General features: G+C 42.9%; 5 protein-coding genes across 22 annotated transcripts; 3 read left to right on the top strand and 2 right to left on the bottom strand.

Moving 5' to 3' along the window:
• The first annotated feature begins 78,054 nt into the window (after positions 1 to 78,054).
• LOC106586311 (R3H domain-containing protein 1) lies at positions 78,055 to 151,454 on the top strand. 14 transcript variants are annotated; one of them, XM_082968959.1, is made up of 27 exons: positions 115,144 to 115,410; positions 117,253 to 117,328; positions 121,549 to 121,804; positions 122,728 to 123,007; positions 124,554 to 124,589; positions 125,060 to 125,155; positions 127,138 to 127,270; positions 127,647 to 127,725; positions 127,963 to 128,022; positions 128,613 to 128,753; positions 129,083 to 129,191; positions 129,528 to 129,623; positions 129,737 to 129,819; positions 129,971 to 130,188; positions 131,867 to 132,163; positions 134,109 to 134,296; positions 135,477 to 135,599; positions 136,759 to 137,004; positions 137,367 to 137,490; positions 141,265 to 141,416; positions 141,642 to 141,802; positions 142,764 to 142,873; positions 146,106 to 146,275; positions 146,550 to 146,703; positions 146,983 to 147,077; positions 147,385 to 147,478; positions 147,847 to 151,454. In XM_082968959.1, exons 4-27 carry the CDS (start codon positions 122,771 to 122,773, stop codon positions 147,996 to 147,998), a joined length of 3,354 nt encoding a protein of 1,117 aa, XP_082825085.1. In that variant the 5' UTR covers positions 115,144 to 115,410; positions 117,253 to 117,328; positions 121,549 to 121,804; positions 122,728 to 122,770; the 3' UTR covers positions 147,999 to 151,454. The 14 variants fall into 14 exon arrangements, with proteins under 14 accessions (XP_082825086.1, XP_082825089.1, XP_082825088.1 ...); XM_082968960.1 differs by lacking the exons at positions 115,144 to 115,410; positions 117,253 to 117,328 and adding an exon at positions 78,055 to 78,120; XM_082968963.1 differs by lacking the exons at positions 115,144 to 115,410; positions 117,253 to 117,328 and adding an exon at positions 78,277 to 78,392 and having other exon boundaries at positions 122,801 to 123,007.
• A 4,277-nt stretch (positions 151,455 to 155,731) lies between these two features.
• On the top strand, positions 155,732 to 166,657 carry LOC106586313 (UBX domain-containing protein 4). 4 transcript variants are annotated; one of them, XM_014173481.3, is made up of 13 exons: positions 155,732 to 155,915; positions 156,457 to 156,559; positions 156,690 to 156,718; positions 158,680 to 158,798; positions 159,005 to 159,188; positions 159,391 to 159,529; positions 159,619 to 159,673; positions 162,385 to 162,537; positions 162,718 to 162,845; positions 163,026 to 163,128; positions 163,267 to 163,398; positions 165,188 to 165,408; positions 165,866 to 166,657. In XM_014173481.3, the coding sequence occupies exons 1-13, from the start codon at positions 155,834 to 155,836 to the stop codon at positions 166,002 to 166,004; spliced, it is 1,587 nt and encodes a 528-aa protein (XP_014028956.1). In that variant the 5' UTR covers positions 155,732 to 155,833; the 3' UTR covers positions 166,005 to 166,657. The 4 variants fall into 4 exon arrangements, with proteins under 4 accessions (XP_014028956.1, XP_014028955.1, XP_045563384.1 ...); XM_014173480.3 differs by having other exon boundaries at positions 162,373 to 162,537; XM_045707428.2 differs by having other exon boundaries at positions 159,616 to 159,673.
• LOC106586314 (protein mono-ADP-ribosyltransferase PARP14) lies at positions 166,651 to 192,400 on the bottom strand. 2 transcript variants are annotated; one of them, XM_014173482.3, is made up of 26 exons: positions 192,003 to 192,400; positions 191,504 to 191,694; positions 191,384 to 191,408; positions 190,963 to 191,142; positions 188,065 to 188,304; positions 187,695 to 187,937; positions 185,530 to 187,595; positions 185,196 to 185,328; positions 182,694 to 182,798; positions 182,512 to 182,586; positions 182,119 to 182,295; positions 181,805 to 181,989; positions 181,662 to 181,716; positions 181,410 to 181,514; positions 181,215 to 181,277; positions 180,933 to 181,109; positions 180,583 to 180,758; positions 179,465 to 179,588; positions 179,252 to 179,371; positions 179,079 to 179,141; positions 178,770 to 178,946; positions 178,455 to 178,637; positions 177,656 to 178,297; positions 177,280 to 177,443; positions 175,648 to 175,822; positions 166,651 to 175,419 (listed from the first exon to the last, which is right to left on the bottom strand). In XM_014173482.3, the coding sequence occupies exons 1-26, from the start codon at positions 192,172 to 192,174 to the stop codon at positions 175,124 to 175,126; spliced, it is 6,312 nt and encodes a 2,103-aa protein (XP_014028957.2). In that variant the 5' UTR covers positions 192,175 to 192,400; the 3' UTR covers positions 166,651 to 175,123. The 2 variants fall into 2 exon arrangements, with proteins under 2 accessions (XP_014028957.2, XP_014028958.2); XM_014173483.3 differs by having other exon boundaries at positions 191,384 to 191,405.
• Positions 189,006 to 196,830, top strand: LOC106586315 (N-myc-interactor). The gene is made up of 6 exons (XM_014173484.3): positions 189,006 to 189,175; positions 193,299 to 193,389; positions 193,611 to 193,717; positions 194,607 to 194,746; positions 195,836 to 195,933; positions 196,178 to 196,830. The coding sequence occupies exons 4-6, from the start codon at positions 194,692 to 194,694 to the stop codon at positions 196,379 to 196,381; spliced, it is 357 nt and encodes a 118-aa protein (XP_014028959.1). The 5' UTR covers positions 189,006 to 189,175; positions 193,299 to 193,389; positions 193,611 to 193,717; positions 194,607 to 194,691; the 3' UTR covers positions 196,382 to 196,830.
• A 2,939-nt stretch (positions 196,831 to 199,769) lies between these two features.
• On the bottom strand, positions 199,770 to 204,881 carry LOC123730550 (uncharacterized). The gene is made up of 5 exons (XM_082968956.1): positions 203,561 to 204,881; positions 203,127 to 203,384; positions 201,030 to 201,120; positions 200,850 to 200,913; positions 199,770 to 200,732 (listed from the first exon to the last, which is right to left on the bottom strand). The coding sequence occupies exons 3-5, from the start codon at positions 201,038 to 201,040 to the stop codon at positions 200,457 to 200,459; spliced, it is 351 nt and encodes a 116-aa protein (XP_082825082.1). The 5' UTR covers positions 201,041 to 201,120; positions 203,127 to 203,384; positions 203,561 to 204,881; the 3' UTR covers positions 199,770 to 200,456.
• Between the last annotated feature and the right edge of the window lie 20,326 nt (positions 204,882 to 225,207).

Here is a 225,207-nt window from a genome sequence, read left to right as displayed (position 1 = left end):
GGACCCGGCAAGCCAGCCTATTCCTTATAATGTAGCACTGAATAAGTCAGCCAGTTGCTATCAACACCTACCTTATAGCTACATTAAAGTAAACCAAAGTTTTGGAAATACATAATGCCATCTAACCAGTTATCAAAGAATGTTATATTTATGAAGTTATCTTAGCCAGCCAGCTAATGTTCGCTTTTTAGCCAACTTGCTATTAGCCTAGCCAACCACCAAGGTTATGGTCGGCAACTACTGGAGACCAGCTAGAACACAACTGAAACATAACCGCAAATAAAAGCAAAGCGCAAGCAGAGACTTACAGATTGATGACCGGGGCCCATTCGATGGTAGAGTGCAGGCCCATCCTTTTTAAAAGAGTCCAAGCTGAGAGCTACCAAAGCGAGGGGGAGGCGGGCGCTTCACTGGACTGAGGAAGAGTCAGGGAAATCCAATAGCTATATAGCGAGAAAAATCCGAAATGGATAGATTCCAGATGTCAGTCAGCTGGGTGGAAGGTGGAAAAAGTCCCGTAGCCAATTTCACAGCGAACATGAAAAAAGTTGAGAAAACAAAAAGCAAAACAGACGAGGTACTACACAATTAGAGCAGGCACGTAGGATTTTTCTTTCATTTTGAGCCCACAGCAAGAAGGCACCAGAGCCTGCCATGCTAACGGGTTCCCATTAGTTAACACAGTCACAAAGTCCGTGAAGAGCTTGAGCTAGCTACCGAGCTAGCATACAAACTTGGTAGCATGGAGTAGATCCTCCATATGACGTTGAGAAATAGCGCATTGTGGGTAGTTTAGAAGATATCTGAATAAGTTAATAAATATGTAATAACCCAAAAACATAACTGTTTACTTTGAAGTAGCCAGATCGTGACTACAATAAAATCTTTGACCACACTGTGTTGTTACATTGGTGAGTAAATACTCATATTTCCTACACTTCAAATTACAGCTAAATACGTGCAAATTCAGAATTTGCAATTAATCACAGCAAATCTTTTGCCAGCTTTAGTTCCCTCTCAGTCAGTACTCTCGGTACAACACATTATGGGAAGCTGAACTGAAGAACTTAAAATCACGCCTGACAAGGCAAATGAAAACCGTGCCTTGCTGTGTAAACCCCACCTTTCACAGCTGATAACACTGAGGCTCAGATTCATCACTTGAATTCTTCCGCTCTTCATCTCGAGCTGAGCAGAACAGAACGATCCATGCCACCATCTTAAAGGTCCAGAACAGTCATTCTGAGTCCCATGTAAAATCGGCTTTTGAGTGACTAAAATATCACGATAATATTTTTGGTGGGATAGAAATGCAAAAAATTTGAGAAAGTACTTTTTCTCTCATGGCTAACTACTAGAAGTTTGAAAAGACAGGCCGAGTTGGTGGGGAGCTTATATTCATAAAACACCTATTTCTATAAACTTGGATGCAGTGTTGTAGCAAATGTGGTGATAAACAAAGCAACTCAAACAACATTGAAATTGCAGGAATGATGTACTTTTTCTGTTTACATCTCCCGTTTGGCATGTCGCTTGTGTTGCAATTCACAGCAGCACATGACAACTGCATCAGAGTATTGAATGAAACTCCCCCCCTTTTGTTCCATGCTTGTTGAAGATCTAGCTAGCCAGTAACTAGCTAACACTAGACACAGATGAAAGGGGAGACATATAAGTATCTTTGCCATAGAATTATTATTATTATTTGACCCTGCTGGTCATCTATGAACATTTGAACATCTTGGCCATGTTCTGTTATAATCTCCACCCGGCACAGCCAGAAGAGGCCTGGTTCCTCTCAAGGTTTCACCCTAGGTTCTGGCCTTTCCAGGGAGTTTTTCCTAGCCACCGTGCTTCTACACCTGCATTGCTTGCTGTTTGGGGTTTTAGGCTGGGTTTCTGTACAGCACTTTGTGACATCAGCTGATGTAAGAAGGTCTTTATAAATACATTTGATTGGTCATAACCTGTCATAAGACTGTCATGACCCATATATTTACACCTGTTATGACATACAGTTGAATTCGGAAGTTTACATACACTTAGGTTGGAGTCATTAAAACTTGTTTTTCAACCACTCTACACATTTCTTGTTAACAAACTATAGTTTTGGCAAGTCGGTTAGGACATCTACTTTGTGCATGACACAAGTCATTTTTCCAACAATTGTTTACAGACATATTATTTCAGTTATAATTCACTGTATCACAATTCCAGTGGGTCAGAAGTTTACATTGACTGTGCCTCTAAACAGCTTGGAAAATTCCAGTAAATTACTGGTGCACCTCACAAAATAGATGGCATCATGAGGGAGGAAAATGATGTGGATATATTGAAGCAACACCTCAAGACATCAGTCAGGAAGTTAAAGCTTGGTCGCAACTCGGTCTTCCAAATGGACAATGACCCCAAGCATACTTCCAAAGTTGTGGCAAAATGGCTTAAGGACAACAAAGTCAAGGTATTGGAGTGGCCATCACAAAGCCCTGACCTCAATCCTATAGAAAATTTGTGGGCAGAACTGAAAAAGCGTGTGCGAGCAAGAAGGGCTACAAACCTGACTCAGTTACACCAGCTCTGTCAGGAGGAATGGGCCAAAATTCACCCAACTTATTGTGGGAAGCTTTTGGAAGGCTACCCAAAACATTTCACCCAAATTAAACAATTTAAAGGCAATGCTACCAAATACTAATTGACTGTAAACTTCTGACCCACTGGGAATGTGATGAAATAAATGAAAGCTGGAATAAATCATTCTCTCTACTATTATTCTGACATTTCACATTCGTAAGATAAAGTCGTGATCCTAACTGACCTAAGACAGGGAATTGTTACTAGGATTAAATGTCAGGAAATTAAACTGAGTTTAAATGTATTTGGCTAAGGTGTATGTAAAATTCCCACTTCAACTGTACATTTTGGTGGGGTAAAAATAAATAAATGTGGGATGCATGCCAGCAAAGCCACTACACAACACTAAACAATGCATTAATTGAACTATAACGGTGACAAACGGTGCCCACAAACTGTTAGGGCCTACATAAGGAGTCCCAACACCTTACCACTGCTACCCCTGGCTATCAGCGGAGCCTCATTTACTGCCTTTAGAAAAACATAGCTGATATGGCTGACCTGCTTAAACAAATGTGGTTTCTACTGATAATTGAGATGTACAAACTATGGCATAAGGGGACGACAAGCGGATAAGAGGCAATCTGTAATTTCGATTAAGACATTAATGAGCGAGCTAGGACAGACGTAGTCAATATAACTATTTGTTCAGCACTTTTGAAATGTACAGCAACAGAATTCAGAACACGGGCCGTTCTTACAGTGTTCTCCCTGTACACCAAGTCTGAACTGTAGGATAAATAAAGGGGGCATAAAAGCAGACAATGAAAGCTCTTACAATATTTGATGATTACATTTCTCAAAAACAGGTTATAGGCTACATGTCAGAACAGTAGGCAAAATTAGGAGGTGAAAATAGACCAAATTATTAGGGTGAGGCACATGGGCTACTAACAGCTTACTACACAACATACACTTAGTATTACTTTCTTAGCTACAGTATACATATCTCCCTGGCATATTACATAATTATTAAGCAGCATTCAATACATTTTCGGACTCACCTTGTTGTGCTGTGCTCACTTGAACAGGAAGGTGGCGCGGCAGCCCCTCGTGGGCAAATTTTGTCATCAAACTTTGTCGTCAAAGTGTGGCATTATCTGGATTTATGGTGCTTTCAAGACAACTGGGAACTCAAAGAAAGAAAATAAGTTGAATCATGATGACGTCAGTGATCTTCAGGTCATAGCTCTAGAAAGAGGCCCGAGTTCCGAATTTACATTTCCGAGTTGGATGAAAGTTCAAACCGTTTTTCCCAAGTTCCCAGTTGTCTTGAACTCACTAAAGTCCGATTTTACTGTTCCAAGTTAAGTTGTTTTGAGCACAGCACAAATCATGCTTCATTGACAGCATGGCCAATGTTGAATGTTTATCATTTTAAACTAGGAAAAGAGACCCTTCATCTTAGACTTGGGACCACACAGCCACTCCACTGAATAGAAGGCTAATGATTGCTTTGCAATGCTTGCAGTTAGCCATACTGATTCCTTCAGAACCACTCATTGTTGAATTTGGGATTTTCTACTTGTTGTGTAATGTTTATGTCCAATTGCCGATGAGCACCGATACGTTTTATCTATAATTTCTCTTCTTTATTTCTCTTCATATGACAAGGATTTAAAAGGATTCGCTAGTAGATTGTCGACTTGATTCATGATGACTGCTAGCTAAGATTTTGAAAGTATGATGTTGACATGATCAGTCCAATCAAAGCTACTGTAGATATAATGTGATTTGATGTCATTTTATCTGTGGCCAATGACCTTGAGCCTTCTTGGATGGGAACTTCTAATGTAACTCTATGACTTCACCCATGGCGCTTGAATTTACTAGCTCTACCCTTATACTTGAGGGTGATGTTGAGTCCCCATGAGTAACAGAACACTGAGCCAATCACGGCGCAACGCTCTGTATTTTCTGCTGGCTTGCCCCACCACCACAGAAAGCACTGAGCTAGGCTGAAACACCTGCATTTTGGAGCTGCCTTACTCAAGAAAACAAAAAGAGACCATGCTTGTATGCGGCTTTATTAACTCAATTTTATATATATATATATATATATATATATATATATATATATATGTGTATATATATATATATATGTATGTATGTGACACGTATTAATGCCAAAATAACATGCAAAACAGAAAAGCTCCCCAAAAAAAACATGCCAACTGGTCGCCACTGGTCTGAATACTTTCCCATTGCACTGTATTTTACCAAGCTACCAATTACTTCACACTGGAAGAAGTTAAGCTACACTAAAGTTATCCTTAAGAAAAATATAGCTTTTAACTAAAGCTACTTTAAAAAAGTAGTTCACTACATCCAAACTACTTAGTGAAAAATTATCATATTTGAAATTTCATTGACTACTAATTGCAAGAACAGAACACTCTGGAGTCAGATGTTAACAGAATGTGCAATTTAGCCTATTAAACACAAAAACTAGGTTTTATCTGACTGGATAAATAAGGAAAGGAATGTGCCTCCAACTTCTTAAACCTAAGTTGTACCCCTGGCAAAATGTGCTGTACCTTAATTACTAGTTGAACTTCATGTAGTTCACTACTCCCCTACATTGCAGCCAAGTTGCAGCCCCCTGTCAATCAGGTTTTTGGCTACAATGTCCTGGTACTGGGTAAAGTTCATGATGCTGTTGACCTTAACAAGGGCCCAGGCCAGTGGAAGCAAAATAGCCCATCACACCAGCCTTCACTTTGGCTCCCCCTCCTATCCAGCGCAGACATTTGGCGTCACCGGCCTTCTAGCTGCTGCCGAACCTGCTGCTGGCAAACGCCCTTCACTCATCAACCCCGGACTTGTCTCGTCATCATTACACACACCTGGTTCCAATCCCCACTCCATCACTGTATATATACTCCCTCTGTCATTTGTCTTTGTCAGTCATTGTAAATGTTCCTTGTTTTCCCGAGAGGAATCTTTATTACTTAAGTACTTTATTATTTTCCACTTTGGGTTTCGTCCCACTTTTATATACACTTCCTCTAGTCCTTTTACAACCCCCTATCCCAGTCCATGCCCTAGACAACCGTCCCCTAGGAACAGGACTGGTGTGCCAGACCACAATTCCCATTTTCCTCACGGTTGCTCACAACCACATCACCTTCCTCATCTTAGACTCTCCTGCACACCCCATAGTTTTAGGTTTTCTCTGGTTACAGTTCCATAACCCCAGGATATCGTGGACAGAGAGGAGGTTGTTGGGTTGTTTGAAGGAGTGTCAGAAGTGTCTCTCTGTGTCTATCAGTGCCACCTCCTTGGAAAGTCCGGACCAGGCCACCCACGTCCCTATCCCGGAGGAGTACTGGGACCTACAGGTGGCTTTTTCAAAGACTCGTGCCACGTGCCTGCCCCTCATCGCCCATGGGACTGCACTATCGACCTACTGCTTGGTTCTACCCTCCCGCGGGGCACATCTACCCTCTCTCGCATGCAGAAACCGAAGTCTACTTCCAGGAGGTGTACTTCCAGGAGGCGCTTGCTCTTGTCCACCTCTCCGGCCTCCTCCAGCTTCTTTTTCGTAAAGAAAAAGGACAGAGGTCTCCGCCCCTGTTTCGATTACCTGACACTGAATAAGGAAACTGTTAAATTCAGTTATCCCCTGCCTCTCATACCCACTGTGATCGAACAGATGCACGGTGCTCAGTACTTTACCAAATAGGATTTACGCAGTACCTACAACCTGGTGCGCATCAGAGAGGGGGATGAAAGGAAGACCGCCTTCAGCACCGGGCACTACAAATACAAGGTAATGCCCTACGGCCTGAAAAATGCACCCTCTGTGTTTCAACCCTTCATTAATGAGGTATTTAGAGACATGTTGGGTCACTGTGTAGTGGTGTACATAGACAACATCTTGGTGCACTCCACTACACGTGAGCAACATGTCTCTCATAGCAGGTCCATTTTGGAGAGGCTGATAGGGCATCACCTGTATGCCAAGGCGGAGAAGTGCCTTTTCTTTCAGCAGGCGGTCTTCTTCCTGGGCTGTCGGATATCCACGGTGGGAGTGGAGATGGAAGAGCAGAGGGTCAGTGCAGTACGGTCGTGGCCTGTTCCATCCAACATAAAGGCGCTGCAATGCTTCCTAAGTTTTGCCAACTATTTCAGGCGCTTCATTAGGGGTTTCAGCACAGTGGTAGCCCCTCTCACCTCCCTCCTGAAGGGAGGTCCTAGACAGCTGCGCTGGACTGAGGAGGCCAACGAAGCCTTCCGTGCACTCAAGGAACGTTTTACGAATGCACCTGTTCTGACCCGTCTCTGCCCTTCATCGTGGATGTGGACACCTCCGAAGTTGGAGTAGGGTTTGTTATGTCCCAACGCATTGGATCGCTGCCTAAACTCCATCCATGCGCCTTCTACTCACGGAAGCTGTCTCATGCGGAGCGGAATTATGACGTGGGGGATCGTGAGTTGCTGGCCATCAAGAAGGCGCTGAAAGCACGGGCTGGAGGGTGCTCAACACCCATTCCTTGTTTGGACGGAACACCGGAACCTACAGTATATTCGAGCAGAGGCTGAACCCGCATCAGGCCAGGTGGGCCCTATTCTTCGCCACGTGTATACCACCTCAGTCATCGGCTTCATCAATAAGTGCATCGACAACATCATCCCCACAGTCACCGTACATACATATCCCAACCAGAAGCCATGGATTACAGGCAACATCCGCATCGAACTAAAGGCGAGAGCTGCTGCTTTCAAGGAGCGGGACACTAATCCGGACGCCTATAAGAAATCCCGCTATGCCCTCAGACGAACCATCAAACAAGCAAAGCATCAATACAGGATTAATATTGAATCCTACTACACCGTCTCTGACGCTCGTCGGATGTGGCAGGGATTGAAAACTATTACGGACTACAAAGGGAAACCCAGACGCGGGCTGCCCAGTGACCTGAGCCTACCAGACCAGCTAAATACCTTTTATGCTCGCTTCAAGGCAAGCAACACTGAAGCATGCACGAGAGCAACAGCTGTTCTGGATGACTGTGTGATAACGCTCTCAGTAGCTGATGTGAGCAAGAGCTTTAAACAGGTCAACATTCACAAAGCCGTGGGGCCAGATGGATTACCAGGACATGTACTCAAAGAATGCGCGGACCAACTGGCAAGTGTCTTCACTGACATTTTCAAGCTCTCCCTGACTGAGTCTGTAATACCTACATGTTTCAACAGACCACCATAGTCCCTGTGCCCAAGGAAGCAAAGGTAACCTGCATAAATGATTACTGCCTCGAAGCACTCACGTCACTAGCCATGAAGATCTTTGAAAGGCTGGTTATGGCCCACATCAACAGCATCCTCCCGGATACCCTAGACACACTCCAATTCGCATACCGCCCCAACAGATCCACAGATGACACAATCTCAATCGCACTCCACACTGACCTTTCCCACATGGACAAAAGGAACACCTATGTGAGAACGCTGTTCATTGACTACAGCTCAGCGTTCAACACCATAGTGCCCACGAAGCTCATCACTAAGTTAAGGACTCACCTCCCTCTTCAACTGGAAACACGACTCCAACACCACCATTACGTTTGCTGATGACACAAAGGTAGTAGGTCTGATCACTAACAACGATGAGACAGCCTATATGGAGGAGGTCAGAGAACTGGCAGTGTGGTGCCAGGACAACAACCTCTCCCTCAATGTGAGCAAGACAAAGGAGCTGATCGTGGACTACAGGAAAAGGCGGGCTGAACAGGCCCACATTAACATCAACGGGGCTGTAGTGGAGCGGGTCGAGAGTTTCAAGTTCTTTGGTGTCCACATCACCAACAATCTATCATGGTCCAAACTCACCAAGACAGTCGTGAACAGGGCACGACAAAACCTTTCCCCCTCAGGAGACTGAAAAGATTTGGCATGGGTCCCCAGATCCTCAAAAAGTTATACCATCGAGAGCATCCTGACCGGTTGCATCACCGCCTGGTATGGCAACTGCTCGGCATCTGACCGTAAGGCGCTACAGAGGGTAGTGCGTACGGCCCAGTACATCACTGGGGCCAAGCTTCCTGCAATCCAGGACCTATATAATAGGCGGTATCAGAGGAAAGCCCATAAAATTGTCAGAGACTCCAGTCACCCAAGTCATAGACAGTTTTCTCTGCTACCGCATGGCAAGCAGTACCAGAGCACCAAATCTTGGACCAAAAGGCTCCTTAACAGCTTCTATCCCCAAGCCATAAGACTGCTGAACAACTAATCAAGTGGCCACCGGACTATTACATTGACCCCCCTCCATTTGTTTTGTACACTGCTGCTACTCTCTGTTTATTATCTATGCATAGTCACTTCACCCCTACCTACATGTACAAATTACCTCCAACCTGTACCCCCGCACACTGACTTGGTACCGGTACCTCCCGTATATAGCCTTGTTATTGTTATGTTATTGTGTTCATTTTTATTATTTTTTACTTTAGTTTATTTGGTAAATATTTTCTTAACTCTTCTTGAACTGCACTGTTGATTAATGAATCTCAAAGAAACCAACTGTATTTATTAAGTAACAATTTTGCCATGCGGTTTCTAAATACACCAAGTAAATAGCATACTGTATGTAAAAATGTTAGATAGAACATCATTATCACATCAAAGCACTGCTAGTGCCACATTCAGTTTAGTTACTCTAGCCCCTCTGTAATGGCTTCCGTTCTGTCTCTTTAGTATGCCTAATGTCCTTTATCCAGCTAAAGTGTTTCCCTATTAATATGTTATTATTCCAGGCAACATGACTTCCTCTACATTAATGACAGTCCATGCTCTATTTGTAGCTGTTACACTGAAAAAATTACTTTTACTTTGAAGAAATTCTGGGCTATGAAGAAAAAATATGAAGGATTCGTTCTTGTGGAATTGCGATTCATTGAATAACTTGAATAGATCAATGTCCTCGCCCCTGCGGAAATCGAATTAGCATAATACAAAAAGCCCCATAACAATCTGTTAGTTTAAACTAGAGAAATCTGTTTTTTTTCTTTGAATGCATCTCAATCCACCGCATCCACCTATGTCGCACTTACGCATCTGCGGTGAAAGGTGACAGAGCTAGAGCAGTGTTTGTCAGACCATGAGACATCCCAAAAGTCAGTCTTCTCACAAAATCGCCTGTAGCTTGTCTGTAGCTTGTCTGTAGCTTGTCTGTAGCGTCCGAGCAGTTTGGCCTACAAACTATTATGACCCCTCTGGAGAGATGAAGAGATGGAGAGATGAAACTCTCTCGAACATGTACAGTACAGTGTTGGTTGTTTTGCTCTAGGACACCCACAGGCTTCACAAGACTCATCTGAAGGTCCCCCGGTACCAGTTGAATGGAAGTATACAATGCCTTCCGAAAGTATTCAGACCCCTTTTTCGACATTTTGTTATGTTACAGCCTTAATCTAAAATGGATTTTAAAAGATTACCCTCAGCAATCTACACACAATAACCCATAATGCAAACATTTCAAAAAGACTGTTTTGCCAAGCCATGAGGTCGAAGGAATTGTCCATAGAGCTCTGAGACAGGATTGTGTCAAGGTACAAAGATCTGGGTACCAACAAATGTCTGCAGCATTGAAGGTCCCCAAGAGCACAGTGGCCTCTGTCATTCTTAGACTGAAAAAGTTTGGAACCACCAAAAATCTTCCTAGAGCTGGCCCCCAGTCCAAACTGAGCAATCGGGGGAGAAAGGACCTTGGTCAGGGAGGTGACCAAGAACCCGATGGTCACTCTGCCAGAGCTCTAGAGTTCCTCTGTGGAGATGGGAGAACCTTCCAGAAGGACAACCATCTCTGCAGCACCCCACCAATCAGGCCTTTATGGTAGAGCGGCCAGACGGAAGCCCCTCCTCAGTAAAAGGCACATGACAGCCTGCTTGGAGAATGCAAAAAGGCACCTAAAGACTCTTAGACCATGATAAACAAGATTCTCTGGTCTGATGAAACCAACATTAAACTCTTTGGCTTGAATGCTAAGCGTCACGTCTGGAGGAAACCTGGCACCATTCCTACAGTGAAGCATGATGGTGGCAGCATCATGCTGTGGGAATGTTTTTCAGCAGTAGGGACTGTGAGACTAGTCAGGATTGAGGCAAAGATGAACGGAGCAAAGACAGAGAGATCCTTGATGAAAACCCGCTCCAGAGCTCTCAGTAACTCAGACTGGGGCAAATGTTCATCTTCCAGCAGGACAACGACCCTAAGCACACAGCCAAGACAACGCAGGAGTGGCTTCGGGACAACGCAGGAGTGGCTTCGGGACAAGTCTCTGATTGTCCTTGAGTGGCCCAGCCAGAGCCCGGACTTAAATCTGATCTAACATCTCTGGAGAGATTGTAAAATAGCTGTGCAGCGACGCTCCCCATCCAACCTGACAGAGCTTGAGAGGATCTGCAAAGAAGAATTGGAGAAACTTCCCAAATACAGGTGTGCCAAGCTTGTAGCATCATACCCAAGAAGACTCGAGGCTGTAATTGCTGCAAAGGGTGCTTCAACAAAGTACTGAGTAAAGGGTCTGAATACTTATGTAAATGTAATATATATATACTGCTCAAAAAAATAAAGGGAACACTTAAACAACACATCCTAGATCTGAATGAAAGAAATAATCTTATTAAATACTTTTTTCTTTACATAGTTGAATGTGCTGACAACAAAATCACACAAAAATAATCAATGGAAATCCAATTTATCAACCCATGGAGGTCTGGATTTGGAGTCACACTCAAAATTAAAGTGGAAAACCACACTACAGGCTGATCCAACTTTGTAATGTCCTTAAAACAAGTCAAAATGAGGCTCAGTAGTGTGTGTGGCCTCCACGTGCCTGTATGACCTCCCTACAACGCCTGGGCATGCTCCTGATGAGGTGGCGGATGGTCTCCTGAGGGATCTCCTCCCAGACCTGGACTAAAGCATCCGCCAACTCCTGGATAGTCTGTGGTGCAACGTGGCGTTGGTGGATGGAGCGAGACATGATGTCCCAGATGTGCTCAATTGGATTCAGGTCTGGGGAACGGGCGGGCCAGTCCATAGCATCAATGCCTTCCTCTTGCAGGAACTGCTGACACACTCCAGCCACATGAGGCCTAGCATTGTCTTGCATTAGGAGGAACCCAGGGCCAACCGCACCAGCATATGGTCTCACAAGGGGTCTGAGGATCTCATCTCGGTACCTAATGGCAGTCAGGCTACCTCTGGCAAGCACATGGAGGGCTGTGCGGCCCCCTAAAGAAATGCCACACCATGACTGACCCGCCGCCAAACCGGTCATGCTGGAGGATGTTGCAGGCAGCAGAACGTTCTACAAGGCGTCTCCAGACTCTGTCACGTCTGTCACATGCTCAGTGCTTTCATCTGTGAAGAGCACAGGGCACCGGTGGCAAATTTGCCAATCTTGGTGTTCTCTGGCAAATGCCAAACGTCCTGCACGGTGTTGGGCTGTAAGCACAACCCCCACCTGTGGACGTCGGGCCCTCATACCACCCTCATGGAGTCTGTTTCTGACCGTTTGAGCAGACACATGCACATTTGTGGCCTGCTGGAGGTCATTTTGCAGGGCTCTGGCAGTGCTTCTCCTGCTCCTCCTTGCACAAAGGCGGAGGTAGCGGTCCTGCTGCTGGGTTGTTGCCCTCCTACGGCCTCCTCCACGTCTCCTGATGTACTGGCCTGTCTCCTGGTAGCGCCTCCATGCTCCGGACACTATGCAGACAGACACAGCAAACCTTCTTGCCACAGCTCGCATTGATGTGCCATCCTGGATGAGCTGCACTACCTGAGCCACTTGTGTGGGTTGTAGACTCCGTCTCATGCTACCATTAGAGTGAAAGCACCGCCAGCATTCAAAAGTGACCAAAACATCAGCCAGGAAGCATAGGAACTAAGAAGTTGTCTGTGGTTACCACCTGCATAACCACTCCTTTATTGGGGGTGTCTTGCTAATTGGCTATAATTTCCACCTGTTGTCTATTCCATTTGCACAACAGCATGTGAAATGTATTGTCAATCAGTGTTGCTTCTTAAGTGGACAATTTGATTTCACAGAAGTGTGATTGACTTGGAGTTACATTGTGTTGTTTGTGTTCCCTTTATTTTTTGGGGCAGTGTATATATATATATATATATATATATATATAGGGGTTAAGCACATGTAGAAAAAATATATATAATTCCTGATCTTTCTTGTATCTCTCAGATATAGGACATACACTTCAGAACAAACTTCCTTTAGATTTTTTTATGTGGGATTATCTGTTGTTCCATGTAGTGAATCTGTTATTCAATGCGTTTGTATGGGCTAATAGAAGTAAGGTCAAATAAAACATTTTATCAAAGATTTTTTAAATATATTTTTGGGATACTTCAAGGGGTCTTGAAATTCAAAATAAAATAGCAAAATGATCCTTGGTATGACCTTCTTAAAACAATTCCATATAGCTTAGTAGAACCCCTCCCCCAGCTTAGACAGGGCTTAGACTCTTATGGGTTAAAAGATGAGGAATATTATGAGCAACCACAAGAGACATTCCAACTATGCCATATAATGATGTCGTTTATAACTGTTTCAGGGAGTTCCATTTTTCTTCACATATTCAGGATAATGACGTCTCCTTTCTGTGAACTTTTAGCTTGTCAATTGTTCAATAGCCTCATCACTGACTTACTGAAATAAAAGCCACATAACTTTCTTTCTCAGCAGTTTATCAATCAAGTTTATCGTCTCATTATTGCTAGGCCAAATGTGTGAGCATGTGAGACAGATTGAGATATGGTTCTCCTGGCACAATGTGATCAGTTCAGTGGTAGAGCTGTTCACAGCTTGATCAATGGCTGCTAGCTGGTCCCGTAGCGTTTCCATAAACAGAAATATGGCTGTAAAGCGCTTTAACACTCTAAGTGCGGCTTATCGCTCAGCTTCTGTTTCCATGGCGACGCGCAGCACTTTGGTTCCAGCCCCTCCGCCCCCAACTTCGCCTTACTCCTCTTGTATTACAGCCACAAACATAGAAGTACAGTTGGATGGGTTGTTATGTGGGCAGCGATACGCAAACACACATGCGTACAGACACACTTCTGTCTCTTCGAGAACAGAACAACATATTTTACTAAGGCCGGAGAATTCCGATGCTCCTTTCTTGTTTTTCAACGGCAGCTCGATGAAGCACGTACCCCTGGTATGGGTACTGTATGTTGTGTTGTGAAGTTCAGAAGCTCAATTAGCACTGATAAAAGAGTTGGCTGGAGCGCAGAAGAAAAGACAAGGAACTTTTGGGTGTGTTAAAAGCGAGGGCAGCTTCCCTTCACACAAATGTGACAAAAGCTAACAGACATGATGTTAGGAGAACTTTTTGAAATTTGAAAACACACTGGAATATGCAGCGAGAAGGCATCGCAAATGCCATTTTTCATGAAGTTTTGCACCACTTAAAATAGCTGTGACACTTTTAACCGTACCCTCCTTTCCCAACTGTCTCATTCCCCTCCTTCCCTCGCTCTTCCCTCTTAACACCCCCCCCCCCCCCCCCCCCCCCCTTGAGCCAGATAAGCTTGTCATAAATCAAACCTGACACGAATGCGCTGCATAGGATACAGTTCTGGGAGAACTTAAATACATGGCGGATAACTGTAGATTACTCCAGTCCTCACCCATGATGCAGTACTTTTGGGGAACTTGCTTCTCTTTCTTGATATTACCTCTCTATGGTAGAGGGCATGTAGCTAGAACTGGTATACTGTATTTACAGCTGCCTAGCGCCTTTGTTTAGATCAACTGTGTTTAAGAGACTGCAGCTTGACTGCCGGTCACGGTGAAAAGCAGACAGCCAGATTAGTGTCTCTGTGCTGTGTGGCTGGCTGATCAGGATTAAAGTGATTCCTGAATGGGTAGAGATAGGACAGAGTGGGTGGTGGATGCTCCTTCTGCACAGGGAAAGCAAGCAATGCTATGGATTTTGCTACAACACCTCCAGCTAAATAGGATTGTGTCGAACTAAGGAGCAAAATGCTTCGTTATACAACTGCTGTAAAAATGAAACTGTTATACAACCCCTCTATGAGAGGATGGTCTGTTGGGCTCCTCAAACACTGGTTATTTCTGTCTTGCCAAAGTTTGCTGATCAATCCATCAAAACAGTTTCTATGTGAAGAAAATCGTAACGTGTGATGAAATATGTTCCCTTGTTTGTTCAACGTGAGGCCACTTGAATAGAATCTGATTGTATTTCTCTGTGAAGCTTGCTTGAAATTCTGTGTCAAGCCAATGGAAACATGGATAGTGTTTCTTTATGTACTCACTCAGCCCACATGATTGTTGATGCCACTCTTCTTTGACAAGTGCTGCCCGTCCTCTACGTGATAACTATGTCTGACAGTCTTGCTATTAATATGCCGTCCACCTATCAGAGAGACTATTATCTTCAGTCGTGAGGATAAGGCGTCAGACCAGGTGCAGAGGGTTGTCGGTCTGGCCTGTCTTTGTAATCCCTGTTATTTCAGAGAAGAAATCAATGCAAGGAGCTTTTCAAATCAAATCAAATTGTATTTGTCACATGCGCCGAATACAACCTTATAGTGAAATGCTTACTTACAAGCCCTTAACCAACAATGCTTTAAGAAGTTAAGACGAAAAGTGTTAAAAAACATAAGTAAAAAAATAGAAAATAAAGTAACAAATAATTGAACAGCAGCAGTAAAATAACAAGTGAGGCTATATTCAGGGGGGACCGGTACAGAGTCAATGTAATTGAGGTAATTAGGGGCGACAGGTAGCCTAGTGGTTAGAGCGTTGGGCCAGTAACCGAAAGGTTGCTAGATCAAATCCCCGAGCTGACAAGGTAAAAATCTGTCGTTCTGCCCCTGAACAAGGCAGTTAACCCACTGTTCCTAGGCCGTCATTGTAAATAAGAATTTGTTCTTAACTGGCTTGCCTAGTTAAAAGTTAAAGTAACTATGCATAGATTATAAACAGAGAGTAGCAGCAGTGTAAAAGAGGGGTCTGGGTATTGCTTTGATTAGCTGTTCAGGAGGCTTGGCAGTAGAAGCCTTTTGGACCTCAACTTTTGTCTGGTTGTCTGGTCTGAAGTGAAGACCTACTTTAATTCTTTCTGAAGGGCAGCGTTGACTTGGCTAAACAAATAATGTCCACAGCACACTAATAATGAATTCAATAAAATGCCATTTAAAATGTCAGTGAGGGAGGGTACAAAATGAAACCGCAGTTGCATATTAGAGAGAGAGAGAGAGAGGCCCAAATCACAGACTTTAACTTGAGGGCTCTTTAGGCGGAGACACCCACAGGAGGAGTCCGGCCCCAGAAATCGATCCCCATTTCAGAGTGTGTAATAAGCTTGATCTGGGCTGAGCAGCACTAGAGAACCACCAGAGGACCTTAAAGGAGCACTTAGTGGCAGTGACAAACCACCTGAAAACATACATGCACAATCTCACTCACTCAAACACACACTTGCACGTAGGACATGCACGCGCACACACACTCACACACACCCTCCTCCGAAACACAGACCAATACTACCACATCTGGGCATTCCCCTTCCTGTACACCCCTCTATAGGGAGAAGAGGTCTAAACCTCCACTGTATTGGACTAATCATATTCACTGCTGATAGTATTTATTGTCCTGGCTATTTCCTCTCTGACACGGCAGAGGTCTAGCCAGCCAAAAAGCTTACCATTGATTTGTGAGATGCAGTCTTTGGGGGCTTTTGTGGGAAAATGGCAAACAGTATCAGAGCGCTGACTTGGCTGGGCTGGGGACCGGCGGCTGGCGCTGAGCTGCAGGGAGAAATCAATGCCTGTTCCACCGGACCCCGGATTCTATTTCCTGTAAGCGTCTCACAGGCCCACAGGCATCTGCACATCCCTTAAACACCTACCCTCCCTCACCACCCCTCTCCTCCAACCTCATCTCACCCTCTCTACTTCCCCCCCGTCTCCCTCCTTCCCTCAAACTCCCTCCCTCGCTCCCCCACCACCATCCCTCCGTCGGCATCTTGGCATTGTTGCTCTCTTCCAGGGGGAGGGCATCCCACGCAGCTCCAAATCGTTTATCTTCTCCCGGCACAAAGCCGCAGATCATAGGGGAAGAAAGAGAGAGAGAATGTGTTGGTGTTCCATCCCTCTTTCCTTCCCTCTCTCTCTCTCTCGCCTTCTCTCCTCCCCCCCTGCCTCCCCATGGCATTGTTTGACAGCTTCAGAGACGCCTCTCTCTTTCTCCTGGAGCTTTATGAGGTAGCGGAGCCATGGACAGAGAAGCTGAGAAACTGAGGGGTTGGAACATGTTCTTACCCTTTCACCCCAGTTCTTGTAGGGTATTGTAAAGGCTTTAGTGGAATGGTAGAAAAGTGCTGTAGCTTTATGTAGTTCAGTCTGAAACATTTATCCCTAGTAGTCCACAATGATTCACACTAGCTGTTCCATAACGTCCACAGTCTTGGAGTGGGGATGGATATACTGTCATGTATGAATATACAGTATTTTACTCCAGTTATTGGATTGGTTTGCGTAATACTTATGTAAACCTGAGTTTTCATCGGTTGTACAACAAAGGTTTTTTGTTGTACACTACTTCAGAAGCTCAAATATGATTTCTCGTATGTTTTGTCAGGCAGTAGTTTGGATAATGTTAGAGATTTCTAGTAATTTTTAACATATTTACATATATGCAATTTAACAGACGCTTTTATCCAAAGCAACTTACAGTCATGCATGCATTTACTGGGATCTATTAATAACACAACAGCTAAGTAATTCAATACTGTGACTAAACATGATCAATAATAATTACCAAAATCATCATTAAAAGCAAAATATGGATTTTCAATGATCTTGTGAGCATTTCTAACATCTTGTTTCAATAGAATCATGTTTTCGTCATTATCCAGTCTAATGGATCTAAAGGAGGCTTTAAGCTTTGCAAGCAGATCATTGGGACACAGAGAGGAGAGCAGTGTGTTTCTATCTGAGCACTGCCCCAGGGTTCATGTTCTGTTTGAAGGTTATCCTCTCCTCCACCTCTTTCAAAACACACACTAACTCCATGCTCCTCCAGCCTAACAGACCTCATCAATTCTACACAGAGTTCAGCTGTTGACGTTGAAGCCGACATAATGTAGCTTTATCTGCATGGCTCTCTCTGCTTTATTTCTCTGTGGAGGGGTGAACATATCCGATGGTGCACCAGTGAGAGCCTGTTGACCCGTGCCTCGCCCGCTGAGGGTTCCTGCTCTACCCAGAAACCCAGCCTTCACAGAGACCTTCTTTGCTCGACATAAAGCCCACCGCTGTTCCCAAGGCAACGTCCACACCAACCAGCCAATGGGGTTCCAGCTCCACCTGCCTCAGGTCTTAGACAATGGATTAAGTTCCCCCCATAGCCAAACATTCACTCGCTCCTCTTCCAGGAGCCGCCCGACATTGTTTTTGTAGACGCCGCCGGGCTCAGCAGAGCAAACAGTCTGTGGGTGATATCTCATCCTCTGCTTTGAGTCCTAACCTCATATCGAGCCCCATCTGAACAGGCCCCTGAGAGAGGGAGCCAGGGGGAGAGGAGGGGGGAATCGCTTCAGCAAACACTGTGATATTGGAGGAGGGAGCGTTGGTTTCACATTTCATTATTATTACAATATATCTATTCTCTGGTGGTGATATTGGAGGGGGTTGATTTTGTTTTGATTTGACAGCAGAGCCACTCTATGTGTGCAGATCCCAGATGGGGTCATCGCTCTCTCTTCATCAGGTCTATTCTTAGTTTTCTGCATATTGGTGCCATCTGACCACTACTTCTGTCTCCATGACAACCAGTGTTTACCTTCCATTATTAGAGAGTACCTTGTACGCCACAGGATACAAATGTGGGCTCTGGTATGGTAGGACCTTGATTTGTGTTCTTCAATGATTGTTCTATGTAAAGATACTGTATGTTATTTGATTTCTGTTGATCCGCCGTAGTTCATGTTATGTCGAGAATACGGTTAGCATATATTGTGCGTTAATATCTGAAAAGGTTAGATATTCTCTGTGCTCCGCCTCAGTAATAGCTTGGTTAAACCATGGCTAAACCCATTCCACAATGCAAATAACAAAAGACATCAAGAATCATAACAGCAAGGCCAAATGAATGTTTGAGTGCATGTATGGCACTATTTAAGTGTGTGTCCGTGTATGTACACATGTGTGCATTTGAGTGAGAGTGTGTATATATGCATTTGTACAAACACCTGCACTGCATCAAATCAAATGTATTTGTCACATATACATGGTTAGCAGGTGTTAATGCAAGTGTAGCGAAAATGCTTGTGCTTCTAGTTCCGACCATGCAGTAATATCTAACAAGTAATATAACCTAACAATTTCACAACAACTACCTTACACACACAAGTGTAAAGGAATGAATACGAATATGTACATAAAAATATATGAATTAGCGATGGCCGAACGGCATAGGCAAGATGCAGTAGATGGTATAGAGTACAGTATATACATATGAGATGAGTAATGTAGGGTATGAAAACATTATATGAAGTGACATTGTTTAAAGTGGCTAGTGATACATTACATCAAGATGCAGTAGATGGTATAGAGTACAGTATATACATATGAGATGAGCAATGTAGGGTATGAGAACATTATATAAAGTGGCATTGTTTAAAGTGGCTAGTGATACATTTAATTACATCAGATGGCAAGATGCAGTAGATGGTATAGCGTACAGTATATACATAAGAGATGAGTAATGTAGGGTAAATAAACATTATATAATATAAAGTGGCTAGTGATAAATTGATTACATACATTTTACCATTATTAAAGTGGGTAGAGTTGAGTCAGTATGTTGGCAGCAGCAACTCAATGTTAGTGATGGCTGTTTAACAGTCTGATGGCCTTGAGATAGAAGCTGTTTTTCAGTCTCTCGGTCCCCGCTTTGATGCACCTGTACTGACCTCGCCTTCTGGATGATAGCGGGGTGAACAGGCAGTGGCTGGGGTGGGTGTTGTCCTTGATGATCTTTTTGGCCTTCCTGTGACATCAGGTGGTGTAGGTGTCCTGGAGGGCAGGTAGTTTGCACCCGGTGATGCGTTGTGCAGACCTCACTACCCTCTGGAGAGCCTTCCGGTTATGGGCGGAGCAGCTGCCGTACCAGGCGGTGATACAGCCCAACAGGAAGCTCTCGATTGTGTATCTGTAAAAGTTTGTGAGTGTTTTTGGTGACAAGCCAAATTTCTTCAGCCTCCTGAGGTTGAAGAGGCGCTGATGCACCTTCTTCACCATGCTGTCTGTGTGGGTGGACCATTTCAGTTTGTCCGTGATGTGTACGCCGAGGAACTTAAAACTCTCCACCCTCTCCACTACTGTCCCATCAATGTAGATAGGGGGCTGCTCCCTCTGCTGTTTCCTGAAGTCCACGATAATCTCTTTTATTTTGTTGACATTGAGTGTGAGGTTATTTTCCTGACACCACACTCCGAGGGCCCTCACCTCCTCCCTGTAGGCCGTCTCGTCGTTGTTGGTAATCAAGCCTACCACTGTAGTGTCGTCTGCAAACTTGATGATTGAGTTGGAGGCGTGCATGGCCACGGTGTCATGGGTGAATAGGGAGTACAGGAGAGGGTTGAGAACGCACCCTTTTGTGGGGACCCAGTGTTGAGGATCAGCGGGGTGGAGATGTTGTTACCTACCTTCACCACCTGGGGGCGGCCCATCAGGAAGTCCAGGACCCAGTTGCACAGGGCGGGGTCGAGACCCAGGGTCTCGAGCTTAATGACGAGTTTGGAGGGTACTATGGTGTTAAATGCTGAGCTGTAATTGTTGAACAGCATTCTTACATAGGTATTCCTCTTGTCCAGATGGGTTAGGGCAGTGTGCAGTGTCATGGCAATTGCGTCGTCTGTGGACCTATTGTGGCGGTAAGCAAATTGGAGTGGGTCTAGGGTGTCAGGTAGGGTGGAGGTGATATGGTCCTTGACTAGTCTCTCAAAGCACTTCATGATGACGGAAGTGAGTGCTACAGGGCGGTAGTCATTTAGCTCAGTTACCTTAGCTTTCTTGGGAACAGGAATAATGGTGGCCCTCTTGAAGCATGTGGGGACAGCAGACTGGGATAAGGATTGATTGAATATGTCTGTAAACACACCAGCCAGCTGGTCTGCGCATGCTCTGAGGACGCGGCTGGGGACGCCGTCTCTGCCTGCTGCCTTACGAGGGTTAACACGTTTAAATGTTTTACTCACGTTGGCTACAGTGAAGGAGAGCCCACAGGTTTTGGTAGCGGGCCGTGTCAGTGGCACTGTATTGTCCTCAAAGCGAGCAAAAAAGTTGTTCAGTCTTTCTGGGAGCAAGGCATCGTGATCCACGACAGGGCTGGTTTTGCTTTTGTAGTCCATGATTGACTGTAGACCCTGCCACATACCTCTCGTGTCTGAGCTGTTGAATTGCGACTCCACTTTGTCTCTATACTGACGCTTAGCTTGTTTGATTGCCTTGCGGAGGGAATAGCTACACTGTTTGTATTCGGTCATGTTTCCGGTCACCTTGCCCTGATTAAAAGCAGTGGTTCCCGCGTTCAGTTTTGCGCGAATGCTGCCATCAATCCACAGTTTCTGGTTGGGGAATGTTTTAATAGACGCTGTGGGTACAACATCACCGATGCACTTGTTAATGAACTCGCACACCAAATCAGCGTATTCGTCGGAACATATCCCAGTCCACATGATCGAAGCAATCTTGAAGCGTGGAATCCGATTGGTCGGACCAGCGTTGAACAGACCTGAGGGCGGGAGCTTCCTGTTTTAGTTTCTGTCTATAGGCTGGGAGCAAAAAAATGGAGTCGTGGTCAGCTTTTCCAAAGGTAGGACGGGGAAGGGACTTATATGTGTCGCGGAAGTTAGAATAGCAATGATCCAGGGTTTTGCTACCCCTGGTAGCACAATCGATATGCTGATAGAATTTGGGGAACCTTGTTTTCAGATTAGCCTTGTTAAAATCCCCGGCTACAATAAATGCAGCCTCAGAATATGTGGTTTCCAGTTTACATAGAGTCCAATGAAGTTCTTTCAGGGCCGTCGATGTGTCTGCTTGGGGGGGAATATACACGACTGTGATTATGATCGAAGAGAATTCTCTTGGTAGATAATGCGGTCGGCATTTGATAGTGAGGAATTCTAAGTCAGGTGAACAAAAGGACTTGAGTTCCTGTATATTGTTATGATCACACCACGTCTCGTTAATCATAAGGCATACACCCCCGCCCTTCTTCTTACCAGAGAGATGCTTGTTTCTGTCGGCGCGATGCGTGAAGAAACCAGGTGGCTGTATCGACGCTATCTGAGTCGATGTCTCGAGTGAGCCATGTTTCCGTGAAACAAAGAACGTTACAGTCTCGGATGTCTCTCTGGAATGCTACCCTTGCTCGGATTTCGTCTACCTTGTTGTCAAGAGACTGGACATTCGCGAGTAGTATGCTTGGGAGCAGTGCGCGATGTGCCCGTCTATGGAGCCTGACCAGAAGACCGTTCCGTCTGCCCCTTCTTCTACGGCGTCGTTGTTTTAGGTCGCCGGCTGGGATCCGATCCATTGTCCTGGGTGGTGGGCAAAACAGAGGATCCGCTTCAGGAAAGTCGTATTCCTGGTCGTAATGTTGGTGAGTTGACGTTGCTCTTATATCCAATAATTCCTCCCGACTGTATGTAATAAAACCTAAGATTACCTGGGGTAACAATGTAAGAAATAATACATAAAAAAACAAAATACTGCATAGTTTCCTAGGAACGCGAAGCGAGGCGGCCATCTCTGTCGGCGTCGTATGCCTGAGGCATCAGCCTCAGGCATACCAGCAATAGCTGTAAAAACATTGCCCCTCAGTGTCATTCAAACTTACTTTTTGTTATGTTTTATTTTGACTTTATTTCTTATACTTTTATCTTTGACCGTCATTATATCCCTGCCCAACAACTCCACTCCCACTTGTCTCCAATTCCACATCCCAACCCTCAGCTTCCCTCAGCCCATCCCACGTATCTCTGCTGACCACCTTCTTCGGTTAGATATTATCTGTGCTCCGCCTCAGTAATAGCTTGGTTAAACCATGGCTAAACCCTTCACTCTGGTTGTTTCACTTCAGTCTTGTTTTACCAGGCTACCTCAGTGATACCATGTTAAGATCTGTGATGAAACTTGATGCCAAACACAGATAAATCACAGTTACGTTGTTGGCTTCAGTGAAATCAAAGCTCACCGTAGACAGACATACGATACACCTCTCCTTTCCTTGATGATAACATTTAACTTCAGCGTACGTTACAGCCCAAGTGATTTCTATTTTTGATCTTCCCGTGATCTTCAACCCCATCTCCACGTCACGTCCCCCCCTGTTTAGAGAGTCAATATTTTGTTTAACTCCTCTGAGACGTGGATCTTGAAGCAAGTGGGTTGACTTTGGACATTAAGTGGATTTTACTTAGCTGTGAAGCAGCTCCATTATTCCTCCCTTTCAGTCCTATCCCAGCTAGCACATTTGGTTCCTTGGATGTTCTGCGAATGTATTTTTGGTTTCACATTGGCTGTGGGAACAAAGCCATACATTTCCTGATTGGTAAAACTGAACTTTAAACGTTCTAAGAACACAAGTGAAAGGTTCTGAGGGAGGTTCTGAGAATGTTTTATTATTTTCCCTTGAAAGTTTTCCTGGGAGATTGTATTATTTGAGGTGTGTGTGTGTGTGTGTGTGTGTGTGTGTGTGTGTGTGTGTGTGTGGCAAATAGCAGCGGAGAGCAGTAGAAATTAGGGATGGAGGAGTGGAGGGGGGAATGAAAAGGACCACATGAAAGGTGCATCCCATCCTAAAAGGGTTCTGATCAGGTCATAGGAGTAGGTGTGCTTGCATGTGGGTGCGTGTGTCTATGCACAGGGACAGTAGTGGGCTGAGGGGTTATCTCACTGGAGGTTTGTATATGGAACTGGTTCCTCCATAGGATTCTCACCTTTTAATTGACATGTTTTCTCCCTCAATGCTGCCGCTAATGGAGTGAAGAAACACTGGTGCCTCCTTTTATTGTCTTCTACCTGGAAGGAGTTACAGTACTGTACCTAACAGAAATAGTGTGAAACCAATCATAGGGTTGTCCCAGTTGACACATAATGTTCTGAGAACCATATGTTTCTTAGAGCTTGGTGTGAGTGTTGTGGTCCTATGGTTATTTTGCCTACAACCTTCCCACAAAGTTCTGGTGCAGGATAGTTGCTTGGCTTTGGAATATTCTCAGCACATTTAAGGAACTTTACAAAATAAAATGTTCTTGGTATTTCATTACTTTAACAGAATGTTTCCTAAAAGTTCAGACATGGTAACATTTTATACATTTTTTGGTAAATGTCCTAGGAATGTTCTCCAACTGCTTTGGCATTGGGAATGTTCTCAAATTGTTCAGAGAATGTGGAAAGGTTCTTCTGTGGGAATTTCAATACTTCAGCGTGACGTTTCCTACAGGTTTCCTCATGGTTCTATTTAAAGTCATGTTCTCAGAACATTAAGAAAACTTTCCATAAAAACCACAAGAAAACATTAGTAACGTTCAAAGAATCAAATAAAATGTTATTTGTCACGTGCCGAATACAACAGGTGTAGACTTTACCATGAAATGCTTACTTACGAGGCCTTTCCCAACAATGCAGAGGTAAAAAGTAAGAAAAATGTGCCAAAAAATAAATTAAGACAAAAATTAACAATAAAGAGAATATATACAAGGACTACTGTTGCTGAGTCAATGATCTAAGAATGTTATTGAAAAACATGCATTTTGTTCTCAGCGTAAATATATATTTTTAAATCCTTTATCTTGTTAAATGTGTTCAGGTGTGTTGGCCGCACCCATTAATTGGCCACACCTGATCTATCCGTTGTAATGGGGTCTGTTTGAATAGACAAAAATGAACAGCTTCGTACGAGTAAAAAACAATGCTATGCTAGCTTCATTCTGGTGGACTAAAACCATGCATATTGATCAAAAGATCCAAGGTTCTAATCTCACTGATGCCATGTTTTGATGATTAATGCCTAACCAAATCCATTTCCATGTGTCCTATCTTGTGCTTGGAATTCGAAACAGTTAACCTCAGCTAGCATTTCTATTAAAAGTCCTACTGGTAACAGGCATCAGTGTTGGTAAACATGAATATAAACTACATTTATTTGCAGATTACAGCAATCCTTTAAGTGGACCACAAAAAAAGTGTCAAAAAACAACAAATATATAAAAATAACTTTAATCCATTATGCAACAATATGAAAGCAGAACTAATTAAATGGAACAGTATTATCATAAATCTTACAGGTAGAATAAAACTCTTTAGAATGGCTTAGCTCCCAAAGTTTTAGAATTTATTTTCGGTAATACCAATTACCCCACCTAAGACATTATTTTAAAAAGTATACTTGGCATAATAGACTTTATATGGGCAAATAAAATGAATAGAATAAAAAGTCTGAGGGTGGTTTTAACCTTCCAAACTTGGAATTGTATCAACTCGCTACCCATACTGTATAGTTAAATGCACTAACAAGGAACAATGGGTACGTATTGAAGATGCTCATCCCCAGAATATTTGTACGTGTCTATTTTCAAAGGATAATCCTAAGAACATGAACAACTTCATAGTTAAGAACACTATAACAACATGGAAGAAGATGAAACATATTCTACAAGAACCAATATCACTCCCTAAAAACACAACCCTATGGAACAATCCATGGATAGCTTTTCACAATTCACCAATAAATTGGTCCAAATGGAAAACTAAAGGAATAGAAACCGTAAATAACTTGGAAAACAGGAAATACATTTATTGGGGTGTGACTAAAGACAGCTAAAGTCACTCAACTCTGCTGAGCTGCTTAAGAATGTATTTAAAATACATAAATATCATGTACTGTACAAGTGTATAAATGTTATCTTTGAGTCTCCTAAGCAAATGAAAAGAGTGTAAACTTCAGAGGTCTTTCTAACAGTCTTCACTCATTTATTGTAAGGTTCACCGTTATTTCCTGCAGTTGTTTTTGTTTTAAGCCAAAGCTGAAAGAGGTCCAATGTGGAAACTGGAGCCATTGTGTTGAATAACACTTTACAGCCTTGGGTGTAACTGTGCCCTCTGTCCTCCTCGTGTAAGTTGTGAGCGCACTCTCTCGCAGCCCAAGCTTTACACACACACACACACACACACACACACACACACACACACACACACACACACACACACACACCTGCACCACTATGAACTCCCATTCTCCACTTCATGTGCATGTCGGACTTCTCTCTCTCCGTGTGCTTCAAACACCACAGTGCTTGCCGTCTTGTTCACAGCAGCCTGGTTCCTCTCTCTTTTTTCTCTCTCTACTATGCACTCCATCCTCTCTCCATCCTCCCACCATGCATCTACCGGCTCATCCATAGGGATGAAAGCTCTGCTCAGACGCTCCGCTCTCCCCTTCAGCGTGTGGGCGGGCGAGGAGAAAGAGTGAGCCCTCTAATGACACACACACTCCCACACAGAAGCCAAAACCAATTCCATCCTGACAGGAATAAAAGCTATTCTCCATTCTATCACTTACAAATGGCCAATCGATGGATGGATGTCACTGACTCACTGGGGTTATCCACCCACCAGGTTTTTACGCTTTTTAAAAATCTTAACTCAAGCCGGTTGAAACTGAAAGAAACAGAGAGAGCAGGAGCAGGCATTTTGACTAGAGACAGGAATCAGGATGAGAACGCATGGCGGCATGTTGGCGATCGATACAGCCAAGTGACGGCAGTTGACATGATTGACTGGGAGAAGAGGACAGACATTGATACACTTCTCTCTCTCTCTTCTCCTTCGCCAGACCCCATCCCGGCATAATCTTCCTTTCCATTCAGCAGCCCTAATCTCATTACAGATTTAAACAGATCCCCTCTGAAAACATAAACCTTGACTGAGAGGGGGCTTGAACAATACCTCCGGGTTTAAAATAATCTGACACAGTGTAAATCAGGTCTCCTCTCCTCTGAGTTGAGCCGAGTGGCTTGTTTCAGTTTCAGCTATGTGCTTTAGCTAGACGACCATGTCCCCTCTCTTCTTCTCTTCTATCTGCAGGGCGTCAGATAAGGACAGACGCAGAATCAAATGAAGTTGATTGGATGCAAGAGATTGTAAATAACTCTTCTTACTGCATCTTTCTGTCTTTACAACAACGCACTTGATGATGGTTTTGTGTAGGCGTGTGTTGAGAGTACATAACGTGTTTATGTCAGCACCTGCATGTGTGTGTGTGTGTATGCTCACTGTATGTGTGTGTAGGTAAACTGGTGATTGCAATGGGTGAGTGTTTGTTCATGCCTGTGTGTGTCAGCTCACACACACACACACACACACACACACACACAGACCCTATCCACCATCTCGTTCGTCACCACCTTGCTATTCTGAAGACAGATCCTGTCAGGTTTTCTGCTGGCATAAGAGCCTGTGGCGAATGAGGGAAGGAAGGGTGGCATCAGCAGAATCGCACCACTACCCGCCACCCGTCTTCCGCCACCCGCTCCCTGTCAACACGGCAGAGGAAAGTAGGGCTGATGGAATGGGGGTGGTGTTCATTAATGTCTGTCACAGAGCCTCAAAATAATAACGCCAGGAGCTGTGAGAGAAAAGGCCAGCAGGTGACAGAGAAAGCTGTGAAGATCACTCTCTTTCTCTCTACTGTAGTTTGGTCATGTTGCTGCGTCCTTCACCCACCGCCACCGCTGTCTGTCTATAGCGCCTATTAACTTTCAACCATCAATGTCCATGAGACCGTACTGAGTGAATGTGATTATAACCTGGTTATACAACCCATTGACTCCTGAATAATAGAACGGAGCCGTTTTTCAATGCGGGAAGAAATGTCATGGTTCGTTGTCCAAATTGCACCCTATTCCTTATAGAGTGCACTACTTTTGACCTAAGCCCTATAGGCCCTGGTCCAAAAGCAATGCACTACATAGGAAATAGGCATGGAAGGAACAGACACAACGGGCGAGGAACCCTTAGGATCAATCAGCACCTTGAGAAAGCATCCAGCAAGCTGCCGTGCCACGTTGGCGTTGCTAGGTTGCTAAAAAAGGAAGACGTGTTGCTAACGCTCTTTTTTTCATGGAGAGCGTTTTTTGTGTCCCTGGTCGAATGAGTGAACAAGCAAGCGTTTCGCTTGGTGCTGAGCATCAGATCCATGCAGGTCCAGCCTAACTGACCTACCACTGTGCCCCGAAATTTAACCCCCTGACATGCCACCGCTGGCGAGCAAAGACTCAGCCAATGAGAACGTAGCATTGGTACTGACAATCTATGAGAATGAAGCACTGGTACAAGAGAGCAGAGGTAGCCTATAGGAACCCCAGCGTCGGCACTGCCTCAGTAATCACACAGCCCCATTAACAGCCATTAAGAGCTGCTCTCTGGGGTCATGGCAACGTCTTTCTCCAGGGAGACGAAGTGGAGGCGGGTGGAAAAATGAAAGAAATAAACAAGCCTTTGCCATTTCAATGATCTCTGTTTGATTGTTAGCAGTTTTTTTTTATCTTTCAAGGATCTAAAACATCCAGAAAGAAATCCTTGGACAGGTTTCAGAGGGCATCCAGAGGAAGAGGGGTTGAGGGGGTGTTGATTGGTGTGTTATACTGCCTTGCTCTCTCTCTCTCTCTCTCTTTCTCTTTCTCTCTTTCTCTTTCTCTCTCTCTCGCTCTCTCTTTCTCTCTCTCACGCTCTCTCTTTCTCTCGCTCTCTCGCTCGCTCTCTCTCTCTCTCTCTCTCTCTCTCGCTCTCTCTCTCTCTCTCGCTTCTCTCTCTCTCTCTCTCTCTCTCTCTCTCTCTCTCTCTCTCTCTCTCTCTCTCTCTCTCTCTCTCTCTCTCTCTCTCTCGCTCGCTGCTTCCAAGATGGACGCCCCTTGTTGTCAACGTAATCTACCCATGTTTGCATTCGCCATTTCGTGGCCCGTCTTCTGCTTTACAGAGCCGATAACGCCGCACTAGCACTCAGTGCGCACTGGAGCAAGCAGCGATGACATCATCACGTCATCCAGAAATATGGCAGACATCGGATGAATATTATACGTTAATATCTTCAGCTGTGAGTGATGGAAATTTTTGGTGCTAAAGTGATATAGAAAGTGTCTTGGAATTGGAATTCTCTATGGAGCCATCTATAGGAATTGTCATTTTGGGCTCGGTTTTAGCTAAACTGAAGTACCGAATGTGCCTCTTGAAGACAGTGAAAAGGGTGCTTTTAGACCGGAACCCTGGTCCCCTGGTTGACACTGGGTCTTTGATAGTGGTTGGTGTATGTATGAGGCTGACTTGATGGTTCACTGCCAACTCGTTTTCCTCAACCTTCCCTGACCTCGAGCTGCTGTGATGTAGCGAGCAACATATGGTTCCCATCCCCTCAGCACAGTATGTATAAAGAGACTCTGGAGTATCTATTTTTTCTCCTTCATTTGCATCCAATTTTACTTACCATGTAGATGTGGAGTAAATTACTAATGCACCATCATTTATTTTGTACTGTCTTGTTTACTGTGTTCACTTAGAAATGGGATTATGGCATTGATGAGTAGTTTGATGGATATTTTGGTACCATTTTTAATATATGTACAAATTAATGGAGAATCAAGATTCACCCTCCTCGAATGGAAAATAAGCAGATGTAATAAATGGTGTCATTTGCAGCCTGTTGCTCCACAGGGAGCAGTGGTAGGGATCAGTGATTAAGGAGTGAAATATGCCTCAGAAGGTGTGATTGTGAATTAAACACTAGCCTGGCCATAGCTCGTAGGCCAATCCATAAACCCATCAGGACACCTCTCTGGTCAATGGCATCAAATGATAAAATAAAACAGCTGACGTCATGGTTCCAGACCAGTCAGGCGCTGTGTCCTAAATGGCACCCTATCCCTATATCGTGCACTACTTTTGACCAGGGCCCAATGAAAGAGAAGGGATGGAATACTCAGGCTACAGATGTAGGATCTTAATTTGAGCCAGTTTGCTACAGCAGGAAAATAATCCTGCAGCAACAGGAAATGTGAATTATTATGTGGTTTGTAATTAATGGACATTTTGTAATTTTGTAATTAATGGAAATGTGAATTATTCAGATGAAATGAAAGAGAAGGGATGGAATACTCAGGCTACAGATGTAGGATCTTAATTTGAGCCAGTTTGCTACAGCAGGAAAATAATCCTGCAGCAACAGGAAATGTGAATTATTATGTGGTTTGTAATTAATGGACATTTTTTGTAGGGGTTGATACCTTTTTTGTTAGGGCAAATCAAGTCTGACATTTTAAAGTGGAAATTACAAACTTTAGAAGCCTTTTTAAAAGTTTTAAAATTCTCAGCAACAAAATAGATTAAATTAAGATCCTACATCTGTAAATAAGAGAAGGGGCCTGTGGAAATCCATATTTGAAGATATCTGTACTTTTTTGGTCTGCAGGGAGAGCGAGATGAGGAATCGGCGATATCCTTCGGAAGATAAAGATCCAGAGTGTAATGGAATATTGACGGTTATCCTCATTGAGGAGTGACAGCAATGTTACAATTCACCATGGATGGATAAAACATTCCCACAACATAGGTCTTTACACAGTCGTGCACATGCAAGCTTTATGTAACATATACAGGAAGACAAACAGACAGTAGATTTGGCTGTCATAGACCTTTTCACTACATGGAGGATTGAGATAATGACATAACCCAGGTAAAAAAAGGAAGTTAAATGCTTTATGTGCAAATATGTGTATATATTTATATATATGAAAGCTATATATATATATATATATATATATATATATATATATATATATATATATATATATATATATATATATATATATATATATATATAGCTTTCATGATTTTACAATATAGGCCTTAAGTGGGGACTTCTCATGGTAGGTGTTCCTAGAGAAGCAGGCCTGCATGACCGACAACGACCCGTGTAATGTGTTACATGCTTTAACTGCTGCCAGTACCCCTTTTAAGTGGCTGTAGACACCTTCCCCCACGGGTCGATGTGAAAACAAAAGACGCATGCCGTGCCTTTTTCCTTTGCTGCGCCTCAGAAAGGCTGCTAATTGTTTTTTCCACCCCGAGAAGCTGTTTCTTGGCATCTCTCAAAAGGCCAGGGACTCTTATGGATTTTATGAAATGTCATCTGAGTTTTGGGTCCCACCCCCACTAAATTTCCCTCCATTCCCTAGTGCCAGCCAAAATCTCCAAAGACATGCCTTTTAACAACACATTGAAATCTCAGCTTCATATTCTTGAGACAACACTTCATTACTTATTCATGCAGTATATCAAATGGTTCTATTTTCAACACTAATACTTTTCATATCTGTGGATGTATAGGTACTAGCTGTATGATTGCTAATGCATTACTAAAGGCTAATGCCTGGGATGTGTAGTACTAATCTATTGTCTATTGTTGTGAGAAACTGGAGACACTTAGCCTGCGACTCGACTAATTAATACAAGGCAGGTGGAAATCTAGGAGATAGTAAGAATGGCTTGATTGATGATTAGTGATGAATCTAAACACCACCTTTTGTGAACAATACCACGTCCTCTTGCATCTATGAAAATAAGCATATAATTTGGTTAACATCTGATTATTTACACAAAGTGATGATGCCTACCTCTATGAGCCACCTGGCGTCTTTCGTTTCTCTCTATCGTCGTGCCAACACACATCAGACCTGTGAATCATGGGTGATGTGTGTTTTGTGATCACGTTGAGCTGGGGTGTACAGTAGGCCTAAGTGTCTGTCCCAAATGGCACCCTATTCCATGTTTAGTGCACTACTTTTGACCAGGGTGCATAGGGCTCTGGTCAAAAGTAGTGCACTGTATAAGGAATAGGGTGCCTTTTGAGACGTGACACCCTCTCAGCCCCCTGACCCACACACACGGTGTAGCTGAGAAGAGCATTGCCGTTGAGAGCTGTGTCTGTGGAGTGTAACAGCTGGCTGCCAGCTCTGCTGTACCGCTGTGTCTTCTTCTTCAGCGACATGAAGGCAGCTTCCCATCCTAGCATTACATCTGCTAGCGCTTGCTGCCGCGGCAACACCGACATGTGTTGAGAGTGTGTGAACGGATGCTTGTCCTCAGAACCAATCTAGCATGAAACACATTCTGATGGAGTGTTCTCAGTTTTACCTGGTAAAATAAAGATAAAATGAAATAGAAAATAAGAAAAAACCTGTTTTAGTTATAAACAGTACAATAATATGATGACTGCTACCTGTTTATCAGTATACTGTTTAGAGATAATTTGCTCTAATTTCAATCTTTTTTTTAATCATTGACAGCAATCTGTTTACTTAACTGTAAATGTCTGAAGTAATCAGAATCTCCCTCATTGTAGCTTAACTCATTGTAGAAGCAGCATATTTGTGATACTTAAGCCACCAGTTATCAATGAATTATTCATTTGGTAATTTATTCATATAATAAGAAACAATACAATTTTATCCCTATTGTCACTATTGCTCATGTAAATTACATCAGTGTAAATGATGCATTAATATTTGCTATGTTTTATTGATTAGAATAATTAAAAAAATTCCCTTAGTTATATTTTTTTTCTATGCTTAGGCCTGTGGGCCTAACATTCCATTCCATTTCATTAGAAATCAGAGACTTTAACCTCTGTAATGGGTTTTTGACATTGCCATTAAGTGACCAGTTTAGTTTGTAGACCCATTTGAACATATCTTTGAAGCTTTATACAGAGTTTAAAAAGGCGGACCAGCTGACAGCAGTATCAATTCTAATCTATTCTGTTCTGTTGTATTATATTCTAATCTATTATATTCTAGTCTATTCTATTCTGTTCTATTCTGTTCTATTCTGTTGTGTTCTATTCTATTCTACATATGTACCATCCATACTTGAAAACCTTGCATTCCCCGGTCTACTATAGTCTAATGAGATAGATAGCCAGCCGCATTTCACAGATATCAGAACATGGAGATATATATGTAATACTTGTATTAACACCACAGATAGGTGTTCACCGAATGTTAATATGATATGTAAGTTCACGTAGGGGATAGCCGTGTGTGAGATCCTGTTTCAGATGGAAGCACCCAGGAGGTCTGTCTTTAAACTGGAGACATCCTCCCCATGTTCAGCCTCGCACATAGGCTGCTGCCCAAATGGCTCTCTATTCCCAGATAGTGCACTACTTTTGACCAGAGCCACCACTAAATAGGGAACAGGGTGCCATTTCGGACGCAGCCGCAGATAACATTTCAACTAGGCCAGGCCCGCTTTCCATTCCATTATTCATTCGCCTAAGCCAAGGTGACTTACATTTCTTCATTTTAGTGCTGCTATAGCCCTCTCTTACAGCTGTTTGGGTAAGCTTCTGGGAGGGAGACGTGTATGGCATCGCCCCTCACTCACTTTATACAGTGTCTAAATTCGTCTTGTCATTTTCTGTTGGCAGACATGCCTTGGGGCCTTTCCAAGCTGGGTTGTATTAAAGGTGGGAGAATAGTTCAGCACAGGGATGTCTTGAAGTGGAAGTTTAATTGAAACTTTTCGCTACATTGGGCCTCAACTTTGGGCCTCACTGTCATGTTGTAGTATACGTGTCAAGGTGTAGTGGTGGCTTCGATTTATTTTTGTCAGGTCACATTGCATGGAAAAACTTCAGGTCCAATCATAAGGCTTGACTTTAGGTGTTGGTCTCACTTCTGTACCCTTGTGTGAGAGAGAAGAAGGGAAGCCTTCATCAATGGCAGACAGTAAAGTGTTGCTCATTAGGGTGTGTCATGACAGGGCTGCTGGTGTGACAGAGAGACAATGTTAGAGCCTCATCACACCTCTACAGGGGAACATTTGGGAATGACACACACTTGGGTTCCTTTCGTTGTCTCAACACCGCGCAGGTAGGAAAAAATATACCACAGCTGCAGTGTTGCCACAGCGATAAGGACTGTCCAATCAGATGTCTCTCAGCTGCCAGGTTGTGAAGGAACAGATGAAGGAAAACTTTAAGGACTTTATAACATGGCAGCATGCTGCCATGGGCCCATCATCGTTAATGTGACTCTTTAGGGAGAAAGTACGCTTTATGTCTCCCCATTCCAACATAGTCTCATTAGAATATGTCAAAATAGTGACATTTAACCATTGTAGTTATATGTCACTTTGGCCGACATATTAGCTATATCGCCGATATGAAATTACAGTATGTCTGCACTCCAACATGTAACAAATTGCTTAGTTCTCAAAATTGTAACACTGTAGTGATTATATATCCTAGCTCAAATTGAGAAAGTTTCCCAATGGTGGAACCAGCCTCCTGCCTGAAGCTAGGACAGTATAGTCCCTGCCTATCTTCCGAATACGTCTGAAACTCTACCTCTTCAAAGAGTATATTAAATTAATCCCCGAAAAATTGTTTCTTCCTACTAGCACTGATGTTGCTGATAACTACTTTATTGAGGGAAAATGTACTTGATTTGACTGTGATATATGGATTTCTGACCCATCTATCTTAAGATGAATGCACAAATTTTAAGTGACTCTGGCACTTTAAGCTTCTCTGGCACCCCAATGGTGGAACAAGCTCCCTCACGACGCCAGGACAGCGGAGTCAATCACCACCTTCCGGAGACACCTGAAACCCCACCTCTTCAAGGAATACCTAGGATAGGATAAAGTAATCCTTCTAATCCCCCCCCCCCCCCCCCTTAAAAGATTTAGATGCACTATTGTAAAGTGCTTGTTCCACTGGATATCATAAGGTGAATCCACCAATTTGTAAGTCGCTCTGGATAAGAGCGTCTGCTAAATGACTTAAATGTAATGTAAATGACTCTGGATAAGTGTGTCTGCTAAATGACTAAAATGTAAATGTAGAAAGTATAACGTTTCTGACTCTAATAGTTACTGCTAAAACATTTCTGATTCCTACAATAAACCAACCAGGAAAGTCGACGTATTAAATCATCATGTTGAAGTAGCCCATTTTTGTCTCACTGAACACGAGCAGGAAGTAGGACATTGAATGCATCTGTTTGAGCCAATCAAACAGCATATGTTTCAGAGGAGGAACAATGGGAAATCACACACTAGGAGAGCCAGCAACGCAAATACCACCGCTAATGGGCCTCTTTTAGTAATGTACTCCCTTTATATAAGTTATGAAACAAAACGCCTGCTGCATCGGTACAATCACAAAACCATAATTGAAAAAGGAGAGACACAACAGACACTCGTGTGTGTTCCCTTTGTTTTCAGTGTGGCGGTCGGTAGATTCATTAAGACAAGGGTAGCGAGGTCAACACATCTTTCCAGCTACTCAGCTCTGCCAGAGCCGAATTAATGTAATTCCCTCCCGTTAGTTAACGTGTTCTAGTCAATCTCCTCTCCTCTTTCCTCTCTACACTCCACATTCATCACGCCATATGGTGGTGGAGAGATAGAATAGAATGGCAGTGGTGCTATTCTGAGCAGCACAGGTGACGGAGGTCCTTAATGTGAGGGGAAAGTGATGGAACTGACCTTTCCTCTGTTTAATCTAATCTTCCAACTGAGAGGCTGACTTACCGTGCTCCTCTCCTGGGAGGAGGGGTACAAAGAGGTGCCTGACCATAAATACTGACAAACTGAAAATGTCTCTGTATCAGGAGTCATGGCACTGGCAGGGTCAATCCACCAAGCAAAAACAGGAGGCTTTTAAATAGCCCTTCATAAAGAATGTCCTTTCACTTACTGTATGTACTTTCTATATTTTTATGCTTTTCTGTTATGGTGTTGTCATTGTACGGTTAATTCTTATACCAAAATAAGAGATTCTGTTATAATGGGATAATATTGATAAAAAATGATGGTGTGATTCAAGACTGATATGAATATAAGTGACAACCAGATGGCTGGTGGGAATAATTTTTGTCTGACTTTCAAATTGTTATCTTACTTTTACTGAGCACCCGAAAAATATAGCAATATGAAGCCTAAGATTAGGACATAACTTGGTAGACAGCTAGACATATTCAATTTGATAGCTCTTTTATTAGAGATAAAACAGAACAGCTAGCTTGTGTTAATTGCATTGAGGATGAGAGAGCGAGAGAGAGCAAGAAATGGGCCTATTAACATCTGTGTACTCAGATATCTAACAGGAGAGGACACAGAATGTCAGAATCTGCATTTTTTTAACATTATAGCCAGTGTGCTGTCTCCAATGGTAAATCAGAAAGGTATCTGATGGCGGAAAAATCTGCTTTCTCTTCTAATGATCACTCTCTGCCTACACAATAATTCCTACTGATAGTTAACATTTTCACCCCGCCACACCGTTTGTCTGAAAATAAGGGGATGAAAGGTAGATGAAAGCAGCATGATTTTCATGATACCAATAAAGTGAGATCTGGCAGAATGCACCCTGTACTCTGAAATAACACAGAGATATTTGGAAACACCGCCAATTAAGAAGACACACCAATGGAATGGAATTGTTAAATCTGTGGAGCCTGGCTCCTGCTGTTGCTAGGTTTCCGGAGGATTTGTGGGTATGCTGTGATTGATGAAACGTATGGCTGGCAGCAGGTTTCTGTTGTATGTTGTTGTGAGCACTTACATTCTTTGTTCAAAGAGTGACTTGGGGTCAAATATAACAACTTGAGGATGTAGAAAGAAACCAACAATAAAACAAATCTGAAAGCAACAAAAAAAAATGTGCTTTTAACAATTTTATTAAAAACAGGTTGGGCAAGATGATAAGGGTTTTCTTAACCTAATAAATCAAGGTAAAGTTCATTTCTAACCCTGTTCATTTCCACCCCTATTCTTTCTCTCTGTTCTTTTTTGGGAGCTGACCCACCGGGCTGTTACATACGTGGCATGGCCTTCTCTGTTGTGCGCTGTGTGGTCGTGTGTGTGTGCGCATGTGTTTGCGTGTGTTTGGTGTGTACTGTATGTGTTATTCTGTGTGGAGAGACTGGCAAGGCAGACAGATGTCCTCTCACCAGTGGCATGGGGGTCTAACTGAGATCACCTGCCTCCTCATCCGCTTCACCCAGCTGGGGTGCTGGCAGGGTCACTGGGGTGAGGGACAGTGGCCGAGGACAAGGTGCGTGCGTGTCATCTTCTGACATAGTTCACACACACTCACACAAGCAAACACAAACACACACAGCTCAGTGACGTACAGGCCTTAGAAGTGAGATGTCATTACTGTACACAGCATACCGCCCAAAACGGTGGAAAGAACCACAATGAGTTGATTGATTTAATATAACATAAGGTCAAATTTGACACAAGAAAGACTTGTCCGTTTTGCAACAGCATGTCGTCCATAATAGTCGTACTACATCACTATGAGAATGCAGCAGTGTCCAAAAAAGTTCTCATCTCATATCAACCACCAAAAGTGTATTTTGAGCTATTTTATTACATACAATAGAATACATAATACCCCTTGTGCCCATTCTCTACATAACCTAATTTACACCATTTTATCTGTTTTCAATCACCCCCCTCATCCTCCTACACCAACCCCATCTCCATGTTATGCCAATCCCTCTGAGGGCCAACCTGGATTTGTCACCTTGAGTGGGGCTGCTGTGGGGATATGAGGGGGAAGGAGAAGGACGTCCTCTCCTCCTGGCTCTCCTCTCTTGTCATTGGCCAGTTAACGGTTGGGTGGAGAGAGAGTTGCAGAGGCCCCTTCTCCTGCACTCTGGGTGTGAGTCCACCGCTTAATTACTGACACACTCCCACTGTTGGGATGGGACTGGGAGAGATGGGGGGACTGGGAGAGATAGGGGTGGGGAGATGGGGGGGAATGGGAGAGATGGGGGGGAATGGGAGAGATGGGGGGAATGGGGAAGATTGAAAGGGGAGAAATGTGGGGAACAGGAGAAATGGGAGAGAGATGGGGGGACTGGGAGAAATTAGAGAGTTTGGTGGGGAGAAGTGGGGGATGACGGATTTGGCCTCAAACCAATAGAAGAACGTGATTGGGACTTGCTGCTTGTAAGTGGTAAGAAAATGAGGTTGCTCACTGGGCTAGGACTATAGGCCTGGAGGATGGTGTTTTTAGATTGAGCTGTATGACCCCCAGTAGTGGGCCAGAGAGGTTGGTTTAGGACTTTATTACTAGGGCCATTATGGAATATTGGCCCCTTTCGTCCGCCATAATGATGATATGTCACAAGGCCTGCAGCAGATTCTGGCAGTGGATACGCCACGGCCAGAGGAGGCAGGACAGGACGGAACGCTTCCATCTTCATGGATTAACCCCTGTTCCATGGACAACAACAGGGCCCAGGGGGGTGTAGCCAACTAGCTGTGTAGCTGTGCATGTCTTAGGAGGCTCCATCCCTATCCTGAGGCGAGAGTCCAATGAGATAGCTCACTAGCTTTCAAAATGACCTTTACTCTGAGGGCTTGCATGCAGACACTGAGCCGCAGACACTGAACTCCTAATGCATTAGCATGCTCCAAACTCGGCTAGGTGAACCGAGCGAGTGTGCTCGCATACTCTCTTAAAATACCTTCGCTTGAAAAATGAGAAAGTGGCAGTAGTACTGTTCGTACATCTTGAGACACCGTAGCCAGTATACACTTCCTCAAAATAGACAGAATTAATATAAGATATCTCAAGAAATTGGTAATTAATTTTGACGTTTTTTGTATCAGTATTACTCAAGTGAAAAGATTTGCATGAAAACAAGTCGTCCCTCATTGAATTACAACAAACACTTCATTAAAGAATCCCTACTATTGACCAATCACCAACAAAGGGGTGTAAACTTCGGCTGCCGACTTCGGCTTGCCTTAAGAAACATTTTTATGTGCTTGAACAGCCGAAAAAAAACCTTGCCGAAGACCAAAACTAACAAAAAAGTCACAAAATGTCGTCATAATATATGCACAAACTGCTAAGAACTGTTTCGGATGGGAAGCATGCGGAAACCTTTATACATAGATGAAACAGTAAAGCGATTTCAGTCGAAGGCCATTCCTTTTGCGATAAGATAAATAGGGATGTCATACTGGGCTACTATTGTATTGTCTTATCATGTCATACCGGTCTATTCAAGTGCTACATTCCATTCACAGTGTGATACATTGTCGTCATTAGGAAAAGGCATCACTAAAGAGCCTGATTGAAAGGGGACAATACTACCACCCACTGTATGGCGGACAGACACTGCCACGCATAGCACTCAACCCATGCCATACCCTAAGCCAGATTGTCAACAGCACAATAGTTTATAATTTCCTTCGTTCTACAATTGTAGAACACAAAGTTCTCCAAAGCCCTCTTTGATTGTCTCCCACCGAGAGCTGCTGATGAGATTGGTGGAAGGCACTGCTGGCCACACCACAGGGCGCCAGTCATCCAGCAACCCAGCTATTCAGCTAACTAACTTTACCTCCTTTTCACCAGGGCTTCATTCCGTCAGCTAACTGTAATCATGTTCATTTGAGATGTGTCCCAAACGGCAACTTTCTCCCTACATAGTTCATTACTTTTGACCAGGGCCCATCGGACTCTGGTCAAAACTATTGCACCATATAGGCAGTAGGGTGCCATTTGTGATGCAGATGTGCTCTTGGGGTCTCTTACCAACCATGTGTTGTGATCAGATTGAGTGTGTTCTGGGAGATCTAAATTCAGCCTCCATTTCCTTGCTTATTGGAGGTGAGGAATCTGAACGTGTGAAAATGTTCGCATGGGGAGGTGAAATTGCGTACTTTACGGTAGACGTTTTGTTTCCTGCTGTCATCTTCTCCTCTCGTCTTCTCCTTTTTCTTTTTCACATGTTTTCCTGGCGTGCTATTGAGAGCGTGTGGAGAAGATTAGTTTCCTGAGTTGCGGAGAGCGCTCTCTCAGAGGAGCACGGCGCAACACAACAGCAATAAAACATCTAATTTTCTTCCTTATTTTAAGACTAGCTTTTCACAGTCCCCTGACAACACAGAGACATTCAGGCCAAAGTTCATAAAAGCCAAGCTGAAAGTAAAGTAAGAAATAAAAACAACATTCCTTAAACTGAAGCTTGTTTAAGAGATGTACTACTCTTGTTTAATGGTAATTGCTGTCTATTGTACCCTGGCAAGGGGCAGAAATACAAAGGTGCTATTTATTTTACTTTTATTTTACCTTTATTTAACAAGGCAAGTCAGTTAAGAACATATTCTTATTTTCAATGACGGCCTAGGAACAGTGGGTTAACTGCCTTGTTCAGGGGCAGAACGACAGATTTGTACCTTGTCAGCTCGGGGATTTGAACTTGCAACCTTTCGGTTACAACGCTCTAACCACTAGGCCACGCTGCCGGCCAATGTAATAGTATGCTTTAACATATTATTTTCTGTATTATAATATCCTGTATTACCTTACAATGCTAACTTCATCCAACTGCACAGGTCATCCAACTACATAACAGAGCACTGATAGAAACTTTCTCAACAAAGCAGGGAACGTATAGACGCTTTCCATGGTGCTGAAACTCTCAAGCCCTCTAGTGGTGCTGAATGGACAGCTAGGAATGACAAGGATTCTCAACTTCCAATGTGTTTCCAGCCACAAACCCACAAAGCACCCCAGACATACACTATATATACAAAAGTATGTGGACACCCCTTCAAATTAGTGGATTTGGCTAGTTCAGCCACACCCGTTGCTGACAGGTGTATAAAATTGAGCACACAGCCATGCAATCTCCATAGACAAATATTAGCAGTAGAATGGCTTTACTCAAGAGCTCAGTGACTTTCAATGTGGCACCGTCATAGGATGCCACCTTTCCAACAAGTCAGTTCGGCAAATATCTGCCCTGCTAGAGCTGCCCCGGTCAACTGTAAGTGCTGTTGTTGTGAAGTGCAAACGTCTAGGAGCAAGAATGTCTCAGCAGCAAAGTGGTAGGCCACACAAGCTCACAGAACAAGACTACTGAGTGCTGAAGTACCTAGCTCGTAAAAATGGTCTGTCCTCGGTTGCAACACTCACTACTGAGTCCCAAACTGCCTCTGGAAGCAATGTCAGCACAAAAACTGTTCATCGGGAGCTTCAAGAAACGGGTTTCCATGGCCAAGCAGCCACACACAAGCCTAAGATCACCATGCGCAATGCCAAGCGTCGACTGGAGTGGTGTAAAGCTCACCGCCATTGGACTCTGGAGCTGTGGAAACTCGTTCTCTGGAGTGATGAATCCTGCTTCGCCATCTGGCAGTCCAACGGATGAATCTGGGTTTGGCAGATGCCAGGAGAATGCTACGTGCCCGAATGCATAGTGTCAACTGTAAAGTTTGGTGGAGGACGAATGATGGTGTGGGGCTGTTTTTCATGGTTCAGGCCCCTTAGTTCCAGTGAAGGGAAATCTTAACGCCACAGCATACAATGGCATTCTAGACAATTCTGTGCTTCTAACTTTGTGGCAACAGTTTGGGGAAGGCCCTTTCCTTTTTCAGAGTGACAATTCCCCCGTGCGCAAAACGAGGTCCATTCAGAAATGGTTTGTCGAGATCGGTGTGGAAGATGTTGACTGGCCTGCACAGAGCCCTCACCTCAACCCCATCGAACACCTTTGGGATGAATTGGAACGCCGACAGCGAGCCATGCCTAATCACCCAACATCAGTGCCCAACCTCACTAATGCTCTTGTGGCTGAATGGAAGCAAGTCCCTGCAGCAATGTTCCAACATCTAGTGGAAAGCCATCCCAGAAGAGTGGAGGCGGTTATAGCAGCAAAGGGGGTACCAACTCCATATTAATGCCCATGATTTTGAAATGAGATGTTTGACAAGCCGGTGTCCACATACTTTGGTCATGCAGTGTACTTTCATTCTTTCTCTCACCCCATTACTCCTGGTCTCTCTCTCCCTTCCACTCCCCTTCCTCACGACGGGTCAAAAAGGTCTTGCAAATTTAAGACAATGGGATTTTCTGAGCAGAAGGCTCGAGCATGTGATGAGATCAGTAATTGCATGGCGAGATAGAGAGAGAGAGAGGCAGGTAGGGAGGTCATGTGATGATGGCTCTGACAGGTGATGCCCATGCTACACATCTGTGTTCTGCCTCGTGAAGGGGTTGGGGATGGACCTGCTTCCCCTCCCCTTCCACTCCTCCCCCACCCTGGCCCTGTCTCTGGTCTAATAAGCAGACAACAGAACCTATGACAGCCACCATGATGGGGAGGGTAAGGTGGCAGTATAATTGCAGGTAGCATTGATTGCTCCTGGCCAAGGTGAACGAACGCCTCAACTGTGCTGGGATGACAGGTGAAGACTGTAGTTTGGTGTGTGTGTGTGTGTGTGTGTGTGTGTGTGTGTGTGTGTGTGTGTGTGTGTGTGTGTGTGTGTGTGTGTGTGTGTGTGTGTGTGTGTGTGTGTGGGGGGGGGGGCTGCGTCTGCGCATGTATGTGTGTGTCTGTGTCCGTACGTGCATTCGTGTGAGTGCTGCATATGAGTGCTTTTGAGCACCTTACATTCCCCAAGTGTCACACTGCACAGACCTGAAATTCCCTTTGTAACAAGCTGATGTGCTAGCTACCTGCTGTGAAGCTGCCTGTCAATATACATACATCATCTGGCTCAGGCTTCCTCTCGCAGGCTCAGGCTTCCTCTCGCAGGTGGCTGCTGCAAAAGTGCAGATCCACTAAATATCAAAGGGTTTGAGTGTGGGTGGGGGGAACAAAGGTACACCACACACAAACTTGAAGTCTTTCGTGATGTGCGATACAGGAGCTCTTACCACCACCTGCTTTTGTACTTGCTCCGATCCTTAATTGGAGCGTTGAGCTCCCAATCTGTTCCTTGCAAAATGTCTGCCTTGTAGAACAGAACCACCGTAAAGAGTCAGGTAAAATATGTTAGCTACATCACATGTTCACTGGGTTCTCTCAGTTGCAGAGAGCCAGTAGATAGAATATTGTGTGTGTGTTTGTGTGTGTTTGCGTGTGTGCGTCCGGCGTGTATGTGTGTGTGAAGTGGAATTGCAGATGTGCTCCTCACAATGTCCTATTTCACCCCTCTGGTTAACTGGCAGTGTGGTTTATGTTAAGAAAGTGGAGAGGGAATGAAACACGGTTGGTATCTGCATTGGTGAACAACAGTGGGGAGAATAAAGAGGATAAGGCAAACTGCAGTGAAATTCATCAACCGCCTGGTGACTTCGAATCTGAAAATGACAGATTAAGAAAGCACATTTTCTGGTAGGAGTCTAGTAATCCTTGCCATGGCAGTCACTCTCTTACTGGGGGTGTTTTATCACAATAGACAATGTCTTCGTGCCTGACGCCTATCACTTTCCACTCATTAGAGACCCCTTCATGACTCCTCGTGGCAAAGAGAGAGAAGGGTTGGGAGTTGGTGAACCAAACGTCATAATACCATCCGTCTCCAAGCCGCTCCCTCCCTGCTTTGTTTTTCTGCATATTTAGTGCTCCTCTTCATGTCACCTATAGCTAAAGCACCTCTGTGACTCCCGTAGCACCCGACTTTCTAGAAGTGAAGATAGAAACTTTCCTGCGAGCTGAGCTCCCGAGGTTGTCATGGAAACCACTGCTTCAGAGAGGAGGGCTGGAAGAGGAAGGTTGGTTTCTGCAGCTCGGGCTCCAGGGTGGTATCAGGAACAGAGAGGAGCCGAGAGGAGTTGAGGAAAGGGAGGTGTAAAGCCCAAATGGCAGGGGGTCGACAGAGCCTGTCCACACCTTTACTGTTGGTTGGTCCACACCTTTAATACCGGTGGCTACACACCTTTTATTAACAGATAATCAAGGAGATGCTAATCAACCATGTTCCTGTTATAGGCAACACATTTCCTCAAAGATGAAACACTGACACTATAACATAGAGATACTGGCCTCTAGGGGAAATCCTTGTCTTATAAGCCACAGTCCTCTTTCAAAAACACCTTTACAGTACTTCCCAGTCCTATAACATACAGGGAGTTAAAAAAACTAATCTGTGTCAGTGTTGTTTTGTTCAGCTACCCACCACCTTTTTTTTGTTTAATGTTGATCCTCTTGTTCAGACATAAAAGAAGCATGAGTAATTAGCAGAAATACATTGTTGTCTTCCTGGCTAATTGGTCTGTTCTTCCCCTGGGAGACATAGATACTCACCCATGACCCAGGATGCCTCTCCATTTCCATTGAGATCCATGCATTAATAAGTGATGCCCAACACAGACATAGCCTATAAATGTAAATATTGCTTTACATAAGCTCTGTGTGTTGACTGTCTACAGTGAAAGGAAATGAGGGGTGGAGTTGGTGAGAAACAAACTGGCCTGCCTGCCTGGAAGCAGACTTACTCCCCTGAGAGAGACATACACAGCTATGGGAGAAAAGGGGGAGAGATAGGAGAGGTAGAGGGGAGAGATCGATGGTTTCCACCCCAGCTTCCTAGAGGTCCTCTCAGCCAGGTAAAAAAAAGGAAGGAATGACACGCTGAGGTTGGAAGGATGGAAGGAGGAGAGGATGGTTGGAGGATGCAGGAGACGTAACAGGGTCACAAGGGCAAATTACATTTTGAGGCCAGTCATAGGGGTCAGGTCAAGTCCAGAGCCTGTAGCAGCATCCTCCCTTGAACCGAGAACCGTGAGGGAGACAGAGCACCATCATTATGAGTTTCTCAAAGGGCGAGCAGGAGTGAGCTGCCTCCACCTCCCTCCAGCTCACAGGATACAACAGCCTCATTAATTTGACCCATTCCTCAAAGCTGGGTCCAGCACTGGCTGCGGTTCTTTATTTCTTTTTTCGTTTGTTTGTTGCTTTCCTTTTACTTCGTCACTTTTATAGGGGGTTGTTTTGTGGTTGAGCTAGAAAGGGCAGAGCAATTAATGAAGGAGACGCAAATGGTGTCCTACTTTCACTCTCTGTTGGTGAAAAAGAAAACGAAAGAAGACAAGGGAGGGAGAAAGGGAGGTAATCTCCCAGAGAAAGACAGCGTCGGTGCTGGCGCTAGCTATCGCGTGGCTGAAGCATCAACACTGGCTAGGTCGGTCATGCGGCTCGCCCAATTATAGAACAGCAGTGACAACCCAGGGGCGAAGATGGAAACTCAGCGCTTCACCGTAATAAATCATAGATGGATGGCTCCTCTTAAGGTGAAGAGCCATCCACATTTAGGGAAGTTGGAAAGTCAGACAATTACATTATGGAAGGAGAACCAGGGATTTCTAGAGCGTTGGAGAGAGAAGGAAGAACAGAAGTTCTGAAATCACTGAATGGATGAGAGTTTATTGACCGTTACACGTCTCACGTACAGTGAAACTCTTACAGTGAAAAGGACACACCTACAGTAGAATATGGTTGACTTGAATAATTGCATGGTGTAAGTTCCCATAATTTTGTCCTGAATAGTTTGTGCCACAAATTATTATAATTTTTCTTAATTGGAATAGCAATACTCTCATTCTGCCCCAAATCCAGCTTGTTCTCAATTAATATACAGTACCAGTCAAAAGTTTGGACACACTACTAATTCAAGGGTTTTTCTTTATTTTTGCTATTTTCGACATTGTAGAATAATAGTGAAGACATCAAAACTATGAAATAACACATATGGAATCATGCAGTAACCAAAAAAGTGAGATTCTTCAAAGTAGCCACCCTTTGCCTCGATGACAGCTTTGCGCACTCTTGGCATTCTCTCATCCAGCTACACCTGGAATGCTTTTCCAACATTCTTGAAGGAGTTCCCACATATGCTGAGCACTTGTTGGCTTCACTCTGCAGTTCAACTCATCCCAAACCATCTCAATTGGTTTGAGGTCGGGTGATTGTGGAGTCCAGGTCATCTGATGCAGCACTCCATCACTCTCCTTCTTGGTCAAATCGCCCTTACACAGCCTGGAGGTGTGTTGGGTCATTGTCCTGTTGAAAAACAAATGATAGTCCCGCTAAGCACAAACCAGATGGGATGGCGTATCGCTGCAGAATGGTGTGTGTACCTTGAATTCTAAATAAATCACAACAGTGTCACCAGCAAAGCACCCCCACACCCTCACACCTCCTCCTCCATGCTTCACGGTGGGAACCACACATGCGGAGATCATCCGTTCACCTACTCTGCGTCACACAGACACGGCGGTTGGAACAGAAAATCTAAAATGTGGACCTATCAGACCAAAGGACATGTTTTCACTGGTCTAATCTCCATTGCTCGTGTATCTTGGCCCAAGCAAGTCTCTTCTTCTTATTGGTGTCCTTTAGTAGTGGTTTCTTTGCAGCAATTCAACCATGAAGGCCTGATTCACACAGTCTCCTCTGAACAGTTGATGTTGAGAAGTGTCTCTTACTTAAACTCTGAGAAGCATTTATTTGGGCTGCAAGTTCTGAGGCTGGTAACTTTAGTGAACTTATCTCCTGCAGCAGAGGTAACTCTGGGTCTTCCTTTCCTGTGGCGGTCCTCATGAGAGCCAGTTTCATCATAGTGCTTGATGGTTTTTGCGACTGCACTTGAAGAAACTTTCAAAGTTCTTGAAATTTTCTGCATTGACTGATCTTCATGTCTTAAACTAATGATGGACTGTCGTTGCTGTTTGCTTATTTGAGCTGTTCTTGCCATAATATGGACTTGGTCTTTTACCAAATAGGGCTATCTTCTGTATACCACCCCTACCTTGTGACAGCACAACTGATTGGTTGAAACGCATCAAGAAGGAAAGAAATTCCACAAATTAACAAGGCACACCTGTTAATTGAAATGCATTCCAGGTGACTACCTCATGAAGCTGGTTGAGAGAATGCCAAGAGTGTGCAAAGCTGTCATCAAGGCAAAGGATGGCTACATTGAAGAATCTCAAATATAAAATATATTTAGATTTAACACTTTTTTGGTTACTATATGATTCCGTTATTATGTTATTTCATAGTTTTTATGTCTTCACTATTATTCTACAAAGTCAAAAATAGTAAAAATAAAGAAAAACCCTTGAATGAGTAGGCGTTTCTAAACTTTTGACTGGTACTGTACATATACAGATAGCCACATTATATTTCAGGAAATGTAGACCTTTACATATGCATAATGTTATATTTATTATGTTCTTGCATGTTAAATGTAGGGAAAAATAAGTGCATTTTCCTCCTCCTAATTGCCTTAACTGCAGGAGGCTAGTGTGAAATGACACTGTGATTTATGGGCTGTTGAGGTGTTTGAACAGTGTCTGTGTTGCTGGAAGGTGTGTATGTGTGTATGTGAGTGCATGCGTGCGCATGTCTACATTTTCCAGCAAATCTGTCTTTGTGTTGTTGTGTGTATGTATGTGCATGTGTTTCTTGTTTGCCTCTCGGTAGTGTATTTGTGTGTGTTCGTGCATGTTTGTTTGTGCGCATCTGTGTGTGGGCTTTTTGCACACAGCACACCGCCTGCATTCTTCACCCTGACAGGAAAGATGGGCTCTGTTCCTATGGAAGCTCTCATTACTGCCAGCATAGAGAAACAATGGGCAGGTCTGGAAGAATGCTGTGTGCCCCCGAGCTGTGGCCTACACGGGTGCCAGAGATCCACAGGAATAAATCACTATGACTAGGGCGAGCAGCAGGATTCTCTTTTTAACACAAAAACACAGCTTACATTACATACACCTCCCATTCTAGTTCCTAAGCAGGAAAACTCATTTTCAAAGAGCAGAGGAGGAACTCCGTGTGCAGGTGTATTTAAAAAAAAAAAAGTCAGTCCTCTGGATGGGTTCCATCTCAGAGAAAAACCTGCAGTCAGAGTACACTATTAGCTTACTGTAGGTTCTGGGATGTTAACCTGAAAATTGGTGCCTTCACACTGGGCACAGATGCCAGTCCAACGTTTAGTTTTGATTTACAGTACCAGTCAAAAGTTTGGACACACCTACTAATTCAAGAGTTTTCCTTTATTTTTTAAACTATTTTATACATTGTAGAATAATAGTGAAGACATCAAAACTATGAAATAACACATGGAATCATAGAGTAACCAAAAAAAATTGTTGAACAAATCAAAATATATGGTATATTTGAGATTCTTCAAGTAGCCACACTTTGCCTTGATGACAGCTTTGCACACACTTGGCATTCTCTCAACCAGCTTCATGAGGTAGTCACCTGGAATGGATTTCAATTAACAGGTGTTCCATGTTAAAAGTTCATTTGTGGAATGTATTTCCTTCTTAATGCATTTGAGCCAATCAGGTGTGTTGTGACAAGGTAGGGGTGGTATACAGAAGATAGCTCTATTTGGTAAAAGACCAAGTCCATATTATGGTAAGAACAGTTCAAATAAGCAAAGATAAATAACAGTCCATCATTACTTTAAGAGATGAAGGTCAGTCAATACGGAAAATTTCAAGAACTTTGAAAGTTTCTTCAAGTGCAGTCGCAAAAACCATCAAGTGCTGTGATAAAATTGAGGCCTGCCACAGGAAATGAAGACCCAGAGTTACCTCTGCTGCAGAAGATAAATTCATTAGAGTTACCAGCCTCAGAACTTGCAGCCGAAATAAATGCTTCACAGAGTTCAAGTAACAGACACATCTCAACATCAACTGTTCAGAGGAGACTGCGTGAATCAGGCCTTCATGGTTGAATTTCTGCAAAGAAACCACTACTAAAGGACACCAATAAGAAGAAGAGAGTTGCTTGGGCTAAGAAACACGAGCAATGAACATTAGACCTGTGGAAATCTGTCCTTTGGTCCAAATTTTAGATTTTTTGTTCCAACCACCATGTCTTTGTGAGACACAGAGTAGGTGAATGGATGATCTCCGCATGTGTGGTTTCCACCGTGAAGCATGGAAGATGAGGTGTTTTGGGGTGGGGTGCTTTGCTGGTGACACTGTCTGTGATTTATTTAGAATTCAAGGCAAACTTAACCAGCACGGCTACCACAGCATTCTGCAGCGATACGCCATCCCATCTGGTTTGCGCTTACTGGGACTATCATTTGTTTTTCAACAGGACAATGACCCAACACACCTCCAGGCTGTTTAAGGGCTATGTGACCAAGAAGGAGAGTGATGGAGTGCTGCATCAGATGACCTGGACTCCACAGTCACCCGACCTCAACCCAGTTGAGATGGTTTGGGATGAGTTGGACCGCAGAGCGAAAGAAAAGCAGCCAACAAGTGCTCAGCATATGTGGGAACTCCTTCAAGACTGTTAGAATAGCATTCCATGTGAAGCTGGTTGAGAGAATGCCAAGAGTGTGCAAAGCTGTCAACAAGGTAAAGTGTGGCTACTTTGAAGAATCAAAAATGTAAAATATATTTAGATTAGTTTAACACTTTTTTGGTTACTACATGATTCCATTTGTATTATTTCCTCGTTTTCATGTCTTCACTATTATTCTACAGTGTAGAAAATAGTAAAAATAAAGAAAAACCCTTGAATTAGTAGGTGTGTCCAAACTTTTGACTGGTACTGTACATTTGGTTTCGTTGTCAACCAACGTGCATTCAACAACAAATGTCACTATGTCATTGGATTTAGGTTAACAGTTGGGTGAAAAAAAATATTAAATGCCCTTGACTTCACGTTGACAACTTTTTGCCAGTCCAATCAATTTTCTATGTTAATTCAACATCATCACATAGATTTTTTTTGTGTTGAAATTATGTGGAAACAACGTTGATTCAACCAGATTTTGCCAGTGGGTTACCTTGAATTGAGGCTTTCCAGACTAACAGATGAAGACAATTTTATTACTCTCTGGATTCTGCTCGTGTCCTGCACTTCCCAAACTAGATATATCAGTGGTTTTTAATGTGATGTGCCAAATTACTAGTATTTCTGAAAGGGACTAATGTTATATCAGCCCTTCACCAATATTGGATCCCTCTTATTTATTCTTTTCTCATAATATCAGAAAATGAAATGCTTCCGAATGTAAATATCTTAATGTGAATTCCTAAAGTAACTCCTCAGTGCAAATTATCAAAATCACAGTTTCAACTTTAAAGCAGAGAGAGAGAGAGACAGAGAGAGAGAGAGCGAGAGAAAGAGACAGAGAGAGAGAGAGACAAAGAGAGAGAGAGAGCGAGAGTAAAAAAAAGAAAAAACGACAGAGGAAAGAAAAGTGTGATAAAATGATAATTAGTGTTAATCTGATACCATTGCCTAGCAACAGACAATGGGCTGCAATAATGGAGTAATGAGGCTCTATTTTTATCTCCTCCGTCTCTCCCTCTGCCCCCACCCTCAGTACCGGAGAAGGATTTGGCCGCGCCAGTACCTCTCAGGCGAACCACAGGCGGATTCAAAGAGTAAAGAAGAGGTTTGCAGAACTGCCTTTAAGCTGTGGGTCAATCAGACTCTTTCCTCATATCTAGCTAGGGGTGGATTTTATTATTTCATTCAGGTGCAGCTCAAAACTTTTATGAGGGGAGGCAAAGGAAGAGGAGGCAATGTCAATCACATGTCATCCCATAGCCAGGCTCGGGCGGCACAGGAAAGGCTAGAGTGGCAGTACTACCGCCTTCCTGCCTCTGTGTGTGTGTGTGTGTGTGTGTGTGTGTGTGTGTGTGTGTGTGTGTGTGTGTGTGTGTGTGTGTGTGTGTGTGTGTGTGTGTGTGTGTGTGTGTGTGTGTGTGTGTGTGTGTGTGTGTGTGTGTGTGTGTGTGTGAGAGACAGACAGGGCTGCTGCCTCAGATCTCGTTCTAAAAGGGAATCCACGCCTCATTTACATTTTTTACCCCAAAGCCATATTATCACATCAAAAGAATCTGTATGGATTCAGAACATTTTGTTCTTTCACAAAGTAACAGCTATATTTTGCTTCGGAAACCCTGATGTCAGCAGCACTCATCGTAGTGACGTACCATAAATATGTAGAGAAATATAAAAAGCTCACCTGCCTATCGTTTTCTAAATGACACTAACATGGATTACTAATGTGTAATCCACACCGGGTTATTAGAAAAACACACTTTGGAGCTAAGGATAATCATTTCTTAATTTTGGCTCAATAGAAGGGTCTGATTTCCATAAATTGCTGTGCATGTTCGCAAGGCAGTTGAGTATTACATAAATTAAAATGTGATTCTCCATTTCCATAGAGATTGAATTAGGAAGCATCTGTGCTTGTTGAAGAGCCATTAAAGTACTTAGAAGAACAAAACAGATTGTCTCTCTCCATGCAGCCACACTCAACAACTGCTTTGAAGGAGGGAGCCATCGTACGTTGGTTCAAAATTATGCTGATATTGAAGTGCTGGTAATGTTGCTAAAGTAGTATCACCTTTGCTAGCAGGTTTTGGTGAAATGCTGATGCACAGGTGAATTTATGTGGGCAGCAGGCAACTCCCGCATTCTCTTTTCTGTTGTGCCGTGCACATACCTGCAATTAAAATGGTCGATCCCCTCGGAGAAACTCTAATTCCCACAATTTTTTTTGCTGATGAATCATAAAGCATCCAATTTAATCACAGATGATGAAACACGTTCATTAATACTGTGAGGTGCCGAGTGTGATATGTCAATTGGGTCATCTGGAACAGGGAGGAGGGAGGGATGCGATTAGTTGGCCATTTGGTCAAAGACACTGGCTGTGTCCCAAATGGCACCCTATGTATGGAACTATGTATGGAATATGGGGCCATTGGGATGCCGTCACTCGCTCCACTTGGTTAGTCAGATGGAAGTACTGTACGCAAACCTACTGCAGGGCTCTGAGACTGATTAAATAACTCTCTCTTTAATCATTCATATAAAAAGGAGAGACCCAACCACAGACAAAAATGGGATCTATCAATTAAACACTTCACAAAGACAACAGTACCAAATCAATTATCCTAGCTGGAATGAAATGAGTGTAACTTATTTGATAATGAATTATAACTCAATAATGAATAGAAAGCCATCAGTGTGTGATGTTGTATGGTCGTTAGAAAACCTAATAAATGCAATGGAACTAAAGCATTTTAATCTGTATTGTAACAGTCTAATATAACAACAACAAAAAACATTATTAACATATTATTGGCACTCTTTCTCTGAGAAATGGTACTAGTATAAAATAATATCATTTTCAAATTTTGTGGAGAACAATGTAGTATTTGTATTATTTATTTTATACAGTATTTTTTGCTCCTTTCTCAAGGGTGCCAACAACTTTGGACCTGACTGTATATGAGGGAATGTTGCAGAACATCCCCAGAAATGTTGCAAACATAAATATTCTGTAGTGATGGGCAAAGTTCTCTACAAGGCTACAAACTGCAACAGAATAATACCGGTTCTGGTGAGGAAAGTTTTAATGTTCTGAATGTTTATCCATAGGCCTACTGACATCCCTGGTGAGATTGTCTCAATCCCTACTACAGGTGACAGCACACAATTTACATCTTTCAAACTGAATTGAATGTACATACTATTCAAATCACACAGAATTAATATGGACTGTTTATGGTAACAGTGGCAAAGTCTTACATTTCCACTTTAAATGTAGCGTTATAGTCTACACTTGCCTAAAACCGTTCCTACAATTTCAGCAACCACAGAGGAACTTTCAAATATCTTCCCAATGAAACAAAGTTCCTTTCAAGTTCTTTACCTTCCCAGCTATCATTTATTCACTAGTTGGTAACTTGGAGGAAGCCAGAAAATATATATATAATATGAGTATGTGTGTCCAAACTTTTGACTTGTACTGTATACTATATAATAAAAATAATATTAATAAAAATAGTAATTTAGGATGATAAACCGTTTTTGGTGTAAACTTAAGACTAAAACCACATATAAAGTACACAAAAGGATAATGCCGCTATATATTTTTTAAATAACGCATTAAGGAAAGAAATTCCACAAATTAACTTTTAACAATGCACACCTGTAAATTGAAATGCATTACAGGTGACTACCTCATGAATCTGGCTGAGAGAATGCCGAGAGTGTGCAAAGCTGTCATCAAGGCAAAGGGTGGCTACTTTGAAGAATTGCAAATATAAAATATATTTTGATTATTCTACAATGTAGAAAATACAAACAACAATGAAAAAAACCTTGAATGAGTAGGTGTGTCCAAACTCCAATCAATCAGACTGGTTATATTTCTCTCCTTTCTGAGAGGAATAAAACATACCATTCCTAGAGACATATAAGCATTTTCAGCTTTATCTGTGTGTGGGTGTCTACATATACAGTGCCTTCAGAAAGTATTCAGACTCCTTGGCTTTTTCCATAATTTGTTACATTATAGCCTTAATCTAAAATTGATTAAATAAATACAAATCCTCAGCAATCTACACACAATACCCCATAATGACAAAGCGAAAACAAGTTTTTAGATTTTTTTGCCAAAAAAATGAAATACCTTATATGGGACAAGGAAACCCCAGACGGCCAAACCCTCCCCTAACCTGGACGACGCTGGGCCAATTTTGTGCCTCGTCATGGGTCTTCCAGTCACGGCTGGCTGTGACACAGCCTGTGATCGAACCCAGGTCTGTAGTGATGCTTCAAGCAGTGCAATGCAGTGCCTTAGACCTCTGCGCCACTCTGGAGGCCCCCAGTCCATCCTGTTTAAACGGAAGAAGTTTGGAACCACCAAGACTCTTCCTAGAGCTGGCCGTCTGGCCAAACTGAGCAATCGGGGGAGAAGGGCCTTGGTCAGGGAGGTGATGGTCACTCTGACAGAGCTCTAGAGTTCCTCTGTGGAGCTGGGAGAACCTTCCAGAAGGACAACCATCTCTGCAGCACTCCACCAATCAGGCCTTTATGGTAGAATGGCCAGATGGAAGCCATTACTCAGTAAAAGGCACATGAAAGCACACATGGAGTTTGCCAAAAGGCACCTAAAGACTCTCAGACCATGAGAAACAAGATTCTCTGGTCTGATGAAACCAAGATCAAACTCTTTGGCCTGAATGCCAAGTGTCACGTCTGGAGAAAACCTGGCACCATCCCTACGGTGAAGCATGGTAGTGGCAGCATCATGCCGTGGGGATGTTTTTCAGCAGCAGGGACTGGGAGACTAATCAGGATCGAGGCAAAGATGAACGGAGCAAAGTACAGAGAGATCCACAGACTGGGGGGGGCAACGGTTCACCTTTCAACAGGACAATGACCCTAAGCACACAGCCAAGACAACACAGGAGTGGCTTCAGGACAAGTCTCTGAATGCCATTTAGAGGCCCAGTCAGAGCCCAGATTTGAAACTGCTCGAACATCTCTGGAGAGGCCTGAAAATAGCTGTGCAGCAACGCTCCCCATCCAACCTGACACAGCTTGAGAGGATCTGCAGAGTGGGAGAATGGGAGAAACTCCCCAAATACAGGTGTGCCAAGCTTGTAGCATCATACCGGTCATGACTGTCCTGTGAGGATGCGAATGGGTCAGATCAGCTTGGCAATGGATGACAGTAAAAATACCCTCTCTCACCCACAGAGGGGAGGGGGGAGCTGCTGGGGGTTGACAGTTCACACCCTGTTTAGAGGAATGTGCTTTGTTACCCGAGTGAGGTCAGAGAGCGTGTCAGTCTGACAGAACCGTCCCCTTCTACCAGAGTGCATAAAAGGATTCGTAAATAAATTAACATTTAGACCAGGAAAGACGGGGAGTTGCAGCCCACGTACAAAAAGGTTTGAACCCTGAATACCAACACAATTTGTAGAAGAAAACTCCCCTCTCAGACAATCACTGGAACAGCTGATTAGCTGTCCCAAGATAAGTATGTAGAAAACCAAATTTAAGTGGGACCACTGTACTACTCTTCTCAAATCACTGTAGTACGCTACTCTCATCACCCCATGGGAACCATCAGCACGGCTGGCTAGTGTAACAGTGTAGGTTCCGTCCCTCTCTTCGCCCCAACCTGGGCTCGAACCAGGGACCCTTGCACACATCAACAACTGACACCCACCGAAGCACCATTACCCATCGCGCCACAAAAGCCGCGGCCCTTGCAACGCAAGGGGAAACCCTACTTCAAGTCTCAGAGCGAGTGACGTCACCGATTGAAATGCTATTAGCGCGCACCACCGCTAACTAACTAGCCATTTCACATCGGTTACACTCACCCCCCCTTTGACCTCCTCCTTTTCCGCAGCAACCAATGATCCGGGTCACGGCACCAATGTAACAGTGTAGGTTCCGTCCCTCTCTTCGCCCCAACCTGGGCTCGAACCAGGGACCCTTGCACACATCAACAACTGACACCCACCGAAGCACCGTTACCCATCGCGCCACAAAAGCCGCGGCCCTTGCAACGCAAGGGGAAACCCTACTTCAAGTCTCAGAGCGAGTGACGTCACCGATTGAAATGCTATTAGCGCGCACCACCGCTAACTAACTAGCCATTTCACATTTGAATGTTTATGTTTTTCTTATAACTCATGTCTGTGTTCTATTCATGTGCTGTTCTATAAATCAATGTCTGTGTTCATGCAAGTGGTTGACTGTCCAAATCCTCACTGTCAGTAGCGTAGCTGCAATTTGGCAGTACGCCCAGACCTTGTTTTGAGAACGAATGAAAGATCTCAGTTTCAAGGTCTCAGCTTAGAGAGAAGAAGCCTCGTGAGGTATTGGTCTGTCACATGTTATGAACCAGTATTGGTCTGTCACACAAACGAAACAAAACGGTAATGATTAATTAATGATGCTAAATCATACAAATATAACTTGTCTGTGTATAGCCGTATATAAGACAACTGCTGGGACAGCCAGGCAGAGCTCCTGATTAACATCTGTACTATGGTGCATTGAGTTGGTTGGAACCTCTCCAGCGCAGACAATAAACAATGATTCATTTAAGATTGACTCTGAGTGTCCCTGTAAGGGTCCTGTGTGTAGCTGGTGTGGAGAGTCAGGCGCAGGACAGCAGATATGAGTAATCAACGCACTTTACTCAAAAAGACAAATTTACAAAGTAACATTACGAGCCCACAAAGACGGACCGAATTACAATAAACAATCACTCACAAACACAACATGGGGAACAGAGGGTTAAATAATAAACAAGTAATTGGTTGAGTGAAGCCAGGTGTGTAAGACAAAGACAGAACAAATGGAAAATGAAAAGTGGATCGGCGGTGGCTAGAAAGCCGGTGACGTCGACCGCCGAACGCCGCCCGAACAAGGAGAGGGACCGACTTCGGTGGAAGCCGTGACAGTACCCCCCCTTGACGCGCGGCTCCAGCAGCGCGCCGACACCAACCTCGGGGACGACCCAGAGGACGAGGCGCAGGGCGATCCGGATGGAGACAGTGGAAATCCCGCAGCAACGAAGGGTCCAGGACGTCCTCCACTGGCACCCAGCATCTCTCCTCCGGAACAAACCCCTCCCACTCCATGTGGTACTGAAGGCCCCTCGCCCGACGCCTCGAGTCCAGGATTGCTCGAACAGCATACGCCGGGGCCCCCTCGATGTCCAGAGGGGAGGAGGAACCTCCCGCACCTCAGCTTCCTGGAGTGGACCAGCCACCACCGGCTTGAGGAGAGACACATGGAATGAGGGATTAATACGATAATCTGGGGGAAGCTGTAACCTGTAGCATACCTTGTTCAGTCTCCTCAGCACTTTAAATGGCCCCACAAACCGCGGACCCAGCTTCCGTCAGGACAGGCGGAGGGGCAGGTTTCGGGTCGAGAGCCAGACCCAGTCCCCCGGAGCGAACACCGGGGCCTCGCTGCGGTGGCGGTCGGCGCTCGCTTTTTGCCGCCTCACGGCCCGTTGTAGGTGCACATGGGCGGCGTCCCAGGTCTCCTCCAAGCGCTTAAACCTTTCGTCCACCGCAGGAGCTTCGATCTGGCTCTGATGCCAAGGTACCAGAACCGGCTGATACCCCAGTACGCACTGGAAAGGAAAGAGGTTAGTGGAGAAGTGGCGGAGTGAGTTTTGGGCCATCTCTGCCCAGTGGATGAACGCAACCCACTCCCCCATCCGGTCCTGGCAATATGACCGCAGAAACCTACCCACATCCTGGTTTACTCTCTCCACCTGCCCATTACTCTCGGGGTGAAAACCTGAGGTGAGGCTGACCGAGATCCCCAGACGTTCCATGAACGCTCTCCAGACCGTGGACGTGAACTGGGGACCCCGATCAGAAACTATGTCTTCAGGCACCCCATAGTGCCGGAAGACGTGTGTGAACAGGGCCTCCGCAGTCTGTAGGGCTGTAGGGAGACCAGGAAAAGGGAGGAGACGGCAGGACTTAGAAAACCGATCCACAACAACCAGGTTCGTGGTGTTTCCCTGTGAGGGAGGAAGATCCGTCAGGAAGTCCACCGACAGGTGCGACCACGGACGTTGTGGAACGGGTAGGGTTGTGCCTGGGAGCCTTGCACTGGGCACACACCGAGCAGGAGGAAACATAAACCCTCACGTCCTTGGCCAAGGTGGGCCACCAGTACTTCCCACGAAGGCAACGCACCGTCCGACCGATGCTAGGACAACCAGAGGAGGGTGACGTATGGGCCCAATAGATCAAACGGTCGCGGACAGCAGACGGAACATACAGGTGCCCAGCTGGACACTGGGGGGGAGTGGGCTCTGTGCGTAATGCCCGCTCGATGTCCGCGTCCAGCTCCCACAGCACCGGTGCCAGCAGGCAAGAGGCCGGAAGTATGGGAGTGTGATCCATGGACCGCTCCTCTGTGTCATACATCCGGGACAGTGCATCTGCCTTAGGGTTCTGGGAACCTGGTCTGTAGGATAGAGTGAAAACAAAACGGGTAAAGAACATAGCCCACCTTGCCTGGCGAGGGTTCAGTCTCCTCGCCGCCCAGATGTACTCCAGATTGCGGTGGTCAGTCCAGATGAGAAAAGGGTGTTTAGCCCCCTCAAGCCAATGTCTCCACGCCTTCAGAGCCTTGACAACAGCCAACAGCTCCCGGTCCCCCACATCATTGTTTCTCTCCGCCGGGCTGAGCTTCTTCGAAAAGAAAGCACAGGGCGGAGCTTTGGTGGCGTGCCCGAGCACTGAGAGAGCATGGCTCCTATCCCAGCCTCGGACGCGTCCACCTCCACTATGAACGCCAAAGAGGGATCCGGATGAGCCAGCACGGGAGCCGAGGTAAACAGAGCCTTCAGGTGACCAAAAGCCCTGTCCGCCTCAGCCGACCACTGCAGCCGCACCGGTCCCCCATTTAGCAGTGAGGTAATGGGAGCTGCTACCTGACCAAAATCCCGGATAAACCTCTGGTAGTAGTTGGCAAACCCTAGAAACCGCTGCACTTCATTTACCGTGGTGGGAGTCGGCCAATTACGCACGGCTGAAATGCGGTCACTCTCCATCTCCACCCCTGACGTGGAAATGTGGTAACCTAGGAAGGAGACGGACTATTGGAAGAACAGACATTTCTTAGCCTTGACGTACAGGTCATGCTCCAACAGTCGACCAAGCACCCTGCGCACCAGGAACACATGCTCAGCGCGTGTAGCGGAGTACATCAGAATGTCGTCGATATACACCACTACTCCCTGCCCGTGCAGGTCCCAGAAAATCTCGTCAACAAAGGCCTGGAAGACTGATGGAGCATTCATCAACCCGTACGGCATGACGAGGTTACTCATAGTGCCCTGAGGTGGTACTAAATGCCGTCTTCCACTCGTCCCCCTCCTGGATACGCACCAGGTTGTAAGCACTCCTGAGATCCAATTTTGTGAAGAAGCGCGCCCCGTGCATTGACTCGATCGCACTGGCGATGAGAGGCAGCGGGTAGCTGTACCTCACAGTGATCTGATTGATACCTCGATAGTCAATACACGGGCGCAGACCCCCATCCTTCTTCTTCACAAAAAAGAAACTCGAGGAGGCAGGTGAAGTGGAGGGACGAATGTTCCCCTGCCCCAGGGATTCGGAGACATATGTTTCCATAGCCACCGTCTCCTCCTGTGACAGAGGATACACGTGACTCCTGGGAAGTGCTGCGTCTACCAGGAGATTTATCGCACAATCCCCCCGTTGATGAGGTGGTAATTTAGTCGCCCTCGTCTTACAGAAGGTGAGAGCCAAATCGGCATATTCTGAGGGGATGCGCACGGTGGAGACCTGGTCTGGACTTTCCACCGTAGTCACACCAATGGAAACCCCCACACACCTCCCTGAGCACTCTCGTGACCACCCCTTGAGAGCCCTCTGTTGCCACGAAATAGTGGGGTCATGACAGGCCAACCAGGGTAAGCACAGCACCACAGGAAACGCAGGAGACTGATTCTCTCCTTATGACCCTCCTGCGTAACCATGTCTAGTGGAGCGGTGGCCTCCCTAATCAGCCCTGACCCTAATGGTCAACTATCTAGGGCGTGCACAGGGAAGGGCATATCCACAGGAACAAGGGGGATCCCTAAACTATGGGCAAATGAACGGTCAATAAAATTCCCAGCTGCGCCTGAATCTACTGGCGCCTTATGCTGGGAATGCGGGGAACACTCAGGAAATGAAATAAACACATACATGTGAGCAACAGGGGGCTCTGGGTGAGCCTGGTGCCGACTCACCTGGGGTGACACGATAGTGCCCTGCCTGCTGCCTCGAATCCCTGAGGAACCCCCCCAGCACCGACCAGCAGTGTGCCCTCTGCGGCCACAGATGGTGCAGGGAATGGCCCCTCCTCCGGTCGCCCTAAGTGCAGCACCTCCCAGCTCCATGGGCGTCGGAGCGGAGGTGCTGGGAAATGGAACTGACAGGCCCCGATCAGGGCCCTGTTGTTCCATCCCGCACTGGCGGCCAGGGTCCGGAAGTCCAAGACGAAATCCTGCGCGCTCCTCGTCCCCTGCCTCAGGTGGAACAGACGTTCACCCGCTGCTCAACCCTCAGGCGGGAGGTCGAACACTGCCCGAAAGCGGCAGGTGAACTCTGCATAATGGTCCAACGCCGCGTCTCCCTCACTCCATACGGCGTTGGCCCACTCCAGGGCTTTGCCTGAGAGGCAGGAGACGAGGGCGGACACGCTCTCACGCCCCGATGGAGCCGGGTGGACGGTCGCCAGGTAGAGCTCCAGCTGGAGTAGGAACCCCTGGCATCCGGCAGCCGTCCCATCATACTCCCTAGGGAGTGCGAATCGAATCCCGTTGGGACCGGGTGAAGAAGGGGTGGATTGTGGGACCGGCTGTAGTGGGGCTGGTGGAGGTGCTGGAAAACCTCCTCCTCTCTCCCAACGATCCATCGTCATGGCAGTGCCCAGGCGTAGCAACATGGTCGTGTGCTGCTGAACGCGCTCCTCCACTGCAACAGGGAGGGCGTCTGCTCCTGCTGACTCCATTCTTCAGGTGAGTGATTCTGTAAGGGTCCTGTGTGTAGCTGGTGTAGAGAGTCAGGCGCAGGACAGCAGATATGAGTAATCAACGTACTTTACTCAAAAAGACAAATTTACAAAGTAACATTACGCGATGTCGACCGCCGAACGCCGCCCCAACAAGGAGAGGGACCGACTTCAGCGGAAGTCGTGACAGTCCCTGTGTAAGAATTTCCATGGCAGGAGCATCGTCCAGAGTGAACAACAGTAGAAGAGACGGGTCTGGGCCCTTTCGGACAATCAGAACCTTACACGCATGCCGCTAAAAGGCCCATCAGCCTTCCTAAGGAGGGCTGGTTCCGACAGAGATAAACGGTGAACAAAGGCATTCACACGTAAATACATTAATGATTTCTTACTCAAAACGGACGGTGGTTCATGTGCAAAGTATATGATTACTGTGAGAATAGTTTCTAAAATGTATCAACGATAAGTGTTTCTCTCTCTCTCTTTTCTCTCCATGTCGTTGTGTAAAAAGCCACCATTTTGTGTCAGTCTGCTTGGGACCTTTTCCTAATGTATTAAGTGTGTATGCTATCCTGGGTTATCATTTAGTTACCTATTAAATAAATAATTAAACCAATTTGTGTAGTACTGAATCATCAGTAAGGCGGATTTTGCAGTTGCAGAAGGTTACGACTGTTCAAAATGATGATATGATAAGAAGTTATGATTAATGCTTTTACAGTTTTATGGATGTGATAGGTAAAGACCTTTGGAGTTTAATTCAGGAGATGGTAACTCTTTAAACAACCGCTCTCGTGGAGCCCCAAATTCCTAATGACTTAATTGTTACATGATTCATTTAAATCGGGTAACAACTAAAGATAGTTAGTTGATTCAATAAATAACAGTCATCAGATGAATGGAAGTAAAGTCACGACATACCCAAGAAGACTCAAGGCTGTAATCGCTGCAAAATGTGCTTAATCAATGTACTGAGTAAAGGGTCTGAAAACGTATGCAAATGTGATATTTCAGTTATTTGTATTTTATAAATTAGCAAACATTTCTAAAAAACTGTTTTTGATTTGTCATTATGGGGTATTGTGTTGATATTGTGTTGATGAGGGGGGAAAAACAATTGAATCAAGTTTAGAATAAGGCTGTAACCTAACAAAATGTGGAAAAGTCAAGGGATCTGAATACTTTCCGAAGGCACTGTATGTCTTACAGCACTAGAATTTCTATATGGAATATAATTTGGAATAACAAGGTAAAGAGGTAATTTCCCTAATGCAGTACTCCATCTCTGAAGACCCCACTGAAGTCCCCACTTGTTGAGTAAATGACAGTCGATCACAACAGTCGTTGTGGTTCTGAGAAACGGTTTGAAGTTTAATTCTCACATGACCGCACTCCTTATGTTTTCACCCCCGTACTGTACGTATACATGAGGGCTTTTCACATCCTCAGAGATAGGTCCATCAACGATGGTCATTATACTTCATTGCACACCGGGGCTGATTATCAGCTTTAATAACTAGCAATTACTGAGACGCTACTTTTGTGTTGCCCACGTGCAGAACAGAGAGACCTGATTGCACTCATCAAAGGATCCCAGCATCACCACACATACCCACTGCCTGTCACTAATATTACAGCTCTATTAGAAACTCCAACATCTATAAGTGGGGGTGATAGTCATAGAGATATACTATATTTACAAAAGTATGTGGACATCCCTTCAAATTAGTGGATTTGGCTATTTCAGCCACACCCGTTGCTGACAGGTGTATAAAATCGAGCACACAGCCTTGCAATCTTCAGAGACAAACATTGGCAGTAGAATGGCCTTACTGAAGAACTCAGTGACTTTCAATGTGGCACCGTCATAGGATGCCACCTTTCCAACAAGTCAGTTCGTCAAATATCTGCCCTGCAATAGCTGCCCAGGTCAACTATAAGTGCTGTTATTGTGAAGTGCAAACGTCTAAGTGCAACAACGGCTCAGCCGCAAAGTGGTAGACCACACAAGCTCAAGCGTGTAGCGCGTAAAAATCATCTGTCCTCGGGTTGCAACACTCACTACTGAGTTCCAAACTGCCTCTGGAAGCAACGTCAGCACAATAACTTTTAATCGGGAGCTTAATGAAATGGGTTTCCATGGCCCAACAGCCACACACAAGTCTAAGATCACAATGCGCAATGCCAAGCGTCGGCTGGAGTGGTGTGAAGCTCGCCGCCATTAGACTCTGAATGAGTGGAAACGCATTCTCTGGAGTGAAGAATAATGCTTCACCATCTGGGTTTGGTGGATGCCAGGAGATCGCTACCTGCCCCAATGCATAGTGTCAACTGTAAAGTTTGGTGTAGGAGTGATAATGGCCTGGAGCTGTTTTTCATGGTTCAGGCCCCTTTGTTCCAGTTAAGGGAAATCTTAATGCTACAGCTTACAATGACATTATAGATGATTCTGTGCTTCCAACTTTGTGGCAAAAGATTGGGGAAGGTCCTTTCGTGTTTCAGCATGACAAGTCCCCCGTGCACAAAGCGCGGTCCATACAGAAATGGTTTGTCGAGATTGGTGTGGAAGAACTTGACTGGCCTGCACAGAGCCCTGACCTCAACTCCATCGAACACCTTTGGGATGAATTGGAATGCCGACTTGCAAGCCAGGCTTAATCGCCCAATATCAGTGCCTGACCACACTAATGCTCGTGGCTGAACGGAACCAAGTTCCTGCAGCAATGTTCCAATATCTAGTGGAAAGCCTTCCCAGAAGAGTGGAGGCTGTTATAGCAGCAAAGGGGGTACCAATTCCATATTAATGCCCATGATTTTGGAATGAGATGTTCGACAACCACAGTTTCCCGTGTGTATCAATAATGGTCCACCACCCAAAGGACATCTAGCCAACTTGACACAACTGTGGGAAGCATTGGTATCAATATAGGCCAGCACTCTTTCGACACCTTGTAGACTACACACCACGATTAATTGAGGCTGTTTTGAGGGCAAAAGGGGGTGCAACTCAATATTAGGAAGGTATTCCTAATGTTTTGTCTACTCAGTTCACACGTACCTGTAACCCCCCTTCTGAAAAAACAACAAACTAAATAAAAAGTTGTTCACAAAATGGCTTGTTTTGGTCCTATAGGATCCTACTATGCAACATGTTTAAATGATTTTGAAAACCATATGTAAGTACATTGCTTTTTTTTTAATCGTACTGTAAAAGCCCATGAACACCTCTCTAGATTGTGATATTGCAGTAGGAGGGTAAAGGTAAAATAAATATATCTGCTCATAAAATATAAAAGTTTGGTGGAAATAAAGTCAAACATAAGGCAATCTGACAAAGCCGGAGCTATTCTCAGAGCTGTTCTTCTCACCTCAGCTTAGTGTGGGAGTTCATTTAAACAGTCTGTGAACACTTTTAAGGTGTGAGATTGTTTTAATTTGTACATGATCATTTGATTATGAACTTTCCGAATGAGAACTCGAGAAGTATCCCACACACCATAGCACAGCTTATGGCACTCAAGTAACATTATACTTTAGATTTTGTTGTTGTGCATGTGCCTTTTTTGTTGTTGTAATTAAAGCTATAACGTATGCGCTGTTAATTAGAAAAAAAGAGTGTGTAGCAAAAAGCATAACCAATAAATGTGAGAAAAAACAACAACACTGTGAATGGCGTCTTTGACAGATAGACTTTTGCTTGTTATTAATTATGGTTTCTGTTTGTTTCAGAAAGGGACAGCTCGTCAGTAGAAGTCAACTCTAACATCAAATGATTAGAAAAAAAGATGGGTATTAAAGTTAATCATCAAAAGGAACACAACGATGACAATCTTGGATGCACAATATATCCTGATAAAGACACTAACAGGGTAGCTTGTGACTATTTTAAATAAGCAAAGACTATTCACATTTTCACAGCAAGAACACTTAGTATGAGTAAAGCTCTCTATACACAACTTCAAGTAGAGACTTAGTCTTCAGGTGACGTAAAAAAGAGATATACATATTTCTGTACAAACTAAATTGAGTCAATAAAATGTTGAATTTACTTCCAATAATTAAGATAATTTCTTTGCACATACGTAGGTGGCGTGCGATGCACAGTGGGGGTTCTTTAAAATCTCATTGTGCGTAATTTACATGTTTAATGTTTTTATTTTCTCTTGAAGGAGAAAAACATCCTGTTCTTGGAAGAGGTTAATAGTTTAACATAAGGTATGGAGACATATAATATAAATAACATGCACGCATACTGCCTGGCAGGCAAGAGATGTATTCTAAATGTTACCATGGCAGCAACACAGGTCCACCTAAACTGGTGCTGCTGGAATTCTCAGGGAGGGTTTACTGCCAGAACAACAAGAACTCATTAATTTGTGAGAATCTTTCTTTAGCAACATAAATTCATCCTCTCGTGAACAAAGAAACTTGTCACATATTTACTGTTCTTTGGTATTTCAGGACAGACAGTCTACCAAAACTTGACAAAATAACTTCCCAACAGCATTTTCCCACTTCTGAATGAAACATTATGACAATTATTTCTGTTATATTCCTGTCATGAACTATATGAATTGGTTATGTCAATGTATAGAAACATTTGCTATAGTTATGAATCATTCATTGTTAGCAGGGGTCCAATTGTTAACATTTTAAAAATGAATAAGTCTGAGACAGTAGCTGACTGTTGTTCAAATCAAATTGTATTTGTCACATGCGCCAAATACAACAGGAGTAGACCTTAACGTGAAATGCTTACTTATGAGCCCTTAACCAACAATGCAGTTCAAGAAATAGAGTTAAACTAAAGTAAAAAATTAAAAGTAACACAATAAAATAACAATAACGAGGGTACATACAGGTGGAACCGGTACAGAGTCAATGTGCAAGCAAGCTTTTGTGTCACAGAAATTGAGAAACAGAAGAAGCGCAGAAGTGGCTGCTGTCTCTTGTCTTTTTCTGGCATCTCTTTCATGATTCCCTTTTTGTCCTATGGGGCAACACAAGACAATTTCCTGAAGTAGCCAAACATCGCAGCACCTCTGTCCCGATGCACTCCGGAGTCATAAAACATTCAGCATGCCGAATATCACATGGGGATTGTACCTGGTTGTTTCCTTGCCGACAAACAACACAGAAAGTGTGCAAGGCTGGGAGGCATCACATCAATCTTTTATAAACCTGAGTGTCAGCGGTTTCAGAGCCGATTCTGTTTTTGCTCCCTGACAACCCAAGCTTATAGCCATCAGTCGCAGGGAAGGGAAGGACAATGATGAGGTACAAGAGATGGTGCAGTATCAGCCCTCACCTTATTGCCAATTATGGTTAGTACAATGCAAGCAGTTACAGTAGCTGTATGGTTTCACTAGCCTAAATTGCTTCCGACACATCCACCTGGTCTGTCTATTCCCAGGCACATCCTGGCAATCATGATATCAGGAGATGTGGAGCTACACAAATCACAATAAACCCACTTTATAGGCCTGTGAATCCTGGAGCCGAATCATCTCTACCGTAGCCTCTGCCATCCTCTCTCATGGGTGGTAAAAATGGTAGAAAAATGAAATGTTTTAATTTAAAAAATCAGTTGGATGAGGGTTTGTTACACCCTTCAGTATCGAAACTCCTTTGGACACACAAGCCGATATGGGGTATTGTATTACAGATGTGTAACAAATGCGTTATGACACAGTAATAAAGGGTTTCTTGTAAGTTTGCAAATTGGCTGGATAACTTGTCATCTTATCAGCTTGTCAACTTGTCATTTGGAGGCTCCCGAGTTGCGCAGCGGTCTAAAGCACTGCATCTCAGTGCTAGAGGCGTCACTACAGACCCTGGTTCGATCCCGGGCTGTATCACAACCGGCCGTGATCGGGAGCCCCATAGGGCGGCACATAATTGGCCCAGCATTGTCCAGGTTAGGGGAGGGTTTGGCCGGGGTAGGCCGTCATTGTAAAATAAGACTTTGTTCTTAACTGACTTGCCTAGTTAAATAAAGGTTAAATTACAATTAAAAACTTTAATTATGTGGATGGATCTTTTCAGAAAACTGTATGAATTCCTGAATGATTAAACATAACATAGTTCAGGTTTGATAGTACCTAACTGCTTTGACTATGCTTCTTCATTACGACATATGAGAAAAATCACTGCATGAGGTCTTTAAGAAGCAATAGTAATTTTCATCAGAACATCTGTGTAGTACTTTTAATAAACCTACATGTTTCGGATTTGAATGTGTAGTTCACAACATGACAACCAAGCATTGTTGCATTGATTTTCCTCCTATCCTGATTTTCCTCCTATCCTGTTCATTCTCCTGGGACTTTCTCTCCACACATTATGACAATTGGCCCATTCAGATGTGCCAGTGTTGAATAGACCACGCGATGGGAGCAGGACAGAAACAACAGGCATTGGCCTTACGATCAGCAGCTGAGTTGTTTAATCTAGCCCCAGTGATTTGTCACAGGGCTGCCATGCCAATCAGCTGGTTTCTGAAGAGACAGACCCGCCAACCTGTTCATTCTCCTTTTCATCGCCCAATGATAATTCCTCTGAATATCAAAGCACATATTATACCGGTATCCCCAGTGTGCACGGAATAGATTGCGGCGAACCGAACATCTCACTTCATATAGGCTTAAAACTCAGCGAGAAACTGTTCTTTGCACCCTCTGCTTTCAGATAACACCGGATAACATTTTAATCTGCGCAAAGGTTAATTAAATGACAGAGAGAAGGAGACAGGAGTCAAGGATGGCTCTGTTACTAGAGCTATTAAGTAGGAGAGAATAAATGTCACCTTGCTCGCGTACCCTCTGCCAATCCCCCGACATTTCAGATACTCATTAATGAGAATCACTTGTTCTTGATCTTTACTTAAAACTAACATGACAATTTTTACTCTGTCCCTTGGAAGCTGTTTCTTTATGTTTTCCCGCTCCTGTGGAATTCAATACAGTACCGTTTTTTTCTGCAAAGGATAAGTTCAAGCATGTTGGGTTTCCCATTCCTCACAGAGCCCCAGGACAATTTTCCAAGAGATGGGTCCTTCCACCACCACCGTTCAGATGTATATTGATCAATATTGATGAAGTCAGTGTATGAGAACAATGTCAAATGTCTTCTCAAATGGTTTGTCCTCTACAATGTGGTGGGATTGACAAAATTACACAATGAAGAGGCAAGAAAGAGAACACCTTGTCTCCAGGCAGTGTTTCAAGCCAAACGTCAGAACAACATTTTTGAAAAGCAATAAATTGCAAGAAGAAGAAAGTTAGGAGGAGCAGGAGCTGTATTGTCGACACAATATGTCCATGATGGTGCTTAAACTTTCAAGACGCTGTACTTTTCAGGGATCTTTATGAGGTAATGGAAGAAGACACCGCTGACAGCTGAACACGTCCACGTTCATGAGACTCACACTCTGATGGTGAGCGAATATTAATGAATGATTTTACTTAATTACAGAGAATACGGCAACCTGTCAAATGAGGATTAATCAGTTTGGATTGAGAACAGCTTAGGCCTGGGTTGCGTTAAACTTTTTCTGGATGCGGTGCTTCTATGGTTTCCTCAGAGGCGAGCGACGCCTCCAAAATTAATCAAACAAACAACAGCAGGACAACTACAGAATGTGGGCCTATGAAGGAATGATTATTAACATATGACAGCCAACTCCACTGACACTTGCTCATCATTAAAGACTGCAGAAACTGATATAAATTGATCAGCTACAAAAGTTGACAGCTGAGGACGTGTCTTCAAGTCTAATTTGGGACGGAATTTCTTGCTTCATTTTCAACATATAATTCTAACAATTGAAACGTAGTCGGTCAGGGAAACAGTGTGGGACTTAACTAAATTAACTCAGAAATACTGGCCTGTATGACGCAGGCATGCAATTTGACGATAATCCATATGAACCTAATGAGAAAACGACAGAAGTTTCTGTAATGAATACGATGGGAGACAGAGAGCTGGTTTCAAGCGCAGGGCGCAGCAGGTGTATATTTGTAAAGGACCACAGGAGGAGGCAGGTAGCTGGGTCCAGGGGCAGGCAGAAGGTCATACACAGGAGGAGGCAGGTAACTGGGTCCAGGGGCAGGCAGAAGGTCATACACAGGGGGTCCAAAAAGGCAACAGTACAGGCAGGGAAAAGGCTAGTAACGTAGTCCAGGAGATCAGGCAAGAGGTTGATGACAGGAAATCCAATAGGCAAAAGTATAGGCAGGGAATAGGCAAAAAAGGCATCGTTAGTGAGGCAGGCCAAACTATGATACACAGGAGGACTAATACGGAAAACCAGCACTCCGAATAGAAATGTGTAACAAAACAAACAATACCTCACAATGATAGGGTGCAAAGAACTGAACTAAATAGTGTGTGTAAATGAAAGACAGCTGTGTGAAAAGGTGATCAGAATTCAGGTGATTGGGACCTGGAGAGTGAGCTGCGTTCAGGGGATCTGTGTGTTTGAGAGTGGGTTGGAAGCAGACGTTACAGTTTATTACCAACTCCAGCCTCAAAAACGATGGTGCCCTGATGGTGCCCTGATTACAAACAACTCATGATTATTAAATAAGTCAATAAAACAGAAAGAATTGTATTAACTACAGGATTCAGCAGATACATCTCAACAACCCTAATAAAGCACCACAATCAAACCTCAGTGAAAAAAACATTACATTATTTGTAAAAACAATTGTGGGGTATTTTTCTTAACAATGCATTGTTGGTTAAGGACTTGTAAGTAAGCATTTCACTGTAAGGTCTACTATACATGTTGTATTTGGTGCATGTGACAAATTGTAATGGTCGTCGTACGTAGTGGACCAAGGCGCAGCGGGTTGAGTGCTCATAATTACTTTATTGAACACGTAACAAACAAAACGATCGCCCGAACAGTGTTGCAGGCTAACACACAGCAGTACAACAACAACTTCCCACAAAGGGACAGGTGAAACAGGGCTACCTAAGTATGACTCTCAATCAGCAACAACGAAGTACAGCTGTTACTGATTGAGAGCCATACCAGGCCAACACAAAGAAATACACAACATAGAAAACCATAGAAATACACAAGAACATTACCCCAAAACCCCGGAACACATAAATCAAACACCCCTCTTACATAAATACATATCCCATTAAACCCCGAACCACATAAAATAAATACCCCCTGCCACGTCCTGACCAAACTACAATAACCAATAACCCCTTATACTGGTCAGGACGTGACACAAATATACATTTGTTTTGATTTGATTTGAATTCATCCCTCATCAGTGTTCTAAACTGCCCTATTGGCACCAGGGATGGGGTGGGAGGGGCATTAAAACTAAAGGCTGATTTACCTAGGTTGGTAGTAGAGAGGCCAGGGACCTCAAGAGTTACCCAACCCTGTGAGGAGGTTGGTTGCCCCTTATTTTTATGGAGAAGTGAGATATGTTGGAAGCTTCTGCAGAAAAGCTTTGTAAACAAAAAAGGAGAAGTGAAGTGATCTAGATGCAATATGTAGAAATCTCTCCGCCATTTCCTGGTTGCTAAAATTCTAATAGTTCACTTGATTTTAGTTTATGTGACAAAACAAACAAGTATAGTGTAGAGAATCATTGTACCATCTATGTGAAACATATTTTCCATAACCAAAAGTATTGTATTTTCGGCTATTTGAAGCTGGTGTACAAAATCAAAAGTAAAAGACGCAAAAACAAAACTTAAGAACGGAAGCATAGAAATAGAACATATCTACCGTTTCTTAGACTTGCTTTCAATGAGAATGACAGATCTATAACACACATTTCTATGTGAATTTGGTCAGCTAAAAAAGTAACATATTACAGCTTTAAGAAAGGCCCAGCCAACCTTCTGATAATGCCTCTACCAAACACAAACTCCAAAACAGCAGTCAGAGACAGACATAACAGTGAGCTGCTGGGCATGTTCTCAACTCATCTCCAAACAAATGATTGATGATAAGAATTGTGTTTTCTTTGAAACACCCCCATCCCTTTTTCCGTCCTCTCTCAGTTGCATCCTGACAACATTTAGAAAAGCAAGAGATCTCTTAATTATCACTTCCTCTTCAGTGTAACAATTAACACTTTGAATACACCATGAGATACGTGCATCAATTGAAATATCTGACCTGATTGCTCATCAAAGAACCATCTGCGGATGGATGTATAATGTGATGCTTGGCTCCAACAAAATCAACACTTTGCTATTCATGAAAATCTCTCTGCAAACTATAGATGATCATTTTCATCATTATTTGCTCCTAACCCTATATTTTCCCCCTTACAGCGCTGCAATTATGTATCTGGCAGAGCTGTGCAAATCAACGCTGATGGTGTTGTTGACTTCTGTTGTCTAGGTTATAACGACGGTCTATTTTATTATCCTCTTATCCACCAATTGTGTTTCTAAGGCTGCGTTTAGACAGGTAGCCAAATTCTGATCTTTTTTTCCACTAATTGGTCTTTTGACCAATCACATCAGATCTTTTCAGAGGTGATCTGATTATTTAAAAGACTACTGAAAAGAAAATATCAGAATTGTGTCGCCTTTATAAACAAAGCCGAAAAGTCCCAGACACAACTGGCATTAGTGCTGATTTGGTGAATAAGAAAACTACCCTGATTAGGCCTATCTATCGCAGACACTGGGGTTTATTTGAAGTTAGTTGAAGCTATTTGAGTAATATCATCATAGCCAGTGGTGTCCTTTTTTAATTGCTGGGGCTCCCTCTTGGCCTGCCTCCACACACAATGGATAGGACTCAGTCAGGTGCCTGCTGCCTCGCCGAGCATTAATCATCTGTGTCTACTCAGGGGCTCACGCTCCAAACAGCACGGCATCCTAGGCGAAGGTTGCCTGACAGCAACATGCAGAACTCCTAAATGTTATCTTCCAAACCCACAAGGGCCTGGAGCACAAGCAGCCCCGAAAGGACGACAGAGGATCCCATCTGGTGACAATGACATAATTGAACTATACAAGATAATCGTGCCTCCTCTGAATAGAGAATTTATTAAAGGGGTATAATTAATTCCCCAGCTTCTTTTCAGGTCCAAAATGTCATATTTCATATGATATATTTTCTTATTTTCAGATTTTCTTCTGCTGTATTCCTTGGTCAGACGATACAAATCAGTTGCTGTATACGCTCTTGGTTCTGTTTGTTTTATCATGATTCATGCCCTATTGAAGAAGGGAAGATACATGACGAATTCCTGTGGCGTATATATGGCTTTAAACTGTATCTCTTATTCCTTCTGATACAGAGCTCTGTAAGAGACAGAGTGCTTTAGTAGTTGGCTGCTGAGTAATGATGCTAAATGAAAAGTGGCACCAGCATCAACTGTGGTCCGCCCCTGGTGCCAGTCTTTGCTTCTTTATTAGCCTTTTACATAGGATTTGGTGCACAGCTGTGACAGGCCTGACAGGGAACAAGGACAGGGGAAATAAGATAAACACACAATTCATCACGCACACATTTTTGTCTGATGTATGATGAGGAGCCGTCTTGATGTCTTAACGTGAAACGTTACAATCCATTAGCTCTCGTAACAAAGATAGCCATCAATGCCACGGCAACTCCAGCTTGCGACATGGGTTAATTATCTGCCTTAATTGTTACTGACCCTCCCTCCCCTCCCCTCCCCTCACATTCCCTACCGGGTACGTGATCTGCATGCATTACCACACTAACCACAGATGATTTTGTGAATGCAGCGTGCACCAATTTGCATTCAGTGTGCATTTCATTACCTTGTGGTGTGAGGAGCTAGACAAAATGTTGCATTTGCACGCTCATCCATAATTGCTGCCTGCTGCGCCTCAATTTCCACCTGCCTTGGCCTTCACAAATGTAACTTTATCTTTACTGTGAACACAGATGTGCATTACCTCCACTTCCTTGTGCCTTTCAGGTTCAATGACGCCTCATGTCATGCTTGTTACAGTGGTCTTATTACCAGCTTTGTTTGTGCTGGTTAATATTTGTTGGAGTGGAGAAAGGTGTCTGAAACATGTAGCTACTGTCGGTCCTGTTTGTTGGAAGAAGTAGAAACGAGTGTGTGCCTCTTTGCCTTTGTGCCTGGGACAAGAAGGTAGCCTTATATAGGTAGGGTAAAAAGCCAAAGGTCAGAAACGTGTAGCTTCTGTAGAGCTTGTTTGTGTGGCGTCGGTATATGCAGAAACAAATGTGCGCCACCGCCTCTGTACCTGGGACAAGAAACTGTAGTCTCATTCAGGTAGCCTACAGTAGGGTAAAAGACCAAATAACACAGTATTGGGGACTTCTCTCCCTCCTGTTTATTGCCTTCCAATACAGACCCCCTGGAAAGCTGGTTTGCTATAGGCCTATCTCTGGAAAAGAAAAATCTATGCCACATGAAAGCCAACGTCCACTTGTGTTCCTAGTGTGCTGGTAGGATGAAAGCGGGCTGGGGTAAGGCAATATTACTGAAAATGTCATTTCCAATTCCCTGGCACAGCTTCTCCACACAGTTGAATTGCATCCAGTTGGGGCTGAGATTGTAATCTGTCAGGGGGATGAGGGGGGTGAGTATGGTGACAGTCAGCAAGTTTCAAAACACAGATCGCAAATCACAAAGGTGGATCTCATCTGTTTGACTGTTGTGCCTCAGATTACAATGCAGAAGAACCGGCAAAGCGAACAGACTAGGAGGTGGAGGTCACTTGCAAGCCACAACGTACTTTTCTTAGAACTTTTCCTTTAGGCTTGCGTTTCCCTTTTTTCTTCAGGTGTATGATATAACAGGAAGTAAGACCTTTATCGTCAGCCAAAGTTTTTTCATGGCCAGGACACCCTTGTCTATTTCAGACCCTGATGTTTATTTCAAAGACAGCTCCTTTCAGTCAGTGTCCACTAATAATCTGCAGTTTAGGTCTGGTACTTTACCCACGCACCTATGATCCCCACAGCATCCGAAGGAACACATACATAACATTGATGACTGTGGACTATTATTAGTTTAAAAGGAGATATGTATTTCTTATTTTCTTCATCTCTGTCCTCCCCCTCCCTCGGTGTTCTTCAGCTTCCAGGGCAGTAGCAGTAGAGCGCTGAGCTGTGGGGAGTGTGGGCTGAGGGCGTGGGTGTCCTATGTTCTCCTGGCCCTCACCCACTGGGGTGATTCAGAGCGGGGCTTGAAGTGTAGCTCATACACACACACCACCGCTCAACTCCCTTACTCCCACTCACTCACTCACTTACCACAAAGCAGAGCCACCTCACTCTTCTTCCTCAAACTCTTCCTCGCCCATGGGGGGTCTTCAAAAAAACAATCTTACAATTATAAAACATTTTCTGGAGGTTTTTTCCTCTCCTTAATGCTAGGCTGTTGCTCTTTTTCTTCATATGGTATGACGCACGCACTGTTCAGATCTGACTTTCCCAAAGGCCCAACACAGCTTGGCATCATCATCTGATGCATTTTCTAGCAAATCCTTTTAACATGGTTTGCCATGAATGCCACTGTGGGTTTTCAGATACAACCCGTCATACAACTAGTTCCAATAATGATGATTAAAATGTGCAGGAGTGATGCCGATTAGCATGAGCAACAAAACCTCAGCAAACCCACACAAATTTGCAGGCATCATTCAGACTAAATGGATCATCAAACGCAGCATAAATGCAATCTCAATACTTCAATGAAACACCTTATTTTCCTGAATTCGGAAGGAAAAAAAACTTTAAGTTAAGATCTAACTGCCCTGGAGAAAAATAAAATCGAAACCACTCAGGCAATACGGGATGATATAGGAGCCCATCAACACTGGGATAAATATGAATGAGGCAGGGTCAACTGGCCAGTAAAGTGTAGTCTCAGGGAGCCAATACAGCAATGAATACTATGGCAAGAGCCCATCTGGGGGTTGGTGGTGGATATTCAGAGGGGAGCAGATTGCTCCATTATACCAGGCTAAAGTTGGGCTAAATAAGAGCAGGGCTAAAGCCTATACCCCCCAATTTAAACCAGGGAGACAGCGGCAAACACCTCCCAGGGAAAGAGGGTTTGCGATCAATTTACAGATTAATAACCAGGTCGGAGAGTGGTGAGGAGGGTTACACTCTATCCACAGTAAAAACGCTGCAAAATGTGACACAAAACCCCCCAGGGAGCAGCCATATTTAAGGAGATGGAGCATCCGAAATCCGCTCTGTCTGGTTTTGTTGTGGGATCCGAGGGACACTGCCTGCTGCCTCGACATAGAGTGCGTTCCAAATGGCACCCTATTCCCAATGTAGTGCACAACTTTGAGAAGGGCACATAGAGCCTGAGTCAAAAGTAGTGCACTATATAGTGAATGGGGTGCCATTTGGGACACATCTGTGGATTTGCACTGTCAGTGGAGGATCAGGGGGAAATAACCTCCGCATGCACCTGGGGAGTCAGTCTATTGGTCTGCAGCTGTAAAGCCAGCCAGCACAGCCATCAACATGGGCCAGGGAGATAAGCCAAAAGCTGTCACGTCTTGTTGAGGACTGTATTGTTCTGGCCACTAAAGGGATTTCTCACTGAATGGCCAATGTAGAATACAATCTTCAGCTATCTTGCATTGAGGCAACAATACCTTAATTGTAATTCTGATCCCGTCCTCTGTTGGTTGGTTAATTACAATAGTAGCTTATCTTTCAAAGGGAAAATATTAATTGATATTTACTGATACTAATGTCAACATTAGACAATATTTAAAATTGCATCTTTATAGGCCTTGGCTATGTCTCACTTTTCACCAGTTGAGCATTATTTAATTCGTAATCTTAATTCATAAATGTTCTCAGTCTAATTAAATCTCCTCAATATAAGATTGTTTGCTAAAGCTACAGTATATTACCGGCAGGAATGTTCTTCATGAACAATACAGCAAAGATTGAAAATGCATAACTACTCCATAATATCCTTTTTGATTGCAAATTAAACCCCACTTTGTTTATTCAAAGTCATAGAGTCCATTTCTATTCCCGGTTTGTCTTATGAGTTTATTGGAGTGTTTTACATAATTTCATTTTTAGTTCTCCCCTCAGTGAGCCAGATTTCAGTTTGAGGGTGTCTGCCTACACATCTCAACAGCTCCAAACAGAGCTCTCCTTTCTCAGCTGCATATGCAGGGCTGTGGCACTGGCCCTCCTCTTGATGAACGCTGCCTGTCCTCCCACACAGCAGTTATGTAAAGATAACAGGGTATCAGAAAACCTGTCACTTCACAGAAGTAGGCAACATGAATGTCAGAAACTGGCTTCTGTAAAGTATCAATCAGTCTGGGGCTACAGGGAGAGGGTTTGCTTTACCTGAACCTGACCATTCTCTCTTCTGCATTGACGCCATGGAGGTTTACAAGCAATTCCCCACATAAACGAATCAGACAGCGACAAACAGAGAGATATTACGCAGGTAAATAAAGATACAGTGCATATGGAAAATATTCAGACCCCTTCCCTTTTTCCACATTGTGTTACCTTACAGCCTTATTCTAAAATGGACTTTAAAAAAATCCTCATCAAAGCGAAAATAGTTTTTTTTTTAAATGTTGACAAATGTACTAAAAATAAAAACAGAAATACCTTTTTTACATAAGTATTCAGACCGTTATGAGACTTTAAATCAGGTGCATCCTGTTTTTTTTAACTAGGCAGGTCAGTTAAGAACAAATTCTTATTTACAATCACAGCTTACCAGAGAACAATGGGTTAACTGCCTTGTTCAGGAGCAGAACGACAGATTTTTACCTCGTCAGCTCGGGGATTCGATCTAGCAACCTTTCGGTTACTGGCCCAACACTCTAACCACTACTCTACCTGCCTCCCCTGTTTCCATTGATCATCCTTGAGATGTTTCTACAACTTGATTAGAGTCCAGCTATGGTAAATTCAATTGATTGTACATGATTTGGAAAGGCACACCCTTGTCTATATAAGGTCCCACAGTTGACAGTCAGAGCAAAAACCAAGCCATGAGGTTGAAGGAATTGTCCGTAGAGCGCCAAGACTGGATTTTGTCGATGCACAGATCTGGGGTAGCGTACCAAAAAATGTCTGCAGCATTGAAGGTCCCCAAGAACACCGTGGCCTCCATCATCCTTAAATGGAAGAAGTTTGGAATCACCAAGACTTTTCCTAGAGCTGGCCGCCCAGCCAAGCGGAGCAATCGGGGGAGAAGGTCCAGAGTTCCTCATCAAGGCAAAGGGTGGCTACTTATATTTTGATTTGTTGAACACTTTTTTGGTTACTACATGATTCCATATGTTATTTCACAGTTTTGATGTCTTCACTATTATTCTATAATGTAGAATGGAATGAGTAGGTAACTTTTGACTGGTACTGTATGTAAGTGTGATATTTCCGTTGTTTCTTTTTTATAAATTTGCAAACAATTCTAAAAACTTGTGGGGAAGTGTGTGTGTAGATTGATGAGAGGGAAAAAAACGATTTATTCAATTTTAGAATAAGTGTAACGTAACAAAATGTGGAAAAAGTAGAGGGGTCTGAATACTTCCATGTAGATACTATGTACATGGAAAGAGGGAGAGAGAGAGAGAGAGGGGAGAAGGAGGGGTGGAAAAACTGGTTGATTGAATATGAGCATACTGTACTCAGCACATAACAAGGTGCTTTAAAGTTCACTTGTTTGTGTATTGCTTTGTTTGGGGGGGGATGTTGAGGTTTGAAGAGCTTGTGCCATTGTCTGAAGAGGAACATTTTAAGTTTAAAAGTGTCACGGGCAAGAGCAATGAGTGGTGCTCTAAAGCTGGGTAATTTATGTATTTGCTTTTGTTTATCATGAATATACTGTACATTTGGAGATCACTAGTATCCAGGCACTCAATAAAACATTGGATTATTTTATTGGCTCAGAAGGTAAAGTCAGAGAGGACATCAACAAATTTGCTATAAGGAAGGGCATTGTCTGAGTGCTCAGCCTCAAATCGATGCCCCTTGCTAGGCTTTAGCTAACCTGATCTTTACTAACGCACTGAGAAATCAGCAGGAAAAAAAGAAGACCATTGGAACGCAGGCCCTTGTGTCCCATGTTGCTCCCTCAATTGACTGACTTACCTAACCAGAGCAGCGACTGTTACATCCCAGGGAATTGATTTCCCTCCACCAACTCTGTTTGTTCCAAAGGGCACCCTATACCCTTTATAGTACCTTACTTTTAACCAATGCCATGGTCAAAACTATTGCATAGGGAATAGGGTGCCATTTGGGATACCTACTGTGTCCCTGGGCAGACTTACAACCCCACAGGAATTAGAATCAGCTGAGGCTAACTTTGAAGAAACTTGTCTTTTATCTGTAACCCTGAAAACAGCCCTGGCTAGAACAGATGTAAAATGTTTTTCAAAAGTTTTTGCGTTTCACAAAGGAAGTAATCTAAGGATGGTGATAAGGATATGAGAATGTGAAATTAAAGTATGCGTACTCTTCTCAAATTGTCCAAATGCTTGCCACCACCTGTCCTGTCAAAATACTGCGTTCTACTTTTCATTATCTGTATGCTAAACATTACATTTTATCTGTCATTTAAAAACAACTTAAATTATAGACACACACACGCACACACAGATTTTACCTGGGTGGTTTTAATTCTTGGCATCTTCTCCCCGGCCTGCTCTCGACTGCACTCACCTTACAACGACAATCTGACTTCAGCATGGCTGCCTCTTCATAGATTCCAGAGAGCAACTGACTACTTACTTTTTCAACAAAAAAAGTTTAAAATAATTGACTTCTCTCATGATAGCATCAATTTATAATAGTGATAATTATTTCCCCCCCCCCCCCACACACCTTGTGGCTAGCTAGTTAGTGATCGGACAAGATTCAGTGTCATTCATTTGTTCCACTCTGCATCCCACCAGTCCCAAATGTGGCAATGCCGTCTATTGTGTACATCATGGCAAATTTAAAAGAAACCTAAACATCCATTTTCTGTGATGACTGTTGAATACAATTATATTTGAACAAACTCTGCCGATTTTCCATGTGGTTGATCCTTCAGCTGGTTGAAATCTGAGACAAAAAAAAAAATAGGTATCTGTGTATGGCAATCAAGATGTATTAGCTCATGACCTAATGTACGTGTGCAAGACAGAAGCACATGAACGCACACCAACGAAGTCTTGCAGGTGTTCACGTGGTTTTGCGCATGTTCCAGGTGAAATTTCAGTTGCACTACTGACACTCTAAAAAGTCGGGTAAATAATACTTTCCTGTGGATATTTTGTTTCAAATGTTGCCCAGCTGAAATACCAACCGGTAGGGTAGAGTACATTCAAATGAAATGTTATTCAACATTCTGGCAGAGTTTTGTTTTTACTATAACAATCATTTGTATCATAGTCTGTCTGATTAGGCAACCTCCCCCTATCTGTCAGTCAGTTGCAGACGCGCTGCCTCCCCCTCATGTTGCCGACTGACTGGAAATAGAAACATAAATATACACACCGCTAACAACCTAACGCAGCCGGTAAGGACAATTTAATGGTTTATAAATGTAACGTTAACTATTTTCTTGAATATTCTATGAACGTAATTAGCGCAGCCAAGTTAGCTAGCTAAACGGCTTCCAATGGCGAGAAAGGCAACGTTGACGAAGCTTTGGCCTAGCTGAAAGACTAGCTAATTATAGCTATCTAGCTAACCTGACGAATAAAAACAAGGGATTCTCCCTGACAAGTTTTTTTTCTAAGCACGTGTCATGCGAACATAGTCGTTAGTAAAAAAAAAAAAATATGAAAATAAAAAGTATATATACATATATGGATTTTGTTAAACTGGTGACTAACCTTTGTAACTTAGTCAGCTAACTTAACTGTTATTTAGCAGAAGTAGTTAGCTAGTTATGTGGCTAGCAAAAGCTCGCTAACCATGTGAGGCCTGCCATAATTGCGTTCTGTGGCGCTAAGGCAAGGGGGCGGTAACGTTAGGTGACTAGGTTAGGTAGCTAGTCACCAGTTTGCACATTTTTTTCTTGCTAGTGTCAGTGCACAATGGCCTAACGAGTTAGTTAACTAGCTAGTTAGTTGCATGCAGTAATACTGTATATGAATTAAACAGTCGACGTAGATGTGACCTGCTCGAGTTGCTAGCAAAGTTCATTTTTAACAAGTTCATGCTCTTTGAAACTGACTCGCAAGCTAGCCGGTGAGGTTGGATTTTTGTATTGAGTTGAAAGATAGCTAAGTGTAACTTTCATGTTTGGAGGAGAACTTGCGGTGCTCGCCGAGTTTAGGCACATGCAACATTGACTGGGTGATTTTCATGAAACCAGTTTTAATAATGGCTTTAACCAATTGAGTTAGAAAACCATGATGCAACTATCATTCTGAAGACTAAGATGCATAGTTTATTAAAGGGGGTGTGGTATTTGACCATTTTATACCACAGCTAAGGGCTGTTTTTATGCACGGCGGAGTGCCTAGATACAGCCCTTAGCCTTGGTATCCAAGTTGTTTTATTGCTATTATAAACTGGTTACCAATGTAATTAGAGGGGGAAAAAAGAAATGGTTTTTCATACCCATGTTATATGGTCTGATTTACCACGGCTGTCAGCCAATCAGAATTCAGGGCTCAAACCACCCAGTTTATAAAGCACATTATACAACGGGTGGGTCTAATCCTGAATGCTGAACTTAAAGTGAAACTGGAGGGCGTGCAATTCAAATAAATAATCATACAATTATGGATATTAAACATTTAGGTACATACATTATATCGGTTGAAAGCTTAAATAATTTTTAAAACCGCATTCCAGCCAGTGTCTATTCAACAAGTTACCACTGGCTAAATCTATGACATTAAAATGCCTATTTATTCTGTTCCATCAGACTGCGTAATCCACTGTCTCATCAGCCCAACCAGGCACTTTCTAAACTTGATCTCCACTATAAAAAGCATCTAGACATTATATCACATTTCTCTTAGACAAACATTTAGTTTTCAACAGAGGAGATTTGTATGAACTTTGCTGTCTGTCTCTGACATTTGCAACATTGTTTCAATATTCAAATTCCATCTCCAGCTGTCCCATAGTAATAAAGGTGTAGGGACCAGACAGACAGACAGGCAGGCAGCGTTTCTCAACCAGTCGAAATAATGTATCAGCTGGCATCATTTTTATGGATATACTGTACCAGTCAAAAGTTTGGACACACATATTCATTCAAGGGTTTTCCTTTATTTTTGACAATTTTTTACATTGTAAAATAATAGTGTAGACATGATAACTATGAAATAACACATGGAATCATATAGTAACCAAAAATGTGTTAAACAAATCAAAATATATTTTATAGTTGAGATTCTTCAAAGTAGCCACACTTTGCCTTGATGATAGCTTTGCACACTTGGCATTCTCTCAACCAGCTTCACCTGGAATGCTTTTCCAACAGTCTTGAAGGAGTTCCCACATATGCTGAACACCTGTTGGCTGCTTTTCCTTCACTCTGGTGGCCAACTCATCCCAAACCATCTCAATTGGGTTGAGGTCGGGTGATTGTAGAGGCCAGGTCATCTGATGCAGCACTCCATCACTCTTCTTGGTCAAATAGCCCTTACACAGCCTGGAGGTGTGTTGGATCATTGTCCTGTTGAAAAACAAATGATAGTCCCACTAAGTGCAAACCAGATGGGATGGTGTATCACTGCTGAATGCTGTGGTAGCCATGCTGGTTAAGTGTTCCTTGAATTCTAAATAAATCACTGACAGTATCACCAGTGAAGCACCCCCACACCTTCACGCTTCACGGTAGGAACCACACATGCGGAGATCATTCGTTCACCTGCTCTGCGTCTCACAAAGACACTGTGGTTGGAACCAAAAATAAAACATTTGGACTTATCAGACCAAAGGACAGATTTCCACTGGTCTAATGTCCATTGCTTATGTTTCTTGGCCCAAGCAAGTCTCTTCTTATTGGTGTCCTTTAGTGGTGGTTTCTTTGCAGCAATTCGACCATGAAGGCCTGATTCACACAGTATCCACTGAACAGTTGATGTTGACGTGTCTGTTACTTGAACTCTGAAGCATTTATTTGGCCTGCAATTTCTGAGGCTGGTAACTCTAATGAACTCTAATGATCCTCTGCAGTGGAGGTAACTGCGTCTTCCTTTACTGTGGCGGTCCTCATGAGAGCAAGGTTCATCATAGTGCTTGATGGTTTTTGCGACTGCACTTGAAGAAACTTTCAAAGTTCTTGAAATTTTCCGCATTGACTGACCTTCGTGTCTCTTCTTATTTGAGCTGTTCTTGCCATAATATGGACTGGTCTTTTACCAAATAGGGCTATCTTCTGAATACCACCCCTACCTTGTCACAACCCAACTGATTGGCTCAAACATATTAAGAAAGAAAGAAATTACACTAACTTGAATGAGTAGGTGTCCAAACATTTGACTGGTACTGTGTACTTTAGTAATTTTTGTTTTATCTGATAGTGCCTTTTTGTGCTTTATCCAAATATGGGTACATAAAAATAACATGTATCCACTAGTACTTATGACAAACAAGATTCAGAAAAAGTTGTGTGGTAATAAGACATTTTACTTTTTAAAATATTTGTTTTCAATTTTATGTTTACCTCAGGCCTTTTCATTAGGTGAGCAAAAATATACATTTATTTGTTTTACTTTTTGGGACTTTCAAAACTATTGCGGTAATGATATTTTTTTTGCATTGGTAGTTGTGGAAATTGTCTAAAATGCATTCTGATCAATATACATAACAATTATGAAATGGATAACTAAAGATCCTAATTTTAGTAATCCAAGAGGAATTATGGTGGAAAATGTATTTTCTTTTTTTTTTTTGTCAAGTGCCAGTTTCGTGAGAACTAGGTATCACCCAACTGGGTATCCATGTGCAGTAGCTAGATACACCTTTGTCACTACTAGCATAATGACAATATAGTTTAACTTCTGTGGGGATCCCCCAATTTTGGAAATAGAATTCTTTAGGCCGACATCTTGCTGACTCGCAGCCTAAAACGTACCCTGTTAATAGCTACTGGTGGGCATGCAGGGTTTTGTATCAGCCCAGCACTAAACACCTGTTTCAACAATCAAGTTTTTGTATTCGTTTTTAATTGTAGGTGATGGTCAATGTTGGTGAGAGGTGTCAAACTCATTCCTCGGAGGGCCAATTGTCTGCAGGTTTGTTTTTTTCCTTTAAATTAAGACCTAGACAACCAGGTGAGGGGAGTTCCTTACTAATTAGTGACCTTAATTCATCAATCAAGGGTGGAGCGAAAACCCACAGACACTCAACCCTCCGTGGAATGAGTTGGACACGTGATGTAGGGTATCTGGTAATTCTATAGCTACAGATTGTAACACCAGATAATATAATTTTATCAACATTTTTGGTATCCATTATACTGGGAGTTGCAGGTTAGGTACTGTTTTCTGTAGCACAGAACATTTTCGACCAACCTTAGCTTGGGCGATACTGTCTTCGTCCTCGATTTGTGGAAACAGGAGTCATATAAAATGTCCTTGTCCATTTGCAGGAGGTTCGTTTTGAATTTAGAAAATGCTTGGTTATTAAAATATACACTACCATTCAAAAGTTTGGGGTCACTTAAGACATTTCCTTGTTTTGGAAGGAAAAGCAATTTTTTTTGGGGCCATTAAAATAACACCAAATTGATCAGAAATACAGTGTAGACATTGTTAATGTTGTAAATGACTATTGTAGCTGGAAATGGCTGATTTTTAATGGAATATCTACATAGGTGTACAGATGCCCATTATTAGCAGCCATCCTGTGTTCCAATGGCACGTTGTGTTAGCTAATCCAAGTTTATCATTTTAAAAGGCTAATTGATCATTAGAAAACCCTTTTGCAATTATGTTAGCACAGTTGAAAACTGTTCTAATTAAAGAAGCAATAAAACTGGCCTTTAGACTAGTTGAGTATCTGGAGCATCAGCATTTGTGGGTTCGATTACAGGCTCAAAATGGCCAGAAACAAATAACTTACTTCTGAAACTCTTCAGTCTATTATTGTTCTGAGAAATGAAGGCTATTCCTTGTGAGAAATTGCCAAGAAACTGAAGTTCTCAACACAGCCTAGATTCGAACATGAGGCTGTTGTGGCGCCTCAGCGCTGCGACGCAATCACCGTGAACTTCATAACTTATTTTTTCTGTAGCCTAATAAATTGCATAGTTTTCCGAGTCGTAGTGGGAGGACCGCACACCATATCATCGCGTGACTCCAAGTTTACTTCGATTTCATGGTTATATCAATATTTGCGCTTAAAAGCATTTTCACTGCCATTTCTTGCATAATTAATTTTACAGACACAAAAAGAGCCCACAATGTCAAGCGCACAAATTCTGTCTAAATTTATAAAATAGTACAGAAACTTCCTGTTTCCAATAGAACGTTAAATATATGGGGGATACAACCATCCCCAGCTCTGCAGATTTTGGTGCGAAGAGACAAAATTATTAGAATATTTTTTCAATGTACCAGTAGGCACCTGCGGCTTATAGACATGTGCTACTTATTTATGTTCAAAATAATATATCTTTAAAAAAATTCAGTCAGTGCGGCTTATATTCAGGTGCGCTTAATAGTCCGGAAATTACGGTAGGCAAGTCGGTTAAGAACAAATTCTTATTTACAATGACGGCCTACCCTGGCCAAACCCAGATGTCGCTGGGCCGCTGACGATCAATAATAATATATTCTTAGCGAAATATTTTTTTTTAAATTTGACAATCTGTAGAAACTACGAGATTAGAAAGGTTCAGAGCTTTTGTAAAACATCACCGCACAGTCTCAAAATATATGGCAAATAGAAATCAACTGGGTGGTCAGAGATTGATCGGAGGGGTTGAGGGTAGCTGAATGATGGAACTAAAAACAAACAAAAGATGACTATTATAAAATATACTGTCTGTAAAATGTGTATATTATGTATAAGCCAGAAGTAGAAGCTTAAGTTTTTTTTTTTTGCCATTTAGTTTACACCAATTAGGGGAGTGGTGGTAGGGTTAGGGGAAAATAATAAAGGAAAATATATAAAAAATATAGATATATTTAAGAAAAATGTAGTGCATTCGGAAAGTATTCAGACCCCTTCCACATTTTGTTACATTACAGCTTTATTCTAAAATTGATTAAATAATCAATCTACACACAATACCCCATAATGACGAAGCGAAAACTGTTTTTTTATACATTTTTGCAAATGTATAAAACAGAAATACCCGATTTTCATACGTATTCAGAACTGTTTGCTATAAGACTTGAAATTGAGCTCAGGTGAGCTCTGGTGCATCCTGTTTCCATTTCTCATCCTTCAGATGTTTCTACAACTTTATTGGAGTCCACCTGTGGTTAAATCAATTGATTGGACATGATTTGGAAAGGCACACTCTTGTCTATATAAGGTCCCACTGTTGACAGTGCATGTCAGAGCAAAAACCAAGCCATGATGTCAAAGGAATTGTCTGTAAAGCTTTGAGACAGGATTGTGTCGAAGCACAGATCTGGGTAAGGGTACCAAAACATTTCTGCAGCATTGAAGGTCCCCAAGAACACAGTGGCCTCCATAAGAAGCTTGGAACCACCATGACTCTTCCTAGAACTGGCCGCCCAGCCAAACTGAGCAATCGGGGGAGAAGGGCCTTGGTCAGCGAGGTGAACAAGAACTCAAAGGTCACTCTTACAGAGGTCCAGAGTTCCTTTGGAGATGTGAGAACCAGAAGGACAACCATCTCTGTAGCACTCCACCAACCAGGCCTTTAATGTAGAGTGGCCAGACGGAACCACTCCTCAGTAAAGGCACAAATCAAATGAAAGTTTATTTGTCACGTGCGCTAAGTACTTCAGGTGTAGACCTTACAGTGAAATTCTTACTTACAGGCTCTAACCAATAGTGCAGCCCACTTTGAGTTTGCCAAAAGCCACCTAAAGATTCTCATGGTCTGATAAAACCAAGATTTAACTTTTTGGCCTGAATGCCAAGCGTCACGTCTGGAGGAAACCTGGCACCATCCCTACGGTCAAGCATGGTGGTGGTGGCAGCATCATGCTGTGGGGATGTTTTCCAGTGGTAGGGGCTAGTCAGGATTGAGGGAAAGATGAACAGAGCAAAGTACAGATATCCTTGGTGAAAACCTGCTCCAGAGCGCTCAGGCCCTTAGACTGAGACGCAGGTTCATCTTCCAATAGGACATTTACATTTACATTTTAGTCATTTAGCAGACGCCCTTATCCAGAGCGACTTACAGTAGTGAGTGCATACATTTCATTTCATGCATTTTTTTTTGTTGTACTGGCCCCCCGTGGGAATCGAACCCACAACCCTGGCGTTGCAAACACCATGCTCTACCAACTGAGCCACAGGGAAGACAACGACCTTAAGCACACAGCCAAGACAATGCAGGATTTGCTTCGAGACAAGTCTCTGAATGTCCTTGAGTGGCCCAGCCCTAGCCCGGACTTGATCCCGATCGAACATCTGGGGAGAGACCTGAAAATAGATGTGCAGCAACTCCCCATCCAACCTGGCAGAGCTTGATAGGATCTGCAGAGAAGAATGGGAGAAACTCCCCAAATACAGTTGTGCCAAGCTTGAAGTGTCATACCCAAGAAGACTCAAGGCTCTAAAAGCTGCCAAAGGTGCTTCAACAAAGTAAAGGGTCTTGTGTGTAGATTGATGATAAAAAAAAATAGATAAGGCTGGAATGTAACAAAATGTGGATAAAGTCAAGGGGTCTGAATACTTTCCAAATGCACTGTATATGGAGGATTGGAAATGATTCAGACAATTACATTGATGGAAGCCACAATCCTATTTGCAATATTAAAGCTGATTTACCCCCCCCCCCCCAAAAATAAAAGTACAAGTTCTGTTTCCATCACAGCTGTCATTATTATTTTTTTATACTGTATGACTTTACTTGCATAAAAACTGTGGGTGGAAACGTGGTTACATAATGATATCACGCATGATGGGAAATGGCACATGCTCCAAAGCAATAAATAGTTGATTACCTGAGGGAAGATCTTCCTCTCTTCTCCGGGTCCTGCAACTACTGCAATTTTCCAAACCACATTATTGGCTCGTTTTAATCAGGGCTGCCCAGCGGCACCTCAGTGTTAATACACCTGTCTGCCTTTGAGTGGTTCATAATAGATACATGTGGGTTTTCAGCAATGCTACACTCACTGACTGTCAAACTGCTGAACCGTTTCTGCCTGTTTCTCAGGGTTAGGTCACACACTAATCCACCAGGACATCCATTTACTCGAGGGCATTAAGCCAATTTGCAAAGCACTCCACCAAGACAAGGTGTTCAAACAAGTGTGATCATAAGTCGGTCCTCTCTAGTGGCAACTGAAGTGAAGCTGGACAAAGCACAGAGCAGCCGCTTTGCCGTGTGCCATGCGGTCAGGACGATGCCTTGCCTTATCGAGAGAACATGATTATCTGTCAGGTGAAAAAAAAAAACTCTGAAAGGAGAAAGAACCACCCGATGAGTCTCACCTTCCTCCAGATAGGCTACGTCCCTGACTGTAATGTTCTCTGGTCGAGGTTTGTCAGGCTGTCTAATTGCATTACAGCTAATGTCAGTCTCAGTATTGTTTGGCAATGGTCTCTTTTTCCCTGGCCTGTATCTGTCGGGGATATTAATGGGACTGAGGGGATGTGATGCATGAGTTGCTTGCTTCAGGGCCTGGTCCAAAAGAGTGCACTACATAGGGAATAGGGTGCCATTTGCGACTTAGCCCATATGGGCTCGTGTGGAATGAGAAACAGAAACAAACGTCAGTCTCCATTAGGCCCCAGGAGGCTCCCACCTGAGTAACTGCCTGGCTTTGCACAGCTCGTGTTTGGAAACACAGCAATAAGGTAGCGTTGCCCAACTTCAAACACACACTTTAGGATGCATTATCCTTGTTGATTTGGGATACAGCCTGCATTTTTATTGACCTGCATGTTGTGAATGACCTCATAATTTCACTTCCCCCACTGAACATCTGGAAGCTAAACATGTATTTTATATATTATCTTATATAGTACATTACATTTCCTGTTCTCTAATCATGTTGTTTTGAAAAGCCTTAAGTGGTATTATGGGCGAGGCAAGCAGGCTCTGTGGTGTTGAATGGAGTAGTTTACCTGCGACACATATGGTAAATCTGTGCTGTAAAGCAACAACACTAAACAACATGAATCGTCATTGGTAGATTGGCAGTCAAGAGACTGAAGGTGGAGAAAGTTCATTGCTTGAGTGAGGTCAGAGGATGGAGGAGGTGGTCAAAGGGGAGAGCAGGCAGCACGCTGTCATCCCTGTGTATTGCCATTCACACCGTCTGTGGCTTCATAGTAGGACTCAGTCAGATGAAGTTAGACTTCCGTACTAACCAATGGATTAGTAGCTAGCCAACTACTCTTCACTACTACCAAAATGCAGCACCCACTTGGGTGATACTACGGCAGTCACGGGCACCAGAAAGCGCACACACACACTAAAATAGTAGTTCAGGAGTAGCCTTATAACTTAGTCTTCCATAAAGTCATAATAGATAATATAAATACACGCATTAACAATAGCCTAAATGTAGGTTAATTTTGATGGGGGGGGCAATGTGGAGATTCTGAATCTTGTCCCCTTCGGTGGGACACTTGAGTGGTGTTGCCATGGCATTTCCATTGTTCTGTTTGAGTTCGATTTATCTCTTTACCACACCTATGGTGCTGTCTGAGTCACGGATGCTGCAGCTAAATTACACTTCCTTGTGATGAGAATGGAGCACTAAGGTAACAGGGCCCCAGGTTCTAGAAGGATGACAAAATTCCCATCCCCTCTGGGATGAGACTAGGAAGGAGGGACTGATGAATAGTGTCCTTGCTTTTGAGCTTTAGCCTAGCATCATTGTGTGACTGACTGGCTAATTGAATCGTATTTTGTAATTTGTACTCGTTCATTAATCATACAAATAGAGTGACTAATTTGTCCCTTTTGGTTTATTGATATGGTTTATGGAAATGGTACAGCTCAAATGTTTGGCATGGATTATTGCTAGTTTAATTCTCCTAGGGAAACTGCTGCATTGCAGGGAGTTGTAAGCCCAGAGGGAAGAGAAATGGAGCTTGTACCTGCACTTAGACAGGAAAACATGTCAGTGATTTTTGTTATGCTCATAAAGTCCTAACTTTTTATTCTCTTTGTTGTCATGAAACTGAAATACAGCCATGACACAGTATGTGTATACATACATTTCAGAACAACCTTGTTCTGATCTTGTTGTAGTACAGTAGCTCGTAGCAATCTTTCCTCCACAGACAACCTGTGCCTTTTTTTTTTTTTTTTTTTTACCATTTATTTTCCTATCCCTCTCTCTCGGTCTTCTTTCCCTTCTATTTTTTTTTTTAATGGAAATGTGAATGGCAATTCTGAATTGTCAATACCCTAAAGCACCGTATCCCTAGTTTACCTTCACCTTTTTCATGTGGCTTTCATCAAAACTTCCTGTCTTCCCATCTCCAATGCAGTGGATTAGGCAGCAATCTGTTGATGGCAGGGCCAGCAAAAACGTAGGTTGGGTATTCAAATCATCACTCAATTATCATAAAAGCCTACCCTATACCCTAATGTAATCAATCGCACACAACTAACCATCTAATATGATTTCGCATTACAGACCAAATAGTCCTGTAGGCCTACATAAAATCTGTGACTCTTGCATTTAAAATGTGATTCACATAGGGCTACACATAATAAATCATAGGCCTATAATTAGACTGAGACTAGGACATAATGCCCTAATATAACAGTAATAAATCACAATAGGCAGCCATAGCCTATATAGACTAGAACAGTGGTCACCAACCTTTTCTTAGTCAAAATCACATAGTCAAAATGCAAGCCGAGTTCCATTCTCTGCTGGGCGCGGGAGTTCAACTGCGCCTACAATGTATTGTGGGATATCAATTAAATGATCAATAGCCTATAGGGCCCAACTATAGTGCATGGGCAAAGAAGCACAGGGCAAAGTTCTATATCCAATGAAATTAAATTATCGAAAGATATAGGAAAATGTATTTACTGTCAATGTAAATACCCTATTTTCATATACTGTGTATTCAGACTAGTGATGCACCGATATGACGTTTTTGGCTGATAACGATATCTGATATTTTCCTTGCCAAAAAAAAGCGAATCCGATAACCGATATTTAAACATTTTTCGGCCTTTTAAGCATTCTAGTACAGTTAAATAGTTAACACACACACATGGATGCAGAGGTCTAAGGCACTGCATCTCAGTGCAAGAAGTATAACAGTCCCTGGTTCGAATCCAGGCTGTATCACATCCAGCTGTGATTGGGAGTCCAATAGGGCGTGCACAATTGGCCTAGCGTCGTCCGGGCCGTCATTGTAAATAAGAATTTGTTCTTAAATGACTTGCCTAGTTAAATAAAGGTTACACACCCACTGACCAAAAAGTTATTTTGTTGGCATTTACATTTGTCCCCATTACCAGTAACATAATCAAAACATATTTCTTCTACTTACTTGCTGTTCTGTTTTGTTGTTCATTTGTTCAGTCGTTTCATTCTCAACCAGGATTTATATCGAACACCGTTATGATATTTGCGTGTCAAAAAAATACACTTCAAATAAAACTATTTGACGTGTCAAACACGCTTATTGACCAATCAGGACATGAATATGATTTCATGTCACAATAATTTAACGCGTTCATTCATTTTTTACATAATGTAATCAATGTGTAATAACTATCACTCGTATTTCATATGTCACAACGATTCATCGATACGTATGCTATGATGCTGGTAATCATCACTCAATGATTTACTTTTTCGTTTAAGGATTTTTTCAAACGTTATTTAAACGTTCACACCCCTAGCCAGACACCAACCATTATTTTGAAATTGATAAGCGGATAATTTATTTTTACAAAAATAAAAATCTTCCCTAGTAAATAATCAAGCATTATTAAAATTCAGTACATAAGCCTAGGCCTAAACTAAAACTTTTTTTGTACAGCACTTTATTTAAGATGGCCTTGAGTGACCTGAAAAGCATCTGCCAAATAAAATGTTGTTTTTATTATTATTTTCAGTGTACACTATATTTACAAAAGTCTCGCACACCTACAGTGCTGGTTATGAAAAAAAAGCTAGCTAGCTCATGGATGCAAACGATGTTCTAACCCAAAAACATAGCAAAACGACATCTGTTTCAGTAGCTATATAGTTAGCTAGCAAACTATATAGCTAGGTGTCATCATCTAAAATAACCCTAATTTATAAGACTGTTCTTATTTGATTTAATGGTGGTCACACCCATCTGTGAAGCTAGCCACAATAAGGATTAGCCACAATAGTGGACTTTGCGGTTAGCCTTCAAAATAAAACTATGGCATTATTCTACCATTTGTATTCATTTGCATCACTGTCAATGGCATACTTTTATTTTGAAGGCAAACGGCAAATTCCACTATTGTGCCTAATCCTTATTGTGGCTACCTTGACAACACATAACCCGGTCCGGTCAAGCCTCACTAGCCAGATGAAGCTAATTGGCTGCTTATATTGTTAGCTTTGGCAACAGGGATAAGTAGCTGGCTATTTATTTTCATGAACTGAAGTTCAATTTCAATAGGCGAACAACAGGTGGCAACCTAGCTAATACTTAAAAGGATTCCTAAATCATTGCTAAGAATAATGAAAGTGACTGCAGTTTCTACTGGTCATGGTTTTCAGGCTGGTTGTATTGGTGCTAGCTAGGTACCAAGCTAAAGCTAGCTACCCCAGAAGTTGCAATCAAACAAATGATGCTTTATTACCAACGCGGTATTGTAAACACATCGTTCGTGGCAGGTGTTTGCTTGTTTGTAGACTTTTTTTGTACAGCTTTGACAGTGCTACTGTATCTTTTTTGACACACAAAGACCCAAACGGCATTTCCATAGTGTATATTTCGTGAAGCTAATAGCAGTGACCCTATTACTGTGTAACTCCGGTAGGGCAACATCTGAAAAATAGCGCACTTGGTAGTGTGTACCGGTGCTCGACCAGTCGGCGGAAGCCAACATCACCCACGACAGAACGGTTGATTGTCAAGGGCAATAAATTCCGTTATCTTGGCTTTAATGGATTTCGCCTTTGAGTTGTCGCGCTGAAATGTTCTTACTCTTTCAAATGACTGCTCAATCCACACAGCAGACATTGTGTGGGCTGGGTTAGGAATGCTGTGTTGCACGTGTAGCACCATTTTACGTGGCGTCATGTACCTACGTTATATAGGTATGCATGGTAGCTTTGACATCGGTTTTTAACATCGGTGTTAAACTAGACATTGGGCCGTTACCGATGTTGGCATTTTTAGCTAATATTGTCCAATTCCGATATGTTCACCGACTATATCGTGCATCCCTGATTCAGACCCCTTCACTTTTCCCACATTTTGTTACGTTACAGCCTTATTCTAAAATATATTAAATAATTTTTTCTCTCACCAATTTACCAATACCCCATAATGACAAAGCAAAAACAGGTTTTAATACATTTTTGCAAATGTTGATCATCCTTGATGTTTCTCTAACTTGGAGTCCACCTGTGATATATTTGATTGATTGGACATGATTTGGAAAGGCACACACCTAACTATATAAGGTCCCACAGTTGAGAGTGCATGTCAGAGAAAAAAACAAGCCATGAGGTCTAAGGAATTGTCCTTAAAGCTTCGAGACAGGATTGTGTCGAGGCACAAATCTGGGGAAGGGTACCAAAACATTTCTGCAGCATTGAAGATCCCCAAGAACACAGTGGCCACCATCATTCTTAAATGGAAGAAGTTTGGAACAACCATGACTTTTCCTAGAGCTGGCCACCCGGCCAAACTGAGCAATCGGGGGAGAAGGGCCTTGGTCAGGAAGGTGACCAAGAACCCAATGGTCAATCTGACAGAGCTCCAGTGTTTTTCTGTGGAGATGGCAGGACAACCATCTCTGCAGCACTCCACCAATCAGGCCTTTATGGGAGAGTGGCCAGATGGAAGCCACTCCTCAATAAAAGGCACATGACAGCCCACTTGGAATTTGCCCAGACCATGAGAAACATGATTGTTTTGTCAGGGACTGTGAGACTAGTCAGGATCGAGGGAAAGATGAACAAAGCAAAGTACAGAGATCCATGATGAAAACCTGCTCCAAAGCGCTCAGGGCCTCAGACTTGAAGGTTCACCTCCCAACAGGACAATGACCCTAAGCACACAGCCAAGACAATGCAGGATGGCAGTAGTGGCTTTCGGACATGTCTCTGAATGGCCCAACCAGAGCTCGGACTTGAACCTGATCGAACATCTCTGGAGAGACCTGAAAATAGCTTTGCAGCAACACTCCCCATCCAACCTGACATCTTGAAAGGATCTGCAGAATGGGAGGAACTCCTCAAATACAGGTGTGCCAAGCTTGTAGCATCATACCCAAGGTGAATCAAGGCTGTAATCGCTGCCAAAGGTGCTTCAACAAAGTACTGAGTAAAGGGTCTAAATACTTATGTAATGTCATATTTAATTTTTAATTTAATTTTTTAACGAATTTGCAAACATTTCTAAACCTGTTTTTGCTTGGTCGTTGTGGGGTATTGTGTGTAGATTGATGAAGGGGATTAAAAAAATAATCTATTTTAGATTAAGGCTGTAACGTAACAAAGTGTAAAAAGTCAAGGGTCTGAATACTTTCCGAATGCACTGTATCCGTGGCAAATAATTTGAAAGATGCATATCTCCTCCTAACGTTGCAGCATTGTTGCATTAGGTAGTTGTTTAATTTTATCCTTTGTGATTATGATCGGTGTGTGGTAGTTTTATGATAACTGCACTGCGATTCTTTTTTTTCTCAGTTCGTTTAATGATCCCAATGTCATTTAAACGTTCATACCCCTAACCAGAAACAATAATTATTTTGAAATTGATAAGCGGATAATTTATTTTTACATAAAAAATTAAAATCTTCCCTAGTAAATAATCAAACTTTATTCAAATTCATTTCATAAGCCTAGGCCTAAATTAAATATTTTTTTGTACAGCACTTTATTGAATTAAGATGTCCTTGAGTGATCTGAAAAGCATCTGCCAAATAAAATGTTTTTTTATTATTATTGTCAGTGTACACTATATTTACAAAAGTTGTGGCAACGTCTAGGAGCAACAACGAATCAGCTGCGAAGTGTTAGGCCACACAAGCTGACAGAATGCGACCAGCAAGTGATGAAGCACGTATCGCGTAATAATCAACTGTCCTCAGTTGCTACAGTATACAATGACATTCTAGACAATTCGGTGCTTTGTGGCAAGTTTGGCGAAAGGCCTTTCCTGTTTAAGCATGACGATGCCCCCGTGCACAAAGCAAGATCCCTACAGAAATGGTTTGCAAAGATCGGTGTGGAAGAACTTGACTGGCCTGCACAGAGCCCTGATGTCAACCCCAACGAACACCTTTGGGATGAATTGGAACGCTGACTGCAAGCCATGCCTAATCGCCCAACATCAGTGCCCAACCTCAGGAATGCTCTTGTGGCTGAATGGGCTGGCAGCAGTGTTCCAACATCTAGTGCAGGTATTCCCAAACTGGGGTAAGTGCAATCCCGTCAGGGGTATGCCAAATAAAAATGTGATTCACTTTTTTTATATATAAAAAAATTACACAGCCCATTTTTATATTTTCCAATGGGGCTATACAGTGGTTCCTCCTTTAAAAGTTGCGAGCTTACACCGCGGGACTTAGAGGTACCCAGCGTCAATGCCTCATTGCTCCAGAATAGAGGTCGAACGATTTAATTGGCATGGCCGATTTAATTTGGGCCGATTGTTTATATTTAATATATATATTTTTTTTTTACGTTTTCATTACAATCGGTAATCTGGCATATAATCAGTGCGGTGCCTGTTAATTTGTCATCGAATCACAGCCTACTTCGCCAAACGGGTGATGATTTAACAAAAGCGCTTTTGCGAAAAAAGCACAACCTAGCCATAAACATCAATGCCTTAAAATCAGTACACATATATACATTTTTTGAAATTCATGTTAGCAGGCAATATTAACTAGGGAAATATACACTGCTCAAAAAAATAAAGGGAACACTTAAACAACACAATGTAACTCCAAGTCAATCACACTTCTGTGAAATGAAACTGTCCACTTAGGAAGCAACACTGATTGACAATAAATTTCACATGCTGTTGTGCAAATGGAATAGACAACAGGTGGAAATTATAGGCAATTAGCAAGACACCCCCAATAAAGGAGTGGTTCTGCAGGTGGGGACCACAGACCACTTCTCAGTTCCTATGCTTCCTGGCTGATGTTTTGGTCACTTTTGAATGCTGGCGGTGCTTTCATTCTAGTGGTAGCATGAGACGGAGTCTACAACCCACACAAGTGGCGAGTGCAGCTCATCCAGGATGGCACATCAATGCGAGCTGTGGCAAAAAAGGTTTGCTGTGTCTGTCAGCGTAGTGTCCAGAGCATGGAGGCGCTACCAGGAGACAGGCCAGTACATCAGGAGACGTGGAGGAGGCCATAGGAGGGCAACAACCCAGCAGCAGGACTGCTACCTCCGCCTTTGTGCAAGGAGGAGCAGGAGGAGCACTACCAGAGCCCTGCAAAATGACCTCCAGCAGGCCACAAATGTGCATGTGTCTGCTCAAACGGTCAGAAACAGACTCCATGAGGGTGGTATGAGGGCCCGACGTCCACAGGTGGGGGTTGTGCTTACAGCCCAACACCGTGCAGGACGTTTGGCATTTGCCAGAGAACACCAAGATTGGCAAATTCGCCACTGGCGCCCTGTGCTCTTCACAGATGAAAGCAGGTTCACACTGAGCACGTGACAGACGTGACAGAGTCTGGAGACGCCGTGGAGAACGTTCTGCTGCCTGCAACATCCTCCAGCATGACCGGTTTGGTGGTGGGTCAGTCATGGTGTGGGGTGGCATTTCTATATATATATATATATATATATATAAAACTTTTTTTTTTAATTTTATTTTTTTATATATACTGTAGGCCTACCGAAGGTGTTGTAGGTTTTTTTATTTAACCTTTATTTTACAACATAAAGGTCTACTGTCCCTGCTGGCATCTTGACCCAGTTTATGCCCTCATTTGCAATGCAAACCCGGGCGGTAGTGTGTTTTGGGTCATTGTCTGCATTTGGAGAAGAAAAAAAGACATTTAGCCTAACAGACAAAATTAGGTACAATAATAGAACTATACATGTAAATGGGCCTAAACGTAACAAAATACTGCTGTAATCCTACCTTGAAAGAAACAGTGTGTACCCAGAAACACTTCTCTGACATAGGGTCCAGCATATCTCTTGATTTCTTCCTCAAAGAAATCTCAAGCCATGATACCTGAAAAAGGAGGCAAGAGTGAATTATTGTGGCACACATAACAGTCCATGAGGTGTAGGCTACAATATTTTATGTACCTTTTGCTTTTTAAATAGCCAAACTTACCATCAAAATCAAATATGGGCCTGGTCCCTGGCGAGATATTACTCCCCCCACACATGGAGTTTGAGTGGATGCTTGGGACTCGGCTTCCTTGATCTTCTTCCTTTTTTTTCTGTAGCGATTTTGAGCAAATTGCTCAAGGGCCATGGTTGATGCTTTGTCAGATGAATTATTGGGTCGAAACTACAGAACAGTACAAAAGCAAACACACGGTTAATGTTCTGATAATAAAAAATATAAAATAAAAATAACATTTCTTACCGAGCCTTTCCGTAAGTCCACGCTAGTTTCTTCAACTGTCTTCTGACTGTAATTAGAGCGATGTCATGTTGTGATGTTAGCAGATTAGACTGCCTTTATCATCTTCATGAATATAAGCAAGTGATGTCTGCAAAATAATCAAGTTGGGTTTCTCAATAAATAAATAATTCTAAATAACAAACTGGCTTTATTTACAAATGAGTGCGAATGTCTCACCATATGTTCAAGAATTGCCTTTTTCTCGCTCTAAGTTAAATGAAAACAAAATCTCAAATATTGTTAATTTTTAAACAAAGCTATTATTATTAATTAATTTAGAATTCTATAAAAGCCCCTTAGATATTCTCAGATATTCTCACAGATCCTAACGGAAAATGCCCCTTAGATATTAATTTAGAGTCCTCCAATCCTCTAAATGTAAATATTGGCGGAGAGTCACATCAGTGAACAACATTTTTTTGTTGATAAACTGTAGGCCTACCATAGGCGAAATGAGTCTCACAAGTGTTGAGTTAATGTGCTGTTAAATATGGTGTGGGTCTTAGTTATTTAAAGAGCATATTGAAATCGGAAGCAAAAGCCTACAACTATTTTAGCACCGTTTCGCGCTGCTCTGAGGCAAGCATGGGGACTGTTTTTTTATTTTCACTTAATCTTCGTTTGGGTATTGGTTAGACAAGAATTAGAAATTAGGGTGCAGAAATGTTATGCTCTTAGTGTAACCTTTTATTTAACTAGGCAAGTCAGTTAAGAACAAATTCTGAGATGCTCTGCTTTTTTGACACCACACTCCAAAATGCAAGTTCTGCACGCTCTAGTTTTGTCTTATCTTGATTATTGTCCAGTTGTGGCCCAGAACAGAGCGGCACGTTTTGCTCTTATTAATTGTAATCAGAGGGCTGATATAAATACTATGCATGCCAGTCTCTCTTGGCTAAGAGTTGAGGAGAGACTGACTGCATCACTTCTTCTTTTATAAGAAACATTGTGTTTAACCCCTGTGCGGCCTCGGGACGGACATCCAGCGAAAAATCATATCGCTATTAGCGTAACAAAATGTAATAATTAAAAAAATAACAAAATAATTTCAAATTATATCGTTTTATAGATACACCTCTCCTGAATTGAACCACGTTGTCCGATTTCAAAAAGGCTTTACAGCAAAAGCAAAACATTAGATTATGTTAGAGGAGTATATCGTAAAAGTAGCCACATAGACATTTTCCGACCAACCACATGCATCACAAATAACCAAAAAACAGCTAAATGCAGCACTAACCTTTGACAATCTTCATCAGATGACACACCTAGGACATCATGTTACACAATACATGCATTCTTTTGTTCAATAAAGTTCATATTTATATATAAAAACAGCATTTTACATCGGTGCGTAACGTTGACTAACTATTTTCCCTCAAATGCATCCGATGATACAGAGCTACAATTTACTAAATTACTATTCGAAAACATTTTTAAAATGTAATATTGTCATTCTAAGATTTATAGATGAATATCTCTTGAAAGCACCTGTGATGCCAGATTTAAAATTAACTTTACTGGGTAATCATACTTTGCGATGAAAGGGGATGCGATACTCTGAAAAATAGGCTAACGTGACAGGTCAGCGCCATCTTGGAACAATCGCATATCACATCTAGTCTTGTATACTATTGTCAATAATCCCTTACCTTTGGTTGTCTTCATCAGAAAGCACTTCCAGGATTTCCCAGGTCCACAACAAATGTATTTTCGTTCGAAAAAAAATACTCCTTTATGTTCGATCTGTCTCGGGGTTTTGACTGCCATATGAGTTCTGTTATACTCACAGACACCATTCAAACAGTTTTAGAAACTTTAGGGTGTTTTCTATCCACAAGTATTAATTATATGCATATCCTAGCTTCTGAGTTTGAGTAGGAGGCCGTTTAAAATGGGCACGAATTTTTTTCAAAAATCGCTTTAGCGCCCCCTATCCTAGGGGAACGCCAAGAGGTTAAAATCCCAAATTGTTTGGTATAGTCAATTTGCACACAGCTCTAACACACACACTTATGCCACCAGGGGTCTTTTCATAGTTTCAAATCCAAAACAAATTCAAGAACACATACAGTATTATATGAACCCTTATTGCATGGAACTTCCTTCCATCTCATATTGCTCAAATAAACGGCAAACCTGATTTCAAAAAACCGATAAAGCAACACCTCGTGGCACAACACCTCGCCCCTATTTGACCTAGATAGTTTGTGTGTATGCATTGATATGTAGGTTACGTGGGCCTTTTTAAAAATGTATGTCGTTCTGTCCTTGAGCTGTTCTTGTCTAATGATGTTCTGTATTATGTCATTCTGTATTATGTTTTGTGTGGACCCCAGGAAGAGTAGCTGCTGCTTTTGCGACAGCTAATGGGGATCCTAATAAAATACCAAAATGCCAAATTCGGAAGACTATCAAATGCTTCTCAAAGATGTCCTCTGGTGGTCAAACTAGCAATAACTTGCATTAACAGAAAAAATGGCTGACAAATAGATAATGTGCCACAGAATGCTGCAGCAGCCCGCAAGGTTTTTTTTAATCGCCTGAGTAGCCTCGTTTCACTGCCAAAAATAAAAATTAAACCATCTAGTGTTCAGCGAAATGACAACACAATGTCAAATACAGGTAGCCTAGTCAAATAATTAACATCCAATCACATTAACCGTTACTCTCTCGCGGGAATTCCACTAACGGTCCGTATGTAGCCAAACGTAGCTGCTGCTTATGTTGGTATCTGTACTGATGGCGCAAAAGCCATGACAGGGAGACATAGTGGAGTGGTAACTCGCATGCAAGCAGTTGCTCCGACGTCAATTGGGTACACTGCAGCATCCACCGAGAGGCTCTTGCTGCCAAGTGAATGCCTGACGGCTTGAAAGATGTTGGACACTACAGTGAAAAAGGTTAACTTGGTTAACGCAAGGCCCCTGAACTCTCATATTTTCTGTACTATGCAACGATATGAGCAGCAACCATGTAACGCTTTTACAACATAAAGAAGTGCGCTGATTATCAAGGGGCAAAGTATTGACACATTTTGTTTTAATTGAGAGATGAGCTTCGTTTTCTTTACTGACCATAATTTTCACTTGTCTGACCGCTTGCATGATGACGAATTTCTCACACGACTGGCCTATCTGGGTGATGTTTTTTCTCACCTGAATAATCTGACTCTAGGATTACAGGGACTCTCCGCTACTATATTCAATGTGCGGGACAAAATTGAGGCGATGATTAAGAAGTTGGAGCTCTTCTGTCTGCATTAATACACTGATACCCTTTGCAACCACGTACCTATGTGAGAGTGGATTCTCAGCCCTCACTAGCATGAAAACGAAATGCATGCAGAGACTGTGTGGAAAATGACTTAGTATTATACTGAGACTCTCCAATACAACCCAACATTGTAGAGTTATGTGCATCCTTTCAAGCACACCCTTCTCATTAACTTGTGGTGAGTTATTCACCATTTTTGATTAACAAATAAGGTTTTATATGTAAGCTGGTTATATAAAGAGCAAAATTATTGATTATTATTATTATTATTATTTGTGTCCTGGTCCTATAAGAGCTCTTTGTCACTTCCCACGAGCCAGGTTGTGACAAACTCACACTCAATCTGTGGCAGGCTTACAATGATGGCATAAACCAACATTTGAGATTGCTCTGACCCTGGTGCTAGAGGGGGTACGCAGCTGGAGGTTGAATGTCCCAAAATAGTGGAGGCTGTTATAGGAGCAAAGGGGGACCAACTCCATATTAATGCCAATAGATTTTGAATGAGATGTTCAACGAGCAGGTGTCCACATATTTTTCGTCATGTAGTGTATATACCTTTCGTTGTCTCACTCCCTCCCTACTGCTTGCTATGAATTATATTTGATAGTGTATGCATGTCTAGGCCAGTGCTTGACTTGGACTGAAATATGTGCAGGAACTCAATAATTTTGAGCTAATATTCTATAGGCGGTGCAGTAACGCAAGCAGAAGAACATTTTAGGTGCCGGTACTCCTGCCCAAAAAAACACCTAAATGTGAAATACCTGACACTCAAGATTTGTTGGAGCTTTTCCTTTGAGGCAGGCAGATAGCAGTTTTATCTATCCACCTTTGCAGTGACCAAAGTGCTCTCTTTTAAGCCATTTGACTCTGATCAGTCTTTCTCATTGTTTGAATGCTCTCCAAATCCGGAGTCGTCCGTCGTCAGAACCAATTAAATTGCTATAAAATTATGGAATAACCAGCGATGGCTGGCTAGCGATGTATATCATTCTACACAGCATGAGGACAATGTCAGGTATTTCTATTGCATTCAGTTCCCTGTAAGCAAGCTTGCAAGTGCAACATACAAGCGATAAAGCACTGAAAGCCAGGGTGGAAACCCAAGAAACCTGTTTTTGTAAATTTTTGCTCTCGCCAGACGGTAATCTATTTTTGTTTTGCCGTCTGGTAGTCCTTCGCCTGGGCTTGAACGATACCCTCCCCTTTGATGTTTCTCCCTCCCTCTATTCCCTCCCCTTCTCCCTGCAGTCTGCGAGCCAGGCGGGGGTCCACCAGCACCTGGTTCTGTAAAATCAAGGTAGAGGTCGACTAGTAGGACAAGGGTTGACCTAGGAAGAACATATGCCTGGCGAAACCCCGCTTATCCACTCTTTCTTCCGCGCCCCCCACAGAAATGTTCTGAGGTTGTCCCTAGTCCTGCATACTTTCCACCGACGCTCAGGGCCGCCAGAGAGCAGAGAAGAAGGGGATAGAGGGAGATCAGGCGGGCAGACAGCGCGTCAGTTGTGCTGAGAGCTCACCCTGTCATCTGTGCATGGCGGAGCTGCAGAGCCACTGTTGCAAGTAGAGGTTCACAGCTGACGAGTTCCCCTCTAATTGCTACGGATCTGTCCCGTGTGTTTCTAATTAGTTTTTTCTCCCCTAGCAATTTTTCTCACACATATTTGCAGATTGTGGATAGAGCAGGAGCGATGTAGAGAAACGTTGCGGTCTGGTCCTTATAGGGGTTTAATATTGCTCTACAAACACTGTTGCCCTTTCCCTGGAGTGGATTCTCTGCTGCTCTGTATACCTATGCAATAGAAAAGGTCAATCACTGCATGGAGATTATTACCTTAAGCAACTGTGGACTGACGCTCTGCACTGTGTGTGTGTGAAGATGCCAATCTGGATATGTGCATCGTACTGCCTGCCTGCCGCTCTGGGAATCAATAAATGTGAGCAGTGATCTGTCGCCTCCTGCATTAATATGCTGTGTTTGTTTATGAAGTCTGGGCTTGGGAAACTGTCTGGAGTCGCATAATCATTTTAGGGCTTTGCTCCGCCAGCTTGGGTAAAGAAAAAAACAACAATGATGTAACGGTTGCTAAGAAACACGGTGTCCTATAAAAAGCCCAGAGGAAATCGTGCTCTTCAGATCAATAGATGTGTACCAGAGGTCGTCATTTGAGGATCAAGGTTTGCCATCACAAACCACCCCAGACCTGTTCTGCAAACACATCATTTTCATTGTTTAAAGCATTTTACAACTTTGCAGTTGTATGCCGTTGTTGACATGCAATATTTGCGAGCTGCCTGAATTGACCCAGCCAATCACAAAGTTTAGACCAATATTATTCTATTGGCTAGAGCACACTGGAAATCTAATGTACACTAACGTTGGTTTGGGCTGTCAGAATACATTACGTGCTCGCACTGCTGCCCCCCACCACCACCAGTCCTCTCGTCTCGGCACAAGCATTTCACGGTGTGAGGACGTGTCACCGTCTGACATATGCGGAACCTATAGTGTCTGTGCAGCCCCGGTTTCTGCCTCTGCTCTAAGGATAGAACCGTGTCCACAGGAGCGCTGTCACGTTAGAGAGGGGGAGAAACAGGGAACGAGAGAGAGGGAGGAGAGAAAGCGGGAGAGAGGGAAGGCTCTCCATACACGCCAAGGGACCTCATAAGAAAGTTTATTTAAAAAAAAAAAATGTTTGCCTTCCTAGAAGGTGCAGGAATCAGTATGTCCTTGGGGAAAATTTTTAATAAACGCATTTGTCACTTCTATCTCCTCCCTCTTATTTTTCTCCCTCGTCCTCTTTCTTGGGAGCAAATTGCAATTTGAGGCTTAATTAGTAAACGCTGCCATTACGCTTTCTTTATTATGCAAATGAATTGGTCGAGCGGTTTGGAAGTGTTGTCTCACAAGCCCCGTGCCAGGTGTTTCCAAGCTGAATGCCGGGGACTCTTTTATTTTTTGCATGTGAAAGAATCAAAAAGACAACTGCACTGTGAAATCATAGGACAAGCTATAATTATTTGACAGATTAGTTTTTCCTCTGTTTTTCCAGCTATAGTGCTGGAAAGACATGAGTGACGGGCTACTTTAGTATCCATTGTTACAGTTTGGGTGCATAGTGGTGGCTGTCGAGTGCGTATTGGACAGACTGCTGTTCAGCATTCAGTTATTCAGGAACCCTCTCGCTCTCTGCCCTTTTCCCGGGAAACCATCTTTGCCAAACGTGGAAATTGATACTCATAAATCCAGAGTGCAATGTGCCTGAGAACTGCAGTGCTGAATAGCCTGCAGGTGTTATCAGTCGTTTAATATTTAAACCCTTTTTATAGGGAGATTAGGGCTCCCTGACACGCCTTCTCCGGTTCCTCTCCTCCTTTTCATAAACCCACAAACCTCCACCACCTGACCAGGCCAGCCACAAACCTCCACATCTGATAGTGGATCCATTGCATGGGCAGTGGGAAGAATGGACCTGAGAACAGCTTATTAAACTACAGAAGGCAGGCAGGAATATAGTTGGCTGGTGGTCTGTCCTCATTAAATCTTTTGGATGGAGTCAAATGATAAAACGTTTGATTTTACTGCTTTGTATTGAGAATACCATCTGTTAATGGCTCAATCTCAAAATCTCTGTGAAAAGGAGACAGTGGGAATAGTGGGTGTGACAACATTGTTAGATCTGCCTCTCCGTTTGCTCTCCTTTCCCAAGCTGAGCCAGCGCATTCAGCTCTGCCAAGTCACTTAAAGTGCATTTATTGCTTAGAAGAACCCCCTCATTCCAAAACTCATACTTAAAATGGCTTGATGTTGAAGACCCACTCCCCTGTGTAATTTGGATTGACGTCAATTGGGAGGATTTTGATCTAGTCACTTCAATGAGACCCCTTTGCTGTTTTTGATTGGGCTTTTCACTGTGAAAGTGTACAGAATAATGGCCAGCAGCATATCACTGTGGGGAGCAATGTAATATAATATATACACAATGCGTTTTATAACTGTACAAATAGGCATGAAAAACCCTGCCATTGGCATCTGACTCTTGTCTGGTTGGCAAAAGGTATGCTCTTCTTAACATTGTAAATCACTGCAAAGTAATGCAAGCTATTTTGCCTTGGAACGACCATCAAAGAAAAATGTATAGATCCCGCTGAGCCAATAACCCAGGGTAATCTCGACTTGATTCAGCTGTGGGACAATTTTTTTTCTTGAGGGCATGGTCAGGAGCCCGGAACATAAATACAAATAATTTGTTGACTGCAAGAAGCCCAAACAGATGTATTTGACAAAAACATAATAATTTCAACTTGTATATGATCACATCTTTATTATGCATGTGAATATTTTTTGGAACAGATTCCCAAAAATGTAAATCACTGGGGTTGGAACCAGCTCAGGGAACAGTAGCGAAAACGGGAAAATATATTTTTTTGAGGAACAGAACCGAGAACAAAAGTGGACTATACTGTTCCCGGAACAGCACTGCGATTTTAAAAGCATGGGAACCAGTTAATAACTTTTTTTTTACATTCTTGGATTTTTCAGTCCCACAGAAAATGCAACAAAGCCCTCACTGTCTCTCAAACTTATTCCAGACTGCCAACCTAACATCTTTGCCTGTGTGTGTGTGTGTAGGCTACCTGCCCCTCGCTCCGAAGCATGCATATTCTACTGTAGCTACTGATGTTACAGGTGTGATTCAGAGATTAGGGAAAGATGTTTAATTGGAGAACAATCAAGTAACTTTTTCAATGCTAGTTGATCACGTTTCACATTGGATCTATTAACTACAAAAAGGCAAGACGTCTGCTATTTAAGTGTTGGGTTGGCATTTGAGAGATTAGGTTTCTATCACTTTGTGTGTGTGTGTGCGCTCGTGCATGCACGCTTGAATATTATTCAATTTATTTTGTTGGACTTCAAAACACCCAGTTGTCACTGTTGACATCTTGGGAAATGGGTTGACAGGTCGGGGCCCAGGAAGCATTGTGATTGTGTTACTGTTGGCCATTATAAGCGACCCTCTGTCAAAAACGACTAAAAATTTTCCAGCCATTTATTTCCCCCAAATGTTCTTGTTCTTTCCATGGGATTCTAGAATCTTGATGAACAAGTGAGTGTGCATAGTGTCCGTCCATTAATTATTTTGAAGTAGGGTGGCACGGTGTGGTTGACTCTCCGAACCTCTGGAGTGTCTGTAATTAGCAGTGCAGTGACGCTACTTCTGATTTATGGTCAGAAGGGTTATAATTTGCCAACGCTGAGTTGCCCGTGACATGTGTTCTTTCTAATTGAATAACAGAGAGGGGGATAATTTTCATATGGGAGAAAGAAGGCGAGGGGCAATTAGATGGTGGAACCTGGATGAAGAAATGGCATTTATTTTGTCTCTCTCATCCACTTATTGTCTCTCTGGTCAACTCCACTTACTGTCTCTCTGGTCAACTCCACTTACTGTCTCTCTGGTCAACTCCACTTACTGTCTCTCTGGTCAACTCCACTTACTGTCTCTCTGGTCAACTCCACTTACTGTCTCTCTGGTCAACTCCAAGGCTGTGTCTGAAAACCTTACTTGCCGGCCTCAAATCCTTGCTTCTTCCATCCGTGTTTTACTCCCAAAATGAGATTTGAAAAGAATTGATAGAAACAAGAACGAAAGCAAGGATTTGACCTCAAGTAACTTTGTCAGACACAGCCGAAGTGAGGAGCCTGTAACGTGTACGCTGGAAGTCGGGAAGCAAGTACAGGGAGTGACGTTAATAATAAATAACACAAGGAACAAAACAAGAAACACGAGTAGCGTACAGACATGAAACACTGAAACAGAAACCATAACGCCTAGGGAAATAACCAAAGGGAGTGATATCTATCTAGTACGTGATGGAGTCTGATGAGGCGCTGGTGCGCGTAACGATGGTGACAGGTGTGCGTAATAATGAGCAGCCTGGTGACCTCGAGCGCCAGAGAGGGAGTGAGTATACGTGACGGAGCCGTCGCCTTGTAGGCTGTATTTTTCTCATATAGGCTACATGTACAGGTAACGGCCTCAATAATGGAAACCCTTGAATAAATAAGGGTTACAAAGTAGGGGTCGACCGATTAATCGGAATGGCCGATTTTAATTAGGGCCGATTTCAAGTTTTCATAACAATCGGAAATTGGTATTTTTGGATGCCGATTTGGCCTAATTTTTTAAAAATTATTATTTTTTTACCTTTATTTAACTAGGCAAGTCAGTTAAGAACACATTCTTATTTTCATTGACGTCCTAGGAACGGTGGGTTAACTGCCTTGTTCAGGGGCAGAACGACAGATTTTTACCTTGTCAGCTCGGTGATTCAACCTTACAACCTTACGGTTAACTAGTCCAACGCTCTAACCACCTGCTTTACATTGCACTCCACGAGGAGCCTGCCTGTTACGCGAATGCAGTAAGAAGCCAAGGTAACTTGCTAGCTAGCATTAAACTTATCTTATAAAAAACAATTAATCAATCATAATCACTAGTTAACTACACATGGTTGATGATATTACTAGTTTATCTAGCCTGTCCTGCGTTGCATATAATCGCTTAGGTACACGTTGCTCCAACCATAAACATCAATGCCTTTCTTAACCTGTTGGGGCTAGGGGGCAGTATTTGCACGGCCGGATAAAAAACATACCCGATTTAATCTGGTTACTACTCCTGCCCAGTAACTAGAATATGCATATAATTATTGGCTTTGGATAGAAAACACCCTAAAGTTTCTAAAACTGTTTGAATGGTGTCTGTGTGTATAACAGAACTCATTTGGCAGGCAAAACCTGAGAAGATTCCTTACAGGAAGTGGCATGTCTGACAATTTCTTGCCCTCCTTGATCATCTCTAACAAATACAGGGGATCTCTGGCATGATGTGACACTTCCTACGGCTCCCATGGGCTCTCAGAAGGCGGGAAAAAGCTGAACGATGTAATTCCATCCCCAGGCTGAAACAGCGCGTTTGGCAAGTGCTCTATCAGAGGGCCATTAGACTGAGGCTCGTGCATGAGGGGATAGCATGCTTTTACTTTCACTCTCTTTGTAATAAAAAACGATTTCCCGGTCGGAATATTATCGCTTTTTTACGAGAAATGGCATAAAAATGTATTTTAAACAGCGGTTGACATGCTTCGAAGTACGGTAATGGAATATTTAGAATTTTTTTGTCATGAAATGCGCCGTGCTCGTAACCCTTCTTTACCCTTTCGGATAGTGTCTTGAACGCACGAACAAAACGCCGCTTTGCGAAAATTCCTGTAAAGGAATCTCTTAGGTTTTGACCTGCCATTTGAGTTCTGTTATACTCACAGACACCATTCAAACAGTTTTAGTCACTTTAGGGTGTTTTCTATCCATATGTAATAAGTATATGCATATTCTAGTTACTGGGTAGGAGTGGTAACCAGATTAAATCGGGTATGTTTTTTATCCAGCCGTGTCAATACTGCCCCCTAGCCCTAACAGGTTAACGAGAGTCTTGTCTTTAAAATGGTGTAAAATAGTCATATGTTTGAAAAATGGAAGTTTTTGCATTTTTGAGGTATTTGAATATCGCGCCACGGGATTACACTGGCTGTTGAGTAGGTGGGACGCAAGCGTCCCACCTAGCCCATAGAGGTTAAAATCAATACACAAGTATATATTTTTAAACCTGCATATTTAGTTAATATTGCCTGCTGACATGAATTTCTTTGAACTAGGGAAAATGTGTCACTTCTCTTGCAAACAGAGTCAGGGTATATGCAGCAGTTTGGGCCACCTGGCTCGTTGCGAACTGTGAAGACTATTTCTTCCTAACAAAGACAGCCGACGTCGCCAAACGGGGGATGATTTAACAAAAGCACATTTGCAAAAAAAGCACAATCGTTGCACGACTGTACCTAACCATAAACATCAATGCTTTTCTTAAAATCAATACACAGAAGTATATATTTTTAAACCTGCATATTTAGCTAAAAGAAATCCAGGATAGCAGGCAATATTAACCAGGTGAAATTGTGTCATTTTGCGTTCATTGCACGCAGTCAGGGTACATGCAATTTTTTGGGCCGCCTGGCTCGTTGCGAACTAATTTGCCAGAATTTTACGTAATTATGACATAACATTGAAGGTTGGGCAATGTAACAGGAATATTTAGACTTAGGGATGCCACCCGTTAGATAAAATACGGAACGGTTCTGTATTTCACTGACAGGAAAAACGTTTTGTTTTTGAGATGATAGTTTCCGGATTCGACCATATTAATGACCTAAGGCTCGTATTTCTGTGTTATTATGTTATAATTAAGTCTATGATTTGATAGAGCAGTCTGACTGAGCGATGGTAGGCAGCAGCAGGCTCGTAAGCATTCATTCAAACAGCCCTTCGCAATGCATTGCGCTGTTTATGACTTCAAGCCTGTCAACTCCCAAGATTAGGCTGGTGTAACCAATGTGAAATGGCTAGCTAGTTAGCTGGGTGCGCGCTAATAGCGTTTCAAACGTCACTCGCTTTGAGACTTGGAGTAGTTGTTTCCCTTGCTCTGCATGGGTAACGCTGCTTCGAGGGTGGCTGTTGTCGATCTGTTCCTGGTTCGAGCCCAGGTAGGAGCGAGGAGAGGGACGGAAGCTATACTGTTACACTGGCAATACTAAAGTGCCTAAAAGAACATCCAATAGTCAAAGGTATATGAAATACAAATCGTATAGAGCGAAATAGTCCTATAATAACTACAACCTAAAACATCTTACCTGGGAATATTGAAGACTCATGTTAAAAGGAATCACCAGCTTTCATATGGTCTCATGTTCTGAGCAAGGAACTTAAACGTTAACTTTTTTACATGGCACATATTGCGCTTTTAGTTTCTTCTCCAACACTTTGTTTTTGCATTATTTAACCAAATTGAACATGTTTCATTATTTGAGGCTAAATTGATTTTATTGATGTATTATATTAAGTTAAAATAAGTGTTCATTCAGTATTGTTGTAATTGTCATTATTACAAAATCATTGTTAAAAATCGGCCGATTAATCGGTATCGGCCTTGGTTGGTCCTCCAATAATCGGTATCGGCGTTGAAAAATCATAATTGGTCGACCTCTAATACAAAGTATGCTGAAAGCAGTTACTTAAACACAGATGTGGTTAATTAAGCAATTAACATCTCATCATGATTATAGCCATGTATAAAAATGTTGGGCAGGTGTGAGAAAGCCAGTTGTGCTTCCTCACTAGTCCCATTTCACAGTATACATGGTGATATAATTGCTTGGTCACCTCACCAAACATTCGTTTTGGTTAAGTGTGTTACATGTGTTTTGATCTAGTCTAAATAATTTCAAAACTTTAAATTAGATAAGTAATAAACTTTATGTTGCTAGTCTGAAGCATTACTTACACATTTTTGTGTGTGAGATCTGTCTCTACAAATGTTTGGCGTGGCCACCAAAGGCGCAGGTGTGATGAGCAGACCTCATTAAGAAGGGACACTCCATTACTAATTGGGGGGGAGAGTTTCTGCTCTAGTCCAGCTCTTTAAAAGTATTCTATATATATTTCTGTATCGTACAGGTTATAGTATCTCAACTGTTATTGTAGAGTTGTTTGATCTTCCGTCTTTATATTCATTTGACTAGTTTCAGTTTATTATTTACTTTTGAGCCTGGTCCACCATCTTGTTGGATGATTTATAGATTTGGTAAATACCTACACCTGCTCCAAGAGCCTTAAATAAATACCTTGCACGGGATCTTCTGCTTCCTGCCTCTCCTTGCTCACCAGATTAAGTAAGGGGCCTACCATCCACCCTTACAGCAGGCCATTATTTTGGCTATTAATTTGGCTCCCATGGCTATCCCTGCATAGGATGACAATGCCCCCATCCACCACCATCAACAAAACATAAAATTATGTAATTTCTTGTTTGAAAAAATGGTGTCCCATCCCTCCAATAGAGTTGCAGACACTTGGAGAATTTATGCCAAAGTGCATTGATGCTGTTCTGGCTCATGGAGGCCCAGTGCCCTATTAACCTCTTACATCTAGACGTTCCGCTAGCGGAACACCTGCTCCAATATCCAATGATAGGCGTGGCGCGAATTACAAATTCCTCAAAAATACAAAAACTTCAATTTTTCAAACATATGACTATTTCACAGCATTTTATAGACAAGACTCTCCTTTATCTAACCACACTGTCCGATTTCAAGAAGGCTTTACAGCGAAAGCAAAACATTATATTATGTCAGCAGAGTACCCAGCCAGAAATAATCAGACACCCATTTTTCAAGCTAGCATATAATGTCACAAAAACCCAGAAGACAGCTAAATGCAGCACTAACCTTTGATGTTCTTCATCAGATGACACTCCTAGGACATTATATTATACAATACATTCATGTTTTGTTCAATCAAGTTCATATTTATATCAAAAAACAGCTTTTTACATTAGCATGTGACGTTCAGAACTAGCATACCCCCCGCAAACTTCCGGGGAATTTACTAACAATTTACTAAATTACTCACGATAAACATTCACAAAAAGCATAACAATTATTTTAAGAATTATAGATACAGAACTCCTCTATGCACTCGATATGTCCGATTTTAAAATAGCTTTTTGGTGAAAGCACATTTTGCAATATTCTAAGTACATAGCCCAGCCATCACGGGCTAGCTATTTAGACACCCGGCAAGTTTAGCCTTCACCAAAATCAGATTTACTATAACAAAAATGTTATTACCTTTGTTGTCTTCGTCAGAATGCACTCCCAGGACTGCTACTTCAATAACAAATGTTGGTTTGGTCCCAAATAATCCATCGTTATATCCGAATAGCGCCGTTTTGTTCGTGCATTCCAGAAACTATCCGAAATGGTAAATCAGGGTCGTGCGCATGGCCTAAGCCCACAGTCCCTTGATCGGCCACTTGACAAAGGCGATAATGTGTTTCAGCCTGGGGCTGGGATGACGACATTCTGTTTTTTCCCGGGCTCTGAGAGCCTATGGAAGACGTAGGAAGTGTCACGTTAGAGCAGAGATCCTTTGTAATTGAATGAGATGGCAAAGAAGTTCAAGAAATGATCAGACAGGCCACTTCCTGTAAAGGAATCTCTCAGGTTTTGACCTGCCATTTGAGTTATGTTATACTCACAGACACCATTCAAACAGTTTTAGAAACGTTGGAGTGTTTTCTATCCAAAGCCAATAATTATATGCATATTCTAGTTACTGGGCAGGAGTAGTAACCAGATTAAATCGGGTACGTTTTTTATCCAGCCGTGAAAATACTGCCCCCTAGCCATAACAGGTTAAGACACTTTATCTTGGCGTTTCCTTTAATTTGGCAGTTACCTGTGTGTTCCTCATGTTAAATTGACTGCAGTATGTATTGCACTACTATAATTAGTCACTCATGGGTTGGTTGCTCTTTGTAAATGCATTGTCTCCACCACCACTACCACACTTGTCAGTTTGAACCAAATCAGTGCTAATCTGAATTAGGGCTGGGAGGTATACAATTTGACTATATACCGGTATTGATGCAAGGACCGGTTTAGGTTTTTACTTTACCTTCTATAACCTTATTTCAATGTTTGGTTTGTTTAATTGTGATGCGCTACTCCGCCGTGTGTAACGTCCATTTTTATAGTTTACTTTGCTACTTGAGTCGTCTCTCTCCTCTCCCTGCCGCTTTCCACACAGACCTAGCCCGTCCCCTGTCACTCAAGCTCAAGGATCGCAGTTGTTACTCGACCGTGAGAACACCTGCGTTCAGTCTGCATGGTCAATGCAGCACATGCAACAAGATGATGACGACAATGCTGTTTCCACTTTGCTTCTTAATTTAAGTCTACAAGCGTTCTATAATTACACTGTTTGTTTCTTACTGTCTATAAACAGCTAGTTTGTGGCCAAATTAGGTAAGCCGCTAATGCTAATCTCACATTTGGTGGTGCCCACTTATTAGAATAATCGTTCTATTTCCATGATTCCAACAGTTCTCACTTAAGTGTTTTGATGTAAATCATAAGTCAAATTGCAATATTTCGTTAAAATAAGGTCTAGATTTTTTGCCCACCAGTACAGCCCTACGTTGCAGTGTGGTCTGAAATGAGTGCAGGAAATTGATAATGCTGAAAAATATTTTTGGTTGAAGTTTAATTGAACAGTATAAAACTATCAGAATAGAAAGCCCCATTTTGAAATCACTTAGAATGTATGTGTTGCCACCCTAAGGACAAGCGCTACTCATAAAGCAAATGTAGAACTTTTATTATTCAAAAACAAACATAATATGATATTTTGGTAATATCGCCAGCCCTAATCTGAATCCATTTCCTCCCTAGCTTGGTTTGCAATGCATTCAGTTAATTAGTATGAGTGAATATTCTCCAATTACAGCGGCGAAAGGAACTACCTTATTCGCCAGGGGTGTGTAGTGTAGTGCACCGGGTGGATTTTATCTTCCAGATATATTCCAGAGGTATTTTGTTAACCAATCTTTTCAGCTGAAGGGCTGGGAATTGCCAGATACTCATAATACGATATCACAATTCTTAGGTGCCAAAGCGATGTGGGTTGAGATTCTATATGTATTGCGATTTGATATTACAAACATATTGCTCACTATATGTCGGCTACAGAAACACGAGAGAGCATGAGGAAATAAGTGCTGAAAACATGTTTACTCAATATTTAAAAAGATGGCAAACAAGCTATAGGATGAAAAATACCGGAGTTTTGCCGCAAGTACAGCCGACTAGCTCTAGTCAATGCTACCTAGCAAAACATTTGAGTCAAAAGTATCAATATAATATTGCCAAAAATAAAATTACAATGTGTAACTCAATTTCTTCCAATCACTGGTGAAGTATGAAATGCTGAGGGCACCAGCACCTGTGTGCCTAGATGTTTGCTTCACCACCACACCATGATGTGAGTGTGTGTGCCTGTGTGTGCGTAAGTATAGCTTGTGTGTGCGCAAGCGTATAGCTTGTGTGTGTACTGTGTAGCCTGTTGGTGTGTATGCAAATAGCCCTGTGAGCTTGTCACAGTTCGCCCAACCAGACCTGCTCTAGCACTCAAGAGCGTCGACAACTATATCCCCAGCCTGCCTGCTATCACGTCCCTCGCACCTCCACTTATAGTCGTCTACCCAGAGGTGACGGTGAAACTTTCCAGCTCAATGGTGTGATGCTTAAAAAAAAACAGTCTCTTTGACCAATTTAGTTAATTAGACCTTATGTCATTATTTCTCTGAAATAGTTGTTTGTCCGCACAGGTTTCAGGGGTGCAGTTTTCTTCAACTACAGAGTAAAGTCTAATGGGTTGGATATACAGGAGTAGCCTCTTCTCTCTTTCAGCGGAATTTATCTTTCAGGATAATTTAAGCCATAGTCAAATTATATTTTTCCTACAGCTTAGGGAAGGTGTGTGCACTTGCAGTTTCAATCGTTTCAGGAGCTATCATCAAATATGAATATTGTCAGGGACGCCCAGGGACATGTTTTAATCTAGGACTCGAGCCTGCCAGGGATAATGCAACAAGGTTTCAGGGAAATGCTTGCAAAAACAAACACTTGGTTACATTTTTTTTTTTATACTAACTTTCCCTCTCCCTCCAATTGTCTCCAACTTTCTCATCTGCTTCTTACTGAGGCATTCAAAGCGTCTGTTATTGCCAAACACCATTTCTTTGGGCTCAACTCCCCACGTCGTTGCAGTATAATGTAAACACATTTAATGAACACAGACTCCTGATGGTTGCTTGACAGGCATCTGTAGTATATTATTGGGGGAGGATGGAGGAAGTAAGCATTCATTCCCTGCTAGAACTGTATAATTCTGAAGGTGTGAGAATCACATTTGTTTACAGTAGAGGCAGGGTGCCGCACGCATCTGCAGTAATTGTTTATTGGATGTTTTTTTAGGTGTCGGTGTGTTTGCCCGAGGGGGTTATGAGGACCCCACGTAGATCAATGGCAGAGGGGTAAGAAAGGATTTTGCTGCCTGTGCCCTATCCTTGAGAGAAATGCCATTGTTTATTTTAATACCATCCAGATTTTAATTACTTGTTTAGTAGGTATGTAAGGTATGTTCAGTAGTATTGCGGTTTTGGGGTCACTGTTCAGTTTTGGTACTGTAGTTAAGTTTAGTTTATTTCAGAAAATACAAAGTGTTGGAATTCCTGATTCCATATATGATCATGAGTCATATAATGCCTAATGAGAGCACTACCAGGAATACCAACACTTTGTATTTTCTGAAATGAAAACACGATTACTCTGCAACACTAAAACACAGTGCATTATGTGTATGAAATCAATATGTAAAAATGGCTCAGACATTGTATAGGGCTATGCCATGTTTTCTTACAAAGAGAAAAACATGCGCACCGATATCTGTAGCGCGGTACTTCTAATTTCCCACTCCGAGGTAATGTGATGGGCTATCTCTGTAGCCCTTGAGCTCCTTCCATCTGTTGTAATCGCAACACAGGATGCATTGGCCAGTTCATTGACAACTTTGGCTTTAGCTTGCTTATATAGAGCTGGTATTAACCGTTTTCTCAAATGGGTTGGAGAGGGCGAAGTTAATAACGTAGCTATAGCACTTTCACGATGTGCTGAAACCCGTTATTCTTCTCAACCACTGAGAATGGGCGCATATCCCCAGTTATAAACATAACTATCGCTCTTGTTATTTCTTTGGCCTGGTCAGAATCCGCTGCAAAGCAGCCCTTTGCCTTTCCGTCTTGCTCGGCTGGTAGGAATACTGAAATCAAATTTTATTTGTCACATTTAAAAAAATGTTTTTTATTTTACCTTTATTTATCTAGGCAAGTCAGTTAAGAACACATTCTTATTTTCAATGATGGCCGAGGAACAGTGGGTTTAACTGCCTTGTTCATGGGCGGAACAACAGATTTTTTTTACCTTGTCAGATTAAATCTTGCAATCTTTCGGTTACTAGTCCAACGCTCTAACCACTAGGCTACCTGCCGCCACATGCGCCGAATACAACAGAAATGCTTACTTACAAGCCCTTAACCAACAATGCAGTTTTAAGAAAATACCTATAAAAAAAAGTTAAAGAGCAGCAGTAAATAACAATAGCGGGGCTATATACAGGGGGTACCGGTACAGAGTCAATGTGCCGGGGCACCGGTTAGTCGAGGTAATTGAGGTACAATGTACATGTTGGTGTAAATGTGTCAACATGTTTGAGGTGTTGGCAGCTGCGTAGGCTATTCTCATTGAGAAGTGGCAACATACCCACTCTTTCAATCGCCGTTGCAGTCTACTGTGAAGCCAAAATGTTCCCTAACTGGAGATTTAAAAGTTGGAGAATCGTCCTGGTTTATCGACCCCGACCACTCGCCATCGTACAGAACTATACTGAACAAAAATTTAACTGCAATAGGCAACAATTTAAATGATTTTACTGCGTTACAGTTCATTTAAGGAAATATGTCCATTTAAATGAATTAATTGGGCCCTAATCTTTGGATTTCACATGACTGGGCAGGGGCGCAGCCATGGGTAGGCCTGAGCATCTGTATGTTGTCCTAGTTGGTTGATTAGGCCAAGCATTCCTTGATGAACAATTCTTCATCGCTAATGAATAATCAAATATTTTATCTTGTAGTAACTATCTCTTTATAAACACGTTTTGTTCACTAAAAGACTTGCGGAAGAGACGGGTCAAAACCTTTATTCAAATGAGATGTTTCTCCCCCTTAATTGACTGCTACAGTCAATTAATCAAATACACATAGACAGTAGAATTCTCTCAATCTTTCTTTACATCACACTACCTCTTTACACTATTTCTCTGTAAGGCATATACTGTGGTCCAACATACCCCCACCTTTCCCACACACTCACTCCTACACAAACACCCACACACACTCTCTGGTTGGGGTGTGATTTTATTGCGGGGGGGTGGTTGGTTATGAAGGGGGAGGGATGGGTGAGGTAGGTAAACATCCCATGGCTCCTCTCAACGCCGTGGGCTCGGGCTGTATCGCTAATAAAGAGCTCAATTTAGCCAGTGACGTGCCGCGAGCTCAGCCGAGCCACCTGAGTGGCTGAGCCCAGCTCTGACATCATACAGCCCAGTCGTTGATTTGGCTCTGTCTCCGAGGCTTCGGAGTGAGAGTCTCAACCCAACCATGGGCTCTGGCACTTAGGCAGCCCGGCACAGACAGAGCGAGCTAGCGCCGCGAAGAGAGGAAGAAAGAAAGGAAGAAAGAAAGGGCGGAAGAAGGGGGCTGTCTCGGGGACAATTCTCCGAGCAGCAACTTTCACAGCCAATGCAGCCTCTGGTACTATGGAAACTAAACCCCTGACCAATGGAAATAATGGTGGCTACAATGTGGCAGGTGAGTGATATGTGCTGTGCACACTCCTCTCGAGAGGTGCAAGTACCTACCAGAACAATGTCCATTATATGAGCTCCCTGTGTAAGTGTCTTGTCTCCGTTTGTCTTTGTACATAGCGAAATAAACCTGAGACTGTTTGTGAGCGTGGCTGTAGTATTCAGCAATTTGCAGTGAGAGAGCAGAGTTTGCCGGGGATATGCTGCGGCTTTTCTAGAAGTTCACAAGCTTTGCGTACGAAAAGGAGGAATATGATTAGCTGTCTGGAGCTTTGTGATTTTTTTGCAACAAGGTTGTCTTTGGCCGTAGCCCCATTAACTTCCCCATTGAAAATATTGTTATTTGCGCTGCTGCGACGTTGTTTCTTTCCCAAAGTTTTTTTCCCCTTAGGTTAGAGAGGGGGAAGGAAGCGGTGCGCTTGATCCCCTGCTGAGATCTTTTGATGTGTGCTGAATAGCACCACGGCACTCGGACCCAAGCTGCTCAGTCCCTCTCTAAAACCTTACTCGCTGTGCCATGCTTGGACCAGGAGGGAAATGAATGCAACAGTAAGACAGTCTCCATCTCTCTCCTTCAATGGCGTTGTCAATTTGTGACACGGGGGCTTTTTTCACACCGGAAAAGTTGTTGCGTCTAATGGGGCGCGGAATATGCAGATCTTTTGCAACTCTGAATATTATTACGTTGTCTAGTAGGAGTGCGCTTCTTATTTTTCTTCTGTCATTTTTGCAATTCTGTTAATAAGTGCTCAATCAGCTCATAAGCCATTTAGAAGTGTTGAGGCTTGCTGTTTTTGTCTTGTGCCTCTGTCAGCATTTTCATGCTCATTTCTGTGTCTCCAGGTGTGTTTGTTTCCTCAATCGTCCTCTGGCTGGCTGATGAATTGGTTATTATCCCTGTCATAGATTATTCTATAGCGTTACGAGCTTGGCTTTATTTGCTAATAGTTCACTGGTAATTGCGCCTATTCTATTTCCCCATATGATACCTTAGGGGACTGTTAGCAAATCATTTTTATGCTAAGTGTGTGCGAACTGTGCCGTAATTGGTAGAGTGGGGCCACTTGTATTTAGTTTCCCTGAATACTATGCATCTCATTTCTGTTAAATGGGGCAATCAGAGTTCTGGTAAAGTGGGACAAGGTTATGATGGGAATGGAGTCCGTCAGACCACCACTGGCACCGCACACCTAACGGCTACTCTGCATCAGCCATTCTCATCAATTCCCCCCGTCTTCAATTCATATCCTTTTATGTCTACTAATCGCACATCTAATGAAGGGGACCAAGTGAAGGATTATAATTTGATGCCTAGCCCAAATGTCACTTGCCATCAGTGAGCTTTGGCTCCCATCACAGTCCCAGACGGCCGGAGCGAGGCGACGAGGGTCATTTTCAGAGTCTGGCTAATGATTCAGTTCAGTCTCCTCCAGCCTCACTCTAAGAGGAGGTTGAAATTAATAACATAACGGGACCCAGTGCTACTGCAAGCCACAATGCCCCAGAGATGCACTCCAGAGATGGCGTTTAACATTGCCCAGAAACCTGGCGTAATTGCATTATGATTGGGGCAAAAGGCAGGGGAATATCTGGCTCATGAAGGCAATTAAGTGGTGTAATTGCTATATGGATGTAGCCGGGGAGGGAGCGGAGCCCGGCGCACTGCGCTCTAACCTCCGCAGGAAGTCCTCATTAGTGGAAAGTAGCGCTCCTTTGTGTGCTGAGTGGCGGCTGCTGCCGTCCAGCAAAGGAAAAAAACTGCACCAGGATTTTGATCCTTATCCTTCCTTCCCTTATATGTTTCATTCATTCTTTCTCCTCTTTCTTCCCCGTTGGTAATTGAAAGGAAGCTAGAGGTAGCCTCACCTCTGACGGCAGCCCTGAAGTCACCTGGCCCATCTGTTAGGAAACTCACACAGCAGGTGAGAGATTCACCATGTCTCCTCTCTCTGCTGGATGAGATGATGGATAGTGGATATTGTGATTTGCTATTGAAGTCATTAGTGTAGTTCGATGTATGGTGAATTAGAGCTGGGACGATCAATCAAAATGTATCAATACCGGCCATTTATCGAGGACATTTTTACTGATATCAATAAGAACGATAAGTAGCCTTTAATAGAGGAATGTGAAGTTTGAAATAAAATAAGTCTGCTAAAATGGGCTATTGCTAACGGGACAATGATTGACACATTTAAAGTAGTAGTAGTAGTTTTAAGGGTAATATAATAAAAAGTAATTGGTGCACATTAATGTTAAACGTATCGTTCAATGTATCGTTATCGTGATAATTTCATTACATTTATGGTGATATGGATTTTTGTCCATATTGCCCCGCACTACTGGGAATTCGCCCATCTCATTTTTGATAGCCCTGGCTCGGACATTGATATAGACTTCTTTATTCCTGCATTCATAAAAATAAAAAACCGTTTGGCCGGCAAGACTCTGCTTTTGATCACGGCTTTGTGTTTAAGCAGATGGAAATGAACAGCACCACTGGGGTCTGAGAGTTGAACCTCCTGCCTCGGGGGCATTTAAAAAAAAATCTCCCGTAACTCAGAGAGCGTCATTAAAGAAAGCACCCTGGGGCTAGAGGTGGACTGTCTTTTGAGCCTTCAGAGTGTTGAATGCACCGGAATCTTAGTCCGTCAATGGAACAGTGTACTTCTTGGCGCAGTTCCAAACTGAAGCCAGGGAATGACATATTTCAGATGGTAATGTATGTAAGGGAAGGGGGCACGGTGGGAGCAAAAAGGGGCAGTTACGGAGTTGGCATCACTGTGGTATTTTTCTTTTCATTTTGTGTTTTAAGTGTGTGTGTGTGTGTGTGTGTGTGTGTGTGTGTGTGTGTGTGGTTAAGGCACAGTAGTGGCAGGCTTCAGAGCACCCCCCCTTGCAAATTATATTCTGTTCTGACGCCAGCCAACTGTCAATCATCCGTAAATATAATTGGCTATGAAAAAATAGTTCACCCAGTGCTGATGGGGATTATTAATAAGGACGCCATCCCCCTGTGTGTGTGTGTGGGTGGTAAAAAAAGAGAGAAACTCTCTCCAGGTCTATGTGCTTAAAAGATAACAAAGGTTGAAAGGAAGGAATTTAATTAAAGTTTTCATCTCCCTCAGTTCTTATTTCAATATCACGAAGGATTCTAATCTTGCAGAATTACATAAATTGACTATTTTATTCTTGACCCCAAAAAATGGTAGTTGTTGCATTGCCATAAATGCTTTCCCCACAGATAAAGGGTAGAATTATTTTTGGTGAGTCACATGCTTTCATACGAAGGAAATACTGTTTACCTAGTTTATATTCTGGAAACTAAAATTGTGTATGTTCATGGTTAGTTAACACATGATTGGACTGTCACAGACAGATCAGTCCATTTGTCTCTGTGGTTTATTACAGTGTCAACTTGCAGATCGACCGTAGCGGACTGCTCCTGCTTTCTTGTCCTCCTGCCCATGTTCGTGCCATGCTTCCTCACTATTTAAGTCTATAGGACACCTCCCTGCATGAGTCCCAAATGGCACCCTGTTCCCTATATAGTGCTCTACTTTGGACAGGCCCTCGTCAGAAGTAGTGCACTATATAGGAGTAAGGTGCCATTTGGGATGCTACCCTGCCTCTTGTTTTGTACACAGCAGGGATGAAGAAGCAGCAAACAGCTTATTTATCCAGCCTGACAAAATCAATACCTTTTCCACTCTTAGCTGTCACTCGTTGACACAACACAGATCTCATTTGTATCTCCCAAGATCCATTTGCCGACTGGATGACTGATCGGAAAGAGAGAGGCATGCACACACACAAACACATGTTACAATCACTCACAAACTCGCCACTTCCACCCTTATTTGTACTCTTAGTTTTCCCTCTGCTCACTGGTCGGCCACAGTTGGTTGAGCAGCTTGATGTAAAGCCCTAACCACCTAAGCATTCCTCGAGTCAACTGTGAGGAGAAGAGATGGCCGGTGCTGTCTCTGTCTGGCTCCGGCTAGCCGCTCGGCTAGAACACCCTGGCCAATTAGTGCGAAATGTGGACACGGAACCCCCCCCCCCATTGAAGAGGAAAGAAGGAAAAGTAACAAAATAAAATCCCCTGGAGAAAGAAGAGAGCTCCATGAATTGGACCTTTTGCAGATTTTCTGTCTGAGGAAAATAAAAATGCCGGTTGCCTCTAATATTCTCCATCTGTCATCCACAAATACATTTGTGTGAACCAAGTCACCTTGTGAGGAGAACGAGCATTTGCCGTAGAAATGATGCACTCATAAATTTATAAGAAAACACAAACCACAAGCATATGGACAGACACCGAAAATTCTACTGAGACCAGAAGTCCCTGAAGAGTCATGTGACTACAAGGCTCAATGTCCAGGGTCAAGAAAGACCTGCTTCTTAGATGACCGCACCACGAACTTGTGTAATGGAGATTGATCCTCATGGGGCCTCAGTCAGGCAGCACTGGTCCTCCCACTAGAAGAGACGGTACTGTACTCTCCTCTCTACCACCAGCCCTCCACCACCAACCAACCCTGCTCTCCTTCTCTCTGCCTGGGGGAGCCTCCATCTGTGGCCACTCCAGAGTGGGGGCGTGGGAGGGAAAAGGTTGGCCAGGCATGGTCGTCCTTGCTCTCCTGACGCCGGATGTGCTGCGGAAAAAAACGGGAGGGGTGGTAGGGCGGTGGGGGGATTGGTGAACTACTGAGCTCTCATGAATTCCAGAACTGCTCTTGTCTGGTCGCATTAAAAGCATAATTGTCCTTGAGTGTGAGTCCGCCTAGAGAAGAGGTGGGAAAATATGCAGAGTATCTCGTTCAGCCCCTCGCCGACGTCTGGTCCCTGTGACCCCCACAGCGCAGCTCGCATAGTTGAGATGTGGAGGGCTTATGGCAGGCTGTCACTCCCAAAAAGCACAGGGCAGGCAGCCCAGACAGCAGGAGGCCTGGGGAAAGAGACGGAGCAGAGGGACTTGTGACAGACACCACACGCCCTGTTGACAGACAGGAGGCTGCAGCACACCGACAGACGGGTGTGTGCGTGTGTGTGTGTGTGTGTTGACAAGCATTTGTGTGTGTGTGTGTGTGTGTGTGTGTGTGTGTGTGTGTGTGTGTGTGTGTGTGTGTGTGTGTGTGTGTGTGTGTGTGTGTGTCACACTAAAAGCCAACCAGACACGCGCACACACCTGTCCTCTCTACTGACAGCCCCCCACCAGCCCTGGGCTACAGATCTCATGAATCCCAATCAGGCGAGGCCATCGGAAGATTAAATAATGCAGCAGCCCCTGCTTCAGCTCTGCGCCATCTCCATTAGCCTGATAAATGTGCTACGTTGTCAGTCAGGTACACAGCAAGTGTTTGCTTAGCTGTGCCCTGCCATTCTCAAGTCAACACGTCCCTATGATCTCAGGCCTCTATTTGGACTGGTATTTACACCGCTCAATTCTGCAAAAAAAATTGAATTGAGAAGCACCAACAGAGTTATCCTGGCCAGTGTAGAGCAGATCAGATAACTGTTCAGTAAACTGGACTGAAGAGAGGGACCAGTTTTAGGAGGAACTAGCTACCATGACACCATGCTTCTTGGTGCCCATGGCAACCTCTACGAGGTGAATCAGTGCCCGGTTACCTGGGGCTCCATAGGGCTAAGAGATGAGTTGGAGCCATTGTTAACTGGATTATGGAGCGAGCTGGAAATCCACTTGACCTCCTGGCCGACCCCTCTGACTGGGACTTCCTCCACACAGCTTCTTAACCCAGAAGAGAGCAGAGTTTAGCGGGGTTAGAGCGTGGCGGAGCTCTGAGGGAGCTGAGAAATGGAAACGTTAGCTCTCTGTGACAGCCTCCTGCCCTGCAGTTTGGCCTCCAACCACAGGAGAGAAAATAATCAGAGAAGCAACGAATCCACGTCTTCTCAGCTAGACAGTGGCCATTCGGTCAGCCAAATAAAGTTGATTCAAAATGATTGTTTTAGTATCACTCCTACTCTATGTGAGTGTGTATGCACGTGATAAATTCAACACCCTGTTTTACAAATATGTTAAAGATGAGTTTACATTTAAATACATAAATCACCAGTGAATACACATGCTAACAAACCATTCTCTCTTCCTCCCTCCACCTGTCTCTCTCCCCAGGTCACTGAGGGGCATGAGAGCCTTGTCGGAGGCCAGCGCTGTTGCTTGCCGGACCCAGTGCTGGTGACGGGGACATGGGCCTCTTCCTCAGGGCTTCCAGCACGACCCAGCTCCACACAAGCCAGAGCCTCAGCCACCAACTGGTCCAGCACCACCCAGACACCAACGGCAGCAGCACGCAGAGGGACCCCGCCTCAGTGGGTCTCGCCCTTCTCTTTGGCGCTACCACTGACCTGCAGGCCAAGCACCACAGCCGGTAAATACACACACACACACACACACACACACACACACACACACACACACACACACACACACACACACACACACACACACACACAAATCAGACATCACTCGCATCACAGACATTACATCCTCTGCAGTAATAGTCACAGCCCATGTCTCAGGACAAAGCATTAAAGAGGCAGTCCATTTCAGACTAGAGATGGCAGACTGGATAGGCAGGGTAGAGCGGGCAGTGACAGCCAGAGAGACTGGGTGGGAGAGAATAGGATGCCAGTGTGGTGACAGGTTGCCAGATAGGAGATAACGCAGGGAGATTGCTTCTCCCGTTTTCACGATAAGGAAGATCGGGATCCCTGGAGGCCTCAGTGCTGCTAGCTACAGCGTCTACAGGCCCGCATATGGGAGTGTCACCACCACCGTGTCTTTCTCCCTGCGAGGCAGGCAGCCTGGCAGGCAGAGCAGTCACAGCTCGCTGCACCATCTGGCCATGCTGACGTCCGCCCTGGCACCAGACACGCACTGTCAGGCAGGACCACGTTGTGAGTAGAGGAGCGTCACACACACAGGAGTAGAGCATATCTCACCCTCTAAAGTGTTAATGGAAGCGCTTCAGAAGCCACTGATTCTCATTAGCACTTTTGAGCTGGCTGGGCTCTCCTGAGGGCCAGGTGCTGCTCACACTCTCAGGGACATGGTTTTCATCAATTTAGATCGAGGGAGGGGTGTAGGGAAAGGGGGAGAGGTTAAGGGTTTACAATGATGCATTATTACACAGTTGGCTATAATATTGGGTGATTTGTCATTGAGGAAACTTCATTGATCTGTTAATACAAATAGCTGCTGCTGAAACAGTAGCCTCGAGGAGAACAAGCAGTGGCTGAGGCTGACCGAAGGAACCGTTTCGTGTGTTGTCCATCTCTTTCTGCTCTCTAGGTCTCGAGCTCTTGGTAGACGAAGCTCCAAGTAGCCTTCTCTAATGAGGATGTCTGATACTGTCACTGTAAAGGAGACTAGCGACACTATGAGAGGTGTGGAGACGAAGGAGAGCCACCATGCCAGTGCCACACCAACACCAGCGGGGGGAGAAGAACCAAGCCCGACCAAGACAAACGGCAGGGAGCAGGCAGAGACCCAGCCACAGGCCAAAGCTCAAACCCAGCTCCAACCCAAGATTCAACCAGAGAGCTGCTGCCAAGACAAGAACGAAACTCAGGTAAATCTCATCAGAGCAGGGTTGTATCTTACCCCCTGGGCCCAACACCGTCCCGTACCAGTCAGCCTTTTTTTTTTTTTTTACCAACGCCTGCAACCCCTCCTCCCCACAAAATCAACCATCCCTACCCACACAATTTCCGTATCAAAGTATGGCATGTCAGTTGACGGGGTTGGGTTATGTATCGGAGGACTACACTAAAGGTATATGCAGCGCGAAATGGTAGGGGACTAGTGAGACAGACGTGTGAGGGTTGGGGGTATCGGTGGGCTTTGTAATGGTTAGCAGAGCGGGGAGAAATAATTGCTTTCTGATACAGCACAGGCTCAGGGGCCCTGGGGAGTCCCTGGCAAAGCACAACCAATCAATTGTCAGATAATTGAGTTGTGAGAACCCGCAGAAGCGGTGTACCGCAAAACCACTACTCAGTTATCATACGCTTGAAGGTTAACCTTGTGGAGGTTTTATATGTCAGGCGGCCTATATCGTTTTTTTCTCTCCCATCCTCTGACAGGTAGTGCGTGAAAGATTTGAACAGCTAGGCTAGTCTCCTTTCATGCTGTAACATTTCCCTCATGCTATCCCCCTTTCTGAAAAACCTTGACCCTTTTCATATCTCAGCACCACTAGTCTACTCTCAACCTGGCTCCATGTGTATAGGTGGTTATATATGGTATTACAGCAGTCAGAGGAGAGCTGCATTTGAAATGGCACCCTATTTACTATATAGGGCCTATAGGGCTCTGGTCAAAAGTAGTGCACTTTATATGGAATAGATTGCCATTTCAGTTATATCTTAGCCTGGCTGCCCCCCCTTGTAAAGGTGGTTGTATAGTACTAAAGATTAGGGGGGGGGGGGGGGGGGGAGAATATACCTGTAAGGGAATGGAAAGGCCAAGAACCATGCAGTCAGTCTGCTGAGGAGATCCATGCAAGAGGGGAAAAGCAGATAATCTCGATCTCAAATCCCAGTTTATCCACAAACTTCTCCTGTATTACCCTAGGGGGATGAGGAGGCGGAACAAATGCCTTTACCGCCATCTGTCTCCTCCACTTTGCAGATCGAGGCGCCTCACTGCACACAAGGTGCTGTTTTAGATGTGTGTGCAGGAGAGAACAGTTATTTTACCATTCCCCGCGGCCGTTCTTCCAAGTCTAGAATTTAGAGTAGCATGGAGGGCAAGGAACGCTTTCTTTCCAAATCCTCTACTACAGTGACTTATTTAGACTTGGGTATAGTTTAGCCTGATGCATTAGGGAAAACAAATTAAAATGTTATTGTGCATCAACCATTTATAAATAAGGTTAGAATCTGTTGCATATTTAGGCAAAAGAAAAGGTTGCATCTTAACATTTCTTCATTACAAAAACATTTAATGGATCTGTTTTTGTAAGAGATGGAATAATTGGTTTCGAGAGCAGATTCCTATCTTTACTATGTAATGGTCCTCAGTCATTTTGTTATTAAGGGGACTCATCCCAGGGCTTACAGACAATGAGACCCTTGTCTCATGTGATCCATTTTGTCTCATTGCCTACCGTACAGCGGCAAACACCGGGACAGATGGGAAAAAGGCCCAAGGTACAGTGGCAAGAGGCATGTCTGTAACAGTGTTTGCTTGATGAACCCCACCATCTAATAGCTGACAATGAGTTGTTTTTCCCTTTTAATTTACACTGCCTGCACCCCCCCCCCCCCCCCCCCCCATTTTGTGTAGTATATATTTTTTACACTTTTTAAGCTTGTGGATTTCAGTTATCCAAGTGCAAATTCTAAATTCTAATGCATCAGAATCATGACGAGTGATCTAACCAGTGACCAGTTAATGGTCAATCTAACCTAGGTGACCGTGTGCATGGTGTTGTCTTGAGCTTGGGTTGCCATGCTAGTGTGTGCTGTGCTTGCACGGGAACTCTGGGTTCCTTTTAATTTTCCTTCTGATACCCCCTCCCTCCATGCGCTTGGTTTGTGGTGTGTTTTCAAACTCTACCTGCACCGTATTTGTCCCACCCTGACTCTCTTCTTAACCCTCACCACTCTCCAATCCCCAGTCTAACTCAAAGTTAAAGTTAGTTCGGAGCCTGGCTGTTTGCGAAGAGTCCTCTCCTCCTCTCCCTATTACCACTGATCTGCCTCGAGAACACAAGGTAAACTGCAAATCCCCCACGCCCCTCCTATGACAATTCACTGCCTCTCCCCAAACCATCAGCTGGTGTCAAACCATCATTTCATTGCATATTTATACCCCACAAGTGCATCTCTTTTAATAGTGAAACGTCAAGAAAGAGGTTCACAAGAATTTCCTGTAGTTTCCACACCTCACCAACTGTTCCCCTCTTTGGTTATCTTCAGCCTCCAGAACAGCATTTTTTCCCCCAACAAAAGCTTCAGAAAGGAATTTGTTTGAATAACACGACGTTTCCAGTTGCTTGAAAGGATTTGTGACTATTGAAGCACCTACCTAGTTTCAGGTCACTCACCACATGATTCATAAATTTAGAAATCAATGTTATTCAATTATTGCACCCACACTGCTCGCGTGCGCCAACGAGCGTCTGCGTTGCCAAGGGCTAAAATAGAACTCCTTTCTATTTTTGACGCAGATCACACTGCAAGTCCTGCCTCTCCCATCTCCTCATTGGTTTATAGAAGCAGGTACCCACGTGCCATCTCCTCATTGGTTATACCCACGTGGGTGATTGAAAGACGAAATGTTTTGCTGGTTGTCATGGTAATACTATGAAAGTGTAGATGCCAATCACCATTTAACTTCAAAGATGAAAAAGCCTGGAAGGAGGAGAGATGACTAGAAACGATTCGGTTGACCGTTTTATGTGTGGCTTAATTGTCGGAGTAGAGGACCTTGTGCATTTCAGGTCAAATAACAACTCAATGTTTATATCCCAGGACAAATTAGCTAGCAACAGCAAGCTAGCTAAATAGGACAAATTAGCTAGCAAGTGCAAGCTAACTAGCTCAATTGCCATACATGTTTAATGCTTTTTGACCTGTCCCCAAATTAATGTAATTGGTTCAGAGTTTGTTTTGATATTTTAACCTGCGTGTCGTGATCGCGTTTGGTGTAGGGGGACAAAATAAATGTATGCACGATGACGCACGCGCGCAGCCGATTTGGGTTCCGTGTTAGCTGTGGTCTAGATTCTCACATTTTTTTTGTTCAACATGAAATCAGAATTTTTTTAAGACCCAAAAGGTCATACTAGAATTAGCCTATTCATATAATTTGTTTTAATCTGACAGCAGGGGTTCAAATCTGTCTAATTAATTGAATCCAAGTTTCTGTAGAACACGTTTGTTTTATTAGGTGTTAGGCCAACTTTCTTTCATTCCAACCATTCCATAGAATGAAATAGTGTCTCGTTTAACTGGTTTACTGTATAAAAACCCTAAATCAGGAGCAATATGGAAACTCCCTGACTGTGTAAGTGAATTAAACAAATGCTTGTCAAATTATCTCCCACCTCATGAAAGAATACGCTTGGCAGGGTGTCACTAAGACTCATTCAGTCAGATTTATGCCCTTGAACTGGTGTGTGATTGAGATTTCCTTTCCCAGGAGTTTTTCCCCCCACTCTATTCACCATCCTTCACTCTCTTGCTTTCACTCAGTCTGTGCCGCATCAAAGCGTTGTTAGCAAGCTGCAACTCCCCTAAACTAGTACTTTTTACAGGGGCGGTGCAATTTTTTTTTTCTTCCAATGTAAACATTGCAGATTTCCCCATTTTAAAAAAACAAAAAAACATTTGCTGTCCCTCGGCCTCGTTGTGTGCTTGTTTTACTTGAACTTTAGTATTGACCAAAAGATTAAATTAAAGACTTTCTGGGTGCTTCAGATTCTTAATCAGAAAAAGAGTAGGCGGGAAACCTTTGTTTCTAGCTACTCTGTAGGCTGTGAATGCTCAAGATCATAGCATTAAACTGATAACCCTTAGTACACATGGGCTTTCCTACCATGCCACCCCACTAGCTACATGATCTGTACATTTGGAAAGTTGGGGGGGTCCTCATCATTATCCTGATGGATAGCTCCTTAAGAAATAGAAATCACCTTATCCCATTTATTTCATTATAAAAGGTGACTCCAACAGTCTTGTCTTTATTTTGCAGGATGAAGTTGAGATCCAGGTCTCCCAGTCATTTGACAAAGAGGAGGTGCCACCCATCAAGGATGAGGAGAACAAAGGTGTGGAGAAGCTGCTAGAAAAGACTGAGAGGATGCCCAGGAAGATGCTGTCCAGAGGTAGGCATTGTTTGCGTCCCCTATGGGCTCTGGTCCAAAGAAGTGCACTAAATACAAAATAGGTTTCCATTTGGGGGACAGCCATCCTGTGTGGGAAAGCACCGGCTATTGTCTGGAACCAGAGGTTTCTCAGAGGTTGTAAAGTTTATTTAAAATAAACTAAAATAACAGCTTTCTCAGTCAGCACTCAATGAACCTTCAACATTTCTGTAAAATTAAGTGAAAAAGCAATGGATGGTCTATGTCCTACAAGTTTAGCTTATTTATTTATTTTTTATCTTTCTTGCTTATTAATGCTCTAACTTTTGCGAAGTTTCTGCGAAATGAGGAGACACAATAGAAAAGTTTTTCTTTAATGCCTATTTTTCCCCTCCAGATTCCAGTCAGGAATACACAGACTCTACCGGGATCGATATCCATGAATTCTTAGTAAACACATTGAAAAACAACCCCAGGTGTGTAGCCATGCCAATCATTTAAAAATATTTTGTCTGTTCCCACAAGCCCAGCTGTTCTCTTTCACTGGTGAATAAGCAAAGACTCATTCTCTAAAAGGTTTGAACACTTGGCATCTTCATCAGTCGATTACTAATTGCAGTTTTTTTCATACCCTGAGGTAATGAGATGGATGCTCAAATGACTAAACAGACTCCAAACAAATTCTCTCCATGTTCAATCCATTATATTCACAGGGACAGAATGATGCTGCTGAAGTTGGAACAGGACATTCTCGACTTTATCAGTAATAACGAGTGAGTAGTTCAGCTGAGTCTAGATTTTTTTGGGGTGCATTTCAATTGAATTTCCGAGTCTCTTGTGTCTTGATTTGTTGAGGATTTGGTGGGGGGGTGGTTCATTTCAACAGAATAAGCTGTTTCTGTTCATTTATTAAGCCTCATGCATAATTTTGTGTGATGTCTCTCTCTGCCTGGGGAGAACTAATGAGATTTGACTCCAGGCTATGTTGGACCGTTTTGCACAGAACGACTGTTCCTAATTGTCCTGTAGTCCCTCTTTGAATTATTGATTTGGTCCCCTGTACTTGCCCCCCATCCTCTTCTCCCTGTCCCCTCCTCCATGCTCCTCTCTCCCTGTCCTCTCCCACTCTCTTCCCATCCTCTCCCACCTCCCCATGTCCTCTCCCCCTTTCCTCTGTCCTCTCTCTTCCTCTCCTCCCTGTCCTCTCCTCCATCCTCCTCTCCTCCCTGTCCTCTCCTCCATCCTCCTCTCTCCCTGTCCTCTCCCACTCTCTTCCCATCCTCTCCCACCTCCTGTCTTCTCCCCCTTTCCTCTGTCCTCTCTCCTCCTCTCCTCCCTGTCCTCTCCTCATCCTCCTCCTCAGAAGCCAGAAGAGAAAGTTCCCTCCAATGACCTCCTACCACAGAATGCTGCTGCACCGCGTCGCCGCCTACTTCGGCCTAGACCACAACGTCGACCAAACCGGGAAATCTGTAATCATCAACAAAACTAGCAATACAAGAATGTGAGTAATGTCTCTCGTCCCTCTCTGCCGCAACCAATAATTTAAATGTTCATCCCTACTCTTAATTCAAATGGCTAAGCCTGCAGAAATATTCTGCCAAGGAAAAAGAGATTTTCCTTTGCAGCCCTCGAAATGAGTTTTTGGAGAAACGTAATTATCTGCGTTTTCAATATTGGGTGATGAAGGTTGGGAGGAGAGCAACAGCGTTTGAGGCGGAAGGGAGATGGTGTAAACATCTCAGGTTTCTTGGAACGAATTCGTACTACAACTCAAGTTTTATTTTAACCCCCCCCCCCCCCCCCCCCATATCTCTCTCTTTCTCTCTGTAGCCCTGATCAAAAGTTTTCAGAACACATCAAAGACGACAAAACTGACGACTTCCAAAAGCGCTACATTCTCAAAAGGGACAACTCCGGCTCAGACAAAGATGACAACATGGTAAGATAGTCATTTGATGTGAGGCTCCCCAATACTAGACCTCATTATGATCAATGAGCTTCCAAGAAAGAAAGTTAAAATGCGAAAATAAATAATTAGCTTTTCTCCATGAAAGCCAGTAAAGTTTTAAAAAGACAACCCCATTTTGAAAAGTGTTTTTCCTTGATGCGCCAAGCGTAGTCAATGGCCAAATGGTATTAATGGTGATTAGTTCAGTGTTTCCTAGAGTATATTCCCTTAGCCCTTTGTTACTGTTAACTAACAAACCATTGCTAAAGGAGACAGTTGATGGATGTGTCAGATGTTAGTGCTAAAGCATTGTGTTGACGTGTCTAGATGAGGATGCGGCTGAAGGACGACCGGAGGAGTAAGTCTATAGAGGAACGAGAGGAGGAGTACCAGAGGGCCAGAGACAGGATATTTGCTCAAGATGTAAGAACCATCCCATAGAATTCCCTTAATATTAATTTAATAGGTTTTCAATGCAGATTACGAGAGTTTGAGTCAATAAGTACAAGTAGCGAACAGAGCCTATTTTATTACAGGGTCCAGATGGCTTTGCTCTTGAAAAAAGGATACAGGAGGATGATGCTTGTAACAGCACACAGCAAAGGCGGCAAATGTTTAGGTAATTATCTCTCACCGTAACATAGCCATGACAAATTCCCCATCTCTTACTCTCTACTTAGGAAACGGTTATGCTATTAATCTGTTTCTATCTCTTATAATAGCTAATAAATGTATAATCCCATAATGGTTTAAAATGGCTCCTTCCTCAGGTTAAAAGATGGCCGCCCGGCCAACAGTCGCCAGAGCAGCTCTGAGAACGAACCCAAGTACTCTGACCCTCGGCCGTGGAGCAGCACAGACTCTGACAGCTCCAACCGTAACCTGAGGCCAGCCATGACCAAGGCCAGCAGCTTCAGCGGCATCTCCGTCCTCATCAGGGGAGACAGCTCGGGCAGCAGCAAGAGCATGGGTCGCCTCTCTAAGACTGGTAAATAACCACCACTTCCACTATCAACTAGCCTGGTTAAACCAGACTGAATGCCACCCTCCATGGTGAGTGCAGAGTTCAGTGTGGTTTAACCAAACTAACCACCAAGCACAGTTCACTTCACTCTAAATCTCCACCTTTATATTGGCCAATCAGCAGTGCAGCACCTGTCAAAACGGCCTGTCCATTAGAGGAGTGTCCAATCAGAGAAGCCATGTGACATGACAAAAGCAGATTGTAGAATAATGCCCATCATTCTGTCAAAGGGTTTGAATGTTTTTAGTCTTTAGAGACAAATTCCCTATGAAGACTCCTGCCAGGTGAAATGGGTGCTTCACTGTGTGGTCTTGTGCTGTAGGTGTATTCTCAAACAGATGTTGGCAGATGAGGAAAACCAAACCATGCACATTTCATCTCCTGTCTCTGCGTTGATATAGGATGCTTTTTGTGTGTTCCCCCCCTTCATTTTATTTGATCAAGATATTGACGGAGCACTTCTTTTCTATTTGGCAACACAAGACTGATGCAGGTCTTAGTGCATTGTCACACCTTGCTGACACTTAACATACCACTCACATGTTGACAGTGTGTACATTTTTAGCAGTGTGCTTTCTAATGCGTGCCTTTCCAGCATACTTTCTCCTCTTATTATATTTGCCGCTCCTCCTCTCTCATTTTATTACAACCATTTGGTATCTGGAGTGTGAATTCATTGGTTATTACGTTCACAAAAAGAAGAGCCCCATCTCAAACATACAATGGTCAGTTTAATAGGGGAAGTAGCTAGCCAATTCAACAAAGCATTATTTTTGCATTTATACATTTTCTCTTCCTTTCTTTGAACCATAGTTCTACAAATGTTATGGTAAAATGCTATCAGTGGTTTGCTATTCTTTTAGAATTGTAGTAGAATGTCTTAGTCAATCATGTTTTATTTTGTTTACCAGACAGTGATTAGATTCCAGTCTTAATGATCTAATTATGTACAGTTCAAGAATCTATTACTTTCATTAAGTGTTGTGTTCTGTTCTGCCCACCATGGACATGGTGGTGGTGCTTGTACACACAAAGTGAATAGCAAAACAAAGTGAATAGCTAGACGTTAATCAAGAAATTAATTAACTTGTCATTTAGAGCTGCTGACGATATTATCATCCTCTTTCTATTTTATGACCGCATCAGTCCCACAGGTAATTAGAATAGATCATTGGTTGTGTAGGTTTGGAATTTCAAAACTGACCTTTCAAAGTAGTGCATTTCTTAATGAAAAACATTAGAATTCTACTTGGGTCAACTAAAGGTTTTTATGGATGTGGCCTCAACCATTGATGCATTATACAGTTATAGGTGATTGTCTAAGCCAGACTAATATAAATACCCAATGAATTCAAGCAGCTTCTCCTCCAGTAGATACCATCAGTATCTCCTTTGACCCTTGGCATGCATCTAACGACTCTCCCTGTCCATCCCCATATAACAACTCTAAGCATGGTGTGTTAACTCTGCTGTGTCTGTAGGTTAAGGCTTTCCTTCCTTCCTTCCTTCCTTCCTTCCTTCCTTCCTTCCTTCCTTCCTTCCTTCCTTCCTTCCTTCCTTCCTTCCTTCCTTCCTTCCTTCCTTCCTTCCTTCCTTCCTTCCTTCCTTCCTTCCTTCCTTCCTTCCTTCCTTCCTTCCCTAGGTTCCCTAGAGTCTTCTAGTAGTGTAGGGTCCTCCACGGGTTCGCTCTCTCGCTCCCAGCTGCCCCTCACCGTCCCAGCTCTAACCCAGGCTGGCCACCCTCACAACCACGCCGCGCCCCCCTGCCCAGTGGCTTACCCAGGCACCTGCACTAGTAGTACTGTGACTTATGAGGCGGGAGGCAGGAGCGGCCCGGTGCCGCCACCACCAGCAAATACAGCTAACACTAGCTACTATTTGCTTCCCCTGGAAGCCACAGGGATACCGCCAGGGAGTATCCTGGTCAACCCACACACAGGTTGGTACCCTCTAACCCTACCATCGGACCAGGTTGGTTAGGAGTAAGTTAGTTGTACAGTACAGGGGCTTGCCATGGGGGATGTAAAATGTGTCTTGTGTCTTGCCATTGGGTTTCTTTCACAAACCGATATCTTCTCCTTCAAACTAACACAACTCACAGACTCTCACAACTTGCTGCTTATTCCTTGACTGCTTTCTTCTTCTTGTGGTACGTAGAGAGACAGACAGCGTACTGTAGTGTGTAACGTTGGAGCCAGCTGGGGGGTGGGGGTGTATCTGGAAGAAAAGTGGTGGAACGCAAGGCATTTCTTCATGCATTATTTATGATGTGTTTGAGTTCTGATGCTGCTGAGTATTTTGGTGGAGGTGAAAATTAGAACCTGCTTTGATTGTCCTTTTTAAATAGTAAACCCAACCGACAGAATGTGTATCGCTTTCCTCAAATTATTTAGATTTGACACTGGAGTCGCTGTCTGAGGCGGCTTGCATTCAAATGAGGATCCGTCTCTGCCGCCCGCAGATGAGGTCGGAACAGAAGCACTTTGAAAAACAATAGCGCGCTCGCAAGATCAATATTTCCCGACGTTGGTCAAAACAAATTCCCTCAAGTGTTGCTGAGACAAGGGACAATGGAGCCATAGTGTACGGTGTTATTGAATATAGAAAAACTGGAGAGTCTAAGTCGGCGCTCTGATGTATAATGCATTCCTCTTCAGTCTGCTCGTTCAGTGGCCGACATAGAGAAGGTTAGTTCTTAAATATGCATGGGTCTGGCTGATAAGCCCGGGTATATGGAGCTGGCACTAATATGTTTTTCAAGAGCCAGCCAGGGGTGTGTAATTGCTTATTGACCTTTCTTAAGGACTTGGAAAATGTCTTGTGTAGCACCCAGGAATTAATTTAGCCACCTGATAGTTCAAAACTCAAGAGGAGTTATTTTCAGGGCCATGTGGGCGTCACACGTGCAAAAAATCGAGAAAAACCCATCCTCTCACCACTGGCAAATGAGCCCAGAGTGCAAGTGTATAGCCCATATATTTTCTTCTCAATAATTTATTATGACTCCAAATGTGTAGGAAAAATGCTAACTATAGTAGATACTCGCCGATATTAGATTTAGTCAAATAAGAGCATGGCCAAACCCTCTCTAATCCTCGTAGTATATGAGTAACTTTAGAGCTCACAAAGCAGACATGTCTGTGGAGTGTGAACCCTTGTCCTTACGATAATATATATTACCAACAGGCACTTCATTAGACGTGTGTAGAATACAAATGTAAGGAAAAAACAGCCAAGATTTTACCAGCCAAGTCATACACTGGAGCTGAGTCTCTGCACTGCTCCGTGGCAATAACCTCCTTTCTGCATTAAAAAAATACCTTCACAAAAGGATATTCGGCATTCGGAGCCAGCCTATTTCACAGTGAAGCCCCATAGAACCATCAATGCATTTTTCACCTGCAATTCAGAAGAGAAATGAGCCCTAGGAAAGAATGAGGGCAGAAATCATATATCCTAGATGTTTCTTTCATATTCTCTCTACACAAGGTGCCTCCGCACACAATATTCTTGGTCTTTTTCCTGCTCATGCAAAGGTACACATTTTATTATAAATATTTACTCACTTCAATGTGTGAATTCAGAAATAGGCTATGTAAATGAAGCCCTCTGGACACTATACTGTCTACAACTGCTGTAAGGATAATGTTAGCCAAATTAAATTTCTGGATACCTAGCAATTAGGCAAATTCGTATCAAAGCATTGAAGAATCTGTTTAATGTTGATAATGGGGCCAATGTCAATAGGGATGAAGAGAATGTTGACAATAATGATTGATGTGATTAAAAAGATGGATTATGATCATTAATGTGTTAATAGAGATACCAGTGCTGGGTGGTTTTCCAGTGTGTTTCAGCCCTGCCCCTCTCCTCTCTACCTACAGGCCAGCCCTTTGTGAACCCGGATGGCAGTGCTGTGGTGTATAACCCAAACCACGGCATGGCTCCTCAGCATCAACATCATCAGCATCATAATCAGCAGGGCAGGACCCAGCAGCCCATGCTCCCTTCTCCGCACCCTCCTGGCCGCCACCAACACCAGCCCACCAATCACAACCACGTCCTCTCACAGGTCCGCTAACACCCTTTAGCAGGGCACTGAATTTAATTGTACATTTAATTCAATTCAATTGAAGCCTAGGAGAAAATGTAGATGTTACCGGCTTATTCATAACATCTACACATTACAAACCATAACATGCTTGTTTAATCCCTAGCAGGGCAAGGGAAAGTAGGAAAACAACTGATGCACATGTTAAATTCTTACTCAGTCATCCTAGAACACCCTGGTGATTGACATGGCCCCCATTTCAAAACATTACCATGGCGGAGCTTGACATTCCTACGGTGTAATTCATTGAGGAAATGTTGCAACCTGCCGTTCTCCTTAGTCGCCACCCCTGTCAGAGTAAATGAATTGAGTTCAGAGTGTCGGCTAAACACTGTGACCCTGGTGCAGCACACAGCCCAAACGGTAATCATTAGAATTTCTACAGGCCCTCGGTGGTAGGAATAGCAATCTCTAATAGCAAGATCCCATCAACACAACCTGTCATGGTGAGGTCCTTTAAAAAACGAAACGGAGCCGGAGGGCTTGAGCTTCATTAGTGAAAATACCAGGGCAGGAAAATGAGTTGACCTCTGATAGTGTGGGTGCACAACCCAGGGGTCGGACAAGGATGCCTTTCCGATGACGCGAAGCAGCAATGTCCCTTTCTAATAAAGACATCATTATAGACACATGGGATGAGACTGATAAGAGGTTTGCAAATTGGAGGATATTTATTTTGAACTAAGAGCTGTCCCATGGTGTTCATATTAATGTCTTGTAATTGATTTCCACCAGTCAACCTTGGTAGAGGATAGAGGATATTCATATCCATGGTCATCTATTGACTGAGCTCTTTGTCTTAATTAACTTCATTACTGTTTAGTTGTATTTCCCCAGGAGCTAGCACTAAACTAATATCCTTTTCCTCTACTGTAATTATTTTGTTTATGAGATGGCAATGCTTTCTCCTCTTGCAGTGTTTGCATCTTCTGCCTAATGTCTTTGACTAAACCCATTCCTCTCTACCGCTTCTCCTCCTCTCCTGTACTTCTCTCATCCTACCTCTCCTCCTCTTCACCTTCTATGTCTACTTCTCTCCTTTAATCTACCTCTTGTCTTTTCTGCCTCTTCTCTACCTCTTCTTCTCTCCTCCTCTACCTCTTCTTCTCCTCTACCTCTTTTCCTGTCCTCCTCTTCTCAGTCTGCTCTATCCCTTCCTCAGCCGGTCCGGCCCCTCCAGCCTTCTGCTCAGCCTGTCCAGTACTCATCTGTCTCTTACCCACCTCAGCTGCTCTCCGTTTCCCCTAACCAACAATACACTGTGGTACTTGACTTTCATCTCTTTACTCTTCCTTCATTCACCTCTTCCTAAAACCTCAATATTTGGGTTCCATCCCATCTTCCCTCTTATGGCTTGTTTAAAAAAATCTGTAAATGCGTAGTGAACTTTAGTACAGAGCCAAAAAATCTGTTGATAACTTTTGTAATTGCATAGTGAACTAGGTACAGAGCCAAACTGGTGTTTGCTACTGTAGGTGCCTGAGACTGCTAAATGGGAATATTATAGGGTCATTTTCCAGCTATATGATAGATGACTGTGATTAATAAAATATAGAAATTCTCTCCAGCAAAATGAATGGAGCTAATGTTCTGTTCTTGCTATATGCCCACATTAAGATCTGAATGTAACATGTAGGCTAATGTTCATGAAAAAATACACACAAGGACAGAATTTCAAACAAGACTGGCAAAAGTTCCTTAATTAACTTATATTCACTAGTGTCAGGCATTGCTTAGCATTACTTCTCGAGGCTAATTGAATGCAGTTAGTCAATGGTTAGTGTTTTTCACCCATAGTAAGACTTAATATGCCAATTAATGCTAAATGGAATCAGTTTTATTTTCATGTGTTGTGTATTTCTACCCCACTCCATCCATTGATGCAAATCATGTGTTCTGTTAACCTCTTTCCTGACCTCCCTCTACCAATAAACATCCCTTAATGACTAATTACATTTTTACATTTGTGGAAGGCTGCTTTGAATAATTAATTTCACAGCAGATGATGGAATTTGATGTTCTATGAATAGCAATGCTGAAAGTCCCTAACCACCCACCACCCTGTAAAGTAAACCAAACCACACTTAAACAGGTCAGGAGGAATTCAGTTTTAGGGCCTTAGGATTTTTGCTTTGCATGGGTGGTTGTATCCAATTGAATTGCTGTAGGCTGTTCAGCGAACACCGTGACGACACAAAGAGCCAGCAGTAGTAGTTCGGTAGTACTAGCCTATGGTTTTCTATAGAAGTCTTTGGGTTTCAGAAAATCGCTATATAAAAGTACGATGTATTATTAATTATATACAAGGTTCTGTTGTAGTTCAAGTAGGGCCATGACTGAACTCCCATTATATGAATAAATATATAAAAGACTTGTAATAATATAATGTATCAATTTAACACGTTTCTGTGTGCTCCCCACAGCAAAACAACCTGGGAGCCCAGTTCAGCCACATGAGCTTGGCCCGGCAGGCCTCTGGGGAGGGCCCAGGTCGGGACACCCACATTGCCATGTACCCCTCCTCCGTCGTGCTCCAGACCCCCCCGCAGCAGCAGGGCTACATGGTGGCCCCTCCAGTCCAGCCCGTCCCTGCCCCCCAGGCCTACAACACCCCCGCCCCTCCGCCTGTCAACCAGCCGGTCATGCAGCAACAGGGCTACATGCAGCAGGTAGTTTCTGTACATCCAAGCCTAACCTGGTTTACTCCTATTAGACTTTACACTATTCTGTTACATTAGTACTAATATACTTTTGTTCCATCTAACTGACTATCTTAATCAATGCTTGGCCAGTGTCTTTGTTCCCTCAACTACATTATTGTAATGTTCCATCATTACTATCTGAGAAAGACATGTACAATACATTTGTTCATAAATACTTTCGCTCTCTACTTAAAATAGCATTTAAATGGCACTTGGTAACTATGCCACACACCAGCTGAGGTACTGTATGTTCAGAGACCTCAGAGAGATGGATAGCTGTGTTGGTATTAATGGCATGCCATTTTAGACTGCTCTATTTCTGCCTACAGATGCCAGCATGTTACTGTGCGCCAGGCCAGTACCCCCTGTCCAACCAGCAGTACAGACCTGTGGGCACAGTGCAGTACAGCGCCCCACAGAGTCAGCCAATGCCCCCGCCCACACAACAGACAGGTAGGTATCTAGCACAGGCTGAACCAGTAACTCAACCATTCATCTCAGCTGCCAAGTTCTTCTATTAAAAACGGGTGTTACTTTCAGGTGTGTGTTATTTCTCTGGTGTAATATATGTAATACCATCAGTGGAGTGGTTTGTATTAAAGGTATCTACATGGGGGGTAAAATACCCCATACCACACCTCCTTGTGTGTTTATTTTAATACAGTTTATATCAAGCTGCGGGGATATGGCTGTTACCGCTCCTCCCTCCCTTTTCACACTTCTTTTCTATTACACTCAGCACTTTGTTCTCTCCGGTTATCTGCTTTTATGGCGGGTACACAATATGCTAATTTAAGTAAACTGCAGAGGGGAAATTAGACAGTGCCCCTGGGGCAGAGCGAAAAGCTAACTACTGTGTTGGAATGCTTTTCTCTGCAGTTTTGGCCATTGTTTTGCCTTACCCTTTTACCCTATAATAACAATTCCTAATCAAATACACTATTAGCATTGTTCCCTCCCCCCCACTGTGTATCGCTGAGGCATTATTCACTGGCCTGTCTAGAGAAACAGATGCTCCGCTGCACCACTGAAATCCAGAAGCCAATCTGAACTCTAAAAGGAAATGGGGAATTTTGTTTTAATTACCTGCCAGCCTTTGTACATGCATCTGTCATGCAGGTTGGCAGTGGAGAAAAGGATGGGTATTTCAAATGGGAAAATGATGGTGAATTCCAGCAGGGAAATGTCAGAACGTTTATATGCCTGTGGGTCCAAAGTCAGGTGTTTAGACGGGTTTCCTACCTGGATATCAGCCCTCCAGACTTGGTTAGAACCGAAAGGCCTGTCCTGGATACTGGTGGATCTTGACCCTCCATGGGTGGAACCAGGTATTGGCCCTCCATGGTAAAACCAGAGGCTCAGGATACGGGGCCGGGGCACTGTCTGAGAGGCCTATGATTCTCACAGTGAACCGGTCTCTTTTCCAGCCCCTCACTCTCACCTCTTCAGACAAAACTGTTCGCCAACCACACTCTACCGCTAGTAGTGCTGAGCGATTAGTGCTTTTTGAGGTCGGTTTAAGTTTATAGAATTTTTGTAGACATTTTTAATGAAAGGCAGCAGAAGCACACTGCATTATGCTGTAACACAGAATAAAACAATTAATAAAAGTCCCATGATGGTAGTGACTACCAATTACTGCTTATCACTTATTACCCATCTTTTATTCACATCACTTTAATTTAATATTTCAGTTGTGTATATTACATTTGTTTTATTTGATTACTTCATTTAATTCCTAGTCATCTCTATAGAGCTGCTGTCTGACAAAATCTTATTTTATTTGTTCTTCAAAGTAAATAAGGCATACTTTTGACTGCTGAATACCAACTATTAATCAGTTAGATCATGTATTTTCAGGTAGAGATACAGTACCTCGCAAAGCAACTGCTCTTTAGCCCTCTCCATCATGCGTTGTCTCCGGACAAGTAGGCGTGCAATGGATTATGGTAATTGTAGTTAATTGCTATGTTTTCTGAGCTAAACCAGTGTTTCTCAACCCTGGTCCTCGAGTACCCCCAACAATACACATTTTGTAACCCTGTACACATTTTGTAACCCTGGACAAGCACACCTGATTCAACTTGTCAACTAATCATCAGGCTCCCAAGTGGCACAATGGTCTAAGGCACTGCATCTCAGTGCTAGAGGCGTCACTACAGACCCTGGTTCGATTCCAAGCTGTATCACAAACGCCCGTGATTGGGAGTCCCATAGGGCGGTGCACAATTGGCCCAGTGTCGCCCGGGTTAGCGTTTGGCCGGGGTAGGCCGTCATTGTAAATAAGAATTTGGTCTTGACTGACTTGCCTATTTAAATTAAAAAAAAGTCAGGCCCGCAATGAGTTGAATGAGGTGTGTCTGTCAAGGGTTACAACGAAATTGTGTACTGTTGGGGGTGCTCGAGGACCAGGATTGAGAAACACTGCGCTAAACTATAGAATATTGGCCTGTTGAAAACTTCAACTCCCTACTACATCGCACAGTTCGGGGTTGATCTGATTTATCTTTAGAGAATCTGCAGTGAGAAAATTTGCATCGAGCTCGCAAAAACCCCTGAATGAAATGGAATCCGAAGTTGGACAATAGTTGTTTTAAAAAATGAAAAATAACAGAAATGTTGGTTAATCGCTCAGCACTAATGATTACGCAATCAAACTGCTGTAAAACTCACACGTTAAAGCCCTCCTGTCTTCTGGGCATTCTTGATTATTGACTATCAAATCAGAAGGCCTTCTGACTTGACTGAGACTTTAAATGTATCTCGCCGTGAATATTTGTGAAGACTCTGTGTATTTTTGTTCTTATGCTCGATGTTCCTGCCATAAAAAGTGCCCTCATTTTGGTTTTGACTTCTACATCAGACTACAACTTTTTTGTGTGCTCCACTTCTACATTTATTTCATAATAAAATCAGATTCTGTTAACATGTATTATACTGCTGATTCTGTTAACTATAAAAGGCTTGTGCAAGAGTCTCAACTGCAATTATGAAGACAAAGTATTATATTCATAATATGTGCAATTGTTGTAATAAAATATCAGCAGAATTCTTAATGTCAGCAGAAACTTGACATTGTCTGTGAAAATGTACTATACTTCTCCACATGTGGTCAAATAAAGCCGAAGGAAAATGTTTTTGGGTGACAAGAGGGAGGAAGAAAAATGTTGTGGTAGATCTGAGTTGAAGGACACCAGTACCGTTTGAAAACTCCTTTCCCCAGGCGTTTGAGAAAGCCTAGTCCTTTCCCTTATTCTTGTAAGCAAAGATTAAGCTTTTGAACTTGAGAAAGGCAGCAGACGCCTCAGTTTATCTACTGTAACAAGGAGAGGGGTGGCGTGCCTGTTTCATCTTATCTGCTATAGCCGCCTGACAGTCAGTGCCTTTTTTTAACCAGGCAGGCAAGGCTGTCTGCAAGCAGCAAGGCAAGCAATTCAAGCCTTTTGAGTCCCTAGGTCCAGGTTCAGGGTCTGTGTGGTACCATAGTGCAAAGCGTCTCCTTTCTCCTCTCCTTCCTCTGCTCAGTCAGCCGAAGCAGAGAGTGTTTAATATTATATTCGCTTCATGCTCAGTTTGTAAGTGGAGGTGAGAGAATGACACTAAAAATAGCGACCAGCCTCTCTTGTCGCTTGCCTCTCCTACACTCCCCGCCGGGGGCCATCCATTCCTTTTGTCCCACTTCTCTTCTCATCTGGACCAAATTGATTGCTGTCGCTCTGGCCAAAAGCCAGGAGAAATTGAAAATTGCCCAGCCCCCCACCTCACTCCCTTCCTCCTTTTTACCTCCTGCAGTTTTCTCCCCTCCATCCCCCCATACCTCTCCTCAGGGCGCCTGCTTTGGAGGGTTTTTCAATGGCATTCTCAGAGCTTTACACGCGCTCTGGTAACCTTGACATTGATGTATTTTACCCTGTGGAGAAAAAAAGAGGATAATTTCTCTAACATACTCTATGAAAAGTTTTTTTTTTTTCTCTCCTCATCTCCCATAATCTTACCAGCGGAGGATAAATCTTTGGCTCATAAAGGTTGTTTATTCACCAAACCATTTTAATGTTGACTTCATTGAATCATTGATCACTTTTCAAATAAATAAGCACACAGCCTGTCCTGTGCCAAGGAACTTTGCATTTCATTTCAATGCAAGTCTGCTGAAATCTAAGAATCTCAAGTCATTTGTGTCCACTTTTTGATTGTATCAACTTCAACTCGCTCTCTTTATTTCTCCAGGTTACCAAACTGTGATGCCAAATCAGCCACAGAGCTATCAGAGTATGATTGGAGTGCCACAGAGTCAGAACACTGTCAGTGGCCTGCATAGCAATATGGGAAATCAGATGCAAGGCATGATGGTCCAGTATCCCTCCATGCCATCTTATCAGGTGGGTACTTGGCATTTCACCAACACTAAGTCAATGTAAGTCTATAATGTAAAAACACAATTGTCAATGATGAACATTATTAAGACGTTAAAAAAGCATATTTATTTAAACCTTTATTTAGCCAAGTATCTTGGTCGTTAAGAACCCTTCTCGTTTACAATAACGATCTTGTATATTTTTTGGCATCCCATGTTGACCATGTGTAATTTGGGTCTGTCTTGGCAGGTATCCATGCACCCCCAAGGCTCCCAGGGTGTGCCACAGCAGACATATCAGCAGCCTATCATCATCCCCAACCACAACCAGTCCAACCAGGGGCCCATGCCTGGCTCTGGTGTCCAGGTCTACTACAGTGTTATCACACCCAATCAACAGAACACCATGAGGTTGGACATCATCATCACCACACTGTTTTAACATGGAAATACCTATACCCATTACACTTATTGTAGACCCATTACATTGTTGAATACCGGTTTTAAATGTATTCCCAGTTTAACAAAACACCATGTAGTAGGAAATCACAATGTTTTAATGTGAACATACTCTGATTATAGACTAATTACAATATTACAGACCACTAATATATTCCTAATTTTACAGTGAGACGTTTTTAGTTTTAACCGATAACTAGCCCATCTCTGTGATGCTTCACACTGGGCTATGCATGGCAAAGAAAGGGGTCACTTTCCACCCCCCTCTTCCCTCCCCCTCATGGGGCCTCTACTTTAGTAGGCCATGTTCAAGATGATTTATAAGGCCAGATATCTACTGAGTCTTAATATAACATTGCTGGTCCCATGTGGTGAGCTGCTCTCTCTACACCATCCTTCATGCCAGCCCTCTGGTCCGCTGTGCAGACGCACACTATTCCTCAGGGTGCCGAGCGGAGCGAAGAGCCGACTGTCTCCAGCAGCAGCTGCCTGCCTCTGTGCTTTGGGCTGACGCATCACCCTGCCTTCTGCCTGCCTTCGCTTTGCTTTTATCCTTATTAAATCACAACTGAAATGAGCGAAAGAAGAGCCTGGAAAGCAGAAAACCCAAAGTTGCACACTGCCACCGCAATTCGGTTACGGAGACACAGTAAAAAATGATGATTGCCCTTGATTTGTTTTGATTTTGTAGAAAATGAGGTCCGTAGCGATTCCCAGCCTTTACTCGTTTCTGATTGAGGATATTAGTGGTAGTTCTAATGCCCCTGTGTACAGTGTTCCACTTCAGTAATTTAGCCCATTTTAAACTGATGAGCCAAATTGTGATTACATTGAGTGAAGCGCTGCCAGAGCTTTGCCTCACTGCTGCTCAGCTTTAAAAAGTGTGTGTGTGTGTGTGTTTCTCTCTCTGCAGCTCCTCTGTTGGGTTCTTGCCTCCTCCTGGATCAGAGCAGATGCAGTTCCCTCGGCCGTCCTCCCCCTGCACCTCCCAGCAGCCCCTCCATCAGGCACAGCAGTGCTCAGGTACACAGCCCAGTCACAGCACAGCCAGCCTGAGCCACAGCATCCAATACAACCAGGTCTCAACTAGGAAGTAAATATCAATCACTGTCAATAAAATTAGCTGCCGTATAGGTCGTCTCTGGAACAAAACCCACAGATCACTAGCTTCTCTGTACGACTTTCTCTTCGGACCCTGTTTTAAACCTTTCTCCTACCTCTACTTTTTTGTTCTTTAATACTGTCTTCAATCTAACCCTAAAATAACCTTTCACCAAACCCTGGAATTAGAACCCCACTTAACAGAGGCAGGTGTCATCAGGAGAAATCACTTCAGACTGAATTCTCTGGCAATTCAAAATGGATTGAATCGATTCTAAAAGGGTGAGGGGGCACAGACAGGCAGGCAGCATTCTCATCTCCCAGGGCCAAAGCTATAATTATACGGCGTGGCAACAACAAAAGAAAGGTAGTCATGTAGATGCGTTAACACCCTGCCAGCCTTCCCTCCCATCCCCCCCTCCTCGATTGTTAGCTGTGAAGCGTTAAGGTGCTAATTGAAATGACACTCCAAGTCTTAACGATCTAATTATTGAACAGATATAGGCTGGTAATTAAAAAGTAATTCCTCTGCTGCTTTGTTCCCAGTTATGGCCATCTTAAAAAAGTAAGGGCTTTCATGGGTGTTCTAATTTCAGTTAATGTGAATTTCCTCTCTCTGGCGAAGCTCCTGTGAATCAGTATAGCCATCGTCAGTCACCCCATCTCTCTCTCCTTTCCATCTCTCCTTCTCTTTTTCTCTTTTCTCCTTGAATATCTAATTAAAATGGAAAGGGAAATGTTCTTTCAAATCCTGAAATTAGATTTCGCTCCGTTCAGAAGTGAGGTGGTAAATGATTTAATTTCATGCAGGGATTACCAAGTGAAAAGTAATTCCATTTTTTTTTGTGGCAAATGCTATCAAATTAAAATATTTATTTTGTTGTGTTCTGTTTCTTTTTTTTTGTGATGAAATGTTTATTTTATTTAGTAATAATGATTGTCAGCAAACATGAATACATACATACATACAAAATGAAGTTACACCTCCCTCCCCCCAATCCCACACGAGGACCTAAGGTATCAAATGAAATAAACATACATGGATCAAAATAAATGGAAAAGATAGGAAAAGAGAAACTCAAAGCAACACATCACGAAGTGTTTCAGCGGCAAGAAGCCATTGGTTCAAAGTGACTTCTTTAGCTCCCTGAATGCGAGAGGTAGACAGCTCCATATAAATTACATCCAAAAAAGTGAGGATCCATTGACGGATAGTGTGTGGAGGCTTCCATCATACGGCAATCATTTTCTTTGCAGCCGTTAGGACAGCAAGAAGAATGTGCCACTGACAAAGAAATGAAGTACAGAGAAATCATTTAAAAGTAAAACGAAAGGTAATGCAGGAATATTTTCGGACATCAGAGTGGACAAGATCGAAGCTACTTCATCCCAGAATATATACTAAACCGAAATATAAAACGCAACATGTAAAGTGTTGGTCCCATGTTCAATGAGCTGAAATAAAAGATCCCAGAAATTTCTCTCAAATTCTGTGCACAAATTTGTTTATATCCCTGTTAGTGAGCATTTCTCCTTTGCCAAGATAATCCATCCACCTGACAGGTGTGTCATATCAACAAGCTGATTAAACAGCATGCTCGCTACACAGGTGCACCTCGTGTTGTGGACATTAAGGCAACTCTAAAATGTACCGTTTTGTAACACAACACAATACTACAGATGTGTCAATTTTTGAGGGAGCGTACAATTGGCATGCTGACTGCAGGCAGGAATGTCCACTAAAGCTGTTGCCCAGAGAATGTAATGTTCATTTCGCTACCATAAGCCGCCTCCAACGTCATTTTAGAGAATTTGGCACAACTGCAGACCACGTGTTAACAGGCCAGCCCAAGACCTCCACATCCGGCTCGATCATCTGAGGGGGGAAAGTTCTGCTGAGGAGTTTTTTTGTTTGTAATAAAGCCATTTGTGGAGAAAACTTATTCTGATTGACTGGGCCTGGTGGGTGATGCCCGCCCAGTCATGTGAAATTCATATATTAGGGCCTAATTCAATTGACTGATTTCCTTCTATGAACTAACTCAGTAAAATCTTAAATTGTTGCATGTTGCGTTTATATTTTTGTTCAGTATAGATTCGAGGGCATTCCTAAACCATGTGTGTATAAAGGTAACAGGTTCATTAAGAGGGCACAATGTACAGGATGCATCATTCAAAATGTCCATATGAAACAGCTTACGAGGAGTTAGATAAGTCCTTTATACAAAATTATAATGGCATTCTCTTTCTTTAAATGTTGAATGTGGAATTGTGTTTTGGTTCTTAAGCTGCTCTATGGTCAACTTTGTTTCACTGTGGCCTCTTCATTTGCAATTAAATCCCAATAAACTGCATCATATTGCACCAAGACGGGCCTAAAGATTCAATCCAAGGATGGTAGTACAACTGAGGTTAATCTTTTGCCTGGTTTTCTTACAAGTACAGCTTTTTTGGCACACTTTGTTTGAAGACTTTCCCTTTTTTTTCATGCATGAGTTAGCCATATACAGTGGTTTACACCCTGTCAAGATAAGAGCATTATATAGACACTGTTTACTTTTAAACCCCCGCCAAAAATAATTAGACAGGCTAAGTGCAGTCAGAACTCTTCTTTTAATAAGGCCATGTGCAGGTCTAGTAAATTCCCTAACCCTTCATTGTTGTGCAAACAACTTTAAATGGATGCTTGAAGGCTGAAGGTTTTAGATATGATTATGTAGTAGTGGTCAGCGCTGTCCTTGGAAAGAAGGACCAGACAAGAATAATACGCATATCAACAAACACCTTGTTCAAACATGGAATTCAGTTACTAATAACATATTGCATATCAAATGAGTGGAGGTTAACGATTACAAAGGATTCTAGCGGTGAGACAGCAAACGTGGACATTTTGTTTTTCTTCATAATGCACTAATGAAATACAAACAGAAGGAAATAATAAGCTCTGAAATAGTAAGTTACACTGATCTTATTGAACTTGATAAATATCGTTAAGGTAAACCTGCTACACACAGGATGAACATACTGGAATTCCCACGTTAACAGGCGGACAAGATGTTTATACACATTAAATCTTTAATTGCCCCTGAGGGGATAAATAAACGTTTATTGAATTTAATATAAGATTCTAATGTCTGTCTTTGTGCCCCCCTAGGCGTTCCCCCTCCCCCAGGCGGTGGGATGGTGATGATGCAGCTGACGTTGCCCCCCGGCCAGCAACCACGGCCTCACTCGCCCCCGCAGTGGAAACACAGCAAGTACTACAGTCTGGACCACACGAGAGGACAGAAGTCCACAGAGCTCTCCACCCTAGACACCTCACAGGTGAGTGCAGGAACCCAGCTGAGCCTAGAGAGAACCTGCAGATGTAAAAAATAAAATATATGTATACAAAAACAGTTTAATTAAAAAAATATATTTATCAGTATTACATGCTGAGTGTAAATGTAGTAATGAGGTTTGGTTTGATGATGTGGACAGTCGTAACCATGGTCTAATTTTCTAAGAAGGGAGTATCCCTGAGACTAAATGTAATGGTGTCTGTGAGGTCTGTGTTCACCCACTAGCCCTCCCCTGTCCTCTCCAACTGTCCGTACAGAGCATTCCCCAGCTGGGCAGTCCCTCAACTTCCCCCGCCCAGTCGCCAACTCCCTCCCACCCACACCACCTAACCAATGTGAAGAGTATCCGTCCAGGCCTCGCCCCCGTACCCATGATGCCCCAGTTCTCCAGACCCTTTATGCCAGGGCAAGGTGAGGGACACACCCAGTGTTTTTCTACCCAGTCCTGGGGGACCTTCAACCAGATATTTCTACATATTTAATCTATTAAAATTATATAGGAATATGATATCCCAAGGGCTTGCTGTCATTAGTTGACTAGAAGAATCAGGTGTGCTAATACTAAATTCAACAAATGTGTGGAATGCTCAGGGTCCCTGAGGACAGCTCAGTTGCTCCATCTCTATGGAAAATTGTAACCCTAATGAAATTGAGCCAAACTAAGCGTGTTGTCGTCTCGGTGTTTCCCAGGAGATGCGCGGTACCCGTTACTAGGGCAGCCCCTCCAGTACAACCCCCAGATCCGTCCTCCTCTCCACGCTCCACCCATGGTCCCCAACCATCAGGTGAGTCTACACAAGACTTAAGTCTACACATCCACTTAAGTTGAAGCTACCTATTGTTTATAGGAGGAATTATGTGGGGATTTCTATATACCCTTCTGAAATGCTTGGCAAAACCTGGAAACATCTCTTTAGTACTGTGCAAATAAAACAAAAGATGAAGTCAAACATTGGTCTCTGATTGTTTTGTTCTTCATTTCTCTTCCAATTGAATCAATATCATTCCGATACCTTAAGCTGGAGTCCACAGAAAGTATAGTTGCGAGAGATGGTAATCTGAATATGCTCTTGTTCTTCTTTCTGCACCCAGGTACCCATGGGGATGCGGCACAGCGGTGGAGGGGGCAGAGGGAGGAAGCAGACAAGGAAAGCTCTGTCTACAGATCTCAGTGTAGGTGATCCAGGTAATGGTAGGGAACACCCTCTGTCTGTTAGAGGACAGAGATGTGGACCTCCAAGCCTAAAAAAACCCCTCATATCTCACTCTTAGATCTATCTTATATTTTTCTTTGATTTGAATTCCCACAGATTTGTACATAGAACAAAACTGATTGCAAAGGACGCTAGGGTTAGTCTGTACTACGTTAACTAATTAGGTCATGGGCCTAAGGTTGTCTCCAAGTTGGTTTTGACAGTTTCTCTCTTGCTCCCCCCCTCGCTGCACTGTCTCTCGCTGCTCTGTCTCTCGCTGCTCTGTCTCTCGCTGCTCTGTCTCTCGCTGCTCTGTCTCTCGCTGCTCTGTCTCTCGCTGCTCTGTCTCTGTGTGTGACAGTGAGTAGACAAGTCCTGGATGTGACTGACCTGCCGGGAGAGATCAGCAGGACCGAGGCGGACTCTCTGCTGGGTGAGCTCTCCAGAGCCGGGGCTGTAGTCGGATGGCTCCCAGAGCACCACAGCCACCGGGATTGGCAGTCGGGGGGCTAACGGTGACCCCCACCCAAACCCACGGTCAAGCCCCTGCTGACCCAGCCTTCGCCTACACCATCCTGGCCAGGTTCCTCTCCGGATACACTGCGCAGGACACGCTCCTCCACCACAATGGCCCCCAAGCCTCCTTCAGACTCACGATGAGCAGGTGCCACAGACACCCCCTGGAGAGGGCCAGCTCCCAGTAGAGGGCGCTAAGGACCCCCTGGCTTGACCTTTCACCCCTCACCAGCACCGCCAGTCACTTCCTGTTGCCATCACTCCCCCCAGTCCCCCCCTCCTCACTCACTAAGTTGGCTTGTTGTAAAGGGTTGTTTTTCCACTAGAGACTTGCTTAGGGGGAATGTGTTGTACTTTGTAATGTTCTTACTAATGATTTGATGAAAAAGAACAAAAGAGCGAAACGTAACACTGATCCGACGTGAACGAACATTTAAAAACCACGATTATTGAAGTTCCAAATATTATAAACCCGTCTGCTCTCTGTTTTGAGAACAGGCCGGAACATATCAAAAGGGCAGTCTGTATTTTTGTTTTATTTTTTAATTTGTTTTATAGTTGTTGAAATCTTGAGTCAGACCCAAAGCTCATTATTATTCCCCCAGCCCAGTTGCAGTGTCTGTCCTGGTTCCGTTTAACTCAACCAAAGCCTCCCCACACCCCAGGGTAGCTGATTATCGGCCACCCTGCCACCAGTCACTTGCCCCATATTGTGGCCAGTACATCATGGAGTCGCCCTTAGCTACACAATGGGTCTCTTGTGCCTTTCTCTTGAGAGTCTACTGATTTATTCTCCAAGAAACACAAAATGACACCCCAGTCAGTCTATTGTTAAATGAAAAGACCTGCACCTTGTAAATAATTTATATAGGATTGGTAACTGAATCACTTCTCATTTCACAGTGAATGGTCTGTATGTGTTGGTCACAGGCAGGCACAGATGAGTGCAGCAAAGAAAGGCTTTTGTTTGACACGCCTAGTTTTTAACTTAATTTAAAAGTCGAGATAAAAATGACACTCCTCCACTGCAACTGCATATTTTAGCAATCCTCTGCTTGGATGGCCTCTCTCCACCACACTGTTCTCCCTCTTTCTCCTCTCCTCCTACAAGGCCAATGGTTTAAAATCTTTCATTAGGTATTTTTAAATGATATACCTACTGGGTCACTGGGAAAAAAGACAGTTTGCACATTTATACAACTGAATACACAGTACCCCTTCAAAAGTTTGGACACCTACCTTTTTTCTTTTTTTTTACTATTTTCTACATTGTAGAATAATATTGAAGACATCAAAACTATGAAATAACACATGGAATCATGTAGTAACCAAAAAAGTGTTAAACAAATGAAAATATATTTTAGTTTCTTCAAAGTAGCCACCCTTGATGACAGCTTTGCATTCTCTCAACGAGCTTCACCTGGATTGCTTTTCCAACAGTTTGAGTTCCCACACATGCTGAGCACTTGTTGGCTGCTTTTCCTTCACTCTGTGGTCCAACTCATCCCAAACTATCTCAATTGGGTTGAGGTCGGGTGATTGTGGAGGCCAGGTCATCTGATGCAGCACTCCATCACTTTCCTTCTTGGTCAAATAGCCCTTACACAGCCTGGAGGTGTGTTGGGTCATTGTCCTGTTGAAAAACAAATGATAGTTCCATTAAGCACAAAACCAGATGGGATGGCGTATCGCTGCAGAATGCTGTGGTAGCCATGCTGGTTAAGTGTGCCTTGAATTCTAAATAAATCACCAACAGTGTCACCAGCAAAGCACCCCACACCATCACGCCACCTCCATGCATCAGGGTGGGAACCACACATGTGGAGATCATTCGTTCACCTACTTTGTGTTTCACAAAGACATGGCGTTTGGAACCAAAAATCTCTAATTTGGACTCCAGACCAAAGGACAGATTTCCACCAGTCTAATGTCCATTGCTTGGGTTTCTTGGCCCAAGCAAGTCTCTTCTTATTGGTGTCCTTTAGTAGTGGTTTCTTTGCAGCAATTAAACCATGAAGGCCTGATTCACGCAGTCTCCTCTGAACAGTTGATGTTGAGATGTGTCTGTTACTTGAACTCTGATGCATTTATTTGGGCTGCAATTTCTGAGGCTGGTAACTCTAGTGAACGTATCTCCTGCAGCAGAGGTAACTGTGGGTCTTCCTTTCCTGTGGCGGTCCTCATGAGAGTCAGTTTCATCATAGCGCTTGATGATTTTTGCGACTGCACTTGAAGGAAATGTTCTGTATTGACTGACTTTCATGTCTTAAAGTAATGGAGTGTCGTTTATCTTTGCTTATTTGAGCTGTTCTTGACATAATATGGACTTGGTCTTTTACCAAATAGGGTTATCTTCTGTGTACTACCCCTGACTTGTCACAACACAACTGATTGGCTCAGACGCATTAAGAGGGAAAGAAATTCCACAAATTAACTTAAGGCACACCTGTTAATTGAAATGCATTCCAGGTACCTGACTCATGAAGCTGATTGAGAGAATGCCAAGAGTGTGCAAAGCTGTCAAGGTAAAGTGTGGTTACTTTGAATAATCTCAAAATATATTTAGATTTGTTCAACGCTTTTTTGGGTTACATCATTCCATGTGTTATTTCATAGTTTGTCTTCACTATTATTCTACTATGTAGAAAATAGCAAAAATAAAGAAAAACCCTGGAATGAGTATGTGTCCAAAGTTTTGACTGGTACGATATATATATATATCCTTTTTATTTCTCTCCAAAGATAAAAATTTGTGGATTCTGAAAGGCTGTTCAGTGCTGGTGCAAGTCATTTTTATTTCAGTTTGAAACCAATAAATGTTTACACCAAAATATGTGCTTTTTCAGATCACAAGAAGTCCTTTCATGTTGTTTAAACTTATGATAAAATTATTATTTTCATCAACACTAAGTATAGTCCTACCTCAGATGTCCGTGTAAGCAGATAGTGGTTTACTTTGCTATTGGTGGGGATGTGGGTTTTATACTTGGCATTATCTAATTTGGTCTTTGGTTGGTGCTATTCATCTCAATCCAGGTTTTATAGGGTAACTTGTCTGCTACATTAACCTCCCACCAACCTCATCTCACCCAATGCCACACAGTTCCTTCCTCCACTGTCATATTTTTTCCTTTCCAATAACAATAAAGCAATTTACCGCAAGAAAAATCTAACCACCTGCCCCATGTCTCATCTAGAGCCTGGGGGAGTTAGTGTTGCCAGAAACCGTTTTAAATGGATGGCTTAATATCTGGGTTATCTGTTATGTGAAGGAGCCTGTTAGGTGTCCGGTCATGGCATTAAGGATCTCCATACTGACAGTGAGATTATTAACAGATAATTAAGCCAACATCTGGAGGACCTAGCTCAGTGTTGCAGCCAGGGCTGGTGAAATGGAGCCTTCATTATTAAGGAAATTCTCTCTCAGCAATAAATTACCCTTTTTTTATGATATTCATTTGCAATGCCTTTTTTCCTCTTTTTGTTTTTTTCCTGCCCAAGGGTCGACGTCTAGCACAGGGATTGATCTTAAGCATATTTATGCATTGTCAAGTTATTTCAAGCAGCAAATGTAATATTAATAAATGTTGCTCTATAATGTATACCTGCACTGAAGACCATGGAGAATTGATGGTAAGTCAGTACAAAACCAATTGAACAAAGCTGCACTCACTATCACCTCCAGTATTGTCCTAGACATGCATAAATCATTGAATGAAAGCTGTGAGCAGGGGGATGTTTCCATGAAAGGAAATGACATTCAACCCCGTTCTCTGAAAGGTGCTCATAGTTCTTACTGAGAATGGTCCTTTTCTCTGATGTGTCGTGAAGCACCTGGTGCATACTGTATGCACTAGCCTATAAAACAGCTATTCCCACTGTTAGAAGGGTGACAACCTGCTGCCATTACCCTCTCCACTGTTGTATGACTTGGTCAGCTCAGACACAGTAGGAGTAAAGCTAAAATTAGGGCAGGTTGGAAAGGGCTCCATAGACAGTAGATAAGGTTACAGCCAGCTTTAATAGCTGTGCCAATTCGGTTGTTTTCCTACTATTAAAATGGGGTGGTGAAGGTTTTCACGCCTTTATTAAACTATAAACACAGAGAGCTTGTTTCCTTGACAGATGAGTCCTAGTCCTGGGCTAAAAAGCACTTTAAATTGAGAATCGCCATTGAACATGCTTTTTAAGTCCAGGACTAGGCTTTTGGGACGGGAAACTGGCCCTAAGGCCCTGACAGTACAGGTGGTAGTTTTGATTGTTTAAAACTGATGGTTCAGCAGTAAGATAGGGAAAGCATTGTGACCATAGGAATAGGTGCTTGGATAGAGAGGGGTATGCTGAATCTAGGTTGATGATGTGGGTAAATATCTGGTGTTTGTTCAGGATTCACTTGTTTGGGTATCTGGCATCTGGGGACCACAACCACCCTAAATGGTTAGATTGATTTTCAAAACGACAGATGAGAATTCATAGACACAGTGACTATCAAATAAGATTTTCTTTCTCAACCTGATGTAACATCCAAAACAAAATGCATGTCACTGCAATGCTAATCTTATTGATAGAGAAAGCAAACCAGTGGTGAAAATGTATAGTCTCCCCCTGGGACACATTGGTCTCGGACTGCAATCGAAGCTAGTGAATTGTTATCAGTAGCTCCGCATTGACATGAGTGGGTGACGCTAGGTGGGGGCGGGAGGTCCTGCATAAACACCAACTCACTTCCTTGACAACAGCTTTGCTACGCGAAGCAGAAGACGTAGAAATGCCTCAACAGCGCTGCTCTGCTCCACGAATTGCAAGAAGTATGAATGCGTTGACTTCCGCAGAGACTGTGTCACAGTACTGGTTACTAACCACAGAGCCTTCTGGAGTGGGGAAATGATCAATAGGAAAATCACTGGGATGTTTGACATGCTAAGACAGACATTTTGTGACTATTTGCTTTGTAAGAATGCAAATAGTGCACGTATTTTAACCCATACTATCTTAATATGGCATTACAAAGTAATGTAGTGGAGGCTGATCTATTAGCACAGTAATAAAATGCAATGTTCTATTAATCATTGCATAATACATCTCTGTGTTGAGTTTGGTGAGCTACCACACCCGTTTGTTTTTTTTAGAGGGTCTTGTTATTAATCAAAGATCCATAGTTACAAGGCAACAGTAAACATGTCGTCCCCCACGAATGATGCGGAGGGCTCTATATACATGTAGCTCCGGATTGAGAAAATTGTTTGACCGTAGGTGGAGGCGATACGTCCTGTATAAACAGAAACTCCCTTGACAACGTCCTTCACGACAGATGGGGGTATGCTGAAAATACCTCCACGAGTCGCAATAAGTATGATTTACCTGACTTCTGCAAAGGTCGCATCTCTGTAAATGCTGTAGGGCCAATACAGAAGCCAGATTGACCATAAAATACTATTTATGCTTGATCCGACAGTGTGAAAAAAATATAATCATAAAAAAATGGTCAGCGAAAAATAATATGTTTGGTGCGGGACAAAACGAGTAATTTGCTGAACATCTAATGGGCGTAGTTTATGTCCTTATGAGAAACATGTCGCTCATGAGGGGCTGCATATACAACAGTGGTGTAAAGTACTTAAGTCAATATACTTTAAAGTACTTAAGTGGTATCTGTACTTTACAGTTGATATTTTTGACAACTTTTACTTCACAACATTCCTAAAGAAAATAATGTACTTTTTACTCCATACATTTTCCCTGAAACCCAAAAGTACTGTTACATGTAGTGTGCCCCTAGCTATATATATGGTGCTGTCTGGTTTGCTTAATATAAGCACTATGAAATAATTTATACTTTTACTTTTGATACTTAAAGTATATATAAAATCAAATACTTTTAGACTTTTATTCAAGTAGTATTTTACTAGATGACTTTCTCTTACTTGAGTCACAGTATTTCTAGGCATCTTTACTTTTACTCAAGTATGAAAATTGGGTACTTTTTCCACCACTGATATACAGTGCCCTCCGTAATTACTGGGACAGTGAAGCATTTGTTCTTCTTTTGGCTCTATTCTCCAAATTTGGATTTTTAATCCAAAATGACAGTACATTATTTACCATTCATTTCTATTGGACACAAAATAATCTGAAACACAACCAAAACAAACAGCAAATGCATCCAACAAATTTGTTGAGTCACACGCTTGATGTAGTCATTGCATGCTACCGGAACAAATACCGAACTTTTGAATACTTAAATACACATAAATGAATTTGTCCCAATACTTTTGCTCCCCTAAAATGTGGGGGACTATGTACAAAAAGTGCTGTAATTTCTAAACAGTTTGCCCAATATGGATGGAAATACCCTCAAATTAAAGCTGACAGTCTGCACTTTAACCTCATATTTGATTTCAAATCCAAATGGACAATGCCATTGAGGGCTTCCACCATTTTAAAGTAGTCTACTCGATGGGGATTTCTACAAGTTGGGAGCAATCAGCCAATGAAGAAGAAAATGTACTACTTTAAAATGGAGATAGCCTTAATGGCACTGCCCATGTGTTACAGACGCGATACTGGCACAGATACAAAAATTAGTCCTATCTATCTCTATGGCATGTTCACACACGCATCTGCCCTCTCATGGGCTAGAATGGTCCCACCTGATCTCGCCTCCCGCCTGCCTTCCATCGTTGATGACATGTATAGAGCCCCACAGTGGAGGTGTCATAAAACCTAGTGGTCAAACAGGGAAATGGTTCCAATCGTTTTCTACCATTCATTCTTCCCATAGGTTTTTTTTAGAAACACTTAAAATAAGGGCTGTGTTTCGTGTGGGCTTACCCTGATGTGACGTTTTGATAACCATGTACATTTATGTCGGACAAGGTGACATCAATATATTCGGCTGTATTTACTCTCAGATTCGAAAATATTAATTGGCATCAAAACAGACATCATACAAATCCCTGCAGGCTCCTGCGCATCATCTCTAATTGACACCTTTGCTAACAGGTATTGTGTCCATTTAAAACTTGCACAAGACAGTTCACAGAATTGCCAATTTAAAGAGATGTAGCCAATTTATTCATTACTACATTTATCTAACATTAGTTAATTTCAGAGATTCTTACCTTTGCCTCGTTTCGGCAGTCTTGTCCAGATTATCATGGCATTTCTAGTTCTTTAGGATAGCCACATTATCAGCTAATTAGCGTTTCATTTTGTAGCACAAATAAAGGCGAATATATTGATAAAAGTCAGAGAGATTTACACAGTTATCAAAACGTCACGCCAGGGTAAGCCTACACAAAACACAGCCCTTATTTTAAGTGTATTTAAGAACCCCTATGGGAAGAATGAATGGTGGAAAACGATTGGAACCATTTCCCTGTTTGACCTCTAGGTTTTAAGGGTATTATGACTCATACTGTGGCACTTTATTTCCATTGTTATAGTGGTCATGTGACTATCTTGTCACTATAATATATAGTCTTTAATTTTGTAAATGCCGGATCTCACCAACATTTCGTCAAAATCGTACCTGTGGTGACTGAGATCTCGTGTGACTATGTACAAACGGACTGAGCGAGATCCAGTCCACGTCAGAGTTCTTCGTGGGGGACAGTTAGTTATCTGCACCAATTACTTCATCAGTACCACAGCGCCATCTAATGTTAATTTGGTGACATAATGAACGGACTTCAAGTCCCATAAGCAAGCATACGTATCTATGGACTACAACTTCCATCATTCTCCGTTAGTTCCTGTGACGAGATTGAACGTTCTAGGCATTTACAGGATTGAAACGATTAAACAGGAAAAGCCAACACATTTTATTAAAAATGATTTGGTTTGAAGGCTCTATTCCAGCAGCCATTATCTCCGCAAAACAACAAAGCTCCATCTTCGTCGTCGTAATAACAGGTATTGTTTTGTAGATTAGCTTGCGCAGATGTGTATGCTAGCAAAGCTAACCAGTCGAAAGATTCGCCGTAGTAGCGAATAAAACTCAAGCTCGGGAGAGCAAACGAGCCCTGTCATTGTCAGTCAGCTATTTAACTAGTTAAATACGTGTGTGTAGTTCATGGCTACATGAAACTCGAAGTGTCGATGTAGCCAATACTAACTTGTCAAAACGAAAAGGAATGACAGTTGTCAAATCGCAGCTAACTAACGTTAGTTAATGCGATTTAGATAGTTAGCTTTGGCTAGCTTCCTACTAACGTTAGTGTGTTAATCGCTAGTTGACAATTTAACTGGCTGACGGGCAAGCTAACGAGTCGCAATTATTCTGGATGGCGACTGTCACCACCAACACTAGCGGACTAAACTCCTTCCTTCACCATGGAGTGGAGTTTAGTCCGCTACACCAACACCACAGACTTGTATTGTGGGAACTGGGCATTGAGTGTCGTAGGACGAGTGATTCACCACTTCTGAAGCTGACATTCTTGTTCTCTACTAGGCGACGATGAGGTGTCAGGACAAATGATGTCCAGTTGGGAGGACGACAGAGTGGCCGAGGCCTCCTGTAACTGCTGTGTTGCAATCAAGGTTGATTCCAAGAGGTAGCCTTTATAATGGAATCCTCCTAAACTTGTGTGGATATGATGTACACTCTTTCTGTACAGCACTATCAAAATGGAAATACTAACAAATGTGATGCATTTTATGTTTAATGTTTTTCTTTTCTTGCAGTGAGACATGCACACAGTTCTCCCAAATCTGTATCCTTCCTCTCCAAAGGGTTCTTTGTTGTGTTTGTGGTCCCTAAGGCTTGATTTCCCTAAAGCTTTGTCTTTCAGACATATTCTAGATCAGTGGTTCCCAAACCTTTTATAGTCCGTATTCCTTCAAACGTTCGACCTCCAGCTGCGTACCCCCTCTAGCACCAGGGTTAGCGCACTCTCAAATGTTGTGTTTTGCCATCATTGTAAGCCTGCTACACACAAACACTATACAATACATTTATTAAACATAAGAATGAGTGTAACTTTTTGTCACAACCTGGCTCGTGGGAAGTGACGACAAAGCCCTTATAGGACAGGGAACAAATAATAATATAATCAATAATTTTGCTCTTTTATTTAGCCATCTTACATATAAAACCTTATTTGTTCATAAGAAATTGTGAATAACTCACCATAGGTTAATGAGAAGGGTGTGCTTGAAAGGATTCACATAACTCTTCAATGTTGGGTTGTATTGGAGAGAGTCTGTCTTAAATCATTTTCCACACGGTCTGTGCCTGTATTTCGTTTTCATGCTAGTGAGGGCTCAGAATCCACTCTCGCATAGGTACGTGGTTGCAGAGGGCATCAGTGTCTTAACAGCGCGATTTGCCAAAGCAAGAAACTCTGAGCGCAGCCCTATCCAGAAATCTGTCAGTGGCTTCTGATTAAATTCAATTTTCACAGAACCTCAATATCGGTAAGTGGACTGGAGGCAGGGCATGAAAGGGATAACGAATCCAGTTGTCATCCGTTTCGGGAAAGTACCTGAGTAATTGCGCACCCAACTCGGGTGCTTCGCTATATCACGTTTGACATTGTCCGTAAGCTTGAGTTAATTTGCACACAAAGAAATCATACAATGATGGAAAAACCTGTGTGTTGTTCTTGTTAATGCAGACAGAAAAGATCTCTAACTTCTTAATCATAGCCTCAATTTTGTCCCGCACATTGAATATAGTTGCGGAGAGTCCCTGTAATACTAGATTCAGATCATTCAGGTTGAGAAAAAACATCACCCAGATAGGCCAGTCGTGTGAGAAACTCGTCATCATGCAAGCGGTCAGACAAGTGAAAATTATGGTCAGTAAAGAAAACTTTAAGCTCGTCTCTCAATTTAAAAAAAAAACATGTCAATACTTTGCCCCTTGATAACCAGCACACTTCTGTATGTTGTAAAAGCGGTACATGGTCGCTGCCCATATCATTGCATAGTGCAGAAAATACATTATTTCACTGTCTTGTATGCGAAGCAGTTATTGTTTCAAAACATCTCCTGCCGTGTCACTGAAGCGTCATGAAGCAGTGTTGTTTGATGGAGGCATTGTCTGTGTAGTTTTTTTTGCCTTTTCCCCCAGCATTGTCCCAGACATATCTGTGGCAGCAGGAAGAATTAAGTCCTCCACAATAGTATGGGGCTTGCCTGTCCCAGCCACTTGGTACCTCACCATATAAGATGCTTCTAGCCCTTTTTTATTAATGGTATCTTTTATACATATTACTTCTTGAAAGTCATCTTTATTCTTGCTCAAAAAACTCCCGTGGCTTATTTTTCAAATTGTCATGTTTCTAAATGTCTGCGCAAGAGTGAAGGTGTCCCGCAAGAGTAACGTTTAATGTGATTGGATGTTAATTATTTGACTAGGCTACCTGTATTTGACATTGTGTTGTTATTTCGGATAAACAATAGATGGTTTAATACAATTTTTGGCGGTTTAATTACATTTTTGGCAGTGAAACGATGCTACTCAGGTGAGGGGGGGAAAAACTCACCCAAATGTATAGCCCCAGTGGAAAATATAAATGTACTGTTGGAAATGTGAAGAAGGAAAAAAATACATTTTTATTTGGCGTACCCCAGTTTGGGAATACCTGTTCCAGATCATGCAATTAAGTCCAATCCCATTTCTTATTATTTTTATGAGCATGGTTGGTTTGCCTTTAACTTTCTGAAAAAGACCCAGTGGTGTGCATCCCGTCCAGTTTCTTTATCGGAGAGAATGGAATCCCCCTGGAAGTTGTTGCCGGAAGTGTCTCTGCAGAGGAACTCATGAAAAGAATTGACAAAGTCAAACAGGTATGATAGCCAATTATAACACAGAAAACACTTAAACAACATCAGTAAATGGTCTCCAAGAGCACTGAGATAGATGTAAGGTAAAGGGTATCTAGTTTGGCTGACACCTGCTCTCGAAGTCTCCAGCTCGCTGTGTAGTCATGTGCGTTGCGCATCAGCCAGCCTAGAGCATGTCACACTTAACCTGCATTTCTTGTGCCTAACAGATGCACGCTCAGCAGATGGCAGGTGAGGGAGCGGATGCAGGGGCTCCCATGGAGGGGCTCCCACGAGCCACGGTAGCCTCAGAGCCAGCCCCAGCACAGCCCCCCTCAACCTCACAGGAGCTCCAGCCCAGCCACACACCACCAGCAGACACAGACAGTGCAGCAGCACCAGCAATGTCTAAAGGTGTGTTTGTGTGAGGGGTCACTTTGGAATGTTGATTAAGTAATTTTACTGAAAAGCAATGCAACAAAATTACAAGTACTTGGGCTATATGTAAATGCATGTCTGTGCATGTTATTTGATATGTGTCCTGTTGATTGAGAGATTGAAGTTGAGACACTGTCATGATTGCTGATAATGATTGCTTTGATGTGGTCCAACCCAGAATCCCTGTCCAGGCCAGCAGAAGAAGGCGGCCCCTCGGCCTCAGAGGTTGTGACCTTTGGGGATGACAGGAGCGCATCATCAGAGGACGTATCAACCAGCTCTCAGCCTGACGAAGGCCTCGATGCCAAGGTGGAGAGGTAGGACCTATATACACACACACAACGGAGGTGGGACAAAAGGTTGAAACTTGCTTTATCTTTTCAAACTGAAACCTTTCCTTCAGTAGGTTAACAAAGAAACTGGAGGAAAGACGGGAGCAGAAAAAGAAAGGAGAGGAGGAGGTAAAGAATAACTGTAGACATTGGTGTCCCATATTGACACCGCAGTAATGCAAATTTTGCCTAATCTCAATTTGTATACATAGTAAGAACTGCCTATTAATAATAGAATCGCCGGGCCTTTCAGCCTATAAGTATCCACTAGAGAACGTTGTCGGGCGGCTCCATAAGCATACACCCGGCCTCGTTGGAACCCCCTCCCAACCAATGATGGGTCAACATTCTAACAGTCTAATAAATACATTTCATATATGCTATGGGAAGAATAATCATTTGGTTGTGTTTATGAAGGTCTTAGGAAACATTAGAATATGAAAACAACTATTTCAAAGAATATTATTCAATTTTCATTAGTTTGTTACTCTAGGCTATAAGTTAAAAATGAAAAACCACTAGTTCAAGAGTTAAATCCATCACAAAGAAAATAATTTTTTGTTGTTGTTGGCAGGCCTAAAAAAACATTGTGGAAATAATAACATTTATGTAAAAATAGACAAAATAGCATATTTTACGTTTATGTTACTAGTCTTTGCTTAGCAACCTCAGCAATGCTGCCCCATGGACAGCACGGTTATGCTTTGAAAAAGTAATATTTGGAAATAGAGCTGCAGCTCTTGAATTTTGAGTTATTTGACAAAAGTGTCTTAGAAACTGCAGAATATGCTATTGCTGATACAATCACAGTTTTACCTGAATGTGACTCTGAAGGAGAATTTGATAAAGTGGTGCTCCTTTCTCTGTCAATTCCAAGATGTGCCCATCTTCATGTACAATTTGACAACTGATATTGTCAGTCATCATACTATTGTCATTTTAATCTTGTCTTTAGGCTAACTCTTATGTGTGAAATGAGTTTCTGATTGTATCGGACTCTATATTGTGCCCCAACGTCAGTAGATGATGCCTGGCTATTCTTTAAAAGTGCCTTCCTCACCATCTTAAATAAGCATGCCCCGCTCAAAAAATGTAGAACTAGGAATAGATATAGTCCTTGGTTCACTCCAGACTTGTCTGCCCTTGACCAGCACAAAAACATCCTGTGGTGTTCTGCATTAGCATCGAATAGCCCCCGCGATATGCAACTTTTCAGGGAAGTTAAGAACCAATATACACAGGCAGTTAGAAAAGCTAAGGCTAGAAATTTGCATCCTGTAGTGCTAACTCAAAAAAGTTCTGGGACACTAAAGTCCATGGAGAATAAGAACACCTCCTCCCAGCTGCCCACTGCTCTGAGGCTAGGAAACACTGTTACCACCGATAAATCCGCTATAATTGAGAATTTCAATAAGCATTTCTCTACAGCTGGCCATGCTTTCCACCTGGCTACCCCTACCCCGGTCAACTGACCGGCACCCTCCACAGCAACCCACCAAAGCCCCCACCATTTCTCCTTCACCCAAATCCAGATAGCTGATGTTCTGAAAGAGCTGCAAAATATGGACCCATACAAATCAGCCGGGCTAGACAATCTGGACCCTCTCTTTCTAAAATTATCTGCCGAAATTGTTGCAACCTCTCTTTCGTATCGTCTGTGATTCCCAAAGATTGGAAAGCTGCCGCGGTCATCCCCCTCTTCAAAGGGGGTGACACTCTAGACCCAAACTGCTACAGACCTATATCTATCCTACCCTGTCTTTCTAAGGTCTTCGAAAGCCAAGTTAACAAACAGATTACCGACCATTTCGAATCCCACCGTACCTTCTCCGCTATGCAATCTGGTTTCAGAGCTGGTCATGGGTGCACCTCAGCCACGCTCAAGGTCCTAAATGACAATCATAACCGCCATCGATAAGAGACATTACTGTGCAGCCATATTCATTGACCTGGCCAGGGCTTTCGACTCTGTCAATCACCACAATTCTTAGGCTGACTCTCTTCTCTGTAAACATCAATGATGTTGCTCTTGCTGCTGGTGATTCTCTGATCCACCTCTACGCAGACGACACCATTCTGTATACTTCTGGCCCCTCTTTGGACACTGTGTTAACTAACCTCCAGACAAGCTTCAATGCCATACAACTCTCCTTCCGTGGCCTCCAACTGCTCAACGCAAGTAAAACTAAATGCATGCTATTCAATCGATCACTGCTCGCACCTGCTCGCCCGTCCAGCATCACTACTCTGGACGGCTCTGACTTAGAATACGTGGACAACTACAAATACCTGGGTGTCTGGTTAGACTGTAAACTCTCCTTCCAGACTCACATTAAGCATTTCCAATCCAAAATTAAATCTAGAATTGGCTTCCTATAGCGCAACAAAGCATCCTTCACTCATGCTGCCAAACATACCCTCGTAAAACTGACCATCCTACCGATCCTCGACTTCGGTGATGTCATCTATAAAATAGCCTCCAACACTCTACTCAACAAACTGGATGCAGTCTATCACAGTGCCATCCGTATTGTCACCAAAGCCCCATACACTACCCACCATTGCGACCTGTACGCTCTCGTTGGTTGGCCCTCGCTTCATACTCGTCGCCAAACGACAGGTAAAAAAAAAGCCCTTAACACTTTACTGTTTGTAATTAGTAAATTCTGACAACTGAGCAATGTAAAAGACAAACATTTTAAGAAAAGTCAAGGAGCAGGACGGGGCTTATTTTTTGGGCCGATTCCTTTTACTTACAAAATCAAACTGGCGATTCTGGTGTTAATGCTTGTGTGCACCTGTATCTATTTCTGTGTGATGATGGTCAGGGTGAAATAAAGAAGGAGATGGAGAGAAGGAAGATGGGGAAGGAGATGCTTGACTTCAAGAGGAAGAATGAGGATGAGAAGACCAAACGCATTATGGATGAGCGGAACAGGGATAAGGCAGAGGAGAAGGCTGCCAGGGAGCGTGTCAAAGCACAGATCGCCCTGGTAAACAAACACATCACACTTTCACTCATAACTAATCCCTGGTTGGGCCTCTCTGATTGAACTTTCCCTCATAACTCCCTCTAGTGACCTAAAAGAGCACTGCAGGGTTTGTTGATGAAATAGCCATTGTTTGTTGTGGGAGGAGGGTAGTGGCTGGCTGATGCACCTTTATCCCTACAGGACCGCGCTGACAGAGCTGCCCGCTATGCCAACAACAAGGATGAGGTGGAGGCAGCCCGGCTGGCAGCACTGCAGGCCAGACAGGCAGAGACAGAGGCCAAGAAGGAGAATGCACAAAGGGAGAGGAGGTATGGAGCTATTCTACAGTCACAGGGCTGGAGGGGAAGTTATATATCCATGAGGAAGTTTTAAAGCAGTCACTTTCAATTTAAAAAAAAAAGTTTAAACTATTTCAATAAGTTTTATATTGTATGTCACTGCTAATGTATTTCTAGATTGTCATCAAACTGTGTGTTACTGTCCTCCAGCGCCATAGCCAGAATACAGTTCCGTCTACCAGATGGTTTATTCTTCACCAACCAGTTCCCCTCAGAGGCCAGACTGCAGGAAGCTCGGCAGTTCGCTGTCAATGTAAGATACTTTTTCTAACTCGATATAATTTAAGAGTTGGACAAGTGACTATTAAGAACATGTTCATCCTCTTTGGTGGAATATGATATTAAATATCATAATGCTGGCTGTCACTTAAGAGTTTATTTCTCCTCTCAGGAAGTGGGAAATAGGTATGGCAACTTCTCCCTGGCAACCGTGTTCCCTCGCAGAGAGTTTACCGCTGACGACCTAGACAAGACTCTTCTGGAGCTTGACCTGGCCCCCAGTGCTTCAATAGTGCTGCTGCCTGTGAGTGAGCTCCCTATTTCTCTCTGTAAACCTCTGCTAATATTGATGACTACTGGTATCTAGTGTCCATAGCTACATCTCCCATTTTGAGAATTCACAAGACAGTGTCATAGAATCGCTGCACAGTTTTATATTTACGCCTCTTAGGTTTCTTTGTGTACAGTGCATTCGGAAAGTATTCAGACCCCTTGACTTTTTCCACATTTTGTTACGTTACAGCCTTATTCTAAAATGCATGAAATTGTTTTTTTTCTCCCCTCATCAACCTACAAACAATACCCCATAATGACAAAGCAAAAACAGTTGTGTTGAAATTTTAGCAAATTTATTAAAAATAAAAAACCTTCAAATTCACATAGGTATTCAGACCCTTTACTCAGTACTTTGAAGCATCTTTGGCAGCGATTTCAGCATTGAGTCTTCTCCGGTATGATGCTACAAGCTTGGCACACCTGTATTTGGAGAGTTTCTCCCATTTGTTCTTTGCAGATCCTCTCAAGCTCTGTCATGTTGGATGGGGAGTGTTGCTGCACAGCTATTTTCAGGTCTCCAGAGATGTTCGATCAGGTTCAAATCCGGGCTCTGGCTGGGCCACTCAAGGACATTCAGAGACTTGCCCCAAAACCACTCCTGTGTTGTCCTGGCTGTGTGCTTAGGGTTGTTGTCCTGTTGGAAGGTGAAGCTTCGCCCAAGTCTGAGGTCCTTAGTACTCTGAAGCAGGTTTTCATCGTTCATCTTTCCCTCGATCCTGATTAGTCTCACAGTCCCTGCCACTGAAAAACATCCCCACAGCATGATGCTGCCACCACCATGCTTCACCGTAGGGATGGTGCCAGGTTTCCTCCAGACGTGACGCTTGGCATTCAGGCCAAAGAGTTCAATCTTGGTTTCATCAGACCAGAGAATCTTGTTTCTCATGGTCTGAGAGTCCTTTAGGTACCTTTGGCAAACTCTAAGTGGGCTGTCGTGCCTTTTACTGAGGAGTGGCTTCCGCCTGGCCACTACCATAAAAGCCAGATTGGTAGAGTGCTGCAGAGATGGGAGAATCGTCCTGAAGGACAACCATCTACACAGAGGAACTCTGGAGCTTTGTCAGGGTGACCATTGTGTTCTTGGTCACCTCCCTGACCAAGGCCCTTCTCCCCCTATTGCTCTAGGAAGAGTTTTGGTGGTTCACAACTTCTTTCATTTAAGAATGATGGAGGCCACTGTGTTCTTGGGGACCTTCAATGCTGCAGACATTGTTTGGTACCCTTCCCCAGATCTGTGCCTTGACACAATTCTGTCTCGGAGCTCTAGCTCTTGTTTTGCTCTGACATGCATTGTCAACTGTGGGACCTTATATAGACAGGTGTGTGCCTTTCCAAATCATGTCCAATCAATTGAATTTACTACAGGTGGACTCCAATCAAGTTGCAGAAACATCTCAAGGATGATCAATGGAAACAGGATGCACCTGAGCTCAATTTCAAGTCTCATAGCAAAGGTTCTCGATACTTATGTAAATAAGTTATTTCTGTTTTTTTGCAAAAATGTCTAAACCTGTTTTTTGCTTTGTCACTATGGGGTATTGTGTGTAGATTGAGGGGAATAAAATAATTGAATCTATTTCAGAATAAGGCTGTAGCGTAACAAAATGTGGGAAAAGGGAAGGGGTCTGAATACTTTCCGAATGTTATGTAGCTCCCAATGTTTGTTTTGGGAACTTTTTGCTTGTTTTCCCATCTTTTTCTCTGGTTTCCCCAGTAGAATGATAGCATTGAGAATAACGTGTTTTATATCCTTCCAGCAAACGGGACGGCCTAGCAACACGGTAGTCCAGTCGACAGCTGGAGGGGGTATCTGGGCTGTGCTGGGTACCATCCTCTACCCTCTGCTGGCTGTGTGGAGGTTCCTGAGTGGCTTCCTCTTCACCAGCCCCCCTATCCCTGGAGCAGCAGGCCCCAGAGGCCCAGCCCAGCGGCCCAACACTGCCTCTGGCTCCTCAACCTCATCTGGTGAACCAAAGAGGTGAGGCCCCATCCAGCAGTGTCCTCTATGTACTCACGGTATACAGGCATATTTTTAAGAGTAGTTGAGATTGTTGTGGTGGTACATTATGGTTAGGAGTTAGTGACAAAATGTTGCCAGGTTGTTACAATGTAATTGAATGGTTAAGCTGGTCTACTGGTCCAGGTTAATTGTTGTCAGGGGTCATAACAGCCACCTTTTAACATGATTTGTTGTAACCAGAGTGCAAAGAATTTGGAGAATTAATCTAGGGGTTTGATTGAGCAATGTGGTTGGGTGCTCTAAAGCCTACTTACTTAGTGACTTTATTGTCCCCATGGGGAAATTCTGTTGCAGTGTCATGTACACGTTTAAAGACAAAACAAAATTGACAATACAACTTTCATAACAGTTACATACCAATAAAACATGTTTAAGGCCTAGTTGGGTTATTTCACATCCATTTCCACTTTCTCAGAGAAACCCTTCGCAAACGCACACTGGAGAAGCAACCAGCAGACTTCAAACAAGATGGAAAAATCCACAGGCTACGGAACCACGAGGACAGTGAGGATGAGAATAACACTTGGAACGGCAACTCTACCCAGCAGATGTAGTGCAATAACACTGTCTCACTCTCTCCTCCCTCTCTGACCTGGTGAGGTTCCTGAGTGCGTGTCGGTCGGTCTAACGGAGGATAATGCTGATATTAGGGCTATGATTTTCTGTTATGTTTCTCTTGTCCAAGCCTGTACCCTGCTCCTCCCTTGCATGGGTAGATGTAATCAAGTTAACCTCCTGACCGTTGGCCTTCGAACAGAGATGATTTGTGTTGAAACTGTTATTTGATTAATTCAGCCTCTTAGAATACGACTGGCCAGGGGTTCCTTCAGTATTCTAACATGTCTACTGTACTGTGTTGAAGGGTTGAGACAGAGGTGTTGATTGAAGTCCTTGTCTAAAGGATATGTTGACAGCTGCATTATTAACAACCTTTTTGTGTTTTATTTAACAGTCAGTAACCCAGATGACAAAACTCAACTTAATGAAAATGTATGAGGGCTCTCTCTGGTCTGGTGGAAGGGGCTGTGTGTGTAGCTGTGTGTTTTTATACCAAGGCTGTGGCCCCCTTGGCATAAACTGCCTCCTTCGGCAGTAGAATGGGTTGTTTCTACTACTAGTTGAACATGAGAAACCACTGTACCGCTCTCATTTAATTATGGGAATAAAAATACATGTTTTTCAATAAACAAGCTTTTGGCTGACTCTATACCTTTTTTTGATTTTGTGGTTTAAGTGGAAGTCAGGTCTTATGTCATGCAGTGATATCACAGTGAACCAAAGATCTTTGTTGCTTGTACATTAGTAAGTACTCCTGCAGTGCATTAAGTATTCAGATCCCTTGACTTTTTCCACATTTTATGTTACAGCCTTATTCTAAAATGGAATAAATAACAATTGTCAATCTACACACAACACCTCATAATGACAAAGTAAATGTACAAAAATATCTTTATTTACATAAGTATTTAGACCCTTTGCTATGAGACACGAAATTTTGCTCAGGTGCATCCTGTTAGTGGCCAGACGGAAGCTACTCCTCAGTAAAAGGCACCTAAAGACTCAGAAACAACATTCTCTGGTCTGATGAAACTAAGACTCAACACTCTGGCCTGAATGCCAAGCGTCATGTCTGGAGGAAACCTGGCACCATCCCTACGGTGAAGCATGGTGGTGGCATTATCATGTGTGGAAATATTATTCAGCGGCAGGGAGTGGGAGATTTGTCCTGATCGAGGGAAAGATGATCGGAGCAAAGTACAGAGAGATTGTTGATGAAATCCTGCTCAGGACCTCAGACTGGGGAGAAGGTTCGCCTTCCAACAGGACAAAAACCTGAAGCACACAACACAGGAGTGGCTTTGGGACAAGTCTCTGAGTGGCCCTGCAAGAGCCCAGACTTGAAACCGATCTAACATCTCTGGAGAGACCTGAAAATAGCTGTGCAGCGCCGCTCCCCATCCAACTTGGCAGTGCTTGAGAGGATCTGCGAGAAACTCCCCAAATACAAGTGTGCCAAGCTTGCAGCGTCATACCAAAGGTTTTTCTGAATACTTATGTGAGTTTATAATACATTTGCTACACTAAAACGTTTTTTTGCTTTGTCGTTATGGTTTGTGTGTAAATTGATGAAAGAAAAAAACAATTGAATCCATTTTAGAATAAGGCTGTAACGTAACAAAATGTGGAAAAGGTCAAGGGGGTCTGAATACTTCCCAAATGCACATAGCCCTTGACTTATTCTACGTTTTGTTACAGCCTGAATTCAAAGTTTGTTAAATTATTTATTTTTCTCACTCATCGATACACAATACCATAATGACAGTGAAAACGTTTTTTAGAGATTTTTGCAAATGTATTGGAAATACAGAAATATCTCATTACATAAGTATTCACACCCCTGAGTCAATACATGTTAGAATCACCTTTGAAGGTGCATAATGGGCTTCACAGGCGTGGCGGGGTGAACAGCATGCCATTCTCATGCTTAAATTCAAGGTCAGAATACGCATATTTTACAACCAGAGTTTCTAGCACTTATGGGGCATTCCTACGTCTTCTGGTTCGCGTAGCAGAGCGGATGCCAAAGAAGTGAGTTGGTGTTTATACAGGAACTCTCGCCCCACCTACCGTCAACCAATCATATCAATGTGGAGCTATAAGGAGCTTTCCGCATTGATACATTTGGGAGGAGCACGGCGATGCGGTACGAAGTTCAATTTGGCCTCTGCATAACTCTGGAGGCTCCGCAATTGCGTCACACACTCCTCACGGCGCCTCCGACTACATTTTCAGATCAAGCATAAGTTGTCTTAGATGCAGCTGCGTAACATAGTTCTTAAAGAGCAATGACATACTTTGTAATATAGATCACATTTTAGAGCAAATAATTATTTATATATTTATAATAAAATATAATTAATAATAACAAATCAGGATGTGTCCAATGTGGTAAATGTAGATGGACAAACCTCATGCTTCAGCCTATGCACATTTTATCGCCACTATGCTTCATCAGTTGGGATGATAATGCTTATTGCTAATAGCCCATCTGATAATATAGTCCATGCATAGGCTATATCACATGTCAAACTCATTCCACGGAGGGCAGAGTGTGGCTGGAGGTTTTCGCTTCTGTCTCCTAGAGATGAATGTACTTTGGTGTGAAAAGTGCAAATCAATCCCAGAACAACAGCAAAGGACCTTGTTAAGATGCTGGAGGAAACAGGTACAGAAGTATCTATATCCACAGTAAAACTGGTCCTATATCAACATAACCTGAAAGGCCGCTCAGCAAGGAAAAAGCCACTACTCAAAAACCGCCATAAAAAAGACAGACTATGGTTTGCAACTGCACATGGGGACAATGATTGTACTTTTTGGAGAAATGTCCTTTGGTCTGATTAAACAAAAATAGAACTGTTTGGCCATAATGACCATCGTTATGTTTGGAGGAAAAAGGGGGAGGCCTGCAAGCCGAAGAACACCATCCTAACCGTGAAGCACGGGGGTGGCAACATCATGTTGTGGGGGTGCTTTGCTGCAGGAGGGACTAGTGCACTTCACAAAATCGATGGCATCATGAGAGAGGAAAATGATGTGGATATATTAAAGCAACATCTCAAGACATCAGTCAGGAAGTTAAAGCTTGGTCGCAAATGGGTCTTTCAAATGGACAATGACCCCAAGCATACTTCCAAAGTTGTGGAAAAATGGCTTAAGGACAACAAAGTCAAGGTATTGGAGTGGCCATCACAAAGCCCTGACCTCAATCCTATAGAAAATGTGTGGGCAGAACTGAAAGTGTGTGCGTGCAAGGAGGCCTACGAACCTGACTCAGTTACACCAGCTCTGTCAGGAGGAATGGGCCAAAATTCACCCAACTTATTGTGGGAAGCTTGTGGAAGGCTACCCGAAATGTTTGACCCAAGTTAAAAATGTTATAGGCAATGCTACCAAATACTAATGAGTGTATGTAAACTTCTGACCCACTGGGAATGTGATGATAGAAATAAAAGCTGAAATAAATCATTCTCTCTACTATTTTTCTGACATTTCACAATCTCAAAATAAAGTGGTGATCCTAACTGACCTAAGACAGGGAATTTTTACTAGGATTTAATGTCAGGAATTGTGAAAAACTGAGTTTAAATGTCTTTGGCTAAGATGTATGTAAACTTCTGACTTCAACTGTATATGCATGGTCTAATATGTTGAAAAAATGTTAAAGTAATTTTACCAATATATTATTGGGCCCATTTTTGGATGTGGAAATTATATTTTAGATAGTGTCAGCATTATTTTATTTTCATTAATTTCGGAGTAGAATGTCCTTTTTAAAAGTCACCAGAACTGAGCTTCTCAGTCATTCTACATAAAAATTATCCTGGGGAGGACCATGGATCCCTAAGCAAGGGGAATGGAATTGGCCAAACTTGCATGTACAAAATCATCCTCTTTCCCTAAAAGCATGATGGTCATGGCTTTCTTACATGAAATGGGAGATTAATTTAGCCCCCTGACAATTGATCTGAGATCGACATACATTTCAGTCATGGGATTTTCTTTTGCTTTAAGCCCTGTACTCAATGACGTGTTGTAGTTACTCCAAACAATACACTTTGTATTCAGTAAAGTTAATTTCTTTGCCACATTTTTGCTGTTTTACTTTAGTGCCTTGTTGAAAACAGAATGCATGTTTTGGAATATTTTTATTCTGTACAGGCTTCATTCTTTTCACTCTGTCATTTAGGTTAGTATTGTGTAACTACCATCCTCAGCTTCTCTTATCACAGCCATTAAACTCTAACTGTTTTAAAGTCACCATTGGCTTCACGGTGAAATCCCTGAGCGGTTTCCTTCCTCTCCGGCAACTAAGTTCGGAAGGATGCCTGTATCTATCTTTCTAGTGACTCGGTGTATTGATATACCATCCAAAGTGTAATTAATAACTTCACCATGTTCAAATGGATATTCAATATTGGCTCTTTTTTTTTTACCCATCTACCAATAGCTGTCCTTCTTTGCGAGGCATTGGAAAACCTCCCTGGCCTTTGTGGTTGAATCTGTGTTTGAAATCCACTGCTCGACTGAGAGACCTTACAGATAATTGTATGTGTGGGGTACAGAGATGAGGTAGTCATTCAAGAATCATGTTAAACACTATTATTGCACACAGTGAGTCCATGCAACTTATTATGTGACTTGCTAAGCACCTTGTTACTCCTGAACATATTTAGGCTTGCCAAAACAACGGGGTTGAATACTTATTGACTCAAGACATTTCAGCTTTTCATTTTTAATATATTTGTTAAAATTTGTCAAAACATAATTCCACTTTGACATTATGGGGTACTGTGTGTAGGCCAGTGACAATCTCAATTGAATCCATTTTACATTCAGGCTGTAACAACAAAATGTGGAAAAAGTCTAGGGGTGTAAAGACTTTCTGAAAGCACAGTATATACAAATACCGTGAGAACATTATTTGGGTAAAGACAGGACATTAAGTTATGCATTTACATTTTAGTCATTTAGCAGAAACTCTTATCCAGAGAATCTTATAGTGAGTGCATACGTCATTCTTTTTCATACTGGTTACCTGTGGGCATCAAACCCACAAAGTACCATGCCCTACCCACTGAGCTACACTATTGGCGGCACTTGGACAGGTTAGAAGAGATCATATTGATTTGAGACATAAAAGCCAGATTACTTATTTTGACATGGGTATTGTCAGAATTTCAAAAACAAACTAAACGTAAAACTGTACAGTTCACAGTTTCTGTCCCAAACAACGGCAGCTTTTAGTGAACCCAGGAAAATCTATACAATATGTTAAGGCATTAGGCCTATTATTTACCACTAAACTACACTATATGACCAAATGTATGTGGGACACCTGCTTGTCGAACATCTCATTCCAAAATCATGGGCATTAACGGTGTTGTGTTCGAGACCACCTAAAGAAAGACCGATTCAAGACCGGAGCAAATCGAGTCTGTGTCAAGACCGAGATCGGGAGGGGGACAAGGGGTCCGAGACCGACACCAGAACAATGAGAGTCCAATTCAAGACCATGATTGTAATTTTGACAAATCATTACCATAACAAGAGTTCAAAATGTCCAGTATTTCAGTGCCCATACTTCAGAACATATAGATTCTTTAGATGTTCACAATAGTAAAATAAAGCCACTCTACAAATGATTACCAACCCAAACACAGTGGGGAACAACGGATATAGAATATTAAGTCATTGAAACTGAAACGGTGCATCCTGAATGGAGGCAGCAAACAATGTACCAGGTCAGCTGTCATTTACAACCTGATAGAAATATTTTTTGGACTACCAAGAAATGTATTGGTGGATTATATTAAATCATGCATTGAACTGCATCCATCTATTCTCCCAACAATTCCTTTGTGTGCATCATGGAACGTTGAGTCAAATATAATCTATTTTTAAAACCTCTTATAAAGTTGGTTTTGTAGCATAAACTGGGAATTGTATATTTTTGACAGATTATTATATTATGATTGTCTGTCTGTTCATATCTGCAAAGTAGTTAACACTGTCAGTTTCACTTTAAACTTTAGGTCACTGGTTACTTTGTGTGCTAAACATGAAATGTTTTTCTCAATGGGAAGTAATAGTACATTTCGATTTGGAAATGCTGTGATTATTATTTGGCCCTGCTGGTCATCTATGAACATTCGAACATCTTGAAGAACAATCTGGCCTTGATGGCCTTGTACACTTATAATCTCCACCCGGCACAGCCAGAAGAGGACTGGCCACCACTCAGATCCTGGTTCCTCTCTAGGTTTTTTTCTAGGTTCCTGCCTTTCTAGGGAGTTTTTCCAAGCCACCGTGCTTCTACATCTGCATTGCTGGCTGTTTGGGGTTTTAGGCTGGGTTTCTGTACAGCACTTTGAGATATCAGCTGATGTAAAAAGGGCTTGATAAATAAATGTGATTGATGAATGGTTGTGTTTTTCTATTCTTATGATTAGGACCTACTGGCTTATGTCCGAGTTCATGGACTGCTTATCCTTTAACATCATACTGTGTGTGACTGCTGTCTTTCCATCGGCCCTATGCAGTGGTGCCTGCAGAAGTGGGTATACTCTAATTTTGCCAAAAAGTTCCCAAATGACCTGCCCAGCGAAGAAAAGGCACCCTGTATGAAAAATCCTGTTTTCCTATGTCTTTTTTGATGAGGTTTCCTACAGATTTATCAGATTTTCACTCTCAAAATCACACTATTTTAATTGAAAAAATGAAAAAAGGTCTAAGTCAACAACAATGCTTAAACCACATCAATGTGATTGGACGGGCCTGTCAGGTACCTGCTCCACAGTGGGTGTCTGCGCCCCTGATGCAAACAGCGCATGAAGACAATTGAGCATCACAAATAGCCTCCTAAGTAAACACGTCAGGGTAAAAACTTTGAACACATGGTTTGCACACACGTTGTTGCCTTAGTTAGCATATACTGGTAGATATCATAAATTGAACCGTCTTTCTTACTCTACCGGCTATCGATGTCATTCTTCTGTGAGCTGCTCCATGCCAAATCCAATTGAGAGCTGCACGCTCCTGCTGCCTGCAGATCATATTCCGCTGAAACTAGGCTATATGAGCGGCGCGCATGTGCATTTATTTCACGTGCTTTGCGATTGTGTAGGCTACTTTGTGCATGATTTCTCTATTGAACCACATAATTGATAAATCGTACCGCCTCTACACTACGCACCATTAGGGAATAAGAAGTGAGTATAAAAAAAGTGGTTATATGGTTTATACCTGCGTATACCCTCCACTACACCACTGGCCCTTTGTGTTTTACAAAAAGTGCACTCCGACATGAGTGCGCTGTTATTACGGTTGCTGGCCTTTCAGAATCACGAACCGGTCACACACTGAAGGCCTGCCTATAGGTTCACCACTGCGCAAACATGTCTATAATAGGTAAGGTTAAGATATTCAAGTTTCAAGAAAGGTGTGTATATATTTGGCCTGGCGATGCGGTTTTATGTGCTGACTGAATGGAAGCTGATAATGAGTTTTTTTTACTCCCCTTACAAAAAAAGATAGCCGTTTTGAAACTGCAGTCGACTGGTATTTCGGACGCAGTAATTGCAGAATTACTGCAGTTATACTGCACTGTAACTGCAGTCACACTGCAAAATTACTGCAGTAAAAAAAACGTATTTTGGACGCAGTATACTGGAGTTATACTGACTCTAACTACAGTTATACTGCACTCTGACTGCAAACATTTTTCTGGTCTTGAGAAGAAATTACTAGTCCTCACTGTCTGAGACAAGACGACAGTGAGACAAGACCAAGACACTCAATATGTGGTCTCCAGACCGGACTCAAGACTGAGACAGGTCTTGAGTACGACTGGGCATTAATATGGAGTTGGTCCCCCCTTGCTGCTATAACAGCCTCCACTCTTCTGGAAAGGCTTTCCACTAGATGCTGGAATATTGCTGCAGGGACTTGCTTCCATTCAGCCACAAGAGCATTAGTGAGGTCAGGCACTGATGTTGGGTGATTAGGCCTGGCTCGCAGTCACATTACAATTCATCCCAAACGTGTTCGATGGAGTTGAGGTCAGGGCTCTGTTCAGGCCAGTCAAGTTCTTCCACACCGATCTCAACAAACCATTTCTGTATGGACCTCGCTTTGTGCACAGGGGCATTGTCATGCAAAAAATGGAAATGGCCTTCCCCAAACTGTTGCCACAAAGTTGGAAGTATAGAATCATCTAAAATGTCATTGTATGCTGTAGCGTTAAGATTTCCCTTCACTGTAGCAAAGGGGCCTAGCCTAGCATGAAAAACAGCCCCAGACCATTGTTTCTCCTCCACCAAACTTTACAGTTGTCACTATGCATTGGGGCAGGTAGCATTCTCCTGGCATCCGCCAAACTCAGATTCGTCCGACGGACTGCCAGTTAGTGAAGCGTGATTCATCACTCCAGAGAATGCATTTCCACTGCTCCAGAGTCCAATGGCGGCGAGCTTAACACCACTCCAGCTGATGCTTGGCGTTGAGCATGGTGATCTTAGGCTTGTGTGCGGCTGCTCGGCCATAGAAACCCATTTCATGAAGCTCCCGACAAACAGTTATTGTGCTGACATTGCTTCCAAAGGCAGTTTGGAACTCAGTAGTGAGTGTTGCTACCGGGGACAGACAATTTTTGTGTGCTACGCGCTTCAGCGCTCCCGTTCTGTGAACTTGTTTGGCCTTGTTTGTTGGGCTGTTGAGCCGTTGTTGCTCCTAGATATTTTCACTTCATAATAAGCAGCACTAACCAGTTGACCAGAACAGCTCTAGCAGGGCAGAAATGTGACTAACTGACTTGTTGGAAAGGTGGCATCCTATGATGGTCCCACATTGAATGTCACTGAGCTCTTGACTAAAGCCATTCTACTGACACTGTTTGTCTATGGAGATTGCATGGCTGTGTGCTCGATTTTATACACCTGTCAGCAATGGGTGTGGCTGAAAGCGCAAATCTAGTAATTTGAAGGGGTGTCCACATACTTTTGTATATATAGTGTAGTTTCTACAGTTTATAAAGTGCAAATGTTACATTTTCCAGTATTGGCGTTTCAGTGCTGTATTCTTTAAAGAAAAGGCCAACAGGTGCCTCTCTCTCTCAGACAGTGTTGAAGCTGATGAGGTAGTCGGGGTAGGCCCCTGCATCACAGAACACCACATAAATAAAGGGATTCTGCAGGTCATTGACAGCACAGTCATGCAGGCCCTGATGGAAATCAGTAGGGTTCAGAGGGTTCGGCTCCTTCATGCCCCCCACCCCTAGGCAGGGATTACCCACTAGCACCCTGGCACGGTACATGTACTTTAGCCCACTGGCATCTGGGTTGGAGTAGGCATCCTGGCACGAGTACCACGGCTCTTTGGCAAAGTAGGTCCCATCCCCGTAAACAGTAGCTGAAACCAAAGAAAATCCAAAAGATTCGAGAAACCGAACGATTCAAGAAAGTTTCAAGGAGTTAAATATGGAATGAAATGGAGGGTTTCCACTACAGGAGTCTATAATGACGAGACAGTTTTTTAAGGGATAATTTGTTTGAATCTTTGTTTGATTAAGCTCTACAGAGCATTACTGTTATGTGAATGGAGAGGACAGTGTATGAGTTGATAAAGAATGTTCTTTACCGTTTCTCCCACAGAAGCTCCTGTTGAAACCACAGGCGTTGATTTTCTGACAGATGTCTTTGGTGGTGCCATGGTAAAGGTTCAGCTCATTCTTGTTTTTAGGATACTTCTTATCCAACGCCTGTTTCTTCACTGCGTACCTCTGCCACTGGTCCTTGCTCTGAATCCTCTGGATCTGTAAATGAAGCATTATAGATATTGTCAGTGATACAAGCACTACATTCCTCTCCTGGTTGTATATAATCTACACTGAACAAAAATATAAACGCAATATGTATAGTGTTGGTCACATGTTTCATGAGGTGAAATAAAAGATCCCAGAAATGTTCCATACACACAAAAAGCTTATTTCTCTAAAATGTTGTGCACAAATTTGATTACACCTGTTAGTGAGCATTTCTCCTTTGTCAAGATTATCCATGAACCTGACATGTGTGGCATATCAAGAAGCTGATTAAACAACATGATCATTACAAAGGTGCACCTTGTGCTGGGAACAATAAAAGGCCAATCTAAAATGTGCAGTTTTGTCACACAACACAATGTCACAGACGTCTCAAGTTTTGAGGGAGCGTACAATTGGCATGCTGACTGCAGGAACGTCCACCGGAGCCGTTGCCTAATAATTTAATTTTCATTTCTCTATCATAAGCCACCTCCAACACCATTTTAGAGAATTTGGCAGTAAGTCCAACCGGCCTCACAACCGCAGACCACGTGTAACCACGCCAGCCCAGCCAGGACCTCCACATCTGACTTCTTCACCTGCGGGATCGTCTGAGAAAAGCCACCAGGACAGCTGATGAAACTGTGGGTTTTGCAAACGGTCAGAAACCATCTCAGGGAAGCTCATCTGCGTGCTTGTAGTCCTCACCAGGGTCTTGACCGGACTGCAGTTCGGCGTCGTAACCGACTTCAGTGGGCAAATGCTCACCTTCGATGGCCACTGGCACACTGGAGAAGTGTGCTCTTCACGGGTTAATCTAGGTTTCAACTATACCGGGCAGATAGCGTGTATGGCGTAGTGTGGGTGAGTGGTTTGATGATGTCAACGTTGTGAACAGAGTGCCCCATGGTGGAGTTATGGTATGGGGAGGCATAAGCTATGGAAAACGAACACTATTGCATTTTATCCATGGCAATTTGAATGCAGAGATACCTTGATGAGATCCTGAGGGCCATTATCGTGCCATTCATCCGCCGCCATCACCTCATGTTTCAGCATGATAATGCACGGTCCCATGTTGCAAGGATCTGTACACAATTCCAGGAAGCTGAAAATGTCCTAGTTCTTCCATGGCCTGCATAACCCCCAGACATGTCACCCATTGAGCATGTTTTGGATGCTCTGGATTGACGTGTACGACAGCGTGTTCCAGGTCCTGCCAATACCCAGCTTCTTCGCACAGCCATTGAAGAGGATTAGGACAACATTCCACAGGCCACAATCAACAGCATGTGAAGGAGATGTGTCGCACAGCTTTAGGCAAATGGTGGTCACACCAGATACTGACCATAGATTAGGGCCTAATTACCTTATATGAACTGTAACTCAGCAAAATCTTTGAAATTGTTGCATGTTGCGTTTATACTTTTGTTCAGTGTATATCATATCAGTAATAGTTCATTTACCTGGACAATCTGAACGGTTGATTGTGTTTTAGTATTTGGTTTCTTGGAGGTTGCAACAAATTCCTTCTCTATGCTCTGGTACTCCCCTGAGTTAGGAGCCAGTGTGACTATCTCCAGATCCTTGCCGTCCATTCTGGTCCAGCTACGTGGGAACTGAATGACAGCTGAAAAACAGGAGCATAGAGGAAACCATTGAACAGATCATCAATGTAAAAAGTCAGGATCAATTAGTTATCATCAAATACATTTTTATTATTTAAATTCATATTCTCTTGATGTTCTGTATGATACACTTTTGATAAACTATACATTTGTATGAACTATAAATGATGCTTGACTATAAAGCTTTTTCCTAAACATATAACCAAGGTATTACCTGTGTCAGAGTCTGCCACAAGGCTCCTTTTGACCCAGGTGATGGTCCCTTTGCTGTCAGTCTGCTGCATTCTGCTCAGATCAACAGTGAATGTCTCCCCCTGGTGGTTATATTTAAAACTCTTGTCTTTCCTGTGGCAGGCCAGCTCCAGGTCATAGCTGAGACTCTGGTCCAGCTCTCCCCAGGCCTCTCCCTCCCCGGCCTCCCAGCGCACCGTCTCCCTCATCCTCTTCTCCTCTCCCTCCCGGTTCTCCCTGTCCCTCGCCCCCAGCAGATAGTCCCTAATCTGGAGGACAGCGGAAAAAACGTTGTCTTTCTTCCCAGATACAGTGACTTTGTTTGGGGATGCTACCAGGACACGGACCTGGTTATTCTGGCTTAGGGCCACGATGGCGTGTTTCTGCGGCTCCAGCAGCAGGGGCAGGTGGCTGGAGAGCAGGTCCTGGCTAACGCACTCCTCCGAGAGCAGCTCGTCCAGAAGTTTCTTCACCTGAGCCAGGCTGGCAGGGGAGGGCCCGTACACCTCAGCCTCCATACTGGGGAAGACCACCGCTGCTGTGGCGCTGGCCAAACACAGGGCTCGTTTGGTAGGAGCAGGCTGGGCTGGTGTGTTTTTTTTGACCGTTTTTGATAACTGTTTGGCTGTTGTAGAAGTAAATAAATACATAATATATGAGAAACATGCATAGTAATACTTGTGAAAAAGATTAAACACTTGTAAAGGCTTAAACACTTGTAAAGAAAGTATTTTAAAGGCTTATATAGTCATATTTCTGAAGACGATTAGGTTACTACTAACCAGCAGTCTTGGGTGTCAACTTTTTGAACTTTTTCATAACCTCATCAAAGTCCTTCATCATCTTGGTTTGGAATATAACAATGTGAATCGTTTTAACCGATGGGGTTCCGATGGTTTTCTGTAGCTCAGTTATTGCGTGCAACATTGCATTCCCAACCTCCACTGCTCCCAAGTTACCAGCACCTGTACAGGAGCATAAACGTTTGTGTTTTTGGTGTCCAGTGTATTTTTTTATCATTACAGTACATGCATAGCAAATAATAAATGCCACTTTTAGGTTTTTTAACAATGATACTACAATGTTATTACGCCTACCTGTTCCAAGTGCTGGGATGGAGACCGACTGGATTTTCTTGTCTTCACACATCTTCAACACCTTGAGCATGGAGCCGGTGATCTCCTTCTCCTTGGTCTGCCCCACCATGTGAATGATGTGCTTGGTCTGGATGTTTCCAGGTTTGGTCATGACAACACCATCATTGGGTTGGGTCCCTGGGGTCAGAAAAGAAATGCATTAGCATGTCTCACTTCTAACACAAACAGCACTTATTTTTTCTTCAGTTACCCATATTTCAATTCTCGTTTACTTTGTTTGTATTTATGGAAGAAATGGAAGACTCATGCCTAAAGCTTTGCACTCGTCCACAACCGACTGTCCAGCTGCTTTTAGAATGGCTCCTGAAACGCCTACACAGTGAGGAACAACATGAGTCTAATTATCTTCACCTGAAGACCTTTTATGATGAAAGAATATCAGATATGTTCAGCTGATTTGAAAGTTGGAATTAGGATCTTGCCTGAGTTCAGATCGAGACTTGAGTTTGTACTGCTGACGATGGCGTCCGTTTTCTCCTGAGTGATGTCCCCACATACCACCTTGACCTTCACTGACCCAATTATTGCTTCAATGGTGTTTCCTGGATAAAGGGTAAAGGTTACAGAGGGAGGATAAATAGCAGTCACACTGTCGCAGAATGTCACATGCTGTAATACATTGGAACTGTACGAACCTGTCTGACCACCGCCGCCGTCTTCTTCCCCAGAGCTGGTGTCATCATCATAAAAATCATCCTCAGAGTCACTGTGATCGTCATCATCATCACTACAAAGATCATCTTCATCCTGGTTGAGAATCTAAAGAATGGGTTTAAAAACAATAACTATACACAGTAATGTACACTGAGTGTACAAAACATTAGGAACACATTCCTAATATTTAGTTGCACCCCCCCCATCCCTGTGGAAAGCGATCCACAGGGATGCTGGCCCATGTTGACAGTTGTGTCAAATTGATTGGATGTTCTTTGGGCGGTGGACCATTCTTGATACACACAGGAAACTGTTGAGCATGAAAAACTCAGCAGTGTTACAGTTCTTGACACACTCAAACCGGTGCGCCTGCCACCTACTACCATACCCCATTAAAAGACACATGAAATATTTTGTCTTGCCCAGTCACCCTCTAAATGGCACGCATACACAATCCATGTCTCAATAGTCTCGAGGCTTAAAAATCCTTCTTTAACCGGTCTCAACCCCTTCATCTACACTGATTGAAGTGGATTTAACATGTGACATCAATAAGGGATCATTGCTTTCACATGAATTCACCTGGTCAGTCTGTCATGGAAAGAGCAGGTGTTCCTAATGTTTTGTACACTCAGTGTAACTATACATCCACAGTGTGCCTGAAGTGAAGTTATATTAACAATGGCAGTTATGACATTATTATTACAAAGTTAGTACATTTTTTTCTATTTCTTTAAAGCTAGAATCCTTAGCTACATACATTTTTGGACTTATAAAAGAATGATATGTACCCATTGATTCTTGAAGAATATAACTTATAACTGCCTCATGAGCTTAGTTCAAATGTTGTACCCCACCAGAACCCAAACTATAAGCTTGTTTTACTCCAATGTTTAGAAACAACATAAACAAACACTGTTTATCCTCAAAACATGTCTAAAACTATAATTTCAATCATGGATGGCCAGTCCTTGCATCCATAGCGCTGTCTATAGATCTGAGAGCGGTTCCCCAGCCCCACCCCTTAGCTTTTTAGTGAAACGGGGGCGGGGAAAACGCTTTGTTATTGTTTCAATTAAGGATTCTAGTTTTAACATACCATCTGTCTAGTCTTCCACTGGTTGAGCCCCAGCTGACACTCCTGCAGGACCTTGTCCTCGTGGATGACAATGTAGATCAGTTTGATGATGGTAGGAACGAGGCACTGTGATAGATGATCCTGGATGCCTTGGAGGATGGCACCCATGGAGTCTGCACCATTAAGGCCGCCACCTCCTACAATGAGAACGTTTTTTTTTTTTTTAATCACTGCATTAGGTGTTGCTGAAAAATAGGACAATAGCTGTGGATAACTCAACAAATTAAAATGCCTGCATGTTGGGAGCCTACAATAACAACTGTTTATAATAACCTGTAATAACACTGAACCACTAATAAACCATTGCCTACCAGTGCCCACAGCAGGGAAGGACACGGTTGTGATCTGTTTGTCCTCACAGCACTTCAGCACCTTGGTGACTCGTAGTGTAGTGTCAGCCACAGAGTGGGGCCCCAGCATGTGGAGGATGAAGTCACACTGCAGGGCCCCTCCACTGGTCACCCCTGCTGCATCAGCCCTCAGAGGGCCTGGAGAAATAAAGCAGATGACACACACAGAGAGAGAAAAGAGTCAGACTGAATGGCTGTGATACACCACAGGTTACATTTTTCCTGAGATGGGGAGACACTCACAAATGGTTTTGCACTCCTGTTCAACTGCGCTCCCAGCTGCTTTGAGAATCGCAGCACTAACTCCTGAAGAGAACATGTTTAAAATGAGGTTGTATCCAGTAGGTAGGAAGAAAGTTATATTAACAGAATAAATCATATTTTCTGGAGTGCGCTAATAATGTAACATTTTATGTCGTTTTTCTTCAGTATACAGACCTCTTGTTAAGCTGATACTTGAGTTGGTGGTATTCACGATGCCTCTGACAGTTTCTTGAGTGATGTCGCCTCTCCTCACTTCAATTCTGACACCATGGATTTTAACTAGGGGAGGGAAAAGGTCAACATTTCACCCACACACATTGTGATAATGATACCAATGCACATTTTAAAATAGGACACCATGAACTCATTTGAAATGTAAACAAATATGAATTAATTTCAAATTCAAACAAAGTATCAAAGTCAGACCTTGATTTGGGGGAAGACTGGACTGAGAAGGTGTAGATGTTGATGCAGCCTTTGCCTAGAGAAAGCCCATAACCTCTAGTTATCACACTCATCAACAAAACAACAAAACATTTTCAAATGAGCCTTAAGTGAATTAAATCTACCTGCTCGATTTTGTGTGGGCCCAGGTTCCTTTCGTTAAAGTAATCTCTCAAGAGGTCAAAGATCTTTTGCTCAAAGGCCACTATGAAGATGATTTTGATGCTGGATGAAGGCATCTGTGATATGTGCCTCTCCAGTCCTTTTAGTATGGCCTTGATAGAATCTTTAGGCTCAATGCCACCTTTCCCTGAAGCACAAGACATCAGCATCCAAAGTGAGAAATAGATCAATTGAAACAAATAAATTGATTGATTAATCAATACAAGTGACACTGGAATGGAACATTTAGTTTTACAATATATTTCAGTTGAATCACCTGTGCCAATAGTAGGAATGGACACTGTGACTGCCTTCCTGCGCTCACACTGATTAAGGACCTTCTCTATGGAGGTAGTGATATCTGCAGCATTCTTGGGCCCAACTATCTGAGCTATGTTCTGACAGTTCAGTTTCCCACCACATGAGAGCACAACATCATTGTCCTTCAGGACACCTGGTGAAATTGGGAAAAAAAAATAAAAAATAATCAGTATTCTGTGATTAAGGTTCAACACTAATGGTCTGGTAGCAAGCTGAATACTATATTATTTCTGGAAATATTGATTTTATAACCTAATCTTATCATATCAAGTATTATCGCTTGACTAAGTCCTCTTGTAAATGGGACTTCCTGGATAAATTAAGGTTGAATAAAAAAAGTATACCTTACCAAGTAATTGTACCATTCTTCTGCATTCACCCACTACTGATTTCCCAGCTTCTTTTAGGATGGCTCCAGACACACCTGTTGAGATAAGACATAAGTTAGAGACTTACCGTACACCGACAAATGAAAACAAACTGAAAACAAACCGTGTGAACATGTCATTAAAAACATTAAAACACACTTGCCAGAATTAAGATTCAGATGATGGTTGTTGGAATTCACTATGACATCCACGGTCTCTTTGGTGATGTCTCCCTTCTTCAGGATCACTGACACTCCACTAATAATCACTGTTAATAGAAGAAAAATGTATTAAACAATTACCCCACCGAAGACATTCTTTAAAAAAGTAGGCAGCAACAATCAATACAGAATTAAAACATACAACACGATCCAGCCTAAAAAAAGCATTTACACTCCTCCGTAAGAGTCTCCCATCAATATTTTTAATTCATTCAGTAGCACTAACATATCTAGATGAAGCATGGATTGTAGACTATTCCATGCCTCTGGTGCACAAGAAGAGAATACAGTCTTGCCTAATACTGTGAATGTCCTGGGGACTTTAAGTAGCAACCACCTAGCAGACCGGGTATGGTAACTGCTGGTGGGGAAGGAGACCAGACTACAGAGGTAGAGGGAGTTTACCCAAAAGGGCTTTGTAGATGAACACATACAAATATAGCTTCCTGCGCATATAAAGTGAGGTCCAACCTTCCATTTGGTATAAGGTGGTGGGTGAGTGACATTTGTAATAAAGCGCAAGGATGCATGATAAACAGAGTCCAGTCTCTGTAAGACGGAGGAGGTTGCATGCATATGCAACAAGTCACCATAATCAATTACAGAGAAAACAATGGCCTGAACAAGCTTCTTTCTAGCCATAAGCGGGAAGCAAGCCTTATTACGAAAATAAAAACCCAATTTCAATTGAAGCTTCCTCACAAGATTATCCAAATGAACTTTAAAAGGACAACTTGTCATCCAACCATATACCTAGGCATTTATAGGATGACACTCTTTCAATAGATAAGCCACCAGATGTGACAATGCTAACCTTCTCTGGCAGAGTTCGAGCTCTGGTAAAGGTCATGAATTTTGTTTCTTGTACATTCAAGACCAGTTGAAGACCATAAAGGGAGGCAGTGACTGAAAAGCAGTCTGGAGCTCTTCAACAGCCTGAACCAGAGAAGGAGCACATGAGTATTATGACTGTGTCATCTACATTTAGATGTAACTTTACTGGTTGCATCCCATTTCCTAAATCTTTAATAGAAATTGAGAACAACACAGGAGCTAAAATGGAACCCTGGAGCACACCTCTACTAATCTCAAGAAAGCTAAACTTGTGATTGTCAGTATGTACACATTGTGATCTGTCAGAAAAATTGTTCCTAAACCAATTTACTGCCCCTTCACTGAGACCAATGTTACTGAGTCTTCCTAGCAACAATTCATGGTCAACTGAATCAAATGCCTTTGATAAATCCACAAACAGAGCAGCACAATGTTGCTTTTTATCAAGTGCATTAATGATGTCATGTACCAAGGCCATAGCTGCAGTTGTGGTGCTGTGGCCCAATCTAAAGCCAGACTGAACTCTGCTCTGTATGTTATTTTCAATTAAGACGTTTTTTAACTGATTTCACTAGAGATTCAGACTTCAGTAATAATACCAGCTGCTATTATTAAGAGGTAGGGATCCAGGTTGTCTGGACCTGCAGACATTTTAGTGTCGATTGCCTTCAGTGCTTTATAGGCCTCAGCATAAGAAACAGGCTCAAGCCTGTTCAAGCCTGAGGGTGGTTTTAACCTTCTAGACGATGAATTGTATCAACTTGCTACCCAATGTTTTTACTTGCGACATATACACTGAGTATACCAAACATTAGGAACATTAGGAACAATCCTTGGATAGCTTTGAAGAATTAATCGATAAATTGGTCCAAATGGAAAACTAAAGGCACAGAAACTGTAAATTATTTGGTAACAGGAAATACATTTAGTTATGGACTGATCAATGTAGATATTTTCAAATACATGCAACTTAAAAGTTACATAACACAACATTTTTGATTTGAAATCTTTTGGACATTGAGTCAGAAAAGGATGCTCATATGATAGGTAAGATATACAAAACCTTGCAGAGAACATATCCAACTGACAATCTCAGAAAAAATAAATAAACTATTGGAACCAAGACTTAAAAAGAATTGATGTTGGCACAAGATGGAGAGAATGTTGGAGCATAACTAATGAAATTAAAGTTAACTAAAATGTCTGCTTAATTCAGTATAAACTACCGTATAGAATGTATTATACAAAAGACAAAATTCACAAATTCTACAGCATAACGGTCATGTCTTAAGTGTAAAACCAACAATTACTCAATATTCCACGCTTTCTGGGAACGCTATGAAGTCCAAAAGTTATGGGCGGAGCTAGAATGTTGGCTGTCAGAAATATTACAATGAAACCATACTTTTAATCCATCTGTCTGCATATTTCATATGGGGGTGTAGTGAGATAAGCAATGGGCTGGATGATTCTCTTCTCATCACTCATCTTGAAAAACCTTATACTAAAAACTTGGAAATCAATTTGTGAGGACAGGGCATGCTATAGGTTTCCTGCAGTATTCAACTGTATGGTATGATTATATAAAAAGTATGGTTGAAGGAACTAACCTTTGATGTCTAAGCCTGGCTTAGCCACTAGGGGGGGTGGTGGATGTGTGTTATGTGGGGCAGCGGCTGCAGAGGGAGCAGTTGGAGTTGTGCCTGTTGCTGTTTCGTTGGTTATTTGTTGTCGACGATAACCCTGTTCAATGAAGTAGGACAAGAAGAGGTTTGACTTTCAACAGGAAGTCTTGATCCCATTTACAATAACACTGGACATTTCCTCCTTAATCAAACCCATGCATGTACCAAGGTTTGACATGATATGTTAATCACAGGTGTAGCCAGGTGGCATTATAAACAAACACTAAACATCGAATGGAATGTTGATAAGTGGACATACCTCTCCTTCAATGGCTGACTGGAACTCCCCCACTATCTTGGCATCAGAGTCTATCACAAATATGTTCCTCAGGTGTTGGGGTTTCTGTTTAATGAAACCAAGGACTCCCTTGATAACTGCTGCACAGCTCTCTGTGATGGGAAAACCAAAGGTACCGCACCCCATCGCTGGCATCCATATGGAGACGCACTTCTTGATGTCTGCTTTCAGTAAACTGTCCTGGACCGTCGACTGTAGATTGATCTTTTTAAGAGTTGAGGTGTCCTTCCCCCATACTGGAATCACTGCATAGATGAGGTGCTGAGCTCCAAGGGTGCCTGGGTTGGACAAGACCACATCTCCTGGCTGTAGAGTCTGCCTCTCCTTCAGGAACTTGTCAAACACCTTCCTGATATCAGGCCCACCAATCTGAAGGAACTGCTTGGCGATCGGAGTATCAAAGGACAGATTGCTGCTCAGAGGGCAGATCAATGCATCTGCAGCATGTTGGGAGATGTTACCCTGACCAACAGTTAAAGTGAGGCAACCTTCAATGTTGTATCTGTATTTCTGACAGTGGGTAATCACTGGTGATAGGTAGAGTTTGCACCCTAAATCCTTGAACTTAGACTGCAGATCCACTTGGTTTTTCTCTAGGACTTTGGACTCTCCGGCTTTGGAGTACGTGTACCTCTCCGTTGTAATTGTACTGACCTGCTGTTTCACTGCATCTACGGCCTCTTTGATTTTATCACTCGCTGCCGTGATCTTCAGACAAGGAGATGCTAGTGTTTTGCATGGCAGTATAGTCACGCCCAGAGCCTTGATTTCAGGGACCTCTGAGAGGTTCATGCAAGAGGCCACAAACTCTACTTCCTGGACAGATTTGAGAGAGACATCCACTGTTTCCGGCTTCTTGTTGTCCAGGTATCCCCTCAACTTCCCTGCCACATCTGCCACCACACTGGAGAATCCACAGACTCCAATCTTCTCCTGTGTTACGGAAATGCTGACATTGTGGTTGTTCCTGGTGAATTTGAGGTCGCCATTAAGTATGGTAAAGAACTGTGTCCATTGTTCGCCATTGGTCACATGGGCTTGGTCTGGTGTGAGTTTGATGACTTCCTCTTTGATGACCTCATGTAATGTGTCTTCAGCTCTCTGGATGTCAGCTCTTTCTGCAAGGATGTGGATGGAACCGTCACCAAGGAGGAATACAGACGATATGTGGTTCTGGGCAAAATGCTTCCTCTCAAACTTCTTCAGGTCCAGAGATTTCAAGAACTCCATCAAAGGCACTGATACATTAAGCAGTCTGGTTTCAACATTCCCCATTGCCTCATGGACAACACCTTCTGCGGTACTCACCTTGTTCTCTAAACCCTTTAGACATATGATGAAGCTTTCTTCATCTTTGGAAAACTCCACGTCCACTAGTTTGCCAGAGACAAGATCCCAGATGATCTCAAACTTCTCTTTGGAGTCCAGTGAGATCTTTTTTACTATTGTGTTCATCTCCATCTCAAGCTCATCACTGACCTTCTTCACCATGTGCTCAATCTTCTCCACAAGGGTCTTCACCTCATTCTGCACTCCTACCACCACAATCTCACCATTGCTCTTCTTGTAAGAGATGCTGGCATCAGAGGATTTGAGACCAAGACAACTATTCTCAACCCTTTCCCAGACCTCCACCGCTGTGGGCAGCTGAACCTCTTTGTATTTCTCTAGCAAGGCCAGAGCCTCGCTCCGGGCAATTCTTCCCCATTTAGGGCCCAGTCTGAGCATACCCAAGGACTCCTTCTCCATGGTCATGTCCAGCTCCATCTGTGGGGGTTCTGTGATCCTATTGAAGGAGACGCTAGCATTGACCTTACGTAGTCCAGTTGTTAAATCCTGCTTGCGGGCTTCATCACATTTAATGAAGTCGAAAAGTGCTGAACTGAGACAAAGGGCTATGTTAGAAGGGATGTCTGATTGGGGGGCTGTTTGCCCTGTTAACGCCTTCTGCAGACTGGAGTAGAATAGCTGAGCTATGAGGTCCACCCCACCGAAATGATGCTTGTGTTCCGCCACCCGATAGGCAACTGGAATAAGATGAACAGAGGGCAGAATTATTTACTGAACACGTTAGCTTAAAACGTCATCCTATTTCTAGAGGATAATGTAATTGAAAAGGGGCCTACCATGACAGTCTTCAAAGGTGATGACCATGCTCTTGCCCTTGGTAACCCAGATCTGGGACTTGATATCTCCTCCTTTGCTCCTCTTGCTGGAGAAGTAGAGATTGAGGGCCTCCTCCACTCCTCCTTTGATTTGGCTCATGTCCCCCTGGACAAGCACAGAGTCTGTCAGCTCTAAACGACACGCCCCGATCTCCATGCCCTGGAACTTCTTTGATGAACATTTCCTAAGGAAGGACTTTATGTCTGCGTAACATAAAATGTTAATAGTTAGTTTAGTATTGTATGTCGTTGTTTGGTCATTGAACTTAATTTAATGGCGGAATATTAGAGATATTGTGTGTACATCTTTTAGATGTATCTGTGGACCCACCAATGTTCTGTTTGAAGCTGACCACTACTCTGTCTCCATCGTCCAGGGTCTCCCAGGCATGCTCAGCCCCTTGGCTGCAGCTGCCAATGAACAGAGTGATGATGTCGCACTTGCAGTTCTCATTAAACCCAGTCAGGACGAAGCGCCTGTTGTCCAGTTTCCCTTCCACAGCAGTCTCATTGTACACCTCAACAGAAATGCCATAGTGATGCTCCTTCTTGGCAAGGACTTTCTCTGCATCTGACAGGAGGTAAAGAATTTATTGGTGGGCATGAATGTCCAAACAGACTCAAGAAATAAACTCATATGATGTTCACCTGTTGATATAAGTAGATGGCATGTAATATAACAATGTAAATTCTCTAAAATGTAAAGACTCAAATAGCAGCCATTGTGTTCTTGTGACTGGGAAGGAAGCATTTCCTCATTTTTTATTTATTTATTTATTTCACCTTTATTTAACCAGGTAGGCAAGTTGAGAACAAGTTCTCATTTACAATTGCGACCTGGCCAAGATAAAGCAAAGCAGTTCGACAACATACAAAAACACAGAGTTACACATGGAGTAAAACAACATACAATCAATGATGCAGTAGAAAAAAAAAATAAGACTATATACAATGTGAGCAAATGATGTGAGATAAGGGAGGTAAAGGCAAAAAAAATGCCATGGCTCATGACCCCTATTCCCAGCTGAGATGAGACATTCCATTTTACAGTCATAGCAAAGTAACCTCTGAATGATAAACAAGTATGGCAGATCTAATTACAGTGTTTATTCCAACAGGCACAAAGTGGAAATGTACACTAATTAGAGGTCAACCGATTAATCGGAATGGACGATTAATTAGGGCCGGTTTCAAGTTTTCATAACAATCGGTAATCGGTATTTACCGATTTGCCGAATTATTATTATATATATTTTTTTAAACCTTTATTTAATTAGGCAAGTCAGTTAAAGAACACATTCTTATTTTCAATGACGGCCTAGGAACGGTGGGTTAACTGCCTTGTTCAGGGGCAGAACGACAGATTTTTACCTTGTCAGCTTGGGGATGCAACCTTATGTTAACTAGCCCAACGCTCTAACCACCTGCTTTACGTTGCCAAGGTAAGTTGCTAGCTAGCATTAAACTTATCTTATAAAAAACAATCAATCAATCATAAACACTAGTTAACTACACATGGTTGATGATATTACTAGTTTATCTAGCTTGTCCTGCGTTGCATATAATCGATGCGGTGCGCATTCGCGAAAAAGGACTGTCTTTGCTCCGACGTGTACCTAACCATAAACATCAATGTCTTTCTTAAAATCAATACACAAGTATATATTTTTAAACCTGCATATTTAGTTAATATTGACTGCTAACATGAATTTCTTTTAACTAGGGAAAATGTGTCACTTCTCTTGCAAACAGAGTCAGGGTATATGCAGCAGTTTGGGCCGCCTGGCTTGTTGCGAACTGTGAAGACTATTCTTTCTAACAAAGACTTCGCCAAACGGAGGATGGTTTAACAAAAGCGCATTTGCGAAAAAAAGCACAATCGTTGCACGACTGTACCTAACCATAAACATCAATGCCTTTCTTAAAATCAATACACAGAAGTATATATTTTTAAACCTGCATATTTAGCTAAAAGAAATCCAGGTTAGCAGGCAATATTAACCAGGTGAAATTGTGTCAGTTCTCTTGCGTTCGTTGCACGCAGAATCAGACTATACAGAATCTGGCTCGTTGCGAACTAATTTGCCAACATTTTACGGAACTATGAAATAACATTGTAGGTTGTGCGATATAACAGGAATATTTAGACTTATGGATGCCACCCATTAGATAAAATACGGAACGGTTCCGTATGTCACTGAAAGAATAATGTTTTCGAGATGATAGTTTCCGGATTTGACCATATTAATGACCTAAGGTTTATTCTATTATAGTTAAGTCTATGATTTGATATTTGATAGAGCAGTCTGACTGAGCGGTGGTAGGCAGCAGCAGGCTCGTAATAGTCAAAGGTATATGGTTTAGAGAGAAATAGTGGACGCGTCATAATTCCTGTAATAACTTGCGGCTGAACTTGAAAGGGGTTCCTTCGTTATTTTACCGTTCATGTCTTCCATAGAGAATGTCTTCATCTACTTCAAATAAGGTCTGTGTTTTGTGCTTAAACCGCCTCGGCGTTTTGATACCCGTGTAAATCTCCCTAGATAACGTTTGTCAACATATTTTCATAAATCCACTCTACAAAAAAAATGATCTTCGCTTATATTGATCAGAGTTATATCCTATGGATATCTACACAGTTATAAAATTGGCAAGGTGGTGTAAGCCTAAACCAAACACAGACCTTATTTTAAGTTAATCTAAAAATATCCTATGGAATAAATGAAGGAACCGCTTTTCAGATTTTGCTAGAAGGTGTCATGGGAATTATGACTCGCACTTTGGTAGTCAATTCTTACCATGCCCATTATTAAAATAGGATTTCCTGCATATAGAAATTACAGTTTTTGTTTTCAGCATTCATCACAGGTAACTTAAACACTATTTTTATTATTCAAACAGTTGAGAGTATTTGTCTCCTAAGCAGACTCTTCAGTATCGTTGTCACTTCAGAGCTGTGTGTGTGTGTGTGTGTGTGTGTGTGTGTATATATACATATTTAAAAAATCATAATAATAATCTGCCAATTAATCGGCAGCGGCTTTTTTGGTCTGCCAATAATCGGTATCGGCGGTGAAAAACCATAATCGGTCGACCTCTAACACTGAATACAGTAAAATAAATCCAAGTGCGTGGTTAATAACTCCCACATACAGTAAATCCACAATATAATATTAATTTGAGGAAAGAATATTTAAATTATATAGTCTATGTAAAAAAAACTCCTTACCTGACTGAAAGGACAGTTTGAGGATCCAGCTATTCTTGCCATGTCTTGTAATGCTGACCCCTTCTTCTTCCGATGCAAACTGGTCAAAATACAATTTAAGGAGCTCCTTTTCGAGTTCCTTGGTGGTTCTAACAAGCAGTGTATATGTGTCTGCTTTAATATCCTTATCCTCCACTGAATCTGAAAAATAAACAGAAAGACACACACACACACACACACACACACACACACACACACACACACACACACACACACACACACACACACACACACACACACACACACACACACACACACACACACACACACACACACACACAGAGAGAGAGAGAGAAAGAGAGAGAGAGCATTAACATGAATGTGATTCCCATATTGATGTTATATATTGATGAATAAGTGTCTTTATGAATATCAGTCTTACCTGCTTGACTGTCTGACACTGGCTGCTACATCACAGATAAAGACAGGTACAGAAAAACACATGTCAAAATATTGTAATATGGCAAACTTGATGCAATATAACAAATAAACAAATAATCACCTTTTCTTCGGTGTTGAGTGCAGATTTCCCCACAAGAGTCAGATTGTCTCTTTTTGGTAATAGTGGTGGTTTAACATTCTTCACTTTTGTTTCACCGCCATTCTCTTTCAGTTTCACTTGAAGCTCAACTACCCCAATGGGTTTTTTAAAATCTATCTTATGATCTCTTTTAGCCAACACTTTCTGCAGAGCTGGGGAAATGATAAAATACCATCATTAGGTACAGTATATGTAGTCTTGGCCTAATTAATCCATTGTACAAAACCAGATTCTGCTGTTTTGGCTCCTAAGACATTACATTACTGAACACAATCTTGGTGCTTCAGATGTTTGTCAAAATACTTAGATTGTTTACATTAACTGTTTATCACAATACTTCAGATATAGGCCTGAGCACAATAGATAAACTGCATAACTAGGCCAATTTATTCACAATCAGATTATGTGTCTAAATTGACAGTATGTAAATATTTTGATTTCAAAATATTTGTATAATTACATGCATCTTCGAGGTAAACGAGCAGAGCCTTCTTCTTGTCCCCAGGATAGTCTTGAATTTGTAATACCTCTCCTCCAGACCTCCTTTTGTTTTTAAAGTACAAATCCAACTTGGATCTAATTTTGTCTAGGTCGTCTGGCAGACCCTCCAAAATCACTGTTTTTTCCGTCATTATTCAGACAATTAGGTCGGCCTATATTGATTGAAGCATGATAATATTTGTATGACTCTTATTTCAGAAACTTTGATTGCTCACCTGTCCTGTTGAAGTGACAGTTCGTGTCTCAGGGGAACGACGATTCTGAAATTCCACACTCTGAAAGCGTGCTATTTCGGTTGTTATGGAAAACCCGTGCTAATATGTTGTGTTGAGCCCTGATGGTTGCGCCCTGTATAGTGCATAAAATAACTTTCACTTTTGATTTTAACCTCGTGACTTCGAGGAACTTGATATTTTACTGAACTAGAAAGTTAAAATTGGATATTCGACGGATATTCGCGCTTTCAAACCACTTGAGCCACAGACTCCAAATAAGTGTCATGATGTTGGAAAAATTGCGCACAACATTGCACAGGTCTTATTTTCACGATTAGGACATTCATTCGCTTTACAAAGCTAATAAACATGTGGAAATGTGAGCAGCATTTTGTATTCCTAGATGAATTAGTTAGGGAGCGTAAACTAAGTTTAAACTTCTTTTACATTCGAATTTCAATAGCTCCTTGGTCATGTGACCTATTTGACTCAAACAAGGTTCAGAATGTCCACTGACTACCCTTCTATATTGCACACCCCTTGGTTTATCCATTTTAATCTCACACGTTTTTACATTAATTTTCCAAACTTTCAAATTTCAATAGCTCCTTGGTCATGTGCCCTACTGACTTCAAACAAGGTTCAGAATGTCCACTAAGTGGGCCTACACATTGCACAGCCTTTAGTTTGTCCATTTTCATCTCACACGTTTTTACATAAATGTTTTAAAATTCAACATTTCAATAGCTCCTTGGTCATGTGACCTAATGACTTCAAACAAGGTTCAGAATGTACACTCAGCAGGCCTACACATTGCAGACCCTTTAGTTTGTCTATTTTCATCTCACACAATTTTTCAATGTTTCTAATTTCAATAGCTCCTTGGTCATGTGACCTACTGACCTCAAACAAGGTTCAGAATGTCCACCCCTCTGTCATTTTGACTGGCAGGCTGTAACAACAGATTGCTTTGATATGAACTTAATATGAGGGGACTAAAAAGAAACAAACACTCACAGTATTGACTCTGCTGGCTTCAGATCTATACCCAGATCCCTGAGAAGAAAGTGAAGTTTACCAGTAAGGAGAACGAGGGCAGCGATGACAGCGGTCAGTGCATCAAGGAAAAAGGTACAGGAATCAGGACGGCCAGATATGAACAGACAAAGGGACCATGTCTTCTCATTTTGGATTAGCCTTTGATATATAATAGGATAGATCACTTACTTTTGTGGCTTGATAAAGGACAAATTCATGTATAGTAATGTACTGTACAAATCAGATTTGATCCTATTCCAGAGTTATCTATGTTCATTGTATGTGAAATACTGGGATTCCCCTTTTTTCTCTAGTGGCAGCCCAGATCCTGAAGATGGCCAAGTGCACTGTGTCCTGTGACAAAGACAAGGTGTATGTGAAGCCTAAAAGCCTTACACTGGACCCTTCTGTCAAGTTTGAGGTACAGTAGTTCACACAATTAATGTTATAATTAAGTACCTTGAAGACATTAAAGAGTGACTGCCTTTAAAAAGCAACAAATCCCTTTGAAAATGGACTATGTGGCATCGATTCGAGTCAGAAACAGTTATTCTACTGTCAAAATTGACTACAAAGTGTAAATAGGTTACATTTTGTCATAAAGTCAGTGTCTTCCAAAACGGAGTTTGGAACATCTGTGCGTCACAACGTGTAAATGAAGGTTGGGTTTTGATTTGATGATGTCCATTTGCCCATTAACATGGGGTGAACAGCTGCGGTGATTGTCCTATCCAATAGCATAGACAGTGAGACACACCTGCCCAGCACCTCTAACTTTGTTTTCATAAGACAAAACGTTGCACATTTTCTTACTTGAGAAATAATGCACCAAACACCTTAGTTAGATGTAAAACTAAAACATCCTTGGCAAAAACATCATTATGGTTATTTTGAGGAAGTGAAATAGGCTTCCGTGCCTACAGTGTCTCATGGGGGACAAACGTCAATAACCAAACGGGGATGAAACACACCTCCAAGACTGAAATCTCGTTTTTCTAATGAGCAACAGAAAAACACACATGCCAATCGGTGTGTTTAGTGGCCCTTAAAAGACAATCTCCTACACCTGATAATGATTTCATTTACCAAGGACTCTCTGTGTGTGTGCTAGGCTAGGGAATAACCATCTTTACTGCAAAGTGTAAAGGCATGTTCCAATTTACTTTGAGTTAGGAGTTAGGGGTACGTTCAAGAAAATGATGCCATTCGCCTGGCACTTGTCCACCGTTACTTATATTATGGCTGATTAAGTGCTGTACTGTTGACAAGGTGGCACACTGTGAACAAGGTTTGTGGCTGTCGCTGTGCAGGTGCACCTTGATGTGAGGAGCAAATGAGAAATTGTCTGGAGATTAGCTTCTCCAAGCCCAGTTGAGGGGGAGGAGAGGGGAGAGGATGGACTATGACATGCACTCTGGGAAAGGAAAAATCACCTTCCTCAACACTGGAGGTACAGTAGATCTATTCTATTAATAATTAGTGTGTGTGTGTGTGTGTGTGTGTGTGTGCGTGTTCACTCACACTGCACACTGCCCTAACCCATCTGGACAAGAGGAATACCTATGTAAGAATGCTGTTCATCGACTACAGTTCAGCATTCAACACCAAACTACCCTCCAAACTCGTCATTAAGCTCGAGACCCTGGGTCTCAACCCCGCCCTGTGCAACTGGGTCCTGGACTTCCTGACGGGCCGCCCCCCAGGTGGTGAGTGTAGGAAACAACATCTCCACCCCGCTGATCCTCAACACTGGGGCCCCACAAGGGTGTGTTCTCAGCCCTCTCCTGTACTCCCTGTTCACCCATGACTGCGTGGCCATGCACACCTCCAACTCAATCATCAAGTTTGCAGACGGCACTACAGTGGTAGGCTTGATTACCAACAACAACGAGAGGGCCTACAGGGAGGAGGTGAGGGCCCTCGGAGTGTGGTGTCAGGAAAATAACCTCACACTCAATGTCAACAAAAAAATCATCCAGAAGGCGAGGTCAGTACAGGTGCATCAAAACGGGGACCGAGAGACTGAAAAACAGCTTCTATCTCAAGGCCATCAGACTGTTAAACAGCCATCACTAACATTGAGTGGCTGCTGCCAACATGCTGACTCATCTCTAGCCACTTTAATAATGGAAAGATTGATGTAATAAATGTATCACTAGCCACTTTAAACAATGCCACTTTATATAATGTTTACATACCCTACATTACTCATCTCATATGTATATACTGTACTCTATACCATCTACTGCATCTTGCCTATGCCGTTCGGCCATTGCTAATTCATATATTTTTATGTACATATTCTTATTCATTCCTTTACACTTGTGTGTATAAGGTAGTTGTGAAATTGTTAGATTACTTGTTAGATATTACTGCATGGTCGGAACTAGAAGCACAAGCATTTCGCTACACTCGCATTAACATCTGCTAACCATGTGTATGTGACAAATAAAATTTGATTTGATTTGTGAGTGCAGTATTCAATATGGTTAAGCAGAGAAGAGTTTACACAAAATATAATTTTTGTCTACTATTCAAGTGGCAGAGAGTCTGGTCATGAAAAGGAAGTACAGTGTGGATGTCGACCGTGAAGTGAACGTTGGCCTCGGTTACAGTTACCAACTGAAGAAGTTTCTGGTAAGATAAATAATATTCACTAATCTTTCGCCAGGCATTTATTTATGTATGTCAAAAGCATTGCCCACTCAGGCACCACATGCTACTTTATTGGGTTATATAGTCTCTGTTGGAGCAGGACTTTAACACATGCCTATCTACTGTGTTGTAGTCTCCTGTGACAGAATGCTAACAGAAATCCAGACTTGGTTCTGGTTGTGTTCCGAGATTAACAGTGGAACTTTTCTCCACTCTGTTATTCCAGACGTTCTGTGGCACTCCAAAGCGCACCATCCTCCTGAACGATATAGAATACATCCTGGATGAGGAGGACCTGCGGGACTACCTGGAGATTCACTTCCAGAATCCCAGTAACTACGGTGGGGAGATGGAGTGCATCAAGCACGTCTCCAGGGGAAAGGAGGTGAAAGCCTTCTTCACTGAGGATGCCGCTGAGGTGGAGGCCTAACATTAACACTAACGGCCATCCTCTTACAGTACATCTATACTCATGTTCCTCAGTACTTGGTACCACAGGAATATGCCTTAGAAATGATGCATTAATCAGCATTCACCATGAACTCTACACCCCCCTGACATTTAGCACTATATGATGCCAAAACTGATATGTACGTCTTATACAAAGTTGAATGGTTATCTGTAGGAGACAGATGGCTGTGGAATGTGTTAGGGGAGACGGGTGGAGATCTTTGGATTAGGTCTCAAGGGGGCTGAGTTCAGGTCAGTTTCCCTTAAGGGAGAAACAATGGTTTATTATCCTATCACTTCGTCTTCCTGTCGGACCATAAAATATGTAAGGATTGGAGAGAAGGAGGAGTGTTTAAATTGGAGTATATATACTTGTGGTGGTGGAAACATGTGATGTCTGAATGTAGCTGTATCGACCCTTTGGGAAGAATTAAACTTGGTTAAGCTACTTTATTGTTCGTTGAGTTATTTACAAAAAAAATTAGAACCTAACACTACTAAACATTTGCCTACTTTCTCAATGTCATCATATTTCCAGGCCACTATAGTGTTACCTAGGCAAAAGAGTCATTAACCTCCATCCATCGCAACTTTTGTGCACGTCTATGGCATCGACGGCAGAGGGAGGCTTGGAGAACATTCATCAGGTGTAACTAGGGTGTAGTGATGTAGTAAATGAATGTCACCAGGTGTGGAGGTGTAACCAGGGTGTAGTGATGTAGTAAATGAATGTCACCAGGTGTGGAGGTGGAGGTGTATCCAGGGTGTAGTGATGTAGTAAATGAATGTCACCAGGTGTGGAGGTGTAACCAGGGTGTAGTGATGGAGTAAATGAATGTCACCAGGTGTGGAGGTGTAACCAGGGTGTAGTGATGTAGTAAATGAATGTCACCAGGTGTGGAGGTGTAACCAGGGTGTAGTGATGTAGTAAATGAATGTCACCAGGTGTGGAGGTGTAACCAGGGTGTAGTGATGTAGTAAATGAATGTCACCAGGTGTGGAGGTGTAACCAGGGTGTAGTGATGTAGTAAATGAATGTCACCAGGTGTGGAGGTGTAACCAGGGTGTAGTGATGGAGTAAATGAATGTCACCAGGTGTGGAGGTGTAACCAGGGTGTAGTGATGTAGTAAATTAATGTCACCTGGTGTGGAGGTGGAGGTGTATCCAGGGTGTAGTGATGGAGTAAATGAATGTCACCAGGTGTGGAGGTGGAGGTGTAACCAGGTTGTAGTGATGGAGTAAATGAATGTCACCAGGTGTGGAGGTGTAACCAGGGTGTAGTGATGTAGTAAATGAATGTCACCAGGTGTGGAGGTGGAGGTGTAACCAGGGTGTAGTGATGGAGTAAATGAATGTCACCAGGTGTGGTGGAGGTGTAACCAGGGTGTAGTGATGGAGTAAATGAATGTCACCAGGTGTGGAGGTGTAACCAGGGTGTAGTGATGTAGTAAATGAATGTCACCAGGTGTGGAGGTGGAGGTGTAACCAGGGTGTAGTGATGGAGTAAATGAATGTCACCAGGTGTGGAGGTGGAGGTGTAACCAGGGTGTAGTGATGGAGTAAATTAATGTCACCAGGTGTTGAGGTGGAGGTGTAACCAGGGTGTAGTGATGGAGTAAATGAATGTCACCAGGTGTGGTGGCGGTGTAACCAGGGTGTAGTGATGGAGTAAATGAATGTCACCAGGTGTGGTGGAGGTGTAACCAGGGTGTAGTGATGGAGTAAATGAATGTCACCAGGTGTGGAGGTGTAACCAGGGTGTAGTGATGTAGTAAATGAATGTCACCAGGTGTGGAGGTGTAACCAGGGTGTAGTGATGTAGTAAATGAATGTCACCAGGTGTGGAGGTGTAACCAGGGTGTAGTGATGTAGTAAATGAATGTCACCAGGTGTGGAGGTGTAACCAGGGTGTAGTGATGTAGTAAATGAATGTCACCAGGTGTGGAGGTGTAACCAGGGTGTAGTGATGGAGTAAATGAATGTCACCAGGTGTGGAGGTGTAACCAGGGTGTAGTGATGTAGTAAATTAATGTCACCTGGTGTGGAGGTGGAGGTGTATCCAGGGTGTAGTGATGGAGTAAATGAATGTCACCAGGTGTGGAGGTGGAGGTGTAACCAGGGTGTAGTGATGGAGTAAATGAATGTCACCAGGTGTGGAGGTAGAGGTGTAACCAGGGTGTAGTGATGGAGTAAATGAATGTCACCAGGTGTGGAGGTGGAGGTGTAACCAGGGTGTAGTGATGTAGTAAATGAATGTTACCAGGTGTGGAGGTGGAGGTGTATCCAGGGTGTAGTGATGGAGTAAATCAATGTCACCATGTGTGGAGGTGTAGTGCTGCCGGAGCTTTAATTAATCAAATACTATATGATCTTAACCCTCCTGTCCATTGTCTGCTGTGTGTCTTGTGCAGAGTTGGATTTGGAGGCCTTCTTCCTGTTTTATACGTGAACAAATGAATGAAGAATCAAGTTATTAAATCCAAATGATAACGTGAAATGAAAGTCTTAGATTCTCACCTGAACCACGTGAATCCAGAGAGACGGAGTATGAGAATCTGTGATTCCTACAGCTGAAGTCATTACTGAGGTCTGTTTCCCTAAAGGTTCAACAAAAACGGTGGATGATATGAATACACATTATCATATAGTGGAGCTTGAAATGAAATATCCTTGTATTTGAACCTCAAATGTCACCAGGTGAAAGTACTCGGTCACTTTCTCTCAGGTTTGTGATTCTCAGGGTGGAGTGACTCACTCTATCCCCATAGTACTCTGAATGACCACCATTCTCAGGTTTCACACCAGACCATCTATAGGACCATGATGCTTTTATGACTGTGTGACCTCTGGGATGTGTGTAAGAGCAGGATAGATCCACTGTTGACCCCTTCACGGTAAAGTTACTCTGAGTAGTGTAAGTCACACTATAGCCATCCTGACCCAGTACCACTGAAACAAAAACACACAATATAAGGACATTAAATTAAGCACAAACCTGTCAGCTCATACTGACAGTAGAGTTTGTCCACACTTGAGTACCGTAGTTGCAGAGTTGAGTGAGAAAAGTAACCACAGACAAGCATCCCTCTGACTCAGTTAGTTTTACAGTTGCTGAGAGAGTTATGGAAACCACTAGTGCATCTGTGAAGAACAGCTCTTAAATGTGAAAACGCCAGAAAAATAGAGAAACAACTGTCCTTTATTAAAAATGTCTATAGATTGAATAGCAAAGCATAGGAGAAAAATGTTTACTGAAACATTATGAATGAGGCCATACCTGCCTCATTCAGAGAAGGACCACCAACACGCTTCCTGCTGTTCTCAAGGCCGTTGTTGCATCTCCCACCCTGCAGTCTTAGTGCCATGAAGATAAACAACTAAAACATACTTTATAACTGGTGAATAACTAATCCTGATACTTCAATTGAAAAAAAAAGCACTTATAGCAGATGTGTAGCGCTGTAAGACACGTGTTTCTCAGTTGATTGTTTTAAACCTGTTTTATTCTCAGGACCATGACTATAACATTGAGTATTGGGACCCAGGCCAACAACATATCCTGGTCTCCTCTACGTACTCAACTATACTTTTTTAAACAGTCTTTATTAAAACATTTATATGGAATCAGCAATGCTGAACAAAACAAAATATATGAAACCACACACCAAATGGACATTTTTTAAATGATATTCAGAAGCAAGCGTTCATATTGCAAAAATATCTAATAAACTAGAACATGGTATGGTTCAGTATAATATATTATCAAGTGATACAAGGTGAAGAGAGAGAGGTTTGGCAGGGGACCTACTGACAGTGTGAAACAGAATAATGTGATGTCTGAGGTTGACACCAACTAGAAGTACTGAGGGACTAAAATTGGGATGCAGAGCTGACGTCCTGTCTTCAATAACCAAAACGTCAGTGAAAGTCTTTACAAGAAATGCATTTTTGGAGCAAACATATTATACAAGAAGAATAGTTGGAAAATATCCCTATAATTCGTCCATAACAATTGGCTTATTTCTCTTTACTTTTGTATGTCTCACCAGCTACACTAAAACCTGGTGTTTCCAGTGGACTGTACCACAGTGGTCTCTACTGGCATGTCAACAGCACTGTTGTGGTTATATTTCACAGCAGCGTACTGGACATCCTCCTCCTGTTTTTGGGGTTGAGACGGTTGGGCAGTGGAGTATTCAGGCACTTCCTGGTTTCTGTGTTGGATGCTGGCGTAGTGAACGTGATCCTGGTTGTCTGTGTCCACTGTCGGTGCTGCAGTATGGGTCATGGCCATGCCTGAGACGTTGTCATACACAGGACTAGAGTCTTGCTGATGAGGAGAGAGGACAGACAACATGAGGGTTGAAAAATAAAGTAATACCACAGTCATTGAATCCATCTCTTCACAGACCACTGTAGTTCTCAGTCAACTGATTCCAACACTCACCTGTCCATTCTCTACTGTCTCTCTTCTGTCTCTTGTGTCGGAGATGGATTTGGAGGCCTTCTTCCTGTTTTGTTAATGAAAGAATGAATGAACAGATGAATGAATGAATCAATTCAAATCAATCAAGATCAATTATAAAAAACAGAATGTAAAAAGGAGAGGTAAATTATTCACACTGACCTGAACCACATGAGGACAGAGAGACAGAGGATGAGAACCAGAACAACCACTATGATTCCTACAGATGCATTCTTCACAGAAGCTTGTTTCCCTAAAGCATAAAGAGTGATATGAATGTTATCTGATAGTGTAACTTGAAATTTAAAATAAAAACACATCTTACTGGCTACAATGATCAATTGAGGTGTAGATATCTGGGCTCCAATTGTATTCTCAGCCCCACAGTAGTATTCTCCACTGTCCTCAGAGCTGATGTTAGTGATGCTATAACTCTGCCCTGATGCTTTTGGTGAGTTTACATTCTTCTTGTACCAGGTGTATTTGTCCACAGGTGGGTTGGCATCACTGCTGCAGGTCAGTCACTGAACTGCCCTCCACTATTTTACCAGAAGGACTGACTGATACTGACACTCTCTTTGGGCCATCTAGTGTTGGGAATGACATACAAATGAACACACAGTGTACCCAAAATATACTGCTCAAAAAAATAAAGGGAACACTTAAACAACACAATGTAACTCCAAGTCAATCACACTTCTGTGAAATCAAACTGTCCACTTAGGAAGCAACACTGATTGACAATACATTTCACATGCTGTTGTGCAAATGGAATAGTCAACAGGTGGAACTTATAGGCAATTAGCAAGACACCCCCAATAAAGGAGTGGTTCTGCAGGTGATAACCACAGACCACTTCTCAGTTCCTCTGCTTCCTGGCTGATGTTTTGGTCACTTTTGAATGCTGGCGGTGCTTTCACTCTAGTGGTAGCATGAGACGGAGTCTACAACCCACACAAGTGGCTCAGGTAGTGCAGCTCATCCAGGATGGCACATCAATGCGAGCTGTGGCAAGAAGGTTTGCTGTGTCTGTCAGCGTAGTGTCCAGAGCATGGAGGCGCTACCAGGAGACAGGCCAGTACATCAGGAGACATGGAAGAGGCCGTAGGAGGGCAACAACCCAGCAGCAGGACCGCTACCTCCGCCTTTGTGCAAGGAGGAGCACTGCCAGAGCCCTGCAAAATGACCTCCAGCAGGCCACAAATGTGCATGTGTCTGCTCAAACGGTCAGAAACAGACTCCATGAGTGTGGTATGAGGGCCCGACGTCCACAGGTGGGGGTTGTGCTTACAGCCCAACACCGTGCAGGACGTTTGGCATTTGCCAGAGAACACCAAGATTGGCAAATTCGCCACTGGCGCCCTGTGCTCTTCACAGATGAAAGCAGGTTCACACTGAGCACATGTGACAGACGTGACACTCTGGAGACGCCGTGGAGAACGTTCTGCTTCCTGCAACATCCTCCAGCATGACCGGTTTGGCGGTGGGTCAGTCATGGTGTGGGGTGGCATTTCTTTGGGGGGCCGCACAGCCCTCCATGTGCTCGCCAGAGGTAGCCTGACTGCCATTAGGTACCGAGATGAGATCCTCAGACCCCTTGTGAGACCATATGCTGGTGCGGTTGGCCCTGGGTTCCTCCTAATGCAAGACAATGCTAGACCTCATGTGGCTGGAGTGTGTCAGCAGTTCCTGCAAGAGGAAGGCATTGATGCTATGGACTGGCCCGCCCGTTCCCCAGACCTGAATCCAATTGGGCACATCTGGGACATCATGTCTCGCTCCATCCACCAACGCCACGTTGCACCACAGACTGTCCTGGAGTTGGCGGATGCTTTAGTCCAGGTCTGGGAGGAGATCCCTCAGGAGACCATCCGCCACCTCATCAGGAGCATGCCCAGGCGTTGTAGGGAGGTCATACAGGCACGTGGAGGCCACACACACTACTGAGCCTCATTTTGACTTGTTTTAAGGACATTACATCAGAGTTGGATCAGCCTGTAGTGTGGTTTTCCACTTTAATTTTGAGTGTGACTCCAAATCCAGACCTCCATGGGTTGATAAATTGGATTTCCATTGATTATTTTTGTGTAATTTTGTTGTCAGCATATTCAACTATGTAAATATAAAAGTATTTAATAAGATTATTTCATTCATTCAGATCTAGGATGTGTTATTTTAGTGTTCTCTTTATTTTTTTGAGCAGTGTATAAGACTATAATTAAATTACAGTTAGATTATATATATATTTATTGTACTCACATCTGACAGTGAGAGTCTCTTCAGCAGAGGGGGGATTCTCATGGCCGTTTACAGTGCAGGAGTATCTGCCTGTATCCTCACTGCTGACTGGGTCTAGGTACAGCTAGTTATTTTTGGTCTTTGGGTTTGTGAGACGTTGTCTGTTCTTGTTCCAGATGTAGGTGGGGTTGGGGTTGTCAGTCAGAGTACAGGTGGTGCTGCAGGTCAGTGTCACAGTCTGTCCCTCTGTCACTATAGTTTGAAATTTTGCCTTCAGGCCTGTGATTAAAAACAAACTTAACCTTATCAACTTACCCAACAACCATTGCAATCAAATGAAACAAGACGTCCATATTATATACAGACTGTCATTCCTAATGGACTGTATAATGTCAAATTAAAACAGATTTACAAAGACTTGAATGTAACTGATAAAGCATTACAAAATAGTGTACCTGTGACGGACAGCCTGACTCCAGGACTGCCAGAATAGCTCTCACTTCTCACACTTTGAAAGACATGACCTTGTAGGATCTGAGTCTCGAATGTGAACCAGTACTCAGCTGAGTCGATCTCTCTCAGGTCTGTGATTCTCAGGGTGCAGTCATTCACTCTGTCCCCATAGTACTCCACACGATCATCATTCTGAGGTTTCACAACAGACCATCTATAGAACCATGATGTCTCTGTGACGGTATGACCTCTGGGATACGTGTAAGAGCAGGTCAGATTCACTGTTGACCTCTTCAAGGCACAGATATTCTGAGTGTTGTAAGTCACCCTTCAGCCATTCTGACCCAGAACCACTGCAACACAGTCACACATCACAGGGCAACTAAAGAACCATTAAAGAAGCCCGTGGCCCACACCCAATTTGTTCCACAGTTGTGGAGAGATGAGCGAATGGAAACCACAAGCATATACTGTATGTGAGGTGTGAAGAGCAAATCTAAATATTAACAAGGAAATGAATAATTTACACCAAATGAACATTGAGAAGCAACTTATTGTGAATTGTTAGAATTGTTTAGAAATGTCTATAGATTGAATAGCAAAGGATAGGAAAAGGATGGTTACTGAAAGGTTATGAATGAGACCATACCTGTCTCAGACCAGATAAACACCATCAACACACTTCCTGCTGTTCTCAATGCCATTGTTGCATCTCCATGCAGTCTTACAAACAGAACGGTAGACAACTAAAACACACTTTATAACTGTTGAATAACTACAATTGATACTTAGCACACAACGGTATTATACACTGCTCAAAAAAATAAAGGGAACACTTAAACAACACAATGTAACTTCAAGTCAATCACACTTCTGTGAAATCAAACTGTCCACTTAGGAAGCAACACTGATTGACAATACATTTCACATGCTGTTGTGCAAATGGAATAGACAACAGGTGGAAATTATAGGCAATAAGCAAGACACCCCCAATAAAGGAGTGGTTCTGCAGGTGGTGACCACGGACCACTTCTCAGTTCCTATGCTTCCTGGCTGATGTTTTGGTCACTTTTGAATGCTGGCGGTGCTTTCACTCTAGTGGTAGCATGAGACGGAGTCTACAACCCACACAAGTGGCTCAGGTAGTGCAGCTCATCCAGGATGGCACATCAATGCGAGCTGTGGCAAGAAGGTTTGCTGTGTCTGTCAGCGTAGTGTCCAGAGCATGGAGGTGCTACCAGGAGACAGGCCAGTACATCAGGAAACGTGGAGGAGGCCGTAGGAGGGCAACAACCCAGCAGCAGGACCGCTACCTCCGCCTTTGTGCAAGGAGGAGCAGGAGGAGCACTGCCAGAGCCCTGCAAAATGACCTCCAGCAGGCCACAAATGTGCATGTGTCTGCTCAAACGGTCAGAAACAGACTCCATGAGGGTGGTATGAGGGCCCGACGTCCACAGGTGGGGGTTGTGCTTACAGCCCAACACCGTGCAGGACGTTTGGCATTTGCCAGAGAACACCAAGATTGGCAAATTCGCCACTGGCGCCCTGTCCTCTTCACAGATGAAAGCAGGTTCACACTGAGCACGTGACAGATGTGACAGAGTCTGGAGACGCCGTGGAGAACGTTCTGCTGCCTGCAACATCCTCCAGCATGACCGGTTTGGCGATGGGTCAGTCATGGTGTGGGGTGGCATTTCTTTGGGGGGCCGCACAGACCTCCATGTGCTCGCCAGAGGTAGGCTGACTGCCATTAGGTACCGAGATGAGATCCTCAGACCCCTTGTGAGACCATATGCTGGTGCGGTTGGCCCTGGGTTCCTCCTAATGCAAGACAATGCTAGACCTCATGTGGCTGGAGTGTGTCAGCAGTTCCTGCAAGAGGAAGGCATTGATGCTATGGACTGGCCCGCCCGTTCTCCAGACCTGAATCCAATTGAGCACGTCTGGGACATCATGTCTCGCTCCATCCACCAACGCCACGTTGCACCACAGACTGTCCAGGAGTTGGCGGATGCTTTAGTCCAGGTCTGGGAGGAGATCCCTCAGGAGACCATCCGCCACCTCATCAGGAGCATTCCCAGGCATTGTAGGGAGGTCATACAGGCACGTGGAGGCCACACACTACTGAGCCTCATTTTGACTTGTTTTAAGGACATTACATCAAAGTTGGATCAGACTGTAGTGTGGTTTTCCACTTTAATTTTGAGTGTGACTCCAAATCCAGACCTCCATGGGTTGATAAATTGGATTTCCATTGATTATTTTTGTGTGATTTTGTTGTCAACACATTCAACTATGTAAAGAAAAAAAGTAATTAATAAGATTATTTATTTCATTCAGATCTAGGATGTGTTGTTTAAGTGTTCTCTTTATTTCTTTGAGCAGTGTATATGTATTGCTCAAAATATTTTTTCCCCCCCTAATTCTGACCATAGCGTTAAGGCCAACGACCCTATCATTATCACAATATATGGTTTATTACTAAAAACATCAAATTAAACACAATGTTATAAGATATTGTCACACGTACTTACAGAGTGAAGTGGAAAGGACTTGTACAGTAAATCAACTGACTAGCAGTGTGTGGAAACAAGAACTAACAGTGTGGTTGGCACATATTGAAAGTAGCTGATACAGAACTGTCCTTCCACTTTAGACATTAACATGCATGATACTGTTACGAGGAGTGAAGGGGGGGAACCCAAGAGCGGACTCAGAAGAGGAAGCCGGGAGGAATGCACCAAAATGTTTATTGAACACAGAGAAATATGAAGTGCAGAACCGGGGTAGCTCAGATGAGCGCAAAAAAAAAAACAGGAGTGTAGAGTGAGTTTGGAGTTGCCTGAGCAGAACAGGGAAACAGGTCCTGAGGGGAATCCAAGGTAATGGTGGGGAGTAAAATCCAGAGCAAGGTGGTTGGTGGTGAGATGTGGAACAGTAGACAGGAGCCAGAGACAGAGCGGTACTGCAAGGAGAGGACAAAAAATGGTGTAAGCCAGGGAAACAAGCATAGCAGAGCAACAGGATCTTGAGAAAAGACAAAAGGCTAGAATAATAACTGACTGAGCAGAGATTACGATCTGGCAGAGTGGAAGTTGGCAGGAATGGGTATATGTAGAAGTCTTGATTTATGGATGAGTTGCAGCTGGTATGGATCTGCTCTGACTCCAGCACACCTTTCTCCAACCACACAATTAAACAGAGAGGGAGGGGGAGAGAGCGAGTACAGGGAAAGAGCTGTAGGTCAAGGAGACACCGGACGACCACCAGAGGGCGTAGCAGGAGCAGACATGACAGATGCATTCTACCCAATAATAATAATTACATTCATCATCATTATGATCATTATAATAATCAGAACACCACAACAGACTTATATGGCACTTTTCAAAGACCCAGAGACTCTAGAAGCAGAACAACTGATGATGTCACCTAGGCCCACAGATCTGTTAACAGAGCAGATTGAATAGAACATGATAGAAGACATCTGGTTACTATGAGGAAGAATAGATTACACCTGATACTGCAATTAGGAGGTATCAGGCAATGAGACTAATGTTGTATTACATGCTAGTACATAACACATATGGAAACAGTAATGCAAAACAAAACGTTTTACAAAGAGATTCATATGCAGAACAAATCATCAAATGCAGTACAATCACATGGAACAAGCTATTATCAAGCTGCAAAAAGGAAGCAAGCCTAAATATCCTTTAATGACTGATAATTACTTTTTTTATTGTTTTTTCTTAACAAGCTAAAGCTATTTTACCTTGATAAGACGATTAAAGTAAAATAATAAAAGTAATATAATGTAGATAATCTGATAGAAAAGAAAACAAATACTATTTGATCTGAATTCACTTGTCCATTGTCTGCTGTCTTTTGTTGCATCTCCCTCCCTGCAGTCTTAGAAACACAAAGGGAGACAACTTAAACACACTTTATAACTGGTGAATAACTAAACCTGATGTAAACAACAGTATTGTGCATTTTTATTTGCATCTAAGGACACTATGCCTCTTTTTCTGTGCCAAGCGTCTTTGGTATGAATCAAGGACACATTTTTTATGCTCAACTTCAAACCAAGGATTTTAATCTGTCATCATGAAATTAGTCATCAATATATTTGATGGGTAACCTTATTGATCAGTATTAAAACCGTGATACAATTGATAATTGTATTGTCTAAGGCAGTGGTTTGCAAACTTTTTATAGTCCTGTACCCCTTCAAACATTCAACCTCCAGCTGCGTACCCCCTCTAACATCAGGGTCAGTGCACTCTCAAATGTTGTTTTTTGCCATCATTGTAAGCCTGCCACACACACACTATACGATAATTTTATTAAACATAAGAAGGAGTGTGAGATTGTCACAACCTGGCTCGTGGGAAGTGACAAAGAGCTCTTATTAGGACCAGGGCACAAATAATATAATTGCTTTTTATATAACCATCTTACATATAAAACTTTATTTGTTCATCGAAAATTGTGAATAACTCACCACAGGTTAATGAGAAGGGTGTGCTTGAAAGGATGCACATAACTCTGCAATGTTGGGTTGTATTGGATAGAGTCTCAGTATTAAGTCATTTTCCACTCTCTCTCTGCATGCATTTCGTTTTCATGCTAGTGAGGGCTCAGAATCCACTCTCACATAGGTACGTGGTTGCAAAGGGGATCAGTGTCTTAACAGCTCGATTTGCCAAGGCAGGATACACTGAGCGCAGCCCTATCCAGAAATCTGGCAGTGGCTTTCGATGAGGCTCTCTTGTTCAGATATTGTGGTCCATGTGGTCCCGTGTGGCTCAGTTGGTAGAGCATGGTGTTTGCAATGCCAGGGTTGTGGGTTCGATTCCTACGGGGGACCAGTATGGGAAAAAAATTTATGAAATGTATGCATTCACTACTGTAAGTCGCTCTGGATAAGAGCGTCTGCTAAATGACTAAAATGTAAATGTGATATTGGTAAGTGTACTGGAGGCAGGGCATGAAAGGGATAATGAATCCAGTTGTTTGTGTCATCTGTTTTGGGAAAGTAATTGTGCACCCAACTCACTCAGGTGCTTCGCTATATCACGTTTGACATTGTCTGTAAGCTTGAGTTCATTTGCACACAAAAAATCATACAATGATGGAAAAAACTGTGTGTTGTCCTTGTTAATGCAGACAGAAGAGCTCCAACTTCTTAATCATAGCCTCAATTTTGTCCCGCACATTGAATATAGTTGTGGAAAGTCACTGTAATCCTAGAATCAGATAATTCAGGTGAGAAAAAACATCACCCAGATAGGCCAGTCGTGTGAGAAACTCGTCATCATGCAAGCGGTCAGACAAGTGAAAATTATGGTCAGTAAAGAAAACTTTAAGCTCGTCTCTCAATTAAAAAAAAAACATGTCAATACTTTGCCCCTTGATAACCAGCACACTTCTGTATGTTGTAAAAGCGGTACATGGTCGCTGCCCATATCATTGCATAGTGCAGAAAATACACGAGAGTTCAGGGGCCTTGCTTTAACAAAGTTAACCATTTTCACTGTAGTGTCCAAAACGTCTTTCAAGCTGTCAGGCATTCCCTTGGCAGCAAGAGCCTCTCGGTGGATGCTGCAGTGTACCCAAGTGACATCGGAGCAACGCACGCACGTTACCACTCCACTATGTCTCCCTGTCATGGATTTTGCACCATCAGTACAGACACCAACATGAGCAGCAGCTATATTTGGCTACATACGGACCGTTAGTGGAATTCCCGCGAGAGAGTAATGGTTAATGTGATTGGATGTTAATTATTTGACTAGGCTACCTGTATTTGACATTGTGTTGTTATTTCACTGAACACTAGATGGTTTAATTTTATTTTTGGCAGTGAAATGAGGCTACTCAGGAGTGAAAAAAACCTCACCCGAACCCTTTGGAAAATGTAAATGGACTGTTTGAAAATGTGAAGACAATTTATATTTTTATATATATATATAAAAAAAAAAATGTGAATCACATTTTTATTTGGCTTACCCCCGACGGCATTGTGTGTACCCCAGTTTGGGAATACCTGGTCTAAGGTACTGTACCGCTCAGCTCATAATGACTGCTGAAGGCCACTAGATGGCAGTGCCTTGTCATTATTCCAACCTTCATCAAACACTAGATTACAAATCTTTACCAATTCAGCCATGCATCATAAACTGACCTTGAATGGGCTATTTCAGGTAATAAGCTATTTGTTACGTCAGCATAGGAGGGCTACAAACATCCCATAATGCTGATAATTTGATGGGAAATGGCATCATCAGAAATGCAAAACACAGGCATCTAGGATACATTGAACACATCCCAAATGGCACTCTATTCCATATATAGTGCCCCTCTTACAGTGCTCTGGTCTAAAGGAGAGCACTATTTAAAGTGAATAGGGTGCTATTTGGGACCTACACATTCTCTGTTATGGACACTCATACATCTCACAGTGGCCATTAAAGGTTTTTTTTCATCATTGAAAGCCCTACAACTGCAGTTATTGCCTCCAATCACAGCATGCCATGTCATAAGTCAAGAAGTATGGCTATTCGTAATATTTATTGATTTTCCCTGACTTAACCCTGACTGTAAATCAATCCCTGACATGAATATGGAGGTATTAAAGCACTGCCGCTGCTAAATCGTGGCCGCCACTGCAACAAAAAAACAAATCACCAAAATATAAAAACTAGACGGTCAGGGAGAATCCAAATGATAAAAAATGACATGGGGACCACATTCATTTTGTTATGTTTGAGTCACTCAGATAGCATAAGCCATGGCTAGTTGTGTTGAATTACAGGAAATTAGCTTTGAAACTTACATTTTTCTCTTAGACCCATGACCAAATGTGTAGAATTGCAGAAGATCTGCTTTACAACTGTAAATGTTTTTTCCACCCCATGGCGACGTGTAGAATTGGAGGAAATTAGCTTTCAAACAGCAACATTTTGTCTCCGTGGCCAAGAGGGCCTCTGAAACCTCTCCCCCACCTAACTTTGTCACTGCTGAAAAAAATCCTAGGGGAAACACTGCTCTGGCAGTCTAAGCTTTCATGTGTGCTGTTCCATTGAATTGAACACCAATGAGGACCCAAAACAATGCCCAGTATAACCTTACACCCTGGCAAGATCTTTTGTCACTTCATATCTATCTTCCAGCCCTGGCTGACTGAGTGAGGTACAGTAATGAAAATCTACAGTACGAGACATTGAGGCTGTGTATGTACAGTGAGACGGTAGTAAGTCATGCTGGGGAGACTGTCTAGTACCATAATTAGAAAGTGAAATGGGGAGGAAAGATCCCTTAATGATTTAACCCATCTGTCACTGAGAGAGAGAGGAGAGAGAAAGAGAAAGAGAAAGAGAAAGAGAAAGAGAAAGAGAGAGAGAGAGACTGCTCCCTCTTGCTCACCTCCGCCTGCCTCCCCTTTCCTGCCTCCACCCAACCCCCCCTGCCTGCCTCAGTGACTCCTTCTGCCTCCCCCAGCCTCTCTTCTACTACAGCTCCTAATTGGTTGAATGGTGGCTGCTTGTCCCTACATCCCTGGGTTCTATACAGTATGATCCATGTCGCATGCCAGTGTGAGGTAAGAATGTCAGAATAGATGCATTTGTCCAAATCTCTCCAGGGGATATCTTGGGTGATAGGAAGGATGAAGCCGGACTTTCATAGCCCAGAGCATGACATTTTTATTCTTCCATTTGGGGGCTCCCGAGTGGAGCAGCAGTCTAAGACACTGCATCTCAGTGCTAGAGTGCAAGAGTTATTGGTTCTACAGGCTGTATCACATCCGGCCTTGATTGGGAGTCCCATAGGGCGGCACACAATTGGCCCAGCGTCGTCCGGGTTTGGAAAGCCCTCATTGTAAATTAGAATTTGTTCTTAGCTGATTTGCCTAGTTTAATAAAAAGGTAAAAATGACCCTTTTTAACCCCTTCAACAAACATTTTAGGTGGTGATGTGATTGATGCCGTCTAGTTGAATTTAAGAGAGATTTGCACTCTGACAGGGTAAGAGGCTGAAAAGTGTGAAACAGGGAGAGAAATTGAGTGTGACAATTGAAGTGCTTCCAAACAGTACATCACCAACCCTAATTCGACTCCCCGAGTTTGAGTTGTAACGGATATATTCCTCATTAAAAGGTTTGTTATCTCATTTTGCCAAGACAAGCCGCTGGCACCCTGAATGGAGCCAAAATAAGCCAAATACATTTCCTGCCGTGGATTATTTAGCCTTCACTCAATCATTCAAATAAGAAGAATGTCTCCCCACAGTGAATAATGTATGACTGAAGTGGTCTGCAGGGCCAATTTAGCTGGGCCGGCCAGCTGATACAAAACCACTTACTGGCCCATTTGATGCATACATCTTTGGAGTCCGGGGACTGATGAGGATTGGAAAACAAGACTTAACCAGATCCATTACTCCACCAGTGTCATGGCAACATATTGGGCACCCTAAAATAGGGAGCCATCTAATCTAGCTCCCTTGGCTCAGACTGTGTTGTTCTTTACCCGCCAAATGAGCTGATGGATTCACAAATGAAGAGAGAGCGAAGGGCTCAAGAAGGGAGACACTGTCTGAGCAGTGCAGTCTGGGAGGACGACAGAGGGGTGTGATTGAATGACTAGAGAACCCCAAAGTGCTGGAGGTTCAGCTACTAACTCCTCTAAGGTCACAGACAGTGATTCGGCTGAACATCAGATGGATTTATGATCCTTTGCGGCCCACTTATTCTCACAAGTCAGTCACCACACTGGACACAGGTGTAGGGGTCCTCTTAACGACAGATAGTGAGAGAGGACGAACAACTCCGACCTTCAGAGATCTAGGTGACATCCATCCCTCTGTGACAGAACAGTCACATTCATCCCTTCCATATCAGCTCATTCTTTGTCCCCAATGCTCTAGGCGACCAGTTCTGATAGCCTTTAGCCGTACCCTCATCCTACTCCTCTTCTGTTCCTCGGGTGATGTGGAGGTAAACCCAGGCCCTGCGTGTCCCCAGGCACCCTCATTTGTTGACTTCTGTGATCGAAAAAGCCTTGGTTTCATGCATGTCAACATCAGAAGCCTCCTCCCTAAGTTTGTTTTACTCACTGCTTAGGCACACTCCGCCAACCCTGATGTCCTTGCCGTGTCTGAATCCTGGCTTAGGATGGCCACCAAAAATTCAGAGATTTCTATACCCAATTGCAACTTTTTCCGTCAAGATAGAACTGCCAAAGGGGGAGGAGTTGCAATCTACTGCAGAGATAGAACTTTGCAGGCTGTCATACTTTCCAGGTCTATACCCAAACAGTTCGAACTTCTAATAAAAAAAATTAATCTCTCCAGAAATAAGTTTCTCACTGTTGCCGCCTGCTATCGACCCCCCATTTGTGAATTGATCGCCCCCCATCTAGCCTCAGAGTTTGTTCTGTTAGGTGACCTAAACTGGGATATGCTTAACACCCCGGCAGTCCTACAATCTAAGCTAGATGCCCTCAATCTCACACAAATCATCAAGGAACCCACCAGGTACAAACCTAAATCCGTAAACATGGGCACCCTCATAGACATTATCCTGACCAACTTGCCCTCCAAATACACCTCCGCTGTTTTCAATCAGGATCTCAGCGATCACTGCCTCATTGCCTGTATCCGCTATGGGTCCGCGGTCAAACGACCACCCCTCATCACTGTCAAATGCTCCCTAAAACACTTCTCCGAGCAGGCCTTTCTAAATGGACCTGGCCCGGGTATCCTGGAAGGATATTGACCTCATCCCGTCAGTCGAGGATGCCTGGTCATTCTTTAAAAGTAATTTCCTCACCATCTTAGATAAGCATGCCCCGTTCAAATAATGCAGAACTAATAACAGATATAGCCCTTGGTTCACTCCAGACCTGACTGCCCTTGACCAGCACAAAAACATCCTGTGGCGGACTACAATAGCATTGAATAGTCCCCGCGATATGCAACTGTTCAGGGAAGTCAGGAACCAATATACGCAGTCAGTCAGGAAAGCAAAGGCTAGCTTTTTCAAGCAGAAATTCGCATCCTGTAGCTCTAACTCCAAAAAGTTTTGGGACACTGTAAAGTCCATGGAGAACAAGAGCACCTCCTCCCAGCTGCCCACTGCACTGAGGCTAGGTAACACGGTCACCACCGATAAATCCATGATAATCTAAAATTTCATTAAGCATTTCTCAACGGCTGGCCATGCCTTCCTCCTGGCTACTCCAACCCCGGCCAACAGCTCCACCCAAGGCTTTCGACTCTGTCAATCACTGTATTCTTATCGGCAGACTCAATAGCCTTGGTTTTTCTTATGACTGCCTCGCCTGGTTCACCAACTACTTTGCAGACAGAGTTCAGTGTGTCAAATCGGAGGGCATGTTGTCCGGACCTCTGGCAGTCTCTATGAGGGTACCACAGGGTTAAATTCTCGGGCCGACTCTTTTCTCTGTATATATCAATGATGTGGCTCTTGCTGCGGGCGATTCCCTGATCCACCTCTACGCAGACGACACCATTCTGTATACTTCTGGCCCTTCCTTGGACACTGTGCTAACTAACCTCCAAACGAACTTCAATGCCATACAACACTCCTTCCGTGGCCTCCAACTGCTCTTAAACGCTAGTAAAACCAGATACATGCTTTTCAACCATTCGCTGTCCGCACCCGCCCGACTAGCGTCACCACCCTGGACGATTCCGACCTAGAATATGTGGACAACTATAAATACCTAGGTGTCTGGTTAGACTGTAAACTCTCCTTCCAGACTCATATTAAACATCTCCAATCCAAAATCAAATCTAGAAATCGGCTTTCTATTTCGAAACAAAGCCTCCTTCACTCACGCCGCCAAACTTACCCTAGTAAAACTGACTATCCTACCGATCCTCGACTTCGGCGATGTCATCTACAAAATAGCTTCCAATACTCTACTCAGCAAACTGGATGCAGTCTATCACAGTGCCATCCGTTTTGTTACCAAATCACCTTATACCACCCACCACTGCAACCTGTATGCTCTAGTCGGCTGGCCCTCGCTACATATTCATCGCCAGACCCACTGGCTCCAGGTCATCTATAAGTTTATGCTAGGTAAAGCTCCGCCTTATCTCAGTTCACTGGTCACGATAACAACACCCACCCGTAGCACATGTTCCAGCAGGTATATCTCACTGATCATCCCCAAAGCCAACACCTCATTTGGCCGCCTTTCCTTCCAGTTCTCTGCTGCCAGTGACTGGAACGAATTGCAAAAATCGCTGAAGTTGGAGACTTTTATTTCCCTCACCAACTTTAAACATCAGCTATCTGAGCTGCTAACCGATCGCTGCAGCTGTACATAGTCTATCTGTAAATTGCCCTCCCAATCTACCTACCTCATTCCCATACTGTTTTTATCTTATTTACTTTTCTGCTCTTTTGCACACCAGTATCTCTACTTGCACATCATCATATGCTCGTTTATCACTCCAGTGTTAATCTGCTAAATTGGTATTATTCGCTCCTATGGCCTATTTATTGCCTACCTCCTCATGCATTTTGCACACACTGTATATAGACTTTCTTTTTTTCTACTGTGTCATTGACTTGTTTATTGTGTTATTGGCTTGTTTATTGTTTACTCCATGTGTAACTCTGTGTTGTTGTCTGTGTCACACTGCATTGCTTTATCTTGGCCAGGTCGCAGTTGTAAATGAGAACTTGTTCTCAACTAGACTACCTGGTTAAATAAAGGTGAAATAAATGTTTAAAAAAAATATCCATCTTCTGTCTCGTTTCTGTCTGGCGCTGTCACATTGTGTACAGACTACTCAGAGTATTGATTAGTGATATACCTACTGTAGCCTGAATACCCATCCACATCGCTCCAGCCAAAAGCCACACCAACTAGTGTTTCTTCTCCACGTTGAGTCTGCATTTGCTTTCCTCTCCAACTCTTTTAGAATGCGAACACGTTCTGACCGTTCTGATTTGAAACAAGCTATACAAAACATACCGATGTTATGAGGGAGAGCGTTGCGCAAGACATAAATACTTTACACTTCAATACGTTGTAAGGAGAGCATAGACAAGTGGTCTCTCCTTCCTTTCCCCTCTCTCTCTTATTGCTCTCTGAGTTCTGTTCATTACTCATAAGGCTTTTTAACACCCATCTGTCCCTCTGTTTTATGTCCATATCCCAGGGCCAAGGCTACAGTCAGACTAATAGAACCAGCCAGGTTAGCTCTCTCTCTCTCTCTCCCTCTCTCTGCTGTTCTAGTTTATCCTCTTAGGAATGACTGTAGTCTAAGAAAACAAACAGAAATTATATTTTTAAAGAGCTCTTGAGAGAGGAGAGGTATTAGATATCGATCCCTCCTCAAATCTTCTTAGGTGCGTAGACATACAGCATATTGCAGTGAGAAAGAACATTGCCAAGTCTGTCAATATGTTTAGCCAGCAGCATACCACCCTGCATCCCACTGCTGGCTTCCCAGGGTCGGTCCACTGGATGGGAGACCAGATGCTGCTGGAAGAACTGTTGGAGGTCCAGTAGGGGGCACTCTTCCCTCTGGTCTAAGGAGATCCCAGGGCAGTTAAGGAGACATTGGCCTGCGTAGCGTGCAGTCTTTTGGGTGGGACGGTTATCGTAAGAGTAGGTGTGCTAATCTCGGTGTCATGGCAGGATGTCCAATCTGGCCCTCATACCATCATGTCCACCACCTAATCATCCACAGCTTCCAGTTGAATCATTCATCCCCGCTCCTCCCCCCTGCAACTCTTTCCCAGCTTGTTGCTGTAAAAGATCATTTGTTCTCAGTCAAACTTACCTGTCAAAATAATGGTAAAAATGTAATACATGGATTCTAGGAATCCATCCTGTTTAAATATGCTTTGGCGCTATGCCAGGATTTGTCCGATCGGGGTAAAGGTTGCTGTGCTCTGAGGTGATGTTTTGTAGATGGTGGATGCCATCATGCCAGTCCCTGGGGGAACAGCTAGAGTCACACCTAATATCCTTATTCCTTTCGATCTTCATTATATAGTGCTGGTACTGAAGAGACTGGCTATGTTGGACAGGCTTGAATTATTAATAAATTGATAGGCAGAAATTATAAAAAAGGATTGCAAAATTGTCTCGAGTGACCAGACACTGTCATTCTGTTTGTTTCACACAGACTCTGCACTTCAAATGTTTCCCTATTTTTTGCAGTGTGAGTTGAGATGTGGAACGATGGTAGTCTAGCACTGCGACACTGAAATGAAGGAGATTCGACTCATTATTGTTACACTTAGCATTTCTTTGAAACATCAAAAGTGCCAAGTAACGAGCATCTCTTTTGGATAAACCGCTGAGCCACACACACACTGATTAAGCTATGTAATTTTAGACAACTTTTCAGTTGAACACTATAGTTTTCCCCAAGAATAGGATCTTTCTTTTGAATGTACGATTAAGATTTTAAGATTTCAAACTGCTGACATGTGGTGGAGAAAGATTGTGTTAAAAAAATCAGCTATGGTGAAATTATATTTTAATGAAGAGATTAATACTAACATCTAATCCTAAAAAGCATTGCCTCATTGGCGTTATATGAGTATTTGCAGCTTCATAGCCCTCCTAAGGCTCTTCCAAAAGAAATATACTCCATTCCTTCAAGTTTAATATGGAATCTGACTCTTCTTCAACTTCCAGCACTAATGCTCCATCCAGCCGCCACCCTATCCAGGGCTCTGGTCAAAAGTAGTGCACTTTATAGGGAAAGGGTGCCATTTGGGACCTAGAAATAATGTGTTGGCTTATCAGACAGTCATTGTATGTGACTGCTCCATCTCATTAGTTCAGGTCTGGATGGTAGGCCTGGAGGCTCCAGAGCTGATTTTGGAATAACAGTGACTTCACTGCATGGGCAGCCACCGACCAGCCAGGAGACAGGAGAGGGCCTCGTTAGAGGAAACTTTTCAAACGCAATCAAGGTTTGAAAAATGAGGGACCCAAAAGTTTTAGGGTGGGGAACTTTTGCCCCTTTGGAGCGCTGCATGGAATGATAATAATGATTATGCAGAGAATCAGATAGAACCTAAAGCTTGGTGCTTGGCTAGCTGATTCATGAGAAAAATGGCAGAGGTACAGATGTATGAAGTGTCTGAAAACAATACACTCTCGCTGCTGTTCTGAAATCTTCATTTCTGTCCACTTTGTTTCCATTCTATGCCTCGTTTCAATGTTTGCCCTGGCAGTGTCATAGAGTATACTAATAAAGCGTTTCAGCCGCTGACTGCTCAGAGATAAAGAGGATTCATCTGCTATGGTACGTTGTCTAAATGTCCCTAGCGGGAAGGGATAGGTCACAGTAGAGACCCCGAGCGTCAGTGCTGTGTCATCCCTGTATTTGGCAGCATATCTGCCCTGAGCGTCCCTTCCTCTGTTGTACAAAGTGCAGAGGTCTCCTCCTGTCTTAGAAATTGGGGATAAACTATTGTGAAAGTTAATTAGGCAAATGGCAATGAGTTATTGAAGCACAAGGCCAACAAGTTGAGCTGTGCTTGCTCTATAACATGGATGACTATTTACCCATGCCTGAAACCTCACACTTAAATACATAAAGATATGAACATGCATATTTTTCACCACTTACATCTCATATACAAGCTCATTCATATTTCATACATTTTCTGTTCTATTAAGGAATACATACCCACATGCACACAGTTATAGACATCTGGAGAGTGGGAGGAGACATTGAGGGCTGTGCTGTGGTATTCCAAACACTTAGAGAGGGTGTAGTGTTTACAGCAACACCTGGAGCCAGTGACGGGTGTAACAGGGCACACCAGCACAGACAGAACTGCTGCGGTAATTGCGCTCACACTACATTAAACATTGTCAGACCATCTAACTGAATCCTAGACCGCATAAAACACACACACACACACACACACTATTTCAAGCAATGGTGCCTAGAGAGAAAAAAAAACAGACATGCAGTAGAAGGATACATCGTTCTCTTGAGCATGGCGTTTAGCTAATTAAAAAGCAACAGGCATCAAAGATCCACATTGCGTTTCAGATGTGTGTATTAAATCTCCCCTGCATTTTATACCAGGGTTATGATATTGAGGCTGTCCGATAAGAGCCAGGGTAATGGTTTGCATATGGACTGCTTCCTGTTTTGCCCCCCCCCCCCCCCCCCCCTCCGCACCACTGCGCCTCCCCCGATTTCCTTCTTCAACAGTAATGGCTACCAAATGGTACCCCTGACACCCCCTCGTACTAAATAGTAAAGGAGCAAATGTGCCAATGGGTTTTCTGATGCTGTTGCAGATGTCTGTCTGGCTCTGACCTTCAGGGCTAGCTAAGCCAGTCATTTATGTTGGTTTCCTGAAGTCAGACGTAGCTCAAGGAAAGTGAATTGCATGCCTTTGTTTTATAAATGTGCAGAGCAGAGTAAATTATGTGTTGATACATTAGAATCAGATTGACGCTATAAACACACCTTGTCTGGAAATGTAAGCTCATGGATGGATTCTGCATTTAACCAGAACTCTTTGCCTAACCAGCCCATAATAGAGAAAATCAATGAAATTATTAGAATGACATGGCATACTTCCTCTGTATACTTTCTTTGTAAACACACACCATTTTTTCACATGCATTATAGTTTTTGGCTGAAAGGAAATTAAAAGCATTTGCAGCCTGTGATCAGGGGCTTTAATTTGTCATGAGGAAATTGCAGGTCAGTTGGAAAACCCGCCAAATGGCAGTCAATGTCACCAGCAGCCAGGGCTCTGTGACCTTGGCATGCCAAATCTGTGCTACGTCCCAAATGGCACCCTATCCTCTATATAGTGCACTCCTTTAGACCAGAGCCCTATGGATGGGTCCTGGTCAAAAGTAGTGCACTAAATTGGGAATAGGGCGCAATTTGGGACGCGACCCAGACCTGGGCCTAGCTGTGGAGGGCGGAAGCTCCAGGCCTCAGACACAATGGTGGCCCAGCCCAGCCCAGCCAGTCCCCCTGTTAGCTGGATGACAGATGGTGCTAGGCCGTCCCTGGGTCCTGGAATGCATATCCGGTCCAGCCAGACAGGACCCCACGGCAGCCCTAAAACAGGCCCCGGAGGAAAGGGGGGAATAGGGGGGTTGTGATGGAGGGGTTAGTAGGGTTGGGGGTCCAAGGTCCTGGGGGGGAAGTTGGGGGCTCTATCGCCTGTGCTGAACTTGATGGATGTACTCTCCTTCCTCCCCCACCCTGGTTTGAGGTATAGAGTGGATGGAGGTGGATTGAGGTGGATGGTGGAACGGGAATGTCAAGGTATTGTCAGAATGAGTGAGCGTGTCAACTAGTGATGTGCAGATTCGTTCTTTTTTAACAACTTTTTTTTACCGACTCCAGAGTCATAATTGGTTTTTCTGAGTTCATTAGTGATTTGTTTTTAGTGGTTCGACCTGCTGGCCGCATTGAGTCCTACAGCAGGATTGATGCATGTTTCTCCGGCTCAGCGGCTTCAGAGACGTGCTCCGACCAGCAACTCTCTCGTATATGTGCACAGTAAAATAGATCATACTGCCAGGCAGCATAGAGAAGAAAAATAGATGTTTAGAACTAAATTGATTGCATGGTGCAGGAATGACTGCAATGAAATTGTTATTGAATGTTATGATGAGCTCTATAGAACTGAAACATACACAGCCTCTGCTCAACAAACTCAAACTCGTGAACGAATTGTTTGGGGGGCTGCAGTTCGCGAACGATATGGTGCTTATATCACCAAGCAATGCATTTCGCCAAGAATCGTTGACTATCTAGTCCGGTTGCGGCCACAACTGCCCAGAGCAGGTTGATGGTTATTGTCATGATCTAGGCTGCATCACATCCGGCCGTGATTGGGAGTCCCATAGGGCGGCGCACAATTGGCCCAGCGTCATCCGGGTTTGGCCGGGGTAGGCCGTCATTGTAAATAAGAATTTGTTCTTGACTGACTTGCCTAGTTAAAAGGAAGGTTAAATTATAAAATACAACAAAATATAAAATAATCTTGCTCTGGAGGCAAAACTGAGTTATTTCTGCTAGATGGGCCAGCTGCAAAGTCAAAATTGGCTATATTGTAACAATTCATTTAAAAAAAAAAATGCTATTTGGCCTTAATTTAAGGTTAGGATTAGGCATTAGGGTTAACAGTGTGGTTAAGGTTAGGGTGAGCTCTAAAATCTGTTTTTATGACTGTGGCTGTTCCAGCTATTGACCACTGCAGAGATGCCTCAAGCGCAAGATTCATGACAATAAATTCCAACCTGCACAACTTGACCTCGTTTCAAATGTATCAAGAAATTATCTTATCTGTATGCCAAGCAATCAACAAATGTACATTGTTTAAAGCACACGTCTCAGTCACAAATTATAGCACCAATAAAGCCCTCCATGGTGAACGAGAGGCTTGTAGATTCATGACTCTTTCGAGTTTTCAGTTCATCGTTCACCGGTAGGGGATCGTGCATGCTCTGGGCATTACTGAATCACATTGTCGTCAGGGCACCATTGTAAATGAGACACCGGTCTCAATTGGGTTCCCCTGAATAAATATAAGTTAATAAAAAATTCACGAAGTGAGTCGAAAGATTTGTTCTTTTGATTGAACGAGTCGAAATGATCTGGGTCAGTAAAAAGAGCCGAACTTCCCATCACTAGTGTCGACTCCCGACAAGGCACTTTATCACATGCATGGACCCCATGGACCTGCTCACATTGCCTGGTCCCTGAGATGTTATAACTATCATAGCAAACAAGGGTTGGGACTACGTTTCCACTTCTCATTGTAAGGACACAGGGTAGGGCATGACTTGTAAGGATGTCAGCAAGGGCATATTGGGCTGTGTGGGTGGGCTTGAAGCTCAGTGGAAGCGGTGCAGACAGATTGATGTTGTTATTCTGTCACACCTCAGTGTCTCACACCTTGGTAACACAGTGTAATCTTTATGTATCACTTTCACATTGCTGCTCATGCCATAAGACTGCTACTGGCAATGTATTCTTCACATGTATGATTGTGCACATGTATTCAACTCATTGTTGTGTACATACACATTGCATGTAGTTGAGGGCTTTGGGGGTAGACTCATTTCTACATTCCATTCACGTTGACGGTTGGAGGCAGGTCACGCAGTCCCTCACATGGCTGACACTTTGTTTGGATTGGCCTCAGGAGGGGAGGGGGCTTCCTGATTGGTCTTTGACCCTTTCCTGTCAGTTCAGGTGAAGGCAATAATTGGACACTCAGGAAAAATAAACACGATCCAGATTAAAGACCCAGACAAGACGCGCCCGATGGAGGAAAGCGAGAAAGAAAACGCAGTCCATCATTAGTAGATGATTTCTACTGTTGACACACATGCAAAGGTCACAGCTCCGATTAGCCCCTGGCTAAACCTAAATATCAGATCATAGATATTATTGGTAGATTGATAATGGTCTGTCTGTATGACAGGAAGCAATGGATGTGAGGATTAGCTTGAGATGTGCTGGTGAATAAACAATGTTGACTGCTTTGTCTTCCTTAATGCCATTCCATTGACATGAAGTGCAAGGTTGATGTATGCTTTCACCTTTTGTTTTGACCCTATGGCACTGAGTGGATGGGGGAGGAGTATAAACTAGCCCAGGGTTTACCAAACTCTATCCTGGAGCCTATAATCTCCACCATGGTTTGCAGCCATTTCCATAAACTAGCTTGTGAAGGCCGTCTCCGGTATGTACAATAGTTGCTAAAAGTTATTTCATTGTATAATTTGGACCAACTAATTTCAATGTTCTCTCTACCATCCAAACCCTCCAGAAATACTCAAAATAAATGAATACCGGATTTAGCAACATGACTCAGCCAGTAGTTAAAACCACAGGACTATTCTAGAAGGATGATTAACTTCCCATCACATTCTTCTGAGCAGACCAGACAATCTTTTGAAATAGTGCAATTTCCATCGCACACCCTATAATTTCAACACACAAAACCAAAACACTGGAAACCTTTTTCTTCAAGGATAAGTAGTGTGCTTTAAATTCCATCAGTCTGAGTCTCTACTGTGACAGAAAAAACTATGGCACTTAAATATACACAATGCAAAAATATGATCCTAAACATGACCCTGAAGAAATACACAATGCATTCGCTTAATATATTTGGACAAGGCTCTGATGAAGTCAGTGGTGGTACAGTATGGTTGCATCCCAAATGGTACCCTATTCCCAATATAGTGCACTACTTTTGACCAGGGCTCTATACAGGGAATAAGTTGCCATTTGGGACGCAAGCAGTGTCTCCTCTCATCTGGCCAATGCCATATCACCGTCCTCAGTATGAATATTTAAAACAGTGATTTAGATGCAAATGAGGTGTGCAATGCATTACCTGGCAACTTTCCTTCTTTTTCCACCGTGAAGCTGCCTCCTTGCACCCCATTGCACCAACATCGCACAGTTACAAAACAATGTTTTTGTCAGCTACTCCCTCTCTTAATGAGAGAATGAAATGTGATTGGTTAAGGTCTGTCTGTAGCCGTCTCTGATGATTGAGTTTGGGCTAGATATTGACGTCTTTGCCAGCAGTATCAATTTGGCATGGGACAATAAAACGTTTATGTTGCATATGCACAGCTGACGTCATAATGCCAAGGCTGTCCCTTAAACACACAAATTATGTTTGACTGAGAAATATTTCTGATTTAGGCACAATAATCTTTGGCGAGTCATCACTTGCTTACGCATTCTGTGTTATTGTCCGTTATTGGCCTGCAGAGTGAAATGTCTCTGCTTACAGTAAGTGACCATTCAGACAGCATAAACACAATACTTCAACACTGCTTTTTTCTTGTCAGCCTAGTAAGACAAACTACTCTGTAACCAATGGGTAACTGGTGTCTATTTGAAGGGTAAGACTCTGATCTTTTCCAGTGGAATGAAGTGAAACATCATACTTGTAAACAACAAATAGTGCTGTTTGACACGTGCCTGGTTGGTCAGAAACTGAGTGGAGACTGAGGAGGTAGAGTGAGGAGCACTCCTCTCCTAGAGGAGGTCTGGTCTGGTGGTTTGTTGGCTGAGGTCTTGGCCTGGGTCTCTGTCTCTCTGTGAAATCACTCTGAGCTCCTCTGTGGCCTGTGGCCCCCGTCCCAGAAGCCTTGACTCTGGGCACCCACTGAGTATAAACAGCCTTCTCCTGGGTAGCTGACATCAGATCCGGGCCAGGGGTTGGGGCAAGAGGATAGGCTGATTGGACCAATGCATTCCACAACTCGCACAGACTGCTGCAGCAGTTGCCAAATCAGACGATCAGTGAGAGGAGCTTTGGGACTGTCTGTGAGGAACATTGAGCATGAATGGAAAAGGAAAGCCTGTTTGAGAACTTCTATTTTACTTCTAGCATTAGCAAATATCATACAGCCTGTCTACATTTTTGTCTGGTGATGGTTGTACAAGCTGAAATGGGCAGTAGGTGAATAAAGATTGATCTAACAACCGAACCCTCACATTTACACTCAGCTTTTACCTAGTCCCCCATACTCAGAGGAAAATGTATATGCAATCAGTAGGGATGTAACGATTCACCAACATGCATCAGTCCCAGATTAAAATGTTTAAGATTCAAATGCATAGGTCCGCAGACCCCAAACCGAACCAAATGCAGCATGCATTGGTCAGAAAATCGATTCAAACGTTACAAATCACAGATTCACTAAAATGTTTAGCTCATATTATTTATATCTTCCAGAGACACTGCTCATCTTTTGCGACAGCTGATGCGTCCTCTCCTTAATTAAGTGTCGAACTGCATGCAACTGTGTTTACAGTCATTGATCTACAAGTCATTTTGCATGCCGAACAACCCCAGGCAATATCAGTAGCCTGGTCAAAATGCGCACTGTACCTAGCATCACGCGCTGACCATCGCAAGGTTGGCGGCCTGTTCCTGATCTTGCACATCTGTGCGGCATCGTCAGCATTCAAATGCTAAAATAGCCTGCATGATATTATGCTTTATTAGTTGAGTGACAAACTATGCCATTTACTAGGCTATTGTTATCTATGCGCTGTTGAAAATTGTTTTACTGGAATAAAAGTAAGTTACCGGAGACAACTTACATCTGGCTATGCCTGCTAAACGGGGCTTACAATTTATTTTATTGTGATTGTTCAGGTTCAACCTCTATTTTTTATTGAACCTTTATTTAACTAGGCAAGTCAGTTAAGAACAAATTCTTATTTACAACGACGGCCTACCCCGGGCCAAACCCGGACGACGCTGTTCCAATTGTGCGATGCCCTACGGGACTCCCAATTACAGCCAGTTGTGATACAGCCTGGAATCGAACCAGGGTCTGTAGTGACGGCTCTAGCACTGAGATACAGTGCCTCGGACCGCTGTGTCACTCGGGAGCCCAAAACAGCAGCAATAGTTTTGGTAGTGTTGCTTTAAATAATCAGTGTAAATCGCCATTTTGTGATATACACAGGATAAAGTTGATAATTTCAAGACAAGGACAGCAATCACTTTTGCGAGGGCTCCCTGCATGGCCTAAGCGAGAAGAGAAGATCACTCTGTAAAAATGTCCAAACAGTCAAAACCATTCAATTTTTAGATATGGGGGGGGGG

This window comes from Salmo salar, chromosome 25 (assembly GCF_965601325.2).
Source record: "Salmo salar chromosome 25, fSalSal1, whole genome shotgun sequence".
NCBI lineage: Eukaryota > Metazoa > Chordata > Actinopteri > Salmoniformes > Salmonidae > Salmo > Salmo salar.
The sequence above is the reverse complement of the archived record's forward strand: the minus strand, read 5'-3'. Positions and strand labels throughout refer to the sequence as shown.

Coding starts and splice junctions, on each gene's coding strand:
- LOC106586313 (XM_045707427.2), top strand. CDS start 155,834: ATGATTTGGTTTGAAGGCTCTATTCCAGCAGCCATTATCTCCGCAAAA. Junction 159,674..162,372: donor AAAAGAAAGGAGAGGAGGAG/GTAAAGAATAAC, acceptor GATGATGGTCAG/GGTGAAATAAAGAAGGAGAT. Junction 165,409..165,865: donor TCATCTGGTGAACCAAAGAG/GTGAGGCCCCAT, acceptor CCACTTTCTCAG/AGAAACCCTTCGCAAACGCA.
- LOC123730550 (XM_082968956.1), bottom strand. Junction 200,733..200,849: donor AGACAGTAGAGAATGGACAG/GTGAGTGTTGGA, acceptor TCTCCTCATCAG/CAAGACTCTAGTCCTGTGTA.
- LOC106586311 (XM_082968960.1), top strand. CDS start 122,771: ATGAGGATGTCTGATACTGTCACTGTAAAGGAGACTAGCGACACTATG. Junction 127,271..127,646: donor CAGGAAGATGCTGTCCAGAG/GTAGGCATTGTT, acceptor TTTCCCCTCCAG/ATTCCAGTCAGGAATACACA. Junction 129,192..129,527: donor CAGACAAAGATGACAACATG/GTAAGATAGTCA, acceptor TGACGTGTCTAG/ATGAGGATGCGGCTGAAGGA.
- LOC106586314 (XM_014173482.3), bottom strand. CDS start 192,174: ATGACGGAAAAAACAGTGATTTTGGAGGGTCTGCCAGACGACCTAGAC. Junction 191,695..192,002: donor CGTTTACCTCGAAGATGCAT/GTAATTATACAA, acceptor TCATTTCCCCAG/CTCTGCAGAAAGTGTTGGCT. Junction 179,142..179,251: donor AAGTCTCGATCTGAACTCAG/GCAAGATCCTAA, acceptor CTCACTGTGTAG/GCGTTTCAGGAGCCATTCTA.
- LOC106586315 (XM_014173484.3), top strand. CDS start 194,692: ATGGACTATGACATGCACTCTGGGAAAGGAAAAATCACCTTCCTCAAC. Junction 194,747..195,835: donor CACCTTCCTCAACACTGGAG/GTACAGTAGATC, acceptor CTACTATTCAAG/TGGCAGAGAGTCTGGTCATG. Junction 195,934..196,177: donor ACCAACTGAAGAAGTTTCTG/GTAAGATAAATA, acceptor CTGTTATTCCAG/ACGTTCTGTGGCACTCCAAA.